Source organism: Bacillus rossius, chromosome 5 (genome assembly GCF_032445375.1).
Source record: "Bacillus rossius redtenbacheri isolate Brsri chromosome 5, Brsri_v3, whole genome shotgun sequence".
NCBI lineage: Eukaryota > Metazoa > Arthropoda > Insecta > Phasmatodea > Bacillidae > Bacillus > Bacillus rossius.
The window spans coordinates 36,839,675-37,126,518 of record NC_086333.1 but is presented as its reverse complement, the minus strand read 5'-3'; the positions used below and the strand labels follow the sequence as shown (position 1 = coordinate 37,126,518).

The window sequence follows — 286,844 nt, the reverse complement described above, 5'->3', positions numbered from 1 at the left end:
CACGCTGTCTACGCCTAGTATGTTCGCGCCTCAGTCTACTTTTATGTGATATTAAGTCCCGTATGTATGCCGGCAGCTCTCCCTGCTCAAACTTAACCTCCTTTTCTGGGATGCACGAGTTTATTGCAGTTTATTTACTGTGAGTTCTGTTACTGCTGTTTCAATACTTTCTTTAGTTTCTAGGTTGGCAGCATCGGCTGCAGGCACGTTATCTAATAGATGCGTCTGAAAGCCTCGCCAATCAGCTTTTTTATAGTCTTTGATTTTTCTCGGCGAATTGGTGTCAGTGTCCGCGTCATCGAATATTAAGTGTACTGGGAAGTGGTCAGACGACATTTCATGGACTACTCTGAGTTCGAATCCCATTTGGACTCTCTTATTTAAAACAATATCTAGTATGTCGGGGTTTTGCCTTAGTGCTCCACTATCGTGCGTGGGCTCTGAGGGAGCATAAACTTGATAATTTTTATTAGACTAATGCCGTTGCAGCAGGAAGCCATTGGCTGTGTTGCTCCGACAGTTCCAATCTTTATGCTTGGCATTATCGCCAACTGCTAAAAATGCAGGAGCTGAGCCATATAATATGTCCAACTCATTCAAAGTGAGAGACCTACCCGGCCGTGCATACATGGAAATAAGTACTATGTGTTGGTTGTTGATTTTAATATTTATTGCAACAGTTTCTAATTCATTAAATGCAGGTAAATAAAATTCTGTGTGCCTAATGCTTCTGAGGACCACTAAGGCCACCCCTCCGCTTCTGGTGTCACGGTCGCGCCTGTAAACATTATAGTTTAATATCGCTAATCTATCTGCTGCTATTAAGTGAGTCTCATTGATGGCCGCGATTTTAATATTATATTTTAATAAATGATCTGTAAACTCGATTATTTTGTTTCTAATTCCTCGTGCATTCCAGTAGAGGATGGTACCTAAACTACTGTCTACGGGATTAGTGTTCGCGACAGGACCTAAATTAGGGGTGGCCGGCATTGAAGCTGGCCGCTGTGTCTGCACGAAGCCCATGGTGGCTTGTATCTTTTCCTGAAGGGACATGGCCGCGTCGCACCAGATGGCCATGATTTGGCACATCGGCTCAAGGGCCTGGGACAGGTTTGGGTCCTCAATAAATGTTTTGGACTGGCCCATGACCTTTAGAAATGCCTTAGGGTTGGGACCTAGCTTACAAGTGAAGCTGGGCTGCAGCGGAGCAGTTGGGAACACTGCAGGCGCTGACTCGATCTGAGTTCCAGTGTCCTCGTGCTCGTTATTCACCCGGGGCGCCACTGGGATTGGCTTCGTGCATGGTGTGTTGTGGGGAGGGGGGGCGGGGTGCTGCGGGGCAGGCTGTACCTGCCTTGGAGCAGGCTGTTCCTCCGGGGCCCTCTTCCCCTTTCCATTTTTATGTCCCGAATGGTGTTTATTCGGGGCTCTCTGGGGCTGTGGCTGCCCTCTGGGCCTCCAAGAGTTGGCCACAACAGGGTATTCCAACTCGTACCTGTCGTCCAGCACCGAGTACTGGTTGGGGCTCTGCCACTGTTGAGGAGCAGTGCAGCTGGGACCGCGCCATACCTGTCTGAGGAGCTGGGGCTGGTAGCTGGACGAGCCAGCTTGTTGTGATTGAAAGTGTGTTTGCGCCGCAGCTGCAGCTCGCTTGTTTTCGCAAATTGCGCGCTTTGACTGCAGCTCCCTTTCCTTGCGTTCCTGCTGCGGGAGATAGCGGCAGTTTTCACGCTTGTAAGTCTGGCACCAGTAGGGGGAGCATAAGGATACTGGATCAATGTAAACATTGAAATGTAAACATTGCCCTGGGGGCCGCCAATTTGTTTCATGGGGGCCGCCATTGTTGTTGAAATGGGCTACCAGGGCGCGCCACCGTCGCAGCCACTGGAGGCCGTCATCTTTTTTTCATGGAGACCGCCATCTTAGTTCAGCCTTTAGTTACCGGAGCGCGCCACCATCGCTCCGAAGGCGGGAATTGTATACAAAAAACCTGGGCGACGGGTGGATTCGATTCTTGGTATGCACCAACGTCATGGTTAGGAGGCAGACGCCTTGACCACTAGACCACGGGACCAGATGAAGTATGGGGAATTAAATAACGTACATATGCCGCCATGTCTTTAAATTTCCAAAAGCAATGCCTCCATACTAGCTATGCTTAAATTTCGAAAAAAATATGTCTATAAACCCACCCCCACCCCTAAAATAAGCAACCGCCATATTTAAATTTGGAAAAGAAAATACCGCCATGTCTTTAAATTTAAAAAAATATATATGCTTAAAGGCCCCGCCATACTAGCTATGACTAAATTTCGAAAAAATAAAATATGTCTATAAACCCCCACCACTCCACAACCGCCATGTCTTTAAATTTCAAAAAAAAATGCTTAAAAGAAGCAACTGCCATGTTTTAAATTTCTAGGGGAAAAAAATATGTCTATAAACCCCCCACCCCAAGTATGCCTAAAACCCCCGCCATTATGCTTAACGCCATGTCTTTAAATTTAAAAAAATATGCTTAAAGACCTTGCCATACTAGCTATGCCTAAATTTCGAAAAAAAATATATGCTTATATATATTACAGTCATTCTAGCTATGTCTATAAAACCCCACCCCCATATTAGCTATGACTAAACCCCTCCACTCCGAGTATGCTTAATCGCAATGTTTAATTCCCAACCGCCATATTTTATAATTTCCAACAGTCATATTTAAATTTCGAAAAGAAATACCCGCCATGTTTCAGTATGCTTAAAAAACCCCACCCGCCATACTAGCTATGACTAAAGAAACATAACCTCAAAAAATCCCGCGCAGAGAGCGAGATGTTGCCCACTGGAGCGTCACTCATAAACTGCACAATTATAATCCCCACATCATAATATAAGCATAATAATGTCTTTGAAAACAACACTGTGTGTGGAAATGCTTTAAGTAATAAGCATAGTTAAAATTTATAATATTGTGCAAACAATGTGTTAAGCATAGTTAAAATTTATAATATTATAAATATAGAAAATAAGCAAAGTTAAATTTTTATAATATTGTACAAACACTGTGTAGTAATTGGCTCTCGGCCAATGTGTTAAGTATAGTGGCTATTACTTTATGTCGAGTTACAAACGCCGTGCTGAGAGCCTCGCACGCGCGCCGGTGACCAGGAATGTGTTTACCTGCTGGGTGACAGTGAAAGTGTTTACCACAGAGAAACAAGGTCAGGCCATCGCTGCGTACAGGAAAGGAGCAAGCACAAGGAATATACAGAGGTGGAAAAAGAAATAATGTAGACAACACACGGGTAAAAAAGAATGTTGGTTTAATTAACTTTAGGTATAAAACATGTGTGGCGGACGACCCCAGGGACACGTCCCCGAAGTCCCCGCCAACTCTTACACTCCCTCGGCCGCAGCGAACGCGCGGTCGAGCCATCGCTGCGGCCAACTTCAGGCTCACGTTCCCGCGGTGGCTGTGGCCCACCCTCCACCACCTCCTCCATAAAGAACAGCTCGGCTATCTATTTCGGTATAAGGGCTGACATATCATCACATGTTGATACAGCCATCTCGTGTTGGGGAGATCTGCAGAACAATACATACGCAGTAGCTACAGCATAACCCAAGTGTGTAAAACAATTACGTTAAGATTTGTAAATAGAAAATACGTTAACGTTTGTATAAAATATGTTAACATTTCTTTTTTTAAATAAATTAGTTGTGTAAAAGAAATTATGTTATGATATGTAAATAGAAAATACGTTAACGTTTGTATAAATTACGTTAAAAACATTCTAACTTTAAATTTAAAAAAATTCGTTAACATTTCTTTTTGTAAAATAAATTACTTGTGTAAAATAAATTAAATTACATGTTTAAAGAGAAAATCAATATATGTAAAAGAAATTACATTAAGACTTGTAAAGAAAAAAAATAAATTACATTAGCCTTTGTAAAAGAGAAAATAAAATTATGTTCACATGTGTAAAATTAAATTATATAAACATGTGTAGAAAATAAAATTCATGTTTAAAATAAATTATGTTAAGACCATTCTAACTTTAAATTAAAAAATATATATAAACGTGTATAAATTACGTTAAAATCAATCTAGCTCTAAATTAAAAAACATGTAAACAATTATATAAATTATGTTAACATTTCTTTTTGTAAATTAAATTACTTGTGTACTGTGACATACCAATAGGTTATTCTCCATGTGCAATGGTGCGTGGTTCGAGGGGGTGGGAGGATCGGATCGCTAGGCCACCCCTCACTCGGGACGACAGCATAGCTGAACGTAACAATGGGAAAGGGCTAATCGTGGTCCGGGGAAAGGCGTAGGTTCTTATGTCCCCAAGGTAGAGTGCTGACACCGTCTTCAGAAAGCCAACGCTTATCATCTCCTGAAGACAATGCTACCTTGGTCACACGCTCCGTAAACACAGTGTGGCCTCGCGATCGGAAATGGTGTTGGGTCGCGAGAACCCGTGAATTTTGAAGCAAGCATTCCAGGTATTGAGGAAACAGGAGTGAACGCAGTGCGCTGGCCTTGATTCCCTTCGCCTTACGCGTAGAAGAACCGTCCTCCATCTTAAATGTGTAAAGCTTCGGGCGAAGACCAACAAACTCCGTGATGATATTGCCAGCGGCCTCATCCTTCATCACCCCCGTTACACCCTTATTAACCAAGAAGGAACATTGCTCATTACCTGGCGCATAATTAGAAGTGTCGAAACTGGAAGCTAAATCGGGGCGAATCGAATCGTAAATGTTGTCACACACAATGTGGTAAATTAAAGAATCTGTATCCGTGTACTGGAGATGCAGAGACTGTGGAGGGAATTTCTTTTGCATGTAATTATAGTGAAAATCGTAGAGAACTAATTTTGATAAATCTAAAATGGCGACACCTGTGTACAATGGTCTATCAAAGGTAATCGACCCTTTCTGCAACTCTATGAGGACTAAACTCTCATCGATGATTCGCCGAGCCTTGAATGTCGGACGACCAATCAGCTCAGCCGCCCCATAAATGAAATCGTATCGGGAAGCGATGCGTATATCCTAATGCTTCCGCTTATTTTCCAAACTTTTTCCGTAAACCGAGTTCGACAGTAATTTAAAAAACGATTTCTCGAACGGGTTCGCAGCCTGGGCACGACGCTCAGCATTAAAGGCTATATAGTCCCTCATCCAGGCCGCCTGCGCAAACCGCAGCACGCGGTGAACCTGGCCGATGACCGCCCCATACTGAACGTAGTGCCGCAGTGACTTGGCATGGACAACATATTTAGTACGCGGCACGAGAATTAACAGTAATTTACTCATACGCCCATTTGGCGGTATGCCATTCACAGGGGCCAGAGGCAGATCTGATAGGCGATCGTGACAATCATCGGGAAAGGTAAAATCTACTTCCGCGAAAAATTATGTATCACCAACGATGCCAATGGTGTTGAAATCCCAACTTGTATACTCATCCCTGGGAACCCATTGGAAATTACCCACAGGAAGCTTATCCAACATTGTGTGAGCATACAGTGCGTTAATATCGAAATAACAAATGTACGAAGATGGAAGGCTCGGGTCGTGACGGGACATGTACACATTGTTAGCTTTCGCGTGACGTCGACTTACGTTTGTAATACCTCCACGAACTGCAGACTCTAGGAAGAGGTATATGTCCAGGTCGGTCACAAGTTCAAGACACACATCGGTTTTAATTAAAAGTGCAACCCATGCGAGCGAGGGAGCGGTAATGTAATGAGCGGGATCAAGCGAATAATGCTCTAGGCAAACGAAATGGAAAGACTCGAATATATTGGCCAGCAAACAAGTATCCACCTTAAGGTAACTAAGTGCGTACTCTTTCAATGTGGCACAATGGAATATGTCCCAAGCCTTTTGAGCGTGAGTATAGTCCAGATCACTCACGTCCGTGCCAGTCATTACGTTATGGAACTCATCTTTTGGTGGTAGCGAGGCAGTCTGCAAATGTTCACTAGACTTAACAAAGTCATAGGGAAACACACCTTTACGCGTAGCTAACTGAAACTGTGCGTCATCCGGAAACATTGAACGGGTGAGTTTCAACTGATCCGGCATGAGATTGCCAGCGAGAGTTTCCAGTGATGAATTTAAAAAGTTAAGTGAATCAATAAATCGAAGACACACAGTGTGCACGCCTCCTTGCGCATTACCTGAGACAGGTATGTATTTAGTAATACATTTGTAACTCTCTAGAGTTACGCCTAATACTTTGACCTCGCCGGGATTCTCCACAACAAAGGAGCCGTCCGGCTGTGCAATCCGCCGCGAAACTAAATGCTTCATTAAAAAGTGGGCATCATAATTTTGCAAATTATGGAATACCGTGACAAGCTGTTTCTTTTGCATCCTGAAAGCCAGGTTGCATTTCGAATGGGCATAACCACGTATTTCACCAGTCAAATGGCAGTGATCGAGCACCTTCTCAATACCTTCTTACAGATATGGCAATGTGTTTGACTCGCAAGCCTTGCAGAGACGGCTGGAGTCGGCGTCTTAATAGGAACGGTCTTTGAATAAATATCACATACCCACTTTGTCATTGAAACTAATTCGGCGACCATTTCAGCAATACAATTATCACCCTCGAATTGCACATACCTGGTCAAAGAGCTATCGTATCCACACACTAACAAAATGCTGCATGCGTATGGTACATGTTCGTTTACCCGTGTGGTATTAGATGTCTCATCACCGGGTAAACAGGTGGATATCGGCTTAAGGTATGACTCGGTGTCACAGTACGCAATAAAGCCGAGGCGATCCTGTTTTGCAATATTTGTAAACTGTAAATATTTATTCTCCTCTGTAAGGAAACAGGAACGCACTGCTTGATGCTGGCTGCAGAGAACAGTGTGTGAAGTTAACCTGTCTTCACTTGTAAAGTATTGAAGACAGCGCTCGCAAATCCATTTCTTAGTATTACATCGGGACAGTTGGGAATTTAATAATCTGGACAGACTCTTAATTGTTACAAAGTGTAGGTGCTCTGCCGCGCCACTAGAACGAATCGCTAAAATATTTACATGCCTCGCTCTTCGGTCAGAGGATACGCGAAGAGGCTGGATAGAGGATTCAGATTTGCCACTAAAACATCATCAACAATACTCCCCTTACTGTCTACGCATGCATAAACGTTAACGGAAATATTATTGTTCCTCTCGAATGTCTTAATCTGATGGAGAGTAGACGGGAAACTCAAACCAGACGTATTGAAAGCCACAAGTGGATCCGGATACGAACTGGCTCGGCTAACATTGACTTCCGCCGGCATCACACCTGCCATAACGGCATACAGAAAGCAATGCTGCTCGGGACAGACAATATTGACACAAGCTTTCCTATTGGATAAAAACGTTGGTAATTTCGTGTGCGGCGCGCCAACGGTGAAAGCCCTATAGCTTGAAACATGTACATCCATGTTAATCAATCGCTGTAGAGCCCACCCACTGCCACGAGCAGCGAATTCGCTAACGTTCCTATTGATTTCCGGAATGAATACTGAATCATAGATTTCCCCTACCTCATCAGAGAGCAGTACCGCGGCTGAGTGGGTTGTAAAATGAAATGTCTCACTCTCGCCTCCCTCCACAGATTCCTTAACAAATGAAGCCGAGAGTGAAATGTAAACTTTAAAAGGGTGTACCAAGACGGAAGTTAAGGCCAGAAAGGGAACCCTACATCTCTGTAGAAACCGGTCCAAATCGGGATCAATAGACTCAACATCATTTCCGATCCGAAAGTCCACTATCCGGTTAGCAAAAGCGGAGTCCAAGATAACACTCTCCAGGGGAGGCAAGTCGCCAGCTTCACGCGGCTCCACCCCGGACGCCCACGCGCTTTCGCGAGTGTCCGACGTGGAAGCCTCACTGGGACGGGGTCGCTTCGCCTCGGGCGGAGTAGACATGGCGAGGAGGGGATAGACAGGAAGTTACGTTCAGCGGTACAAATAACGTTCTGGAAACATAAAATAAACATCATTTGTAAATATTAAAGGAAACGGTTTTATGTATACTGAGTGAAGCCCAAGCTACTTAAGCGTGACTGAGCGCAAGCTATGTGAACATGTAACGCCGTAAACACGACTGAGCGACTGTGAACATGTTACTCTGCGCGCGTCGTAAACGCGACTGAGTGCATTCCCCTCCGCTCCGCGCTGTGTTGTCATGACAACGAGCCTTTCCCCGCCCCGCAGTCGGGGAGGGAGTCGGCCCAGCCAGCAGTCGGGGAGGGGACAGCGTAGAGACGTGATTAATAGAAAATGTGTAATACAATTAACACTAGCGGATGAGACTTACCTCACGTAGCATGCGCGGACATCAAATGCAAGCAATCACCTCCCGCCGGCGGTATTTATGCATGCTCAGCTAGGTCAGTCCGGGTTGGACACACTTTCACCACACGTCCGTAAACATGTACGTCACACGGACGTTTTCCGTCTGAACACATTTAAAAAAAATATTTATGTGGTTTGCAAGGTCAAGTGTGAACACATTTAAAAAAATATTTATGTGGTTTGCAAGGTCAAGAGTGAACACATTTAAAAAAAATGTTTATGTGGTTTGCAAGGTCAAGAGTTAACACATTAGTTATTTATGTGGTTGTCAGGGTAAAGTAGAAAGGAAAATACATCGAGACATTTTTTTTCCTGTTTTTAATAGCCTACACCCGTTGGAATAGAGTTACAAACCAAGTATTTTTTTTTTACAAACTTATTACATTGAAAACAATTTTTACGTATACAAGTTACATTACATTGAAATATAAAAGTTACACTGAAATTAATTTTATGTATATATAAACAATTTTTACTTATAAGGATATTACATTGAAATTAAAAGTTACACTGAAAACAATTTTTACGTATAAAGATATTACATTGAAATTAAGTTTAAATGATATTACATTGTAATTAATATTTACATATAAAATAAATTATATTTTCTTTATAAAGTCTGTAAGCAATTTGCGTAGTGCGGTTCTGGCAATGTCTAACACTCTTTCGTCCATTGCTTGGTCATTGCTCACCGCTGGACCCAGGTCGCCCTAATCACGGCCCCGCGCTCTGCGGGAGGAAGGGCGGCGTCGGCGTCTCGGCTCTACCGACGGCGGCGGTGAAGTTTGGCTGCAGGCGGGCAATGGCGGCTGCATCTCGAAGGCGTGTGCATAGACCTCTTCACTTGTTGCGGGTAGAGTTGTATAGTTGCGTAGCATACTAACGCAGCACTCGCCGAAGCCGGGGCAGGGAATCACTTCTAGAGGCAGGTCTTCCGGTCTTGGGTTGTGAATATGTTTCGAGTGCATGGTAGAGTCACATTCTTCCGTAACATGTCTCAATGCGCCCTGGCTCCACTCGCTATAATCTACACTGCCTACGCCTGGAGTTACATCTGGATACGTGTTCCGAGGATTAAAGCTAGCCATCTTTACACCGTCACTGTTTCTGCACGACTGTTCACGCACGGACCTGCGTGTCTATTTAAAACAATATTTACCAGATGAATAAGTAAATGTATTATGCAATCACAGCACTCTGAACAGTTCATTGCATGAGGAGGAGTGGCATCAAACGGCAACATTTCGGTGCATGACCTGTTGCTTGGGTATTTAGGTACGAAGGCACTGAGAAGTTGTTTAATTTTAATATGTAGGCTCGCCCCACCGGACACAAATGGTGACTACAAGGCGTGTTATGCGTTTGTATACATCCTGTTGGTAATTGCATGTCATAGCGAGAATGTGATGATCCGGCACACGTCTCGACATAACTGCATTCTTCAGCAGGTATTCTGGATGTTTCGAGGTCGTGACGCATGCATGGGAAGTGTGCATGCGGATGGTTCAAATGGATGATACAGTCTTTATCCTCACACTGAAACATGCTCACACATCGCACAGTATTATATGGCAGTTTCGGTTCCCACCGCAATCGGAAATGCGTGTTGTCTCTGCAGTACTCGAGGTATGTGAAGGCTTTGATAACGTTTGGATTGTTTGTATCAAAGAAGCGTATTCTGTATTCTATACTATGCAAACCCGCATTGGTAAGCATGTATCTTTTTTCGGTAGGGTCAAACATAGTGCATGCCTGCCTTTCACAATGTGTTGGGTCCGGCGTTAGATTCCACAGCAGGTAGAATACAGGATGATCGTGTATGTCTATAGCGTCAGGTATATAGTCTTCATCCCAGCGCCCAACATTATGTCTTGCTGCGATCGCTTCGTTCAGAGTCCTTGGTTTGAGGTTAAGTAACATTGTTACACGAGGGGTTTGAATCGGAAGAGTCTACACTGTAGGAAGCTGCACGATATGTACCATCTACGATTACCATATATGGTATAGTGAATAAATCCACCGCACCTCTCTACCCATGTGATGCGTGTCAGTTCACACGTTACGGAGGAATAGTCGGGGACTGAACTTATAGTTTCAGTGTCGGCTGCTGCCTTAAGTTCTTCTAGCGTTGTGGGGAAAGTAGTGTCTGGCTGTATATGGTGTACGACACAGTCTGACAGCTTGCAGGGCGTCTCGAGGATGTCTGGGTTCTCCTCATCGCAGTCACTCACCCAATGATGATCAAAGTTGCATACGTGTAGCTGAAAATGACCGTCCGGGGTAACACACTGCACGCGGCGGAAGCCTGGCTTTACCTCCAGGTAGTGTGCTGTTGGGTCGAACGTCATTCCCAACGGGTGTGGGCTACCGTTTACTGGTTAGCTCTGGACCACCGAGCTATATTTATACCGACATCTTGTTTATGTTTTTTACGTTCTCGCCGCTTGCTGCGACCTTGCAGCCTACCCCTCCTCCTCTGACATTTCCGCCTTCTCATTGCTCTCGGCAATGTTTTCAACCATCCATGCTCTGAGCAGCGCTGCGTTGTGGCGCGACGATACCGGTCTTGTGCCTCTGTGGTTGTTGCTGTACATTTTATCTAATAACTTTAATGATGGGCAGCCATATTCACTTTGAACGTCCACTATGCGCACATGTTTGCGACAATGTTTAGCTAGCCAACGTTTATGTTCGGCCCCGGCGACCATTATAGTTCCACTCAGGTGTGCCGCCAATATGTTTGGCAGACTTTTGTAGGGAAATATTCCATCTTCCCATTTCAGATTGAGGAAGTTGTTGGTGAGCCACGTGTTTGTTTGTTGATGCTTTCTAATTAAATGTTCCCACACAAATGGTGGTTGAAACAAGCGCGTAATCACGTTCCCTTCAGAGTCTGCAATGCTAACTTCCTTAACGATAAACCCGTGCTGTGAGAAGAAGCCTTGGAGGTTAACACACTTCGCCATGGCAGCTGAGACACGACTGAACATACATCGCGTTTAGCTCATTATTTTAATACTTTGATCCCTCGGGTTGTACGATACTAATCTATCGTGTAGAATAATTGTGTATGCCTGTGTTAGCGGCGGTATATTGTTTGCTGCGGTAATGTCTATTTTACAATCTATGACGGTTGAGGTCAGTTTTTCGTTTTGACGTGACACATCGAATACAAAGAGAGGGGCCTTATTGTTAAATCCCTCCGGGTCAAGTAGAGGCGTATGTAGTCTACCGTAGTAGCTCGCTTGAAAGTCCGAGTACATATTATATGCAAGTAGGTAGTAACCATTCGTAAAGTTTATTGCTAGGTCCGAATATGGATATGCCTCGGAATTAAGGTAGACCTTGATATTTTTTAAATTACAATGGTCGAATTTAGATTTGTTTGCGGCTAAAACATTATGCCTGCCGGTTTGAAATTCCACTATTATGTAACGAGGGCGTTCGCTGGAGAAGCTAGATTTAACAGCCCAACTGACGCTCTGTGATGGTGGTAAACTCGGGTAAACTTCTACTCCCCACTATCTGAAAGCCATATCTATGTCGCGGCCTTTTTCAATCATTTTCAACAGCCGTGTGCGCTGGGCGGGGCTTACTGTTACATGCGGAACAAGCCAGTCGATAGATTGCAAACTTAATGTCACTTGCTGTGGCTGATCGCTTGTGTCCATTATAGCGTTAATATAACTGTTTGCGGTGATTATAACGAGCATTTGTTTACAATTTATTAATATTTATTTATAGTCTTCTGCAAAGCCTAGCAACTGGTTCAACGGGACTCATATTTCAAACTCGCCTTGCGCTGTAAGTGGTAAACTGTAGTCGCCGTCCAGACACCATCCCGCCATCTTACTTAAGGATTTTAAATCCCGCGTGCGCGATAAATAGTTTTTCACCATTGTCACAATTCCAACTTCGCGTACCTCGTCGATTGTCGCGCCGTTAAGTTCGAATGATATTCGATTTATCATATGTAGTATACCATTGTTTACGATTTTTGCATTGTCTGGTTTCTGCCCGTTTGGTTTCGTGAATGCACCGCGAATTCGCAGAAACGATTTAGCAATGTGTGTATACACGTCAGAGTTTTGTATTGCTATAACTATCTCGGAGCTTAGCTCGTACGGTCCCGCAATGTATGGTTTGTACGTGTGCATTTCACATTTTGAGACTGCATCGTCAAACTGCGGTGATTGTTGCACATCGAGTATACTATATTTCATTTGGAAATACTTTGAAACCTAATTTTTCTAGGAACCTCACGTTGGCAGGTGTTAACCGCTTGATGTTTGCTTTCGTACTGGCTCTATGCTTGCTCACCCCCGCCCCTTTATGCAAACCAAAGTATCTTACCCCCATACTTTTTTCAAATGTAAGCGTAGTGTAATCACCTCGTTTCTAAAGTTGATTAATTTACCGTTCTGGTCTACCACTCTAATAACCAACTCTCGTATTTGTTGCACGGTAACCGGACTCTAAATGAGTGTTTGAGGCGTATCACTGAGCTTATATCCTGGAGGAACGTTCGGGGAAAATTTGTGTATCATGCTGTTTGGTTTTCCATTAAGGAAGCTGTGGCCAATAATATTCGCCGTGATTCTAATCACATTTACCGGCATCACGTTTACGGGCTGGGTCGACTCGTGAATTTTATTCGCCTCGTAGACTTCCGGTTCGAATCCAAGCATCGGGGCTAGGGAACAGTCGCCGGTGCAGTCGATTTGTGCATTGCTATGCAATACGCATTGTAGAGTGTTTGGATTACCTTTCAATGAAAACATTACATCTGTGGGTAGGTGTTGTTTAATATACGTTTCAATGTCTAAGACTTCGTAGGAACCTATAGGTAATTTAATTTCTCGTGTCATCTCTTCGTTCTTCAGCTTGTACCTAAACATCCGTTTGTTTTCGTCCACGTTCGGGATGGAATTGTATACGGTAAAATCCACGAGAGCGAGCTGCCATAACCCGTCACTTACGTCGATCGGTGGAAAGTGTGTTGAACACAGTTCCGATGTGTTTCCACTTAGTATTAGCGTGATGGACATGTTCTTTCGAAGCAGGTTCTCTTATATACCGAGATGAGAAACTTTATGCATAAGTGTCCGCAGTTGAATGAGTTTAACTTTTGCTGTCTATCGTAATTATATGTTATTTTGCAGCCTCTCAGGTATCGCTGCATTTCTAAAGGGGGCTGCAGGTCTCCAAAACTATCGTAATACCGAGCTGTACGACCGGCCTTGGCATACACTACCCAATGCGTTCCGGGCCCCTTACTCGTATATAAATTAATAATACCGCTCTCGTTGTGATATGGTTTTGTGGGTAATTTATCCTTCATAAACACATTTCTAAAATGTGGAATTTTTAATTTCCTAATTGCTGTCTTTAAGTCTGTGATGGTAAGGGCTAGCTTTGGTAGGTTACTCAGAATCCTCATTTCCTTTTCCCGCCTCTCTTCCTTCTTCTCCGCTTGACCCCTCCCCCTGACTTTGGGTAGGGGCGTAGGTATAGGCCTGAACTGTTTTTTGCAAGCGCCCGCATTTTACTATTGTGCTGTGCGTTGTTCACGGTCTTGGCTATACCCGCCGCTCCGCCAATCAGACTGCCTAGCGCTGCCAGCGCTGGGAAAATGAAAGGTAGTAGCCCGCCTTTTTTCGCGCGGTTTTTCTTTGTTGAGACACCGCCGCCAATCTTACGTTATACTCTCATTATCTTATTGACTCCCCACGCTGCAATCTTTTCACCGAAATTCGTTGCGGGATTCTTTGCTATTTGTGCGGCTTGGTTCGCTAATATACCGTCGGCTATATGTCTGTCACTTAGGTTATTACTTTTAGAATAGCTAATATCGTGGAGACGACACGCCTCGTCAAAGGAATTAACTCCTGTATCGCCGCGTGCTAGCCTCTTGGCGAGTTTCGTTTCCAGACCGTAGAAATTATATCCTGGCAGATGTACTTCTACTGGCAGCTTGTTAATAACAGAGTTTATTATTCCTCCACCTCTTTGTACCTTCTTTCGTGTACAACGCATAACACTATACTGATTCGAGTTGGTATAAGTATGCTGTTTTTATAATTTTCTGTTTAGTTGTGTAATGGAAGTAGTGCCACAGCGCGAGTCGCTGCCTGTGCGGATTACACAGGCTGATGAAGCCAGTGCTCGCAAGTCACGGCATGGTTCTTTATTACCTTCGACAATAAGATGTTTGATTGTCGGTCCGTTCTAATGCGGAAAAACATGTGTCCTACTTAGTTTACTCGAGGAACTGAACGGTCTTCGGTTTGAGAATGTTTATCTATATTCAAAATCGCTGCACCAACTAAAGTATAAACGGCTGGCTACGGTTCTTCGAGCGGTGGAAGGTTTGGGATTTTTCCCGTATACTGAAAATGCTGATGTGATACCTCCTAGCGAGGCCAGGGCCAATTCAGTGTTTGTGTTTGACGATATAATGTGTGAGAAACAAGGAATCATACAACAGTATTTTTCTATGGGTCGACACGCACATGTTGATTGTTTTTACCTAGGTCAAACTTATAGCAGAATACCTAAACATTTTCTTCGTGATAATGCGAATGTTATCGTGCTTTTCCGCATGGATATGCTTAATTTGCGACATGCCTATGATGATCATGTAAACAGTGATATGGAGTTTCGCACATTTAAGGATATGTGCTTCTTGTGTTGGAAAAATGAACATGGTTTTCTTGTTATCGTAAAGAATTATCCTTTACTTAATGGCAGGTATCGTTGTGGTTTTGATCATTTTATTGTTGCGAGTCATTGAAGGATGTCCTACAGCGTATCAAAGTTTGGAGGTGGTCCTCTGAAACGTCAACTTGACTCGTGTATATCTCGCGATCTTGATGGGAATTGCGATTTGGGCGGAAAACTTTTAAAGTGTGTGGGTATGCCAAAAGATGATGGGGATGGTGCGAGTAGACATTATATCGACTCGGTCGCGAGTGTAATCACTCGCACGGTGACGGAGGAGCTGTTGCGTCGGTTTACGGAGCTCAATTCACCGTTAGTCAATGTACGGGATGTGCAGGTTGGTATTATCGAGTTTTTACGTAATATGGAGGTGAAGGAGTAGCGGTCTGTGGATCAAATCAGTTCTCGTCTGTCGGTACTGCCAACAAAGTTAGGTGATATATATGTTAATTTGTTGGAGAATAAACTCGATCTATTTGAGAATACGATTATAGAAAAGGTAAACAGTATCTTGGCGGAATTGGTATTGAAACTTACCGCTAGTGGCGCTGACATTTCGCAACGTGTTTCTCAATTGGCTCGTACTATTGGTGTTGTTAAGAATGGTGTTGATGGACTGGTTTCTGCATCGACTGCGAGGACTGTTGCTAAGCGGCCTACACCTCAGAGACCGCCTCCTAAAACTTAGACATTTTGTATATAAAAAGGCTTTATGCTGTATGGTTATCTTCAGTCATGTCTCCTGAGGCAAACGCTTTAGATCATGTCATACGGAACATATGTGCCAAATATATTTTGGCTAAGCGAGCGCGAATGGAGAGGGATGCGATAATCAGGAAATGTTCAAGTCTGTTAATTCGCGTTTGGATAGGCTTGGACAGTCGTTCGTGCAGTCTATCCCGCAACATGATATTGTTCCGAAACAAGAGTCTTCAGAGGTGAAGCCAGAACCGGTAATGAGTGATGGTTATGATTCTGACACTAGTATACGTCGCAATGTTATGAATGATTCATTGGGTGAATTACAGTCTTACTTACGGAGCTACAACCTTCGCTCGGGTGATGGGACCTACGGTCTCTATAAATACAACAACCATTGGTTCTTAGGGGATATGGAAGTATTTTTTCACGATAATAATTTAATTCGCGTCAACGAAGAATTTATACAGCCTGCTCCCGGCTTATTCGAATTATTGTTCTGCCGTGTGCCGCACACCTACTCCGAGTCTGCCTTAAAACAATACGGACATTTACTAGATATTACAAATGCTTATTATAAAAGAAATGATCCTACGACAAAACGTTATAAAAGCGAAACGCATGCAAAGTTTGATATCATTAGGGGATTGTTTCCGAATATTGACTCATCTCAGCGAGGAAGTGGTTTGTTACAAAAAACATTGGATTTGCAACGCACAAAGCAATTTATCTATTGGGACAGCCCGAACCAGCTTATTGCTCGCCTCAGATTACTAATGGCCTCGCAAGCTGCTGGCCATACCGGACATAGCAACGAGGTGATATCTATTCTTGAAGAGTTGAAGGAAGCTGGATATATCGTGAAATGAGTGTCGCACAACGTGGGATTTCTATTGAACTGCATCGCGGAGTTCGCAGAATTTTTCCTCGTAGACCTGTGTTGACCTATGGGCTTCGCGATTTATTACAGATTGATTTGGTGTAGATGATTCCGTACAGCAGGATAAATAGTGGTTTCAAGTACATCCTTACTGCTATAGATGTTTATAGCAAATCTGCTTATGCAGTTCCAGTTAAACGAAAGACGGGAATATTAGTCACGGTGGCCATGAAGAGTATTTTAAATGAGGCGGGAAGTTTTAAGAATATTCAAAGCGACGGTGGAGCGGAATTTTACAATAAACATTTTCAAGCCTTAATGCAAAAGTACGCAATTAATCATTACTCTAGTTATAGCGACGTCCAGGCGTCTGTTGTGGAACGTTTTAATAGAACTTTAAAGGATATGCTTTACCGTGAGTTCTCGGCACAAGGAAATTATAAGTGGCTTACACTTTTACCGAAATTAGTTTCTGTCTACAATAATAGGTTCCACCGCACTATAGGTATGGCTCCGAATGCTGTGAGGGATAACTCTTTGCTACAAACAGTTTACAGATATGTTAAGAAAATAGATTCTAGATGGTTAAAGGCTCGCGTGGGTTCGTACGTACGTATATCAAAACACAAGACAATGTTTGAGAAGGGATTCAAACCGAGGTGGTCGCACGAAGTTTTCAGAGTGGTCAGAGTTATGAATAATTTTCCATGTGTGTTTCATTTGAGTTATTTGGACGGTAATGAAATTAAAGGTGGCTTTTATGGTCCTGAGATTCAAGTAACTGCGTACCCCGATACTTATTTAGTGAATAAAATTCATAAAAAGTATGGCGAACGTTTCCTAGTGTCGTGGAAAGGTTTTCCCGTTTCCGTAAAGACTTGGATTTACTTACCGTGATATTCGACTTTAGGATGTGGGTCGCCCGTCATTTCCCCCTCCGGCTTTGTTTTTCGGCCTCGCCGTCGGTGTCTGGCATAACAACTTTCCCGTCCTCCCACCTCCGGCGTTAGTGAGCGAGTCCGGGACTTGAGCTTTCACCTCCTCCCTCCGGCCACGCGCCGCATCGGTAACCACTTTCACTAGCGTCAGGCTCTTTGTCAACAGATTCCCGCAGACGCATCACGGCCACCGGTGTGAGACCATGCTTGCAGCTCCCTACACAACATTTAATTTATATTTATTAGTTACATGTCGCCGGGGTGGGCGGGGTGCATTCCGGTGAGTTTTTTTTTATGTATGCTTATTTGCTATTTTTTTATTACCTCGGTAACTTATGTCGATCGTGCCGCATCTACATTTTATTTTTAATTACTTAACGCTTCGTGTTAACTGTAGGTGTCCTAACTATGCTTAATACATTCCTGGTCGCACGTGCGAGGCTCTCAGCACGGCGTTTGTACTCGACGTAAAATAATAGTCACTATGCTTAACACATTGGCCGAGAGCCAATTACTACACAGTGTTTGTACAATATTATAAAAATTTAACTTTGCTTATTTTCTATATTTATAATATTATAAATTTTAACTATGCTTAACACTTTGTTTGCACAATATTATAAATATTAACTATGCTTATTACGTAAAGCATTTCCACACACAGTGTTGTTTTTAAAGACATTATTATGCTTATAATATAATGTGGGGATTATAATTGCGCAGTTTATGAGTGACGCTCCAGTGGGCGACATCTCGCTCTCTGCGAGGGATTTTTTGAGGTTATGTTTATTTAGTCATAGCTAATATGGCGGGTGGTTTTTTTTTTAAGAATACTGAAACATGACGGTTTGCTTTTCGAAATTTAAATATGGCTGTTGGAAATTTTAAAATATGGCGGTTGGAAATTAAACATTGCGATTAAGCATACTCAGAGAGGGGATGGAGGGGTTTAGTCATAGCTAATATGGAGGTGGGGTTTTATAGACATAGCTAGAATGATTGTATTATTTAAGCATTTTTTTCACAATTTAGGCATAGCTAGTATGGGGGGGGCCTTTAAGCATATTTTTTTTAATTTAAAGACATGGCGGTTAAGCATAATGGCGGGGGTTTTAGGCAAACTTGGGGTGGGGGGTTTATATACTTTTTTTCCCTCGAAATTTAAAACATGGCGGTTGCTTCTTTTAAGCATAATTTTTGAAATTTAAAGACATGGCGGTTGTGGAGTGGTGGGGGTTTATAGACATATTTTATTTTTTCGAAATTTAGTCATAGCTAGTATGGCGGGGCCTTTAAGCATATATTTTTTTAAATTTAAAGACATGGCTGTATTTTCTTTTCCAAATTTAAATATGGCGGTTGCTTCTTTTAGGGGGTGGGGTGGGTTTATAAACATATATTTTTTTTCGAAATTTAAGCATAGCTAGTATGGTGGCATTGCTTTTCGAAATTTAAAGACATGGCGGCATATGTACGTTATTTAATTCCCCATACTTCATCTGGTCCTGTGGTCTAGTGGTCAAGGCGTCTGCCTCCTAACCACAACGTTGGTGCGTCCCAGGGATCGAATCCACCCACCGCCCAGGATTTTTTGTATACAATTCCCGCCTTCGGAGCGACGGTGGCACGCTCCCGTAACTAAAGGCTGAACTAAGATGGCGGTCTCCAGCAGACGGAAAAAGATGGCGGCCTCCAGTGGCTGCGACGATGGCGCGCCCTGGTAACCAATGTCAACAACAATGGCAGCCCCCATGAAACAAGATGGCGGCCCCCAGGGCAATGTTTACATTTCAATGTTTACATTGATCCAGTATCCTTATGCTCCCCCTACTGGCACCCTCTGTAGTTGGCGCAGTGCGGGCCCTTGCAGCTCGCGCACTTTGCCTTGTTCCTGTCCCCTCCCTCGGGGCAATTCTCTATTTTATGGTCCTTGCTGCACCAGCGGCACACAGGGTATGCTCTGCAGCCTTTAGTGAGATGCCCAAAACGCTGGTAGTTGCCACACTGCATGGGACCTTTAGGGTGGTGGTAGTACTCGACACGAATGCTGAGGTTACAGAATGTTTTTATGGCGTAAATCATATTTGAGTTTACGGCCTTCGGGAGCTCAACCACAAGTTTATTTATTGGCCGCTTGGTTTGCCTGTTGTATAGGAACCAGAAGTTCTGTACGGGTAGGCCCATTTTTACGAACTCTGCCTGGATAAAATCTTTGTCAATGCTGCTGTGCACCCGACAAAAGACGAATTTATTAGGGATCTCGTCTGGCTGCAGTAGAACAGAGTGCTGCGCACCTGCCGGCTCTAATGCCTTTACTGCAAAATGGTAGTCCTCTATCATGGAAGTGTGGATCATTAATTGGTCGTGGCCTCAACTTACACACGTCCATGTCATATGGAGAGCTGCATCAGGTTCAGCTTTGATGACCGGATAGCTGTGGCCTTGGTCTACAAATACAAACAGGGGTTTTACCTGTATTTTCTTTGCCTGAAGGGCAGGGTTCTGTGCTGCAGGGATCGTGCCTGTATTTGCACTTGCAGTCGGCTGGCTGGCTGAGGCGCCACCCTGTCGCGGCGGTTGTTTACGCTCATGCTCAGCGTGCTGGCGCGCGATGGCGGGGTTGGTGAGGGGCGGACGCAGCCTGTCGCGGTTTTCCCCTGTTTTCACCTTCTTGCTCGCGACAGTGATGAATCCGTCCGTGTGATGTAGGCACCTCCTTCCAGGCCTACTGAATGCAACACTAGCACCATCTGGATTTTTTATATATAGGGCTGTTTTCCATTCGCTTGTTCTGTTCTGTTCCGGGAGCGATCGCCTTGAGGGGTGCTTCGGTGCTGCACCATGTTACGCATGGCTAGAATATGCCTTCTGGTCGGTGCCTTATTTTTTTTTCTTGATAGTTCAGTAGTTTGCCTTTTGCGCCCATGTTTGCCTTCTTTTTCTTTTGGGCTCGTAAAGTAATGCTCGCAGGACACCGACTCTGTTTCGTAATTATCTGGTTTGCATTGCCAGTGTGTTTTACCTAAATTGCATTATTGGGCTTTCCTTAGATATTTTTTTATGTTCTCTTCGAGGCCTTGTGTTTGCTTAAGGTTACATTTTTTTTCCGGCCTCCTTGTTTGCCTTGTGCTCACTTCAAGTTTGTTCCTTGCTTCTGACCCATTTTCTGTTGGGGCGTATGCCATTTTCTCCACCGCACCTTTCACGTCCGGACAGACAGAATTCTCTCAGAATTTCTTGTGTGGATTTTAAATAATGATAGCATGTAAATTGTATACTGACCATTTGTATTGATCACATGTATTTAGATAATTTTTTGTACTTAACATTGCTCCCTCTTTATTGACAGTTCACTTGTCATGTGTTGTAATTCCATATTCATATGGGGCTTGAGTTGATTAATAATAAAGTTGTGTATTTCTGCAACGATATTTATGCTTTTTCTTTAGGGGTTTTTGGCTTAACTTTTCGCACAACACATCTGGCACTGCCTGACCCTATTACTAGGGCCAATGCTTTTTTGTTACTTATCTATTTTTTAACATAATTGAGGTAAATTGAAGTGGACCCTCCCCTTCACCTTCACGGTACATCAAATTCTGCGCAACTCTGCTCGCAGAGTGTTTTTGCTGTTGTGTTTACTGTTTCAGAGCCATGTCTTCGGCTGGGGTTGCCTGGTTATATAAGCTGCACAAGGAGGAACTTATCCAACATTGCGAAGAAAACCAGTTACATGCTTCGTCGACGGACACCGTGGTGATACTTCGCGCCCGCCTCGCATAGTTCGTGCGTGACTCGTGTGCAGCCATTCCTGAGCCCCGGACACGGCTGTCCCCTCCTGACATGAGTCCACCCACGGGTGCTTCCTTTAATCAGAAGCTCTTCTTTGTAGCCTTAAAGCCGCTCCCTGTAATGGCGGAAGCGAGTCGCATGCCGCCTTGGATTTTGTGATCGCCGCGGAGTGGTTGTTTAAATTGAATTTGGTCCCTGCTGAGGCTTTCATGAAAGCCCTACTGAGTAAGTGCACTGGCACTTACGTGCAACTTCTTACGCAGGCCATTTCCCATGGGGACGATTTTGTGGCATTTAAAAAACAGTTGGTTCACACTGTTTGTCCGCCCCGTGTTCTCGACTTGTGTAAACAAGAGCTGGTTTTTCGCTTTCAAAAGCTTGATGAATCTGTCACTCAGTTTGTAAATTCTGTCAGTGATTATGTCGATGCTTTGAGTTTGGGAATTCCTGAAGGGGAATTTGTGCAGTTGATCCTAGGTAACCTTGCACCTATGGTGCTTCAGAACTGCGCTATGTGGACACCTCCATCTACCCTCAATTCCTTACGTGAGTGGGGCAGCGAGGTGTAAAGCCGTATTGCTGCGGCAAGCAAATACCGCTCTGAATTTCCCGTGTCTACGCGCGGCGATGGCTCTAAGTCGCCACCTTTCAGTAGAGAATATTTTCCCCCCGGGCATGCCTGCTACTTATGCGCGACTACCTGACGGAAGTGCATGTTACGGCGACGCCGCGCCGGTTTTCGAGGAACACGCCCCAGTGAGTGACGTGTTACGTCTCTGAGCTGGTCTCACATGTCGCCAAACGCAGCAGGGTACGCACTCATGTGAACGAGTCTCCCCGCGGGCCGGCCCGTTCGCGTGGCCGCCCGACCGGTGGTATCCATACTTGTGTAAGCGAGCTGTCTGGCGCGTCTGCTCGCCTGCGCGGTGTGTGAGCGGCACGGGCCTGCTCATGTAAGCGAGCCGCCCCTTGCCTCGACCTTGAGCTTGGCCATGAATAACGCAACCATGCTCCCCACTAGGATTGATACTCGCGGTCGTGGCCGATGTGCTAATTGCTGTGCTCTCGGACATGTTATGGCCGAGTGCACTAGTTCTCGAGTTAATGCTGGAGATAGGCCGTGTTTCCGCTGCGGTCAGGTGGACCAATACCGAGTTCAATGTCCGGGAAACCAGTATTTACGACATGCATGAAGGGTCGTAGTCGTCGTGTTATGCGCAAATCCTTTCCTCAAGCTATTTTGCATTTTTTTTCCCTTGCTTGTCCTGGGTAATTTTTACACCGCCCTTGTCGATACAGGAGCCACATGTTCGTGCATCAGTGAGGCATGTTTTGACAGTTTGCTTAGCCAGCACCGTCATTTGAATCGTTTTGCTGTCAGTGAGCCTGATGTTATCATTTCTGTGGCCAATGGCGACATTGTGCGCGCCCGTCGTTCGGTGATTTTACATTTTAGGTTCATAGATTTTCCTGGAGTTGGAATTTTATTGTGGTTGCTGGACTTGCGTCTAATTTTGTTTTGGGTTCTCGATTTCCTCAGTAACACGCATTGCGTGTTGGATTTGCATAGACACGAGTTGTCTTTTGGTTTTGCATCATCTATAAAAATTCAGCTGCGGCACGAGAGCACATGCCCATTGTCATGTCCTGTAAGGAACTGACGAGTCACCAGTCCAACCAGGCTATCACTGACTTAGTAAGCGAGTTTTCGGATGTGATAACCCGCAAGATTAGCAGGTGTGATGTACTGCCTTATCGCTTCTATGTGAAGGTTGAGGTACCCGTTCGCAGCAGATATATAAAGGTGTCACCCCCGAAACTTCACTTCATGAGAGAAATTATTAAAAAATTGTTGAATGCCGATGTTATTAACCCTTCTACATCCGATTTCAGTACCCCAACCTTCTTGGGTACCAAGAAGGTTGGGGTACTGAAATCGGATGTAGAAGGTACCCAAGAAGGAAAGTACGGAATTGCGTTTACTTTACATTTTCCAGGAATTGAATCATAAGATTATTGTTGACAGATGGCCATTACCAACAGTGGAGAGTGCTCTACAGCACTTGGGGAAGGCTCGTATATTTTCAGTTATCGACCTTAATCATAGTTTCCACCAATGTCTGTTGGACCCGAATTGCCATAAATATACTGCCATTTCAACCCCTTTCGGTCATTACCAGTTTAACAGAATTCCCATGGGCGTCAGTTTTGGCAGCCAGGCTTTGAGTCGCGTGCTTGATCACGTGCTAAGTGATTTTAAATTTCGTTTTGTTTTCAACTACATTGACGACATTATTGTATATAGCAATTCTTTTGAGGAGCACCTCGACCACCTTAGGGAGGTCTTTCTTCGCCTTCATGCTGCCAAACTTACGGTCAATCCTAAGAAAATTTCCCTTGGCCAAAAGTTCGTGAAGTTCCTGGGGTATGTTATTTCCGAAGGTTCCTTGCTGATGGACCCGGATAAGGTTGCCCCCATTGTCGCCTTCCCCAGACCTAAGAATATCAAGGGCGTACAATGTTTTTTAGGCATGCTTGGGTATTATTCCTGTTTTATCAAGAATTTCGCTGCCCTTTGTGCCCCCTTGAATGCCCTTCGTAAGAAAGATGTTCCTTTTGTTTGGGGCCCGGAACAGGATAAAGATTTCACTACCCTGAAGTCTCTATTGGGCTCTCCTCCCGTTCTGGTCCTGCCTGATTTCAGCAAGCACTTTGCCCTGTATGTTGATGCCTCGTCCATTGCTCTAGGAGCAGTTCTAGGCCACCTGGAGGACAAACTCCGGCCAATAGCCTTCGCCAGCCGCTCATTACTGGAGTCTGAATGTAAATTGGGTACTTACGAGGAGGCTCTTGCCTGCCTGTTCGGCTTGGAAAAGTTCGAATTCTATCTCAACTGTAGGGAATTCGATCTTTTCACAGATAATCAGGCTTTGAGCTGGCTCTGTAACCATCCTCAACAACTGGGCAAGCTTCTCGTTTTAACTTTGTTATCCATCATGTCCGAGGAGTCGACAATGTAGTGGCCGACACACTTTCCCGGATGTTTTGTCCCGAGGTGTTTTTGGTTGAAGAGGACGAGTCTCCTAGTGCCGATGAACTCCTATATGTGTGTAAGCTTTTCCCGAAGTCCTACCTTAATGTCCGTGAGCATCAGCATTGTTTGTCAGAAAATCCGTAAGGATTTGCTAGACAAGAAAGTGGTCTCATTTGTGGAGGAACAGGGTCTGATTTATTTTACTGGAAGCTCGGGTCGAGCTCGTAAGGCAGTTGTGCCATTGATATTAAGACGTATGGTACTTTGATAATACTACCATGCGTCCCTGATCGGAGGCCATATCTCATTTATACTGGCCTGATCTTCGCAACGACGTTCGTGCCTTTGTCAGATCCTGTCACGATTGCCGAATTTCGAAGCCACCCCAGAACACCAGGGTGGGCCTATACTGTGCAGACCCGCCAGAGGCACCCTTGCATGTTGTCCATCTAGATATTTTTGGACCATTGACGCGCTCACTTAAGGGTAACATGTGTCTGCTTGTCTTGTTCGATATTTTCACTAAATTTGTCATACTTCTACCCCTAAAAAACATGAAAGCCGTTTCGATTGTCAAAGCCCTTCGGTAACAAGTGTGGACACTCTTTGGAGCTCCTGCCATGCTCGAGTCTGATAATGCCAGATACTTCCAGTCTAACATCTACAAGGATATGTGCTTTGAATGGGCAATTAAACCCATCTATAGCTCGTCATATTTCCCTCGGGGCAACCAGTCAGAGCATGTCAACAAGGTCCTCAAGGGGGTCCTCACTTCTTTTTATCGTTCAGATCAGACATTTTGGGATTCCGATCTGGACTTCATTAACATGGGTCTTAACTCTACAGTGCACTCCGCCACCGGTTTTCCTCCGTCCATTCCTTTTTTGGGCCGCGAGCTCACTCACCCTCTCCTGAATCTCTGGGGACTGCCGTCTCTAAGTTCCACCCTAACTGAGGCTGACCTCGAGAAAATTCTTGATCGTGTTCCTTGTAATCTTCAGAAGGCCCGCCAAGTTGTCGAGACGCAATACAACAAAACTAGGCAGCCCCATGGTTTTAAGGTTGGCGATATTGTACTGGTGCGTTCATATGTTCTCCCTTCTTTAGCAGCACAGACCAATGTTAAGTTGCTCCCCCCTATATGAGGGCCCGTTCACTAATGTACGTTTTTTGGGCAGTAATACAGCTCTTCTCCAGGATTGTAAGAAAAAATCCAGGCATAAAATGTGCCATGTAAGCCAGCTGAAAGTTTATGTGGCTTAATGTGTAAGTTGTTTTATTAGTGAGTTTTTAGCAGCTTTATATTTTTATTGATATTACCTGCATGTTATTTCTGAATATTTATCTTATTTATCTTTACCTGTTTGCTCTGGCCAAGGAATATTGTCAAAATTTCCCATAGAAGTTTTGAATTATTTTCTAGGGATAGTTAGAGACATGTATTTTAATAATAATTGCCATATTCTGATTTATTATTTATGTCCTAATAATCTTTGTATATGTGTTTAGTATAGTATGGCAGCCCAGCTGTATAAAAGGTTGTTGGTTCTGTGGGTGTGCTATGTTTTTTACTATGTCTTTTGTTTTATTGTGTATTTATTCCCTACTCGCTCGACGGCAGCCAAACGGTGACTGGCGACTCCACGCCCTGCGCGGGCTGCAGCGTCCAGCGTCCAGCGTGGGGAGTGGGGGAGCGGGGGAAGGGGGGAAAGTGGAACGGAGGGCCATGTGTCTGCCGCGAGCCAGGCATGGCTAGTTACACGATTCAAACAAAACACATAACTACCCTATTTGAATACACAATTACAAGTTAAGTTATTTACAAATAATTATACAGAGATGTCCGTCCTTGAGTGGTCCAGAAGCGAAGTTAGGGCGCATGCGGATGCGTCCCTAGCACGGAGCACTTACTGCACTGCACCGGGGGGTTAGGGGGGGGGGGGGGGGTACCCTACTCTCAGGTACCTGGCGGTGGGCAGAAATGGCCTCTAAGCTTATGAGGGCACGACAACTGTCGTCAGAGTGCACCCTGAGAAAATGATTAATCGGTAGGTTAATTAATTATTTACTTTAATTTTCTTAACCTTATCGCAAAGGTATTCCCCCCCCCCCCCCCCAAAAAAAAATTATGACTCCCCCCACCAACATGATGCAACCCCCCCCCCCCCCTTTTTTTTGTTTCCATATTCTCAAATCACAACTGCAAACCCCACCTTGAGTGTACCTAATTAAAATTGTACCCAATGATATTATACCTAATATTATACTTTTTAGTATTTTATTTTGTTACATTTTGCAATAATTAAACTGATTTTATAATAATGTTGGTCATATGAGGTAATATTTATTATAATTAAAGCACACTATGACATGTGACAATGTTCTTTTCAATCCTTGCTTGTTATATTAATAGCTTGAAAATGAGTTGAAATAATATCGCAGCATCACTCACATTAGTTCAGTAGTAATATATAATTTTTTTCTCGTTTATTAACAACCACCACCCCCCCCCCCCCCCGCCCTGGAATTTTAATGATGTAGTCTGCCCCCCCCCCCCCCCCTTTTGTGGGCACCCCTACTTGCCGGATTGTGCGTGTGTCAGTGTTACTTTCAGGGCAACATCACCAGGACATTTTAAATTTGCTTTGACTGGTGAAATTATATTCTTAACATGTTATTTTTGTGGCTACCTATGGCGGGAGTGCATGTGTTTATGTTTGTTTGTTACAGGGCAGCATTCCGGTATCGCTAGGACATTTCAAACAGGATTTGACTGATGAAATGGAACAAGAGCTGGCTCAGCATTGCAGAGACTTAGACTCCATGTTTTATGGATTAACAAGAAAACATGTCATGAATGTTGCCTTTGATTATGCTGAAATGAATGGGGTACTGTATCTAACAGATTTAACAAAGAAAAAAAAGTTACTGGCAAAGACTGGTTGAAAGGATTTTGTAAACAAAATAAATTATCTGTCCGGACCCCAGAGCAGTGTAGTATTGTGAGAGCAATTGGATTCAATAAGGTCCAAGTGTCAAGGTTTTATGAGAATTTAAAAGATTGCTGTCTTGATAAAAAAAAATTCCCTGCACATAGGAAATTTAACGTGGATGAGACAGGCTTGTCAACAGTTCCAAACAGAACGCCGTAGGTATTGACAAGCACTGGTAAAAAAAACTGTTTGCAAGATTTCTAGTGCAGAAAGACGGGATACCATAACTGCAGTATTTTACATAAGTGCAACAGGGATTTTTGTGCCACCGGCATTAATTTTCCATTGAAAACAAATGAATAATTTGTTAATCAAAGGTGCTCCTAATGGAACTTTGAGTCTCGTGACTGAGACAGGTTATATTGTCGTGGTCTGGTCGACTAGTTCCTGACAATGCTGCTGTACTGCCGGCTACTCAGGGTTCGGTAGAGAGGGGGTTCAGGCCACGTGGCCGAGGAACTTAGTCTCCAGAGATTAAATGAGAACAACTCTAATAAAGACTCCGAACACTTTACATGGGGCTGCCACGTTTCCGCCTGTGACTATTTCTAGGTGGGTCGAAACCTGGTTCCGCGCACTGTTCTGGTTAAGAAAATTATGGGACGTCCCGCCCGTGATGACTATCACTCCCACGGTAAGGAATATAATTATTATGACCCGCGCGTGATAGGATGTCTGTCTGACTGTACTCCGCACTGGCCAGAAAGAAATGAAAAAACACAGAACCTATGATTGCGAATGACCAGTTTGAAAAAATGAATCGCGACTCGCCCGAATTGAAAGCAAAACACGCGTGTGCGAATAATAAAAGGAAAACACGCGACCGTAACTGCAAATCAACAAGCTCGACTGCAAAGTTGAGAAAACGTCTCCGCACGGCAAAAGTCTAGAACCTGTGCTAATACCACGCCCGCTTGTCTCACCGTCCCGAAGCGGCGTCACCAAGACGTCCGTCGCCTCTCGTGCCGGGTCCACGACTCTCTCCCGCTAGGGCGGAGCGATGACACTCGCGTGACCGCTGTCTGCCGAGTCCTGGCGACGACTGCCTCCCACTCCCCTGCCGCGCCTCAGCGCCCGCGTCTCCCCCCCTTCTCCGCGAGCCCGCGGAACACGCTGATTGGTCACAGGCGGAAGCCGCGGCCTTAGCGCCCGGTGAACAATTAAAACTTATAAAATACAAAACCCTTCAATACAAAATTAATTATAATAAAAATATACAAAAAACATAAAGCAAAAATATATTTATAATAAAATAATAAGTCATATCCTGTAAAGAAACACAAACGTCGCACGTCACCGTCACTTGCGTCACACAACACACTCAAGAGATGGCGCTGGCGAGGCATAACGGCCTGAAGGAGCCGGGGAGACACCTGGGTCGACGTCAATATGAACTCAGACCTATTTCTCGACTGGCTGAAACATTTTGTGCATCATGTGAAACCATCAGCAGAAGATCCAATCTTGCTCATAGCAGATAATCACTCAACACATTGTTCACTTTCTGCAGTTTTGTTCTGCCGAAATAACTACATCACATTTTTGATTCTTCCTCCTCACTCAAGCCATGTCATTCAGCCTTTAGATAAATGATTTTTTTTTTTTGCGCCTCTCAAAGCTGCATATACAACTGAAGCCAAGAAATGGCTTGTTCAACATCCAGGAGAAGTAATAAGACTTACGGATGTAGCAGGAATTTTTAAAGAAGCCTACACTGCTACTGCAAGAGTTAAGCTTGCAGAAAAAGCTTTTGAAGTTACGGGAATCGAACCATTTAATCCCGATGTAATAACTGATGAACTAATTGCACCTTCATTAGTGACCGATCGACCACTGAACGAAGTTTCAACAGAATCTTCTAATCCAAGTGCTGAAACACCACTAATTGAAGAACCAACTGATTCTGCTAATCAATGTGCTGAAGAACCACTAAATGAGGGACTAACAACTGATTCTGCTAATCGACATGATGAACAACCACTAAATGAAGGACTACCAACTGAATATGATACCCCCCCAATGCAGGTCTACCAGCTATACCTGCTAATCCAGGTGTTCTGGATGGCAACTCATCAGGCCTAGGTACCAAATGAAGATCTTATGCCAGAAAGTTACAATGAAAACAAAATAACTGTAAGCATTCATTCAATTCTTCCGCTTCCACGAATAAGAGAAAAAGAAACTGCAAATCATAAAAGGAAAAGACCACCACAGAAATCCGAAATAATAACCAATTCACCTTTCAAAAATGCCTTGGAAGAAAAAGATAGACATAAAAAGGAATTAGAGATGGCAAAGGCAGAAAGAGCACTCAAAAAGCCAAAAAAGGCAAGTGAGAAGAATATGAATCCCACAAAGAAATCGAATGTAAGTAGTCCTAAAGAACTTCAATTTGAAAATGATTACCGATGCACATCTACGAGTTCGGCGCATGCGATCCTTTCCAAAGAAGATAATGAAGATTCCGTTAATTGCCCAGGATGTGGAAATTCTTATTCTGAGAACTGGATTCAATGTGATATCTGCAAGGACTGGTGGCACGAGGACTGCTCCGCTTACGAAGGCTGTGGGCCATTTGTTTGCGATTACTGCTAGTGCGTACTCTTACCCTCCCAGTAGGCCAAGAGTACGTGATTGAAATGTTTTTAATTTTTATTTTTAATTCGTGTTTAGTGATTAACAAATAATTAATACTTTCTACAATGATTTGCAAAGAAATAAAAAATATTGTGTAATTTTATGAAATCTGTATCTTCTCTCCTTCCGCCGATGTAACACAAAATCCACTAGGTGCGTACTCTTACCCACCATTACCTTATGTTTTTTCAGTTAAGTATTGAAATTATACAACAGTCAATATAATTTTAATGCAACTATAACTGTTATTTATTATATTAGTGTGCTGTAAAAGTAGATTTAAAAATTAATTAATTAATTCAACTTCCGTAATAACTAGTCCTCCGTCTTCCCCATCTCCCGCACAGCACTCACTTCGTGCCATCTAGTTGCTAGGCCAAGAGAGGGGGGGGGGGGGGGGGGGGGAAATAAGACAGTCATGGGGACTACCGACAGAAGTGAAAACTTAAAACTTTGGAATAACTGTGTTCTATTTTTGAATTTTTAAATTAATTATGGACTGAACAATAAAAATTTCACAATTTTTAAATTGAAATTATTAACATTAGTCTGGTTTTCACATCTATTGGCACTCGGAACAATAATTATATACATTTTCATAAAGTTTATTTATTAATCAAAACATGATGGGTTGCACAACCCAGTACAAAATACCAATACAACTTAATTGAAATAATAATTAGTATATACAATTATATTATTTAAACTTTGTATTCATATTTACATAGATATTAAGGAACTTTATTTTCATTGTCAGCATCATTATCATTGATAAGTTCAACAATACTAAGATCATTAGTACTTTCAATAATTTCATTATATTCTTTAAAAAATTGGCTTATGGTAACTGAAAAAAAAAGGATCCGAGTGGGATTCAAACCTGAATCACTAGGCATTTAAAAATATTTTTTTTAGAATAAAATAATAGTTAGATAAATAAGAAAGGACTCGAGTATTTTTATAATTATTTATAAAATCATAATTATTAAATTATAGATGTATAATAAAATAATTCAAAGTGACTCAAATTCAAAAAATAAGACGAAAAATCGCAACACTCGGTATCCAAACCTAGTACCTAAGCTTGCCAGCCTACGCGCTATCAACGATACGCAACCGATTTACATTCAGGCATTTTAATAAGTTCATATAAGCTAGTCGTAAACCACGCCTCTATAAATGACAATGCATTATGTCGAATATTTAAGGAACAAGGGATAAAAGGTCACAATCACATGTAAAATTATTACGTACGCAGTTGGTAATTATATAAAAGTTGCACTCTATCGTATTGGCTATGAAATATATACTTTTTCTTATTACCTTGTTTTACTTTTCGGAAGATTATTGTAAAAAATTACTTTTAAATTAAGAAAATTGAAATTCTTGATTTATATTTTATCGGACGAGGGCTTCAGAAGATTTCATACCGATCTTCTCAGCTCTACGTACCTCTATTTCTATAACTATCAGTATGATGTCAGCATATCATTTATCTTTACATCATTTTTTAGTCAAAAAGGATTCAGTGGTATGTCAAAATTACGTAAAATTTCATTACCTAGCTATGACTTACCAGTGATGTCAGACCTAGGTCATGTGTTCACTGAGCAATGCACAGTATACACAAATTAAACTTAACACGTGGTCAATTTAACTTCACTTACAGCTACTGCACATGTCGGTGACGCGAACTCACAAGATTTCACCCATCCAAAAAGAGTCCAACACGCACATGATACAGTCGAGTATATACAATTTATTAGTGTATATATGCGTAGACATATACACAGGTGCTGTGCGTCGCATGTCGTTGACGTGAACCCTCAAGTTTTGCCCCTACCAAAAATCGCTCAACGCGGCTAAAGAAGTTTTCACTTCAAAAAATATTAAAACCTAAACCAAACATCTTGCAACTGTTTTTGCAGGCAATCAGCCTCTCACAGAGTATCACGGAAATAGCGCCTGCTTCATAGCACATGAAGGAAAATAGAAAAGAGTAATGAAGGATAAAAAGTTTCAGAAAAATAAACTAAGAAAACCCTGCACAACAGTATTATTTAGAACTATTTACAATAAACAAATTAACTGTATACAAGACAAAAATATACATACACAAGAACACACATCCAATACTTTGTATAAAATAATAATAATACAGAGTCCACATTGATGACTTTAAAACTCAAAAAGTAAATCACACGAGATTAAAATAAAATTACTAATGCATTGGAACAAAAAGTACAAGTGACATATGTCACACTTGCAACAAAAAAAAATTACTTGCACAAGGTAAACTGCACTGAGGACCGTTTATATTTCAATTCCAGGCCCAAACAGAGGAACACTTGGTCGCACAGGGAGTCACACCAACAAACGCATAGCCAGCACAGCAAGGAGAAGACAAAAGACCAACAGAAAAAGATATAAATAAACAAAATAAGTGTAAGAAAAACATCTGGAGAAAAAAAAAACGAAAAAGAGGTTGAAATATAAAGCTCTAAAGAAGCAAACTCCTTTTTTTTTTTGACACAGTTGATGGGTACACTGGCAGTGCATACATTCCGAGTTCTCTACGGACTTCCACACGTAATTGCAGAGATCCTAGAGTTGCACAGCCGTAAGCAACTTCCGGCTCCTCCTAACCCTTCCCCTCTTCTACTGAGCCATCGTGAGCCAATCGACCTCGGGCTTTCTCTTTGGAATGAAGTGAATTCACGGTGCGTATAACCCTGGGCTTTTGTCATGACCACAGAAGCAGACTTGTACTGTTAAGTACAAGTTGCATTGACGTTGTAGCATATTAACCTAACATGAGGGACCAGGTACTGCTATGGACGCTGGAGCAACCCTATGTAGTTGCCGCAGAGAACACAGAAATATTAACTTTACACCACCTTTCGAAGCCCACCCGATGCAATCAAGACATGGCGTGATAAGCTGCAAGATTGCATCTGCCCATAGCACTGGCGTGCGTGCAAAATATCACATCCGCCTTTCTTTTGGATGGTTCATAATGAGTCACTTCCACATGGCCTCACTGGCTTTAACAATTAACAGTAAGCCCCTGGGGTAGATTTTCAGCACGTTGACATACAAATTTAGTAATGAGCTCCTACCAGGCTGCCTACAGCCTCATCAAACCTGAGCTAATGACGATATTTGCCTTGCCCAGAGCAAATATGTAAGTACTGTGTTGGCTGTCAATCCAAGTTAATAATAAACCTTTTCCTATAATGGCAAGCCCAACACATAGAAGGAAAAATAACACGCACTGTCATTAACAAACTAAGCTCAAAACTACCAACTGACATTTCCACCGAGATTTGTGGCTTCCTTGTTTCCCGAAAGTTTCCATGTGTAACCTACAACTACCTGCTGGTCTTTCTTGATCCTACTTCATCATTAAATTATTTTAAGTACAATATTATATCAATTATACCATGATGGGAAATACAAAAAAAAAGTTGCCATTTTACTATGGGAACAACAAATGGTATTCCAAAACTATGACACAAGGAAATGGCTTTAGGAAGAGTGCCGGCAATACCATACTAAATTTAAAAATGAGGGAAGTATTATGTACAGGTGCTATGCAGCTAGATGTAAAATTTTAACTATGCATACAATTATGTCTTTTTACATCAGATGTTTTCATGATACATATTTCTATGTAATCTGAACCTGCAAAAAGCAAAACTCGATCTTTATAAGTAAACTGTGAGTAAAATAAATATTGGAACAGATACCTACCAAGTACATATACATGCTTAAGATGACAGGACCTCTGAGATCAGAGTACACTCTGAACTAATTTAATACTAACTTTAGACTCATAAATTGAATCATGCTGGTGTTGAGAGTGATTGGATAAACTTTGTAACATGAGCACAATCCATCAGCAGTCATGGTCACAAAGACCAAATTTTTTGTTGGGAACAAAAATGACTAATTAGTTCCCCCTAAACACAAAATTTACAATACATAGTCAACAGTATATACAAAATTTAAAAATAAAAAATTCAATAAAACCACTTAAGATAATACTAGCACTAAAAAAATTAACATTCTTTGTTACTTCAAATGGATTAATGTTACTGAGATGGACAACATAAAATATACAAGTTTATGCTAGAGTTAATTAACACCATTAACAGAATACATTCTTTAGCTTTAACAAGGATAGTTGGGTATCTCATAGCTGTTAACAGAAAACTCGGGCAACGCCATTAAGATGGAAAATTTAAAGCTCCATAAGTAAGGACAAGATTTTATGGTAAACTGTGATAAAACTAAAATAACTCTGAAAAGCATTTCATTAAAACTGTGTAACAAAGTTTAATGCAAATCCCAAAAATTAAATAATATGTTTCATTCAATTAAAATAATTTATTTAACTTTGCACAAAAAAGTATAAACCAAATATATTAAAAAAACTGTTTTTTCTATTTTTCATTATCTTGCATCTTTTATTAACTCATTTTTAAATTGCTGACATCAGTACTTTATTAAATACACTAATGCATGTTGATTTATTTTCATTGATGCTTTTAAATCTGTCCTTAATATTGTATGATAAAAATGTGTTATGTATCACAGTCAACATTACATTATTTAGTAAAATAAGTATATTGAAACTTTATAATGCAATTTTTATCCAAAATTAACTAAAATTATAAGTAAACAGAATTATCGAGAGAAAAAACACAGAAATCTCCATTTTTCAAATAAAAATTGGCCTGGAAATAAAAACATAAAAATCTTGTCTTTCTGGCAAGACACTTTACTGGTCAACAACCATAGGGCTCTATCCATTTGATGAATTATTACCACTTACCACTTTACTGCACTATCACAATGTTACAGCTATGTGAGGCACAAGCACTTAGGTACTATTGCCCTCCTGTGCAGTTGCAATGGCCCACATGCCCATACCTGTACATGACACTGGTGCAGACACACAGAGCTAATGATGGCACTTTATCTCACATGTGCAAGCATCAGTGGAGACAGCCATTAATTATGGATCTTTCTGTGCCTCTACAGAACATTATGGCCAGTGATGCATCGCCTACGATAAATTTATATCATCATGGTGCAGTTTCTATGCTAAGGCAGCACCTTGAACTTTGCCTGGAATTTTTTAAATGCTGTTTGTGAAGTTTGTGGGGAAATTTAGTTTTGGAGAGGTAACCTGGAGCAACTTTTTGTTTTTTCCTGCATCTGTTTATGTATTTCAAGTAGAAGTGTTGTTTTTTCAATCAAAAACTGTTCATCACTACAGACATATGAAAGATCAATTAAACTTTTGTATGTATTTCGAAAATTTTGCTGTGCTAATAAGATGCCACAAGTTGATGATGGTTGACTGGTTGCAATTTCCACTGTGTACTCTTCAGTCAGGTCACAGCTGTCCACAGTTGATGATGGATGGACGGTTACAAATTCTACAGTATGTTCTTCATTAAGGTTGTAGGTGTCCGCAGTTGTTGGTTGACTAGTTTCTACGCCGTGTTCTTCAGTCATGTCACAGGTTGGTTGAGTTTTATCTGTCCAATCATTTTTTGAGGTCTGGGCTACTGGTGAAGAAGTATTTACAACTCCTGTCACAGTGTAGTCATTATCTAAATCAATTGTGATGTATGGACTGTTTGTATACAGAGAGTTCAGGCGAAGAAAACTCCAAGCCGGTAAAAATTCAAATATTGCACACATGTGTTTGCAAGGATATCTAAAAGTCATGAAGTCAGTGCAATTGCAGGTAGCAGCATTAAAATCAACACAGTAAAATTTTGTTTTATCTGTGGAACTCTGAACGGCAAAAATGCCCTCTGAAACTTCTGTAATGGAGTCCTTGCAGAAGTCAGAGTGAGCAGCAATTATTCTTTTCAGAACATGTTTTACAAAGTGCTGTGGTCGGTTTATCAGATATGATGGTACATCTGAATATAATACATTGAAAGAAGAATTATTCAAGCAATATTTTCTGTATCCATCTGGCAAATAGCTGTTTATAATGGTTTTGAGCATTGCAGTGAGGGATTTTTCAACATTGTAACACAAATAAAAATGCTCTAGATCTTCATTTTGACTTTCAAAACCATTACTTATATGAACAATTCTATCAAATTCTTTGTCAATCAAGGCCTGTACCCACCTGTGCGCTTCAGGTAGCCAAATTGTAGCAAAATAGTGGTATATGTGTGGATTTTGTTGTATGATGTTACTGGTGTTCATTTTTTCAACATTGGAGTCAATCTCACTCTCATCTGTTGAAGCTGCTATAGTGCGCCACATACTTAAAATCTTTTCTTCATCACCAGGTGTTACGTTACCACTCTCTCTTACCCAACTTAACCAGGCTTGCTCTCTGTGAAATGCATCTAAATATACTGTGCTTCCATGGAAGGTGGTTTCAACTGCAATTATTTCAATATCATTGGAATCAGTTACCCAAAATTCTGGTTGCCATTCAGGAAGCCATTCTTTGAATATGTTTAAAGCTTCTTTTATTAATGTTGTGCTTTCAGACTGCACAACAAAAGTACCAACAACACTGTAGCCCACATTGGTCTTTACTGCTAAAAAGAACAGTGGCAAACCATAGTTCATGGTTTTGTAGGCAGCATCTAGTAGACACATTCTACCATACCGCAAAAGCAACTTCTGTTGCCACTTTGTTTGATGACAAAACAATAAAGTTGGCACATCCCCATTAGGCATAAATTCATAAGGCCGATAAAAAAAAAGGTCATCACTATATTGATTTTTCCATTCATTGATGGTTTGCTGCAATGCTTCCTGATCAATTTGATCTCTTTTCTTTGAAAATATAACACTGTACACATGTGCATTAATTACATATTCTTCTGGGGAAAATGCTTTACTAGGCTTCCTTGGCACATTGTCACCAGAAAATTTTGTTTGCACATACTGATCGAGTAGCAATTTCACATCCCTTGTAGCCGTGATCCCTTGTTCTACTAGTTTTTTAATTTCGGTCACAAGCTCTGGATGAATTTTTTGCTTGCAGCACCGTGAGATTGTTGTTGAGGAATGTTTTTGACTCTTCTGACAATTGGCTTTTGTTGTTATGGGATGGTTATGAGTATCTCCAGAACTAGCTTTTATGTAGAAGCGAAGGAAGCTGACTAATGAAGACTTTTCTTTCAGTGCTACTTTGAGCTTCCGTATCACCTGAAATCAACATAATTATATTAGTTATATTGTGAAACACTCACAAAAAGTCACAGTATAATAGGACCTTTTTAACCAGGATGTACAGATAGCCCAGACCTGTTTTGAAAAAAAGAATTATGAAGTTAGTAAAGGAAGACTTGTTTTACAGATGATAAATGGCTATTCTCAGTAGGTACATTACTCGAATTCACTCGCCAGCAGGCGAGTCTATTGCACTAAACCCACCTGCTGTTGCTACCAGCAAACTGGTGACTCAACCCTCTCCCTCCCCTCCCCATGCCTCGCACTTGACATTGTCCTAGAGACCACATTCCTCAGTTGCGCTGCAATTTCAGTAGTGTTTGCGTGTTTTCAAGCATCACTGTCAAGTACAGTATCGTTGTGCTATTTTGTTAGAGTATTGTTTGAGATGATGACGAAACACAAACATTTATGTGACTATGGATAAAAGGTTGGAAGCATTGACAAGAATTAATAAGGGAGAACCATTATAAACATTACTGCTGGGTTTGGAGTAGAAATATTGACCTAATCTGATTGGAAAAAGTACAGAAAACACATTGAAAACTAATGTTTCAAAATTATTTCAAAGGACAGTTAGAATAATTGGTGTAAAGTAAAAACTGCTGAACTAGAAACTCTGGATGAAGCATTGTTTGTCTGGTTTTGTGCTGAAAGAGCATTTGGTTTACTGACTGGTTTCACTGACTGGTTTTACTGGACCCATCATCCAATAGAAAGAACTGAATTTGAACAAACAGTTGCCCCATGGAGACCAGAGTTTTACAGCTAGCCAGGGGTAGTTGGACAGGAAAAACCGGCACGGAGTGTATCAACTTACGATCACTGCAGGGTTCCCACAGAAATATGAAAGTCAATTTCCCTGACTTTCACTGACCACTTCTTACAAAATTCCCTGACCATAATTAACATGCTTATACCAACACTTTATCTAATGTACTCTTTTTTACAGCCTCCACCATCCCCATAGCTGCCCATCACGCTCCTGTTTAACAATATATATATATATTTTAATTTTTTATTATAAATTTTTGAACTCAAAAAAAATTAGAAATGTTGGTATAAGCATTTTAAAAATTGAGATTATTGAACGAGAATACAAACTAAAAAATAACATTATCATGAAAACAGTACCATAAAATTTAAATAAACATATGACAAGTATAATATTACCAAGTGATACAATTTACAAATCTTTCCCAGAACAAAAACCTATTTGAATTAAAAACAAAAATATTGCATTTGCCAATGGTTAACCATCATATGCTGCTTCAGTCCAGTATCTTTTTGTGTAACAAATTAATCTGTGCTGAAATGGTTTCTTCTTCATGCTGTTTTTCTAACCTTAAAATCTTTCTTCTTTCTTCTAGTTTCTTTATTTCATTTTGGAGTTGCCACTTTTGTATGGTTCCACCTTCTTCTTTCTTGTTTCGCTTTGCATTGTCTAGATGCTCACTATACCGTCTTCGAGAATTTCTGACATAAGACCACATCTTTTGTGTTAGCGGGACCTTGTGTATGGTCTCGTAATATTTTATGCCATCATAAACTTTTCTTTGAGCTATGAGACTTTCTTCCTGTAGATTTTCAACCAACAAGCTTTTGTTGATCGAAAAACCACTCTCAACTGTTGCATTGCCATGTGAAAATATAAGGCACAATTTCACAACTTCCTACAGTTCTTGGTATTCAAGTAAAATTGAAGTATAAAATTCATCTATGCACTGAGAAGACTCTACATAATTTTTTTCTAGGAATTCACAAAACTTTTTCTGAAGACCACACTGTGCTTCATCACAAATGCCAGAGTACTGAGTCTTTGCTCTTTGTGCAACAGTTTCCGTTATTCTATTATGTGAATACAGAACATCTAAGAGGATATCAAATCTAATTTTTCCTTGCTCTGGCTGTTTATGAATAATTTTTGGGTCCAATGAGGACAACCCCTGAACTACTGGATATTTTAAGGGACTCCGTTCAAGTATCTTCTCTGTCATTCTTGTTATTATTTTTTGGCAATCTTTCTTGAATTCAAGAACTTCGCGATCAGTTGAAACCACCTCTCTAAGAAGTTTCTTAGTCTGAAATCCCAGATCAATGTTTTTGAGTTCACGTAAATTCTCCGCACAGTGTAAATCAACAGCAAGAAGTTTCTTGACTGTAGCAGGCATCTTGTTTGACTTGACAAATCGTTGCATCAAAGTTTCAATCAAGTTTTTCAAGTCTGAGGACAAGTATGGAGCGAGTGGACTTGCTGTTTGATATTTCTTCAGGAAAGGTTCACAGTCATTTGATAATGACTTGAAAAAAGAAAGTTTACACTTCATGAACTTGTCTTCAGATTGGTCTCTAACATTGAGTAATGTCTTGGTTTTTACAGCCTTTGTGTTTTCGATAAATTTCTTAACATCATCAAACAGAAGTAAAGCTCTTTCTAAACATGGAACATTCTCCAACCACCTAGTAGTACAGTACTTTCGAGGAAACTCTTTTCTTCCAGTGACAGAAGTGAAATCTGCACGCCTTGCAGGTGATTCATTAAAGATAAAATAGATATCGCGCAGAAAAGTAGGGACATCCCAACCAACAGAATTCAGTCCTGTTCTTATTGCACCATTTACAACATGGAGATCACAAACACCAGTGTTCACAAGAATCTTGCCATCTGGTTCCGATTCTTCTCTTATCTTCTCATCAAGTTTCTTAAGGAAACTCAAGTTTACGTTGGGCCCATCCATTGAAATACTCAAGATTTTGTTTAGTGACATAGGTTGAATGCCAGATGTAAAACTGTGGAGAAGGTTTTCTGCTGAGGCATGTCCTAGGAATACACTATTATAGTACTGTGTACAAACCTTATTTCGATTGACATCAAAATATCTTACGAACAAGTCCATTTGTCCTCTCTGAACTATTTTATTTATAGATTCATCAAAGGAAACAACATAATCTTTGCATTCACTTAAACGTTCCTTCAACAGCTGATCAAAATATGGTGCAAGTCCATGATTAATAACATAAGAACATTTAGTTTCACCCATTGAGAATTTTGAGGCAATCCCACTGTCTGGGAACATTGAACGAAATATTTCACCTAAATCTGCGGTTGAATGCAATGACATATTTTGGGTATTCACAACTTTCAAAGCCCATCAAACCTCGGCTCTTAAAACATCATCTTTCAAGCAGAACGAGTCTACTGACACCGAACAAGCAGGTATGGATACAGTTTTAATTTCAAATATAGAAGACTGAGGGTCACTACTGTCCAACTTAGTACACTCTTCTGAAATGTCTGTAGTTTTACTTCCAACACTTGTATCTGTGTTCGCTACATTTGAGGAGGATGATATATTCACTTCACGACTACAAAAAAAGGTCTTCACTGATGTCTGGGAATTCACACATTTTGTTAAGTTCGTGTGCTTCTTTCCTTTAGCATGTGAGATCACAGCTTGACGACCCATGTTACCCAATTCAAAGGACTTCTTACAAGCTCTGCAGTAAGCATGAAAAATATCTGGACCTTTACATAACCATCCCACAAACTCAGGACTCTGCTTAGAGTCAAGCCATAGTTCATTAAAGACTGTTCTTTTTGAGGTCATGTTACACTATTTATAAAAGCTCACTGGATACTGAAAAAAATGGAAAAGAAACAATTAGTAACCCTGAAGTAAATAAGATAAAGTTTTTACACATTATCTTCAGTCAACCTGGAAAAAAAGTTATTAAACACAACACACATACACAAAATTTCTGCCCATTAAGAATGCAATTAATTATAAATTATATTCCAAGATAAAAAAAAGAAGAGAATAGAAAAACTAAAAGCTGAACAAAGAAAGAAGCCTCCACAGCATAAAAGAAGTGAAAGCTGTGGAGGGGCAGTTTAACGTCATACCCAGGACATATTCACTGACTTTCTGCTATCTCAGCACAATTTTCCCTGACTCACCGGGTTCCAAAACATATTTCCCTGACTTTCCCTGACCAATTTTATTTTCACTGACTTTCAATGACTTTCCCTGACTTTCCAGGTCTGTGGGAATCTTGCACTGGAGAAAGCTTGTCAGATAATGTTGAAGCGGCAGAAAAATTAAAAAAAAAAAAAAAAAAAAAAAAAAAAAGTTTGAAGACTTTTTTAAAATGGAAGAACTGACTGGAGGTGAACTTTACAATGCCGATGAATACAGTTTATTTGACAGGATGTTGCAGAGTGAAATGCTAGCCTCGAAATTAGGAGATTCAGCTAAAGGGCGTAAAAAAGGGAATGACTGCCTTACCATAATGGCTTGCTTGCAGTAATATATCAGATAAGCACAAAATTCCTCTCCTTATAAAAGGGAAGTCTAAAATATCCCTGTGCATTAAAAAATTGAAACGAGACTCACTGCCTGTCATTTACAGCTCACTAAAAAGTGCTTGGATGGTTAGTGACATTTTAAAACAATGGTTATTCAAGAATTTTGTGCCATTAATAAAGAAATATTTTAAGAACTGTGGCCTTCCCATTAAGGCAGTTTTGCTGACTATGTTCCTACGCATCTATCTATCAATGAACTAGTCAAAGATGACATTTTAGTGATGTTTTTACCACCTGATGTAACTATTCTCATTCAACCGATAGACTAGGAGTTCTAGAAAGAATATTTAAAAAAAAAATGTACAAAAGGCAAATTCTACATCAACTGGTAGAGGACAAAGGAGAGCATAATGTGGTAAAGGTGCTGAAATCTTTTAACGTAAAGACAGTTATTTATATGATTGCGGAAGCTTGAGACCAGGTTGGAAGAGAAACTTTGATAAAGTCAGGGGGGGAAATGTGGCCTGGTGTGTGTAACTTGCCAGAAAACAAGATTGAAGAAGAAGAAAAAACAAGAATGGAAGAAGATTTGATAGACACTTAAAAAATATTGATAGCTGTTCTGATGTTGATGAAGAAGACATTGACAATAACGGAGGTTATAAAACAATCACAGAGAAAGAAATTATTGCATCAAGCAGTGTTACAGAATATGAAAATTAAGAGGATTCGGTGTTGATGAACCAGCAGAAGCAGTAGCAAACATAGATAAATTGATGGTTTATTCAGAGAGTCAGGCTGAAACATTGCCAAATGAGCTTCTAATGCTAAAGCGGATGAGAGATCACGCTGCTCATATGCGATACACAAAACTGAGGTAGCAAATGCTCACAGTCTTTTTTTACTACCACCTAGTTTGAACCTATATTTTGTACAGTGTAAATACATTTGTTTTTAGGTGAAAGTGTGACAATAATAATTTTTAAACTCAATTTAAAATATTTTGGTAAGTACATACATGTTCTTTTTTATAGTTTTTCCCTCATTCTCTGGATAACCCAATTTTTCGTTAACTGGGATCAGCCCCAGCCCTAGGTGATTCGAGTTAACAAGGTTCTACTGTAATACATGGAAAGAAAACAAACCCTAGTGATTTCACATAATTGGCACACAATATAATGAGAGGGTTCAGCAACATAAGTGCACTGTACAATTATTGTGCTGGTATTTTTTATTGGAATTTTTATGACATTAACATTGTTAGCTACCTATCTACAAGAAACGCAGGTATTGAAAATAGAGAGTTATGCAACTACAACTGGTTTCTTACCAATGTAGATACATTAAGCACGTTTATGTGAAAAAATTTACAGTCAAGTTATATTGCAGTTGAAGAAATGAATCCATAGGGTTCTTGGGGCCTGGGGAAAAACATGCTTAATTTTTAGGTAGATTTCGAAAAAAAAAACACTACCTATTGTAGCCATTACCATGGTGCGACTTTCGGAAAATTTTTATATAGTTTTGTTTCATGATCCATTGTGCCGGAAATTAGGCATTTCGTCACCTTTTTTAATTTTTACTATAATTTAAAAATTTTTTTGGGGTTTCTTATTTCTTTAATTCATCTGGTTGTTAATGGGGGGTGATTACCTTTTTGTTAGGCCGGTGTACGCCACGGATTTAAACTTTATGCCAGTGGACCGAAGCCCCTTCCCAGGGGGCCAATCTGATATTTTGCTGTCTAATGTGGACATGGTCAGCCCAGTTGAAATTTCTCTCGCCTGCAGTCACGTCCCGAGTTTGTAATTTTAATTCCCTGCATGACCAAAACTGCATAGAGCAGCTTCTGGGCTGCAAGCTGCTACTTCTCAGAGAGCTGCTGAGAGCAGTAAGACTTGTCACGAATGCGTATCCCATGGACGGTTGTTCCCAGCTTCGTTGCGCCTTTTGTTTCCCCCACCCTTCCCCCTTAGTTCTGAGAAATCCAGGAGCAGTGACCTGACATGAACTTAGCCAAGAGACCTAAAGAGACCTCCACGAAACCTAGCGGCAGAAAGAAGCAACTTCACCCATGGTAGCCAGCGAGCTAAGACTACGCTCGTGACACCTGGCGGCGAGTCAGTTCACCGCCTCCGTTAGTTCCCCTATACGCCGCCAGAGCGCAGCGCCGCTACGCCTTATGGCCCTATGCTTCTTCCTCCCGACCTGTAGAAGTCGATTGTTTGTTGCTTCCGGTACCTTCCGGTAGAGACCGCAGCAGTCACCCTTTGGCACGAACTACTGAAGTCGTGCGTACAACCACTCGGGCACCTTCGGAAATTTTCGGCCTAGAACCGAACCTTCCCCCTCCTTTGACCCGGGGCCTCACCGCCCGATTTAATTAGGAGCTTTGTCCGCCATTGCGGCACTGAGTCCTCTGATCGCGGCTACTGACCACGTCTTCTCGACGTCCTCTGCGCTAGGAGGTTTTTCGCGGGAATTGCGAATTCGGGTGCAGAAGAGATGTAGTCAGTTGCTCTAAGGGATGTGATCCCATTTGTTCAGTAGTCGGTCAGTAGTAGTAATTAGTTCAAGTCATGTCTCTAATTTTTAAGTTTTAGTATTTTTTTTATTTTTTTTCTAAATTTTCGACTTTGTTCGCGCATCCGCGTCTGCTCGGTACGCGGCATTCTGATGTCGGCGCGAGACACCTAGTGAGCTCCGAACTCTACACCCTGTTTGGTGAGTAATCCGGCCTTTTCCCCCACATTCCCGTTTGTTGGCCTTTTGCGCCGACGGTGTATGACTGTCTGGAAGCAGGTCTAATTCATTTTGAATTTGACTTGGGTTTCAGACAGGGTCGAAGTGCTGGAGAGACAAATTGCTCCCAGCTCGTGGTCCTGCACCTCCACTGCGGGTCACGTTAGAAGAGATGTTTCCGCGACCCGACGTTATCTTTTGAAGACCAGGGTGGTAATGTAACATCAACATCCCCCCCCCCCCCCACTTTCTAGCTACGAACTACATTAATCGAATGAATAGCCTACCAGCGAACAGTGCTTTCCTCAAGAATCTGTAGAATGAATAAAACTAATCATCGATGTAATAATTGGATGAATCAAATTTTGGTGTGATACTTATAAATTTTTGTTTATGTAATTGTTTGTTGTTAAAGTTGAGTATGTGTTGTTATACTAATATCGGGCCGGCCCTTTCTCGAAAAACTTAAGTATATTGTTAATATCATTGATTGGGAAACTTATAAATGCCAAATCAAATTGAAAACAGAATTCATTATTTACATTTTAAAATAAAACAGGGAACCTATAGACCAAGCTATTTGTGTAGTGTTAATTTATTTATGATATACCTTCTTCCCTTAAACGATCCACCAGCTCCCAAGTTGCTTGTGTCAGGGAGTTCCAAATTGTCTTGTTCTCCACCTCGTGCCACCTCTGGTCAATAACTTTATTTTTCTTATTATTCTTACCCAGCAAGTTTCCAAGGCTCTTTTTAATTAATTTAAAATAATTTAATTTTGAGGCACGAGGGGCGTTACAATTGGTAGCAGAGCATGGTTTGGTCTATAGGCATACCTAAATCGAGTTGGCATACCTAAAAAAATAATAATAATAATAAATATAGATTAAAAAAATTAATTAAATTTTGTGATAGCAATTTTGTAATAATAACATTGTGAACTGATCGCTGGTACACCCGGTAGTTATATTGCTTTTCTATTTTAAAATTTATTTTGAGTTTTACGTCCCACTGTGATTGTGTTTGCGCGCGGTGAGACACTGCGCGGCCCCGTCGCGTCGGCGCGATGTCCCTCAGGCAGCGTGCCTTATCAGGCACGCGTGTCATTCTCCCTGTCATCCTCTTCACCCCTCCCCTTCACGCCTCACCGGCTGGAGGAGGCAAGGTCATGTCGTTGCCCCCGTGTCCGGCAGTGAAACAATGCGTTGCAATCTAGTTTGTTCCTCACGGCCGACAGTGCCCTGAGTTTGTTTAAATTCCTCCTTTTATCTGTGTTTTTTTTATAACACATCCGCCTGCAAACCAGGCAATCTTTGTGAAAAACAGATAATAGAATTCCTTTCGGACATCGTGGTATTTTTTGTTTTGTCTCTCGGCGTCTTGCGCGCGCCGACATGTTATCTCTTCACCACATGACAAGGCCGCCAACCGCGCGGAACTCTTCTCTACTCCACCCACGTACCACGTATTTTGTAAACAAACTACCCATGCTTTGTATGTCCTAATAATATAATTTTTATGTCACAAAACAAGCACTATAAATAATCTATACTGCATTAATTCTAGCAGCAAAGTATATTCTTAATCTAGGGAAACGTAAATTATAACATAATATGTTTATATAACTTAAAATAATATTAACAATACAAATAATATGATAATATAAACCTTTTGTTTTAGCTAATGTTAAGAAACTTCCATTGTTTACTATTTCTAAGTATCTTAAAATTAACGATTAAGTATTTTAATAATACATAAAATAAATCTAAAAAAGGGTCCATTCATTAAGTAATATAAAATAAGAATATGCTCATAAGTAATTTTAACAAGTACTCTAATCCTATTGCATCGTTCACAAGCAACGTGAATATACTTCGACGTACCATGTCATTGTGTCACCATACACATCCATGTGCCTAGCTTTTGTTTAGATTTATTTCGTGATCACCCAACGAGAGGTGCAATCACTCGTGCCTTTAAGAAAAGGCCTGAATTAAATTGTTTATATACACGGGTTGAATCCCCAATACTTTTTACGCTAGCCATGAGGTGAGGAATTTATTGTAAGATAGAGTACTATACCTTTTTTTTAACGTCGAGTTTTCTATGAGCAATTTACCAATTAATCTAAGAATGCAAGGTAAAGGATAAATAATATTTTTGTAATTATGAATTTTGAGTAAACAATTTATTAACTTTTATAATTTTTTGGATCAGTATTAATTTCCTTTATAAGGTGGTGTACAGCTATGTATTTAAAACATCTAAATTTTTTTCATTATCCATTTTTCATCCAAATTTGTTTATCTTTCGGGTTTCAAACCCGAACTAACTCATGGGTGAAATTCCCTCGTAGGTCTCTCTGCTTCAGCCTGATGGTCTGATCAACCGTCGGAGCTTGAACATATTGAGCCTGTGTGAGTTAATAAATGTAGGTATCTGGGACCGAGGTGTACTTCGCCTTTAAGCATACATTCATATCTTTCGTCTGATCCATCGTCAGATTGTGCAGAGCTATGACTCAATGCCTTCGACTTCTTATGGACAGCGAAACAATTATGTACAGGGGTTATATTCCCAAATTTAGTTTGTAAGTTACGGGTTACCATACCCATTTACAGGGGTTACAGTCCCCATTAGTCACTGAGTGCTCAAGGACGCATTTCCCTTGTTTCGGCCTCAGTGCTTTTCGGCCTCCCTCACAGCGCCCATTTTGTGTTCCTACACGATATCCAAAATCTGAGATCAACGGGATGAATTTAATTTCATTGATATAACAACGGCATAAATAGTTGTAAGCTTACAGGTAATTTAAGGTTAAGCTTTAAATTTAATTTTTTATTTATTAATTATTTTAAGGATTTATTTTAAATAATTCAAACCAAGTTTAAATGAACTCTATTTAATTATTAATCTTGTCTTGGACTTATAAAGTGTTACAGTCAAAGGTCATGGAATTAATTCTGCTTTATTACAAGTAGTAGGGCAACAGACATATTTTTTTAGCTTTTCTTTTAGCTCATTAATAATAATAAAATCAATCATATTAAAATACGTATTCCCCAGAAATTAAGCAGCTACGAGGTGACTAGTCTCATTTAAATATTTAAGGTAATCACCGAGAAGGGTGAAATACTTTCAACCCCCAACGAGAGGTCCACTTAATTAATTTGGGTATGTTTGAGCATCCCGTTTCTAGGCTAGCACAAGCTAGGTAATTTAAGATATTTTAATTTTTAATTTTTACATACGTAAGTTCAGTCTTTAACAAGCTACTTGACGTAAATAGTTTTAATGTTTTTTTTCTCAGAAATACCTCTCTGATATTTTTTTAATCTTCATGTATCTTGTTCCACGATTTCATATATTTAATTTCTGATTACGTTCCTTTTTTTTTAATAACCATAATTCGTAAAGTAAGCAAGAATAATGTTTGTAGTGTTTTTTGTACTGATTTTGCGTTAATACTTGTACATGTTTATTTCTTTATTTTCCCTTGCACGTAAATGTGATGTACAGTGACGTACATAGAGTCTGAGCACTGAAGCTGTCACATCTAGCCATTTTTCTTTTTTCTTTTGCATTCTACCCCAAAGTTGTATTTCTTTTACATTGTTATCGATGAGATTGTTTATTTAAGTAAGAGCTACGTGACTTCCAGACGGCAAACTGGTTTCTTTTATGTGTTTTTCTAAAATAGGAGCTAGGTCAAGCTAGCCAACGAGCGGCACAAAAGTTAGGGTCCTCTGAGCCAACGAGCCATGACCAGGTCCTCTGAGAGAAAAATCTCATGACCATTTTCGAGTGTTCTTTGGGTTACATTCCCACCACTCATCTTTGGACGGCCTATGTTCAAACCCCCTCTCAGGCAGTGCGAAGCCTATCAGCAGTCATGGAAGATCTAACCGCTCCATTATAATTTATCCCTTTTTGATTTATAATTGTTAGTTTATTGCATTTTACATTTCTTTATATAATTTAAATTTGAGTGCGAAGAGTCGTTAATTTATCGTTTTGTTTGCAGAATACGTTTAAATAATAAATATTAGTTAATTCTATTAAACATCAGAGTGGTATGCGCTGAAATTTCCTAATTTATCAAATATTTAATATTTTTAAATTCATTCATTCATACGGATGGTTGATCTTTTGGGGTTTTCAGCCCCAATCATTTAAAATTCCGCCAAGGGAATTCCCCCCTTAGGCCCTGTGTCACTCTGGGACTGAGGCTCTGTTTCGCCTTCGGGCAAGCAGCAAATTTGACTGTCTTCTCCATCGCCTGACTGTGCAGGGCTGAGTCCCAATGCCTTCGGCTTCTTATGGAAAGACTATTTTCAGGGGTACACAAATCCCCACCTTTCTTTACTGGCACCCGACGGACCAAGTTCCGGTTTCCGGCCCAGTGTTTTAGGCCCGCCTCACAGCGCCCAAGTTTAGAGTTTTGTCACATAACATCATTCCCAACATCTGAGATCAACTTTCCTAATAACATAATACACCGTTAATGGTGATTTAGACAGTTATAATACACCTTCGATTTGATCAACATATTTTTTTTATAAGTAGTAGGATACCGGCGGACCTGGTACTAGTTTTACTGAGCAGATTAAGTGTTGTTTTTTTTATTTTCCCTATATGCTCCGCATTCAAGCGGGGGAGTATGTGCCGGAAATTAGGCATTTCGTCACCTTTTTTAATTTTTTCTATAATTTTAAATTTTTTTGGGGTTTCTTATTTTTTTAATTTATCTGGTTGTTAATGGGGGGTGATTTACTTTTTGTTAGGCCGGTGTACGCCACGGATTTAAACTTTATGCCAGTGGACCGAAGCCCCTTCCCAGGGGGCCAATCTGATATTTTGCTGTCTAATGTGGACATGGTCAGCCCGGTTGAAATTTCTCTCGCCTGCAGTCACGTCCCGAGTTTGTAATTTTAATTCCCTGCATGACCAAAACTGCATAGAGCAGCTTCTGGGCTGCAAGCTGCTACTTCTCAGAGAGCTGCTGAGAGTAGTAAGTCTTGTCACGAACGCGTATCCCATGGACGGTTGTTCCCAGCTTCGTTGCGCCTTTTGTTTCCCCCACCCTTCCCCCTTAGTTCTGAGAAATCCAGGAGCAGTGACCTGACATGAACTTAGCCAAGAGACCTAAAGAGACCTCCACGAAACCTAGCGGCAGAAAAAAGCAACTTCAGCCATGGTGGCCAGCGAGCTGAGACTACGCTCGTGACACCTGGCGGCGAGTCAGTTCACCACCTCCGTTAGTTCCCCTTTAAGCCGCCAGAGCGCAGCGCCGCTACGCCTTATGGCCCTATGCTTCTTCTTCCTCCCGACCTGTAGAAGTCGATTGTTTGATGCTTCCGGTACCTGCCGGTAGAGACCGCAGCAGTCGCCCTTTGGCGCGAACTACTGAAGTCGTGCGTATAACCACTCGGGCACCTTCGGAAATTTTCGGCCTAGAACCGAACCTTCCCCCTCCTTTGACCCGGGGCCTCACCGCCCGATTTAATTAGGAGCTTTGTCCGCCATTGCGGCACTGAGTCCTCTGATCGCGGCTACTGACCACGTCTTCTCGACGTCCTCTGCGCTAGGAAGTTTTTCACGGGAATTGCGAATTCGGGTGCAGAAGAGATGTAGTCAGTTGCTCTAAGGGATGTGATCCCATTTGTTCAGTAGTCGGTCAGTAGTAGTAATTAGTTCAAGTCATGTCTCTAATTTTTAAGTTTTAGTATTTTTTTTATTTTTTTTTCTAAATTTTCGACTTTGTTCGCGCATCCGCGTCTGCTCGGTACGCGGCATTCTGATGTCGGCGCGAGACACCTAGTGAGCTCCGAACTCTACACCCTGTTTGGTGAGTAATCCGGCCTTTTCCCCCACATTCCCGTTTGTTGGCCTTTTGCGCCGACGGTGTATGACTGTCTGGAAGCAGGTCTAATTCATTTTGAATTTGACTTGGGTTTCAGACAGGGTCGAAGTGCTGGAGAGACAAATTGCTCCCAGCTCGTGGTCCTGCACCTCCACTGCGGGTCACGTTAGAAGAGATGTTTCCGCGACCCGACGTTATCTTTTGAAGACCAGGGTGGTAATGTAACAACAACTTTCCCCCCCCCCCACTTTCTAGCTACGATCTACATTAATCGAATGAATAGCCTACCAGCGAACAGTGCTTTCCTCAAGAATATGTAGAATGAATAAAACTAATCATCGATGTAATAATTGGATGAATCAAATTTTGGTGTGATACTTATAAATTTTTGTTTATGTAATTGTTTGTTGTTAAAGTTGAGTATGTGTTGTTATACTAATATCGGGCCGGCCCTTTCTCGAAAAACTTAAGTATATTGTTAATATCATTGATTGGGAAACTTATAAATGCCAAATCAAATTGAAAACAGAATTCATTATTTACATTTTAAAATAAAACAGGGAACCTATAGACCAAGCTATTTGTGTAGTGTTAATTTATTTATGATATACCTTCTTCCCTTAAACAATCCACCAGCTCCCAAGTTGCTTGTGTCAGGGAGTTCCAAATTGTCTTGTTCTCCACCTCGTGCCACCTCTGGTCAATAACTTTATTTTTCTTATTATTCTTACCCAGCAAGTTTCCAAGGCTCTTTTTAATTAATTTAAAATAATTTAATTTTGAGGCACGAGGGGCATTACACCATAGACCCCAAAACAATCTTTAATTCACATTTTATATGTATATATAAATTTAAATATATACATACACACATATGCATACATACACACACACACAAATATATATATAACAATTTTGTTGAATTAACTGCTGCAATTGTTCACAAACCTCTTCCAAACTGATTTATAAAATCTAATTGTGGAAAATCTTGACTAAGTTTGTTAATGGGAAATTTAACACTAAAGGGGTAGGAATGGGGAAAGTTTTATTGAAAACAGAAAAATTGCCTGTAATTCCCATAATATTAAAAATATCACAACCGTTTGAACTTATTATAACTTGTAGGAGTAATACAAAAATCTGTTGTCTGAATAAGTTTTTGATATGACCCACCATAACTGCAAAGGGTTGAAAAAACAAGGGTTGGAGGACAACAATTTTTTTATTTCCATTCATAGGCACACCATTGAATTCGTACAAATGATGTATTAATCTTATTATGTATTAATCTTTTTTATCTAAAACATTTGTCTGAAACAATTTTAGTTAATATAAACCATTGCTGCAAGGGGTTGAAAATAAATTTTTAAAATAACAAAAATTACATAAAATCTGAACTTGTACACTATTAAATTCATTTCTTTTTATTGTGAAACATAAAAATATCATCTACAACTTTTGTCTGATAACATTTTTTATATGACCAACCATTATTGCAAGGGATGAAAAATAACAGGGGTTGACAGACAAAAAAAAAATCCATAACTACCTTAATATGCACTTAATATTAAATCTCTTCAAGTTATTTGCAAACTGTATAAATATAATCTAAAACTTTGTCTGAAACAATTATTCATACGACCAATCATAACTGCAAGGAGTGAAAAAACAAAGGTTGGAAGACAAAAAAAATCATTACTCCCTTAGTAAGGGTACAGTAAAATCCGTTCAAATTGTTTGTAAATCTTATAATTTTTATCGAAAACTTTTGTCTGAACCAATTTTTGATATGATTAGCCATAGCTACAAGGGGTTGAAATAAACAAGGATAGAATTTAAAAAAAAAATCATAATTTCCATACCACGTACACTATCAAATTCATTCTAATTTATTATAAAATCTTGAATTACTATCTAAAATGTTTGTTTGAAATAATTTTCTTATACAACCTACAATGACTGCAAGGGGTGGAAGAAACAGGGGTTCAATAACCAAAAATTCATATCTCCCTTATGCGGCACACTATAAAATCCATTCAAATTGTCGGTAAATCTTAAAATTTTTATCTAATACTTTTGAATGTAACAATTTTTGATAAAACAAGCCATTATTGCAAGAGGTTGAAAAATCCTGGAGTTGAAATAAGAAAAATTCCCTACGATGTACACTAACGAATCCATTCCTATTTTTGTTTTTAACTTTCTAAATATTGTCTAAAACTATTGTTAAAATAAATTTTTATCTAACCAACCATTACTGCAATGGGTGGAAATAAAAAGTTTTGAAAGTAAAAAAGATAATTACTTTTTATTAATAGATATATACCTACTATCAAATCCATTATAATTTATTGCATAAATCCTAAACTTCATCTAAAACTTTGGCGGAAATTATTTTTGATGAAAAAAATTAGTAACAAAAAACAGGGATTGAAATAAAAAAATTCAAAATTATTTTCTATAAAATTTTTTTAAATTTATTTTAAAACATCTTATTATCTTAAACGTTAGTGTAAAGCAAATTTTTATACAACCATGTTATTATTGTAAGGGATGAAAAATAGTGTTTGAAGGTTAAAACAATTAAATAATTACCTTATTTGGCATATCATATGAAAAACGTTCTAAGTTATAATAGTGGTAATATTTTTGTACATAATAATGAGCAAATATTTCATCCATCATTTTGTAATACTCGAGAACATAAACATGTTATGTACATTAAGTTCTTAAAATGTTCCAGACGTTTCTAGAAGTTTCCAGAATATTTCCATAAGAAATAGGTACTTCAAAATCTACCTATGCCTGTAGGCTGTGCCGAAAGGGATTTTATTTTTTTGCAATATCAAATTTACCAAACCAAGTTTTTTTTTAAATTAGCATGAACCATAATGTCAAAATATTAGTCTCTGACATGTTATGTTGTTGTGAACCGAATTATGTATTGGATAAAAATACTTCTAAACCCAATTTTTCAACTTATTTAAAAATTCCAACGATAATTTTAATGTTAAAGTTCGCATTACAGCCATAAAGTAAAATTTGTTTTACCGACTAAAATATTGTAAGCACAATAATATTATCATAACAAAATAAACAAATATATCAAGGAAATCTCGTATTTTGTAATAAATAATTAATTACACACTTATTTAATTATTTTCATATAAAATAATGTTACAGTGAAGCTGTTCTCTATAAAAGGTGTTTTGATAACTGTGTGACAATATTGAACTATTAGTGTCCTTTTCTTTAGCCTGAGGACAAAACAGTATTACTGACCCTACTTCATCTAATATTTAGACTGTACCTTACTTTAATGGGATCAGTGGTTCAATATAAATTTGTTTTGTATTTTTTTTATTAGGCTAATTAAATCACCTAAATTTTTACTGGTTAGCTACTCCAGATGATGGGAGGGGGAAGAGAGATTTGCGCTTACCATTTGTATTTACTCCTATTTAACAACTGAAAACTTTGCACACATCATGGCTTTTACCAAGATTATAAGTTGAGGCTTAAAACAATTGCGCTACGGATATTTTCTTTTTTTTAAATAAATATTCAAACAAATTCAAGACACTTACATCATCTTACGTAGCTCGCTTACATAAAGGCGTGTAAGCTCTAAAGTACCAGTTCACTACTATTACTATTACTACTAAACTATTATTGCCACTCATATTTTCCTAAGCAAGCTACTAGGTACTTTAAAACATAAAAATTTTAATTATGAATTATAGGCTTGAATATTAAGTATTCTTGCAGGTTTAATTTATATAACATGACATAATAAAGACTATTTTAACTGCCTGCCAATTAGTGCAATATCTTTCGAACAAACAACACGTTGTGTCAGGTAACTCATTACAGCTATAATTTGGACTCGTTATTTATTCACACATGTGATTTTATTTGTGCCTTAATGTGGATTACATAAATGTAAACTATGGAAGGTGGAACATCAAAAAGAAACTACAATGGTAGACTACGAGGGAGGGGGCGCATGATTGAGAATGTTTGTATATTTTTCAAAAAACATGAGTATAACAATGAAATTAAGGGATACTTTGTCAACTTCACTTTACAATTATCATATGAATTCGTACCAATGAGTGTATGTGAATGGTTTCTTGTTGTAAGTTAGAGTAAAAAGAAGTGTTGATTTGTTACAAATTTATAAGCATGATATTATTAAATATTATAAAATATTATTTGAGTTCCTAAATTTTTATTGTGCAATCAGAACTCCAAGAAAAACATCTCCTGAAATTCATAATGTGTTCGAAATTTGGCTACAGTGTGTGCCACAAGTTATGTATCTAATATTGAAATGGTCTAAAGTAGTCAGTCTCTTTAGTAGCAGGTCATGAATAAATCCCACTAACTGCACGACTAGACGTATTCAGATCGTATTACGACTGCCGCGTTCGGCCAGCTCCTTCTTGAACATGTATTTCATTCATTATCTGTGAATTGTTTCCTACGAATTTTCCTTTTCATTAATATAAAACTGTCTGGCTACACATTTACTCACTTCTTTCGGTGAGAATAACCAGTGTTGGTTATGAGCCTTGTTTAATCCAAACTGCTTAAAAAAATTAACATACAGCAAATCCTCTGGCAAAGAAAACTGTTCACCAAGAAATTCATCAACAACTGATATCTTCAGCCATAAAATACATTTCAAATACATGACAAGTTTATTTTACAGCTGCGCTGGCAGGGAGTCTGCATCCCTTCTTGCACGAGATCGTAGATGGTGGCCCTTACCACCCAGTCTTTATGGTAGCCTTAGTATTTGTGACAGAGAACGGGCCAACATAACTGACTTGAGGTAGTAGGTTTTAAGGTTTTCTTAAATTTTAAGGTTTTTGTGGGTTGACCAATAAAAATTATCCTATCCTAAATGGCAAACACTATGTTTTTCTCTGCTTAATGTGACATGCCAAAAAGCCAGAACAAATACAATTCACACTGGATACAATTCATTCAGAACAAACCCTCCTCCCCTTCCCACCTATCAAAACAGGCAACGACTTCTCCCACACGCAGTGACGTACTTCCCTTCCTTTATTCTCAAAAGACATGACCTTAGGCCAGTAAAATGTTATCTCAGGAGCCCCACTGAGTGATTACTGTGGCAAACCACGGTACATTAGCATGCGACTATTGAGCTCAAAAACGTGGAGGTAACTCCAGTTATCTTTGCTGATTTTTAGCTAGAGCTACACCAGGTGACAAAAAAACTGTTTATTTCACCTTTTAGTTATTTTGATACATCACTTACTTGGTCGGGCTAATTTTAAATTTGTGAATATAAATGGCAATGATTTTACAAATATACGGGGAACCTACTGTAACAATTAAACATTCTGTAGGTCTCACTACAACATTTTCATTTCTCCATAACTGGAGGCAATGGATAAAAAAATACCAAGGTTTTTTTTATATAAAAATTATGTATTGGTGTCATTACTTGTTTTAATCATAAATATCTAAGTGTATACACAGTTTCCATATGTGTTTATGTATTACGTTACCCTATCTATACCCTCAATACCAAAGCAGTAACTGTCATGAATGGTCATAATTACTATAACTGGTTGAATTCTTGTATATTGATAAAATAATGCAAGAAAATGTGCGCAATGTTTACAGCATTGTCATACAACAAATAAAAGGTATCACGGTGTTAAACTAGTAATTTCCACATAAATTTTCATAGTGCCAACAGTATGACATAATTTTTTGGTTTCGTAATGGCATTATTTTTTTAATAAACCCGTAGTCCCAGACCTCAAAGTAAAACTAAAAACAGTTTACAGGCCAAATAATGATGGTTTATGATTAAGAAAGTATCATAGTTTTTAGCTAAAGGCATATTAAAAAAAAATTTAACCTGCATGAAATGAATTGGTACAGTAGTAACCAAATTCTATACTATTATACTATTTTAATATTTGTTCCATAATCCTGAATAACCCATTGACTGCTAATAAATATAAATAAAATCACACCTGCTCTAATACTTTTAAAACAAAAATTCTTAGCATTACATATGCCAGAAAATTTTTTCATCACATTAACTTACTATTCATAACTACTGTTAGGAATTTTTTTAATAATCGCCGTGGGAAGAACTGGATTCGTATAAGGACAGCCCAATTATTTTTTTTATTGCAGTTTTATTGACTGCTAATATTTTTAACACTAATAAATAATCTTACTTAAAATGCCTACTAATGAATTACTCGCACTCAGTACCTCAAAACCTTACACAGCACACCCCCTCGCGCAACTCTCACTGCAGCACTCCTCGTGGTCTTCCGTCGCCGAACTCTCGTCGCACTCGGTCGCCGCCGTCACACTTCCCTTCGCCGAGATTCCGCTCTGCACTTTGCTTGGAACTTCGCTCGGGACTCTTGCCGCACCCGCAGCACTCTCGCCACCCAAAAAGCTCTCCTCACCGAGGAGCTCACTCCAACTCGCCAAGCAACTCTCACAGAGGGCGGCTTCCAGGCTTATATAGACCCTGGCGCCCTTCTAAAAGTGACGAGCGCAGCTGGGGCCAGTCGCGTCATCCTGTGCCGAACCGACCCCCGAAGCGTTGAGAAGGGCATTGTTAGCTCATGCGACGGTCTGGGATGACGTGTCACATCATCCCGCGCCGACCCGACGCCCGAAGCGTTGACAAGGGCATCAGCATCTTGCGCGATAAGACTGTGGAATTCCCAAGTGACATCAGTAACCATTCTGGGCCACCAGCCAGCTCCGAACCTGGCATCGCGGTCTTGCCTCTCGCGTTTGTAACATTTCCCCCTCCTTAAACCCATGCTACTTGAAGTTTAGGCTGCCTGCCGTTCCTCCATCGCAGATTGTACAATCTCACCAGATATCCCTCTCTCGCAATAGATGTAGCCTCTCTCGGTCCCAGTGACACTTCTGCGTTGCAGATGTCGCATGTCGTTCAGCCAGCTACCTGAGCCGGGCCGACCGTTGCCTTGGAACGGGCCCCTATACTCATGAGAGCATTGCTAATTCATTACCTTCCATTGGTTTGCTTGTTTCTTTCCTTTTCCTCTCTAATCCTTCTCAAACAGCTACTTGTTCACACAATATTTCTTCCCGGCTCATCTTCGTCTCTTCTTGGTCCCTCATTCCCTTTTGGTTCTTCTGTATCTCATGTGGACTGCACTTAGTTTCTCTTTGTACCATCTTAATGACTCCTTGTTTTCTCATTGTCTCTTCTCGTTCTTTCTTCACCTCTTCTTGGTCTTTCTTCGTCTCTTCTTTACATTATCCCATCTTTTCTTGACTCATGTTCACCATTTCTTAGCTTTTCTTCAGCTCTTTTTAGCATTTTCCCCTCTCTCTTTGGTTTATGTTCATTTCTTCTTGTTTAATATCCATCACTATATTACTCATCTTCATCACTTCTGTACTATTCTTCAGCTTTTCTTACATCTTCATTTCCTGGCTGTTATTTAATCCTTGGCTGTTTTTCTATTCTTTTCTGCTATTCTCCTCCTGGCTTATCTTCACTTCATCAGTATTGAGTATCATGGCATTCTCCAACTCCTGTTGTGAATTCTTCATTTCATTCTTTGCTTCAATTTGGATGCATTTACTCTTCATGGCCATACTAGCCTCTTCTTGGTGGTCCATATTTCACTATTAATTTCATTTTCAATGGCCTCCTGGTTAGTTTTCATCTCTTCCTCACCAACCTTCATCTCCTCCAGGCTATTATTTCTCACACCCTTCTCTTTAATGTGGTTCTTACTCACCTTCATTTCACTATTCATTTCTTTCACGAAGTTCTTCATACTGGCTCCCATTGCATTCACTTTATTAAAAATATCTTCTAGGGCAACCCTGAGATCTTCAACACTAACCTCTTCAGCAGCCATCTCTACCAATTTCGCTAATAAAATAAACTAAATAATTATTTATTTCTATTACTGCTATTAATTAAAGAAAACCTAGCCTAACCTTCTAATTAAACAAACAATAACTCTCTTACATTCAAAACTAACACTAACTACAGTATACTCAATATACCTAACTTTATAACATTCGAAATTCACTAATAGTTCTTAACACTACATTTATTCTAGAAAAACAAAATACTATTTTTTTTTACTTTAATTTTAATTAAGTAACTGAAACCTAAATCTATTTATTAGGGCTATCTCATTTCTGACACCAAAATGTTAAGAAATCGTCGTGGGAAGAACTGGGTTCGTATAGGGATAGCCCAATTATTTTTTTTATTGCACAGTTTTATTGACAGCTAATATTTACAACACTAATAAATAATCTTACTTAAAATGCCTACTAATCAACTACTTGCATTCAGTAGCTCAAGTTCTTACACACTGCACACCTCGCTGGGCCGCACCCCTCGCGCAACTCTCGCCGCAGCACTCCTCGTGGACCTCCATCGCCGAACCCTCGTCGCACTTCCCTTCGCCAAGGAACCGCTCGGCGTTTCGCTCGAAACTTCGTTCGGAACTTCGCTCGGGACTCTCGCCGCACCCGCGGCATTCTCGCCACCCAAAAAACTCTCCTCACCGAGGAGCTCACTCCAACTCGCTGAGCAACTCCCGCGGAGGCCGGCGTCCAAGCTTATACAGACCCTGGCGCCCTTCTAGAAGCGACGAGCGTGGCTGGGGCCAGTCGCGTCATCCCGTGCCGACCTGAACGCCCGAAGCGTCGAGAAGGGCATTGTTTGCTCACACGACGGCCCGGGATGACGAGTCACGTCATCCCGCACCGACCCAACGCCCGAATTGTCGAGAAGAGCATCGGCAACTCGAGCGATGGCCCACGGAATTCCCAAAGGCTGTCCGGCACCGAGGCAGTGAACTGCACGGGGAGCGGAGAGAGGAGAGAGGGGGGGGGGGAGGGGGGAATGACGACCCTTGTAATCCAGCCAGGAATGCGTGGCCTGTCTTACGTCAGTCGATGGCGCGTGATGTCAGTGACCGTGCAGGGCTGCCAGCCAGCTCTGAACCTGGCATCGCGGTCTTGTCTCTCGCGTTCGTAACACTACTGTAAAAAATATACTATTCTTGCTTTGCAGTTATTTTAAAAGAATTCAAAATTGTACAACATAGTCCACTTTTAAAAATAGCTAAGTTGGGTCAAAGAATACATATTTTATGGTATTCTGTCAAATATGCGTGATGCTACCTCCAGATATCTCTAGCAAAATGGCACCTGCTGGCCAGGTTGGCAGCAGTTTTCTCACTTCTGCCACTCTGGGTAGCAGCACCACAGCCTTTTCTTTAGGAAATTCACTGATAAAATTAGATTTTTTTTTTGTGGATATTTAGGGATATTTCTTCATGTACTGTTTTTAAGAGATGGTTTCACCCTATAATTCATTATGCTAAATTTTACACTTCGATTTTATCCTTGGTAATGGGCTTTACTGTCCATGGTTATGTAATTGTCAGGAAGTTTTTTTTTTCTAGGTCTGTGGATTTTACATTATGTACTTTTAGGAGGAGAGAAGGCTCGTTTGTCATGCACGACACCATAAGTGGGTATTATTGGATGAATTATATTTATTTCGATAATCAATCTTTATAGGAAATTGGCCATCGATAATTAAATATTTTTTTTTACTTTTTTAACAAAAAAACCTACAGGCTTGAAATTTTACATGAATAATAGTTGAATATAATAAATTTATTGGTAAATTCTTTGGTATGTACATGTGTATATATTTACTTATAAACACACACACACATCTACTTAAAAAAATTCTTGACACTGGTGGGTCTAGAAGCATGATATTTTATATAGGCATTCCTTAGGCCTGTTTCACACTTGTCAGCAGTGACCGAAAAAGAACCGAAAATGATCCCAACCGAATGCAGTTCCATTCGGTTCAGTTCATTTTCGGTTCTTTCTCGGTCACTGCTGACAAGTGTGAAATGGTGGTTCGTTTTCTATTCGGTACCTAATAGAAACAGAAGAGCACTGAAAACTACCTTGACATGAACAGGTTTCATCAGGTTTATGTAAGGCACGAACACGTGTTCAGAGATCAGAAATAAATCAACACATGTACAGTTTCTGTTTTAACCTGATAACGAGCAGATCTCTATTTTTTTGAAAGTGTCGCAGTACTTCTAGTATATCCTGAAGTAATTATAAATTTTTTCTTCATGCTCTCTTAGCTTCAGGAAAATGGTGTAGAATGCTTCAAATTCCTGCCGTAAAGTGATGAGAGGGTGATTCCAATGAATTCTAGTATTCCTCCGGTTTTTCTTCTTCTTCTTCCCTATAGAGATATATGGCAACAGCTTGCCTTCTCTCCATGATCACTACTGAGTGTACGTAAGAGAACACAAAACCTAATATGATCCGTATGAGAACCGTGTACAGTATGTGTTTCATTCGTTTTCAGTTGCAACCAAAAACGAACCGAACCGAATGGAACCGCATAAATGTGAAACAGGCCTTACACAACGTAGGTGAACACTAAGGAAGGATTTTTTCAAAATTCATCTTCTAAGGGTATTAAATAGGGGATGAAAGTGTGTGTGTGTGTATATTATTCATAGACAGAAAGAAACAGACGTACAAACTTTAAGTGTCACTATGTCCGCCAAGCAATAGCACTGAAGCCATTGCGTTTTGTTACAGTAACTTTAAAGTAGAGTGTAAGAAAAATGAAAGCCCTTGACTTTTCTTCGTCCCTATGTTTGATGCAATTATTGTCATTACCTATTTAATACATTATTGTTTACTGTTATCATTAAAATGAATTACCACAGCACATTATCAAGAACTGCAGCACATTAGTTCTACAGTTTAGTTTAGAACTTTGTAAATAGATGGCGTTGCATTGAATTGAACTGAATTACATTGAATAGAAATGTGGAATTTAGTATTTAGACTTCTGAAGAACTTCGAAATAAGTACCAAAACAAAAAATTGCTTTTGACTGATTTAAGGGTTGATTTATCAAATGGAAAATATCAGGATACACCTGACAATTCGAAACACGCATAGAAACTGATGGGGAAGAAAGAGATATTAATGTTATAATGAATGTATGCAATGAAAGTAATAATAAAAAATATTCTTATTACTAAAATAAGTAACTTAGATATATGTATGTTTGTAGGTTTATTATATCTTTTGGTTTAGCATTCGAGTAATTTTGTATTAGGTTATGTTTTGTAAATATGTGTAAGTATTGAAGTATTGAATTTAACTCAATAGTCTTATTCCAAAAAAAAAATTGTTTAGATAAATGTAAGTTTTATGGTTTATTCATTTGTTTTGGTTTAACATTGACATATAGATTTCAAATTTGGAGGAAATACTGCATTGTTAAAGTGATAAAGCATTAAAGATTAAAAATTTCTATCTTTCAAGTATATTTCCTACATACGTATATCTCAGCAGAGATGTTATTTATATTACATACAAATTAACTGAGCACTGGGTTTTCCTAAAATCAGCCTCCAAGGTGGGTTTATGGGGGTGTTAAAGATAAAATTTTCCCTTTTTCAAGTAGATGTCCTAGAGATTTGAAATTCAGTAGTGATGTTCCTTATATTACATAGACAGCAACTGAAAACGTTTTTCGAAAATCATCTCTCATGAAGGGTTGTGGAGGCGTTAAAAATAAAAATACACATTTCAACAATAAGTTCTACAAAATGTTGGCAGGCATTAAAGATAACAATTTTCCACTTTTTAAGTGTATTTCCTACAGACTTGAAATTCAGCAGTGATATTCCTTACATTACATAGATATCAAGTGAGGATGAGGTTTTCTGAAAATCAGCTCCCAAGGAAGGCTCAGCTCGGACAATGCCAGGTACTTCAGCTAATCTACTTTATGAAACTATAACACTGGCTGACTGCCAAACAACGCACAGCTTAAACCAGTTCAAGCAGAAGCATGAAATTCGAAGTTAAAATTCTTTGAGCACCCCAGGAGTGCACTAACAAAGGCTGTTTTTGAATTCCATTCCAAAAGGAGTGTAAAGGGGTGGTAAAGTTTGTACAAAACGAAATACCACTCAATGACACACACATCGCAAATTCTTAACAAATATCAGACCTCTAAGCTTGAAATTATGGACCTGCCAGAACCCACATGGAAGAAGGAAAATGAGCTGGTAACAAAATGCACTACAATTTAATATTACTATAATGTGCATTTTTCTGAAGAGATAAATTCAAAATGAGATGGTTCTTATAACCTATAGCATCTGTCATTATGAGTGTAACAATTCTTTTCATTCCAACCCCTACAGTCTGGAGTAATATAAAAATTTTTATTTAAATGACATGCACTCTGGATAAATTAGTAATTTTGGTATAAGATCAGCTGCCTACAACAGGTAAAAAAAAAATTAATTAAACTTGCTTACAAAATTTATTTGAAAGTATTTTCTTTTTAAACTTTCTCACAAATGCTTTGGTATCTGTGTTAGCCTTATGAAAGCATGAATCTGATTTTATAAAATAAGATCTAAAATAAGCATAAGTGTTAAGTATTCTACTTACACCACATTTATCCCTTTTAGAACCTGTGGAAGATAATTCAGGGTACACTCTGACACGTCTAACAATTATTACAGCTGGGCAGTCAAGTTTTTTTGAAGTTGCATTTCTCTTCCTTTTTGGTTTTGGATCATCAGGCTAGAAAAGAAATTATGACATATTCATAACAATCTTTCTCAAAGATAAGTCTACATTTATCATGCATACACAATTTCTGAACAGAGTTCCTAGCGAAGTATGCCAGAGGTGTAGCCAGGGCTGTTATATAAAAATGTTAAGACTCAATGAAGAAAAAACTGGAGATGATTTTGGTTCCGTATTAACCTACACAGGTTATTCAGAAGTTTTGGGAGGTGTTTCCTTATGAAAAATGAAGTAGCGTTTATGCAAGCTACACAGAATATCTCGATTCCTAAGGGAGATAGTTGTCCCTGAAAAAATTTATTGGAATGGCATATGTACAAAACATTGAAAACTATTTAAATAAATCTACAATTCTAAAAATAGGGTTTGAAGTCTAAAGAGTTCAGTAGTGTAAATTACTTTAGGAAGTTTACAAACTGCAATAGAATTTACACAGCAACTACACTTTGGCATGTGGTAAACAAATAATTATTAACAGCCAATGTAAATGCAAACTATAAAATTTGGTTTGTAATCATAAACTTGGTTTTTCAAGGTATGAGTATAGGTACAGTACAGTACAGTATAGTACAGAAGGATTCATATTCCCCCATTTTTTAATACAATTACATAATTTTAATACCACACACCTCTGTGTAACCTATATAATGAAAAGCAAGGGCAAACTCGTAAGCTGGGTTCCACCGTGTGTCGAGTCTGGATTGCACCAACCTGCTAATTATACAGCAAAGACCAAAAACTGTTAATTTTTCTTTTAAAAAAAAAGTATTCGAAACAATTAATCAATTTTAAAAATGAAACATACAGCATAATACTAGCACAGAAACAGAAGAAACTGCTTCCAGAAATGCTCATGCAAACAATCCATATGCATAAGGCCTCTTTACCCAAATGACTAAACGTGAAAACTTAATTCCTATATCATTAATTTAGTATAGCTGATAAATGAATTGAGAATTATTATTTAAAAGAAATTACTTAAACACAAGAAACTTACACAAAATGCCATCCTAGTCACAATCAATGCTTCAACATACCCTGCAGGGATACAACCAACCAGAGCCCAATCACCTCAGAGACATGCTCCTAGTCCTGCTCAAACTGACACCTAACACAACAAGGCCAGGAATACACCACACTGCACAGGTGCAGAAGAGAAACCTATGGCCCAGCATTCAAAGCTGGAGGAGGAATATACACGGTAAGGAGAAGGAAGGGGAACGTAAGAGTGTTACGACCTGATTTAAGTCGATGAGGCACGATGCAATGTTTAAATTTGGCGCTCCAGAACCTTGTCATCGGTTCAGGAAAACTTCTCCGTTCCAGGGTGAAGCTGAGAAGGACCCTTTGCGAATTGTGGCATGGAGTATGGTAGCTCATTACACATAATGCAAGGCTCTGTATGTCGTAAGAACAATATCAAATATTATACTAAAGGTCGCAGGCTCTCGCGACCATTGTCTGGAGTTGCTTGGCTTCTGGGTTGTAGCCGTGTCGGAGGCAAACATATCACCGACGTTTCGGTCAATGCTGCAGTCACCATCACCATCGAGCAGTTACCTACTGACCTACTTACTATACTGTTGTTTTGTTTGCATGACTACCAAAGTTATACACCATGAACAAGTGAGTCCTATGTATACTGAAGCTTTTATAGTAGATCCCATCAGTTATTGCCAGAAGATGCAAATGTAACATCATCAATAGCAATAATGGAGTGTACTTCGCAATGGCAAGAAATTAAATTCTTGATACTACATAATTCAACTACTTACTTTCTTTTACAGAACAATACACATCTGTTGAAAGGCTAAGTGCAGATGAAGGTGTTCAGTACTATTTCATATCTCATACAGCACTTCATTTTGAAAGCTTAGAGGCTTGCCTAAATTCTGTTAAATTCCATATAAAAATAGAGTTTCAGGTGCTGCATTCCCTGCTCACACTGCCTTAACTCAAGACCAATCACAGTCATGTCAACTAACACTGATGATGCATCTCTTCTTGCTCCAGGGAATTTTCTTTAGAAGAACCAGTAACCAAGCTAGCCAAGTCAGACATTCTCTCTTTGTCAGTAAAGCCTACTGAGAGGGCAGTTTAGATGATCGATAGTTTGGGCCTCTGGAGCACTGCACATTGCCCAATTTTTCAATTATAAATGGTGAACGAAAGTAATCAATCTCAAGAAGGTGGAAGTTGAAGCAACTTCCCCACCTTATATTAGAAATAAGGCTTCAATGTTTTACAGTAATCTGTAAAATACTGAAAGAATCAATTAACTTATAATCTTCATGCATTGATATTGAGAACAAATTGCAATTTGTTACTAAGTATACTGTAACATTGCATAATTCCTATCCTCTACTACCAATATTTTGACTTAGAATGTGTATGTCAATGTTTATTTGAATATTTTATAATTATTTCTTTTTAATGTTTCTTTTATTATGCATATGTATTTCAAGTATTTCATTTGTGTTTTAATAATGATTATTATTAATTGAATTATGTTTGGTATAAACCTGAATGTAGTGTGTTCTATTATTGTTTACTTATATACTTATAATTAATGTGTGTGTTAATTAGGTTTTGTCAAAATTTTAAGGCATATTCTGGACAGTAAGACTGTATCATTCAAAAACATTCTAGAAGGGTTCAAAAGAAAGGAAGACACGGGCGCGACACGTTGCCGGCATGTTAGTTTCCACACCTCAAGTTAGAGCTTTGGGAAAACCCAGCATGTGGAAGCATGACTGCACAGCAATAGAATGAAACTTTCGATGCGTGTTGTCTCGCCAGCCAATCAGAGCGAGCCTTGAGGTGGTGTGATGTGTGTTCCCAGACCTTTAGAGAGAAATATTTTTTCAGTATTTTTCCTTATATGGTCAGGTACGAGGTTCTGTGATGTGATTGGTTGGTTGGCCCACGGGGTTGCCTCCCTTTGTTATGGCTTTATAAAAGTAAGGTAACTGCATGGTGCAAGTTAGTTGTCGTTTGATCGTCGCAACGTGCGGCAGCGGCAGCTCGCCAAAAACATGAAATAAATTTAAAAATAGATCACTTCACACCTGTTGGTCGGGGCCATGCCGAAGAATACCCTTTTTTTTTATATTGTTTCGATTCTTTTTTAACTGGAAATTTGACTACAGGGTGACTGATGTCACCCACCCGGGAAAAGTTTCCGCGGGAGAACGTACCTGGTTAAGTGAACTGAACCTACGGACTTATTTGTTTTAATATCGAGCGACAGGAAGCTCTGAAGACCAACTGAAACTTTGTTGGTAATTAGTATAAATTTTTTTATCACAAAACAATCCAACTAGTAATAAAAACCTTTTCTGATTCATAAACTTTGACTAGAGGACTGAACTGTTGTTGGTGTAGTGTGCAAGTTTTTTTTTTTAAAGTAATAAACAAAGGAAGTTTCAAACTTTTTTATTTTGTTTTAAATAAAAATTCTACCAAACTTAAAAACTATCTTTACATATCTACAACAATAAGTTTTGAAATGTATTTGTTATTATTCTGGGTTGTATTGCCGGGCCTGCAAACATTTGGTTTTTATGATTGCTCAGTTGAACAGTAATTGACTCCACAGCCTTCTACATCACAATGTACTGTCATTGTCCAAAGCTACAACCAGGGCAACAAAGCCAATAACAGTTTAGAAAGTGATGGTTAACTGATTAAAATTAATACACCCATCACAATTCCTGCAACGCACCAAAAGATACAAATGCCACAGTAATATTTCTCCGAAATCCACAGTAATACTTAAGATGTCAATCTTCCTCACCTTGTGTGGGAAACTAGAATAGTAGCAAAAACATTCCCAGGCACTGCAGGTACACAAGAGTTGTCAGTGTTCGCACCAGCCATGGCATTACTGAACAATCTATTGGACAACTTTGTCCTTTGTCTAAAAGACTCCTAATTAGAATTACCTATCTAAACACAGTAGTCAACAAAAAATAGGTAACTATACTATTATTACAAACTAGGTAAGCAATATGTTGTGTACAACTGCAGTGGCGTAGCAAGCAGGTGGCAGGGAGGGCCCCCGCCAGGGGTGCCGGAGCGGGGGGGGGGGCAACGGTTTCATGTTATTGAACCCCCCCCCCCCCCTCTCTTTTAATCCAAGAGGGGGCGCTATTTTCAATTCTGGCCAGGGGCACCAGTCACCTTAGCTACGCCACTGTACAACTAGGTTCTGCACAGCACTCTCTCTCGCCAACATACTAAAACTATTAGCGGGAAAGAAAAAAGTGAACTAGAGGAATAGTCAAGTTATCTTGGCCAAGAACAAACAATGTCTTCATGCCATGTAAAAGACAAATACCAGTATTGGTAGTTATGTTTTAATTCTTTATTCCTTTTAAAGTTTTCAATATGTATGTGTGAGTAGAACACATGGGTTTTAAATCATATGAGTTCAATTAGTTTATCAACCAGTGTTTGTACCTGTGTTATTCAGGGCTGTCAGGAGTAGTAACACTTTTGTATCCTGATGGTGAAAAGTGCTAAACAAAAATCCTGTCAACAACAGGGTCATTAGAGATGGTGATGGTGATGGGGATAAAATGAGAATGAGTGCATGGATGGGGAAATGGGAGCATCTAAATAAAGCCCATCTGCTCACAACAATGTATGTAAACTGTTTCTGAAGATTCCAGGAAACACACACCACGATCAAAACTTTGATTACCTTGAAGGTATCTTAAAATAGAAACAAGAATAATAAAAAAAAAAAAGTAGATACAACACACATACTGAGTATGAACTAGAATGAACAACTGAGAATATTATTTTTAATGCATTATTATTTTAGTTAGTTTGACTATGTATAAAAGAACAGCTAATGCACTAATGAACATGCAAACAGTTATACAACTTACCAATCGATCAAAATGTTGTTTGGATGACCGATACTTTGGGCCCCTGGAGCACTGCATATTGATCGATTTTTCAATTGTAAATGGCGAACCAAAGAAATCGATCTCAGGTAGGTATTGGAAATACAACCTTTTACAATCATCTGTAAAATTTTGAAAGTATGAAATGGCTTATAATCCTCATGCATTAATAATGTGAAGAAAAAAAAATAGTGATTTACTGACAATATAACAGGTATACTGAAATTTTTTTCCAAAACCAAAAATTATTTAGCCATTCACCATTACACTCTGTGATTGTTGTGAAACCAGTTGTAGTCACCCACGTGAAATAACAGTTATTTCCTCACTGCACTTACAGACTAGAGCCTGTTAGTAAATATCTTCAGCTAAAAAGTGACACCTCGTATCTGCAAAATGTAAGTTTTTCAGGAGGAAGAAAATAGTGTTTTAAAAATCAGGTTTAAAATTATTACTTAACTTTACTGTTTGTAATAGTTATAGAAGCAAATATTGATTTAAAAATTCATATTTTAAAAGTTAAAAAATATTTATGCCCTCAATTTTGTTTTACTAAGCACTATATCAGTGAAGTAAAATGCATATAATCGTTAACCTCCTAACTCTAAGAATCTTGAAAATATAAAAACACTGGTAAGGATATTGAAAATATAAAATTTCGATTTGACATTGGGAAGTAAGCCTATAGAATATTTAAATATATATTTTTTCAATGTCACATCCATTACAAATATAGCTAAACTCGTACCATTTTAGTCGCTGACTAGCAGGTTAAGAATTACCAAAAATAGGGACAATGTGTTTTATGATATTACTGCTGTCGATACATAAACAGTGTGCTTGTTTTTCTGTGCAGGTGATGGTGACAGTAGCATTATGAAGCAGCTCGTCGCATGCCAGCCATACGGACCAAACTTTTACATTCAAAAAATTGAATGTAAAAATAACGTAATAAGAAATTACAACAAAAGGCTTAGAGAAATTGCATCTAAAACTAAAAATGCATCTAGTCCTGTACCTCTAGTAACGAGACGTATTATGGATTCGGACCACCAATTGCGTCTTTGTGTGGCGGTAACAAGTGCTATTAAGTACAGAAGTACTGAAAATTTGCCTTTGCGAGAAAAGCTCAATGAATTAATAAAGGATATCCATAATGGGCCTTCTCATGTGTTTGGAGACCATGGAAGATGTCAAGAAAGGGGTTATTTTTGCAAAGGGCCAAAGGATGGTGAAGTGTGTGCAGTAGAGGACCTCAAATCTGTTGGTATGTGGGATGAAATAATGGCAGCAAAGAATCTCGTCGCTCACCATGCCAGTAGCCTCATTCACGATGTTTCTACCAATGACGTGGAGAGGTTTAACTCTGTTCTCTGCAAATTTGTCGGAGGAAAAAGAGAAAACTTTTCGATACGCGGTGGGTACGAAACAAGAAGTAATCTGTGTGTTATAGAACACAATACTAAAGGAGATACACAAAAACTTATAACTAAACAAATGACAAGTAAAAGCCCAGGTTTTTTCTGTACAAGTAATATACGAAACAAACAAAGATCCGCAGAAAAAAAGGCGAAAGCGCCTCCAAGAAAAACCAAAAAAACTGAAACGAAGGCGATTAGTAATGACGGGTCCAGATTGTCACTATGGCAATGTTAATGTAGAAAATGAGATGAATGAAGAATTCAAAATGCAAAAGCAAAGCTTCTTGATGAAAATTAGCCTTGATGAATGCAAAAGAAATTCTCTTCAAGCCAACACTACAGCTCAAGTTAACTCGCAGCTTTGGTTGGCAGAACGTTCTAAACAGTTAACAGCATCTTCTTTCGGCCGTATTTGTAAAATGAAATCATCAACACCAAGATCAAAAACTCTGATAACTTTAATTTACAGAAGATTTCAAGGAACAGTTGCCACAAAATATGGATTGGCAAAAGAACCTTTAGCCCTAGAACAGTTAGAAAAAACACTTGGCAAAACGATTACAGCATCGGGATTATTTGTTGACCAAGAGATGCCTTGGTTAGCAGCTACCCCGGATGGTCTGATCGGTGACGATTCAGTTGTAGAAGTGAAGTGCCCTTTTGTTGCATCACGCCTTACTCCAGAAGAGGGTATAGAACAAAATAAAATAAAATTCTGTCATCTTGAAAATGGCGAACTACGCCTGAAAGAAGATGACCTGTATATGTATCAAGTGCAGGGCCAATTGCACATTGCTCAAAGAAAGGGGTGTTATTTCGTAGTGGGACTCCCTTAGGCATGCTTGTCCAAAAAATTGAGCGAAGTAGATCATTTTGGGAAAGAAAAATGGTAAAAAAGTTAAACGACTTTTATATGGATTTTATGCTCCCTGAACTTGTAGACCCACAATATCCTAAAGGATTGCCTATGCGTGATATAAATAAATAATGTACACCGTTTTAAAACAAAAGTTTCCTGATATATAGTATTTTGTTGAAGAATGCAAAACGTATTTAAAAAACAATCACATATCATTTGTTTTAAATTAAATGTTTTTAATATATATCATTAATCTGCTTATTGTTTAATTCCATTACTTTTGTTACAACTTATTTATTAACTCAGCGTGTTCACTCTTTCGTGTCTGTGTATATTTGTTGTGGACATGTTTTACACATGTTATTTCATGATGTGTTACATATAATTTAATTTTTTATAAGTACTAAATATTTTAACTAATTCAAAATCATTTTAGATTTTGTTTGGACTAAGATTATTTTAATGTTGACTACTCATAAATGACAGAATAAATAAACGAAATTGTGTTCGAGTCTCGAATAGAATTAATTCCTAGAATATTAACATTATTTTAGCCTATTTAGTTTACAAAAAAAAATGTATAATACAGCCAAGAAAAAATTGTTTTCAATGCAGACTTCAGTTTGCAATGTATAAAATGTCAAAAAAAAATTGTAGATTTTTGAACGCTGCCGTAAAATACGGACGTTTCTCTCACTGTAAAATGATATGTTATGAAAAATGATTATCGTGAATCTTAAATTCAAAGTACATTTTGGTAATATGCTCCATGATAATATACGTTGCAAAGTGAGATATTGTCAGCAACAAAATAAATTAATGCCAGTCCTGAACTAAAGCAAAGATAAAGGTATCAACTAATAAAATTATAGTTTTTTTTTTAAGTTTTCTTCATATTTGGAGTGCGATCGTTGTATGTGTGTCCCTTGACAATTATTGCATACTTAATTGGTTTTAACTGTAGGTATCGTAGATAATATTATAATTAGGCTGTCGTTTATACTTGAAAGACAAGTATACAAAACGTAGACCTGATTTTAATCTTAGCAAACTTGCACGTGTAATTGTAAAATAAATGTAAACATCCTATATATGTGCTTTAAAAAGTATAATGAATTATGTAGTTTATCAATCATATTGTTACCTGTGAGAAAACAAGCTCGAAAAGGATAGCAAAATTAATAAAGTACAATTTTATTTACTAACCACAATTTATACTATTAAATAAATTACAGCACTTAAAATGTGTGTCCACGAATTAATCACTCTTTCATTTAGTCCACGCTCCCCACTGGAGCTTGGCTCGACAGTGACTCTCCATACCCCGAACCTCTGTCCCAGCACACTGCTTCGCACTACTCACTCGTCCACCGCACACAGCACAGTCCCGAGGCACCAGTCTCCACACACGAGGTCCGTCGCTCGACGAGGGGTCACTCACCCTCCTCACTTCACTGCCTAGGAGGCTGGCACCACCGTTTTTATAACCCTCAGCCCCTTCAGGAATGAATTCACACCTCACTGAAGTGCCACGTCATCATGGACTCCCGGCACAGTGAGGTGCCAAGACTATTTGGAAAGGCTCAGGGGAAGGGGGTTAGATGAGCATTACCTGGGTTACAGCAAGGTTTCCCCAGAGAAATTAAAAAACCGTCATACATCTAGCAATAGTTCAGCTGATATCGAGATTGAAATATAGAAGCTAGCCGCGCGAGTGCTGCTATCGAGCTACCACAGCTGTGTTGTATTGAGATGCTTAGGGCTATTTTTTTGCCAAATGATTGTAACTCGTGTGGATGTGCATTTATTGGGTGCATTTTTTTTTTTTAAATCGTGCATTTCATCCTGCACGAAGGGTGAAAATGTGCATATTAGTTAAAGGCATAAATGTACCGTAAACGTACACATGAAGAACCTGCATGATTATAGTGCATGGCTTTTGAATTTAATATTATTTACTGCTAGAATTAAAATTATTTTTCAGTGTTTTTCGGTATTTGCATCACTAAGTGATTTCCATTATAAATTGATTTGTATTTTTTATAATTATTTTTTTTATTTATTTGATTTGTTACATGCCACACCAACAGCACAAGGCTTCAACGCCTTGTTTTATCACTTTGCATATCTTGTTAAAATTACTTATTGTTTTAACAATTATTCATTACAATGGTACAACTTCCATTTCATTTCTACGCAAACATTGTCTGGCCAGTACGCCTTCAAAGTTATAGAATTATGTGGTTTTCTCAGGTTATGTTTGCATTTTAAATAAAAGATTGCGCCCTAATTCTTTAAAATTATGAGACAGTTTAATGGGGCTAAATTAAAAATGACAGTTAATATTCCTAATATGTACTATGAGAACAATTAAAGTAAAGGATAGGTTTACATTTCTTAGTTTTGTTTATTCTTGTTTTGTTTTTATATAATTTCATATTTTAATTAAAACTTTTGTATCAAAAGTGATAATTTTATCAATGTTTTGTATGATTTTATACAAATTTATCTTATTGGAAATTGTAATAAAATAAAAATATTCATGTTTTTTTTTAATTCGGTACAGAAATATGTACGTAATGTTTGTATTTTCAAGCAACTATATTCGTCTTTAAGTGTGTACTTATAAAAGGTAAGTGACATGTGAATACACTTAATAAATGCTTAAATTACCTGATAGATTACACTTCGTGTTTATATTAATAAAATGTATAAAATTATTACAAGAGAAATTTCTACATGGTGAATATAGGTAATGTAAAATGACCGCACAAACAACTAATATAATAAGGTGTAGATACACCTCCCGCAGTTTACTCCTTTATTATTTCGAAATGTTCTATGAAATGTTAGACAAGTCCTATCGGTCAATCTCATATATTATGTGATAAAATAGTAACTGACCTCTAGCGTTCCTGAACTAGAACACCCAAGGCAGGTTACCTGGCCTGCAGGTTCAGAAAAACACGCTGCTTAGAAAAGCAATAGTGGGAGTTTTAGAAACACCCTGTTTTGGGTTAAGACTCTTCTTGGAAGGGAGAGGATGGCTGGAACCCCTGTGGTGCGACCACAGCTGCAGGCTAGTTCCAGCCCCGGCCACTGCCGTCCGCCACGACTACCTGGCCAACGAGCGATCCCAGCTAGGCGGGCGCCTTAAAGTGATTCATTAAGAATCACAACATTTCATTTTCCTCATAACTACTTCACTGTTTACCACACATTTTAGAAGGTAGAAATTTGTTGCCCGGAACATAAGTAGTGTAGGAAAATTAGAATTTGGAATAATTTAATATGCAATTAATGTAATGTTTTTATTAAAGTTTAATTTGTGATTTTTTTCTTTGTTGTCACAAAATTTTCAAGTCTTTGCAATCAAAAACCAGCAATCAATCAGAGTAATCAATGTATTTTTTTTAATGACAAATATTGCAGTATGTGACATTCTTATTTTTGTGTGGAACTTCTAATTAGTATTTTGTACTGCATATATTCTTTTAGAACAGTTAGTTGGATTTAATGCCTCGTTTAGGCTAAAGCACTTTCTATTGAGATTTGAAATTATTTAGTAATTTTACAATTTAGCAACCTGCACAATTTCAGCCAAGGTACATTGTATGGTTGTAAAATACACTTGGAAGATTTGTACGAAAAGATTGATTCCAAGTGAAAAAATTATAATTTTGTAAGAACTATGATATTAAGACAATGTGAGTAATATTTGGTGCTTCTTAAGGTTTAAAATTGTAAGAATTGCACAAAACTTTCATCGAATGAGATTGATATTATTCCACTATGCTAATACAATAATTCTACAATATCAGTGTTAAGTAATAACTGATCAAGAAGCATTGAGCATTGATAAGCTTGGAGTCAACACAGGCTAACACTGAATAACACTGATAGAAGTTGTTTCACATCAAGGAAATAGTTGATAAGCATTTCAAGAGATGACTGTCTGCAAGACTTCTGCTTCAAGAAACGCAACTCAAGGAAGGAGTTCTACCATAGTTTCCCAGGCATAGCTCTAGTTACAGACCCAAGAAGAATGTGTAGCAGCCTTAGTCCAGATGATAAATTCATCAGTTACAAACTACATTTGTCTACTGAGGACTACAGAACCGTTGGTAGACTTTGGAGGGGCTATTTCGGCTAACCATAACCCAAATATACCAGGGCATCTTGTGATCCACAGTTTGGGAATACGAATGGTATTCATTTCTATGAACAAGTGAGAACTATTTAAACTGTATGTGTATTGGTAACAGGGTTCATTCAGTTGACGAGTTCTAGACACAAAATATCTCAGACATGGGTAGGTCGATAAGAATACCAGTTTTGGGACATAAAATCTTTTAGTTGAGAATTCATCATTAAATATAATCAAGCAGTTATTCTGGTCGTGCAATAATTGTTTACATTTTACATATAATTAACTCAGATTCAATTTGCATAGTTTTACCTAGGAAACCATATTAAAGTCATGTTTGTCATTTGATGTAGAATAACTTCATGGACTTATTTTCTTTAGAGTTTTGACCTTTGAACAGGGATTTTAATACAGTTAAGTAAACATATTTGAATGATTGATTATATTTTAGCTTGAATAATAGGCTACTAGTCTACCTGAACCAGTGGCCCTGCTCTACCACGCTGATTAAAGTCGAGCTTAATTCTAGAAATACTTAAAGTCGAGTCATATTAGTTAGCATAGTAAATATATAATTTGTTTGCTATTGTAACTAATTTTTAAGAGTGAGCAGAAATATGAGCAAATGGTGAGAATATATTGTATTTTTAATACTGAGGGTGTCCATAATATAGGATCAAAGATTAAACACTAAATTGTCAATTACCATACCATTTGTAAAGGTATTATGTTCATGAATTTACATTTAGTATAATAATTGGATCTTCTGAAATTTATTTCAATTTTTTCTTTTTCAGTTAATATGCAAAAGTAGTACGACGCCCAATCATCATCAATGATGAGAGTTTTTCTATGAATCTGTACGAGTAAAATTTAAATGATGATTGTGACGAGCGACCAACATTTCTATTTATTCTCAACCACATATCCAATAAATTCTTACTATCTAGGTACCACATACCTATTTAATTACATACATATTATCATATTCCAGACCACTTATTACTTCACTCCTAAACGTACCAAAACCATTATTTTCACTCGAAAACTCACATAATTTGTATTTATTTTAACAACAGAATCCTTCTTACACTGCTACATATAGGTAACACCTAGTATATTTTCCTTTGTTCCTGCGTTTAAGATTCTCAATGGACAACTTCCACACCATTATTACCATAATTTCTTTCCACACAGTAAAATTTATTTGCAATGCATAGTATTGTGTTGTCAACATAAACCCTAAGTAAATATTTACCATATATTTTTAATGTGCATAACATAACCTAAACAACCTTTAAAACTATAACTTTTTGAAGTATTACAACACACTCTTAACGAAAGTTTCAAATCATGTACGATAATTTAAAAAAATCAGTTTAAAATTATTTTTTTTATTTCGGAAAAGAGGCTCTACAGATCACTAAAATATATACTCACTTGTTCCATACATTACACTGCTCCGAATACAATATGAATATCCTAAGTTTTTCAATGCATCATGAAGAGTAGCATATGTTTCTTCTGTGTCCACATAACCATAAATCGTTTTTTTTGCTTCATTTATTACACAATTCTGAAGTTTCTCTTGCAACAATTCTGTAAATGTTGACATCTCCAGACAACAATTCACGCGCGCATTTTCAACACTACTTGAATTAAAGAGAAGCCTACAGCATTGCCAACCCTTCAGCAAAAAAAAAACGTACGAAAATGTCATTTGGACCGTTTTTCCGGATCCAGGTACGTACATTAATTTTTTTTTTTTTACGATTATATTAAAGAAAACTATTGCACAATAATGACTTCGTGATTTAATTTTGCCATGAAATAGAATTACGAAATAAACGAAATAAAATCTTGTTCTTACCCAACACAGTTATGGAATAAACGACTTGTGACATCACAACATGAGCTTCAGCCCTTCCTCCGCTACTACCGACACACCTCGGTAGAAGACTATGTGCAACAGGCAGTGGCCACTGAAAGAAACCTCCAGATGGTGTGGCGCCGAAACCCATCAACGACAGACCGGGGGTACCACAGCTTAGCGTTACCGGGCGCACTAGTCAGGCCGAGTGAGCCACAACCATCACTCAGGCGGCAGCGGGCCATCGAGGATGCACTGGTGTCACGCCAAAGCACCACGCAGCCAGGCCGCCGGGACAACCAGTCGCAACGCAACCATGAGTGGCCACCTCAGTGCCAACGGGGTTGCGCCACTGGGGCATATCACTGGCACAGCGAATGCCCACTTCCCCCACCACTACGCGAGCAGCAGACAGTGCCGCAGTCGGGAAATGGACCACCGGGGGTGCGGGACTGATGTCCCCACCCCCCGCGAGAATGGCGCCATCTGCCACCCCCTTCTCGGCACCATCTTCCGCAACTCCCTTCTCGGCACAACCTGCCGCAACTCCCCAACAATTGTTAAAAAAACAACTACTCGTACAAAATGGCTGAAATTTCAGACAGTATATTCCAAAACACGACTAACCACATTCCCCAATTTTCGTTGACGAGTGTTGCAATCTTCATGTTGAGGTCTGAAACTTTTCAGACAACCCTCATAGTACGAACCTTTAGCTTGTGGCCAGTGTAATGGGCAAGCTTGTCTCAATGCTTTACCATATCAGAGCAAAGTTAATTTGACCCCGAAATCTTGGAAGACATGGAGACAAATGTCGTTGAACGTTGAAGACGATAAAGAAGAGGACTTTGAAATACTACAGCGGTCGTAAGACGACTATGAAGAAAATAATTAAAATTATAAGTTGTAGATCTTGTAACTTTTATTCATTTTTTTTAATTTCCACAATCATAAATGTATGGATTTATATTTTTTAATAAAAACATTAATTAAGAACTTCTTTTTTTATTTATTTAAGAAGTTATTAATATAAAATAATTAGAATTGAAATATAATTTAAGTATTTTCTTTAACAATTCAATACATACACAGCCAGGTAAGTGGTATTAAATAAATTATTACATAATTAAAAATCGATACATAAGTAAAATAATTACCAAATATAATGTAATAGTTAATAAGAAAGGAAAATAATTAATAATTATGTATTTAAAATAATTAATAAACTTAATATGGTGTGTTTATGTCCGGGACTACCTGCTCTAACTGTGCACTCTCCACCCTCTACCACGAAAAGGATTCAACATATTGACGCCACTCCCGCTGCCTGTTAAAGTTTTTAATTAAATATTAGCGTTGGAAAAGGTCTCAGGGGTTTTAACGGGGGTTCGGCCTCGTGGCTGCAGGCAGGAGCGCGTCGTGGTTCGGAACCTACCTGGGCTGTTCAGGCCACCCAGGACGCCTTGTAAATAACTGGTAAACGAATTAACAGGACACTGCACTTTATTCAGTATCGATACACTTATTGGTCCTGGTACTGGCCGCGTCCGTTGTCTGACCGCTGCGACACGCGTATCTCTGAACGTAAACGGTGCGCACGACCAGGATAGGTTGCAAAGTAATATCTACGACTGATACAGTGGTTACTTATCCATATGAAGGATGTGGCGGATAGTCGCGAAGCTTCTGTATTGCAACAACTTAGGCAGACATGTTAACATGGAGAGTAGCACCCCTGTTCAAGATTGTTTGCAATCTAACACGTGGCAAAATATTAATGTCTCGAAAATACGTAGATACGGTAAGCTGGAGACGTACACGTTACAGTCTCTTTTGGAATTGAAAGTTATTCAGTTAGATTACACGTTATGAGTTACACGTTTAAGAAGGTGAAAATTAAAAGGCGAATGTTAGTCCGTTAGCATTCAACACTCGTTACAAAGAATCTTCGATGATGACAATTAATTGGCTATGAAGCCGAAACTGCGTACCACTATTACACTGTCCTTAAGTTGGACATGGAATTACGTATAAAAAGTAAAGTTCCCTGTTGGGATGATTTTAATAAGTTATGAGTCGCACGACATATCGTGCGACTGGGTGGGGTCGGCGCCGAGCTGATTAAAGGATTTATAGAAACTTACACTATTGCTGATATGTAGATGAAGCACGAAAGTTGATGGCCCGACGTTCGCGGAGCGACCGACCCCTGCGAGCTCCCGACGGTAACTGAGTTCGAGACCGCCCTGCGGCCTCGCGCCTAAACGCGTGGAGCGCGGGAAAACAGATCCGGCCTGTTTTTGGGCTTAAAAGACATGTTACACAATATATGATTATAAAATAATTAGACATGATTTCCCTTACATTAATTATGTTTTAAATTGTTATTAAATTGGTTGTTTTTGATTTGGACAGAATAATTACGTATTTAATTCGGCGCATTGCCACTCCCGGCCGGGCGCTGTCGTCGCTTTGGTGTTCGTCGCGGCGAACTTTTACACACTCGGCGGGAATCACGCTCGGGCGTGTTCGATGCACTTAAGAGCAAGTGTTGTTGTGACATAACGGCCTGTGCGAACCAGAGGGAGCACCGGCGATCGGCGTCAATATAAAAATTTTTTGAAATAAAAAGTTTTACGGAACTTAATCTTCTGCAATATTGATAATAAATACAAATAGCGAAAAACCCATAGGAAACGAGATTTTTGTAAAACATGTGCAAAAAATTGATATTTGTGACCTTTGACCTTAGATTTTAATAGTCGTGTACACCCTACCATATGTAGGTCTTGAGACAACTTTTAGGATGTCAAAATACAAGTTTATACGAGTTTATAGCTGGGTATCTCAAATTCCGAGGTGAACTTACTAAAATGACTGGACTATGACCCATAGAGGCCCATCATAGTATAGACAGACGCGAGCCAGGAGGGTGTGAGTGCCATCCTATAGCCGCTAGGTGACACTGGCGAGCCATGAGTCATAGAATATGTGAGTACCAAATTTGGGGAGGTGTAACGTCGATACAGCATCAACGAGCGTGAGTGCCTTGGGGTGGTGTGGGCCATGTGGCGATACCGGCTGCACCTGGAGGGGCATCAGTTTACCCTAAAGACAGATAAACAATGCCTCAAATTGCTCGCGACCATGCAGGGTCGCAGGTCCAAGCTGACACGGTGGGCGATGCTTCTACAGGCACTCAACTTCACAGTAGAACTTGTAGCAGGGAGGAACGAGTTAGCCAACAAGTTGTCCCTGGATCCGGACCACACGGTGCAGGCGCGGTATGACGCAGAACGGGAGGAGCTGCTACTTCCGACAAGGGGACAAGCGAGGGGCGGGAATCCCGGGACTGTTACCGACGCACAGGGCGGAAGTGGGCAACACTGTGCTGGAAGTGGTGAGTCATAGCCCATACGACTCCCATCTACCACCCGAGAGCGAACCCCACAGAAAGACACAACCAGGAGATAAGGCCCAACTGCGACCGAAACACGACGATGACCACACGATGTAGGACAAGCACTTACCAAAAATCCTGTACTGCCTGAGATGGCGACGAAATGAGGCCAGCCGCTCTAGTTCAGGGGCGGAACTTGCCCTTGCCGGGACAGTACCAGGTGCAAGTGCCAGAAGCCAACCCCGACGGGGAGACACAGGAGGAGTAGATTCGACGTATAGAGGAGACACGCAAGGTGGCCCGAAACCAGCAAGCCACGTACCAAGCACAGACCATGCCGGTGACAACCACACTGCCAGCCGAACTGACACCCGTACAACTCATGTATGCCAGGCTACACCCCCTCTCATCCAGCAGGTGAAAGTACTGAGTGGGGTGAGCACCCAAAAGGGTGGGTCAGTGGCAGTGTTTCGGACCATGGGTTCTATGGCCGTATTACTGAGACTACACACAGGGTGGGTCGTCAAGTACCACCGAGACACAGTGAGGGAGGCACCCGAGACAAACGAACCAGAGCCGCATACACCAACGCCCAACCCCGTGCCAGACGATGGTCGGTCGACGTGCACGCCGGGCGACGACCCAGGTGGGTTCCCTGGCTTTGACCATACCTTCCTGTTAACACCCGTTCGAGGCACCAGTCAGACAAGAATTACAGGGAAGCTCCAGATAGAGACCGACACAGACGAACCGTTCCGAGGATTCGACAGTCGGAGGACACCGCGATGACAAAGCCAAGGTGGCTGTTTCCTTGCGGATGCCACATTTAAAATGACCATCGAAGAATCACCAGAAGCGGAGGGAGACGAAACGACGAGCCACGAGCCAGAGGAAGTAAAAGAGGAGCTGATCACCCGATATGAACTACAACCACGCAAGGACGCCCCTCCGCCGAGCTGCTGCGTCGCCGAGGCACTTCCACTACGAGACAGGGACAGGCTGGCGAGCCCGCGAGAACAGGTGGCACCCGTGAACGCAGACGTAAACACAACGCGCCATGCCCACTCTCCCACCATGTAGGCGTGCCAACATATCGTGATACTTTCAAGGGGGATGAGGGGTGGTGTTGCTACTAACGTCGACCAGGGCTGAGCCTCCTAGAGCCCAATATATTACCACCCTCCTAACCCTTCTTATTTCGTCCCATCCATTCGAATCTCCCGCGGCCGATGTATGCATATGTATGTGTGTGTGTCTGTGTGTGTGTGTGTGTAAACGCCCGGCAAGAGGCAGATTTGAGCCAGTGCCTCGTTCCCTCCTAATTTATATTTAATTATCATTATTGTATTTCTTTAATTATCCCTAGTGTTGTGTATGTAAGTTTAAGGGCCTAATACTTTATGGTATCATTTGTTTTCCTTTCAGCAGAAATGCTAACATGCCGCTACAGACTCAGACGTGCCAAAGGCCATTTTAGTTACTGTAACTTTATTTAATTCTTTCTTGTTTAACTTAATTATTACGTGGTTGCGGTTCATGGACCGCCAGGGTAAAACGTAAAAGGGTGTTTGGTGATTTAATTGCCTAATATGCTATGGTGCGATATGGTTTGGAATAACGGTACACCTATTCCTTATTTAGCACGACTAATTCGTTCCTAAAAATGCTAGTGTTATTCGAAATTGCGTATTCTGAAGCATTAGCAATGAAGCAAGGATGATTTATTTAATGAGTTCCATTGGGGGTGCGGCGTTTGTCCTAAAATTGTTTGTCCTAAAGCGTTTATCCTAAAAATTAGGACAAACGACTTTAGGACAAACGACGTTAGGACAAACGACTTTAGGACAAACGACATTAGGACAAACGAATTTTAGGACAAACGATGGAACAGCTTCAAAATATTTTTACTCTGAGTTTTAGGACAAACGACTTTAGGACAAACGACATTAGGACAAACGACTTTAGGACAAACGACTTTAGGACAAACGACTTTAGGACAAACGACTTTTAGGACAAACGACGGTTCCAGTATCGATAAATCCTTACTCTGAGTTTTAGGACAAACGACTTTAGGACAAACGACATTAGGACAAACGACTTTAGGACAAACGACTTTAGGACAAACGACATTAGGATAAACGACTTTAGGACAAACGACATTAGGACAAACGACTTTAGGACAAACGACATTAGGACAAACGACTTTAGGACAAACGACTTTTAGGGCAAATGATTTTAGGACAAACGACATTATGAAAAACCAAGTTAGGACAAATGACTTTAGGACAAAAAACTTTGAGTCAAACTATTTTATTTAAAAACCACAGAGCATGTGAGAACTTACAGTAAAAGAAAACGTTTGAAAAAATAATGTTATATACTGGGGAAATACTTTACATTCTATGTAAAAAAAATTCAGCATTTACGATCGTTACAATTTTTAGACATCTAGGAATGGACGACTACGGTTTCAACGACCTAAATCTGTTTTTTTTTTTATTTTGCCATCTTGGATCCGCCATATTTAAATAGAGCGCCCCACTCATTATGATGAAATTTTCGTCATGACCGCCATATTGAATTTTTCTGTTCCACTGGAGGCCGCCATCTTAGATGCCGTCGACTTTGTTTCTGTTCTTTGTTCCTAGATAGCGCCAGCAACGCTCTTGATTTTTTTTTGTTCTTCTGGAGGCCGCCATCTTGGATACCGTTGACTTTGTTTCTGCTGTTTGTTCCTAGAGAGCGCCAGCCTAGCTCTTTATTTTTTTTTTGTTCTTTTGGAGGTCACCATATTGGATACCAAGGACTTTATTTATGCTGTTTGTTCATAGAGAGCGCCAGCGTCTCTCTGATTCATCACATAAGGTCGATGTTCCATTACCTACCATAGCTATTATGGTCCTTATCAACATATTAAATTTAAATTTTTTAACAAAATACATTGGAAGTGCTGTGATTCGAACCATTGCAGCTCTGATCTCTAGGTTGGAAAACATACGCCTTTAACCGCACGGCCATCGAGACATTTACCAAACTGAGAATAAAATAAGGTATATATAAATATAACATTCATATTCGGACTTGTAATTTTTTTGATTTGAAGTAATAATAGCACCACCTGTTCGAAACAGAACCACCATCATGTATTAAGACGTAACTGTAACAATTATCGTTACGGTCACAATCTTGAATATCCGTAATTGTTTTGTTAGAAAATCGGGAAAAAATTCAAAAATCATTAAAAAATTAATCAATCGAATTCAATAATAAAAATCTTAAAAAAACACCATTGTACTTTTCGTTACGGTCGCCATCTTGAAAATACATAATTTTAATGCTAGAGATTCGAGAAAAAAAATTACTTATTAGAATACTGATTAATTAGTTCGATTCCTGTCCTTGATTCGAAACTATTAGAGCAAAAAAAACAGATCCTTCCTCCACAGAAGCCACCTACAGACTGATCTCCGCCACCAATAGCAAGGTATATATATATATCGTCAGCTGGTATGACGACATGTCCGCCATCTTGTCTTCATCCGCTGGAGACCACCATCTTGTTTTCGTCTGCTAGAGTGTGCTGATACCATGTTAGTATAATATTCTATTCACCATAACTTTGTCTTCAACTGTTGGCATTGCACTTTGACCTTGACCTTGAAATTTGACCTTGAACCTTGAAATTTGATTTTACCTTAACGACCATCATGGATCCGCCATTTTGCGTTCAGTACATGCTACCAGGAGCTACCACCTGCTAGAGGTCATTTCCACCATCTTGTTTTCGTCTGCTGGAGGACACCATCTTGTGCGTGTACTCGTCTTATAGAGTACATTACCATCATACTTGTCTAAGTTTTACCCGCTAGAGTGCAGTTATCATTTATTATTACTGAAGTGCCTGTCATCTTGAAATTTGGGCGCCATCTTGGAATCGTGTAATTATTTAGCTGGAAATTCTGGATAAAATTACAAAATTCATCAAAAAATTCACTCTTAAAGTAATGATTGATTATATCCATTCCTGTTCTTGGTTCGATCCTTGGATAATGCAAAAAAATAATTTTATGTAAAAAATAATTATTATAATAAATTATTATCAAAGTCCTTAAAGAGACTTAAAATCATATATTACCATCATCCTTTAAACTGTGCCATGTATTAGGTATTTAGGCATGTTTTATTTAAAATTTTGTAATCTTAAATATTTTTGGAAATATTTTTTTTTCTCTCATCTTATTTTCTTTACGGCCAGGCCCTCATCCTCTGTTGTCAGAGGCGAGCTGATTTTCTTTCCCAGCCTCATGCTAGGCTAGCATTCTGGCTAATATTTCTACCGCCTCCAGGCACGTCGAGGGCCGTTAACTTTATTTCTTCGCGTGACCACTATTGCCTAGAGCAGCTTGTGAAGCAGTGCTGAGCCCTGATAACTCTGTCACGAATCGGTATAAGGTTCACTAGCAGCAAGACACGACAGGAGGATCCCGTGGGCCTTGCGTCCCACAGACCATGCGTTTTTTGAAGCCATCCCCCTCCTGCTCACCCACCCTTTCTTCTCAGAAGTGAAGCTAGGAGCGACGACCTCTCGGGTACGTTAACCGAAGTCAAGGCCATCTCAGGCTTGACAGCCGCAGTTACGATTCTGGACTTTAACGACACCTAGCGACGGCTGTGGTCACTAACGCCACTTGTGGGCGTCGGCAGCGCCGACAACAGCGCTCGCGCGGATGTAACGACAACCTCTCTCCCCCTTATGTCTCAGGCCGCTAGGTGGCACCACTGGTTACTCCATTACCCCCTAGCTTGACACTCTCGTCGGTCACTAGTCGATTTATTAGTACTTCTTCTCGCCACCAAAAGATAGCGCCTCAGTCACGCAGTCACTCCAGTAAGATCTAATTTTTTTATGCTGGACACCTTCGGGTGGACTTGGTAATTTTCGGCTCAGAGCCTACCCCCCCTCCCATTCTCTAGAGACCCCGCGCTTATGATATTCTGGTAATATCCCGCTCTGAACTTACTTCGGTGCGCGCCTCCTGACTGACTGGTACAGTTTGTAATTGCGATCTTCGGCGAATCATCGACATCGCATTGTATGTTATGTAGTCTTTTCAGACTAAAGGGATGAAGTCCCTATCTAAAATTAATATTAACCAGTCAGTAGCTTAGTTGAAAGTAGAGAAACTTAGTATTTTTTTATATTTTTTTAAATTAATCATGATGACTTCCGTGTCTACCGCGCATCGTGGTTCGGGTTTTCGGAGACGAGACGCCCTCTCCTGAGCACCAGGACCAACACCCTGTTTTGGTAAGTCTTGACGTCATCCCCCCCTTTAATTTTCCTTCTATTGGCCTTTTGCGCCATTTAAGTATACTGTCTGGAAACAGGTCTAATTCTTTGGAATTTGGACCTCTGTTTCAGACAGGGTTCCAAGTTTGGGGCAACCAAAATCCTCTGCCAGAACCTCTGGAGTCGGTTCCTGAGCAGAATCCACCATCTTTAGACCTACTGCCTCGATCACCGTCTACCTACAGCCCCGGGTGATACCCGCATAATTCTATTATTCTATTCACGAACTCAAAAAAAAAAAAAATAGTGTAACCCAGTTAAGACAGCGGACAGTAAAAGCTGTTCGAGGAGAAGAAATTTATATTATGTTTTGCAAGGACTATATGTACAACCTTTAAAGTTACCAATGTTGATTTCATTCCTGTTTTTAAATATTGTAATTTTTGTTAAGCATTCAGGGCCGGCCCGATAGTAAATAAGTTCAATTAATATAATAAGAGTAATTGTGAGGAATTTAAGTAAGATCACTTATCAATGAAAAACAGATGTTGCTAAGGAAAATTTAATCGATAAAAAAAGAAAGAACAATGATTAATAAAATAAGGAAGTCTATAGACGTAACAGTTGTTTTTATTTATTTAATATATAATAACGATCCTTTTTCTCGCAAGTGTTCGTAGGGAGTCTCTAAATTTTCTTTGTTTACTCCTAGTGTCGCCTCTGATGTTGACTTTTATAGCTATTAATTGAGGGCCCCAGTATTCAGAGCTTATGAACTTCTCATTATTGAGCAAAGATAGAGTTCTAGTCCAAGCCAAAATCAGTTTTTGTATGTTTTGTAATTTTTTTTTTTGTAATTTATGAAAGAAAATGTGTGGTGGTTTTTTCTGTGTGCTCCCGATTATCGTTGTCAATATTTTGATTAGGGATGGGTAGTTCGCGAACTACCAGTTCATTTGGAACTGTTCTGACGAGCGAACTAGGTGACTAGTTCGCTGTTACCAAAAACAATCGTTCTTTCGTTCTTTGCGTGTTTCTCTTCTCCTACTCTGTTTGGTCCTTACTGCGCATGCGCGAAAGATTACCCCCCCCCCCCCCAAAACACTGTCACCAATATGCCACGTCTTTCTTTCTTGCTTTCTTCCCTCTCTTACGTTTGTTCTTTATTTTGTCTCATCTCCCCCCACCATTATTTCCCCGTCGCTTCGTCAGTTCCAAGCAGAGACGTTCCAAGTACTCATCTGAACTACGAAGACCGAAGAGAAAGGGAGTACATATACACACTGAACTAGCTAGTTCAAAGACATAGATAGTTCAGGCCTAGTTAGGTTGTCGGTCATTATTTTCGTTTCGTTCTTTCTTGCGCAATGATGTATCGTTTGACGATCGTGAACTCTAAATTTTTATCTAATATTCTTTAGACATTTACATTACATATTGGCATTAAAAAACGTGTCACGTAAATAAGTGTAATTACGTTAAATTTCAGATAGCCTATACAATCTGAAATTAAACTTTAATAACACTTAGACCACACATTACAAAACTACACTAAAATTTAAAGAAACATAATAAAACTTACCTAATACAAAAAAAATCAGCTTAGGTTGTCACAGATGAGAAAACACTATACCATTATTTTATTTTGTACACATGTGAAAATAAGCACTTTACTCGCAGAAAATAAATTAATACACATTCAAAAATGTAAGAAGTGTGTGAAAGAAAAACAATATGATAGTCGCTCATTTGTAATGGGAGATATTGTTTACAAGCATCGGATTACTGTGTGCCTCTTTTATTTATAGAAAAAGAAATGCCCATAAAACAAAAAGTCTGTAACGATTGTGTTGGTGTCATGTATGGAATATTTTGTTTAAACATTGGAAACCGCGATACAGTCCGCGACCGATGTAGTTCAATAGAACGGTTCCTAAAGAACTAGTCTTTGAAGTGACTAGTTCCGAACGAACTAGTTCTTTCCAAAGAACTATATTTCCCATCCCTAATTTTGATGGTGTTCTCCGTGTTCTCCTAATTATTCTTGTCAATATTGTGATGGTTTTTTCCGTGTGCTTGCGATCATTCCTGTGATTTCTCCAAGTGCTTCTGGTTATTTATGAGAAACCGATCTCTCCATGAAGGAGTTTTACTCTTGATGAGACATGTTATTATATTCAAGGTTAAATTTAATTAGTGAATTTCTGCTACTAAATCACCACTTGCAATATTTTTATCAGGTGGAATTTAAAAAAAATCATTATTCAGTCAAATAATAATATGCCCTGAGAAATCTGAGAAACACTAACTGGATGAACAAACTTCCTTCTCCTTGGAGTCTAGCAAAGCCATCCTTCTTTTGCGATCGTTAGTGAACATCCGCATCCCGCATAAAAGAAATAAATATTATTTACCTGCAGCAACACGTGGCATCATCTGTTGTTGAAAAGCATAACTACTTACAACTAGTACTTTTGCATGAGATAATTTAACTCTCGCTGACGAAATATTTAAAAAATTCTATTTAAGTAATGGTTTTAATTTAAAACTCTTAGTTTGCATCTGCCATTAGTCGCAGAATCTAACATGTACCCTGGTTCGTTGCCTGTAGCTGTATCAAAACGACATCACTGTAGATACTGCAGCAAGGTGTTTACCTTGAGAAAGAATGCTAAACGACATGAGAGAAGGAGTATAATTTGGGTCCTTGTCAAAAACCATATAATTGCAGTCAGTGTCATAAATCCTTTGGTTGAAGATATTACTTGGATAGACATTGCAAGAACTGTACAACTAAGATGAATAAAGATAACGAAGACTGTGCTCCAACATCGTGGAAGAGGAACGAAGGCAGAATATTAGACGACAATAATGATTATGAAGAATGTAAAAAAGCTAATGCTAAAAATACTGATATAGTATATCAAGACAATAATTAAAAAAAAAACGAAGAAAGTAGAAACCTCATTAGAAATGAAAATATATTTACATCAATATCTAGTCGTCTCCATGAAAATGTGAAAGATGGAGAACCACCTGAAGCTGACAAGACCGAAGACTGTGATGAAACATCTGAAGCTGACATGATTAAGTACTGTGCTGAAGCACCTAAAGCGGTCAAGATCGAAGACTGTGATGGTGGCCTGAGACCAAAACGATGGAAACATCGTAATAAAATAAATTATCCTGATCAAGCTTGTGATGCTGACATGAATGAGTACTGTGCTGAAGCACCTAAATCATGCAAGAGCGAAGACTGTGATGGTGGCTTGAGACCAAAACGATGGAAACGACGTAGTAAAATTAATTTCCTGATCAAGCTTGTGATGCTGTCATAATTGAGTACTGTGCTGAAGCACCTAAAGCGGTCAAGAGTGAAGACAGTGATGGTGGCTTGAGATCAAAACGATGGAAATGACATAATAAAATTGTAATGCCCCTCGTGCCCAAAAAATATATTATTTTAAATTAATTAAAAACACCTTGGAAACTGCTGGGCAAAATATTAAGAAAATTAAAGTTAATTACCAGAGGGGACACAAGGCAGTGAACAAGACCAAATATACACTCCCTGCACTCTAGTAACTTGGGAGTTCGTGGATAGTTATGTAGAAGAAGGTATATGATAAATATATACACTATATAAATAATTTGGTCTATAGGTTTTCCTGGTTTATTATTAAGAGGTTTTGTTTTAGCATTATTTCGACATGATAAGAAAGATCTTAGTAATTAACAAAGTTAAGGGGGAGCCCCTACATTATTTAAAACAATACATATTACACCTTAACAAACAAATGATTACATTAAAAAAATTTCAAGTATAGCACCAAAATTTGATTCTCCCAGCGATTACATATATATATTAGTTTCCTTGATTTTACATGTTCTTGAGGATTAAATTAACAAAGTTAAGGGGGAGCCCCTACATTATTTAAAACAATACATATTACACCTTAACAAACAAATGATTACATTAAAAAAATTTCAAGTATAGCACCAAAATTTGATTCTCCCAACGATTACATTTATATTAGTTTCCTTGATTTTACATGTTCTTGAGGATTATGTTCTTAAAGCACTGCTCGCTGGTATATTTTTAATGAATTTAGTTCCTTCTATGCAAGCGAAAAATATATATAGCTCATATCACCCGGGTCTTCCCAGGATGACGTCGGACCGAGAGGAAAACTCTTCTAAAGTGGGAAATCAGCTGGAGCTCCCGAAGATCATGCGGGGAGCCATTTCTCTCTCCAGAAACTTGGACCCTGTCTGAAACACAAGTCAAATTCAAAACGAATTAGACCTGCTTCCAGACAGTCATACACAGTCGGCGCGAAAGGCCAACAAACGGGAGTATGGGTAGGGGGAAAAAATGGATTACTCACCAAACAGGGTGTGGAAACAGGGCCTCCGAGGTGTCTCGCGCCGACATCAGGATGATGTGCACCGAGAAATCGAGATGCACGTTAGGAAAACAAATTTTTAAAGAATAAAAAAATAAAAATTTTAACTACACATGACTTTATCTAAAAACTACATCTGCCTGGATACTGTACAAATGGGATCACATCCCTTAAGCAACTGAATACATCTTTTATGCAACCGAAAATCGCCGTTCCTGCGAAAAGCCTCTTAGCACAGAGGATGCCGAGAAGATGTGGTCAGCAGCCGAGGTCAGAGTACTGAGTCCTGGCGATGATGGTCATAGCTACTAATTAAATCGGGTGGTCGGCCCTAGGAAAAAAGAGGGGGAAGGTTCGGCTCATGGCCGAAAACATGCGAAGGAGTCCGTGGCGGTCGTGACAAGAACACAGACAAGCACACTCTCTACCGGTAAGTACAGAAGGCAACAAACAATCGACTTCTACAGGCCGCGAGAAGAAACATAGTGCCTTATGGCGCTGCGACGCTGCTTTCTAGCGGCGTAAAGTGGAACTAATTGAGGCGGTGAGCTGACTTGCTACCAGGTGTCACGAGGGTGTGCTATGCATGCTGGCGACCAGGCCCGCGGTTACTTTATCTGCCGCTAGATGTCGTGGACGTCTCTGTAAGACAAGGAAAAAGTCCTTGAATTAGCCCATCGTCTTGGCTAAGTTCACGTCAGGTCACTGCTCCCGACTTGATTTCTCAGAACTAAGGTGACATGGAGTGAGAGGAAGGGGGGACAGAAATAGCCACTAAGGTGGGAACACAGGTCCACTGGAGACCCATTCGTGACGAGACTTGCTATTCTCAGCAGGCCTCTAAGAAGTAGCAGCTTGCAGCCCAGAAGCTGCTCTATGCAATTTTGGTCATGAAGAGAAATAAAATTACAAACTCGGGACGTGACTGCAGGCGAGAGAAATTTCAACTGGGCTGCCCACGTCCACATTTGACAGCAAAATATCAGATAGGCCCCCTGGGAAAGGGGTCTTCGGTCCACTGGCACAAAGTTTAAAAACATGGCGTACACCCGCCTAACAAAGAGTAAATCACCCCCTTAATAACCAGATAAATTTAAAAAAATAAGATTTACAAAATAAAATTTAAAATTATAGAAAAATTAAAACAGGTGACGAAATGCCTAATTTCCGGCACAAAATAAATTATCCTAATCAAGCTTGTGATAATCACTGGTTTGATGACGAAAGTGACCTTGTGGTTGGTGTTGAATCAGAAGACACCAGGGATAATCATATTTATTATAAACATACAAGGAAGATGAACGTAGCAGAGATATTGATTATACCTCATGGGAAGATCCTAACATATTGGTTGACAGGCTAAGACTTCTACATGGCTCGCTTTGTGCAGGAAACTATTCGAGCATCAAAGAAATATCCTTCATACTTAAAGAACTGAGGGAAGCTGGCTACATAAAATAATGGTTTCCATTAATTGCATGTGTATAAACTTGAAGAAAAATTAAGAATTTTTAAAAATGTATTTTATCATTTCTCGAAAGCTAATTTCTAAATAAATTTATAACTAAAAGGTGTAAAAAAGTCACCACTGACATCCATAATGTATACTAATAAAGTCATGCATTTAATCATGTCAAGTTCGATAAAAAAAAAAGTAATTGAAATCAGTTGAAGCATTTGGAGCTGTTGGTGTAATTGGAGCTGTTGGAGCATTTGAAGCATTTGGAGCTGTTGGAGCATTTGGAGCATTTGGAGCTGTTGGAGCATTTGGAGCATTTGGAGCTGTTGGAGCATTTGGTGCATTTGGAGCCATTGTAGCATTTGGAGCTGTTGGAGCATTTGGAGCATTTGGAACATTTGGAGCCTCTGGAGTTGTTGGAGCTGTTAGAGCATTTGGAGCAGTTAGAGCGGTTGGAGCTAAGAATTAGTCGTTTAACGTCTATGCAGGGCTAAATGTTTATAAGATTGCTGGCTTTCGCAAGTGATCCTTTAGTAGGATAGAAATTATGTAATAAATAATATGTTTGTAAAAGAACTTGCGGTGTTTTATTTCTCGAACCTGACATTTTTCTGGTATTTAAATTAATTTTTTTCAGCTTCGTTCATAGATCGAAGAAAGTTTCGATTCAATATGTAAAATAATGTGTGATTTTTTCGGTGAATTTTGGAATTTTTCCCGTACTAATAAGTCAATAAATACAAATATCTAAAATGGCGGTCGTAATGGTTTAAAGATTGATGGTAATATATGATTTTAAGTCTCTTTTAGGACTTTGATAATAATTTATTATAATAAATATTTTTTACATAAAATTATTTTTTTGCATCATACAAGGATGAACCAAGAACAGGAATTGATATAATCAATCATTACTTTAATGAGTGAATTTTTTGATGAATTTTGGAATTTTTTCCAGAATTTCTAGCTAAATAATTACACGATTCCAAGATGGCGCCCAAATTTCAAGATGGCAGGCACTTCAATAATAATAAATGATTACTGCACTCTAGCGTGTAAAACTTAGACAAGTATGATGGTAATGTACTCTATAAGACGAGTACACGCACAAGACGGTTTCCTCCAGTAGACGAAAACAATATGGTGGAAATGACCTCTAGCAGGTGGTAGCTCCTGGTAGCATGTACTGAACGCAAAATGGCGGATCCATGATGGTCGTTAAGGTAAAATCAAATTTCAAGGTTCAAGGTCAAATTTCAAGGTCAAGGTCAAAGTGCAATGCCAACAGTTGAGGACAAAGTTATGATGAACAGAATATTATACTAACATGGTATCAGCACACTCTAGCAGACGAAAACAAGATGGTGGTCTCCAGCGGATGAAGACAAGATGGTGGACATTTCGTCATACCAGCTGACGATATATATATACCTTGCTATTGGTGGCGGAGATCAGTCTGTAGGTGGCTTCTGTGGAGGAAGGATCTGTTTTTTTTGCTCTAATAGTTTCGAATCAAGAACAGGAATCGAACTAATTAATCAGTATTCTAATAAGTAATATTTTTTTCTCGAATCTCTAGCATTAAAATTATGTATTTTCAAGATGGCGACCGTAACGAAAAGTGCAACGGTGTTTTTTTAAGATTTTTATTATTGAATTCGATTGATTAATTTTTTAATGATTTTTAAATTTTTTCCCGATTTTCTAACAAAACAATTACGGATATTCAAGATTGTGACCGTAACGATAATTGTTACAGTTACGTCTTAATACATGATGGTGGTTCTGTCTCGAACAGGTGGTGCTATTATTACTTCAAATCAAAAAAATTACAAGTCCGAATATGCATGTTATTTTTATATATACCTTATTTTATTCTCAGTTTGGTAAATGTCTCGATGGCCATGCGGTTAAAGGCGTATGTTTTCCAACCTAGAGATCAGAGCTGCAATAGTTCGAATCACAGCACTTCCAATGTATTTTGTTAACAAATTTAAATTTAATATGTCGATAAGGACCATAATAGCTATGGTAGGTAATGGAACATCGACCTTATGTGATGAATCAGAGTGACGCTGGCGCTCTCTATGTACAAACAGCAGAAACAAAGTCAATGGTATCCAAGATGGTGGCCTCCAGAAGAACAAAAATAAAATAAAATAAAGAGCTAGGCTGGCGCTCTCTAGGAACAAACAGCAGAAACAAAGTCAACGGTATCCAAGATGGCGGCCTCCAGAAGAACAAAATAAATCAAGAGCGTTGCTGGCGCTATCTAGGAACAAAGAACAGAAACAAAGTCGACGGCATCCAAGATGGCGGCCTCCAGTGGAACAGAAAAATTCAATATGGCGGTCATGACGAAAATTTCATCATAATGAGTGGGGCGCTCTATTTAAATATGGCGGATCCAAGATGGCAAAATAAAAAAAAACAGATTTAGGTCGTTGAAACCACAGTCGTCCATTCCTAGATGTCTAAAAATTGTAACGATCGTAAACGCTGAATTTTTTTTACATAGAATGTAAAGTATTTCCCCAGTATATAACATTATTTTTTCAAACGTTTTCTTTTACTGTAAGTTCTCACATGCTCTGTGGTTTTTAAATAAAATAGTTTGACTCAAAGTTTTTTGTCCTAAAGTCATTTGCACTTGGTTTTTCATAATGTTGTTTGTCCTAAAATCATTTGTCCTAAAAGTCGTTTGTCCTAAAGTCGTTTGTCCTAAAGTCGTTTGTCCTAATGTCGTTTGTCCTAAAGTCGTTTGTCCTAATGTCGTTTGTCCTAAAGTCGTTTATCCTAATGTCGTTTGTCCTAAAGTCGTTTGTCCTAAAGTCGTTTGTCCTAAAACTCAGAGTAAGGATTTATCGATACTGGAACCGTCGTTTGTCCTAAAAGTAGTTTGTCCTAAAGTCGTTTGTCCTAAAGTCGTTTGTCCTAAAGTCGTTTGTCCTAATGTCGTTTGTCCTAAAGTCGTTTGTCCTAAAACTCAGAGTAAAAATATTTTGAAGCTGTTCCGTTGTTTGTCCTAAAATTCGTTTGTACTAAAGTCGTTTGTCCTAAAGTCGTTTGTCCTAAAGCGTTTATCCTAATTTCGTTTGTCCTAAAAATTAGGACAAATGTCCTAATGTCGTTTGTCCTAAAGTCGTTTGTCCTAATTTTTAGGACAAACGAAATTAGGATAAACGCTTTAGGACAAACGATTTTAGGACAAATGACGTGTACCCGTTCCATTTTGTGTAGGAAAATATATTTTACGTAGTATAAATGTGTTGAATAACACTCACTTATAAATACTTCACACCATTTATCTTTATGTGCCTCCCAACGCACTTTGTATGACAAATAAGAAACAGCGTAACGGGGGATACGTGGTTATGTACTTTATCGTCAGTCGGCTAGCTGACTTGCCTGCGCGAACATGACCAACTCACGTTGCGTACCGATTCCAAATCATCCTTTACTGCCAGTGAAACCAATATTACTGTCGGGATAATTACATTATAATTATTTAAAAATTAAAGTGCTTATTCGCGTATCACCACCTGGTTCAGATAAATCCTGTCAGGCCAATGATTATTTTTTTCATTGCAACATTCATTTAACAAACTTTTCCATAACTACACGGGCAGGTAAGTGGTATTAAATAAATTGATACTTAATTTAAAATCGATACGTAAGTAAAATAATTACCAAATATAATGTAATAGTTAGTAAGAAATAAAAATAATTAATAATTATGTATTTAAAAAAATTAATAATCTTTATATGGCGTGTTTTTGTCCGTGACTACCTGCTTTAACTGCATGCTCTCCACCCTCTAGCACGAAAACGATTCAACATATAAAAAATTTTATGAAATAAAAAGTTGTACGGAACTTAATCCTCTACAATATTAATAATAAACACAAATAGCGAAAAACTGTTCATCTGTCTCGGTATCTAATGATAAATATTTTTCTGCTAGTACAACCTGCAACATAAGACTTGCCGTCGCCCGGATTCTCGTGTTCGAGACTCGGCGGTGTTCCTAGCGGGAAGGCTGTTTTCTTGCGGGGAAACGTGTCCGGGAGGGCGCTAGGCTAACGCGGTGGTTAGCCACAAGGTGGGTCGTGAGGTCCCAAAGCCCCTGCGTGGCCCACTAGGAACGGCGGCGGTGGTGATGATGTTAGGGGTCCCTAATGCCTGCTGTACCACTGGCCCTACACAGCATAGGATGCTGATCACTAACTGGATTTGTGAGGTACAGAAATAATGTACACGGTTTTGCACTGTCGTTTACACATCGCGCACGGAGCGTGCGGAGTGGTTGTTTAATTACGCTGGCAAATTACACTGCAGTTACAGTCACACGATTTCCCTACATAAAGTACACTGTCAATTATACACTAGGCGCTCTGACGCGCCGTCACTAACGTTACGTCCTCACGCCAGTCGTGGTTGAGGGAGAGAGTTTGATTAGACTTGATGTAAGTTTTTGGACATACGCCATTGCTAAGAACTTTTTTTGTTGAAGAAAAACTAATAAATAAAATAAATAAATAAAAATACTCAAAAAAAGACAAAAAACACACAAAACTAAGCAAACAATTGCTGTTGTCAACAAGGATATGAACACCACAAAATATTCCGAAACAGGAATATGGTCAGCAAACAAAGAAAAACAAAGAAAAATGTACTAAGAGAACGAAAAAATCCCCACAAATGATGACAACACAAAAATATTGAAACCCAAAATAATTCAGCACAACAGTTGAAGCGAGACAAAAAACATGACAAAACGAAAAGACAAACAAATACAATAGTTTTACCTAAACAGAAACAAGCGACGTTTCGGGAACTGCTATCTGCTCCCGTCCTCAGGCAGAGACGCACATGGTACGGAAACACAGGTGCGACTGACATGACTGACATGACTGACTTGTTGACAACAGCAATTGTTTGCTTAGTTTTGTGTGTTTTTTGTCTTTTCTTGAGTATTTTTATTTATTTATTTTATTTATTAGTTTTTCTTCAACAGAAAAAGTTCTTAGCAATGGCGTATGTCCAAAAACTTACATCAAGTCATGCACTCCCATTGCACAAATCTTTTAAAGATAACAGTTTGATTAGAGTCGGCTAATCCTGTAATTGGTGAACGGCGACGCGCGGGTCCACCTGTGTGGACCGCGGCTCGCTATTAAATTAAGTAAAGTCTACGATTAGATGTAGCCAGTGCCTGTGCACTTGGCGATTAATTAAAAGTCTGTTGTGGCGGGAGTCGGCCCGTACCGTATATTGCACGGCCCCACATAATGCGTTGTGCGGGGCGTGTTGAGTTGACGCGGCTGGGTTAGGCCCTACACCGGAAAAGGACCGGGCGCACACGGGGAGTAGTTAAAAACGGTTTCGGGGTTTGACTATAGTTACCAGATGGAAGTTCAATGAAGACAAAGAGATGATGGCTCCCCGTGGGACGTGCGTCCATCCCAGTCCGCGAGTCGCGCTGTAGTGGCGTCTGGCCCTGGCGCGAGGGGAGGGGTGAGCTCCCTGTCGCGCCAGAGTTTCTAAAGTTCCGTTATTCGTAAAAAATTATATTAATAACGAAATGTAAGTGGCTCTAAATTCACACAATAAAACATAATGATTTACTTTATATATATATATATATATATATATATATATATATATATATATATATATATATATATGTGTGTGTGTGTGTGTGTGTTTTAGAAATGACATGTAATAAGTTTGTATAAAATAAGTTTGAATTATCAGAGTCACACTGGAGACTGTTCGTTGCTTGATAACTGCTCCAGTGGCGAATGATAAATGCTAATTTGGGCCGGTGATAGTTAAGTCACATATTACAGTATTGAAATCAGGCTGAAGGCCGCAAGGGGAGCACTCACAGCTGTTTTAGTAAAAAACTACACGTGAGTGGCCCGGGCACTCCTACGTCGCACTTTTGTTGCAGTGTTGTTAATTCAAAGTGGCGTATTCATTAAAGTGTATTGAATTTACAGTGTACATGACTCAGTTTGTCTTGCCGATTAAGTTAAGGGCTTTGATAATACCTAAGTTCCGCGGCGCTCGTTTGACAGGGGTGGGCCATGGCTAGGGGCGCGTTCTGTTAGCGGGGTAGGATACTAGCGGTTGCAGGTCGGGCTTTAGGGTGGCCTTCGGCCGGACGACGTCAGACTTATATAAACTTTTGGTCCTTGTTTTGTACGATTGTGCGCATAGTTGACTTGCTTAAAACTAAAGTGCGACCAACATAAGTGTGGCCTTCATGACAATCTGCGCACCGTAATACTTCTAGGTTTGTCTCAAATACTTGAACATGATGCATTATGAGTGATCAAGCACGTACAATTACCGGCAGCCGAATGGGCAGATGTTGCTTTTGTTTGAGTGAATTCCCTGCCACTGGCTAGGCTGAGTTCAAGGCCCGGTTTGTGGTCAGGTTACAACAGTACGGCATGAAGGCATACGCCCGGACGTAAAAACATTTAGTCCTTTACACTCCATAGTCGCAATTTAACTTGCCATAGCTGATGTTTGTACAACAGCTGATAGCATAAAAAGACCTGCGTGAGCATCTCTTCCCCCCTTGTTTGGCTAACTGTATCCCATGGCCCATCTGTTGTTTACAGAAGTTGAAACAGACTTCAGGGCATCGTGGTCGACTTTATATTTGTCTGCTGAGATTTCTTGCTAACAAATTTACAGACGTGCTTTTCAAGACTGGGGCAGTAAAATTCACATAGTGCTAAATGAACCCATGCAATCTGAAGATGTGCTAAGTGAGGGATAGGTTACTATCCGTCTTGGTGTGCAACGCCATTGTCCTGCCACCCCGGCAGCCTTCGCTCGCCATAGTCACTTCGCATCACCACCCGAGGTAGTGTACACACTCTGCACTCCGAGGACTTCAACTTCGATATGATGACCCGGTAATTCTGTTCTGTATAATTCTTCTTAATCATTTTCGCTATTCTCGGAGCCTAACTCGGGGGTCGGATGTTTCATTAATTACCTTGTAATCCGTATGTGTGCCGATAATGCGCCATTTCGGCACCATTATTTCTAATAATAATAAAAATTAGAATATTTCCTAAACTATGTTTTTAATATCTAAACTTATATGCCCAGTTTTCAAATCTTCTTTGGCCCAGTGTACGGCCGGACCCATGCTTCTTCGGTGTAGTGCTCTCCCACCTTTTTTTTTTCCTGACTCGTCAACCACAGTTTTCTCCGGCTAGTCTTAGCCAAGCAGTGGGCTTCATATTTTTCCCACTTGAAGCCATGCCCAGGGTGTTGGTAGCCAACACCGTATTGTCGCAAAACGCTTGCGGAAGGCAACCTGCCACCCACCACCCCTTCCGAGAGACAGTCTAACATTGGCGTCTTTCGCCAATAACTCTGGTCAGGTTCCACAACGCCCAAGCACGTCTGTGTCTCCGATGGAAGCCCTTTCCCACCAGGGTAAGCGTTTCTCTCCAGCACCCCCCGCCCCTCCCTTGCCAAAGGTGTTGGGAGCCAACGACCCCCGATGACCCAGACTGCCCGTCCGAGCGCGATTGGTCGCCAGTATGGTGCACTACGTTTGAAAAGACTCGCACCCGGGTCTACTGTACTTCATGCCCGCGACATCTAGCGAGAGCGGCAAGAACTAACGGGCAGCTTCCCCCTTCTCTCTGCCAGAGAGCAGCACGTCCCTTGCCCCTCCGAGCCAGCTGTAAGGGATCAACTTGGCTCCAACTCGAGAGGTCGTTCCCGACGAGTCGTTACTCGCGATTAAACTACTGGAGCCAGCCAATGTGACTTCACCCTGCTGTTTTGGGTAAGTGATCGTCATATCTTCCCCCGTCCCTTCTTTTTTTTCCTTTCCCTGGGCGTAGTCTTGCCCAGACTTAGCCGCCTGTTAACCAGTCTAAGCAATTTTGGACTATGGTTACAGGCGGGGTGCAAGAATTAGAAGGGAACTTCACTGCCAAAATTAGCAGTCCGTGATTGGGCTCATGGAGTCACAAGATTTCTCCCCACACCGGTCGACATACAAGTTTCTTCATAAATTGACTTCCTCTGGACTTTAATCTACAGAAACATCCGGTGCCAGGACCGCCAGTTTTCAAGCCATAGGATTTGGTTGAATTCATTTTAAAAGCAAATGAAAAAAAAATGTAATTGTCTTTCTTTTGAGCCTGCGAGATCACATAAAACCATGGTCAAGTTTAAGAGATATGGTTGGTTTTCCTTTTATATGTATTTTGTTGCCCCGGGGTTCCCTTCTGTTTGTAATTAATGTATTTTAATAAATGTGTACTTAAAGATAAAGATAAAAGAAAAGAAAAAGCTAAGAAAATAATTTAAGTAAAAGGGCAGTTATATAAATCAAACCAGCATTCTGGTTATTTCATTATTACTCATCCTCGATCCACATAGCCTCCTAGAGTTTCTAGTAGGTTATAACTTATAAGTAAATTCCTTTGTATGACATCTGGGCACCTCCATGATTATAACTGTTGTTTTTTGTTTGTGGGCTGATGCTTCCAAGGCATTATTTTTTTACTTATTCACATATTGAGTGCTTTTCTGAAGCCCAGCGTACGTTACATATGGAGTTCAGAAATCACCACGAACGTAACGTTCGACCACGTGGTGGCCATAAACCGATCGCGCCACTAGGCTTTTACACAGTTTCAATATGTTTTAAGTTTTTTATGTAATGCGCTCAAGCGGGAATTGTACAGTGTAGTCTGCAATAAATCACAGCATTATCGAACTTGTCTCTTTTCGTTTGACCACGTGTGCACTCCAGGTTGGCGTGAGGGACGCCATAAGAGCCCACGACGTTAATACTGTTACGATTTACCTGCGGGGGTTCGTAAAGGATAGCCCAATTAATGATTTTTATTACACACACACAGCTTTATTTATTACCACTACTTGTCACTTACAAATAATATTCTAAATTGGCAGATAATTAATTACACGTAAAGAAATGTCAATTCCCCAGTCACTCGTTTCACACACCTCGCTGGGCTGCACTTCCGGCGCAACTCTCGCCGCAGCACCCCTCGTGGGTCTCCGCCGCGGGACTCCGTCGCCGCACTCCGCCGCCGCCGTCACACCCTTCGCCGAGATCCCACACGACGACTCGCTCGCAACTTCACTCGGGACTCCGCCGCGCCCGCGACTCTATCGCCCGGAAACTCCCGACTCCACTGATCTCACTCACTCCCTGCCCTGGAACCTTCGTCCAAGGACTTCGCCCGCAAACTCCCGACTCCACTGATCTCACTCACTCCCTGCCCTGGAACCTTCGTCCAAGGACTTCGCCACTCTGCCGCACCCGCGGCACTATCGCCCGGAAACTCCGCCGCGGGAGAACTCCCCACTCCGACTCTCTCTCTGACTCACTGACTGACTCGAAGGTCGGCCCAACCTCCTTAAATAGCCCTTGGGTTCCCATCCAGAACAATCGGGCATGTCTCCGAGATATCTCGCGACCTTCGCCGTCGAAATGCCCAGAAACGCGTCGTGAGTCCTCGAAGGACGCGGTGGCTGCTCAAAGAACGCCGATAAACGTGTCTGAGTCCTTTTATTCCGCAGTGCGGCCTCTTTTAAGTAACCCGATCTGAGGCAGGTGCGCGCTGCGACGGTCAGGATGTTGCGAGATAGTATGGCACGAGATACCAGGGAGAGGATGCAGGTGGAAGGGGGCGCAGACAGGCCGAACGAGCGCGGCGACGCCAGCACTGCAGCCAAGCGCGATCGTAACAATACATAGCGTGCCCGTCGCTGAGAGCGGGCCCAAGTCATTTATTCTGTAGGCAGTGCACGAGGGTCGCGTCATGTCCCCACACGGGCGACGTCACGCTCAAGAGTTAACGGTCTCATCCGCGTCCGTGCCCCCTAGACACGGTGCCCCCGACAACCTTCCGCGACATCACAACTAAGACTAAGTAACGTTTTTTGCTTTTTATCAAATTTTGTATTTTAAATTTGATTTTCTATGAGGCCTACTTAAAAAAGTTCTTTTCGAGCACTTATTACATCAGTTTTTATTTTTAAACTGTAATATTGCATGTGAAGGTGACAAAAACATTTTTTAGTGATAATTTAATATATTTTTTATTTATCAAAAAGCATGCACATTGAGACCAAAATAAATTTAGTTCGTTCAATTAATGTATTTATACTTTTCAAACAATTAAAAATTATTTTAGACTTGGAACTATACAAAATTTTATAACTGCTAAATAAAACTGAAATGCCTAACCTTCAAAATGAAATGTGATAAAAACTTTTTTTACAGACCTCTACATAATATGGATATAAACATGACTTTTTCACCCCCATAAAATTAAATTTAGAAACTAACACGGTCTCAGATGTGTATTTTTTTCATGCATAAACAAAAATGTTGTTTGAATTTAAAAATAATTATTTTAAATTTCTAAGTGATTGTGCCGGCTTGAAAGGCAGGCAAGGCAGGCAAGTAGGCTTGACTTTTGAGTCAATATTCGATGGAACTGTGAAATTGAGCTCAATTTTTATTTCAATTTAAACAGCAGAAGCTCAGCTTAGATTAATGTTGGGTTTTTAAAATTGTACCCGTACTTATTTCTCAAACACATTTGGACTTCCTCTAAATAAGTGTAAAAAGAGTATTACGTTCCATTAAATGAAATTGCATTCAAGCAGTATTTAGTTATTACTTTTAATAACAACATGAAATACTTGATTGGGTGATTTTTTTATTGTTATAAAATTTAACCACATTACATTAAAAACATGAAGGTAACATAAATAAAACATTTTCAAGTATATAGGTTAATATATGAAAATACTTAAATATTAAAATCACAAATTTTACAACTTGCTCAAAAAAATTGCTGAAAACTGAAAAAAATCTCCTCTTATGGCACTTGTCTGCCTACTTTCATAAAATGTGATGTAGTAGTTTCACGTATACGTATTTCTAGAAGAATTTATCACCTTTTTGATAGGGCTGGGTGATTTAATCCCAGTTTCAATATGGATCAAGTAATTGGTTTCAAAATCAATTTAGGTTCTTATATTTTGTCTTAGCTGGATGTTAATATTAAATAATTAATTAATAATACAAATAATTTTGATTCAATCATTTATGACTTCAACTAGAAAAACCAATTTCTGAGTTATCACTCAGCCCTATCACATTTTGTACTAACAATAATTTTTTGCAGATAAAATCCAAATTCAAATAAACATCTTCAATAAAGCTTACATAATAAAAAAAGTACTTCTGATATTTTTAAAACTGCTAAAAAATCACTTTAGATTCCTATATTATCTAACTAAAACAATAAAAAACACTTCCATGCATACCTTGCATAAAAGACAAAGCAAAAGAATTTCTATAAAACATTTAAGTCCTGCAGATGCAAAAAATGACTTTTGGTGTTACAAGAAGTTGATTTTCAATTTAATGTTTTTTTTGTGTGAAATGGGAAAGTTAATACTTATACATCTACAAAATTACGTACTGTTGTATAAAACCATTCAACTTTCATTTTAAACACAAATATTTAAACTAAGCTACAAATTCATACTACTATAAACAACACTAGGCTAAAGCCATAAAAATGCTAACACTCTCTATTTAATAATGTATTGATTCAGAGATCAAAATAAAATATGTACATAAAAAAATTAAAGCACTAAAAATACTGCATACAACTATGCCAAAAATAATAACCATCATTAAACATCAGAGCAAAATAGTTACACCTTCACAAGCAACAAAATTTGGTAAAGTTACAATAACTGCATACTTAACATGAAGTAATGACCATAAATTAATTTAATAATGATTATTAATAATGATAATTGATAAGTATATTTAAAAACAATAATTTCATTATAAACATCTTTAAAAGGGCTTATTAATAATGATAATTGATAAGTATATTTAAAAACAATAATTTCATTATAAACATCTTTAAAAGGGCTTATACCCAGTACCTGTTCAAAACTTTTGTAACTAATCTCTTTAAAATTAATCAAAATAATTTTAATTTATGGCTATATGTACAAATTCTTTAAAATCTGCCAAAAACATCTTACTCTGAAAAGAAACAGTGATGTCTACTTTTTAAACTTTAAATCTCTTGCCAGTTGTGAACTGACCAACATTACCTATATTAATCATCTAGTATCTGCAATCATTCATGCAATTATTTAATTATTTACAATAACTTAATTTTAACCACTTATACACTACTCCTTCGTACACAGCTATTTGACATAAAGTTTAAAACTTATGTACATATATTTATTTTTGGTTTAATTTTTTCTTTGGCTGAAGTCCTAAATAAATTGGAGAAAAGAAAAAAAAGTATCAGAAATTAATAAGACTTGTATAAAACGATCATGTCATGTTATGTCAATGGGCAGTTACCATTTTCTTTGAATGCTTGCAAATAGATTTACACAAAAGTGTTTATATTATATATATATATATATATATATATATATATATATATATATATATATATATATATATATATATATATATATAAATGTGTGTGTGTGTCTATATATATATGTATGATCTCAATCTGACTAGTTTATTTGTTTGGGTCAAGGATAATGGGTGTGAGAAGACCTTTATTTCAAGTCAAATCAAAATTTAAAAAAAAAAAAAAATTCCAAGTCATTGTCAAAGTCAATGAATACTAAGATCACATTCCTTCATTAAAAAACTTCCGTAGATACATTTTTCAGTACGTGAGTAAATGTTTTATAAGCAAGTCCAAAATACAGACTCAATAAGAACAATGTGGGAAACATTAAGTGTGCTAAACCACTAAAATTAAAAGAAAAAACAGAGGAAAAAAAATTATTTAGGTATATGATATGATTAGTTAGGAATTTTCCTCGTTAAAGCTGTTTCCATGCAATAAACCCACAAAAGAATATGCAAAGATGAGTTTTACTTCACTAACTTTCAGATCAGTGCCATAATAACTTAAAATTTAACTATGAATTTTAACATTTTTGTCCCTCTGAAATTTGGCATGTAGCTAACTAGTAGTTTGGTGTTATTTTCTCATAAGTATTAATAATGTTGTAGTTCTTGATTGCTGCTTGTATGTTACACCTATCTCTTCAACTGTCTGGCTGGTGATTTGATATGAATATGAAAATATAAATAAAAACTATTTTAGTGGTTTTATGTTATATATAAAGTCTCCCTCTTATTAAATTCAATTCTAAAGATACAATGTATGAGCCGGATGCTTGCCCACCCTACTCTCCCTAGCGTAGTAACTGTGCTGTGATGATCATGTACAGCTCAAGCAATAATCTCTTCCCATGGGCTAATAAAAAAAAAAAGGCCATATTTCTTCACAAGGAGGCAAAAAACCTTGGCATGAAAAAAAAAAAAAAAAAAAAGGACAAGCTAAGCTTAGATTAAACTACTATTCAATCAAACACTAATAAGATATAAATTATAGACACTAGGACAGCCGTTTTTACAGATTTTATCAGTTTTCACGGATATTTAAAGAGAACGGATTGGCAGAAAAACAGCGAAATTCAAGGATGTTTTCAATGGTTGGGCCAATATTTTCCCATTCAAATTACATTCCTGTAAATATTAACATTTTACTTCGCTATTAACACAGAGCCGTCCGACGGTGAACAACTACCATAACATGTGGTGCCATGACACTTACAAGTTTAATATCAACAGACAAAAACATTTACCCAAAGGTACCATTTGTACAACAATATCTATGGCCATGAGGTAAATGTTTTTGCCATGTTGAAAGATTAGACGTGTCTTGGCGGTACTCTGTTCTTGAATTATTTGCAGGTTGAGTTTTCGACACCATGTTGCTCAAATAAGTTTATACAACTTTTAGATGTGTTATGATAGAGAAAAGACAGCCATCGCCAAATGAATCTTTTACAAACAAAGTAATCACAGAAATTATTAGGAACCGTTAAAAAGGTTGAGGCGTGTCAAAAACCAAATGTTCAATTGTCTGTTTTCCTGAAATTCTTAACAAAATATAACAGCATGGGTTGAAAGAAATTTGGTGGCACAAAAGTATGTAAACATTGTTTATATGGCAATTGACGAGTTGAAAACCAAAGTTGATCTTTGATATTTTTTTTATCTTACAACTAGACAGTTAAATGAATGATAAAAAAAACCTGTTGAAGGAAAACTTTGTGCACGAACAATAGATGGACTTGCCAATGCTGAATGCCCTGTGCATTATAGAATGCTAAAATCTAATAAATACTTGCCTTTTGAACTTGTAAATAATTTAAACTGTATGTATTTATATTTAGTAAACAAAGAAAATTCTGAGGTGGCCTACATTTGAAATTTTTTAAGTGCAATTTTAGAATTTTTTAATAAAATAAATTTTGAAAATTGTAGTTAATTGGAACTAATTAAGACATTAAGGAAATGTATTAGCTTGTAGAAACATTACCAAGTTGTTTGCTCAACACTTAAAATATAAAAAGTGATTTGTACCTGTGAACGCTATAGTCGTGGCTTCCAGGGAGTCAAATAGTAACTAAATAAAAGGTTAACTTTGTACAGTTAAATTACCGCAAAACCTAACATGAATTTAGATATTGAATATTACAGGATTTTTAAATGCTATGAACAGGATTTGGAAACAGATCTTGGTGACAGGCCTGATCGATACTATTGCTGCATGATATAGCCTAATTTCTTTAGTCTCTCTTTTTATTATCTTCTCCTTACAAAATAAGTTTTACGTTTGTCACTAGCAATTGGAATATATAGAGATGAATTGCAGCCAGCTGTTTATCCTGTAAACAGACAAAGGTGTTTGTCATAACAAGAGAGAAGCTATTCCCCCCGCCTCAAATCACGCTCCACCCTTCATATGCCTTTTCTGAGTGGGTTAGAGCACTATTAACAAAGGGGGGATCCTTGCACTACAACTATTTTAGTAATCTTAAGTAAATTTGTAAAAATTAAGCTACATTTGCAAGAAGTACACAAGTATAAACATGTAAGAATCTACCAAGTACACATAAGTGGACACATAAGTGTTAAAATTTTATTGTTCATTTTAGCAGTAAATACAAAAACAAGGAGTTGTAATAACTTGGCACTGGTAACTTGTTTATTTAACAGATTAATAAAACATTCCTGACACAGCCTGTTTTCAAGCCTTTCGAAAAGTTGCTTAGCTATGCATACAGGCAATCAATGCCATTTGTTCACCTTTCAAATGTAGCTATATATGTACATATTACATAAATAATTTTTGTTTTTATAATTTCAGGTTTTTATTCACAATCTGTGGCAGTTGGGCAAACTGTTAAATATTTTTTGTAAATATTAATTGTTTTCAATGTGTTTGTGTGCATTATGTGCTTATAAATAACAGATTTAAGCATTCTTAAGTTGTATAAATGGAATTTTATAATGTCACATAAAATTCCAGTAATCTTAGTCTGTGGCTTGGAAAATAACTGCGGGAAAAGATGTCCTTGGACAACCTTACTAACCACAAAAAAAGTAAATATTGTATAAAAAAACAAACTGTTGAAAAATGCTGATACTAAAGTTAAAATCAAATACAGTGAATTCTCTCTAAAACACCACCCTTATATATGTACGATTTCAGGTAACGTATAAAATGGCCGATCTCTTGAATGAAATGTACAAATCAATAAGTATATAACATCATATAATGAAGGGTTTTTAGTCTTCAATACTCCTGCAACCTCAGTTGGGCACATATTACGCGAATTTCCCCCACCCCCCCCCAAATACACCTGTTGTGGTACGGAAAAAAAAACGAGCATGAACTTCGGGGAATTTTGGGTATGGCTCTCTCGTCTGTGAAATGAAGGCTTCCCGACGAATGGCCATCCGTGCCTCGCGATTGTAAACAAAGCAAAGAACAACTAGCTGGAAGATTGTACGTCATCTTGCAAAGTACAAGTTTTTAGGCCACCATATTGCGACATCTCTGCTAACAATTGTAAGTCCCATTTTCTGGCTGTGTTTCACGTGAAAGCCGCGTTCTTGTGTAGTCTGTGGAAGGTGGTATGTTTACAAATACGTGCATACTCGTGAATGTGTTGTATACTGTTATTTCTCGTGGTAAAAATGGGACGACGAAACATTTCCATTCGCGATCGTATAAATGAATACAAAAGTGAACAGTTCTACGAAAGTGATAAGAATATTTTAATGTGCAATTTATGTAACCACCGTCTGGAGTGGGAAAAAAAAGATGTACTTGAAAAGCACATTAAATCTGAGAGACATCAGGCTGCAAAAAAAAGATTCACCGAGAAGTCAAATGAAGGAAAAAAGTCTGTAAAACGGCAAGCAACGGTTTCTGGCATGATCGGGGGAAAAAAAAAAGTTTCGTTCACGACACAGTAAACATGTGTTTGGAATCGAATATACCTCTCCACAAGTTGGATCACCCAGCCGTTCGGGAATATTTTGCAAAGTAAGTATCATGTAAACTATGCTTTCACTGACTACAAATTGTATGGTTATGTTTTTGTGTGGATCATGTCAATAAATTTTCAAATGAAAAGGTCTGTCATGTAGTTCTAAAATCTTACTGAAAATATGAGAATACGCATCAATAAAACTAAGCAGTTGGCCAGAACTATTACGATAACTTGTTGTATCTACTGCTAGATGAAAATGTTAAAACTTTAGTATGCTTACTACAGTTTTCAATTTACTTAATGCAAAAGAAAATATGAAAGTAGTGACAACATAGGCCTACTCTGTTTTATAGTTTAAGTGGATGTTGAAATTTATACTGTGTCACAGTTTAAGTAACATTGTAATTGTTTGACAGATATGTACCTGGTTCAGGAGACTTGCCTGGTGCAAGCACACTGAGAAGCAATTATGTGCCAGCTTGTGGAGAAGAGAGGAAGCTTAAAATCAAAGCTGCACTAAAAGACAAGTCAGTTGTAATAGTGGCAGATGAAACCTCTGATAACAAAGGCAGGTGCGTATTTGCCATTTTATTTAGGACCATGACACCAACAACTGAACAAGAGGTTTATTTGGCGAGTTGCTCATTCCTGGAGAAGGCAAATGGAACAACATCAAGGAGTATGGTATTGAGTACAGTAATATCGTAGGTTTTGTTTCTGATTCAGCACGCTATATGGGGAAATGTTTCCAAGCATTACAAACCATTGTTGAGGATAATCTGCTCCATTTCCAGTGTTTTGCTCACAAACTGAACTTAGTTGAGAAAATATTTTTGAAGGAATTACATAATTTAAACCTACTTGTATCAAAACTTAAGATGGCATTTTTGCACTCCAGGAAATTGAGAAACAAGTACTTAAACATTATCAAGGAGAAATATCCTTCCCTCCCTTCCCTCTTGTTTCCTGCATCAGTAATAAGTTGCTGGAACTCATGGTTTAAGGCTAAGCAGTACTTAAACATAGTGATGGGTCGAGACTCGAAAAATCGAGCGAGTCGAGTCGAGCCGGCGAAACTAAACTTGACTCGAAAACTGAGTTGATTAAGATCGTGTCCTCGAGTCTCGTCAAAGTTTAGTTTATGGCTCGACCATAATGTTGCACAATTTCCAATAGTGAAGGTAGGTACTTATCCGAAACCATGCACTTTAAAATAAAATAAAATGTATTATTTAGGCCTACCTAGTGGAAAACCTCTGATCCAACACTGAAAACCTTGAAAACGAAGTCGGAAGATTATTTATTTTCGATCGTGTGTAACCGCAAACAGTGTATCCCATCCTTCAATATGCACTTAATATTTATAACTGCAACAAAATACCTTTATTTAACTATAACGGAATTTAAAAAATGTTCTCTAGATTCAGTCATGAACAAGACCACGTTAATATTTGGGCAGCTTTGGAAGTAAGACTATTTACTACTAAACACTAGATAGCCGCCATTTTAACTCCGGGCCAATGGCCTACGTAAGTCATCATACAGCCAGGGAATGTTGCCACTTTGGCAAATTGATATCAACAATAATTGAAATCTCCAACCAGTTTTCCATGGCCGAACGGAAAATTGAGGCTGCTGAAGTTTATGTTTACACTTGAGTTTTCGTCGCCGGCGTCGTATTAATCATAAACGGTTTAGTATTAGTGGAATAGATATGTTTGTACGGCCTGGGACGTCAAAAAGTGACGAATAGAAATCAAAAGCAGAGATTTGGGAATTTTTTGAAAAATTTGATCATCAGACAGCTAAATGCAAGTGCTGCAAAAAATACAAGACTCGGTCATCATCAAATTCACGTCTGATTCGTCACTTGGATGTGCATTTTCACTTAAAGCGTCAGTATGAAGATTAAAAAAAAAATACAAAAATCAAAATGTATAGGGAAACCTTCAATAATTCAAAGTTTTCATATTTAATTACATATATTATATTGAGAAATATTTAACTTATATTTATTTCGCTCATCATTCTGCCACTTGAACCTCGCTAAGTTTGACTCATCTCAACAAATTTCCATGAGTTCGGCTCGAGTTCGACTCGAAGACAAATTTCTATGAGTTCGACTCGAGCTCGACTCGAAGATAAATTTCTTTGTTTAACTCGAACTCGACTCGATGCTGAAATAGGGTGACTCGACCCATCACTACTTAAACATATACGTCGATGTGTTTGTTGATTTTTTCAACAACCTTGAAGTTGAGTCACAGCAGCAAGTGTGATTTCAATGTTACAGGACAGACAATCAGCTGCACAGTTGAAAATAGAGATTTCATTTGTATCCGAGGTTTCTTTAAAGATTTCAGCATTGATAAACACACTTGAAGGGTCTAAGTATCCATATGGGCACAACATTTGGGATGAACTCAAAGCTGTTAGTTCTGCGTTAGATAGGTATGCTCATGGCTATCTGCCATTAGAAACTGAGAGGTTGGTCAAGGCATGCACTTTCACTAATGTAACCACCAAAGAAAAAAATAAAGGAACAACTGAGAGAGTGCATGAAGAAGTGCTCAGCAAAACTAGCAAAGCACATGGAGAGAAACAAGACGAACGATTGTTTCATGGCAGTGAGTAGCTTGTTTGACCCAACAATTGTTGGCCAGATGCTAAACTTAAATCTGTCATCTCTGGAGGAATGTAAGAACAAAATTCCATTTTTCACATGCTTGTCAAGAGAAGAATTTTTTGAAGGCTATGAAAAATTTCATGCTCACCTTGTGACCAACATCAGAAACAGTTGATTGTCTGCAAATGTTGCTAGCTAAGCTACAGCATGAGAGGTTTTCTGCTGCTGCCCTGAAATGTTTGTGGACTCCTACCAACATTGTGGATGCAGAGCGGTTCTTCAGCAGATACAACCTTATTGTGACAGATTGCCGCAATAGGATGAAAAAAGAAACTGTGGAAACTTGTTCCATGCTAAGTTTCAATGCTGCTATTTCAGTGGAATAACATTATTTGTGCACTCTACATCAACTATGGCCATGAACACGGCTAAAAAATATTTATTGTAATTTTAAGTATTCAATTTATTGCACTCATAAGTGCTAAAATGTTGTTTGGAAACCTGTCAAGATAGGCTATCTTTGTAGTTGTGCTAGATCTTTATTTCTGTGGTTGTTAATAATTAATATGTATATGTGTATTATTTAATGCTTTTTAAAAATATACTTTTCTTCAGTAATGTAAAATAAGAGATTTGGCTAAATTTTGTTTTTAAAAATGCTACAAAATGCTCAATTTAAGATCAAAATGCTAAATGTTATTATTATTTTTAATGTTATAAATCACCATCTCTAATCATCAGGATTAAAACAAATGTGTCAGCATAATTATTTAAAAGAAAATAAAATCCTAAAGCTGTCAAAACGTGCAGGAAGTTAGACGTTTCAAAGTGTTTTTATTTCTCCGACACAATTGTCCATCATACTGAACAGAGTAAAAACTGAAGAAAATGCAGAAAAACTACACTTAAAAAGGAAAAAGTTCTCTCTTTGTGTTATTCCTCTTAAACTTTTACATATTTTTGTATATTTTTTTATGTGTACGTTAAAATTCCGTTGTTACCCACTTCCCAAAACCATACCTAAAAATATGACATTTTTTTGTTCCCAGTCCTTGTTCAGTCATCTCTGGCATGAAAGTGACATGTTTTAAAATTGAATAAATATTTCTTTTAAAAAAAGATACCTTTCAGGGGGGGGGGGGGGGGGGGGACATATTTGACCACCGACTATAACCAAAGTGAGCATAAGCATGGTAAGGCAGAAGTTCTTCTAATACTCAACCATGTAGTATCGTCACAATCAGCAAGATCTGTCAGAAGACAGGTTAGTCTTGCTTCAAGAATTTTCCCTGACAGTAAGGTAGCAAAAAAACTTACTCTTCAAAAAGATAAGGTGGGCTATGTGATAAGTCATGGTTTGGGTCCTTATGTAGAGGATCAGTTACTGAAGTCTATACAAGCATCAAGTTTTTTTGTAATTGGTTTTGACGAGTCATTCAACAACATCTCTCAAAAAGAACAAATGGACCTCAGTGTTAGGTTTTGGGCTGAAGACCAAGTTGTTTCAGCTTACTTAACATCAGTGTTCTTGGGGAATACCACATCTCAGTGTTTACTGCAAGCATTTTTGGGAGGTCTCTCCTCTGTTGACATTCGAAATATTCTGCAGGTATCTATGGATGGCCCCAACGTAAACTGGGCATTTTTGTTAGCTTTGAAAATACATATCACAGACACTTTTGGTGAAGGTTCACCATCAATGCTATAAATTAGTAGCTGTGGGCTTCATACGGTCCTTGGTGCTTTCAAAACTGGAATTTCTGCTACACAATGGAAAGTTGTTAGTTTTTTGAGGCACAGTTACTATTTGTTTAAGCATGTACCTGCAAGGAGGGCAGATTACATTAGAATAACTGGATCAGAGCTTTTTCCCAAGAAATTTTGTGCAATCAGATGGTTAGAAAATACTGCAGTTGCTGAGCATGCCATGAAAACATTACCCCACCTAAAGAAATTTGTTAATGAAGTTTCTATTTCATCTGTCTCTTTCAATGTAGTGAAAAGTGCTCTTGAAGATAATCTTCTAGAAGTAAAATTGACATTCTTCCACTCTTTGGCATCAGAGCTGGAATTGTTTCTTACAATGTTCCAAAGTGAAGCACCCATGGCACCTTTTCTCTATGATTCACTGGTAGACATTTTATTAGCTTTGGCAGGAAAGTCTGTGAAATCAGAGGTACTGAAGAGCTTTAGGGAGAAACGCAATGTATCTCGATTGGATGTAGATAACCAGGAAAATCTATTGACTGCTATCAATATCAAGTTGGGTTATGCAGTATGCCATGCCATCAAGAAAGAAAAAGTACCAGAAAAGTTTGTCCTGTTACTGAAAAATTATGTTAGGACTCGTCTAAAGGTTATGGTAAAAAAAACTTCAAGACAAAAGTCCCCTGAAGTACAAACTTACCAAGGGAATTTCCTGCTTATGTCCGTCTGTGGCTTTAAATTCGGGTGTGAGGAAACAGCGTGTGAAGTACAGTTTAGAATGTTGTCTTCAAAACAGGTGGCTATCAGGACAAGAAGCTGATAACACTGAGCGATCATATGAGTTGGTATGTTCCTCGCAAGATTCTGAAGCACTGTTCTCGTTTTTTTCTCTCGAGAATACGGGCGCCTTGATCACTTGTGGATGCACATTCTTAAGGCACATACTGTAGCTGCCAAAACAGGCCTTCTAAAGTTTATGAGGATGATGTTGGTACTTTCCCATGGAAATGCATCATTGGAAAGAGGATTTTCAGTGAATTCTAATCTGTTGACTGAAAACTTGCAGGAAGAAACACTGACTGCACAAAGGCAAGTGTATGACTTTGTTCAACGTTCTGGAGGTGTAGAGCATGTTGCACCGAGTCCATCTTACAGAATGTACGAAATGCTAGTAGTAGGAGTAAGGAATATTTGTATTCACATCCAAAGATATGAATATTCGCACAGCCCTATTTAACGTAGAATTCTTTTAAATAATGCAGAGCGAGATAAATATACAAAAAGTATTAATTCTAGTGAAAAACTTTATCCCTCCTTAAAACTTAACTATATTTCTGTTTAACAAGACAGTACTATTTATTTCTCAGCGCTAGCTGAACAACAGAAGTACCGAACACATTGCATGAAAAGACCTCAACGCTGAACCTGTGACATATTCCCGTAGACCAGAATTTTCATCACCTACATTTTAGAGATTATATTTCTTTAGGCGCATTGAGAGTGAAATTTTAATATGCACCAGAAATGCAATGAAATATGCGAACATTACATAACAGAAATTTTACAGATTGAAGGCCCAAGGTGCATTCATGCAAAATCTGTAATAGCCACAAGCCAAAGTCATCAAGATGGCAACATGCACCTGTATATATTAACTTTTGTGAACACTGGGGGATGTACTAAGCATATTGGTGAGGCAAAGTAAAATTTATGGTAGTGAAACTGTCCTGGAATACATTTTGTAAACTTGAATAGTCATAACAAGATACTACCACAACTACAGTATGATGGACGCTGCGCTATCTCCACATTTCAGAATTAACTAAGGGTTGTATAAATTGTAGTGCCAGCATTTTAATGTATTTTTGGTTGTCATTTATTTTTAGGACTATAAAGTATAACATGAAGTATTAAAGAATAGTTGTACAATATAAAATTTACTTTGGCAGACCAAAACGCTTAGTATAATCCCAGAGGTTCACGAAAGTTAATATGTACGGATGAATCACGCGGGTTCACCATCTTTTCGAAATTTCTGAGACTTCCACAGGTGACAGCACCGTGTTTACAAATTTCTGTTCGATTCATGAAATTACTCCTACAAAATGCCATATACCAAGAGCTAAGATGTTAACAAATAAAAAAAAACCTCCACGTGAAAAACTTAACAAATGCCAAAAATTTTGGAGAATTTCCTGCCAGGCAGAAATTTTTTAATGATCCTGAATCTTTCAGAAGTTCAAGATCCCTCACAACTTTACTTTCTACTCGTATTAACACAAATCAGAGGTCAGTGTATTTTTTACACACATACACATTAGTGATGGGTCTGTTCCGGTCATTGGTTCTCTGGTTACGCCATTTCTCAGCAAATTAACCAGAACCGAGAAATGGAAATATAAGCCCGATACCACGAAAGGCTTAACATCCAAAATACTCTTAGACTTCCGGTAAAATACAGTTCGCTGTTGCAGGGGAACATTAATTTTGGGCAACCCCTGCACATATATTTTTAACATTCCTTTAAGCTCTTTGAAATTTGGGAAAAAGGTTCGTAAATAATGGAAAAAAAATGCTGGGATGGGAGGGGGGGAGGGCTTTTTCAACCCCTGTTCCTCGAAGTGAGGTCATAATAGAGAGGTGATATTAATAAATGAACTCGTAACAAGGTTTTACTTTTACTGTACTCACTGTATAAGTATTTGAAACGAAAAAAGTTATAACATTATGACAATTTGGCAAAACCTCTCCACGAAGTACTCCTCAATAAGGTAGTGTTCTATTTCTTGGTCCCATCAAATATTTTATAAAGAGAATTCACTGTAACTGCAAACTTCACAACAAACATAATATGGCACTAAAGTGATCACTAGTGGTACATAGTAAACAATAAACACATCAGGACTTTCGAGAAGGTTGGTGTTGGTATGCGATAAATGTGAGGAAATTATAAACTTATAAATTTGTGAAACTGGGATTAAATTACAGTAAATTAAAATAAATAATTAATTTCTTTTCATTTAAAAACATGTACATAGCACAAAAATTCACACTAGCAAACACACAAAAGAACCACAAAAATGGAAAGACTTGAAATACGTACTATTGTTTTACAGTCTACATATAAGGACAGCTAGCTCTTCGAGCGTGTCCCGATCTCGAGTTGCAATGAAACCTCCATGGTTACAAAATTTTGAAATTCCTTGAGCTGCATCTTCAACTTCGGATACTTTGTAGGAGAGTTCTTTACACCTGTCAATGTCTGTAATAGAAACATACATTCAAAAATACCATTTATGTAACTTACTACATTTAAAGAGTTACACAAAACAATATCCTGAATATATCAGTGGCATGGAATCAATTACACACACACATATATTAAAATATATAACTATATAAAGTGGTAGTTGAAATTGCACTCTAACGCACAATAGTTTAGTAAGGTCAGGTGATACTGGGTATGGAAAATTTTTGGTCGCTCCCCACCTGTTATTCACCAAAATGAAATTATTAAAAGAAGTAAAAATAAGAAACATATAATTCCAAGTGTTATTTTGTTCTATTTACTTTTCATTGTAATATACAAACACTTAAAACCTTTTTTACCCTTGAATTTATTTTCAGCAAATTTGGAAACCACATCATAAAAAATTCTTTTGCTACTTTGGCTCACCTGGTGGCATAAAGGTAGCAGCCCCAACAGCCTGGTGAAGGACGTGATAAGCCTAGCAAGCTGGGTACGATCAATCTCCGTGGATTATTGTGGTGATAGCTATGAGCTTGGAATGTCATCTTTGAATTGGAAGGAGTGTAAAATTATTATAAACGTGGATAGTTTTCACAGGAGAGTACAAAATTGAAATCACCGTGCACATTACCTACCAGTGAAGAGAAAAACAGGTATTTATTGGATTATATTTTTTTAAATGAAATATTTCATGAAAGCTTTGTAATCAGGTAGTTACACAAAATGTATATATGTAGTAGTCCTTCGTATATTGCTTTTGAGTTTTTGCCGGCCTAGAAACCACATTTTTTAGTGTTAAGAAAGTAGTAATGGATTATGCTGAAGTAGAACTACACCTTAATTATAATAAATTAGTTTCCCTTCCTTAAGAGGCCACTCCAGTGTTTCAGGAGCACTACACAACCCGCGTTAACCTCATAAGATTCAATGCTATTTTCATTTTGCTAATAACTTATTAACTAATATAGATTTCGAAATAATGCTTGCTTGATATGTAAGACAACAATGCTCTTATCAAAGCCCCTTTCTTCAAAAAACTTGCATAAATAATGGTTCAAACCTAGACAATACACTTATGCATATTAGTAAAGATTAGAATAAAACCATAATTTATGCACGTTTTCGAAGAAAGGGGCTTTGATAAGAGCATCGTTGGCTTACATATCAAGCAAGCATCATTTCGAAATCTACATTAGTTAATTAGTTATTAGCAAAATGAAAATAGCATTTGAATCTTATGAGGTTAACGCAGGTTGCGTAGTGCCCCTGAAACACTGGAGTGGCCTCTTAAATGAATCTACGAAGTGTCGAGGCGGCAGAGAGCGAGCTACCTGCGGTCTGCAGCAAGGAGTCGTAGTCCTTGACGCAGCCGCCGAGGGCACGCAGCAGGGCGTGCGGGCCGCAGGTGTCCCAGTAGAAGGTCGTGGCCTTGGAGAGGATGTAGGCGTCGGCGGAGCCGTCTGCGACGCACAGCAGCTTGTAGCCGGCGCCCGCCACCTCCGCCGGGTGGTACCCGGTCCAGCGCAGCGCCGTGCGCAAGGCCGTGCTCTCGCTGCTGCTCAGCACCACCACCTGCACGCAAGGGGGAGGGGGGGGGGGCAATGTACCTTTTTATAAAAAATCATCGATCCCCCCCATTGAAGCCCAGGGAAAATTTGTATTTCAAGGTGGAAAATGGTGCTATTTAAGCAGTTTTATTATCTAAAAATTGATTACACAGCACTTTCTTTGCCCCCGTTTGCCAACCACTCAAGGTTTCAGGGGGGGGGGGGAGGGGGGCAAAATACCCTTGCCCCCCCCCCCCCCCCCCTGTTCTTGTTGCACCCCTGCCTGCACGTACACTCTCTGCTAACAATTGCTTCCATGTTGCCCATCAGCAGGGGTTGAAAACCCCTTAAATGTATTTACTGCAGTAAACTGGAGAGTTTTAAAACACAATCAGACCAGTCCTTTTTTTTTTTTTTTTTAATTTTCTTGATAAAATTATTCTGAAAGAAACTGACCTATAAACAGTATTTAAGTTTACATACTAACAACAAATGAATTTAAATCACTAACTGCTACCCGGAATTAAGTGCAGGTATAAACAACTATGAGCTTCAGCTTTTCATTATATGGTTAATAGACTTGATCCAGCTTTACCCTGAGCCCTGCAAAAGTCTTGTAACACACCACGTTAGTACATTACATGTAAACTCGTTCAAAAATATTAGTTGTATTAGTAAAGCAAAACTAAATATTTTTATTATACCAGTTTTAAGGTTGCACACAGAGGCTAAAGGCGATGAGACCTTCACCATTACATTGAACTTCAAACCACGTGGTTAATGACTCCATGCTTATAATAATGAGTAGAGGTGGGACAATACCATACTTTCGATACTCGATTCTGTATTGTTTTTTTCAGTTCGATACTTTTGATACTCCAGGGAAAAATATTTTTCCATTAAGTAACAATTATTACAAATAACATTAATTAGTTTTAAACTATATAAATTCCCTCTTTATTACAAAAATACAAACTGCAAACAACTTTAAAGATTTGAGTATAAACATCAATATAAAAAATAGAAGCGAAATACAAACTATCTTCACGAGAGTTAACCCTTTATTTTCCAGTACACTTTTTTTTTTACCGCGAACAAATGTAAATAAAGATAGCGCTCTCTTAAATAAAATTGCCGCAAAAAATGATAGTTCATGCTGGTGGCGCCAATTTACGTCACTATACGACCACAGCAATTGAAAACATTCATAATATCGATACAAATCTCTGGTACTTACCATATACGAGAGACGAACACGTACTTACTCTATGATGTTGACTGTTATTACTAGGCGTGTTATTGTTAACATTGCGACGGATAGCAAGTGGAGTCAATTAATGTTAATTTTAAGTGCTCGATATTTCTACAATTTTTTTCTTCTTCAAATTTCCTGTGAATTCAATGTCAGAAGTGTTACGTACGAAAAACGTAACTTTTTGAAAACGAAACAAAAACATTTTAACCTTACTTTACAGTTTGTTTACTATTGGCCAGTTGCAGTAACGACTTATATAATTATAATTTATTCTGATGTAAGCCTATTGGTTATCATAATTACGGCTAATAAGCTGTTCTAGTATGTAATTGTATTTTGTACGATGGCGACTCAAAACTTAATTCAATACAAATGAACAAGCATTCCGGTATGGAAAAAATGTATCGAACTTACAGTTTCGATACTCGATACTTTGCGATACCGTCAAGTATCGAAGGTATCGAGGTATCGAAAATCCCATCACTAATAATGAGTCATGTGGGGGTATTGGAATCCGAGCCACAACACTTGCCATAGAGAACATCGTAACAGAGAAATGACAAAAGCACAAAACAAAACTTAACTACTGCATAAGCCCAACAAAGTCACAAATGTTCTAAACCAGTGACGGGCAGAGTACAGCCCGTGGGCCGGATCCGGCCCCAGACTGGTGCAATGCGGCCCTTGACAAGAGTTCTGAATGACAACGTACCTGCACATATTGATATTGTTTACAGTGTTTCCAGGCCTGTTCAGCTTTGTCAACCGAAAACAAAAATGCTTGAATTCTAAACACAAAACGGTAAGGAAATGGCATCTGAGCATTCACAACAGTAAGCCTAGTCACAGCCGCCTCTCGTACAGATGGCTATGCATTAGTACAGGAACATGACAGACACGTCACACGTGTAGATATCCCCACCACTCTGGCGGCTGCCAGCCCCTCTGCCCATCTCCATCCTATCAGATCATCATGCCACAGTGGATAGGTAATACCCTCAGATCAGTCAGTCTGAGTCAGTCAGTGGCTGGTTACAAAGCCTTTCTCAATTCAATATTGTGTGTTCTTGTAAGTTTTTGGCTCTTTTGAAGTGAGTATTTGTGAGACATTGTTACATTCCAGGTTGGTATGGATAAGCAACCCAGAATAGTAACAAGACATTTTTATCACTGGAAAGTTTATATAAGATGACTTTGAAATTATGTTTTTTGGTTTGCCTGTTTACCAACATTGAGGATGAATTGTTCTTTGAAAGGAGTAGTTTTTCTGCTAGAGTTTTAAATAAGAGATTTTTTTTGGACAGTCTTTTGTTTTATTACGATTTTTTCCAAAACAACACGTGGATCACAACTTACATATTATGTCCAGGTGATTTTTTGTACATTTTCACTCGTCGCTCGATTATAAATAAAAGTTCTTAACTAAGGTACCATATCCTGCGGATATATCCTGGGAGGGTAACGATGGTCACCCGGGGCCAATGTCGACTCCTAGGATCAAATTTTTAGTTTAAATAAAGTTCAAAAACAAAAAAAGTTACTCTTCGGCATAGCCCCGACCAACAGGCGTGAAATGATTTATTTGTCAAATGTTAATTCATTTTCGTGAACTGACGACGACACAACCGCAGGCGGGGACAATCGAGCAACAACTTGTTGAACAACGAAGCTGTCTTCCCTTACAAAGGTGAAAAAGGGGAGGCAACCCCATGTGTCAACCAACCAATCACAATACAGAATCAATAATATGACCATACAGGGAATAATATGCTAAAATTTTTCTCTGAAAGTCTAGAAAGACACATCACACCACCTCAAGGTTCGTTCTGTGGTTGGCGAGACAGCATCCAATGAAAGTTCTAGTCCATTGCTGAGCAGTCGTGTGCCCACGCCCTGGATAACGCACTACCTTGAGGCATGAAAAATAACTTACTGGTGACAGAGTGACGTGCCTGTGTCTTCCTTTCTTTTTAAAACTTCTAGAATGTTACAGCCTCACTAACCAGACAATGCTTTATTATTGTGTAAAAACGTAATTAAAAGGCATATTAATTTTACTGATCAAACAAATAATAGTGAAAAAATTAATAATAAACCAAACTAATTATGAAACATTAAGAAAACATCAACCTAACACATTCTCTGTCAAAATGTTGTTAGAAGCAGGGGGAAAGAATTATGCTAAGTTACAATTGTAAAATTCCAGGTTGGTCTGGCTAAGCAACCCAGAATAGTAACAGACAATTGATTCACTGTTAAGTTTATGATGTTTTCATATGATGATTTTGAAGTTAAGTTTTAAATTTGTCTTGTTGCAAACATTGGGAATGAATTATTCTTTCAATCACAACATAAACCTTGTTCTTTTTGCAATGAAACCATGGCAGTTTACAAATAATTTAACATTTCCTGGTATGTTAAATCCACGGATAAATGGTGCTCATTAGGTAGCCATAACCGAAGGAAAGATATTAAAGAAGCTCTCAAGTCTGCAAATATATATATATATATATATATATATATATATATATATATATATATATATATATATGTATATATATATATATATATATATATATATATGTATATATATATATATATGTATGTATGTGTGTGTGTGTGTGTGTGTGTGTGTATATACACACAAACAAACACACAGTCACAGACACACACAGACACACACACAAGTTATTTTGTATCTTACAACATTGTCAAACGTAACTGATGGGGAGTAGGTGAAACAATGCAAGCCCCAAAGTTAGATATTTTTAATGTCCTGACAAAACTAAGGATTTCGAGAATGTCAGTTTGTTGTGTAAAACTGTTACTTCTAGTAAATTTTCAGTATACCATTAATTTGGACAATGGAACAGAGAGAACGGAATTTCAGCTTGAACTAATTGAGTTACAGTTAACACAAAGTTGAAGAAGTTGTTTAATGTCCCAAAGTGGACAAGTCACAATCAAAATCAAGTTTCCCAAATTTGAAATCTCATTACCAGAAGATAAATGCTATATCTGCATTATGCTATGTCTTTTAAAAATGTTATCTACAATAAAAATTTGAAAAAGTAGTGTCAGATACATATTTAGCACTACTTCTGAGTGTCAGCCCATCCAAGTTATAACCAAATATTCAGACATTTTTAGAAAAACAGTATGAGTTCCATTCATGACACACTCATTCATGCTTCTTTTATATCATTAATTAATTTTTGTAACAATTTTTTAAGATTCAATACAAAATTTATAAAAAAATGTTTTTGTATGTATTTATTTTTAATAAATATTTTTGGCCCACCTAGTAGTTTTTTTTTTCATCCGGCCCTCTCCTATAAAGTTGTCCATCACTGGTCTGAACTGTTACAAATTTTATAACTAGTCTGAATAGCAATGAGTGGAAATCACTCAAACTACACTTTGAAAAAATGGTTGCAATGTTTGTTCCAGGTATAATCAACACATGGTCAATCATTTTAGCTGCAGATGATAATCACTACACGTTATACAGACATTTATGGACATACCTTTTTTGTTTTGCTGGCGTCCACCAACTTGACTGAGCTACGGCTCACACCGTTATAGCTGACGCCCCACAGACATCGGCCATGCCATCTGCAAAACAGAGCACCGTAGCAATGAAGATACATCAGGGAACCAAGACATGACTTGATAAGCGAGTTCATCAAGTTGTTAGAATATTTAGTCATTCTGTTAGCTACTGTGATACTTGAAAATAAAAATACAAACATATTTTACCTGCACAAGCTTATTATAAAATTTCTGCAAAAAACATTTTTAAGAAAATTGCCTTTTTACCTTGTTAGTACTGTACTCTATGTGTAAAAATGAAGCCATTTCAGAAACAGATGCACATGCTCAATAATGAGTACATATAGCTTAAATAACCATTTTCAATATCTACTTTCAGTAACATTCTGCCACATGCTTGAATAGGAACTGTAACAATAATGTAAATAATAATTTCCTGTTTATCGGCAGAGATATTATGAAATAGCCGATTTAAAGAATTTTCAGATAAACCAGAATGGAGCAGACATCTATTTAACTATACAAGCAGTTTTTGACCAACACAACAATGCCCTGCAGGCAATTAATTACCATAAAATAAGAAACACACACATTCAGTAAATATTTTAAATAACAACAAATCAGTTAATCATGTTTCTAACAACCCAGATCTGTCACACGTGAAAAGACTACCTTTTTTTGCATGTTTTTTCTTAACATTGAGCTGGGATAGATTTTTATGTGGAATGCAACTAACCAGTACATCAAAACAAAAACAAAAAAAATTATATTGATGAAACACTTTCACATAGGCCTGTGCAAATATTTTAATTTTTGAATATGAATAATATATTTGTATGCAATCCAACCTCGTCTCGCTAAAAAGTGACTGAATAAATCACATTAACAATTCAAAACACTGCATACTTGTCATTTCAAACTTAAAAACAAAATTATTATTTGTATTCTTTTCATCACATGCCACTAAAGTGGAAAAAAACATCAACAACCATGTACTACAACATCACCAAACACAAACACTCCACTGCGCTCGGCATTTAACGAAGTAATTGTCGTAGTTTCAACGGCATATAAATAAATAGTTATAATCGATCTAACATTATGTGATACAATAGCAGCATATAGATCTGTAACGAAACAGATGTTGCAACTTAAATATGTATGAAAAAATTTAAATAATAGTTTAAGATTAAAATGAAATTATCAAAAATTGTGTTTATAATATTTCTGAAATAAATTCAAGTTACTTGGCTGCTGTTAAGAACAAAAACTTGTGAATAACAAGGGTTTAAGTATGCAGATATTAGCATATTCAATTACTAATTTGGGAAATCCAGTATTTTTAAAAAAGATTCACATTTTTCATAAAACAGATTGCACTGGATTTCATTGTATTTTGCGGCTCACAAAAATTTTCTGAATCAATGTAGAGTGTGACAGGTTGTGGAAAGTAGGCGAATAGGACTGAAATGAAAGGTTGGTTGGTTAGTTGGTTAGGTTAAGTTGGCTGCATGGAATAAGAAAAAGAAGAAACTATGTTTTTCATATTTCTCATTATTACTATTCAAATTCAATATTCATATACGTGAGTAATTTGATATTAATATTCAATTCACACTAAAAAAATGATATTTGCACAGGTTACTTTCAGGTAAATTGTTTATGCAAAATGCATACATTAGTGTCAAAAATTGAATCGGCACTGCACAAGAACATCAAAAACACGTGCTACACATGATACGCTACGGGCTGATGCACCAAAGGGGTGTGCAGTGAATTAGCAGAGGTATGGCACTGAAGCCACTTTCAGCTATTAACATGTTTCAATATTCAAAACAGGCAAGTCTGAGCCGAAGAAAATCCACAAGCTACCCACATTTCTAGTCAACTGCCATGAGTTAACAGAAATGTACGTGCAGTATAGCTCGTGATCATTTGCTAGCACTAACACTTTCTGCCACAAAGACCTACTAAGTCATTTAAATAACACTTTTCAACGAGACTATCCAAATTGTTAGTAGTACTCCTCTTCAATACTCGTCATGATATCTGGCTGAAGCATACCAATGCTTTGCAAGAAATATGCTCGAGTACTTTTGGTCCTTCCTGGATTAGTCGCATAGATCCTATGTCATGGGCTGCATTAACACTTGATATGACTAATCTTGATTTTCTCATGTGAGGCCACGTGCCATCCATAGTGTATGCATCATCAGTTGACTCATACAAGCAATGCTTGCATATTTGAACACTTACTTCAGTTAATATTACTGCCATGCTATCCTTGGACTGACACTTGTGATCAAACATTTGTTTTAATACAGTATAAAGGATATCTCTGTTTCTAATATTATCCAAATCGGTTGAGAAGTAAAGACGTGATTGAGCTTTACATATTAGTAAAATATACATAGCAGGGGTTTACCCTGAATTTTATTTTGTAAGTGCAAAATGTGGCTAATGTTTCAAGGAGCTGGTGAGTTTTCTCAGATTGCTAGTTTCCCCTACAAATACTACCATCTACCACTGCTCAATCCACAACTCTTCACCCCCCATAGTCTAAAGACCTCAATGTCCATTTGACGTTTAGACAATTAATTAATTCAATGCAAATAGTAAAATCCCTACTATTTGAGCTAACTGAGGGAGTGAAGCAGTCCAATAATTAATAAATATATTGTGGATACTAATCAAAAATCACTGATAATTTAAAGTTGCTGATTACTCGCTTTTATTACAGTATTTTAGCAACTTCTTACAAAAACTTTGTACAGTTTGTTAGTGAAAATTTTATTTTAAAAGTTTACTTCCCCCAAAAAAATTGAAACAAAGAATTTACAACCACTCTTCACCAACAAAGGAAATCTTGATATCAGCAAATCAGCTTAAAACACTGAATTACACATGCGGTTTAGAGAAATTCTTGCGCAAAGTTCATTTGCTGTAGCTTCTTACGAATAACTTAAAATTCATATTAAAAATATCTGCTTGTTGTAGTTAAAATAAATCATAAATAATAGAGTCTAACTTTAGTAAGCTGCTAGTTAGAAGACTATTTTGAACAACCATTTCTGAGGCTTGTTTCAAAAAATAAGATGTTTTACTGATAATTTATGAAATTAGTTCTTCACTCATATGTTTTCTGAGCAAACTTTACCATAGATGGCAATGTTTTTGCAAAAGAAAGTAAAAGCACTGAGTAACACAAAATTATTTTGTGAAAGTCTTAAAGTATTACCACCAACAACAATTTTTTTTTTATTTTGCAAAATTCAAACCCTAAGGGATGAAAAAAAAAAAAAAAAGGTAAAGTATATTTTATAGATTAATAATTATATTTCTGAATTTAATCTAGCGTAATAAAACGTATTTAGGTACCAATAAGAAAAAAATACAAAAACTACTAACCAAAATTTTTATATTTTGCGAAATTCAACCCCTAAGGGGTAAGAAAAGAGAAAAATGTTTTAAAGACTAATAATTATAACTCAGAATTTAATTAAGTGTAGTAAATAAGTTTGGGTAACAATAATAAACATATGAAAGATACCAACCAGAATTTTTATATTCTGCGAAATTCAAACCATAAGGGGTGAAAAAGGGATAAATATGGTTTGAAGATAATTTATCATATCTCCAAAGCTAAACAAGCACAAATAAAAAATACTAGGGTTCCAATAATAAAAAATGCCCACCACAATTTGACCATTTTGCAAAATTTCAGCCCCAGGGTTGAAAAAGGGGTGAATATGGTTTACAGATACATGATTTTAAATTTGAATTAAATCAAGCATAATAAAAAAAAATGGGTACCATTAATAAACTTATAAAAACCACCAACCACAACTTTACCATTTTGCGAAATTGAAACCCCAGTTTGGTAAAAGGGGAAGGAGGGTTTTTAAAACAAAACATCACACTTTCAACTCAAATAGAATTAGAAGTAAGAAACTAAAAAAACTTGCATCTACAGTTACGTATTGCTTATTTTTGGCATTTATCACAATCGTCCATAAATGGCAGTGAAAACGGGATAAGTTTTCAATTATTTAAAAAAAATCATATCTCAGCACTAATTACGTAAGATGTAAATTAAATTGTAAAAATTATAGACTAAAAATTATTATTTTACTAAATCCCAAGATTCCACCCGTGAGGGGGGGCAGGGGCAACTGGATCTAAATTTGGTTTAATGGAGAAAAAAAAAGCATAGTTCCAAATCTACTAGATCTAAGAGTTAGAAATTAAGAATGAAAATTAAGCATATGGAGTTAAGAATTGCCATTTTTCCAGTTTTCCAAATTTTATTTTTTAAGTGTGTGAAAAGGGAGTAACTTAGGGTTTATCATAAAAAATTAATACCTCCATAGTAAATATACCCGTATGTAAGAAACTTAGCATGACTACAGTAAATAATTAATTACGTACAGTACTTTTACGATTTTTTTATATTCAAAGGCAGTGAAATTGGACAGGGAGAGGGGAGGGCATGTTAGTTTTTATAGTCATACATCATATATCCAAGCCAACTAAGATGATGGTAGTAACCAAGCAAGAATAACGTACAAAATTATAACTTAATATCATATTCAAAACTTTACCATTTTTATATATTCAACCGGAAAAGGGGTGAAAAGACAGTCTTTTTTAAGTCGTACCTCTGAAGTTAATCATGCGGGATATGAGTTATGTGGTATGATGAATAAAAATGAAAAATCTACCAACTCTTTGTTCTATTGTTTAAATGGTAAAATATTGTGAATATGGTTTTAAGATTCAAAAATAATATTTTCTGAACAAATGAAATGAAATTAACTTAGAAATGATAAATAAACATACCTTACCTTAAGCTACCTTCTCTTATTCAACATTATTCTCCTAAGTATCACCTCTTAAATTGTAACAAGGGTTAGTATTATTTAAAAAATTAAAAAAAAATAAAAAATTAATGGAATCTATTAAATCAGTACTGGCAAGATAAATTTAATCTCAATATAAACATCAGTTTATTGTAATTATTTTGGAGTTCACATCTGAGGTTAAAAGGAAAGAAAAAAACGGGATAAGTTGAATATTACAGTATTTATTTAGTTCTTAATTTTTAAACTGGCATCCGTGTGGAAAAAGAGAAGAGGGGTAAAAAAATGTAGGGATTTTTTTTTAAGTAATACTAATCAAACTAAGAATCAACTAATACGTTGGATAAAAAAGTTGATATTTGATATACTCTACATTTCAAATAAAGATGCGAGTGTATTAAATAGCCTTAAATAATGGGAAGTATTTGTAATAAGGTGAAATTATTTAATCATTCTAAGCATAGCTTTAATCATTAAATGATTTAATCATTTAATGATGAAAATGTTAGTGTAAACGATGGTATAATTTTAATTAAAATTAAATAGTCAAATTGTCTACCTTATGAAATGAAAAGGAAGTACTACCTATGTGTGATTTCATCAAGGTAAAATATTTCTTCGAACACACTAAAACATAAGTTTTAATTAAAATCTGATAATCATTGCTGAAAATTATAAAGGCCTACACATAACTACTTGAATAAAATATCATTCTTATGTGGTTTTTATAAAATAAATATTTTATGCACCTAAAAATTTATTGTCGATTTATTTAGTAAAAAATGTTTGGAATAAATCACATACTTTTCTTTCAATGGCATTATTTTTTAGCAATATTCTAAAATCACATGAGCGTGGTCGGGGGTTATTTAGCTAGTCATACTATATTTTATACGAGATGACAAACAATTTTTTGGGGTCGGACATAACTTGCATCCACTAAAAATGCAAATATTTCTAATGGTGTTCATAAGAACTCAAGGCATAATATGCTGGAAATTTAAGTATAAAATTAGAAATACCGTAAGTACTAAAAGAGTAATGCAATAAGCTACCAATTTATAGTATGTACATATGAAATATAGATAATTGTTAGTATTATAACTGTAGCTAACAATCTATTTTATAACACTAGAACTGAGAGATACAACAAAAAATGATAAAACCTAACCATGCTTACTAGTAGCTAAAACTGAATTTCTAATGGTAGTTCAAATGAGCTGTGAAAAACACTACCTTGACTCTCTGTAATGTGGCTTATTGCAGTATTTTTTTATTTTACCAAAGCTGGGATATGTAGCAATTTCACTTAATTGGTTACAAAAAACTATGCTAGTTCAAGCTAGTGATGACCTGTAAAGATTCATTTTGTCACTTAAGGAAAATAACTGAAGAATGGTTTTCTTATTACGTAGTTCTCGTCAAAAACAAAATTTAAACTCGTTATAAATATAAAAAAAACATGGCCATTGGCAAAGTATTCAGTATAAATAAAGGTAAAACTTTCCTAAAACTATAAACATGCATACATAATAAATGCAAAAATAATTAAAAATGGATATGTGTTAACTAAATAAATGTGTCACTCAGGTCAGTGACAAAATATGCAACTTAACCAGCATTATTTAAAATGACATTCACACAGACTGAAACCCCTTGTGCCATGAAAGAACCTAGGATGGATTATGCCTTGCCAGGGTCTCAATAAAGTAGTTTTGTGGCTAACTTAAAAAAAAACATGATACAAAAAAAACTACCTTTCTTTAAAAATACATGGAATTATGTTACCATAAGCAAACAGCAATTTATCAACTATTGGCTATGTAGCTATCTGAAAGCCATTTCTCATTTCCCTAACGTATAACCTGCAAGAAAAGGGAAATGATGGACAATTTTGATTTTGATGAAGTTTCACAACTTCTCCTCTCAACGCCAATACAAGTTGGTCAAGGCGAACACCGGTGGGTGGAAAGCAACGGCCAGGTTTCTAACAAAAATTTTTTTTATCCAACATAAAAACACAAAATGCAAAGCCGTTGTGGTTGGATGCACTTCAAACCCTTAAAAAGTGGTCGCTAAACACACAGGACACATTCACACACTTGGCGATGCAACACTGCAACTAGTGAGAATCAAGAACATCGTCATTACACTGTGCCATCTCGGGAAAAGAATGGCTGATTGACAACGCCGAGCACGGGAGCACCTGTGTGTCTGTCATAAACACCGAGGAGGACCGTGACACACGGCAGGCCGCTCTGGTACACGTCCCCCGCGGGGCTCTTCACTTCCTCCCCGCTGATGTACTCCGCTGTCGAATCTGCACAACACGACAACACACGGTCAGGACGGCCTGAGCCAAGCGAGGGCGATCCAGCAACAAAGTGTGAACAGTCCGGTAGGATACAAGCATTACAGGCAGAACAAGTCGTGACTAATATCATGTGTTATTTGAAAGAAAAAAAAACAATACACTGTTACCACCTGTGTAAATTCACTTCTTCCTACAGTTTCTTTATTTACAGTGTAGGGTAATTCGAGGAGAGACCCATGATAGTTTCTACACTGCCACACATATCGCAGCACCGGTCGAGCAGAACGCGCGTTTTGTATCCACGAAGCGATGCCATGTTAGTACTTCCGGATAGCTGCTTCGTATCACTTGCGGTAGCCGAATTTTTTTTTTTTACGTAAAGCAAGGAGTTTTTGCCCAAAATATTTTAATGAAGGTACGTATAAAGCCTTGTTACTATTTGTGTTTCATAGGTTTATTGCTTAATACAGTTTTTTTACTTCTGTATTGTGTTGTGAATCTTTTGACGTACAAGCATGGTAAAAGAACCGTTTCTTTACTATAGTCCGTAAGTGCGGAATCTCTTCTTCAACATTAGTAAAGATACCGCGCAAAAATAAATGAGAGATGCCACAGTGGAAAAAAAAAATGATGATTATTTACTTACGAATAGCTTCAATTACTTTATTTAATGTGTTTTTACTTATATATATTTATTTGCCGAGTTTTAATGTATTTGCAATTAATATAATTATTTTGATTTTTATTTCCAAAAACAATTTTTAAATTAATCATACGAAATTAAATTTGCAATTTAATTATTTCAAATAAGAAAATGATTGTTATATCGTAAAATATATATCTATATTATTTTTATTCCACATAATTTTTATAAAATACAAGCTACTTTACTTACCAAGTGACAAAAAAAGTCGCAACAAATAGTTCCTAAAAATCTGAAATGCAGTTCTGTATCTTAAATTTAACCCTTAAAACAACCAACGAATTGATCCATTTTGTAAGATATTAAATGAAAAAAAAAGTCATATTTAGATTTAACAATAAAACTTATAGAATATTTTATTAATTGTAATTTAAACTAAATATTTCTATATTTGCTCTAATATAACCTTTACATATTTGTTTCAGGAAAATGCCTAATTTTTATAAAAAAAAATGTCAGACTGAGCAAGCTGGTCAGAAGAAACTTTGAAAGAAGCCATTTCCAGAGCGAAGGAAGGGGACATACGTAAGAGGGAGACAGAGCGTTATTATAGCATTCCAGCACGGACAATCTCTCGGCGGATTTAGAGAAACGACTGTACAAAGAGGGGTCTTGGACCAGGAGGTATGTTAGGTACAGAAAATGAGAATAGATTTGTTTGTCATATTTAAATCTTTCCTATGTTGGATTTGCTCCTGACAAACAGTCCGTGTTTTAGATGAAAAATTGAACATTAAACACAAATTTTCTGGGGAAGATGAAATGACAGGGTATGATTGGCTAAACTCCTTTCTCAAGAGAACTCTGGAACTAACGACAAGGCAAACTGAAGGTATTTCTATTTCTAGAGGTGTAGGGATAAATCGTGAAGACATGCAATTTTTTTCAGAATCCTGATGGACAAAACCAGGTGACATTTTTAATGTTGATGAATCGGGATTCCCTCTAATTAAGAAACCAGGGAAAGTGTTAGCAAGCAAAAGTTCTAGAAACATCCAAACTTTGACACCTAAAGAAAGAAAACATCACTAATAGGATGTTTTAATGCAGAAGAAAGATACTTACTTCCTCTCCTTATAACGAAAGGTGTATACAAAAAACAGGAGTTCTGTGATGGGCTACCTGCTGGTTCAGATGTGTTCATGAACTCAAAATCCTCCTACAAAAGTGCTGAATTATTTCTTCGTTGGTTTGTTGAACATTTTGTACCAAGAAAACCAACAGGATAAACAATGCTCATTCTTGATGGACAAGCTTCTCATGTAAGTGCCCTAGATTTTTTTGGAAATTGCTTAAAAGTAATATGTAGTTATAGTTTGTTTACCCAGCCATTGGTTATAGTTTGTTTACCCAGCCATGCAACTCAAGCACTAAAACCATTGGATCGCTCGTTCTTTGGGCATTTGAAGGTAAGCTACCACAAAGAGGCTAGCATGTGGATGCGACAGCACCCAAGCCGGAATATAACCAGACATCAAGCAGGACAACTCATTGGTAATGCATGGAAAAAAGCTGCCACTGTTGGTAATGCTGTTTCAGGATTTGAGGCGAATGGAATCTTCCCTTTATATCCTCATGTGATGCCTGACCATTTTTATTCAAATTCTGATGCATCTTTGGCTTCTGTAAAAACGGGATGAAATCATGCTGCTCCTGAGAATGTTGAAGTACTTGATGGACATAGCCCTAATAATGCTCCTATTATCCCAAATAGTGCTCTTCAGTCCCCACAATCCTCTACAGTTCCAATTGAAATCTAATTCCAGAGTAAAACAGATCCTGCACCATGCACATCTAAAGAAACTCCAACAATGTATCTCCATGATATAAGCCCACTCCCACAACTACCACCACATCAGAAACGAAGTGCACAGAGTCTTACCACAAGTGAGAATTTAGGAAGATTGAAAGAGAAAAAGAAACTAATACCAACATCACCCGAAATGACCCAACCTGTGGCTTTTTCTAAAGGAGTGAATAGGAAGAAAATATCTCGTAAAGAATATTACAAGAAAAATCAAAGTGGTGCTATGACTCAAACAAGTATCGACACTGACAATATATGTTGTGAATGTTGGGAGAACTACCACAAAACTACTTCCAAGGTGGACTGGAGTCAGTGCAGCATCTGTGCAAAATGGCTTCATGAAACATGTTCTTTGTACGGCACATTGTATAATGAATGTGGAAGACAAGAAAAGAGGAAACTTAACTCTGAACAAAAAAATATAAAGTGTGGCATCTATCTTCATTAATGCGGCATCTCTCCTATAGGTAACCTTTGGCTGGAAAAAAACAAGACCTAGAAATTGTTTACTAATTTGGATACATAATGTTATTCTTGTAAGTATATTTATTTTTTCTGATAAAGGACAAAATGCAGTGTATGTAATATTGTATGTGTAAATTTTTTATAAAATAAATTTTTTTTTACAGATTATTTTCAAAATGTGCGGCATCTCTCCTGGAATTACCCTACCCTTCTTTCATCGATGAGGTTTGCCCCAACAATAGCCAGATACTGTATGTTTGTTTTTTAAAGTTGAAGGGTACTTGTTGCAGATCAGCAAATAACCTCCAACCCACGCATGGATAAACTATAAAAAAGTACCCTCACAAAATATGTACCTGAAAACAAATGACAATGTCCTAAGCTGGATTAGGAATGGCTACTAGAGGTGTGTTATTGTAGGTGTAAGCAAAGTTAAATTTTATCTTGACGTCATCTTTACTATCCTTTCTACTGCAAATAGGTACATTATAAACAGGTACAAAATAGTTTCTTTCACAAAATACATAGTTGAATAATTCTGATATAATACTGATAATACTGTATAATACTGATCCCTGTAACCGTAACAACCATAACTTGCACAAATTTATAAGCATAACATGAAACTATTATAGTTTACAGTATAAAGTCCCGCAATCGGACTCTCGCAAACCAAAGCTAGCTAGCAGTGAATGTCAAAAAGAGAAAGAGTCAAATAGATACAGCACATTATGCCACAAACGGCCTAACTTGTTAACGTAGACCAGACTAATATAGAACTGGCCCAGCATGATACAGTTACTACAAAAAAAAAAGAGAAAAGAATTGAAAAATTATTTAACTACAAAACCGTACGTACCACGAGACTACTCGACATGGTTACCCTACTGCAGAATGCCAAACGTAATTTCCAAGTGGCAAGCCGAAACAAATAATTTAGAAGAAATATGATTAAGCTACATAACGATCACCTGACGTTAAGAACAGGGCCACAACCGGTTGGTGCCCAAGCACACAAACCCAAGTTCCGTGAAGAAACTTACCATGTCGAGAGCTCGCCAGCACCGTACCCCTAACTGACTTAAAAAGTTACAAAAGGAACTACATACTGCTCGAATGCAAAGTGACCCGACACTGTCGGTGGCTTCAGCTAAAAAGGCCACGAGACCTAGCACCTAAAATCCTCGAAAGCAGCGCCCCATAAGGAAAACCGCGCAAGCGCAGTAAACCAGAAGGGTGGGGGATCAATTACCAATTGGCTGGAGAAGGAATTGTGACTTATTTAAAGGGGAAAGGAGGGGGAATGGGTAGGAGGGGTGACAACTACGCCGCGCCGAAGTCGAAGTACATGACGTTGTCATTACAAAGTGGTCTCTTCCCTCTTATTAATGTGTAATAACTACAAATATTTTATTCATAAACTGCTTTGGACTTAATGGAGGTGTCAGATTACAGATATCAGTTAAGAATCTTCTTTATGCTACATAATAAAAGTTCAATACTGCAATATTTTACATACAAAATACAAAAAGCACACTGGGGTTGCAATGCACTTGCATCTTCATTATTTCACAAAAAGAATATAGAGTGACAACTTAACATCACAAGAGGCTGTGCCAATAAAAGATTGAATGGCATTTCAGGGCAATACATGTGAAGGCAAATAGGCATCTGTTGCACAAATCAACCTTGTTCTTTCAACCTTCCAACACGACAAATTCTTGCAGTAAAGGCACGTGGCCAAGTAACACATTTTAACGTCTGTATACTCCTGGTTGCCTGAGCGTTCTATATTTCGGCTTAGATCCACTGTGGGCTGGCCTCTCTGACATTCCCTTCACAAAAATACTACCCAGATAGTAGATACAATTAATTATATAAATAATACAATTACACCTACCAATTAATGCACTGATTAATTTGTAAAATTTCACATGAAAGCTATTAAGATTCAAAGTAGCAAATAATGACAAGAACATTATGTTTTTACGTACCGCACTTCATAACCTACCAGTAACAATTATTAATAACTTGCATGTAGCCAATTAGCTACTTTTAAATAAATACTGTCCTCTGTGTGACATTAATAGACTTAAATTAAAAATTAATTCATTCCTTAGATATTTATTAGGTGTACAAGTTTGTAAAGATACATTGGATATGTCGTGTTATAAAAAAATATATTATACAATGACAAAGTGAATAGCAAAGCAAATAAAAAATATTTTAATATTCCACTTTCTAGAAACACCAATGGCCCAGTCGCAAGTACAGCCGGTCAGTAATGTTCATATTTAATAAGCTGAAATCATTGAAAAATTAAAATTCATACTGCATGTAGGTATTGAGTACTATGTGTAAAATAAATTGTTCTTTTTTTAAATTTTAATTTTTAGATCCTTGCATTAGAATGGAGGGCATAAAAACCCAGGATACTTCCATCCACTTGCTACACACCTTAATTAACGAGTTATTATGGAATCTCATCATATTCAGAACATTAGTTAGGTTTTCTGATATAATTTAAATAACAGCTTTTTATTCCTTAAGAAGTACTCCTGTGTTTGCTATATGCTTTATAATCATAATTTACATTGTTTCATGCTTTTTAAGGTATTCTGATGATCTGTTTGCTTTACAGCGAATACGCCCCTAGAGCTTATTTTTAACTGTTTCTTTATATCTGTAGTTATGTTTTTATGTGCTTTAACATATTTTTAAGTATTGCTTTTTTTTGTTTTGTTTGTAAATGAGAATGTTAACGTTAATTTCATTTGTAATTTTTTTTTGCCATGTCTCATTGTTTGAATGAACTGGTGCGGTGGTTAGTCAGTTGTGTAATAGAGAAATCAGTAGCCATGAGAAAGGACTCAGTGCTGTTGCCACGTGCCAGCACTGGCTAGTATTTTTTTAAAGTTTTTTTTTTTGTGATTGGTTAACAATTGTCACCAGAATTCGTGATTTTTTTTTCTTGTCGTAATTTTTGCCAGAAAAACCTTGGTGCAAGGGGCAGATTTGTGCACTGCTATGTCTGTGAGGGATGTGCTATGATTGGCTGGAGAGGTCATGCAGCTACCACTTCTTTCGGGTGGTATGCATTTGCACTTAGCCTCGTTAGTCAGCGTCTGAACAAGGTACCAGTAGGTCATGCGTCGGGCGGTGGCTCACAAATAATATATAAATGGTATGAAGAGAGAATTTCGCGAATGTGGTTTGGGCGCTACCGTATATAATCAACCCTTTTTTCATTGTTTTGAACTTTCATCTAGAAATAATAGTAAAAGCCCAGAAAAAGGATCAAATGAACTTCGTCTTTGTTCTGAGGATGTAGTCCTTTGGCCTGTACCGTGAGTTTGTATGTAAACCAAGGGTCTTAATTGTGAACTATCTCTTAATATTCAACTTTTGGTACCTGTGAACAGTCAACGTGTTTGTTTTCGGAGTCTGTGAAGAGATTATGTGCAAGAATTTGTATGCCCTAGCTGCACTCTTTCATAAAATGCACAGAAAGTAAAAAGCTTATTAATGGTACACCAAAATATCACAACAATATTGAAGCTAAACCAAAACCCTGGTTCACTGTGCAACAGCTGTGTTAACACAGTAAATGGTGCTGTATTTTCTTGCCACTATTAAAGATATAAAAATTTTGCCACAGTATCATTTGAACACATTTACAATAGTTTTTGACTCATGAGCTATTTTAAAATTAACAAAAAAAGTTTTGTTTGATTCCAATTCATTTACAAGAATCTAGAAATAGCAGAAACAAAATGTAACAGAGAAAGATACAATCTGATCATAAGTAACACAATATGCATGTTTGACAAAAATATTTCAAAAAATTAAAAAAAAAAAAAAATTTAGTTGAAAAACTACATGAGAAAGCATTTCTGTGATCACTAGAACTTGTGATGTATATTCTTGCCCCTGGACCTCTTAAACGCAAAGCTGTCAAAATTTATACTCCAGCATTTTACTAAAAACAGCCATGCCACTTGTCTTAAATTAACAGTACAATGAATGGTCTTGTGACGTACTTAAGTCCATCAAGAATAATTATGACCATCACAAAAATTTAGCCACAATTTCCACTAGAGTAAGAGTCAAAACTACACAACCAATTCAATCATAGAAACATTTTTTATTACATCGTGAATTTTATGGATGTAATAAAAAAATGTTTCTATGATAGTAAATTATTTACATATATGTGATGTTCAAAATTATTTTTGATATACAAAGTATGTAACAAGACCATCGATAAATGATTCAATGGCCACTGGTACATAATGCTCTAAGCAAGTTTTAGTAACTTGCTAGCTGTTTCCATAAATTTTTTTTAGTCATGAGGAGTTTTCTATGGCAAGTTTCCTACAATGTATGGGTACATTACCATAATATAAATGTACACCTTTACAGAAAAATAAAACTTTATATACTGCACAGTTCCCTTCACCGAGAGGCCATTTAGGGGCCGAAAATGGATTTGTTTACATTGTGAAAACGTATTTTTCAGTCGGTAACTTTGTTTTGGAAACCTTGCTAAATATGTTTTAACATATTTAAGTGCCATTTTTACTTTTATATAACCTCGTGTCATGTAAAACTTTGAACAAGCAAAATGGCATTGTGATAATTCAAGTAGTTTTTTTATTTTATCAAATGGTTAAGTTAGGTATAAATATAATGTGATATTGTAAAAGGGGATGGTTGGTATAGGTTAGCGACATTTCAAATACTGTAAAATCATTACGAATTACCAATTTAAAATGTACCAAACAAGTGCTTTAAAGAAGCACTCTGTGTTTGTTAAAAATTTTATTTCTTGTACATTATTTTATTTTTGACTACTGAAACCTAGATTCAAATTCAAGGGGTGGATTCGAGGGACTCTTCGAGATTCAGATTCGAGAAAATTGGGATTCGATCCAAAACTAGTATTTATATCTGCATTTTTTGCATGTGATACTAACCTTGACAAGTGTCTATGTTAAAATTATTTCAATTTCATCAGTAAAAATTTTCTCTCTCTCTTGTCAATCAATTAATAATAATAAAAAAAAACCTTGCTGTTACAGATTACTAAACATGTCAATCTATAAAACATAAACATAAGGATATACAGTAGAAACATTAACATTCCATTCATTTGAATTTTCCTTGATTTCACTGATATTTTTGCTAACAGATTAACACACTATGTTAACAATACATTCTGTTCCTATTATTTACAACATAGAACAGGGGTCGGCAACGTGTCTATCGCGATCTACTGGTAGATCACGAGAAAATATTTAGTAGATCACGAGCGTTATTGAAAATTCACGAATTTTTCCACCCACTACGAAACACTACAAGTCTTAAATGAAATTTGAAACATCAAGAATATAACAATTCTTCGTTAGCTGATTGAGGAACAATTTAAAAAAACACTTCGCGAATGATACCGATCCTTTACAAATATTTTTGAGTAGGTATAAAACTGTCGCCGCCAGTACAATAAAAAAATTATGTTATTTTGCATAATGGTCTTTGTTGTAACGAAAATATAAACAAACATGATACTCAGTTCAGCAGTGTAGCCATCTTGATCTCATCTGATAGCAAATGTCACGGATGTGGGGCTACATTTTGATGTTTTCTACACGCTAACAGAAAGGAAATTATAGTCGCAGAAAATGTATTGAAAGCGAAATAAGAAATACACATTGCGTTTAGGAAGTTATAATAAACTCATTTGCCGAATTAGATATTTTCATGCAACGTACTTAGAGAATTTTTGTGGGTACATATATGTTGGCAATCCTGCCAAAATAAAAATGTAGTTTACAAGTCATCCTTGTTTATAACGGTTAATAACCTCAAAACCATCAAGTATGTAACGAAAATAATGGCTTTAATCATGATGTTTATTTAACGCATGCCATTTAAAAATACAAGGCACAGTTTCTGCATACGTGTATGACGAACCGATGTTAGAAAATAAACGAGATTGTTTTTTGTAAAACCAGAGTCATCTCGTGATGACATCTCTTATCTCTGATCGTGTTCACAGCCATTGATTTATAACGCCGAATACATACTCTAAACAGGACACAACTGCGTGTAAATATTGTTTTCTGATATTCACGTGACGATTGTTGGCCGTGCAACAACGTTTACTATTACATTTTTTTGAGGCCAGTGCTCACTGATGTTGCACTTCGAGTGAGAGCCTTGTTTGCTTCAACGTACCTATGCGAGTCATCATCAAAAATAAGTACAGGAGTAGGATAACTGATGAACATTTGGAATTATGCATTCGTCTCAGTGTAACTAGATAGTCACCAAACATCAAAGCTATTCTTAAGGAAAGTTCCTGCCAAGTTTCCCACTAAGTGGAGATATTTTTCAATGTTATTGTAATTTTTAGTGTTTCGTCTATAACTAACAGACCTCCTTTAATTCATTTATTTCTATAATTATTTCTTTATGTACTGTAACCATAAAAAGTAGGGTATTTTAAAACTACCAGGAAAAAACCGTATAGAGAGACTATTTTGTAAATGTGTGAAAGTAAACTTGTTTATGTATAATCAATAAAACAGAACAGTAGATCATTTCAACATGTGGCGACTTAACAGTAGATCACCTACATTTCCAGGTTGCCTTCCCCTGACATAGAACAATGTGGATTTCCCTGAATTACACTTTTATTCTGTCTGAGTTTGGTGTATTTAATTCTGATGCTAAAGAAATCCAAAATACATTTGCCATTGCTAAAAAGACAAATTTTTTTCACAAACATTGGTATCTTTCTACGCACATGTATCTTCAATGTACTCTTGCTTTCAACCAAACTTTCACAGCATACAATAGTGGCAGTGTTTGCTATTAGGAAAGATCTACTGTGGTATTGTTTTTATGTTCAATGAAACATATCGAGATAGGTCTTATTTTAAAATTAAATCATATTTATTAATTTCTAAGTTTATCATTAAATAACAATACTGTCATCCCCAAGAATTATACAAGATGCTATAGTAAAAAGAGTACAGAGAAAGTTGAAAAATGGTCTGAATAATAATTTAAGAAGGTATTAAAAAAATTACATAGAATTTATCTTACCTCTGTTTACATTTTTTCCTTATTTACACAAATTTTTCTCTGCCCTTTAAAAACTATAAAAAAGTTCTATGTAGTGGTAAAATAAATTTAAATTGATTTTTTTTTCCAGGAGATGCAGGCAAATAAAAATTTAGTTGTACCAATCTGTTTGTACAAGCAACGCATTTGTACTAACCAGTTTTGGGAACTGTAAGCAAAAGTGAGGTTTGATGGTAAATACTAATTTTTTTCTCTCCTACACTGCCATTACAAATGTGAACTATAAATAATAATTTAGCATAACAGTTGACACTAACCAATGGGGTCAATCCACATGGCCATTTGATGAAGAGGTACTTCCACCTCGTGTGGGAAAGAAGTAGAGCCCACATTTATATCCTCCAACAGCATTTCTCTGTGGACTTCCATGGCCAAGAGCTCAGCCGCCTCTGCATCACCCTCGAGAACCTGATGAACACATGCCATTTAGACCATTTGTCCGTATCGGGACACAAGTAACTAAACAAGCTTAAATGATCACCCATTGGCTCTGGCCGACACAAAGAAGAATTGATAAAGAAGGCACCTTGTAATGCAAGAATTTTGGTCGCGTGGGAACAGGGAAAAATGAGCACCAACACACCACTACTTTACGTATATATGTTACGTTTATAAACACCTGCCACAGTAACTGCACAAACATATGGACATAGACATAAAAAAGGTCTAAAATATATGTTCACGTGAGGTGTGACACTATGAGGAAAAGAGGATGCTTTAATTTGAACTGTGGGTTTGAAGAAGACAACTTACCTGCATAAACATCTGCTGCACTGTCTGATACACTATAATGTTACGGGAACCCTAAGGTTCACATCTATCCATTCCGAGGCCAGAACAGTTCCGAAGTTCACAGAAGTTCGTCGCTTGCTCGAGCAACTTCGGAAGCACCTATTATAATGAAAACGGGTGGGAAAGATGTCAAGGTCGTCCTTCAGAGACTTAGTAACGAAATATTTAGAGAATAGTCAAGCTAAATTAAAAATACTTTTAAATAGTGTGGACAGTTGGTTAGGCTTGATTAGCTACATAAGAAATACTATAAAATATTAAGGACAATTAGTAACGTGAAGTTACGTACATTTTCAATTAGTAATTCGTAACCAAACAATAAAATTATTTTAGAGTATTTAAATGTAACTGATCTGAACCAACCAGTCATCCACTCTTTTAATATCGGTATTTTAAAAGTAGTTAACCTAAACTAACAAACCTTTCACAATATCTTAAAGTATTATAAAATTAGCTAACCTAACCTAATTGACCATTCTCACGATATCACAAATTTTTAATGCGTAAACCTAATCCAACCCTTCATTAAAATGGCAAATTAACATTGTGGATTTCTTCTTCTTCTTCTTCTTCAGAAAAGTATATTTCCTTCAGAATTATGAATTTTTTTAAACCAATCAAACTAGAACTTCTAACCCAGCACAGCACGTATGCTATAAATAGAATTTAAAATTTAAATACTCTACATGTTGATTTTAGGTAAAAAGGAAGAGAAAATATCCAGAGGAAAAAAAAAAACAGAACATACATAAACACGGCCTCTGAATGGACGGGTGTGAATAATGTTACACACAAGCAGGATAACAATGAGAGCACTGATATGGGAATGCATAAAAATGTATAGTAAATTTATAAGTAACAGAAAAAATTGGTTGTCTGTAAAGTCGGTTTACGTACGATAGTTTAATGTGACGTCATAACAAAACATTGATGAAATGATTGCATAGTTTTATGAATAAAATTGAGTCATTTTTATTGTATTATCACTATTTTGTATGGATACAAAGAAGGAGTGAAATGAAATCTACAATTTCATTGATAAATTTACTTTTATTTGCAATCATTAATTCAAATATGTTTATTACTTTAACGAAGAGATTATTTTAACAATAACTTTTATACATGTTTGCTATTTAACTTCAAGATCGTCGAGAATGTTTTAAGCTTTTTCGCAATTACACATTTAACGACAAAGTTTGTTCATCATGAAATTAAACGTAGAATTTTAATAAAAATGCCCTTGCAGTTAATAAAATATGTATTAGTATGTTTAAGAAAGAATTTCGGCTTTAATCTCCAACCCAGATGCTCGTGGTGCGCTGGGGCTGAGATAAAAATTCGTCGAGAATATTTTACCCTTTTACGTCTTCCAGTGCTGAAAATGATATGCAATTGTGGCCCCGGGCCCAATTTTATTTATAATTCATTAATATTAACGCCCCTCGCAATAAACAAAGGAAAATATGTATTAACGAGTGCCTGGTTGTCGCGGAAGCGGATAGATAGCGCGATTTGTTCGGTTCGCATCCGTCACCATAGATAGTAACACCGTAGGGGAATAATATTATTTCGTTTTTATAATACGATTTTATAACAAATACGCATCCCAAATACACCAAACTTATTTATAATATGTTGCAATATTTTTTAAAACATTGTGCAAAAGTTCCCGGGTGTAATTTTAATTATTATGTGTAACTGTAAAACACTAATGTTCGTACAAAAACCTATTTGAAAATTCAACAATACTTTTAAATAACCGTACAGATTGTGCTGAAAATTGGTGGACGATAGTTAAATTACATAATATTAATAATTCAAATGACGAAAACATTATTGAAAAGTCAAATCGATGGTTGTTCCAATCGAGTGGAAGATAGATGCGGCGCAAGCGTACAATGAGCGTAACGGGACACATCGTAGTGGGAATATGTGCGTTATGGGACACTTTTTCATGCGTGCAGCCGGCGTTCATCGATTTATTAGACGTTGTCACGTCAAAAATTATTAATTCAAGTTTGGTTATAATCAGAAATAAATAATTTTATTACTTTGTTTTAACTTAGAGTCTAAAAGTAAAAAAAAAAGCAATTTGTCTGTCATAAAAAAAACTTATTTTGAAAGACATATTATATGTACAAATTATGTTCAAACTAATTTCGAATAATATTTCCCTGAAAAAATTCCAAACTTCTCTGACCAAACAAAATAAAAATGTTATTTTTCTATATAGTATATAATGTAAAATCCAAATAAAATGAAAATCCATTTTTCTCTACAGGTGTCCTAAAGGAGCTATGATTGCTGAAGTTTTATGCAAGTGCAACAGTTTTGGACTCAATCCTTAACACTTACTTGAAGCCTAATGTCATCTTAAGACATTTGTGCATAATAGTGAAAATTAAAACCCCATCTTTATATAAAAATATTTTTTTTACTAAAACAATTTTTAAGAAGCTAATAAACAATGTTGAAAGTGCACAAAAACAGTAAACAGTATAATACAATGATAATGAAAAATTTTCCTGGCTTTGGTAAACTGGAGAAGGACATTTTATCTTTATACTGTCAAGTAATGGAAATTTTTAAAGGTTATTTTATTCTGTAGTTGAGTTTCTTCGTTTGCTTAGGCAGTCCTGGCACACTGTTTGTGACACCCGTGTTCAGTAATTAGGTTTCTGCTGTGTTTGTTGGTATGTTGTAACATTGCAGGACCCCTGCCCACCTAGCTAAATATTTTTCTTTTAAACTAGTTTTATGCATGTAAATATTTTTTAAAAAGTCTTTATAAGAATATTTTACCGTTTTTATGTATTTTAGGGTTGATATTTTTAAGAATGTGCTTTGGATTTTAAGATACATTTTAAATCATTACTATTTTTTATGTAATCATTCACAAATAAGCCGCTGTACTGGATGTTTGCCTGTTTTGGCCTACTTTTTCAAGTTTTTCTAAAGAAGTTTAATTTTGTCAAGTAATTTGTATTATGATTGCTGTTCTTAAATTTCATTAACATGTTGCATAATAATTCTATAAAAAGGGACTGTGTCTGGGGTGATGTGTAAAAAGAGAGAGGCATAAGAGGCCTGTAAGTGCGAGTGAAAAAACAAAACAAAAACAGTAATTCCCCGCCAACAGAGACAAAAGCTGGGATTCACCACTGGTCGTGGGAACTGTGTGATAACTGCTGTCTCACGGTGTGGGAGAGAGAAGGAGAATGTAAAGTCCCTAGCTCTATGGATAGAAAACTGTTTTCAATGTATGTCTTGTGTTCTTATTGGCTTGGATGTGTAGTGTGAATGAAGTGTGCGTGTGATTGGTCGGTGAGGTCATGTGACTTCTCCTCCCTGCGTGGAGGAAACAGTGGCATGACTTCGTCAGTCGTCCGTCGATCGCTGCACCAGGAGGGCGCGTTCGGTGGCTTCTCGCAAAATATGTAGGAGAATTAGCAGGATAGAAAATTTAACGTTGGTGGTCAGAGCCATGCTGAGTTTTAAGTTGTTAACCTAATTTTTTTATTTCATTCGGACATTAATTATAAATTGTGATCGCCTTCGTCGGCGTTTGGTTCGTGGCGAAATTCGGTTTCGCTGGGTGCGGCCCTGTTTGAGGTCGCACTGACTTCTGTTACTTACAGTAAGAGTTCACTGAAGAACTTCAGCTATGTTTGTTTTCGTTGATTTTCATCACCCGAGCTGCAAGCATTTTTCGACAGGCGAATGAGTGAACATTGAACGTGATTGGATGTGTTTGTTTCGTCTTTCGGACAACAAAAACTCTCAAATGAAAATAAAGGAAAGAAAATCTTTTTATTTCATATAACGAATTGTAACAATGTGCACGTTGCTGGATTTTCTGGGTCGAGTGGCGTGATGTCTACTGGCGGCGTGACTGGCTGTCAGTAGTTGTTTTGTCACCTCGTTCCGGGAGGTTTAGAGTGAATGGCCGGCCTGGTTTGGACTTCTGCGTAGTGCGTAGATGGTGTCGCAATCTGCCCACAGGAATGTGAGGCTTGCAGGTTGCAGGAGTGGGAATAGTGTGGCCACATGGCAAGACTCGTGTCAAAACTGTGACAATTTTTCTTTGTGACATTTTTTCTGACATGTTTTGAGGACATCGGGGCTAACGCAAATTGGGAAGTGATAATTTGGTCTCCCAGGGAAGGGCCAAGGCTTTCTTGCCTTTCGACTTCCCTGGCGGGCTGGTGCGTGTTGCTGCCGTGCTGCTGTGTAATGGCATTCAAATAGGGTTAGGTAAGAAATGGAGGCGACCAAGATTTATTAGATTAGAGATAAAGATGGGCAATGGTGAATGATGTAAGCTAATTTTATAGCCTTGTTTAGTAGTAATTAATATCTTTTTATTTTTATTTTTGAAGGTGAACCAATGGTAAACTTAGCTATTCCTGATCTAAAAAAAGAGATGGAGTTGTTTCTTTTATTTTTGTTGGTTGAGTAGTTGGTTTGCAAGTATAATAAAACAAATGTTGGTAGAAAGGCCGAGGTTGACTGCCAATTGCAAGTATTATTATTGAAGTTTTTCAAAACAACAAGTTTTCAGCACATATACCAGAAAGTATCTCGTAGTATTAAAGTAAACATCCACAATAATTTAATAAATATATACTTAAATGGTTGTTATTGTTGTATTTTAAAATTTATTTAATTATTTATCTTTCTTTGTTTTTGTGTGTGAATGAAAATATGAAACCAAATTTGTTTATTTATTTATGTTATTTATTCTTTTAAATTATTGTAATAAAAGAGTAATGTGTAATAATCTATTTTCTTTCAGTTGAACACATACAAATCCTTACTCTTCCTGCAGAGGGAGACACAAACAATTCAGAGTACCCAAATCTACTGAGACAGAAGCCCTCCGCCGTAGTCGTGATTTCACGATGTTTTTTTTCCGGTTCCAAGCACAACTTTTGATGTGCTGCACAGAACCTTCACGACAATATTACTATATAGCTGATTCTGATTCATTCAATGACTTTTTCAATGTTTTTGTATTAATTACCTGACTCCATGAACAATTTCCTAAACTTAATACTACTACTTTATGCCATGAAAATGCATCTGAATGCCACTGGTTAGCTCCAGGTACTGTAATAACAAGTATGTGAAACAGAGTGGCCACCAAACTTTGATTTTGAAATTCATGCACATTTCCAAATTTTCAAGAAAAAAAATTTCAAGGAACGTGCTTGATGGTGAAACTACCCAAATTTTAGATGTTGATATAAAGTTACGTACTAACGTAACAGGTCCTATACTCATATTCTAACAAAAGACATTATAAACAATTTAATTATTTTTTCAGAGCTACCGGAACTTAAAAAAAAATTATACTTGAATAAAATAGTTTCCAAACTATATACTCAATCAAAAATGATTAATATACACAGTCATGTGGCAGGTTAAATTTTCTAAGTGCCTTTATTGGCTTATAACTGAATCATAAGCTACTTATTAAAATATCATAAAATATTTTAATGGTATTCACGGGCACTTTTATATTTTAAGACTCATCGTTTTATTTTGAAATTATTAAGTTACTATATCTTACATTTTGTTGTTCGCCATAACATTATTAATTGCTGAGAATAAAGATAATAATGGTAGGCAAGAACAACTAAAAAAAAAAACTACGCAAAAATTGGCTACGCTCCTGCTCTAGTCAATACAGATCCCAAGTTTGCGAATAAACATTGGCTATGTACATTTTCATGTGCTTATGGAAATACTTGCATATTCAGGGTGTCTACCAGAATCGCATAATTCATTTTAGTGACTTTTAGTGACCTCTTTTCCCAAATTTTAGTGACCTTTTCAGGAACCATTCAAATACTTAAATAACATCAAAATAATCATATGTCTGCATCCTTGTAAGGTTATACAGTTTACCAATAAAAAAAAGTTTAAGTGCATAAATATCAGGCAAAAAGAATTCATTTAAGTTATATACTAGACATTTTTAAATTTAATCATGCTTACCTTAATTTTTTTTAGTGTTGATTACTCTCCACAGCTCATAAGTCAATTAAAAAAAAAAAACATTCTAGAGTACACGACACTTTAAAAACTTAATTATCTCAAAACAGATGTGTAAATCAATATTTTGCTCAATTACACTACACATTTAAAACACTGCACACACAGTAAAAAAATTTCAAAAATAATAATAAATGTTATTGATTTCAGGCAAATTTACAACTGCTTTGATTTTTTGCTAAGAGCTGAAATTTTGTCATCCAGCAACTTAAGCTCTTCTTTTTGTTGCTCGAGCATTTTTCTCTTAGCAAACTGTTATTCTCTTATCTCATAATAACTTCTTTTCTTCGTCCTTTCATTTCTAGCCTTCTCTTCTGCCATCTTGGATAATGCTTACTTTCGTCTTGCTGAAGAATTTGTAGCATTGCACAATTAGGATTTGTTATACACATATATATTTTTTGGGTCAAGAATATTGATTAAGAATAACTTTGATATGAAAGATAGTAATTATTTAATATGTAGATAAGGATAGTTCAGAGTTGTTAAGAATTGTTATTAATTACTTTGGTTAAATTTCATGGAAAGCCTTAAAATACTTATTTCCTTGAGATACTTAATTATTAATTTGAGGGTTAACTCCAGTTCGTAATAATTAATTTTGATATTTGATAATTAATTTTAGTAATTGTTTTGGTTAAAGCAGTATAGATTATAATTTTACAGGACATCATTTTTAAACAAAAGTTTCTAATATGGTATGAATTTCAACTTTGTTTACTAAATTTTTAACATTGTATTTGAATTTTTTGGGTAATTTTATATTCTATTGGATATTGCTAGTGTAATATTTTGAGAATAGTCTGGAAGGTACAGAAGGAAGAGCGGACAGGCGCGACACTCTGGCGCCAGAAAGCTATTTTTCACTTTGTAAATGCGTGTTTGAGATTTACGCGTCACGTTGTACGCACAGCTGGAGCGACCGTCTGGAAGGGTCTCTGGAGGCTACCACTAGCCAGCCAATCAGGGCGAGCCCTGGCGTCAAGTGATGTGCCTGTACGAATTTCCTTATATGGTCATGTTTTGGAATTATGTGCACTGATTGGTCAGTTGGCCCACGGGGTTGCCTCCCTTGTTTTCACCTTTACAAGGGAAGGTAATCTCGTCGACCAGGTCACTTGTTGCTCGATCGTCGCCGAACTCGGTCGTGTCGTCGGCAAGTCGCAAGACAAATGGAGAATTACTAAGAGATAATTTAACGCCTAGGGGCTGGGGCCAGGTCGTATTTTTTAACTTAAGTTCATTGTTTTTCGGACTAGAAACTAGAAATTTAGGCCCTAGGCGTCGGCATCGGCCCGACTTCGTGAGATTACGGTCCGCGATCGACGGTACCTTGAGTTAGGTAATTATCCAAGGGACATTACTAAGTTTTTTTTCTTTGGCGAGTGACAAGACTCCTCGACCATCAACGGCAAGATGTATGGTGCTGTGGTATGTATTTGGACCTCATCCTATCAAAATTCAAAGACATCGTTAAAATTCGTATAAGAAAAGACAAAAACTGTGCAAGTAACGAAGTTTTTCTAACTAAATTCATATGTAAAATTGTGTATTGAGGCCATGTAACAATGAGAAAAAACATTTTTTTTAAAGAAATAAACAAAGATAATTTAATAAACTCTTTTATTTCCAAATAACGCAGAACCATCGTAATGAAAAATTCCTCAGGAACATTGTTTGTTTTGTTTTGTTACGTTTCTCTGTGTGCTTAGCCGGGCAAAAACAAAACATACAACGTAACAAATTTCTGACAAAATGAATCATATATTATGAAATAACTACATTGGATACATTTCCTAATGAAGAAATTGCTCCATAAACAGATCTATGTGCCACAAGGGAGTCTTCTGTCATATGTTTCACCAAACATTTCTTTTTTACAGAAAATCCCCTTTCAACAGCTGCATTTCCTTGGAACATTACTAGTATTTTCTGGAAGAAAGCAATTAGTGCTGTACTATCCATTTTCAGATCAGAAATGAGATTCACAAGGAAACTGTCCAGTCTGTGTTCTTTTCGGTTGAATTTCTCAACAGCCTCGACAACAACAGGGTTTTTACAATACTTCATGCCATCCCTCTTCACGCAATCATCAACTGAAGGAGTCATCTGTTGTTGTGTCACAAACACTTCAAGGGCTACAGTGATTCGTGAGCTTCGCAGCATCTATACATGAAGCACCCTTAACAATCTTATATGACAAAGGACATTTTGCCACAAGCTTTGAAAACAAATGTTGAAGATAGCATTTGCAATCAGTCCGAAATTTCATTACTGTCACTTCTTTTATTCCTTTACTACAAGCTGCTTTAGCACCAAACCCAACATCAATATTTTGAAGTGTCTTAAGAGAAGAGACTTCAATAACATATAAACTTGCAAACTGAGAACCAGATTTTATTCCTTCAACAACAGATTTCTTTACAAATCCAGATGCAATATCTTGCAAAAGGCTGAAAAGCCCCTGGTACAAAAATGGTAGCAATGGTGCATTTGAATTAAATTCAATCATAAATGGCTCAAGATGCAATGCTACCGACAGCAAAAACTCAAGTTTGGCTAGAAAAAGTTCATCAGCTAAAGCTTCCTTTACTTTGTTGAAGTTCTCAGAATTTGGTGGTTTCTTTTCAACGGATTTCACATACTTTTTCAGGTGTGGCAACATTTCTATGGCTTGTTTCAGTACTTTTGAGTTCTCCACGCACCTTACCTGACAGAATTTCAATTTAAATACTGGGGACCCTGTTATCTGCATGTACTCAGCTCTTCTCGATGGAAAATCTTTGAAGAGGTAAAAAAGGGAACCAAGATATCCATGAATATTCCATCCCGTTTTACTGTGAGCAGTTTTATATGCTCCTTGAACAATGTGCAACGAACATGTTCCTACATCAAAAATCTCTCGCCCATCTCCTCCATCTTTCAAAATTTTCTGAATATCTCGCAAAAACTTTAAATTGACATTTGGCCCATCAACAGAAATTTGCAGGATATTCCCCAAGGGTACACTCAGATCAACCAGAGCACTTCTGAACTTGTCAACCAAGTCCTTTGCTGTAGCTCCTTCTAGGAAGGCTGAAGTTAAGTACCTAGTCGAGACTGTGTTAGAATCACTATTCCAAAATCTCACAACTAAATACATTTGGCTTTTCTGGGAAACTTTGTTGAAGCTCTCGTCAAAGGAGATGGCAAAAAAAAAAGGGCACAAATTTACTTGATCTGCAAGGTTGCATTGAAAATATGGATCTAGACCGTATGTTACCACATAAGACAGTTTATCTTTTTGCTTTTGAAATTTCTGTGCTATCATACTATCGGGGAACATGAGCGGGAAGAAGAGATCACTACTTGCACCTCCACCCCTAGCAGAAGAATGACTCATCCATCACCTTGTGAAGGGCCCAAATAATTTCTGCTTTTGTGACCTCGTGTCTTAGAAGAAATTGTTGTAAACCTGTACTTCCATATGGCACTACAGAAGCACATGATGGTTCAACAGTTACCGGTACTTCACGCACAGTTTCCTTTTCAGTGTTTGAGACTGAATCAAATACAGGACATGTTTCTGGAACATTAGACGTACATCTTTGGTCCACAAGGTTTGTTCCAGTCTCCACAGATGCGACACTTTTACAAACAGCTTGTTCTCCTTCGTTGGCACAAGAAAAATTGATTACAGTCTGTTTAGAACTTAGAAGTCGACGCATTAAATTTGAGTGACGTTTTCCATTCTCGTGAACCTTAACACTGTTAACCCCAGCATGCGCAATGTCAAAATCGGTGCAACATGCACTGCAAAAGGCACGATATTTATCATTATTCACGGGCCGCAACCCCTTTTTCCAATGTCCTGCGAATGGAAAATTGTACAAATTTGCTTGAAATTGACACTTCCCCGGCATAATTGGCAGCTACTGTGTTGACGCACTTCACAACGCAGATGAAAACGTTGCACTATTATTTTTTTTTTTTTACCAGAGGTAATGAAACAGATTCTCTACGAGTTGGACAAAATAAATTATGTTGGCGGTACTATAACGTGCCAAAACGATAACATTGTACAAGTACTCCTAACATAATTTGCACCTAATAAACTTACTATCTCTCCTGCGCATAAAAACAAACAATAACACTGGTCATGACGCCACCCTTGAATCAATATCTCAACCACCCTCGATATCTCTCTTGTTTTATACGTTACCATTTAAGCAGACTTGAAAAACTTTCGTACATACATAAATACAAGTCGATACTGTGACAACGTTTCGTGGTGAGTCGATTTCACGGAAATATGGGATATGGCACCAATGTTTGCCATCTACTGGTGTTCACTCGTCGCTATTAAAAAATTGCTGCAGATTTAAGGTGATTTTTAAATACTTCTAAATTTTATCATTACTGTTTTTAACACATTTTATTTTTAAAATATGAATATTTACGCAAAATATTAATGGTTAAACTATCATTGACTATAATTTATAGTGACGGGAACATATAGTTTGTATGATCAATACGGGAAAAACAATAATTTGAACATTGGTACAAGAGGACTCTTTTAACCTTAGTTCTATAGCAATTTCGCCGGGACCATAGCAAGTATACGATAAACACAGACAATCGATACATGCAAATTCGATAGATAGAGGTTCGACGTAGTTAACATTTCACAATACGGCTTTTTGCTTTCCATTCTCGTTTGTAAACACATTTTGACGGCGTTTTCAATTATTTCCGCGTGTTTAGAAATAAAGAGTACAGTATTATTAAAGCTTCCTAAACCGGAAAAAAATCTCTAGCATGTATTAAGTACTGACATTTATGACTGCATGAAATATTTTTTCTCTCCCCGATTTTCGTGTCCACTGCTTCAATAACGTGACTTTTCGTGGCTTTCGTGACCACCTTCACGAAAAACGTGACTTTTTCGTGACTTTCAGGATTTTCGTGACCAGTAGACACCCTGATATTTTTATTTGTGAATAGAAGTTTTCGTAAAATTGCCATTGCCATTTTATAAATAAAATTTTTTAATAGGTAGACCTATTAATAATAACAAAATTAAATATAACATAATAAAAAATAAAAAAGTGAAAAATATGTGAATGCATTCCTCTTGTTTATGCTCTCAAATAGATTTACAGCCAGCCAAAGTTTGTGAGTGAGCAGATTTTAACAACATACTTTGCTTGTTAATATGTTTTATTTAATGTAATATATATATTTTCAATGAACCCGAATAGTGTTTACTGCACCTTTGTACATTGGATAAACCTTTGATTTGGCATGTCATTCATGAAATCACAAAACAATGGCGAATGGAATCCACACACCCTGCCAGCCTGCTGATGACCCCAAATATTAAAGTTAGCCATCTCGATACGTTCAGAGTGACATCACGTACAATACAATTCCAGAATCAGGAAGGGTTACATCTTAAGACCACTTAATTGTACCAGGGCTTTAAATCGTTTTGGGCCAACAAAAATAAAAGCTTGAACTCTTACATGTAAATGGTAACAAAATATTTTTTATCAGTATTGATAGAGTATGCAATTAATGATTTGTGATAGGAAATAAATTTACTAACATTTTCCTCATGCAAAGCTATAACATAACATAACGGACACGCGAGAGAGGATAAACGTCTCAACTTGATCATCGCACACTGAATTAAGAATAACTCTTCTGAACAGCATTTTGGCAAAAGTACATTTTTCACAAACTATAGCTGGTATTCAATTGTTTGCTGATCAGCCGCCAATTTTCAACATGGCCGTGGTCGAATTAATCAAAGTTGACGAAACCATGTTAAAGCAGAACTCCCACCAATTAGCAAATGGTAAAAGATATTACTTTTTTTTTGTTAATTTGAAATGAACTTGTAATATCATCATAATTCTGGGTTTGACATAACGTGTAAAACTAGCAGTCATATCTGCGAGAGAGATACATGACATTCCCGGTGACAACAAGTAATTCCCGCATAATTCCAGGTTCTTTTACTGATGACGAAAATTCATGCATATTTCCCACTTTTCCCAAAATTCAAGGCTGGTAGCCACCCTGTGAAACTTTTATACTATACTTACCAGTGTTTACATAAATGATGACCTACTCCTAAGAACATATGGTGATAAACTGAGAGTACACCAAGATGTTGGCCTGCCATGTGAAATATACGAAAGAGGTCAACACTGACAGACAGTACCTTGCTGAGCAAAGCAGCGGTGGAGGCCTGGTCCTTCTCCACTTGCACAGTAATGGTTTCCCCAAGCGTGTTGCAGAACAAGTTGCTTTCTTCACCGCGGATGTGATCTGCGATCTCGGCAAACTGAACATCACAGAAATGTCAGTTCAGAGTCTAACCAAACACCCTGATTATTTTTGAAATAATGTACAACTATTCTAGCAATAAATTATAAATTGTTTACGACATTACATAGTTCGGTCAATTTAGACATCCGAGGGTACAAAAATTCGCACCCAGCTGAAAATTGGTAGGATTGTTCAAAACACCATCATAAATGAAATCTAAAAAGTCCTCATCGATCCGACACCTGGAAAAAATTTACTCGGAGTCAAAGGCTACAAAAACAGGTTTTACGTAATTTTCAGCAAAACGGTACGTTTTATCATAAAATTAGCCCAGACAAAAATTGTAGATCAGATAATTATCTATAAAAAATGTCAAAATACTTTTTTTTACCTAAGAGCCACCGTTTTTGAGATATAACGATTCAAAAAGTTGAAAGAGTTGTAATTGTCATAATATGCACACGTTTCCACGCCACCTTTGTGGTAGTGTACTTAGCACGTTTTTTTTAATGTGGTTTCCCTGGTAGGCCTATTGTATTCCACGGATCTGTTGTGATTCTATTTAATTTGAAACTATTGAATATTTAAAGATATTGGCAAGGGTTGAAAATGATAAGTGATAAAACAGTGTAAATTTTAAAAAAATAGGGAAATTCATCCATCTGATTCATAATTCTCTAATACTTCTGCTTCCTCTTCTCCTCGTTCTTATTCTTCTCCTAGTTCTTCTTCTTCATCCTGGGTGCAAGTAAATTGCCCCAATAATGACACATCACATGTTCCTCGTTAGTATCAAATGAATCCTCAATTGTAGGTGATTCAACATTAGAGCATGACCTGTCTTGACAATTTGTACATGCTACAGAACAAAACAGTCCAACATTTTTGCAACCACATTTAGCACTACATCCCTTTTTACAGTTGCAAAAAATTGTGTTTAGCAGTTTTTCCGGCACAGGTGGGAGTAAAGTTTGAACTGGTTCTAATATATTGTCGACCAACTTCCAACCTCAGTCTTTTGGGTCTAGCTGATAACCAAGCCAAACTTGAACTTGGTAATATACTCGAAAAATATGTTGATGAGCAGCCGCTGAGGTTGGAGGAAGACAGGCTAACTGCACTTGTTTTTTATTTCAAGTATTTTTAACGAAACATGCATATTGAAACTTATCTAAGCATGTAGTTTTTTAGGAGCTCCATATATAGAGAGAAGAGAGCGAATTCTGTTGGTGATAACTTCTTGTGGAGTTGAATTACTCTTTTTAAAAACTTGAGCACATTGAACTAAATCTTGTTTTTCAAACATTTTAAAAACAGTTGTTTTACCCCTCCTGAAAAATGCAGATGTATCACAGCCAGTTATTGCGGTTAAAAATAGTACATGATTTTGACACTTTGCAAAAGTAGATCAACTTTTCGACTGGTTTTCTTTTTACCCGACATTCTCATATTTATAATATTTTATATGTGTAAGTTACACTGACCGATAGAATAATATTTTTACTTGTATTACAGCTTCAGTGATGTATATACATGGTGTACTTATACATATTATGACGATTACAACTCTTTCAACTTTTTGAATCATTATATCTAAAAAATGGTGGCTCTTAAGAAAAAAAGTATTTAAACATTTTTTATAGATAATTATCTGATCTAAGATTTTTGCCTGGGCTAATTTTATGATAAAACGTACCGTTTAGCTGAAAATCGCAAAAACCAGTTTTTGTGACCTTTGACCCCGAGTAAATTTTTTCCCAGGCATCAGATCAATGAGGACTTTTTAGATTTAATTTATAATGATGTTTTGAACAATACTACCAATTTTCAGCTGGGTGCAAATTTTTGTAACTTCACTCCTACCTATTTTTTGGTCTAATTTGACCGGACTATACAATTACAATCTAACATTGAGAGAGGTTGATTAGTTTTGGCATATTACTAAAAGTTCTAACCAGATACTGAGCATTCCAAAAGGACCTGAGTTCAAATCCCAGGAAAACTGACATTTACCCTAAAATCCTTTTAAGGCAAATGGGATGGTTTGTTACTGTGGTCATACTCGTTCCTTAACCAGATTGATTTTTACCACTGTTGTTGAGTTGGACAGTCCCTAATGACTTCACTGCAAAAAAGACATAAAGCCCTAATATAAAAAAAATTAAACCCAATACTCAGCTGTGATGACATAAATGGTGCAAGCACTATCACTTCAGTTTAGGACAGTAACAGTATAAAAATAAATAATTTTTACAGTGTGCTGTCATTGCCAAATTTATCCATCACAATGTTTCTAAATGACAGCTAACAAAGCAATAATATGAGTTGCTCTGATTCACAGATAAAAATTTTAACAAATATAATGCAGTGCTTCAACCTACAGCCAGCTTATGAAACATCAGGAAGACAGAGTGTTGTTTTTGTCTTTGCCTCTCCTCCCCCTTTCCACCCATTTTCCTATTTGCCCTCCCCTCTTATCAAGCTTCTCTTGTTCCATCCCCTACTGCCCTTCCCTTGGGTTTGGTATCAGTATCAGTACTAGGAGAAAGAATGTATGACACTATTGCTACCCAGCAAGCTCTGGAAAGGTGCAATTAGTAGAAAAATGTGTGTTTTGATGCATGCATAGCTAAAAAGAGAATACTAAACCATCTAAATATGTATTGAATACCAAACTAAACTAATCAATATGAAACATCTATGTATATGAAATGATATTGCTAAGGATTGGGTTGCCCACTAAACAACTACACCAATTTTAAAAGTTGTACCTGTCAAAAAATGATGAATACAACAAACACTTTAATTTATATTCACACAATATTAATTAAAAATTCAAAGTAAATACGTTGCAAATATTTGACAAAAAATTGTTTTTAATGAAGAATCTCTTGAAAAACTACATTGCATGTTAATTGTCTTTGGTCATTCAATAATCTTCCTTGCTGTGAATTTGATTCAATATACACTATGATAGCAACTATATTGGCAGTGCGTTTCGTAGAAAGTGCTCAATTGAATAGAGTTTGCAACAACATTAACATGCTACAATTCAAATGTGTCTTATCATCTATTCGTGATCAATTTAATCCTATCATTAGAGCTGAAAAACTGACACAACAGTGGTTGGTAGATTCATATTTGCAAGTGGAGGCCAACAACTTGAATTATATTAAACAGATATATGCTGCTTAAACATGGCAACCTAAGCCACGACTCACTAAGTTATCACTGAAATATGCTGAAACTATCGGCCTCCTCAAAATATGTTTTGCCTCCATGCATGTTATCTTTGCGCCACGGACTCAGCAGCAATGCTAGGGGGAACAGGTTAGCAAAGAGCAATGAAAATGTTACACTGTAAGCGCATGATGACAGAATTCATACAGTATTACAGAGTGAGTCAGTGATGAGCATAATTATATTATACTAGCTGCAGTACCCGGCATTGTCCGGGCTAAAAACACGGTGATATAGTGTCTGTGAGTTAAAGCAAAATTTACATTGTGGTGGACATAGAGAAATGACACATAATTACTATTGATAAATCTATAATCTTCTGTTTACCCATGACAATCGGTTGATGGATTAGAAGTTGATAAGTTGCAGCGCCATCTAGCGGCGAGTTACAAAAAATGGAGCGCATAAAAACTTTCTGCATGAAAAAACACTTTAACTTTTATGGCGATCGGTCAAACTGTGCCAGAGTTTATCGTCTTACATACCAACATCCAATTTTATATTTACAGATATTAAGTTACAATTTTCATTTTCTTAAACTTTTAATATACCTACACATTTTCAAAATAATAATCAAAGATATCTTGTAATAATGCTCAATGGTTACAACATTTCTGCCTCCTGCATATGACATCTATAAATACTGGTATTCATGTTTAAAGTTCTCAAATAATTACTAATATATGTAGAAGTGCTGATAACTAGCACTTGTAAAAAATTTTCGTGAAAATATTTTTACTTACCTTACGCCCAATGTCATGTTTCACAGTTTCTTGTATAAGAACATCTGCAAGAGTTTTGAAGTCCTGGACAAATCTTGGATTTTTTTCATCGCTTTTCTTTTCTTGTACCAGCAGTTTGAATAAATGCTGGTTCTGACGACAGGCCCTCGCAATGTTGGCTGCCTTCTCCGACACTTTTAGAAGGGCTTCCAAAAAGTGAGAATTCATACTTTTCTGAGATTTAACTGAAACAATACACATGGCATAGTTCCCACACCATAATGAAATATTTAGCTATCAAATAAGGTGCCTAACTTACGTATTGCTAGAAAGCAGATGACCAGCCCGGGAGGCCTTCCTCATCCAGTGCATGTCTGGAATGTGGCTGGTGCATAAACTACTGCAGCCCATGCTGCAGCCTATGCGAAGCAACATCGCGTGCCACCATGCCTGACCCGTGGTAAGTGGCTTGTGCGCCATGAGCTCCCTAGCGATTCCAATATGCATCTAGAAAGGTTTCTTTCCATATTCTTATTGCACTGTGACCTGCATATTACCAGATATTTCGGCAGGCGCAGGTATATAAGGGCGCCCACCGACCAATGAGGTACGAGGTGCAGGAGTTGAGGAGTCAGGGCAAAGTGTGAGGTGAGAGAGATTCTGGGCGAGGAGAGAGTAGAGACAGAGTCCGGGCGAGGGTTGGTAGTGATACCGGTGAGTCCAGGAAGCAATACCGCAGTTGGAATTGTGGTTTTAATCAATTAATAGGATTAACTCTCTCCAAAAATGTCCCCCCCCCCCCTTCCTGTAAGTTTGAAACAGTATCACAATAGGGCTAATGAAGCAATTATGTACGATGAATTAATTCAGATTTTTATTCGTGTATCACATCCATGGACAATTATCTATTACTCTTTGGACTCTGAAGTTTGTTTATTTTTGTTCATGTTGGCTATATGTGAATAAACAATTAAACTATGAAAATATGGTAGGTATCGTAAAACTAAACTGAGTGGGATTGCATTATAGAATACAATACCTACTGTAGAAAGGAAGACCTGCCACATTCTGCACTTAACGTGAACATCAAACTTGAATTTTCAACTAATAAGGAGAATTTGTTTTGAGACATTTAGAAACTATAAAAATGGTAGTTTTTTTAGGTTTATATAATGCAATCAAAAGTCATAATTGGTCAGTTATTTTTAATCTCAGAGATGGAAATAGTATTGTTGATTACCTAACGTCTACCATATCTGAATATATTAACTGTTACATCCCAGTTACTTCAAAGACGACCTCAAGTTATCCACACTGGTATTACAAATTACTTATACGGACATGAACATGGGCGAAGGTTGTAAAAACTATCTCTGCTAAAAAATTAATGATACAGTACTTAATTGTTGCCAACAAATTTGCAGAATATTTTGCTAGTGTTTAGGTATATATCTCCACCCAATAATCAGAATCATTTACTACGTCTTACAACTTATTACTCAGTTCCTTTGACCAATATTACTAAGAGTCTTGAACTTAGAGGCATAAAAACTCTGAAATCCAAAATGTTGACCGGTCCTGACATTCTAAATTTCATTTTTAATCCTGGTTTTAAATATACAGTCAACATGGCTTTAGAAATAATTTACTAACTTTTCTCAATCCCATTTATTCTGAAATCATTTCACATGGACAGGTTGATGCCTGCTACTTTGATCTAAAAAAAAGCTTTTGATACCGTAAATATATATTTTTTTTAATTCTCAATTATCTAAATTAGGATTAACTCAAATACTGGAACTGGTTAGCTAGTTACCTTAAAGATAGAAATTTCTACATTTCGATAAATAATTTCAACTCTAATTTACAAGTTAATAGCTCTAGTGTACCTTAAGGTGGGACTCTCTCCCCCTCCTTCACTTTAATATATTCATTAATGACATAAATAATGAGAGTTAATCAGTCCACCGGTTTTCTATTTCCAGATGTCTAAAAATATTAATAACTAATTACAGTAGAACCTCGATTATTCGTGTCCCGATTAACAGGGCATTTGGTTACCAGGGTTCTCAATTAAAAATTAAATTTTGGGGACTTGAGACCAAGACAGTAAAGTGTACTTCATTAGGGAAGAGACAAGGAAGAAGCAAAACTAAAAACTACGTATTAAAAGTAGAAACGAACGGACAAAGAAACAGACTAGAATTGTCAGTTATAAATTACTTATGAAATTTTGCTGTATTGTATAATCTAAATACATTTGAATTTGATTATCTGTGATTTTCACTTATCCGTGCTGCCCTTCCCCCCAATTACCCCAGTTAATCAAGGTTCTACTGTACATCTGTAAATGACTGCAGAGAGACATTACTGCAATTGCTAATTGGTGTAAATCAAACTTGGTTAAATTGAACTACCTACAATAAAAAAAACTACTATAACATATACTAGAAAATATCATACTGTTTATTATGATTATAAACATTTTAATTATTCTATTAAGAAATCCAAATATATGAAAGATAAAGTTTCTTCCATTAATATATTCAAATTTTAATTTCTAAGGTAAATAGAACAACTCTTGCTCCAATTAAATGTATTACTTTTCATGCATTTGATTCAGATTCTGTTTTAAGTCTATATATCTTTAATTATAACTAAACTAGAATAAGGCTCCATTATTTGGAACTTCATTAGTAAAACAGACAATGATAAATTAGATAAAGTTTAAAATAAATTGGTCAAAATTATAAGTCAAAATAATAATTTAAGCAATGATGTGCCGGAAATTTGATATTTCGACACATTTTTTTTCTAATTTTATTATAATTTTAAATTTTTTTGAATTTTTTTTTTTTATATAATTTTGTTACTTAGGGTGATTTACTCTTTGTTAGGCTGGTGTACTCCCCTTAGTTAAACTTTGTGCCAGTAGACAGAAGCACCTTTCCCAGAGACGTATCTGATCTTTTGCAGATCTAAGACTTTGATGGCAGCCTGTTTAACATTTCCCTCGCTTGCAGGCACGTCCCAGGTTTGTAATATTACTTCACTTCATGACTAAAACTGCATACAACAGCTCTGGACGAGTTGTTACCATTTCTCAGAGACGAGCTGACCATAGCCTTTACCGTCACGAATACGTGTTAGGTTCTCTCCTCGAAAGGCACGTCATGGACGCTCGTTCCCAGCGTCGTTGCATTTTATGCCCCCTACTTAATCCACTCCCCCCCCTTCAGTTCTGAGAATTCAGCTCCGGAGCATTGCCCTGCCGTTAACCCCGCAGAGTGTTGGCCGGCGTCAAGGACGACTTGCATAAAAAATGTGTGTGCAAAGATGGACCACCCCACGACATCTAGCGACAGAAACAGTAACTTATTATCTTGGCCGCCAGAGTGCAGCTCCTGACTGCGCCCTTTATCCCCTTGTTATAGCAGACGTCTTGGGCGAGTCGATTCTATTTTATTTCAGACACCCCTCAACAGGTAGCGCTAAAGTCGGCCAGTGCTACCAACTTCGAGACATTGAAGTCATTGTTTTTTATGACCCCCCACTCGGGAAATTTCGGAACCTTTCGGTCCGGACGTCCCAGTGCCTCCCCTCTACTTTTGATAGAACATTTACTTTCAATTACGAGATGCGGTTCTTCGCGGGACACTTCGCGTCGCGATTGCAGACGGACCGTTTGCGATTATCGGCGAGTAGACGAGACACTGCAAGACTACCATCCGGCCGCAACCGACGATGTAGTCCATTAAATAAGGGATGCTATCCCTGTAATCTTCTTTATGTAGTTTAGTCCGTCTGCACAGTAAGAAACATAGTAGTTATTTTCTTTTAAATCATTTTTTTTTTAAATGGTGAAAACGTCCGCGCTCAGCCCGGTATTCGCGGAATCCAGTTCCTGGCTGGCAACGCATCGGTAAATAGAAGCCAACTTCCCTGTCTGGTGAGTCATGATCCGCGACTTTCCCCAACCTCCCCTTAACTTTTGTGGGCTTTTTCTGCCCCGTATACTGTCTGTGTACAAGTTCTGATCAGTTTTGATTCGGACTGTTCGCAGACAGGGTCCGAGAGCCGGAAGCCAAATTGGCATTTTCATCACCCTTCCTCAACAGCACACAGGCGCCCTGGCATCATGATCTCTATTTATCTCCAGGAAACGAAGCCCCGACCTCCGGTGCTTCTGTATCTATTAACCTTTTTATGAACTTTCGTAAATTACGCAGTCAGACGAAGTTCATCAGGTAAACATCATTTCTGGACTTCAGAATACTGGGATGGTTTAAATATATTTGTATTTTTTTATTGATTTATGTATTTTTTAAATGAAACCTTTTTATAATTGAAGTTCGGGTCGGCCCATATATTTTTCTTTCTGAATATACCTGAGATCTGTTTAAGTACGTAATTGATATTGTATGTTTATATTTTTTAATATCTGTTATAAATTTTCATTTAATAAATTTGACGTAATTATATTCAGACGGAACCACACCTTGTTTCTGTTCATTTCTAATAACATTGTGAAACCTGAAAGATCTCCAGCACAATGTAGATATACATTCTCTTCTTGGTTCATTTTCATCAAGAAGAGACACATTATACCTATGCTTTATTTGTTAAAAATTGTATGAAAGTAAACTTAAATGTAATTATTTCTTGGAAAACTCTGGAATTAAAATCCTGTCTTTTGTTAGACAATATCATCCCACTATTATGCACACTGAACCATACCTTGGACATTTTATATCAGATTAGTCAAAAATTTCAATAAATATAACTTAATACCCTTAGTTAATAATAAAATAATTGTAAATAAATAAGTACAACACTTAAATTCTCTATCTTAGTGCAATTATATATAATGCATTATCTAAATAGTATTATATTGTCAGTTATACTGTTTTGTACAGTACTGTTTTAAGGGCTGTCCATTTTTCATGTAGGTAGTATTGTTTACTCATTATCTCTGTACTACTGGATTTGTTTTTTTTTTTTTTTTTTTGTTCTGTGTGAAGACTGTGGTAATTTTATTTTGGTTGTATTTTGATTCTAATGGCTTTGCGCCATTGATTGGCATGTTACAATTGTAAATAAATAAATATATGAACAATGTTGTGGTCAATACTAGAATAGGTAGGGCTATAGTATACTTTGACACCTGGGACATTAAATCACAATTGATAATTAAAATTAAAATTATAAAAAGTGGTATAGCAAAATATACTAAACTGGACAGAATTATAGTATAAAATAAGATATTGTGAGTGATATACTTTCAGTACAGAGTTATACTGGAATAGGTAGAACTGCAATACATAATACAATACCCGAATGTTAGTTAGGGCCTATATCAAGACATATCTTATGCAAAACAAGGGTGTGAATAATTCCCACTCAAAACTTCAATAATCTCATACTTGTCCCGTAAGAATGAAGGGATTGTAATGCCCCACCATTTCGATATCAATATTATGGTATTGCGAAGTATTCCTATTCTCAAAGGAATAGGGTTATTATATGTCCGCTGTAGCAAGGCCGCTTCCCTACTTGTTAATACGTCGTTGATTGTGTCAGGCCTTTTTAAGTAGCCTAGCCTCTAATACGTGAATTTATTTATTTTAGCTCAACAGAAACGTAATGCTGGTTACCGTATTTCACAAGAAGTCTTAACGCTTACTGCTTTCTTCTGATTTCGTAAGTTTATTTCGGCGTTCCTGATAATTTATAATCCAAGTTAATCCAATTGCAAAGTACTTTTTCTTAGTTAAAAATTACTGTCAAAATACTTTTATTTTTATTTTTTTTACATCAAACACAAAAAAAAAAAAAAAAGAGAATCGTTTCTACAGGTTACCCAAAATTACAAATCTAATAATTAGTCTATAGGATTCATTCGATTCGTAAAGAAATAGCCATATAGTACTCACACTGATACATGCCGTAGATACAAATATGCGATACTTATTTATAAAGTTTATGCTATAAATACTTGATATTTAATTGACAGTTCTACGAAAATTTTCTATGTAAAATTGTATTCAATAATTTTAAAAATATCACGTTTCCATGAGAATATACAAACAAAACAAAACAATCTGTTATTATCTGATTTAAAAATTTTGTGCAAAAAATATAAACTGGTATATTGTATTCACTTTCAATAAATAATTCTATGTTGTACTCTACATGGTAACATATTTATTTATTGTTATCCAATATTTGTGAAAATGAAGTCAGTAAAGTAATGAGAATATACACTGTCCAATTGTTGTTTTAAGAAAATGAATATTGTATCTGTTGGCAACCATGATGTAAACAATAAACAAATAGAAGGATTCACCGATGCAATCAGGGACTGCTTGTGAATTTATTTCATCTGAAGAATAAGTAGTTTTGCAATGGACATAAATGAAGGTGACTCAGAGCTTCAATCTGATGAAATAAGTTCCACCAGCAGTTGGGAATTTTTAAGAAATAATACAAGTACAGATTTGTATCGTCCTCTTCCACGCAGACCTTTGAGACCTTATCAAGTCTACACCTCCTATCCGAGGATTTCCTGTCACCAATTTGTTTCACATCGTTTCTCCTTTCCTTTACGAATGGAGTATGGTAAATTTCGTTAACTTTATATTAATATCCTTTATATGTTTTATATCAAGCGGTAGCGATGCTTATAGTGTATATATGTCTAGAATAATGACTTGCAATAAAAAAAATTTAAAAATTGTAATTTTCGGTTGACATTAAGGTCAGAAACAGAGTTGATATGAGACTGGAGAAGCGAAGAAATGCATTTATGGGGAAAACCTGGAGTATCCTGAGATAACCCATTGGTTCATGGCATCAACCACATTTCACATCAGCCAAAAATCTGGGTATGACTTCGCTGTGAATTGAATACTCAAACACCATAACCCCGTCTTTTTCCTGAGGTGATCAAGAAAAATTTGTATGTATTAGTTTATATTTGAATGAAATTTAAAATTTGGTAACAATACAAAGTGTTTGGACACTGTTCAAATTATTTAGACTTTTGTTTTGTTGTTTTGTTCATAAAAAAATTGTTTAATTTAGTTTTGTTTTTTTTTAAACACAGGCATACAGCTTTTTTTAAATTTATGTTTTTTATGTTTTGCTATTATCAGTGTGAGTGAAGTGAGCATGAATGGTACACCTGCTTGCAAGCTGTTTATTTTCAATTTTTAGTTTGTTCTGAGATATGTTAAATAAGTAATAAGTAAAGGATGCTCTTATTTCACAATTATTAAGTAAGTTCACAACGGGTATGAAAATATAGCAGGTATGCGGGTGGACCTTCTAAATTACGTGTAGTTTCTGTTACATATTTGAAACACACAAATGATTGCCAATTTTTTTTGTGTGTATAAATATGCGCCAGACATGTTATAACAAATGTTTTTAACAAATGCAGTTTTTATCACTAAAAATATGACACTGTTTTAGTCTCCATGTTAGATCACTTTAAAATCAGTTATTGTCTTATAGGTGAATATAACTAGTAAACAACATATGTATAAGTAAAACCATAACATCTTGTCTCTAACAATGGTATGTTATGTCCCTACCTATGAATGGAAGTCTGTTACTGTCTGTAGACATGCTAAATAGTTACTGAGTCTTCTCCGAGGAGAAACATTAGCAGAGCAATGCAAAGAATGTAAAGTGCATAAAAAAATTAAGGAAATGTGGAACCTACTAGGTATTTGAAAAAATGGAGATGGAATAAGTGTTAGGAAAAAGAAGGAAAAAATATGCATTGTAAAAAATTTTTCAGAAAAACTCAAAAACAGAGTTGATTTTTGTGAACCGGTTAATTTTTGAAGTGAAACTTCTAATGCGACTTCCAACAAGGTTCCGTTAAACGTTTAACGCTACCATGGAGGGGGTATGAAAGCACTGTTGCGTTAAACGTTCAACGCTCCTGGGGAGGGGGAATAGAAAGAGACAGAGCGAGAGTGAATGCGTGGCACTCGAAGGCATGCGCGTAGTATACCTGTTACAGGCCAGCGCGAGCCTTAGCAACGAGTAGCGTCCAATATTCCAACGCAAGAGAGAGCGAGAAAGAAAGATACACAAAGGTAGAAAGTAGGAGAGAGAAAGAGAGTGAGTCGGTAGATCCCAAGCACATGCGCGTGGTATTCTTGCTATGCAGCGAAGTAAACAGTGTGAGCGTCGTGAAAACCAAAGGGGGAACTACCATTGATGCAGTTTTTTCAAGAAATATTGAAAAAATAAAACTCAAACATTTTGTATGTTACTTTAGTTATCATAATCCCATTGTAAATGTTATAGATTTGTATATTTATCCAGTCGAAAATGATAATTAAAAGATGCGTTCAATTGTGAATTGTAAGCAATGTTAATAAAGTTTGTCTTAAAGAAACAATATGATTTCACTAAAAATCAATTTCTACCCCTTCCTATTTTCATTTCCACATTACGAAGTTTCACTTCTTCCGCGCGGAGGGACTCCACGCACTATTTTTATTTTTGCATGATAAATTATTTGTTTTAAAATGGTTTCTGCTAAGCTAGGTAGTCAGTAAACCTAACTACTAGACACAAAGCTATCTTTGAAATGAAGGAACTGAAATTTGGTTGGTGAGTTTGCACAATTTATTTAATGTTGTTTTAATTTTAAGAATTTTATTGTGTTATTTTGGTCATCATAGTGCAGTTCCGTTTGTTTTCTTCAAAGCAATCAGGAATGTTGTAATGTGTGCGTGTGTGTTACGAACGTGGCTGATGAACCGCTGTGTGCTCACTTTTCACCGCAGTGCTAGTGCTCTGCTCACTGCTCTGTCTGGTGCAGGATCCAGACCTCTGCCTGGCGTCAGCACTCGCAGGGCCTTCGCCACCGTGACTGTCATCTTCCTCGTCTCACTGCTGGCGCTCACTTGCGTCTACATGAAGTTCCCGGAGCTGGAGGAGTAAGTGGCTGTAACGTGGCATTCCTGGTGCTGTTTGTCGTGAGGTCAGACATGTTTTGCGGAGGCAGCTGCTCCAACTTGTTTTTATGTCTCCTACAGGATCAAAACCAAGTCAGGAAGGTTTTTGATTCTATTCAATCCAATACAGTTATTTGATTACTTATTACATTCCAAGTAACATTTAAGTATGGTACGAAATTATAAGCTATGGAACAAGTCAGTGGTACATGTAAAAATTTACAAAATACACAGCAAATAATAATACAATAATCAAGTAAAAAATAAACTAACTGGATAATCAATTGAAAACAGAATTTTTTGGGCTTATGTACATTACAAAAAAGGACCAGGACACCAGGATCAACAATTTTTGCTTTAAGTTTCTATAGTCTCTTTTAATTATAAATCATTTCACAATTTAGTACATATACTTTAAATTTTACCCATGGTTTATAATACAACATTCACACAATCATAAACTAGAATTTTATAAATAGCCTATATATAAACTATTAAATCTAGGATGATAATAAAGTTAAATATTAGAGTGTTTCTTATTCCCTTTGTTATAGTAGATTTTTAATATTAAGTTTGAAATACATAATAATAATAATAATAATAATAATAATAATAATTAAAAGATGTGACACGTGTTGTAACGTTACAAGACCCTGCCCTTCCCAGCTTTTACAAATATTTAAAATAGAAGAATAAATATTATGGTTTATCAGTATTGCAGTAGATCAGCGTATTACATATCCATCAAAATTGTAGTAACCTAGTTTTTCATACTTTTATTTTATTATTTGTATATTCTTGTGATTAATTTTAATTTTTAAGTATTTCATTTTGAAAAGTTTCTTGACTATAATTTTATTGGCTTTCACTCTGTTGGCTGGGGTATTATCTGTGTCTGAATTTTAATATTTTATTGCATTGGAGTGTTTTTTTTTAATATTATTTTATGTACATGTTTTATAGTGGGTTTTAAAAAAGTGAGTATTGTGCCAAAAGAAAGAGACACATGGTGACACAGCAGTGTCGAAATACGATAGTTTCTTGCATCCTGTGTAAGAGGGAGACAGATGTTAGCCCAGACCATGGGAATATCTGACTGGGGAATCCCAAAATTCTGTGTCATATTACAAAGAGACAGAAGGTGTGTGTGAGAGAGAGAGAGACAGGTGACAGAGTGAGGGAAGCCCTCAAAGAGGGCGGTTACTTCATCATAACTGTAAGAGTAAGTGTTGTAACCAATAATAAGACAGTATTTCAGGGAAGTCCCCACCTAAGTAATTTTTTCTAAGTATTTTGTGATGTGCTGAGTTTCGTCAGTCGTTGTTCAAGTATTGTGCCGACAGGACGTGTGGGGGCGGCAGCTCATTAAATCATATATTGAGCGGTCAAGAATGGACAGTTTCACATCTGGGTGCTGGGGCCATGCCTCACTTTAATATAATTAGTTTCTTTTCATCAAGTTTCAGACTTTCAACTGGAATTCGTAGGCCCCAGATGTGCGGTGTAGGCCGTGGTGGTCCGCTGACCCACCGAGATTCATTTTCCCATGTATCTGCGTACCTAGACGACGGAGTCGTTAGGCATACTAGTTTGTGAAGGCACAGACAGTGAGTAACGATCAGCGAAAATGAGTGTTTGCGGCCGGTTTTAGGGTGTAAAGAACATTTAACAATTTAGTTGTCGAGGAGAACAAAAGAAGAATATCATTTTGGATGTTTTTATTCAGTAATTATCATGAACAATTTCGAACCAATTAATAATCATAAACTTTACACACCACTATCTTCGACAGTCATAGAGAGTTGTGTCAATGGTTTTGTGTTTGTACAAGGAACAGTTGTCGTCTTAGCGGGCATGATTGTGACTTGTTACAATGTTTTAATTAGATGTACATATTTTTTGTGCTTAGATGTCTAAATGATCTTGCTGGGAATTAAGCAATGATTGCTGTGGAAGGAGGGAGGTGGTACAACCACTTAACCAACTGTGCCAAAATATTGTGCTTGAATGATAACTGTTTACTTAAAAATAAAAAAATAAAAAAATAATTGTGAACACTTTCTTGTTTAAATGTTTTTATTTATGATGTAACTAAATTTTTTTATTTATGATGTAACTAAATTTTTTTATTTATGATGTAACTTAATGTTTTTACATCATCTGCATGGTATTAGTTTTCTAACAGCTTTGCACAGGACTGGACACATGTTTCTTAAAGAAAAAAAATTATAATAATTAGAAAAATTATGAAGTAGTTGGAATCATAACCTTTTTGGTTTTCTTATTGTGTATTTAAAGTTATTTACCAATGTGCAGATGCACTATAATTATAAATATGTGAACATGCATTTACAGCATAGGCTATTGTTTCAGGGTTTGAACACATTCTTAATGTCCTTAAAAAGTACTTAATTTGTCTTTAGTGCTTAACTTTTCACTAATAAACCTTAAAAACTCATTAAAAGAGACTAATAGTGTGCTAGTAATGGCTTAACGCAGGCAATTTAATGTTGTTTTGTTTTTGACTTCGCAGCAAACAATGCTGTGCACATACACAGTAAAAATGTTGAATTCGAGCCACATCATTTGATTTTATACTCAAAAAAAGATTTTGAATTCACTGTTAATATTTTGTATCTCACCTTTAAGGAATGTATAAAAAAATTCAATTAGTGATCAAATTAAATTTTAGGACTATAAATTTAAGCTAGACACTATGCTTCGATTATATATGTGTTCCAGAGATAGGAACACATAATTCTGTACAGTAGGGAATTATTTGTAAGAATTAAAACTGAACAACAAAATTATTTTTAATGCATTAACTATTTAACATTGATGTATTCTTGAGATTGTGTGATATTACAATTGGTTTTCTACCTCTTGATAGTGGTGAAGGCGTTCAAGTATAGGGGTTCGTGATTTCACAAGAGGTAAGAACCATGCATGTGTTTCAGGCATGAAAAGCAACATGTGAAAATTCCCAGAGATATTGATGATGCCAAGCAGCTGGGACGTGTTTTGGACAAATATAAGGACAGATACTTTACTGAAGTTCTGGGTGCCATATTTGTCACCTACATATTGTATCCTTCTGGCAGCTGTGTATTTTAAATTGGTATTAAACATATATTCTTGGATTACTGTTAAAATATAGTTTTACACAACATTGATAATATTACGCCTGGTAAACTTATCCGTACTATTAAGTTTTGAGATTTTTTTTTACCACTCCTAAATTACTGCTGTTAAATTTTAAGTACTAGTAGCCTATAGAAGATACTAGATGCAAGTGTGTTAGGGCTGGTTGTTACTGACTTACGTCATCATTCATATTTGTCATTGTCACTGTCATCGCTGCCTCTGCTGCCATCACCACCATCGCCATCACCATCACCATGGTCATCACCATCACCACCTACCTCATCATGATCATTATCACCATCTCCAACACAATCACCTTCTTCTTCTTCTTCTTCTTCTTCTTCTTCTTCTTCTTCTTCTTCTTCTTCTTCTTCTTCTTCCAGCCTGCGGCCAGATCAGGAAAGAAAAATGTCTTCATCTTTCTTTGTCACTCCACCATTCCTTCTTCACTCTGTTCCACTATTCTTCTCCTTTCTCCTGCACTCCTTTAACTATCTTGCCAAGTCTATGAAAATGCATATAAATAAGCCATTAGAATGCATTATGCTCTGTGTAATGTTGTAACACCTTCAGGTAACATTGTTTCGGTCGTCCAGTATCAGTGCCCTAGCCTGATGCCATGATCAACCTTTAATGCCTTCCCTCGTCCACTGTCCTAGATTCTCAACCTTGGGATCACATCCGCTGTCAGTGCACATGGTTCCTTTGCATTCAGCAAAGCATGTATGGAGTGAGGTTTCACCTTAGTAAGGAACTGAACTAGCAATCCAGAAGACCCACGTACAAATTCTGGTGTTGCCATCCTGGTTTGGTTTTTCATTGATTTCACAAATTACTCCAGGCAAATGCTGGGATGATTCCTACTGTAAGCAGCGACATTCATGTGAGTTGTGTTGTCATGTTACCTTATCTCGAACAGGTTGGCTACATACATTGAAACCAGGGGAAATGAAAGGAATTTAAAAGTTGGTGGAATTTTGTCAAGATTTTTTTAATAAATGGTAATAATTAAGGGTAAGAAAATGGTTAATAGAGCAGTGCACACATCATGGAGTACCAACAGCAGTTGTGCTTACATGAGGAATTTTAAATTTTGAATTTTTTTTTCCTTACCTTGGCTGCAGTCTTCAAACGTTCGCCATTCCCGGCTCGATCTCGCTGTCCATCCTTTGTGGGTTCCTGTTCCCGTTCCCATTAGCCTTGAGCCTAGTGTGCTTCTGCTCCGCCACTGGCGCATCGCTATGCTACCTGCTGTCGCTGTTCATGGGGCGACGCGTCGTCTTCAAGTACTTCCCCGACAGGGTACTCCAGTGGACCGCGGTGGTGAGTATGCGCGCGACCCATCGCTCACGTCTTATCAGTTTTGTGTAATTCCTGTACTTACTTAGTCCTTGAGTTTAATATGGTCATGCTGTGTATTTGAAAATCATATGTTCTGCCAGAGACTCGTGTAGTTCTGATGTGTTTCACGCATAATGACAACTTTCCAACACAAACCAACCAACAATATCGCTAAATACTAACTCTGGCTTGAGATTCCATGTGATGTCTTTGAATATAATCATGCGTGCATACATTGCAACCTGCTAAAGACCGTGCGGTGAGACATATTAGAACAACAGAAACAACCATTCAAACCAGTCACACTTGAAGGAAGGTTGAAGTTTCTGTTTGTTATGATATGTTTATACGGTGGGCTGAAGCAACACTTTCGGCAACATTAAACAAACCTTTTTTTTACTTGCTGGGAGTTTCTCCAGGTGCTGCTGACTTTTGATCAGTTCATTGGATGCAATTGGTACAAACTATGGGAATGTTACTAGATTACACACCACCTAACACCTATTGGTCACCTGTATACCAACCCAACAGTAGTGTGTAATCAAGAGTTCGAGGCACAGCTGTACTTGGGAGAAGCCACACCTGCGGGGAGGAATATTTAAATAAAGTGCTGTTTTGCTTAAGGCAAGGGATGTCACCAGCCACCCTGTTAAAAGGTTAAAACTTACAATTACCGTTAGCATAATCTTCTGTCCACAACACCCACTGAGACTCAAAATTCTTGATGGCATCATCACGACACTGAACTGGAAGCTGCCTGACAATATTAATAGTAGATTTTTTTTTTTTTTTTTTTTGTTCTTTTAACAGTTAGTACAGTGTTAACTATTAGTGATTACTAGAGCCCCGGAAAATTAGCATTTTAAAATGTATAATTTAGCATTTTAAAAATGAAATTTAGCATTTTGTAGCATTTTAAAAAGTGAAATATAGCACTTTGTAGCATTTTGAAAAAAAAATATATAAAAAAATTCAAAAAACATGATTAATTATTTTTCAACCAATTAAAATGTTATTTACCTGGATACTGTTTATCTAACATTTATCAGTAGGTATTCTTATATTTAGATGTGTGACATGTTTTAGGGATACACCACGTTTAACTTGTGGAACACAATTTGCAAAGAAAACTCTGCACCGGAACTACCCGTATAACCTTTCCCTATGAGACTCGTGAGGGGTATTGCTGGTGTGAACCGACTGTACCAGTTGACCTTGGCGACTTCCTCTTGCTCTCACACACACGCACACGAAGGCTGGGCTCACACTATCTCTCTCTCTCTCCTCTTCTTTCTAATAATCTCTTACGCACACAAACACACCTGCTGACTGGGCCGACTCGGCTTGCTTGTTCCCTCTCTCTCTCTTCTACATTCTTATCACTTACAAACACACCTACACACACTGGCTGGCTACCGCCGGACCATCCGCAGGATTTTCGTGCATTCACGGCAGTACAGTGGAACCTCGCTACTACGAGAGCTGACAATGGCGAGAAAAATCCTCATAACTACGAGTACTCGTAATAACCAAATATATAAGATTTAAGTCAAATTTAAAATCCTGAACATTCCCAGAATGTCTTAATGTCGCACAATATCTCGGAAACGGTACCTCGTAGTAAAAAAACGGGGTACACGTCGTTTGTCCTAAAATCATTTGTCCTAAAGCGTTTATCCCTAATTTCGTTTGTCCTAAAAATTAGGACAAACGACTTTAGGACAAACGACGTTAGGACAAACAACTTTAGGACAAACGAATTTTAGGACAAACGACGGAACAGCTTCAAAATATTTTTACTAAGAGTTTTAGGACAAACGACTTTAGGACAAACGACATTAGGACAAACGACTTTAGGACAAACGACTTTTAGGACAAACGACGGTTCCAATATCGATAAATCATTACTCTGAGTTTTAGGACAAACGACTTTAGGACAAACGACATTAGGACAAACGACTTTAGGACAAACGACTTTAGGACAAACGACATTAGGATAAACGACTTTAGGACAAACGACATTAGGACAAACGACTTTAGGACAAACGACTTTAGGACAAACGACTTTAGGAGAAACGACTTTAGGACAAACAACTTTTAGGACAAATGATTTTAGGACAATGACATTATGAAAAACCAAGTTAGGACAAATGACTTTAGGACAAAAAAACTTTGAGTCAAACTATTTTATTTAAAAACCACAGAGCATGTGAGAACTTACAGTAAAAGAAAACTTTTGAAAAGATAATGTTATATACTGGGGTAATACTTTACATCCTATGTAAAAAAAAAATTCAGCGTTTACATTCGTTACAATTTTTAGACATATAGGAATGGACGACTACGGTTTCAACGACCTAAGTCTGTTTTTTTTTCCATCTTGGATCCGCCATATTTAAATAGAGCGCCCCACTCATTATGATGAAATTTTTGTCATGACCGCCATATTGAATTTTACTGTTCCACTGGAGGCCGCCATCTTAGATACCGTCGACTTTGTTTCTGTTCTTTGTTCCTAGATAGCGCCAGCAATGCTCTTGATTTTTTTTTGTTCTTCTGGATGCCGCCATCTTGGATAACGTTGACTTTGTTTCCGCTGTTTGTTTCTAGAGAGCGCCAGCCTAGCTCTTTATTTTATTTTTTTATTCTTCTGGCGGCCACCATCTTGGATACCATTGACTTTATTTCTGCTGTTTGTTCATAGAGAGCGCCAGCGTCGCTCTGATTCATCACATAAGGTCGATGTTCAATTACCTACCATAGCTATTATGGTCCTTATCGACATATTAAATATAAATTTTTTAAAACAATACATTGGAAGCGCTGTGATTCGAACCATTGCAGCTCTGATTTCTAGGTTGGAAAACATACGCCTTTAACAGCACGGCCATCGAGACATTTACCAAATTGAGAATAAAATAAGGTATATATAAAAATAACATGCATATTCGAACTTGCAATTTTTTTGATTTGAAGTAATAATAGCACCACCTGTTCGAGACAGAACCACCATCATGTATTAAGACGTAACTGTAACAATTATCGTTACGGTCACAATATTGAATATCTGTATTTGTTTTGTTAGAAAGTCGGGAAAAAATTTAAAAATCATTAAAAAATTAATCAATCGAATTTAATAATAAATTTCTTTAAAAAAAAACCGTTGCACTTTTCGTTACGGTCGCCATCTTGAAAATACATAAGTTTATTGCTAGAGATTCGAGAAAAATTCCAAAATTCATCAAACAAATTACTTATTAGAATACTGATTAATTAGTTCGATTCCTGTCCTTTCTTCGAAACTATTAGAGCAAAAAAAAACAGATCCTTCCTCCACAGAAGCCACCTACACTTTATCTACCGCCACCAATAGCAAGGTATATATATATATCGTCAGATGGTAAGACGACATGTCCGCCATCTTGTCTTCATCCGCTGGAGACCACATATTGTTTTCGTCTGCTAGAGTTTGCTGATACCATGTTAGTATAATATTCTGTTCACCATAACTTTGTACTCAACTGTTGGCATTGAACTTTGACCTTGAAATTTGACCTTGACCTTGACCTTGAAATTTGACCTTGACCTTGAAATTTGACATTGACCTTGGAATTTGACTTTTACCTTGACGACCATCATGGATCCGTCATTTTGCGTTCAGTACATGCTACCAGGAGCTACCACCTGCTAGAGGTCATTGCCACCATCTTGTTTTCGTCTGCTGGAGGACACCATCTTGTGCATGTACTCGTCTTATAGAGTACATTACCATCATACTTGTCTAAGTTTTACCCGCTAGAGTGCAGTAATCATTTATTATTACTGGAGTGCCTGCCATCTTGAAATTTGGGCGCCATCTTGGAATTGTGTAATTATTTAGCTAGAAATTCTGGAAAAAATTCCAAAATTCATCAAAAAATTCACTCATTAAAGTAATGATTGATTATATCAATTCCCGTTCTTGGTTCAATCCTTGGATGATGCAAAAAATATATTTTATGGAAAAAATAATTATTATAATAAATTATTATCAAAGTCCTAAAGGAGACTTAAAATCATCTATTACCATCATCCTTTAAATGATTATGACCGCCATTTTAGATATTTGTATTTATTGACTTATTAGTTCGGGAAAAATTCCAAAATTCACCGAAAAACATCACACATTATTTTACATATTGAATCGAAACTTTCTTCGATCTATGAACGAAGCTGAAAATAAATTTAATTTAAATACCAGAAAAATGTCAGGTTCGAGAAATAAAACACCGCAAGTTCTTTTACAAACATAATATTTATTACATAATTTATATCCTACTAAAGGATCACTTGCGAAAGCCAGAAATCTTATAAACATTTAGCCCTGCATAGACGTGAAACGACTAATTCTTAGCTCCAACAGCTCCAACTGCTCCAAATGATCCAAATGCTCTAACAGCTCCAACAGCTCCAACAGCTCCATCAGCTCCATATGCTCCAAATGCTCCAAATGCTCCAACAGCTCCAAATGCTACAAAGGCTCCAAATGCACCAAATGCTCCAAATGCTCCAACAGCTCCAAATGCTCCAAATGCTCCAACTGATTTCAATTACATTTTTTATCGAACTTGACATGATTACATGCATGACTTTATAAGTATACATTTTGGATGTCAGTGGTGACTTTTTTACACCTTTAAGTTATAAATTTATTTAGAAATGAGCTTTCGAGAAATGTTAAAATACATTTTTTAAAAATCTTAATTTTTCTTCAAGTTTATACACATGCAATTAATGGAAACCATTATTTTATGTAGCCAGCTTCCCTCAGTTATTTAAGTATGAAGGATATTTCTTTGATGCTCGAATAGTTTCCTGCACAAAGCGAACCATGTAGAAGTCTTAGCCTGTCAACCAATATGTTAGGATCTTCCCATGAGGTATAATCAATCTCTCTGCTACGTTCATCTTCCTTGTATGTTCATAATAAATATGATTATCCCTGGTGTCTTCTGTTTCAACACCAACCACAAGGTCACTTTCGTCATCGAACCAGTGATTATCACAAGCTTGATTAGGATAATTTATTTTGTGCCGGAAATTAGGCATTTCGTCGCCTTTTTTTAATTTTTCTATAATTTAATTTTTTTTGTTGAAAATCTTATTTTTTTAATTTATCTGGTTGTTAAGGGGGTGATTTACACTTTGTTAGGCCGGTGTACGCCACGTGTTTAAATTTTGTGCCAGTGGACCAAAGACCCCTTTCCCAGGGGGCCTATCTGATATTTTGCTGTCAAATGTGGACGTGGGTAGCCCGGTTGAAATTTCTCTCGCCTGCAGTCACGTTTAGAGTTTGTAATTTTATTTCTCTTCATGACCAAAATTGCATAGAGCAGCTTCTGGGCTTAAAGCTGCTACTTCTTAGAGGCCTGCTGAGAATAGCAAGTCTCGTCACGAATGGGTCTCCAGTTTACCTGTGTTCCCACCTTAGTGGCTATTTCTGTCCCCCCTTCCTCTCTCTCCACCACCATTAGTTCTGAGAAATCAAGTCGGGAGCAGTGACCTGACGTGAACTTAGCCAAGACGATGGGCTAATTCAAGGACTTTCTCCCTGGTCTTACAGAGACGTCCACGACATCTAGCGGCAGAAAAAGTAACCGCGGGCCTGGTTGCCAGCGTGTAGAGCACACCCTCGTGACACCTGGTGGCAAGTCAGATCACCGCCTCAGGTAGTTCCCCTTTACGCCAATAGAAAGCAGTGCCGCGGCGCCATAAGGCACTATGTTTCTTCTCGTGGCCTGTAGAAGTCGATTGTTTGTTGCCTTCTGTACTTGCCGGTAGAGAGTGCGCATGTCGTGTCTTTTCACGACCGCCTCGGACTCCTTCGCATGTTTTCGGCCATGAGCCGAACCTTCCCCCTCTTTTTTCCTAGGGCTGACCACCCGATTTAATTAGTAGCTTTGACCGTCATCGCCAGGACTCAGTAATCTGACCTCGGCTGCTGACCACATCTTCTCGGCGTCCTCTGCGCTAAGAGGCTTTTCGCGGGAATGGCGATTTTCGGTTGAATAAAAGATTTAGCCAGTTGCTTAAGGGATGTGATCCCATTTGTACAGTAGCCAGGCAGATGTAGTTTTTAGAAAATGTCATGTGTAGTTAAAATTTTTATTTCTTTATTCTTTAAAATTTTTTTTTCCTAATGTGCATCCGCGATTTCTCGGTGCGCGTCATCCTGACGTCGGCACGAGACACCTCGGAGGCCCTGTTTCCACACCCTGTTTGGTGAGTAATCCATTTTTTTTTCCTCCCCATATTCCCGTTTGTTGGCCTTTCGCGCCGACTGTGTATGACTGTCATAAGCAGGTAGAAAATGTGTGGTGGTTTTCTCCGTGTGCTCCCGATTATCCATGTCAATATTATGATGGTTTTCTCCATGTGCTCCTAATTATTCTTGTCAATATTTTGATAGTTTTTTTCCGTGTGCTTGCGATCATTCCTGTGGTTTCTCCAAGTGCTTCTGGTTATTTCTGAGAAACCGATCTCTCCATGAAGGAGTTTTGCTCTTAATGAGACATGTCATTTTATTTAAAGGTTAAATTTAATTAGTGAATTTCTGCTACTAAATCACCACTTGCAATATTTTTATCAGGTGGAATTTAAAAAATTCATTATTCAGTCAAATAATAATATGCCCTGAGAAATCTGAGAAACACTAACTGGATGAACAAACTTCCTTCTCATTGGAGTCTAGCAAAGCCATCCTTCTTTTGCGATCGTTAGTGAACATCCGCATCCCGCATAAAATAAATAAATATTATTTACCTGCAGCAACACGTGGCATCATCTGTTGTTGAAAAGCATAACTACTGACAACCAGTACTTTTGCATTAGATATTTTAACTCTCGCTGACGAAATATTTAAAAAATTCTGTTTAAGTAATGGTTTTAATTTAAAACTCTTAGTTTGCATCTGCCATTAGTCGCAGAATCTAACATGTACCCTGGTTCGTTGCCTGTAGCTGTATCAAAACGACATCACTGTAGATACTGCAGCAAGGTGTTTACCTTGAGAAAGAATGCTAAACGACATGAGAGAAGGAGTATAATTTGGGTCCTTGTCAAAAACCATATAATTGCAGTCAGTGTCATAAATCCTTTGGTTGAAGATATTACTTGGATAGACATTGCAAGAACTGTACAACTAAGATGAATAAAGATAACAAAGACTGTGCTCCAACAACGTGGATGAGGAACGAAGGCAGAATATTAGACGACAATAATGATTATGAAGAATGTAAAAAAGCTAATGCCAAAAATACTTATATAGATCAAGACAATAATTTCAAAAAAAAAAAAAAACGATGAAAGTAGCAACCTCATTAGAAATAAAAGATATTTACATCAATATCTAGTCGTCTCCATGAAAATGTGAAAGATGGAGAACCACCTGAAGCTGACAAGACCGAAGACTGTGATGAATCATCTGAAGCTGACATGATTGAAGATTGTGGTGACACATCTGAGGCTGACATGATCGATGACTGTGCTGACAAATCTAAGGCTGACATGATTGAGTACTGTGCTGAAGCACCTAAAGCGGTCAAGATCGAAGACTGTGATGGCGGCCTGAGACCAAAACGATGGAAACGTCGTAATAAAATAAATTATCCTGATCAAGCGTGTGATGCTGACATGAATGAGTACTATGCTGAAGCACCTAAATCATGCAAGAGCGAAGACTGTGATGGTGGCTTGAGACCTAAACGACGGAAACGATGTAATAAAATTAATTTCCTGATCAGCTTGTGATGCTGACATAATTGAGTACTGTGCTGAAGCACCTTAAGCGGTCAAGAGCAAAGACAGTGATGGTGGCTTGAGATCAAAACGATGGAAATGACGTAATAAAATTGTAACGCCCCTCGTTCCCAAAAACTATATTATTTTAAAATAATTAAAAACACCTTGGAAACTGCTGGGCAAAATATTAAGAAAATTAAAGTTAATTACCAGAGGGGACACGAGGTGGTGAACAAGACAAAATTTACACTTCCTGCACTATAGTACCTTGGGAGTTCGTGGATTGTTATGTAGAAGAAGGTATATGACAAATAAATACACTATATAAATAATTTGGTCTCTAGGTTTTCCTGGTTTATTATTAAGAGGTTTTGTTTTAGCATTATTTCGACATGATAATAAAGATCTTAGTAATTAACAAAGTTAAGGGAAAGCCCCTACATTATTTTAAACAATACATATTACACCTTAACAAAGAAATGATTACATTAACAAAATTTCAAGTATAGCACCAAAATATAATTCTCCCAGCGATTACATACATATTAGTTTTCTTGATTTTACATGTTCTTGAGGATAACGTTCTTAAAGCACTGCTCGCTGGTATCTTTTTAATGAATTTAGTTCCTTTTATGCAAGCGGAAAATATATATAGCACTTATCACCCGGGTCTTCCCAGGATGACGTCGGACCGTACGAAAACTCTTCTAAAGGGGAAAATCAGCTGGAGGTCCCGAAGATCATGCGGAGAGCAATTTCTCTCCTCAAAAACTTGGAACCTGTCTGAAACACAAGTCAAATTCAAAACGAAATAGACCTGCTTCCAGACAGTCATACACAGTCGGCGTGATGGGCCAACAAACGGGAATATGGGGAGGAAAATAAATGAATTACTCACCAAAAAGGGTGTGGAAACAGGGCCTCCCAGGTGTCTCGCGCCGTCATCAGGATGACGCGCACCGAGAAATCGTGGATGCGCGTTAGGAAAACAAATTTTTAAAGAATAAAAAAAAAAAAATTTTTAACTACACATTACTTTTTTTAAAAACTACATCTGCCTGGCTACTGTACAAATGGGATCACATTCCTTAAACACCTGACTACATCTTTTATGCAACCGAAAATCGTCGTTCCCGCGAAAAGCCTCTTAGCGCAGAGGACGCCGAGAAGACGTGGTCAACAGCCGAGGTCAGACTACTGAGTCCCGGCGATGACGGTCAAAGCTACTAATTAAATCGGGTGGTCGGCCCTAGGAAAAAAGAGGGGGAAGGTTCGGCTCATGGCCGAAAACATGCGAAGGAGTCCGAGGCGGTCGTGAAAAGACACGACATGCGCACTCTCTACCGGCAAGTACAGAAGGCAACAAACAATCGACTTCTACAGGCCGCGAGAAGAAACATAGTGCCTTATGGCGCCGCGGCACTGCTTTCTATTGGCGTAAAGGGGAACTAACAGAGGCGGAGAGCTGACTTGCCACCAGGTGTCACGAGGGTGTGCTCTACACGCTGGCGACCAGGCCCGCGGTTACTTTTTCTGCCGCTAGATGTCGTGGACGTCTCTGTGAGACCAGGGAGAAAGTCCTTGAATTAGCCCATCGTCTTGGCTAAGTTCACGTCAGGTCACTGCTCCCGACTTGATTATTCAGAACTAAGGTGAGGTGGAGAGAGAGGAAGGGGGGGACAGAAATAGCCACTAAGGTAAGAACACAGGTACACTGGAGACCCATTCGTGATGAGACTTGCTATTCTCAGCAGGCCTCTAAGAAGTAGCAGCTTGCAGCCCAGAAGCTGCTCTATGCAATTTTGTTCATGAAGAGAAATAAAATTACAAACTCGGGACGTGACTGCAGGCGAGAGAAATTTCAACCGGGCTACCCACGTCCACATTTGAAAGCAAAATATCAGATAGGCCCCCTGGGTAAGGGGTCTTCGGTCCACTGGCACAAAGTTTAAACACGTGGCGTACACCGGCCTAACAAAGAGAGAATCACCCCCTTAACAACCAGATAAATTTAAAAAATAAGATTTTCAACAAAAAAAATTAAATTATAGAAAAATTAAAAAAAGGTGACGAAATGACTAATTTCCGGCACAAAATAAATTATCCTAATCAAGCTTGTGATAATCACTGGTTCGATGACGAAAGTGACCTTGTGGTTGGTGTTGAAACAGAAGACACCAGGGATAATCATATTTATTATGAACATACAAGGAAGATGAACGTAGCAGAGAGATTGATTATACCTCATGGGAACATTCTAACATATTGGTTGACAGGCTAAGACTTCTGCATGGTTCACTTTGTGCAGGAAACTATTCGACCATCAAAGAAAAATCCTTCCTACTTAAATAACTGAGGGAAGCTGGCTACATAAAATAATGGTTTTTATTAATTGCATGTGTATAAACTTGAAGAAAAATTAAGATTTTTTAAAAATGTCTTTTATCATTTTTCGAAAGCTCATTTCTAAATAAATTTATAACTTAAAGGTGTAAAAAGTTACCACTGACATCCAAAATGTATACTAATAAAGTCATACATGTAATCATGTAAAGTTCGATAAAAAAAGTAATTGAAATCAGTTGGAGCATTTGGAGCATTTGGAGCATTTGGAGCTGTTGGAGCATTTGGAGCATTTTGAGCTGTTTTAGCATTTGGAGCATTTGGAGCTGTTTGAGCATTTGGTGTATTTGGAGCCTTTGTAGCTGTTGCACGAAGAGATGTGGACTGCAATAATTAGCGGATGCAACATTTGTAAACAGCTATAGTTCGATTGAAAACGAGTCGCGATAGTAACCAACGTCCAATCACCACCATGTTGATTGTCAGACTGTCGACTGTCCTCTTCCTGTGCGCAGGTGCACCAACCTACTTCCTGGCCACTCCAGAGTGACCAACCACAATGCCCTGCAGGGCGGGAAGTTTAAAATGTTCAAAGTCTATACACTACACTAAACAGTCTCAAACTATATACACAAGTCGGAACATCCCGGCCACCTTGAAGTAACGAGGTTACTTCAATAAATCACATGGCAGGGGTCAGAGCTTCACTGCCGTGCGTTTAGCTGTCCCTTTACTGGTACGAACGGTGGCCACGCGGGGAACCCCATCTGCACCAGGGTGAAGCTCAATGATGCGACCAAGTTGCCACTGTAGCGGGGGCAGACGGTCATCCTTCACCAACACCATCTGGTCTGGTATAAGGCAAGATCCTGAGACCTGCCATTTTACCCGCTGCTGTAGAGTGTGGAGGTAGTCTCTACTCCAACGACGCCAGAAGTTTTGATGAATTTGTTGAACCAACAACCAACGCTGGGCAGGTGGCAGGGGCGTATCTGGAAGCACGCGCTCAGGGGCTGCTACCAACGGTGCAAATGTCAAAAAATGTCCAGGAGTCAAGGCACTGAGGTCATGGGGGTCAGAGCTCACAGGGCAAAGTGGCCTCGAATTCAATACTGCCTCCACTTAAACTAGAACAGTATAGAGTTCTTCAAAGGTTAACACCTGATCACCAATGACCCTTCTCAACTGGGTCTTTGCCGACTTAACCCCAGCTTCCCACAGACCACCAAAGTGGGGGGCAGCAGGCGGAATGAAGTGCCAGGATGTACCATAGAATGAGAAAGTGTCTGTCACAGCAGCTTGATGATCTGAAGAGCCTAGCAGCTGCTGCAACTCTGTTAGATGGTTGCTTGCCCCAACAAAATTCGTTCCACAATCACTAAATATATCGGAAACCCTACCTCTCCGAACGATAAATCGCTTATAGGCAGCCAAAAAGGCACTCGTGGATAGGTATGACACTAGCTCCAAGTGTACGGCCTTTGTAGCACAACACACAAACAAACATAAATAGGCCTTCTGGCGAGGTGCTTTCCGCAGACAACTGGACTTAATAACAAAAGGCCCTGCATAATCAACTCCTGTTCTAAGAAACGGCTTGACCTGTTGAACTCGCATAGCAGAGAGGTTGCCCATCGCTGGTTGACAGGACACTGGTTTGGCCCGGAAACATCGGATATAATGCCGCACGCAATGAGAGATGGCCTGCTTGTCACCTAGGATCCAATATTGCTCTCTGAGGATTCCCTGCAGAGCCTGCAGTCCAGGGTGGCCATTTTGGTTATGACAGTGCCTAATGATCAGCTCTGTCAAGAAGAGTTTTTTCAGAAGTAAGAGGGGATGTTTCTGACCAAACGGCAAACTAGAATGATGTAATCTACCCCCTACTCTCAACAACCCAGACCTGTCCAGGAAGGGGGCAAGTTTTCGAAGCTGTGGTGATAGGCGTTGACCCTTCTTCAGGGCAGATAAGTCCTTATCGAACACAACAGACTGGACATGACGAATACACAATTGTAGAGCCTTATCCAACTCTGCAGTGGTCAGATTCCCCGTCATGCAAGATGCCACTGAAACTCTAATGTTATGACTGAAACGAAGAACGTAGGCAAGTACCCGCAGAAGTTTGGTTAAACGACTGAATCGTGAGATAAGGGCAGCTAGGTCTTCGGTACAAGGAACAACCATAAGGGCATGAAGCCTGTGCTCTTGCAACACACCTGGATCAAGCGACTCATTGGTTGTCAGACCAGATGGCCACAACTCTTCTGGCTCTCGCAACCATGGTGGCCCAGACCACCACAATGGATGTGTGATTAACTGAGCGGGCAGCAAACCTCGGGAGGCACAATCTGCAGGGTTTTGCTCGGACTTAACATGCTTCCAAATTGTTGCAGAAGTAAGATTCTGTATCTCGCTAACTCGGTTAGTGACGAAAGTCTTAAGCTGATGGGGCGATGTGTGCAACCATGCGATTACCACCTGAGAGTCCGTCCAGGCCACTACTGATGACGGGTTGACCTCTGCATACAATTTGGTAACATGGTGCAGCAGACGGGCCAATAACAGTGCCCCACACAGCTCAAGATGAGGCAGAGACACAACTTTCACTGGCGCCACCTTTGATTTCGCAGCGATGAGATGTGTAGTAACTTCTAATCCTGGTCCACTGACACGTAAGTATAATACCGCAGCATAGCCAACCTCAGAACTGTCACAAAAGCCATGAAATTGGTATGAGCAACCTTGGGGTTCCTTAACGAGTCTCGGAATGGCGAGGGATGACAATACAGGAAGTTCACGATTGAACTGATTTCAAGAGTGTACAATATCCAATGATGGTACATCATCCCAGTCCAGCTGCTTCAACCAAAGTGTTTGGATCAGATGTTTTGAAAACATGAGCAGAGGAGTAAGCCATCCAAGTGGGTCAAAGATTCAGGCGACAGCCGACAGGATGTTTCGTTTGGTCGCAGGATTGGTGCTACGTTGTGTCTTATACGAAAAGGTATCAGCGGTTGGATTCCATTCCACCCCAAGGACCTTCACAGCATACCCGTTTCCATTGTCCAACGACAGAGATTGCGACATCTCGACGTCTTCAGGAGGCAGCCAATCTAGAAGCGCCGGATGATTGCTGACAAATTTCCGTAACTGAAAACCTCCGCTGGCCAATAAGTCTATCACCTCCCGTTGAAGCGTTAGCGCCGACTCAAGGGAGTGGGAGCCAGTGACCACATCGTCAACATACACATCAGTAGTCAAAACCTTTGATGCCAATGGATACTTCTCTTTCTCATCATCAGCCAACTGTTGTAAGGTACGAAGTGCCAAGAAGGGAGCCGGAGCAACGCCATAGGTAACTGTTTTCAAGCGAAAATCTTGAATGGGATCGTTGTCCGAGAAACGCCACACAATTCCTTGGAGATCCCAGCAGTCTGAATGCATTTGTATTTGGCGATACATCTGCTAGATGTCCGCAGTGAAGACAATGGTATGTAGTCTGAAGGATAACATGACATTTATAATCTCCTTTTGAAGTTTAGGACCTGTCAGCAAGGCATCGTTCAATGAGGTCCCCGACGAATCCTTCGCGGATGCGTCAAAAACTACTGTGAGTTTTGTTGTCGAACTCTCTGGTTTGACCACACAGTGATGCAGGAGATAGTACGTTTGCGACGATGTGCCCGCAGGTGACTTGATAGCCTCCATGTGTCCCTTATCCAAATAATCTTGCATGAAATCACAATAGAGCTGATGTAATTTTGGATCCTTCTGAAGGCGAGTCTCCACACGAAGCAAACGGTTAACTGCCTGTGGCCTACTGATCCCAAACTTTTGTGTTTCAGAACAAAATGGCAAGGACACAGTGTATTTGCCTAAGTGATCTCGTGAGTGGGTGCACACAAAATGCTCTTCACATTGAATGTCCTCTGGTGACTGATGTTTAGTGGGGGGAAACTCCTCTAGTTCCCAGAACCGGTTTATAATGTCGGGTAATGCCGGAACGGTGAGAAGAGAGACACAAAAGGCCTTAGCAGTGGGACACTGGGACTCTACAGGACCCATCAAGACCCATCCCATGAGCGACTCCAAGGCTGCAGGGTAGCCCTCGCGTTTGCCCCCTGTTAGAAGACGAGGGAGTAAATCAGCACCGATGAGCAGATCAATCGGACCAGGTGTATCAAAGGTCGGGTCAGCAAGTTTGAGATGACTCACGGCCTTACGTACCTCCGAGGACAATGGCGTACTGGGCAATTGATTCGTTATCCTTGGAAGCACAAATACATCAATAGCAAAGTGAATATCACTATCAATGGGTGAGATTACAACTGAGGTGTACGATTTGGCAACAGTAACCGGGGTGTTGGACAACCCATGTACCGATAAGCCAGTTCTTCGACGAGGTAATCCTAATGTTTGAAGACAGTGTTCAGAAATGAAACTAGCCTGGCTGGCCGTATCCAGTAATGCACGAACGGCAACACGTGCTCCAGACGCAGTAAGTAAAACATGTACCTGAGCAGTAGATAACAGAATTGTCTTAGATGCCAGCTTCATTACTGGAGTAACAGCAGAAACTATTGCACTGGATTCTTCATGGGTAGACAGGGTAGTATCCACATTATCTTCAGCTCCATTAGGCTCAGCAGCTCGATTGAAGTGTAACAACGAATGGTGCCGCACTCCACAGCGGCGACAAGCAGATTTTGAGGGACAATGCTTGGCCTGATGAGAAGCGGCCAGACAGTTTATGCAGAGCCTATGTTCCTTCACAACAGTGTAACGATCTGCAGGGTCTTGCTGCAAAAACTGTGAACATGAATACAGGTTGTGCGGACCTCCGCACACAACGCACACCTGCTGGGAACTCACCAAACACTTAGACGTCTGCATGCGACTAGGCGTCCCTCTAGGCAGTGGTTGTGGCTTCCACCTGGGTGCCGGTACGGATCTAGAGTTAGGTCGGGATGAACATACTGCCTCATGCGCATTGCAGTGCTTCTCAAGGAATGCTATGAAGTCACGGAGGGTGGGGAATTCATTAGATAAAGTCATTTCCCACTTAGTGCGCAACACATTGTCTAAACATTTACAAAGAATTGGAAGCAGTATCAAATTCCAGTGATTGACTGGAACATTCATGGCCTTTAAAGCAGAAATGTTTTCGGTAATAACCGATAACAGATGTCTTAAGGATTTAGGATTGTCTAGTGATGCAACTGGTGCTTGTAACAATGCCTCAACGTGTATGCTCACAGCAAGACGCTTGTTTTCGTAGCGGTTAGTCAACAAATCCCACGCCACACGGAAGTTGGCAGCTGTCATGGGCAGCGCCTGAACCATCCCAAGTGCCTCACCCTGTAAGGAGGTTTTCAGGTACGCAAGTTGTTCAATCGGGGAGACATCACGATTGTTGATAATAAGTGTGGAGAACAAATTGGCAAAGTTCAGCCATTGCCTCTGGTCACCATCAAAACTAGGCAGTGTTATCTTAGGAAGTGCTACACGAGGACTGGTGCTCGGACCGGTCGGGGGCGGCGAGTCACTGGAAGATGGACCTGACAAGCTGTCAAATACGGCTATCACATCAAAATATTTAGCTTCAAATTCATTCATGCGAGCAGCATGGTCGTCCAAATTGAACTCGTCGAGAGTGTCAGATGCGGCCTCAACTGTGACATAGTCTGCATCAAAATGATCGCGGAGCTGAGCAAGGTCTCGTACCGTGGCCAAGAACAAGCCCTGCTTGGCTGGGTCAATGCGTACGACTTGTGCAAGGTCATGAGCTCTCTTCATGCGACCTTCCGTCAACTTAAGTCGAACCATTGCCGCCCGTACGGCCGCCATCGTGGCAAAGACGTCACGAGACTTAATATGTGAGGTTAGGGCACCACTACAACTGAAAACTATAACCTCTACAAATAATTACGAAAATCTCAAGCACAGAACAGCGGAACGACGCAAGGTACCTGGGAGTCCCATACCAGCAAAGCAAACAATAAACAGATGCCCATTCCAGAACAACGAAGTGGATAATCAGCCTTAAGAGTCCACAGCAACGACGACTAAATTAACACAAAGACTTGACGGAGCATTGAGAGCATCACCATACAATATAGGAGACTTGCGATGTGATAATTTTGCCGGTATTTCACAACGACGACACACCATGTGCGCGATCGCACCATATCAAAACGTACCTAAGTGGTCTGTAAACACCCAACGAAAACTCACTTAGGTATGACGTGGATAACGGACAAATCACTTGCACCACAAAACAAGAACACGAAATGCAACGAAACAAAGTAACGAAACTTATCGCCGAGACGAAACAACAGCGCGAGTACCGAACTGTACCGCATGGGCAGAGACAAAGCGAGATTACACCACCAAATTACGACGAATCCCAGAACAGATCCGGCCCGGAGGACCAAAAAATGTTGCACGAAGAGATGTGGACTGCAATAATTAGCGGATGCAACATTTGTAAACAGCTATAGTTCGATTGAAAACGAGTCGCGATAGTAACCAACGTCCACTCACCACCATGTTGATTGTCAGACTGTCGACTGTCCTCTTCCTGTGCGCAGGTGCACCAACCTACTTCCTGGCCACTCCAGAGTGACCAACCACAATGCCCTGCAGGGCGGGAAGTTTAAAATGTTCAAAGTCTATACACTACACTAAACAGTCTCAAACTATATACACAAGTCGGAACAGTAGCATTTGATGCTGTTGGAACATTTGGAGCATTTGGAGCTGTTGGAGCATTTGGAGCTGTTGGAGCATTTGTAGCATTTGGAGCATTTGGAGAATTTGGAGCATTTGGAGCTGTTGGAGCATTTGGAGCATTTGGAGCATTTGGAGCTGTTGGAGCATTTGGAGCATTTGGTGCATATGGAGCCTTTGTAGCATTTGGAGCTGTTGGAGCATTTGGAGCATTTGGAGCCTCTGGAGCTGTTGGATCTAAGAATTAGTCGTTTCACGTCTATGCAGGGCTAAATGTTTATAAGATTACTGGCTTTCGCAAGTGATCCTTTAGTAGGATATAAATTATGTAATAAATATTATGTTTGTAAAAGAACTTGCGGTGTTTTATTTCTCGAACCTGACATTTTTCTTGTATTTAAATTAAATTTATTTTCAGCTTCGTTCATAGATCGAAGATAGTTTCGATTCAATATGTAAAATAATGTGTGATTTTTTTTGGTGAATTTTGGAATTTTTCCCGAACTAATAAGTCAATAAATACAAATATCTAAAATGGCGGTCATAATCATTTAAAGGATGATGGTAATAGATGATTTTAAGTCTCCTTTAGGACTTTGATAATAATTTATTATAATAATTATTTTTTCCATAAAATATATTTTTTGCATCATCCAAGGATCGAACCAAGAACGGGAATTGATATAATCAATCATTACTTTAATGAGTGAATTTTTTGATGAATTTTGGAATTTTTTCCAGAATTTCTAGCTAAATAATTACACAATTCCAAGATGGCGCCCAAATTTCAAGATGGCAGGCACTCCAGTAATAATAAATGATTACTGCACTCTAGCAAGTAAAACTTAGACAAGTATGATGGAAATGTACTCTATAAGACGAGTACACGCACAAGATGGTGTCCTCCAGCAGACGAAAACAAGATGGTGGCAATGACCTCTAGCAGGTGGTAGCTTCTGGTAGCATGTACTGAACGCAAAATGGCAGATTCATGATGGTCGTCAAGGTAAAAGTCAAATTTCAAGGTCAAGGTCAAAGTTCAATGCCAACAGTTGAGTACAAAGTTATGGTGAACAGAATATTATACTAACATGGTATCAGCAAACTCTAGCAGACGAAAACCAGATGGTGGTCTCCAGTGGATGAAGACAAGATGGCGGACATGTCGTCATACCAGCTGACGATATATATATACCTTGCTATTGGTGGCGATAGATCAGTCTGTAGGTGGCTTCTGTGGAGGAAGTATCTTTTTTTTTTTTTTTGCTCTAATAGTTTCGAAGCAAGGACAGGAATCGAACTAATTAATCAGTATTCTAATAAGTAATTTGTTTGATGAATTTTGGAATTTTTCTCGAATCTCTAGCATTAAACTTATGTATGTTCAAGATGGAGACCGTAACCAAAAGTGCAACGGTGTTTTTTAAAAAAAATTATTATTTAATTCGATTGATTAATTTTTTAATGATTTTTAAATTTTTTCCCGATCTTCTAACAAAACAATTACGGATATTCAAGATTGTGACCGTAACGATAATTGTTACAGTTACGTCTTAATACATGATGGTGGTTCTGTCTCGAACAGGTGGTGCTATTATTACTTCAAATCAAAAAAATTACAAGTCCGAATATGCAATTTATTTTTATATATACCTTATTTTATTCTAAGTTTGGTAAATGTCTCGATGGCCGTGCGGTTAAAGGCGTATGTTTTCCAACCTAGAGATCAGAGCATCAATGGTTCGAATCACAGCGCTTCCAATGTATTTTGTTAAAAAAATTAAATTTAATATGGTAGGTAATGGAACATCGACCTTATGTGATGATTCAGAGCGACGCTGGCGCTCTCTATGAACAAACAGCAGAAATAAAGTCAATGGTATCCAAGATGGTTGCCTCCAGAAGAACAAAAATAAAATAAAATAAAGAGCTAGGCTGGCGCTCTCTAGGAACAAACAGCAAGCAGAAACAAAGTCAACGGTATTCAAGATGGCGGCCTACAGAAGAACAAAAAAAATCAAGAGCGTTGCTGGCGCTATCTAGGTACAAAGAACAGAAACAAAGTCGACGGCATCTAAGATGGCGGCCTCCAGTGGAACAGAAAAATTTAATATGGCGGTCATGATGAAAATTTCATCATAATGAGTGGGGCACTCTATTTAAATATGGCGGATCCAAGATGGCAAAAAAAAAAATAGATTTAGGTCGTTGAAACCGTAGTCGTCCAATCCTAGATGTCTAAAAATTGTAACGAATGTAAACGCTGAATTTTTTTTACATAGAATGTAAAGTATTTCCCCAGTATATACCATTATTTTTTCAAACGTTTTCTTTTACTGTAAGTTCTCACATGCTCTGTGGTTTTTAAATAGAATAGTTTGACTCAAAGTTTTTGTTCTAAAGTCATGTGTCCTAACTTGGTTTTTCATAATGTCGTTTGTCCTAAAATCATTTGTCCTAAAAGTCGTTTGTCCTAAAGTCATTTGTTCTAAAGTCTTTTTTCCTAATGTCGTTTGTCCTAAAGTCGTTTGTCCTAATGTCGTTTGTCCTAATGTCGTTTGTCCTAAAGTCGTTTGTCCTAATGTCGTTTGTCCTAAAGTCGTTTTTCCTAAAACTCAGAGTAAGGATTTATCGATACTGGAACCGTCGTTTGTCCTAAAAGTCGTTTGTCCTAAAGTCGTTTGTCCTAATGTCGTTTGTCCTAAAGTCGTTTGTCCTAAAACTCAGAGTAAAAATATTTTGAAGCTGTTCCGTCGTTTGTCCTAAAATTCGTTTGTCCTAAAGTCGTTTGTCCTAAAGTTGTTTGTCCTAACGTCGTTTGTCCTAATTTTTAGGACAAACGAAATTAGGATAAACGCTTTAGGACAAACGATTTTAGGACAAACGCCGCACCCCCAAAAAACGCATAGAATAAAAGTTGTAGCAAATTAAATTTCTAATATAAAATGTATCTGTGATTTTTTTTTGTATCTGCAACAGTTTTTGTTTTAATCGCGAATGAAATGGTCACTCTCTTGACCGTGCTCCGAGATGCAACAAAAAAAAAAAGCTGTCACCGTCGCCTAGCTTGTTCAGGGAGGGGAGGTAAGTGGTGAGAAGAAAGGAAAACACCGGAGGGTTGGAAAGAGGAGTGGAAGGGAAGGGCATCTGCCATCTTCTTTGTTAATTTGTAGAGAGGGGGAGGAAGTCACAGACACACGCATGCACGCACACACCCTAAGACCCAGCAACACACACAAAGGTGCTTATCAGTCCGTGTTAATACTACGTGAATGTTTTTTTTCCTAACAGCAGGCGTTTTTCCTTGTTTGAAGATGCCTTTTAAATCACTCTAGCCATTTTAATTTAGCATGATTTACGTAGTCCAATCGACGGTGCATTACAAAACTGTCGTAACTTCGAAGGCCTCGTAGTATCCCGTACTCGTAATTATGAGGTTCCACTGTATTAGCATTTATCGCAGAAAAACTCTTATTTAGCATTTTATCGCATTTATTGAGTCATTTCGCATTTTATCGCGGTTATTTCGCATTTGCGAATTTTCCGGGACTCTAGTGATTACAGTGCTGCAATTACATGTTTGACAAACAGCAAAAGTACAGCAGACTTAATGATGTACAGGAAGGCGAAAGGAATTGCAGCAGGTGCAGTGCATATTTACCAAGCCTGCTTTCACAACAGAAGTGTACCGAACAGGTAGACCATACTGCTTAACCAGCAACTGTCTGAAACTAGGAGTTTCATTCTATGAAGGTTGCTGTACACCAGACTGCTGGTCGCTAGTGCGTACGGCTAATTCTAAACTTCTGCACCTGTCTATTCGCCTTCTTCCTGCAGAGTGTTCAAATGTCACTGTGCTGTTATCGCGCATCCTCTCAGCTAGTGGATTGGTGTCCTGATGCACGTGGAATTAAAATTTTGTGCCACTGTTCACGCCTGTAACTTTGCAGGGTTTCGTTTCCGGATATGATCCTAAATCAAATTTACATTTTTTTGGCTTTCCCTGACACCCAATAAATTAATACGCCACAATTTTTTAATACCTTTGTATGTTTTTGCTCTCGTCACTTACTGTAGCCTATGGGTTGGGGGAAAATATGTGTACTATTAGATTGTTGGCAGTCTTCTGGTAGTGATAACTGATTTTTTTTTTGCTGCCCTAAAAACATAACCTATAGTTTGTTTGGTTTGTATGTGTTAGTTATTTGAAAATATGTTAAGTTGTATGTGTTATTTAGCAGTAGGCTTGTAGTTGTGTTCTAAAGCATTGTTGTACAACTTGTAAAACTCACTGGCTAACTATCACTATTGAAGGGGAAATCCTCACAGGAGCTCCACTACCTTACCTTTACTTCCGTCTTCTGTTATGCCGGTCTTTATTTTCAAGCTCCAAGGCGGTGCTCCATTCATCTGTGTATGTTCCTTAGGAATGGAGTACTTGCAAACAACATAGTTATTGTAGTTGTGTGTGCTCGTCAGAGAAGATGTTTTTCCTATGGTCTGCTTGCAGGTGAACAGGCATCGAGACAACTTATTCAACTACATGTTTTTTCTGAGGGTGACACCTTTCCTTCCCAATTGGTTCATCAACATTGTGTCTCCAATCATTGATGTCCCTTTGTCCGTTTTCTTTATTGGAACATTCCTGGGTAAGTGGAAACAAGTTTTACTGTCACTTTTCACATTTCTGAATACAGTATGATATTATTCACAACTTAAATACAGTACCATTTATGAGTAATAACAAGATAGGAGAATACTAAGAGAACATTGCATTTAGGGATTCCAGAATTGTTTAAATAAAAGGGACAAGCTTTTATTGTTAACTGTGTTAAAACCAAAATAACACAGAAATATGAGTCAGTATACCATACAACTCCGTAATACACCATTTAACACTAAAATGCGAGTTAAGTCATTAAATAAAACTTAATTTAACGCTTTAAAGACCAAGAACACATGTTCAAATTTTTGTCTGGACCAGCGAAGAAATTTCGGCATAATCTGTTTTTCTAGTAAAATGCAATTTTTTCTGTTATTTTATATCATTTTTGTGTAATTGAATAATAACATTTTTTTCAAATTTGGCATCGGTCATATACGCCCGCCGTGGGCCCTTGAGACTTCATATTATTCAATTTTCTTACAGGACCAGAGCGGGCGTATACGACCAATCGTAATTTTGCTTCATTTTTCGTGACATTTGGCCTCTTAGGCTCTGCTGAACGAAATTGGAGAACACGGATATCTCACGGCAATGTTCAACCCCTCATCTCCCTCTCATTTTTATCTTATTTTAAAGTTACGTAATGGTAGAGTGTTTCCGAAAGAAACTTATCTGGTTCTGTCGACCACAGCGACACTGACTGTTACATAATATTTGTGGTGTCAGGTTGTTAGCTGGTCCAGGCTTCAAACTATCTATGTGATGTCTCATCTGCAGATAGACAGCGAAGTGATACACCAGCTTACAAAAAAGCCAACTTACACAGTCATTCTCATAGTCTTGAAAATTGAACCGGAAATTGTAAACATGCCCACTTTATCACTTTTTTCATTCAGTATGTAAATGAATGTCCCCAAATCAGTGTTTTTAGTTTCGTTCTAGTTAGTGCATGTGATGTTATCTATAAAAGTGTTCAAACGTCTTCCAGTGAGTGCATAATGTGTAAATAAGTCAACATGACAGACAAGTTCTTATCTCGAACTCAGCACATTCTGAAGTTAGCTCAAGAATGTAAATTGGATTCAGATTCTGGTAAGTTGCATAAATTATAAGAGGAAAATTTGGCAATACAGGTAATGTTGCAGCATTTTCTATTACCATGCAGCTAAATTCTCTTATTCGCTAGAAGTTGAGTCACATTTTGGTAATCTTTATGACATTGAAAGGGACTGTTGACTAAGATGTAGTTTATACAGCTTGCAGCATTGTTCAGTAAACAGCTGTTTACATTACCGTTACTGCCAAATTATGTATTCCTAAAATTACTTTTTTTTTTTTCGTATAACATTGTAAGTAATTTTTTTTTATTCTGAAAATGACACCATTACAACCAACGATGCATCGGGCGATCCTGACTTCAATGTTTCTGGAGATGATTCATCATCCAGTTGTTCAGAAAGTGATGATCCCCTTCCGAAAAAACAGAAAATATGTGTTATTGCCAACATCGGAGTTTCTGAAACTTCCTTCGGTGATCCTGCTCCATCAAACTCTACCCATATCCAATCCACTATTGTTGAGGCCGGAATGTCTACTAGTCAACCTACAGTTATGCCTGACTATCAGTGGACTGATCCCAGTGAAAGAAATAAACAGTTCAATTTTAGCACACAGTCTGGTATAAATTCTATTGTAAATGAGGAATTGGAAGACATCACACCTTTAATATTTTTGAATTGTTCTTGAGTGAAGACATTTTATAAATGATGGTCAAACAAACAAATATATACGCAGAGCAAAATTTCAGTAATGGACAGTGTAAATCAACACCAAAGTGGGTCCCAACTAATGTGGGAGAAATGAAGACATTTCTTGGAATTATTTGTTACATTGGACTTGTTCGAAAACCAATGATACGCAGTTATTGGAGCCAAGAAATTTTATACAAAAAGACTTGATTCCATCAGTGATGAGCAGAAACAGATTTGAAGTGCTGCTAAGGCTATGGCACTTTTCAGATAACAAGGATCAGGTCGAAAGTGACCGACTACACAATATTTCCCCTTTGGTTGAAAAATTGATAGCAAATTTTCAAAACATTTACACGCCATCTGAGACAGTGTGCATCGACAAGTCATTACTCATTAGTTCCATACAAAGGGAGACTGGCGATCAAACAGTATATTTCCAACAAGTCCAGTAAGTATGGGATCAAGTTGTTCAAATTGTGTTGTGCACATGGCTATACTTGGAATTTGCATGTGTACTGTGGGAAGGAAAGAGATCCAAGTGGAGCGGTGCCTACGAAAATAGTAATGAAATTATCTGAAGGACTACTTGATGCTGGTAGAACAATAGTTACTGATAATTATTATTCCAGCTTACAACTTGCGAACAGTCTTCTGGATAGAAAAGCTCATCTCTTGGGAACACTGAGGAAAAACCGAAAAGGAAATCCGAAGGAAGTAATTTGTAAACAGTTGAAAAAAGGGGAAGTTATTGCCAAAGAAAATGAGCGAGGTGTTGTTATTTTGAAGTGGAAAGATAAACGTGATGTACTCATGATTTCCACTAAACATACAACTGAAATGGAAGTTTTGAAAAAAAATGGTAAGGAAATTTCGAAGCCAAAAATGATCTTAGACTACAACAAAGGCAAATCATCTATTGACATTTCAGATCAGATGTCAAAATACAACACAAGTTTACGGAGGACAGTAAAATGGTACCACAAACTTGCTGTTGAACATCTTTTTGGTACTGCACTTTTGAATGTGCAGATAATATATAACTTATGTGCAACCAAAAAATTGTCCATTACTGTCTTCAAGGAAGAAATAGCAAAGGAACTGTTGAAGAAGCCCAATGAGACAGAAGTACATATGTGAAACCCCACACCTCCTACATCTAGACGCTGATCCTTACAGTCGCATAGGTTTGACAAAAAACCTGGTCAATTTGACAAAGTGCGCAAGTACTGCAAAGGATGCTATGCAAAGTGCTCCAAGGTAGAAACATCAAAAAACAAAGTAAAAGATGTAGTAACATTTTGGAGAGATTGTGCAGCTGAACCACATTTCTGTTTGGAATGTTTCCATTCATATCATCGCAACTGAACATTTGTTATAATGTGATAATATTCGTACTTTTGTAAGAAATAGGCCTGCATGCATTATTTTTTCATGTGTCGATTTATAAATGTACTTTCAAAGATCGTATTTCATATTTTTAGATGTGATAAAAATTATTTTTCCGACCTTTCTCTTGCTGTAAACATAAAGCTTTGCCAAAAAATTTGTAAAAGAAGTGTAACAATTCAATTTTCTAAAGGAACTCTATTATTTTACTGGGAAAATGTTTTATTTCATATTTTTCATGTTTTAGGACTATTGTAATAAGAATAATAAAAATATTATAGAGAAATATAATAAAATTAAAAGAAAAATAGAGTGAGCATAAAAATCTGAAAACAAATTGAGTGAGGTTCCGCGATGGACCACAGCAGTCGTTCCAAGTAGTTGTATATAAGCTTGAAGCGGTCGTGTGGGCTTGGTGTCGCTGAAATCACGAACAGCGTGTAGCGGTCGTATACGACCGATCTGACCTTCAAAGTCAAAGCTTGAAAATTGAAACATCAACATGAATACTTGGTACATGATATAAAAGTGTTATTGTAAAAATAAAATATGTTAATGTTTATTCACAAAAAAAAAATTATATAAAAATAATAAAAAACCATATAGACGTTAACGAACAAAATAACTATCAAATTATTGACTGGTTCATATAATCAAATAGAACAAAAAATTTCAGAACCCAAACTTTGTGCAGTGTCGCGAGGGACCCGGTCGGACGTCCCTAATGGTTGTATCTAAGCTAGGGGTGGCCGTGTGGGCTCAGTGCGGCCGTACACACAAGTAGTGCGTGGCGGTCGTATACGACCGATCTGGTCCCCAGAGACAGAGCTTTAGCGGTTGTATTCGACCTTCATCGTCGTTAAAGTGTTAAATATTTAAAAAAAGTTACTTAAATTCTATCACTCAGCATCTAAATTCAATGAATGCTATTATTGTACATAGTAAGTTATTTGCAACAAAATATATGGACCAATTTGATTGTGAAAATTAATTATGCTTCCTTATTGATATCACACTTCGTATCTCCTTATTCTTTCATTACAGATTCTGACGTGTACTTAAAAGTACACAAATTTTGCCAATTTAATTTATTTAAGTATTTTTGCTTAGAAATATGTATAACCAATAAATTATTTATAAATTTTTGTCTCTAGCTTTAAACTGATCTGAAAGTCTTTTCTGTCAGTAACAGCACAAAATTAAATTTGAATGTATGTCATGTACCTGTATTTACAGACAAAATTATAGTACAAACATTTTCTTGTTTTAACACCAGCTTTATGAAACAAAACATTTAGCAATATTTCAAAAGTGTAAATATTAGCTATGTGAAGTCTTATCTTCCGAACCGGAGCACATTGTGGTGGTTGCACTAACCATTCAGGCTGCGCAGCACTTGACCGGAAGCCGGGAGTGAGAGGAAGCTGTAGTATCGTGGGCCTCCAGGTCCAAGCCTCTGTTTGGTTGCCCAGGTGGCTTATCAGAACAGGGCCTACCTTTGATTGGCTCTTCTCATTGCCTCGGGTGCTTCACAAGGCTGGGCGGCAATGGTGGGTCCAGAAGATGTGTAGGAGGAAGCTTGTGTTTGAAATTCAACATTTTTCCTTTTTTCCTTGAAAATTTAATTTTGTATTGTTTACCAACCGAGATGGTGTGCACATTTTCGAGGACTTGGGTTCGAACCCCCAAGCCCAGTCCAGGAAAATGCTGTGACGGTTCCTAACATAGCCCTGACCTGTAAAGTGTGTGTCAGTCTGAAACGTTGAATCGTGGAGTGCAAGTTGCAGTCAGAGGGGGAGGGCTCCGAGTCGCGACTGCTGGCGGGCATGTTTGGGAGCGCTGTGGCCTGCCCCCAGGGGTCGCCCCGCCGTCGGTGGTGGCCATACAGGCCGGCCAGACGCTGTACGAGCTGTCCGCGTCGAGCGACGCCTGGTCGTGGTACTCCGCGGTGGTCCTGGGGCTGCTGGCGGTCCTGTCCTTGGTCCCCGTGCTCTTCAAGCAGAAGCTGAAGCACAAGTTTGAGTAGAGCCCCTGCGTGCCCTGCACGGGGCGGCTGGCCACCTGGTCCGGGGCAGTGGACACGAGCAGCTCGTGTGTGTGTGTGTGGTGCGGGTTCCGTCACAAGTCAGCTTGCCGAGAGTGTCGCGGGTGTGTGGAGTGCCTGAGACCGAGAGAATGGTGAGGTAGAGACAAGATTGTATGGTGAATGGCGATTAAACCAAAAACACAGAGAAAAAAAACATGTCTATACACCATATAACGCTGATAAACAAGTTAATACTCTATGAATCGTGAAATTAATCAGCATATTTATTCAAAATTAAACTCAGATTACAAAAATGTTAAATTTTAGTATAGTACATATTAATTTTAATGAATTTAATTTATTTAGCATGGAGTTAGTACCAAAATGTATACGTACTAAATATTTTTGGGAAAAAAATTTTGATTTTTTTTATATTGCAACTGTTATTAGTAACTAATTTACATTACAACATTGGAACATTTTACAAACGCACATATACTTGCTGATTTGTTTTTTATTGTTCCCAGTAGTAAGACATGCTTATTACAAATTATTATATTTTTAAAGTTTATCATTCAGTCAAAAGGACTTTGTTTTGGTGAAGTAAGTATCATTGAACAAGTAAGTGTTGTATTTATTGATAATTTTGCTATCTTTATGAATAAACAGAGTTTATAAAAAATAAAAGCAATAACATTGAAATTTTTTGTTTTAAAAACAAAATTTGCCTAAAAACAAAACCATAAAATCTTGTCTCTAGTTACTACATATGTTTGTGTGCAAGTTTTTCACCTTTCAATTGTCATATGTGATTTCGTTTTTCCTTTGTTGTTGTTCAAATGTTATTTTACTTTGTCATGTTAACATAAATATGTTGATCTGGTGTTAATTTAAATTGATTTTATCATTCCATAAACTATGCATAAATGCCATTTTATAGAAACATGAAAAAATAATAACTCTGCAAACGTAATTGTATTGTCTTCCCCAGCACAAACAGTGGCTAGGAATCACTATCTTCATAGCCATACACAGTTGTGTTTTGAATTCTTAAACTGTTTGATCAAAAACTTAACTTAGTCAGAATTTATTTTTACATCATTAGACAAAGTAGATATTCATATCTAATTAATTTAGTGATAATTGTTTAAACTTGGTAAATTACTATCCTGCTAACACAAAACTGATGTTACTTCAGTGTATGTACTGCACTTATTTTCTATAGTCACAACAGTATATAAATTTTTTTGGAAAAAGATGCAGTGTACACGTAATGCATCTACCATTAACGAAACTCAAAGCAGATGTTTGATGTGGGCAGGGATGCGAACATGAGGCCCTGCATAGCCCAAGAATTTGCACGTGGCTTTTAACCAACACGAGTGGTCTCTGGATAGAGGGTGCTTGTATGCTGTATCCTGCTGATATGTTGGCCTACGTGCAGAAAATAAGCGGAAAACTTTTATAATGTATAGAAAGTTTTCCATGAAACATAATTTTGACATTTACATTTATCAATCCCGTTGCACAGCCACGATTTGCAAGCGCAAGCGGGCCCCTTCAGTAGGAGGCTTTGTAATTCCAGGGGGCATCCGGGCCCCCTGCCTCTCCCCCCCCCCCCCCCCCCCCCCCGTAACTGTGCCCATGGATGCGGGCCTAAATTAGCAGTGTAGGCAACATAGTTAAGGTTGTTGCTATGGCTATCATAAGTACCGTAATCACTCGCGTAATGTCCGCAGTAATTTGACCACATTTTTGGCCAAAAAAATGGGGTGCAGACATTATGCGAGGAAAAATACAAAAATACAATATTTTGTGTTCTATTCAAGTCGTGCGTCTTTGTTCTAATGAGGATGGGCAGGGGAGGCAGCGACGCAGCAAGAGGAAGAGAGAGGCAACGACTCCGCAGGGGGGCGAGGCAGTGCTATGACTGGGGGGGAGAGAGGCAGAGGCAGCGCCTTGTCAGGAGGGGAGAGAGGCAGAGGCGTGGCTTAATCTCCCTCCTGCCAGCTAGCCAGCCAACCTGACAAAGGAGTGTTAGAATCCTTGACCCACTTCCCTTCCTCCTTCACTTCCCCTCTTCTTCTCCGACAACACTCCACATCAACACAGCGGCAGCGCGCGAGACCAGCTTTCTTTATCTTTATGTCGTTTGAGATAGGCGACTAACTGCTTACGTCTGGCATGCCTCACGACGGTCCTACTGAGAACGGACACTTACAAAATCACCTCCCGCCGCTCACAATACATGGCTTGTTGATTGATGCATGCCAAGCTGCCCTGCCCTCAGATAAACCCAGAAAAACACGTTTTTAAATTTTTCTCAAAAATGTTTACAAAACAAGGAGGGGGGCTTATACGCGGGCGGGGCCTTTGACCGTGCTTTGTTCAGTTCAACGAATTTCCCCACCCTTTCAGAACAGGAGAGAAAGGACAGTCAAGGTCACAGCTTTGTTTACAGAGCCGTCAACTTTCCATTCGTACTGCGTCCTTTAGGGGTGGCCAAAGTTGTGTTGCCCGCCGTAGACGACTGGTGCGGACATTATGCGAATTTTTAATTTTTTCTTTTAAGGATATATAAATAAAGGGTGCGGACATTATGCGAGGGCGGACATTACGCGAGTGAATACTATGTGTTGAACACAGAAAAGTCTGAAAATGATAAGCCACACAGTGTACACTTCGTTTGCAGGGCTTGGTTATAATGTATACTTTCTTGTTTGAGAAGAGAAGTGCTGGGGAGCTGACAAGTGAAGGTGTTTAGTGTAGTTTTGGAATCCTTGGTAGTTAGGTTGGAAATGGAAAACAAAGTATTACGTAGTAATGTGGTTACTTTCACCAGGATTGTGGGAACAGTTAACAATGGAAGCAAAATAAATATATGAATATCATTTCATGGCACGTGTTAGCTATAAGAAGTGGATTATTAAAAAAAAAAAGTTAAAAAAAATTATAAAGTATTGAAAAAAGCAGTTGGGGGAAACACATTTTAAAAAACAGTAAAAAAAATGCAGTGTTGTGCTGTTACTATTAACTTCAAAGTGATCGTAATAATGGCTTTTCTTACATTGAAAGTCAATTGTGCTCATAAATGAACATTTTGACTGGTAATTTGTAATGTTTCCATCAAAGTGTAACTGTAATGTAATTATTTAATTGTTTGAATGAGCAAAATTATGAAACAGTAATGGGTTATCAAGTAGAATATGTTTCTGTATTGTCATGGTCAGATGTGCATGTGTATGTTTTCTTGTTATTTTGTATTACGTGTTTAGATATTTGAAAAGAAGCAATTCTTTCTAGAGTGGTATATTTGCTGTTCCTAATTGCCAGTAGGGCATGGCAGCGAAACTTTGTGTGTGTTTTGGAAGGTATAAAACTAAAATACAAACCAGGGGCGAAAGGTTTTAAATAGGGTTTTAAACATTTTAAAAATCAGGAATTTTCACATTGGTTAACTGTTCTACGATTTTGAAGGCGCATAACTTAATTGTTATTTTTAACCATTAATCATTTTTATAACTCAATATGTTAACAATTATAAAGTGATTTTTACAATTATGTATAGAACTTATACATAAAATTATATATACCAACATTAATTATATGTCAGCATCACACAACGACACAATAAGAAATATTGTACCTTATAACCAACTACGTGCACATTAAACTAGGCCCAAAAAATAAAATATTTTTTTGTTTCCAACTCGTAAGGCATTTGTGAAAGCTGTAAAATCTTCTTTTAAAAATTTCTTTCAAAATCCCTGATTTTCAATTGAGCATCAGTAAACATGTGCGTCATGTCAGGAGCTGGTATTAAAACTAAAAAAATGTTTGTAATCAAATATATTACTACGATGAGTTTTAGAGTGCTACTTTTCAAACACAGTCACAGCCACACTGGCCGAATGCCTTAGTCTTTGTCTACAGACTTCTATCTCTCTCCCTTCTGCTCCCCTTTTCCTCCCACTTTATGTTTCCTCCCTAACTTCCCCTCTTCTGCTTGTATGCCTGGTGGAAGCAAAGCCAGCCATTGGTCCTTTTGCAGTGTATAACCTGCATGGCCTAGACCTGCCGAGGGACGAGTTTACATTTCACTACTTTTCAACAATCCATTCTGTGTAGTGGGGATCTTAAAGACGTTTACTGTAAAAAAAATTTTATATAATCAATCCTTTAACTACGTTTTAATTCGTCATACACATGCATTTATTGTGGGAGAAAAGTGAGCGGAGCGCGGGTTTGGTTTTCCAGTCCGGCTGCATGGTACGCAGAATATGTGAAGATAGCCGAGCGCTGAGTTTCGGTGTAAGAACAGGTCAACAGAAAATGGATTGTGGTATTTAAGAGAGAAGTGAATAATAAACGTTGCCTCGAAAATTTATTGTCCGTTTTAAAACTAGTAATTCTACTGGAATAATTCATTGGAGTAACAGATTCAGAATCTAATTAAAAAGGTATTTTATCCGTCCTGGAAGTAGAGGAACCGACGATTCCCTTGGTTCCGTGGAATTTTCGCCCCTGGTACAAACTCAGCATGAACTTGTAATAAAAATAAGTAGTGTAAGCTGTCAAAATGCCTGTTTTATTCTAGTGTGTGTTGTAATGGGTGACAAAGATACAATCCAACATTAAATGATGATTATTTATGGATATGCCATTATGGCACGTGTGTAGACCCTAGCTGTTTAGACATCAACAATGTACCAGTAATTTTGGCCTTAAATAAGTGATTCCAAGGTTTTACAAGACAATAAAGCAAGTTTTGCTGTCTCACATGATACATAGTTCATCCAAATTATTCATTTATTGAACAAAAATAACCATGTAATTCTGGTAAAGCTGTTTTAATTGAAAGTTTGTAGAACATTGATTTCAGTTATACTAGATGTAAAATTTCTCTATAAAAATGATCCCATACTACCAGGCCATTAGGTTGTTAAATGAAAAGCATCCAACTAAAGCATGTTCATACTGAGATAGGCCCCTGAGTGTAAAGTTATAGTTTCTTCAATACTGTACTATCATACTACTCCCATTCCTACACCTCTTTGCTAAAAATTTAATTCTCATAGTGTTATGAGAAACACTTTCAAAAAATATTGAAATTTGCAAAAGTCTTCTTTTCTGCTGTTATAATTGACAAAAAAAGTTAATCTAGTTTGGTTAAGTTGCCGGTTTATGTTTCTCATTTACATTTTTTTTTTAGGTAAATTGAATTATTTTTCTACTTAAGTATGTTGGCCAGTAAAACTTTGTCTTGATTTGTCTTTTTGATTGATCTTCTTAAGAAATGTCTTATTGAATTTGAAACTAAAATTTATGCAGTTTAGTGGTAGTCCTAGTTTTATTTTAAAACATTTTTTTTAACCTTTATTTGAGATGTTTTCAATTTCAGTTTGTAGCCTGTTACTCGTACATTTTTTTTTTTCATTGACAGCTAGCAGATGTAATAGAAATTAAGTTAAGTAGCAAGTGTATCTTTTGTTGGGAAAGAATTAATTTGAATTGCCAGGAATAAATGTTATTAATTCAAGAGTGTAAGATGTATTAATTTTAAAAAAAAGCCAAAAAACTGCTACTGCTTTGTTTATGGGATGAACTAGTAGTATAAGTGGGTACAAAGAACTTTTTAACTGTAAAAATCAAATTGTATATTGAAGAAAGCATGTAATTGCTTAGCATGTGTCCTGCAAGGCTGATAACCCTTAGGCCCGTCGCACACGAGCCATTTAAAACTGATACTGTTATTGCGTTTAAAAAAAATAGATATCTAGCAATTCATAGGCAGTCTGATCCAACAAAATCTACAGTCTGTATTGCACATCTATAAGGTGATAAAAGCATTGTTGTCTGCAGTCCTGCAATGCAATCATAATGGAACCTGGACAGACATTTTGTGCAATGAAAAATAATGTCAGAGCACACACTTTCCATGAATCTTCATCCAATTTGCAGTCTGGTGTTCCATCCAGTGTTGTATAACTTTCTGTTTCCTCCAGAAAGCCATCGTGGTTGAGTGGTCTCAGGTCACCGAACTCCCACAACGATGAACTGGGATCCATTCCAAGCGGGGTCAGCACTGGATTTTTCGCAATTGGGAAACGTGGATGTTGTCATAAGCTGATGGGTTTCTCTCAGGGTTTTCTCCCATTTCCACCACCTATTTATTCCATCAATACACCATTCACATCACTTTACCCCTCGTCATCCATAATGACCTCGATGACGAGATATTAAGTCCAACTCATTCGTTCACTCACTCATTTTACCACCACAGGGAAACAACCACCCCTTCACAATGAACACAAGTCCAGCTTTGCCAGTGACACGACCGAGACTGAGATCCTGAAACAGTTGAGAAAATGAGGATGAAGACAATGTCTTTTACAGGTTTATGTTACCAAGTGTTAGTTCTTTTACCATGGCTAGAAATTTTAACTATGAAGTATGTTTGATATAGAAAATGGACTGACCAAAACCCTACATGATTCTTCAGTCATACTCGCGTACGAGGACAAATTTCTCCAATGCCTAGTAGTCATTTCTGTCTCCAAATTAAGTGTCTCCTCTCAAATTACGAATGTGAGGGACTATTTCTCATATCTCAATTAAAATGTGGAAATGTGACATTACTAAATCTTGACTAATTTTTAAAAAACATTGCAGTCTATTTAACCCTCTTAGTGCCAGCCTCTGCTAGGATGGTAATGCTAATATTGCCAGGTCTTTTTTAACTAAATTGCATCTCTAGAGTTTAATTTTAATAACTTTTTAACCTTTAGTGTTATAACTATGAAATTTCTCCTGTTTATAGATAAATGTTTTCTTTTGTCACTTCTCATGTTTAAACATAAAAATTTTCATCTTATTTTATTTTTGTTGATTTTTAAATTAAAAAATAATAATTATTAAATATTTTTTATGGATTGTAATGTGGATAGGGAGTAGTTTTGTCAGTAATATTCTTTTGTTTGAATTTTTTTTAAATATTTAATTGTTTTTCTTTATGATAGTATAATAGCAATGTAATTTTTTCCAATATTTATTGTAATAATAATTTTTTGAAAAAAAAAAAAAATCATTGCTCTTCTAACTGTGTGACAATTCTAATGAAATCTTCTCTTAGCCTAATTCCAACTATTTAGTGTATTTTGAATCTTTATAATTTTTTTAATAATTATAAGTCTGTTATTAATGTATGGTATTTAAAAAGTAAACGATATTATTAAAAAATTATGCATAACTATTGTATGTTTTTATACAAATTTAGGTGAAACTGACTTTCAAATTTTAGAAGAAAATTTTTGACTTGGTTTATCAGCATTTTACATTATCACTTTTTTTTCAATTAAAAATATAAAAACTGCTGAGCGTATCTATTGGTTTCCTTTACCAGAAGCTGTAGTAAGGAAAAAGTAAACATTAGCTGGAAAAATGCTATTTGCTTCGAATTTCGAGGTGGTAAATGTTTGGTCCAGCATTTTCTAAACCTGGGGTATGTTGTGTTTTGGTGGTGAAAATGTTTTCACAAGAAGACCTGATTATATTATTTACGTCAGTAAGTTCATTTTCATACGACGAATCACTTGAACTATCGCCTGAATTCGTACGAAGTGATGCACCGGCTGTAATATATCTAACCGCAGCCACTGGAGTAAGTCTCGGTGTGTTTGAAGTAGATGGTAAATCCTCTACCTAATCGGTACTTGTTTCGTTGTCACTTGTTGTATCACTTTCACAAATATCACTATCGAGCGAATAAAAATAGTCGAGCATTTCTTTGTCATCTTTACCCGCAATGTATTTTCTTTTCCGAGACATTATTATGAAAACGAGAACAAAAGCCTTGATCGCACAAAGTTTCGCGGTGGTATTAGTTTGAATAATAGAGTATAAAAAAATAGAATAACATCATTTTCCACTGAGAAATATGCGGGAAAACGTGTTTACTATTACTATAATAATAATTTTCAACGCAGAATAATCAACGGTATAAAATCCTATGCAATTTGTAATATCCACGAAACTGGTAGTTACATATACCGTTTACCTAAAATGAACCATTGTTGTCATAACTTTGAAAAAATACATTTGTAGAAATTGCCGGAAAAAAATTTCATGACATAAAAGAATTAAAATAAAGAATTTACAAAAGAAACAATTTTTTTTTTGAAAAGGGAAAGTGTTTCTTTAGAATAAAGAAATGCAGCAAAACGCGGTTTCTAACGCTGTGCGATGTCCAGCAGTATGACACTTATACTCTCTGTTGTGAGAAAAAAGAACTAAATAGTAGGACACTTTCGCTACCTGTTAACAGAAAAAGGAACTAGATAGTAGGACACTTCATTTGACAAAGGTAGAATGCGCTGCTAGTAACAAAAACTGTCTTGAAAACGGGAAAAAAAAATCGGGCCGATTTTTCGGCCCTGGCAATTTTCGCACAACAAGGCAAAGCCGATTTATCGGACTTTGGCACTAAGAGGGTTAAGTTTGTTCTTTTTCAAACTATGTACTTTATATTCAAACTTTTTTCTTTATCATTTTAACATAAAGTAATTGAGATGGCAAGTACATAAGTACAACAGTGAAATGAGATTTATTTTATGAATGTACGATAAATACGTAACATGCTGTGTGTATAGAGCTTATATAATTAATATGCAGGCCACTTAGTCAAAATTTTCTCATTTGTAACTTCAATTGTGGATAAAGTCTTAATTTTCTTTTTAAAATTTGTGTATGTTGTAAAGCTGGGGTTGAATTTCTTATATGAATTTGATTGCCAACATTTCAGTCGGTGGAACGCAAGGCTGCATAACATTGTGCTCCTTTTGCAAAGCAGAAGACAGTCTGTATGATATAAATTCAAGAGCCGAAATACTTACTCTTAAGTGACTGAAAATTATGTCTGTATGCTATAATGCAGATTGTTGAAAATACTCGCTAGGTGCAATACACCAAACTTAACACATCAAATAATACTGTGCACTCAAGTTTTCTTTTACCATTTTGCTTCTGAAGTAAAATGGACTGAGTAGGTAAAGTCTTTTTGAATAAGTGTAGGAAACATGCTTTTTTGAGGATCCACAACCTCAGGCTGCAGGGGAAGCTTACAAAACAGATTATTTTTATTTTAAATTTTTATGCTACAAACTGTAGTGTTGATGTTCTTGTCCGCTCCTATGCCATGAAAAATGGAACAGAAGCAGAGCGTGTGTTACACCCATCAATTTCCTCCAAAAACTGAATCCGATTAGAGTAAGACGTTTATCAGCTCATCTGCGACGGGCCTTTCTGAATGTGTAAATCATGTACTAAAAGCATTCCAAACTGTTTCTCCAGTTAAAACAGTTTCAATTATTTTCTTTACGTACATATTTTGGTTTTAATGTTCATCCAAGTTAACGTATCAGTTTTATTTTGTATATAATTTTATTTTTGAGATCTGCATAGAAGATATTTTTCAAGAAAATAATTAGCACTAAAGTAATTTTTTTTTCAATTAATTGTGCATTATGGTTGAAGTACAAAGTTTATAATAAAATCTGTAAGAGCAACAAATTTTACCCATTCAGTCAGTATTAAAGATGTTTTCCTTGCATGATATTTAATGTAATAGTTACAGTACTTTGTGCAGTTATTCTTTTTGTGTGAAAATAAGTATTTTTTGAGCAGATTGAATGTAAAGTGTCAAAGTTGTTGTGATGAAATTTAACTGCCTTGACAAATTGTTATTGGTGCTGTTTTTGTTATGTGTATCCTCAGGATTTGTTGTATTTATTGGGTTGTACAAAATATTTATAGTTAATAAAAGGTTACAGTAATATTGATTTTCTATTGTCACCACACTTTTATTAAAATGACCAAGTGTTAATAATTATGATGAAAATAGTACATAGAATTGGTGTGCCTCTTGTAAATTTTATGTGGAGATTTTCTTAGGCAATGTTTGACTAAACATGAACAGTGTACAATGACACATCTATAAAATTTAAGAACCACCATATCAGATTCAGCATTTACTGTTAAAATGTGTGTTTGTTTATAATTTACTCTTTTTAAAGTTGATTTAAAGTTGTCAAGATAAATTTTAAATTGCTATTTCTTTCTGTGGTGTGTTTGGTGAAGCAGTATTTTTTTTATATAAAATTTTTGGGGCATTTCAAAGATGAATTGAATACATATAAAATTAACATCATATTTTCATGCTGTGATTTTATTTGCTAACAATTTAGTAAATAAACTGTATTGGAGTGTTGTTACAAGTACAAAGAAGCGAATGCAGGCGCACTGCAAGTTTTAAGTGATAGGTCTAAAACTGTTTATATTTAACTAGGTGACTCGGCGAACTTCGTACCGCCTAACAGTCAATGAATGTTGTTTTAGCTTTTAGCTAAACTTAATTTAGGTTTTTATTAACGCAATAAAATGAATAATAAAAATTCAATAAAAGTACAAAAATCAAGTATTTCAATGGCGTGTCAGCAAGACATTTGCTTTATAGAAGCTATGTATTTTGCTTCATGGGTTGCACTCGGGTTGATTCTCTTCAGTGAAGCACCTAGTAATATACGACAATTTTCGTTTCGTTATCAGGCGCAAGAACATATTAAGCGGATGGTTTGCCGACACGTGAACATACCACTTACAATTGACCATGAGAAAATCATGCAATTTTTTAGATTAAGACCACAAACACTTAAGGATAGGCCTTATGATTTGTTAATCGTCATGGCAAATGCAAGACGAATCGGAATCCTCGGAATGAGAACTTCCTCACCTTTGAATTATTCTTTGAGTATCATCCCTTGAATCACAGTGATCATCAGTTTTCTTATCACCAAACGTGTTCCATTGCATAGTTTTGGTTGGTTTAGAATTCGAAGCTTGATGCCAACCAAGCCATCCTCCAGTTGTAATTGTGCGGTGTAAGCCAGGCACATGTAAGGAGTTTAAAAATTCAGTTGGATAGTTGGTTGCTTCGTTTTTGTTTGTTTCACAGTCATTAGATTTGAATAAATTCAGAGTAACAATGATTTGATTCTGAATTACGAAGTTTAGGTCATCCACATCTTTTTTCTTAGCCACCAACATTGCTTGCTCACTCAACCATTTGTTATTTTTGTGGTTAGCAATGAATTTCGGGAACACTTTGTTGATAAGCTCGTTTTTCGATGAGACGAAATTGCAAAAATTCTGAGGAAACGAAATCAATCCGCTCGAATCATTGACAGGAACACGGCCATTACCGATAGTCAGCAATTGCTTGGAGATATCTTCAGCAGATGAATCGTTCAGCAATGCAACTCTCATGTTTGCTGCCAGCTGAAGTGTCTTCACATAGCGCCACAAATTTGATGATTTGAGGCATGCGTTAATTTCATCAGCAGCAGTCGATCTTAGAATTACTGGCAGTGTTTAGCAGAAATCGCCAGACAGTAAAATCATTGCGCCTCCAAAACATCTTGAGTCATTGCGCAGATTTTTCAATGTTCTGTCAAGTACTTCCAATGCACGTTTATGCACCATTGTGCATTCCTCCCAGATGATAATTATAGATGCTCCTAAAACTTTGGCTATTGTGGGGTGTTTCGCAATGTTACATATCGGTTGTTCAGTAGTTTGAAGGTTTAACGCTAAATGAACCGTACGGCATCCTTCTAACAATGTGGCCGATATTCCAGAAGAAGCAACTGCTACCACAATATCGGATCTTGCACGAACATTGGCCAAAATCAATGACATGAGGAATGTCTTACCAGTTCCACTGGGGGCATCCAGGAAAAATAAGCAACAATTTCCATCATAAATTGCCTTCATTAATGTATCATACACTTCCTTTTGTTGGGGGTTCAACACGGGTACGTTCGTTTGAATTGATTGGTCTAATTCATGTTGATCATGTTCACGTTCACTTTACAATTCTGGATTAAATGTGTCTTTCATTCCACAATCTGGCGCTGGCATTCCTAACCTGACCAACAAACTGCTAAACATGAGGTAATACATGTCTTCAATCAAGAGCAAAGCCTCGTTATGCATCTCCTCATTCACCTCAAGATCAGGATTTCTTGAACTGACACGAATTCGATGTAAAATTACTTCTGACATGTTATCCTTGTATTTGTTCCATAGGTAATGTAGATTCGATGGGAAGCATGACGAAATGATGATAGCAAATATCTCCTGGAGATGCATAAATAATTGCTTCAGCGATTGTCTGGTCCCAATGAGTATCGTTTTCAAGCAAGTTGAGCTCTTGACATGCAGCATGAAATTATGGGCACATTATACCATTGACAGTTCGTAGTGATTCAAATGATGTTGGTCCACGAACATTCACCAGTAACAACCGCAAATAGAAGCATTCATCATTCTTTGGATGAACTCTGTAAATACAACCAAGAGCATCAGTAAAATGCACATAATGATTACCAGGAACCACGTCGCCTTGCTTCTTACATTGAAATGTCTTCAATGAAGCGTTACAAGTGTAATAATGTGGCATCTCCGAGTAAAGCAACTTTCGTGCAAATGTATCGCTTTGGCAAATCGCTAAGAAACTGGTCAATTTTGTCGCTGGACGTGCTTCAGCACGTTGAGAAAAATTTGACGTGGTGAAATAAACTCGTTGACCATTCTCCAGATGCACCGCCAAATGTTCAACAGTGGGATAACATTCGTGAATAGGGAATGAGAATATACTGCAAATCACCTCATTGCAGTTCACATATTGACTGACTTGATAGCGCGTCATTTCATCTTTGTTATTAGAGGTTTGGCTACCAAAAACTGCCATATCGCTGCCGTTCGTGACATATTTGCAGATGTTTTGATGGACTTCACCGAATTGCAATACTCAACGTTGCAATGTGTCTTGAATGTTTTGGAAAGAAGTGGAGAATATAGAAAAATCCAACTGTTGTCAACCACGAAATTGTTTCCTTTCACTTTCGTTGTGATAGTTCGACCATTATCATCGGGAAATCGACCATGATACAGTGGATAACCATCGTTGCTAATAATGGTCTCCGCCATAACTTTTTGTGGAAAACGTTTGGAACACTTGCCATCGACCGTGAACGGTGATTGGGGATTAATGGCACCACACAGTCCATTAATAATATTCGTAATAACATCATCATGTAGACAGGATCAGGATCAGGAATCTCTGCACATATGATATCATCTATTTGGTGTGGTCGAATTTTTTCGACTAACCAAATAAGAATTAGTGCATGTGGCAAGCTTCCTTTTTGCCATTCGATTAATACATCCAGCATCGAGTATTCTCAAAGATACATTGCTTAACAATGTAGTTCATCAGCGACCAGATTTTTGCTTGAAGACACGTGTGGTGATGTCGTGCCGATCACTTGATGTATGTCCGGGAAGCAGCATTTGAACAATTTCTATCCATTTCAGATTACATGTAAAGGTAATGAATAGATCTGGTTGACCGTAATGACGAACATATGTCATTGCATCTTGCGCATATTCATGCATATGACATGGGCTACCTGTGTACGAAACTGGTAGAATAGTCAATCGACCAACATTAGCTGCATCTTCTTCGGTGCTAATTGCATCACGAAAATGGATATACTCCTCCAAACGCAGTTTGGCTTGGTTCAACCTAATGAAAGTCAGGGTCTCCGTTTCGAATTTGACGTACATGTCGACACAATATTGCTGAAGCAATCGATGAAATCAAAGCAAATAGTTGTCAGCATTATGGCGAAACATCAAACGATATGAGTAATAATTCGAGCTAACCTTCTTGGTAGTTTCCTCACCTGAAATAAAAACAGTAAAATTGGTATCTTAGAAGTAAAGCTCACATCCGTCTTCCCTGAAGGGGTAAACAGAACTGTGTGATTACTAAATCCCAGGTGGTCACTTTTAGGATATTTAAAAGGGTCAAAATAAATGTTTTAAGATTGGTTGCCAGCCCTTTGCCCAATATTCTCCAAACAGACAGCTCCTAATCTCTTAGTCAACTCTTGTGACTTCCTGGGAAATTAGGAGTGCTTCTACATTTTTTTGGAAACCAAAACCAAACGGAGTAAAATTTTATGTCATGTTGAAATGAAAACAATGAATGACTGATTCAATTGATTTATCATCTTGATATTGAAGTGATATCCATCGTCTCCTTGCCAAAACATCAGCAGGTATTTCAACGTGTCATATGAACTGCTCATATAGTATATTTGTTGCAGTTGCCCGGAATCGCGATGTGTAAACACCATATTGCGTGTTTCCAAGTTTTCACCAACAATTAGGATTGCAACTTCATCTATTGTTGGAGCGTTAAATGTGCGTTCGTGTGTTCCAGCTGGTCGTTTATCCACTGTGATCATGACTTTGTAGTCATTATTTGGCATGCGCTCCAATGAAGTCTTGAACAGCCTGACCAATTTATGATGTTCATGAAGTAGTTTCTGCAAATCTTGAAGAATTGTTCTTTTCATTGCTGTGTTGATCTCTTGATGCCGATCAAGTTGTTTCTCCATATTGCCTATGAAGTAAGAATTTATGCTGTGCATCTTCAAGGGGTTGCAATAATCAAATTCAATCGTAAATGTGGCCTTGAATCTGTAAAGTCGAAAGTGAAGTTATTATTACTGATTTATAATCACAAATTTTTGAAATTTTAGCATGCCTTATTTATTTTAGAGGAAAAGACAAGAGTTAATAAAGTTCCTTGAATGTCGGATTAAATCCCTGTTCTTCGATAATGTCTGCCCCAAATGAAGTCATTTAAAAAAGGCCATTGTATTTTTGAGTGTTTGCTAGGAAATACTGTGATTCTCATGTTTCGCCACAAAGCAATGAATGCAATGGCTCAGGTGGCGGAGTCAATAATGGCAATGTCACTTTTCCATTAAGGCAGCACAATCCAGGCGTTTCTCCAGCAAACTTCAATGTGCCACAATGTTCGCAAACAAAAGTATGCAAGCTGTAATCAATTGTGCAATCGTGTAGAAATGCTGCTCGATTCAAATCAACACTTAAAGCATTTCTTCTTGCGCGTTGAAGATTATCTAGTTGTTGATCTGTGCTATAAGCTCGACGAATTCTCATTGCCAACCGAGCCGTTTCACGGGCTGCCTCTCTTTGCTCTTGTGTTTGTGAAGCACGAAGTCGGGCCATACTAACGCGGCGCTCTTCTCTTGCGATTTCTTGTTCTTCAGTGGACTGATTCGCAATGATCTGAAGCCTAATTGCATTACAGGTTTGTTGGGAAAGATTAGATATTCTTTTTAGTGATGGCGATATTCAATATTCGATATCGGAGATCTGTAATATCGGCACATCTTTCAATATCGGACATCAGTAAATACTTGCGATATTTTGATAACCAATGTTTGCTCTCGCCAATAATACTTCTCACATAATCTTAACCGTAATTCCAAGCTTATTTTCCGTGGGCGTAATTTATCTTTCTTCACGTCACCATATTACTTAGTAATTCCAAGCATATTTTCCACTGAAACAATTTCAAGCCTATTTCTTCTTTCTGATATACAATGCATCTCGACAGTACAATTCTTCCATGTGTACACAAATCCCAGTCATTGGTGCATATTTATTCGTTTCAGATATTCGCAAAATGTTTTAGCTTGATGAATTTTCGAAGTTCGCTAAGTGTACATAAATTGAAAACATAAACGAAAATAATTACGATATTTAATTTAATAAGTGGTGTAGCTATAAGTACACATGTTGAAGAATAAAGTTGCTGCTTGATATAACAGGCATTTTCTTTCCGTGTCGTTTCATCGTCGCCAACTGCTGTTCTATACAAAGACGTTATGTAAGTTTTACAAAAGCTAAAATATGAAACGTGTTTAAGTAGGGCAAGTTGAAGCATAGGTATTATGTTGGCCATATTGAGTGCATTGCCAACAACATAAATAAAGATGTGTGGTTTTATAAACTCTGCAGTACGTTTCAAAGTTGTATTGAAATTACTTTTCACGTATTTTTAACATGTTTTCGCACCAATAAATGGAGTGATACACTTGAAAAATGGTCACAAAATTTTCTACTTGAAGACCTTCCTTTCTAGCGTGTCGTTTACCGTGATGAAATTTTACAAAGGGTACAAAAGTTTGATGTTTTTCAGATGATATTTTTCATAGATTACAGTTGAGACACTGGACTAAGTACATGCAGTGACTCGTGATTCATACATTATAAGCAAATACACTAAAGACTAATACCGAACAGCTACAAGATTTTTGTGTGAAAACGTGGCGTTGTTTTCACCTCAGTCCGATAGATGGCAGACGGCATGCCTCTTGCCGCTATGTTATTTTTCACACCCCCACCTGTGTTGTTAGTATAGAGCTGTCCGGGTTATAAGCATTATTGTTTTGTGAGTACAATGCGCAATGCCGCCGTAAAGTAACACAGAGAAATTTAAATCAGCTCTTCAAGTTATTTGTTCACAGTTTATTCAAGATTCACTGACAGCCTCAAAAACTGAAAATAGTTTATCAAATGAAGTTGCACAGTATCTATCAGAACCAAACATACCATTGAATGACAGCCCACTGGCGTACTGGAAGGCAAATTCAACCTTTCCGAGACTGAAATTGTTAGCCAGAATATATCTTGGCTTTCCACCTGCCTCAATTCATTCTGAAAGATTGTTTAGCTCTGCAGGTGGAATTTGTACCAAAAAACGGAATCGCCTTTCACCTGAACACATTCAAATGCTAAAATTTCTCCACAAAAATCTGAAATTTGTTTCCTTGTAGTTACAATATGTTTTTTGCATACTGTAGGTAATACCTACACCAGAATTTTTCTTTATGTGGCCTTGAAAAATAATTTGATTTTTTAAGACCTTGAATTTAGAGAGCTTATTTGTAGGCCATTATGATAATTTCATTATTACCTTTCATTTAATGTGAATTTACAATATTTTACAATTAATAAAAATAATATACATTCACATAAGTATGTTTTATTAATAATTAACATTTTTCATTATTGTCTCTAACAATACTCCAAAACCACAATTTTATAGAATCAGTGTTAGAAATGAGATAGGCCTATTATCAGATCGGGTATCGGATCGGTAAATTTGGAAATATCGGAATTGGTATCGGTATCTGATTTTTGGATATAGGGCCATCACTTATTCTTTTTCACTGCATTGTTAATAATAATACTTGTACAATAAGATTTATTAATAACACTCCCACAAAACAAACAAATTGACCGGTAACCTTTATAGGCTTTTTTCAAAACAAATTATAGACAACATTAAACAAAAAAAAATTTACTCTTTTGCGACTTACAGCTTATATACTGACAGGCTACGGCATGGAATGTTCCTAGAGTTTCGTATACATTCTGTTTTGTTAATTTTTTTTTTTTCCTGTGTTAGTGTTGTAGTATTAATGTGATTGGGTGATTCATTCTAATTAATTTTAATAATAAAAGTAAACAATAAATCACAAAATGGGTGAAAAAATCGTCCCAAACATGGCGGCGACGAAAGGTTTAGAGCTTTAGTTTTTCTTACTCTCCCTACTTTATTTGTTAGAATATCTTTGCAGCTATTGCTTGGCGGACATAGAGAAATAACTCACAGTTTGTACATCTTAAACGTTGTATGTCTATGGCCAACCTGCATGACGACCTGTCAATTGCGAAATATGGCAGGGTTCCTAACCTAATATATTTTAAAACAATTATTTTTTTCTGAATTTTCATTAATATTTTAATAGTTATTTTGCTATTCGGGGCGGAGACGAATCCAACAAATCAGAAATCATTAAAATCGGTCCAGCCGTTCTTGAGTTATAAATGGTGTAACTAACCTGACTTTGTTTTATATATATAGATTTTAGATTTGTGACTTTTAGTATATTTAGTGCTTCTTTCTGTACTTTTTTTTTTTACTTTCGAGCATGAAATTTATGAATGTTAAATCTTATGCACTACTACTATACCCAGACACCACCCGTACTTGTAGGTGCCTAACTGTCACTAGTAATGTATATATAAATAAGAAACAATCTGAAACCTTAATTCCTTATTATGTACAAGGCAGGTTGCCATTAACAACTCAATAACAATAAAAATCAGGATTTTATTCAATCTGTTGATTTTACAACACATATTCTATTTAATTACTCAGTTATTTCAACTAATAGGCCAGCTCAGATGATTGTTTATTAATTATTATTGATATTACATACAAAGTTTTGTGAGAAAATTGATTAAATAAGCAAGCTGTGTCAGCCTGGCAGATATTATGGGTACACAACTTAACAGCAGTCTTATCGAGCAAAAGTATTCCCATTCAGGTTAGAGTGTACCACACATTTTACTGTCTCACTGATTTAATGTTATTTATGGGTTCCAGCTAACTAAATTCAATGGTAGGCAAAACAGATCTTTTCAAAGGACACCTATGGAAAATGAGTGTTAGTCTACATTTTAAATTTAGTTTGTTTTCACTTTCAAAATAACATAGGAATAGCATTATGCTTTTATTAGTAAAATAATTTAAGTTTCTTTTGAATTTGGCCTAGTTAGCATCAGTTCACTACTGCTTGAATAAGTGACTAGGGGTCACCTAACAGTCACTAACAATAGTAGCTATGGGTAGAGACAAGGTGATTCACTGCATTTATAGTACTGTAGATTCGTGCCTTTAAACAATGCTTAACAGTGATGCCTTATTATTGTAGCTAACTAACACAACTTCTGGCACTCTGTAAGCATCTTTACTCAGATAAATGATAATTTCTTCAACTAAAACACATTAGTTAAGTCGCAATGCTTGGTAACTACAGTAAGTCCTCTATTTACGTTGTACCAATTTACGTCGTTTCATATTAACGTCGCTAATGTTTGAGTACTCATGTTTCAATTTAAGTTGTCGCCGATTCACAATAATGTCGTTTACAATGACCGTAAATCTTTATTTTAACCAAAACACCGTATATAATTCATTTATAATTCTTTGTTTCCTTCGGTAGTTAATTTATGCTATGTAGCGTAAGCTACACGTTCACCGCCTTATCTTATCATACATCATGAGGGACGCTTCCTGCTCTCCGCGCGGTGATGCAATACTACCAGCCCGCCCGCTCGGCCACCCACGTATCTCGCACGTAGAAGTGTTATCTACTTCCCGCAACGACACAGCATTTTCTCCTACCCCTTCCGGCCGACCTTGGGCCGTGGCCGGCCGGTGGCATGAAACATGGCTCATTTTGCGTAGTTTCTATTTACGTCGCGGTTTTCAGGAACGTAACCCCGACGTAAACCGAGGACTTACTGTACCTTAAGCCATCTTGTAGACACTTTTCACTCTCCTCTCACATTGTTCATTCAAATAAATTAGTTTCTTTGTGGCTCATCTCTGATTTTCTCTGCTTCTCTGGTCCACTGACTCCAGAGGCAGCAAACACACAAACACACAATACATAAAACTGTAAATATAGAGAGTTTTAAATGTCTTTCAAAGTAATGAGGAAAGTTCATAAAGTTTATTAAATAATTGAACTTAAATGTTCGTTGCAAGGATAATTTTCCTTAGTGGGGTCATGGCTATTGAGACTTCAAAACAGTCTCTAGACACCACAGAGCGTACTTACTGTAGAGAGAGAGAGAGAGTTTTATATTTGGTCAAAATAATTTTTATATACAAATATTCAAAATATGGTTTGAATTGTAAACAGTTCAGTTTGTCAATAATGTAGGCCAGATTATCTGTGCAGTCATGTCACATTATGAATTTATGAATGTTAAAAGTTGTTTGGTTTTATTTTTGTTCATCAAAATATAATTTATTCATGCATTTCTATTATTCACTTCTTATAAATAGCATGTTCCAGGTTTATCCACAACAACAACAACAACCAAAAAAAAACTAAACTAAGTAATTTAATTTTAAATATTTATTACACAGTACATCTAAGTATACAAAAATACAAAAAAATAAAATTTGACACTAACATTAGTTTTAATTAAGAACACCCTGAAAACAACATACATTTAATAAATAATGGCCACCATATTAATGAAATTGATTGTTTCATTGCAATAATGATAAAAATCATTACATGTTTACAAATGTATAACTAAATACCAAAGAAATAATTATATACCATAGTAACAAAACCACATTTTTACCTAATTATTGGCATAACATAACTAAAATAAATATTCTGTAATAACATTTACAAGAGAAATAATTCATTATTTAGATCATATAAAAAAAATTACATTTATGGTCATTACCTCAAGTGTAGATATGTGTTTGAGATTAATCCTTGTATAATTGTTATTCTTTACTTGATCCTCTGAACATGCTAACACAAGAAATGGCACCCTAATTCATGTAAAAATAATTAAATTAAACTTATGTACTTAGATTTGATAGTAATAATTGTTATCAATTTTGAATGAGATAACAATTGATTGAAAATAAATTTTGATCTTAGTAATGCAAGTAAATATACCTACACAGAAATGTTCTTTAATCTAATCTGGTCAGCTATTATTTTCAATTAGCATTATATTTTGTTTGTGCATAAATATAATTCATAAAGAGAAAGTTATATTTTCATAAAAGTAACTAAGCTGCAAAAATACAAATAAATAGTAAATTTCTTCATTTTTTTTAAAAATTATCAATGAATCTTAATTTCTTTGTGCTAATTACCAATGAATTTCAAGCCTCTTATAACAGGTTTCCAAACTCACCTGAAATATTTCAAGACATGATTCCTCATATAAATTGAGTGACAGTAAATTACATAAGCCACTTACCACTTATCGTAAATCCCAAGGATGGTATACACCCTTAAAAATCAGTTTTAAAAATGGTATCTATGCAAGAACCATACAAATATTTCAAATGAAACTACCATTCCTTGGAAAATGTTTTATGGTATGAATTCATCACTTCACCCTGTAAAAAACTTTTATTCATATCCAAAATTTACTTTCCAATCAATAATTATGTAATCTAAGTTGGGGGAAGGGGGGGTGCACGCTCTAATTGAAAAATATGACTACGGAATAAGAACACTTTTCTTGTTGCACATACGTATGAACACACCAATAATTAATAAACATGCAGAGACTCTGACTACCAGTAGAAAGATTTGATAAACATTAGAATACACAAACAAACACAGTAAAAGCACTTATCATGAGAACACTACTGATGCAAATTCAGCAAAGTATAAGTAAGGAAAATACTGAAAAATAGGCAACTTAAAGGATGGAGTCATATTCCAAACAACTTATCACAAATGTTAATGATAGGGTATGTATCTGAAAACTTAATTTTCATTTTTGTTATTTGTACTTTCATCTAATGCCAACAATTAATCACAATTTTAATAATGCTACTTCTTGATGAAAATGAGTTGAAATGTGAATCTATAAATAAAAGCTACAATTTTTTAAATTTTTTAAAAAAGTATATTAAGCTATTTTACTTTAGCTTCCCAGAAAAATTACGAGGCAAGCAAACAATATGTATATGTACTTGATAGAAAATATAAACCAAAATCAAAATCATGTAAACACAACACAAGCATTTTTAGATCTACATGTAATAACATCAGAACACAAACACACCAATTTCATTAAAAATAAATAAATTTAAAGATACAATGCAGGACTAGAACTTGTCAGATCAACACGAAAACTTGTGCGTACAATAAAATTTATCTGGTTACTTGCATCTTACAAAATTACATTTTTACAAACTAAGTTGCTTTTGGTAACAAACAAGAAAAAACAGTCTTGAAGTGAACCTGAGAGAGTTGGAAAAAAAACAAGTCATATAAAACATCAGATAAAAAGATATACAGTCTTGCAAACAAAAATAGGCACAGTATATATGTACGGTGTACACAGTTTGATGTGTTAATCTAAATATTTCTTTGGTTTGAAGAAATGTACTTACATTTTTGCTTATCTTGCAATAATAAATATTTGTACACATACACACACATTGGTGTGTTTTACAAAAATAAATCATTCTCAAAATGAACCCATATACCCAATGCTGATGGTGGTATTCTCAACAGGATAGCTTTGTGGCCGGTAAAACCAGCTGTTGTAGTACACTGGAAACAGACATACAATTATTTTCTTTCACAGTTAGCATCAACATTTTTCATTTAAAGGATCCATCTAAGTGTAAGATACACGTACACAGTGGCATATGAACAAAGGAGTCAAGATCTGGCCACCAAAAACATTTTTTAACCGACTTCCAAAAAAGGAGGATGTTCTCTTTATTACATGTATGTTCAGGCATAACGTCTTTGTTTATGAACCAATTTTAATTATTCTTTTTGCGTTTGCTTCAATATGGCTCCAAGGTGGTCCCATTTTAATTTCATTGTTATTGGACCTTGTACTTCGAAGATACACAAGCGATCAGAAGCGTTTCATATGTTTTAAAATGCAAAATTTGTATTCCTAGAAGTAGTGAGCTGATAAATGAAAGTAAAGATATGCATGATAATGTAAAAGATTTTGTTTGTTAGTGATTCTTCAATGCCAAAATATAAAAAATTGAAAAGTGGTGCATGTACTGAGTCCTTTACTGTTGGAGGTCTGTTAGCATTTAAATTTCTTTTAACTGTCGAAAGAAATTTCCTTTTGTTTGGCATGGCTTGGCTTGGTTGATAGCTTTTGTTGCATCCTGTGTATTTCCCAAAGATCTCAAATGGTTTTCCTTTCTAAAGAAAATAAACTGTCAGTATAGTAAAATAGTTCTTGCATATGTAACAATTGGCCCAGTCTCATCAATTTCTTAAAAAGTGCTTAGTCCAGAAAACTATATATATTTGTATACATATCTATCTTATAAACATATACAAAATCTTTAAAAGTGCTTAATTCCATTGTTACAGAGTAACTATGTATGCGGTTACTTTGTAACGTGTGCAACTAACCCCTGCTCTTGAATGGATACCACCTGTGATGCATCAAGTGTCATCCCTGTTAGTTATACTTGCCAGCAGCATTAATGAGCCTAGCTTCGAACATTCTTGGCATTTTTAACCACCATGTGGCTGGAAGTTGAGCGACGTGGAAGCCAGCGTTATGAAGAAGGTTCTTGGTGTTCGAGTACGTTGGACTGTAGAGGTATATATACATACCCCTCCAGCGAAGGCGACAGAGAGACCACAGCCGCCTTCTGTCACCGCCTCGTCTTGTCAGTGACGTCATCTCTATGCTTATGGACTTAAACTCTAGTGAGCCCTGCGTTTCTTAGAAGTTTAAAAGTAAACTTTAACTTCTCATCAGTATTTGCGGATGAGTCGGAAGTGTAAAAAATAAAGACTTAATTTCTTGTCAGTACTATTCACCTTCATTCATGTTTAATTATTTTCTGTAATGGCATGCATGAAACAAACAGTTGATAAACTGTTAACAAATCTCATAAAAGAAGGCCTTTTCCTTTACTTTTAAAGATGGGTGATCAGGTAGGAAATGGTTGTATGCTGCACTTTTCACTAACACCACACTGAGTAATTTTTAATGTGATCATTTAAATACACAACGTCCAACTTCCCACTTGTATTACGAGTTATATCAATAGAGACGGCAGGTGTGCGATAACCTCACTGAGCTAACAGACAGAGAAATTATTTGGTAACAAAAATATCTTTCTTTGAAACTGTTTCTCGAGAACAGCAAAATGAATGCCATTGCGGAATATATCCAAACTCGCAATGGAATCAAGTAGCAACAAATCAACCTTGTGGGTTCCAACCTAAACTTGATCACAACAGCAGCCATTAACAAACATACAAGGCCATGTACTCACAAAAGTAAGAAGGCTTCATGAGAACGGAGACACGAGTGCAGTTGGCAGCACAGCCTTCCACTGGTTCCAGGACAACCAACCTCTCTCCGCTGGCTTGCATCAGAAATACTTTGTATCCCTCGGGGAATGGCTAAAACAATCCAATGGCGACAATAATTGCTGGATAAATACTTAATTTTTTTATATTTATAACATACAGTACATTTATGATCACAAATCCTAGACAAAATTTGGTTTGCAAAGTAATAATTACCGATAAGTGATTGTTAATTACAGTAAGAGAAATTTGGGCCACACAATATCAGTAACTAATGAAAAATAATATTTTGAGAAAGCTCTCGAAACTGAAATTTGGTGAAACAAAAACATTTTATATACCCTATTTACTCACATATAGGTCGCCATCGCATATACGAGGGCTGTTTTTTTTCAACCTCCGAAAGGCTATATAAAAAAAGGAAATTTACGTAACATAGTAATTCTACCACCAAATACATAAAAGCCAAAACTATTGAGGCATTTGTCATATCGTAACATAAGCTTATCTATGCATGTTTCGAAGAAGTTAGCCGCCAGTGAATAGAGATAACAGGACAAGTGCCTTGATCTCCCGCTCCCTCACGACACCACTGTGAGGCGGGTGGACTAATCGCGCGGCGCACTGGCTCCCGCATCAAGAATTATCGCAAGAATATGAATAATGAGGCACAATACTCCGCACAATTAGTCCACCCGCCTTACAGCGGTGTCGTGAGGGAGCGGGAGATCAAGGCACTTGTCCTGTTATCTCTATTCACTGGCGGTTAACTTCTTCGAAACATGCATAGATAAGCTTGTGTTACGATATGACAAATGCCTCGATAGTTTTGGCTTTTATGTATTAAAATAAGTAAGACCCTACTGTACTTTTGGTGGTAGAATTACTATGTTACGTAAATTTCCTTTTTTTATATAGCCTTTCGGAGGTTGAAAAAAAAAAACAGCCCTCGTAGATCGCACCCATAATTTGAGGTCTTGAATTTGGTATTTAAGATTCCCCCCATATAGGTCGCACCGGTAATTTAATGACGCGAACGGCCGGCGCGCTATGCACGAAAGAGTTAACAGGTACTTTAAACTCCGCTACTACGAGAGCTGATAATGGCGTGATAAATTGTTGTAACAACATCGTAATAACCGAATATAGAAAATTGAAGTCAAGTTAGATTCCTGACTTCTTAAAATGTCTTAATTGTAGACTATAACTCGAAAACAGTGCTTTGTATTGAAAAAATGCACAGAATAAAATAAGTGAATTCATGTCACGCGAGTTCGGCTATGCTAGCCGGCTGGTTGTTATTTTCGTTCAAAACGTGACGAGGGAACTTGTGTGGATCAGGCAGAAAACATTCGGCTATAAACAAAAGATATAAGAACAACGCTATCCTGAAATGATGTGACATGTTTTTGGAGTAGATAATCACAGCGACAGACCGACAGGATGCGCTCCCGCCCTGACAGGATGCGCTCCCGCCCTTGCCGTCAGCGATGTTTATTTTGACAGCTCAAGCAATTATCTTTCCCACGACCCTTCACAGCGTAAAAAAAAAATTTAAAAAAAACACGGCTAGACACTGCTGCGTGGACAGTCTAGAGGGGTGGTATCTATTTTTAGCCATCTTTTGTATGCCTGCCTGCTTACAGTACAGCTCTCACCAAGATAAACGTGAACACAGAGCGCCCAACAAAGTGTAACAGACTTGTTTTTCAGCCGATTTTACTCAAATTTTTGACTTTCTCTGCTCAAATTTTTCAGTTTCTCAAAAAACGGTGGTATAAACGGAATGGACGCATCAGAGAGGGGTCGCATCGGCGGGATTCTACTGTATTGCAAAAAAAAAAAAAAATTCCTCAAAAATTAAAAAGAAAAAAAAAATTTCTTCACATATAGGTCGCAATTCATTTTCCCCCCATCAAATCTGGTAAAATTGCCGCGATCTATATGCAAGTAAATACGGTATTTATATATTCAACGCATAACAGAGAGCTTCAAACACTGGAGACACGTATTTTAATTTTTACTTATGTTATTAAGTACTTTTTAACAATAATAAATTTAAAAATAATCATAAAGTACATAATAATAATTATAAAACTAATAATAATGAAAATATTTTTCAGTTGCAAGTAAGACTTACCAATTCATAATGCTCTGCCCTCGGCTCATCAATCAGAACAAACCTCTCAACATTTATAGTTTTAGGCAGAAATTTTGGCCGTTTGAAGAGCTGTCTTAGAAGCCGAGTTGGTTCTAAACGATTCAGTCTCCTGGGGGAGGGGAGGGGGGAAGAAAGAAAAAAACAGATAATGCCCAGTAATTTGTGTACCAGTTCATGCAAAAATTTAAATTGTACATTCCTTTGTGCTAGAAACATTAAATTGACACATAAATAACCCACATTTCATAGTACACAGTTTGAGAACATGCATATAAAATCATGCTACTGTAGTGTATAACGGTTGGCAGCAAGGGCGGACGAAAAAGGTAGTGTATGACGGGCCAAGATGGTGGTTTTGTATGTGTAGACGAGTGTGTGATTTCCTTTGGGAATAGTAATAAAGAACCTAACAATTGGCGACGAGGATGGGATCGGCGATGTGCGGTAATTTATGGGAGTGCATTACAACAACAGTGGGGTGTATTGTGAGTAAGGCGGGCCACATTTTGTTCACTTTCACGTACCGCACATGAAAATGTAAACATGGGGTTGCTGGGACATATTGGGGAATATAATGCGCAGACAGAGGACTTTGATTCGTACGTGGAAAGGCTAAAACAGTTTTTTGTAGTGAATGAAATCAAAGAAGATGCCAAGGTGCCACTATTTATTACCCTTATGGGGGCCAAAACGTACGCTACCCTCAAAAGCATACTGATACCAGACAATCCTACATCAAAGAAATTTGAAGAATTGTTGGAGGTGCTTTCTACACATTTTTCGCCTGCCAAGAACATCATAGTCGAAAGGTTCAGATTTCATAAATGTGATCAGCAAAGCAATGTATCGGTATCTGAATACATAATAGAACTAAAAAACCTGGCAAAATCATGTAACTTTGGTAAATTTCTACAAGAAGCATTACGGGATCGTTTGGTATGTGGCTTGCGGTCCGAAATCATACAACGTAGTCTGATCTGTGAACCTAACCTAGACTTTGACAAGGCTTGCATTATCGCCAGCAGCATGGAACAGGCCGCACAGCAGACAAAGTTGTTCCAGCCAACATTGCCAACTTCGCCAATGGACGTAACAGAAACTGTCAACAAAGTAACAGATAAGCAACAAGGTACAGTCCAGGAAACATACTCGCGAGGCGGGCAGCAGAGAAATAATGACTACAAGTCCACATACAGGTCTACATCCAAACACCCTAGTGGAGCAGCGGCAAGCGGAGCAGCATCATCTTGCTTCCGATGTGGACGGAGGCATGCTCATGAGACATGTCCAGCAAGGCAGTGGACCTGTTACTCGTGTGGGAAGAAAGGTCACGCAGCTCGAGTATGTCGCTCTCGTATGGTGAAAGAACTGGGGGCAGAGTCTAGTGACGAGCTTCTGGAACTTAATGCATTGCATCTTAATCAAGTTAACTCTTCCGTGAACACAACAGTATATATCAATAGTGTAAATAAACCCTTGACTGCAGTGGTTTCCGTAGAAGGTCAAAGGATAAAAATGGAGATAGATAGTGGAGCTTGTGTATCTGTCATACCAGTTTCTGCTTACAAGGACCATTTTCCACGGGTAGTACTTAAACATTGTGCCTTAGAATTAAAGTCAGTCACTGGTAACCAGGTCAAAGTGTTGGGGCAAATCAGTGTAAATGTAAGAGGGCAGTCTGGGAGAGAGCATCAACTGCCCCTCGTGGTAATAGGAGGGAGAGCAAACATGTTGCCTCTGTTGGGAAGAGAATGGCTTGATGCTATTCTACCTGATTGGAGAAATAACTTGGAGGCAGTAAGTAACGTAGGTAAATTGATTGGTTGTGGTCAGGGTCCCAATGAGGTATCAAGCACATGTGTTGAAGTGGGGACACTGGGACTAAGTGAAATGAGTACAAGATTTCCTAGAGTATTTAATGCAGACACTACTGGATGCATACGTAATTTTAAGGCCCATCTGAATGTCAAAGAGGAGGCAATACCAGTGTTTCACAAAGCTTATGATGTGCCTTACGCACTTAAAGAGCAGGTAGAAAAGCAGCTACATGATTTGCAGAATGTAGGTAAAATTATTCCTGTAAGACATAGTGAGTGGGCTAGTCCCATTGTGGTGGTACCAAAAAAACAGGGGGGTGTAAGAGTATGTGTAGATTTTAAGGTGGCCTTAAACAAAGTCCTAAATGTTGATTGTTACCCGCTACCAAAATTGGAAGATATTTTTGCTGGGTTAACAGGGGGTAAGATTTTCACTGTATTAGATTTGAGCAATGCGTATCAGCAGTTAGAAGTGGGGGAGGAATCTAGGCCTTACCTCACAATGAATACTCACCTAGGCTTGTTTCAGTGGACAAGTTTACCCTATGGCGTAGCTAGTGCTCCAGCCATATTTCAGTCCGTTATGGATAGAGTGCTGCAAGGATTACCTGGGGTGGTATGTTACATAGATGATGTTTTGATTGTGGGAACATCAATAGATGATTGCAAGCAAAAAGTATTTGCTGTACTAGAGCGGTTAAATGATCATAATATTAGAGTTAACCTGTCGAAATGCCGCTTCTATGGTGAGTCAGTAGAATATTTAGGGCATAAGATAGATGAGTATGGAGTTCATCCTACCGATGAAAAGACTAAAGCCATTACACAAGCAGCCAGACCTTTAAATGTAACACAGTTAAAATCCTTTCTGGGTCTGCTGCAGTTCTACCATAAGTTTTTACCTATGCTGTCCAGTAAGATGAAACCCCTGTATGACTTGACTAAATGTGGCAGCAAGTGGATTTGGAATGCAGAGTGCCAAACAGCCTTTGAGGCAGCGAAGCAAATGTTAACATCCAATCAGGTATTAACGCACTTTAACCCAACAGCTCAAATTGTGGTGGCATGTGATGCATCCCCATATGGAGTTGGTGCTGTGTTAAGCCATAGGATAGAGGGGAATGACAAACCTGTGCTTTTTGCATCGAGCACACTTTCAAAGGCAGAGCAAAACTATTCACAAATCGACAGGGAAGCGTTAGCCATAATGTTTGCGGTAAAACGTTTCCACAAGTACATTTATGGTCATCAGTTTGTACTGGTGACAGATCATCAACCTTTAAAGAGACTGTTGGGCCATGATCAGGCCATTCCTACCTTAGCACATGCACGGCTTCAGAGATGGGCAGTTATCTTAGCAGCTTATAATTATAAACTTGAGTACAGACAAGGATCATTAATGGCTAATGCAGACGCCTTATCTAGGTTGCCCCTGCCGGGGAGCATAGATAACTGCATTTTTGCTTTCACAAACATTCCTGATTTACCCCTCAATACAGATGATGTTTGTGAAGCTCAACGTCAGGATGTAGGAGTAGCAAAGGTAATAGAACTCACAAAACATGGATGGACAGATAGGTTATCAGATCCAAACTTGAAGCCATTCTTCATGAGGAGGCATGAACTGTCGTTACAACAAGGATGCCTTATGTGGGGAAATAGAATAATTATACCAAAACAGCTACAAGAGAAAGTCATTGAAATGCTACATGATCAACATCCAGGAATTGTGAGAATGAAACTGTTAGCACGTGGTATGGTTTGGTGGCCTGGTGTTGACCAGGACATTCAAAATAGAGTGCAGACTTGTGAAGCCTGCCAATGTACACAGAATATGCGCAAGGAGATTCCAACAATGACCTGGCCTCAAACTTATTCAGTATGGGAGCGAATTCATTTGGATTTCTTGGACCAAGGAGGAGAAAAAATACTCATTCTATGTGATCACTTTTCTAAGTGGGTGAGTGCCTGGGTCATGAGTACTACATCAGCGGGGAAGGTCATTGAAAGGTTACGTTCATGTTTTGCCATTTTTGGAATTCCAGGTGCTATTGTCTCTGACAATGGGCCTCCCTTTAACTCTGAAGACTTCATATCCTTTTGTAAAGGAAATGGCATACAGGTGTTGAAAAGCCCACCGTATCATCCCAAATCGAATGGACTAGCAGAACGGGGGGTTCAAACATTAAAACAGGCATTGAAGAAACAGGTCATTGATGGAACACTCAAAAATAAGCATGTAAACATCCACCATAGGTTAGAAGAGTTCTTGTTTGTTTACCGAAATACTCCTTGTACAGTAACGGGACAGACCCCGGCGGAAGTGATCTTTAAAACAAAACCCAGAACCAAGCTGAGCATGTTAAAACCTGATAAAAATAAAACCAAAAAGTGTGAACGAAGGCAACCAATAAAGGATGGTGTTCCTTTATATGAAGTAGGGGAAAAGGTCCTGGTGAAAACAATAGGAGATAAAGTATGGAAATGGGTTCCAAGTAGAATTGTAAAAGTCTTAAGTTCATTGACATATTTGGTGTTATGGGGAAGTAACCAAAGAAATAGGATAGTGCATGTGGATCAAATCCGGAAATCACAGTTACCAGATTGTAGACATCCAGTAGTGTCAAACAATGTGGTTAGTGACACACTGGCATGGGGGCCTAAGTTAGGAAACTGGGCAACATCAAAGCGTGGTAGTGGGGAAGGAATTGATGACGAAGTGAGGGGGAGGGTTGCCACAAAGGTGGTGCCTAAGGAAGGAATACCGAAAGAGCTGTCTTCCTCAGGACTACTTAGAGAAGATAGCCATAGTCCACCCTTCAAAGGCTTTGTATCCCCCACTTCAGTGCAAGGGGAAAGCAGACCTAGACCAGACAGACGGTCAACACGATTAGTGAAACCTCCAGTAAGGTTAGATTTGTAACATTATTTGTGATTGTTGAGAAATGCAACTTGTCATGTAATATGTATTTATAGTAGGGTAATATACAACTGTACTATGTATTTTGGAGATCATTTGATCTCAAGCTCATAAGGAAGGATGGGATTGTAGTGTATAACGGTTGGCAGCAAGGGCGGACGAAAAAGGTAGTGTATGACGGGCCAAGATGGTGGTTTTGTATGTGTAGACGAGTGTGTGATTTCCTTTGGGAATAGTAATAAAGAACCTAACAGCTACAAAAAAACTTAAATTAAAGAGGCTGCAAAAGGACACTAACTACAAAAAAGAACAAAAAGTCATGATATTATTTGGTATAAGAATATGCATAAATCTTTAAACAATTTATAGCTCTGAGCAAAAAAAAACACTAAAAAAAATACATACCTACCTATATTTAATTACATTTAAAAATAAAAAATTCAACACAATTTACATAGCCATACATTGGCTGACTAAAGAAAAAAATTTAGCTGAATTAGTACCAATATCAGAATTACTAGATTTTTATTTTATTATAAAAACATTCTTAAATTTTTAATGAATGTTTTTTAATGCCATGCAAATTTCCACATGGGCTGAAAAGTCTCTCAGATGTAACACTAGCAGCAGGAACACACAGGTACTTTGCAGCAGAAAGACATAATTCCTGTTGTACATAAATTACTTATTTATTTGCATTAACTTCTCTAAAACTGATATCCTCATGTACCCTCCCCCTCATGTTCTCGTAGGTACCCTAGAATGGTACTTTAACAAAAGAAAAAAAAACTAGAAACGGGCCAGGCAAGAAACGACTCGGTTAAACTACTAATCCAGAGGCGAACACGAGGGTGAGCAAATATTTTTTTATTATTAACACACACACACAGCAGGGATCGTAGTTAGTATAACAAACAAATAAAAACACTAAGTTCGCTGGTTTTTGAAGTGCTATTTAATTTAGATATATAGACATTTTTTTTTTTTTTTTTTTTGTTTTGGTAGTCACAGGCAGAAAATAATGAGTTATATGATAACTTTTACATATTTCAATTTAAATAATAAAGAAAACAATAACTTAGGATTTCATAATATGTGTGAAACACAACTAAATTTGAGATTAAGTTACGAAAATAAATAACAAAGGTTTGAATGCCCGGCTGGGATTATTAGTATACTAGGCGCAATATAACTCCGAGCTTGAGCTACGTCACACATGAGGAGTGTTGACTGCAACACGTGTGGGGGGTCGGGTGGATGAGGAGGGGGTATAAGCAGATACGGCGACCTTGCACAGCAGGTAGAGAAAAGCAGAAAACATTGACCACTTACCACTGACGTTCCAAGCACTACCTCAGTTCTTCAACGCCACTGACTGTTCCATCCGAAGAGTCTGATGTGTAAACGTCACTGCTGTCACTGTTTGCATCACCTAACTGAACAATCACTTTATCAATTTCAATGTCAAAACGCACATCCTTATCCCAGTATTCGTTCTCGAGTGTCTTGGCGTGATTGCAAATCGGTATCCAATCTTCTGGACCCATTTGGTTAAATATTTCCTCGCAAAGTTTTTTTTTACATTTGCCAAATTGCAAGTAACATTTCTTGAAGCGACTTTTCCTTTAACTTTAGCCTATATGCTTTCTATCGGATTCAAATCCGGATGATAAGAGGGCAGACGAAGTAATGTGTGGCCACTATTTACCAATAGTCTGCCTGCCGAGTACTGCACTTACGAAGGTTTGTGCTTCTTTATGAGGTTTGAGCATGTCGCTAGTAAAGGAAATATTCTCCTTACTTAACCACTGCTGCATTTCCAATTTTGTCGAGCTGGAGGTGGGTGTTTTATTTATTTTTACATTGTGATTATCTATCACAACAACAATGTTTGGTGGAAGATTTTGTATTAATTGTTCGGTGAGCCATTTTTCATATTGTTTGTACAGTCGTGCGAGACACACCCGTCGCATTTGCTGTTCTCAGCTGTGCTTTCTCTAGTGAAATGGAGGGTTCCTGCAATCGCGCTTCATTTTCCATAAACTGCAGAACGTTATAGACGATTTCCCGCGCCTGCGAGTGCCGTTTTTTACTCTTAACTTTTGACAACACTGGAGGCATTTTATGTTTAAAGTTGTACTTTACTGAAGTACTGCACTACATATGTAACACTGGCTCTGAACAAAAGTGATACACTACATGCACACAAACCTCAGATCCAAACTGTAAACGAAAACGTTTAGTAAGTACCAACGTATTCGTCGGATTTCACCGAAGGACTAAGTTTTCACTCTGTGCAGTAGCGTGTAGCCCCTGTTATCAAGTTACGCATTATCTCTCACTGCCGCGCCACGTCTGCCTTCTCCAGTGTCGGGACTCACATACACACAACGATTTTCTAACCGTCACCCAGGCTCGGAGTTATGTTGCGTCTAGTATATATATAAATTAGGCTAGTATTATACTATAGAACAGGTGTACATTTTTGCTTTCAGACAATAAATAACAATATAGGTACCCGTTGCACAGAGCTCATTTTTGACTGCGTGTTGATGTGGTGAAAGTCCAGAACTGCTGACTGAATAACATACGCACTATGGATAAAAATTGCATTTTTATAGTAGTCTTATCTGGCTGCTGGTGCTCTGGGGACATAGTTTGGTGCCATCTCGCTTAAATGATGGCACCCACGCGGCAACAGGGTAATTTAGATGGCTAAGAAGAGGTAGTCGGTAGCCGAGGGCTGAATCTCAACTTGACTGAAGAAAGGAAAGACTTGACCGCAGTAAAGTGGGACAGCACAATGCGAACACAAAGGTTACACAATGAAGGCAGAATCAGTGAGGTTCATGGAAGAAGTTAAATGAGCAAAGGGAAATCTGGAAATAGTAAAGAAGAAGAAAAAAAATGACGGTGCTGGAGTTTCACATACCATAGTGGGGAAGGCCCGACGAAAAGCATGTCAAGCTGGTGCAACCGTGGTTGCGGAAAAAACACATGTCTAGCAACCCGAACTAAAGTTTCTACAACACTACAGGATTTCCGATAGCACTCCTCATACAGAGGGAAACCATCCTGAAATTTGGGCAACTATATCCTAGCATCACTCAGACTGTTCGATAATTCGGCCCCAGACCGACAGAGACAAGTCGCGAGAACCCAGAAGTTCGGACGACAGTCAGTCATAGACTCTCTCCGGACGAGGGGTTGTCCGCATAATTAAAGGGACCAGAAGGACCATCAGAGCTAAAAACACAGGGCTTGGCTCTAACAGAGGTTGTTGGGAGGAGAAATACTCATCCAATTGGCCCGTAGGCCAGGGAGGGAAGTGGACATAAATAAAATTTTAAAAAAGTCCCACCCATGTTTAGTAGACGACGGCGTCGGCAGATAGCGCGCCGAGGCGTTCTGGTGAGGCATACTGCCTAGGCTGAAAGGTAAGGAAGGTACTGCGTTCTGGCAGATGGTACAGAAGTTAACTGCACTTAGTGCATCAGGCATCCGAGAGATGGCGTCCAAGTGGTCGCCTGAGAGCTGACATGTGGTGTGGCTTGAGCCCACGGGAGGGGAATAGGAGGTAAGGTTGGACCCTAGGTCAGTGCTCCGTGCACCTGGTTCTAGGCAGCATAGCGAAAAAAAATAGGGGGTAAGGGGTTTGGAGAGAAAGCTGGGGTTGTGGGAACTTGGCGAAACTGGCCTCTCTGGTGTGTCCTCCTGATGGTGAACAAGATCATCACGCCTGACTGAAAGTCGCTGACTTCAGCTAACATCTTCGAATGCTCATGTCATCAGACAAGGCTGACAAGTGCAGTAACTCTGAGAACGAGTCTCGGCCGGGGCACGGTGGGCGAGAGAAATTACTCTTAAGTCATGCTCAGAAGCAAGGGAAAATCGATGAGCCGTGCTGACCTAACATGAGACTGCTTTATCATGCGTCCGAAACGCTGGGAACACAAACGGAAACCAGTCTGGCAAAGTTTAAGTTGGAGAGCTCAGTGAGGAAAAGTAATTTAAATTAGCTAGACCCATATCATTAAAAAAATAAAAAAATAAGGTAAAACAGTAAATTGTGCCAAGAGGTAACTGATTCACAGCACACTCAACAGAATAATTGTGTTTAATCTAATCACAAAACAAACATTCTCCGTTTTCAATTTATAACAGAAAATAACTTTATTGTTTAACTCGTACTATTAGCTTGTTTTCATTTGTTTCTTGCCGACCCGTAAGTTGCTTAATGAAACATTAATTTTCAAATGGAGGCTGAAAAATTGAATTATTTAATGTGAAATTATATAAAATAAGATAATTTAATAATAGGTGCTATAAAATATATTGATTCACAACGTACAAAGTTTAAAATAGAATTTAAAATGTGCGAGATTGCGAGACTTTGAGCATGTTTACAATCCAAGAACAGCAATTCTAATAACAAATTAATGCGTCCAGCGACAAGTATTCACGGTTCCAAACATTTGAACAGAAATGTGTTTCATGTGGTCACTTTGCATAGGAACTTTTCGATCTGCACCCGAAACTTGCCAGTCAATTAACACCTGCAACTTGGAATACTCTGGACAGAATAACAGCTCAGCAAGCCTATACAACTTTGTGCCATTCCACAGAACGACAGTGTAAAACGTTCTCAGAGCTCCATAAGAACAAGATTTTACCTGCTTTGGACCAAAACAGAGTTGTTGTCAATCTCTCAAGCAAACATCTAGATGAAGCTTGTTTCTCTTTTAGCCAAAGGCATGAACTTCGCAGTCGTACCTAAGGCAATTCCCACAGAAGATATTGTCTGTGGAGTAGAAGATGCCATTAGTCGCCTGCCTCCAGCCAAAGCTGATGAGATTCGCTCGGAAAAAACAAGAGTACTTCACAATGCCAAGCCTCCCACGCAAATCATCAACAGGGAAGAAAGAAAAGCACTGAAAGACCTTTGCAGTGATAAAGATGTCGTGATTCTTAGGGCAGACAAAGGAAATGTGACTGTGGTCATGAATACTTCAGATTATGAAGCCAAGATCCATAAACTTCTTGTCGAACCTACATATGCAGCAGTCAAGAAAAATCCTCTAAAACAAATAGAATCAACCACAAAGAATCTGGTTACCGAATCAAACTTAGAAGAAAACTGTAAGAAACATCTAATTGTCAAAGATGCCAGAACTCCGACACTCTATGGGCTTTGAAGATACATAAGGAGGACATTCCTCTTCGCCCAATAGTGTGTACAATTGGCTCTCCTACTCATGCACTAGCCAGATACTTTAATGGATTAATCAAACCTTTATTACCCACTCCAGCTTCTCATGTCGGAAATTCCGGACATTTCATTTCTATTCTTAAACAACTTTCTCTTCAACCAACAGATCTCCTGGTCAGCTTTGATGTGGTTTCACTCTTCAATAAATTGCCTGTCCCAGAAGCCCTTCAAATTCTCCTCACACACCTGGGAGAAGACAATCTGAGCAGAGACTTAGTGAAGCTCACAGAACACTGTGTTTCTTCGACCTTCTTCTCGTTCAAGGGGCAGATCTACAAGCAACAGGAAGGCACTGCTATGGGCTCGCCTCTCTCTCCCCTATTAGCTAAAATTTTTATGGCCGAATTTGAGGAGAAAGAAATAAGTACCAGCCAGCTTAAACCCAAGTGCTGGTACAGGAATGTTGATGACACCTTTGTTATAGGGAGCCATGGAAAAGATAAGCTACTACACTTTCTAAAACACCTGAACAGCATCCATCCGAACATAGAATTCACCATGGAGGTGGAAGTAGAAGGGAAATGACCTTTTATGGATGTCTTGGTCACAAGAGGAAAGGATAATTACATCGGCCACCGTGTTTACAGAAAGCCAACCCACACAGACAGGTATCTACAGGCAAGTTCACACCACCCTCCATCTCAGAAAAAAACAGTCATCTCAACTTTGGTAAACAGAGCTCGAGCCATTTGTGAAGAAGAAAATATTGGGGAAGAAATGAAACATCTTTCAAGTGCTCTTCAAGCGAATGGTTATTCAAAGTCAGAAATCAGGAAAGCCATGAAACCACCTCAAAAGAAAAAGAAAGAACATCTTCCTAATAAAGCCTTAATTCCTTATGTCAAAGGAATTTCTGACCAAGTGGCAAGATTCTTAGGAAGCATGAAATTCACACAGTTCTCAAACCCATAAACAAGATTGAGGGGTCTCTGACATCGGTGAAAGACAAAACTCCTGCCGAAAACCTAGACGGTGTGTACAAGATTCCATGTTCCTGTGGCAAGGTATATATAGGACAAACTGACAGACGAATAACCACAAGGGTTAAAGAACATATCAGTATCTACAAACATGAAAACCCACGATCAGCTATAGCAGAACACTCCATGGAAACCAGACTCAGCATTGATTTCGACCAATTCCACACCATATCCAACATCCGACAATACAAGAAAAGATACAATCGAGAATCAATAGATATATTAAAACACCCAGCTAACATTAATAGAGAAGATGGCTACAAATTAAGCAAAATATGGAACCCACTCTTTAGAAATCCTCAAAACATAGCTCCACAGCCAACATCAGACAAATCGCCCCTGGTTGGCAAAACAGCCCAGACAACCAGAAGAAGGCTCTGATTGGCCCACAGCAGCAGCCAATCAGGAAGCACCTTCCCCTCAGGCAAAGGTATATGTATAAAGGCAGGACAACTGGTAAGAACCTCAGTAGGTAACTGCTCCCTGATGATGGCAACTGCAATGTTGAGCGAAATGTCAGTGAATTAATTATTATTTGACAAGGACACGGCTACATCCCAGAAGCCAAGCTACTTCAAACAATGGCCGTGAAAGCCTGTGAAAATTATTAAGTTAAGTTTTTGTTTCTCACTAACATTTACAATGATATATTTATTTACAATTTATTACAGTAGAACCCTGTTATGATGTGTCTGCTTATAATGTTTTCCTGCTTATAACATCATATTTTTTTATAAAGTCACAACATTTTCCCCATAAGAACAATGTATTTATTTCCTACATATAACGTTTCACAAATAGTGCATTTCCTGCTTACAATGTTTGCTTTATAAATTTCAATAAATGAAAAATTAGTTTAAAAAGCATAACTATTCCGAAAGTTATCCCATTTGTGAAGTTTAAAATGTTGAAAGTTTACTTCCTACTTTATGAATGTTTTTGTTTACAATCACTGCTGTACCATGGATGTAGATTGTCCAGATGGGATTGTATGGAAAAACAAAATGTAAGTTTGCCAGAACACTAGGGCTACATGTTAGTGCTGGCTAACGCTGTGTATTCAATATATCGAAGGTTCGCAGTTACCTGTATGTTGGCACCCTTGACTTGAAGAAAAAAAATTACAAATCCTTCAATTCCTAGTCATTCTAGTGGGTTTTCAGACGTATGTACGTAGTCCTACAATATTTAGGTTTGCGAACTATTCCACACTGACAAGATAAAAAACTAAGAGTTTTCTATTGCTGATAAAAGAGTTTTATTTATTTCGTCATCATGAATTGTGAATCGTTTACAGAATGTGGCAGTGTCTCTTTAAAGACAAATAAAACAGAAGCTAGAAGCATGATGATGTTGAAAATTTGTTGGCTTGGTTAAGTAAATTTGTGCATTGAGTGTATCCATCAGTGGTTTAAAATTTTAATATATTTATAAAGTTAAATGAGTCAATTGGTAAAAAGTCAAACACTGACAAGTCCTAAATAGATATTTCCTGTTTAAGATATTTTTCCTTTATGCCCCTTGAAAAAGTAACAGGGTTCTACTGTAAATTCAAGAACTTACTAAAACCTATGATGTTTCAGTTAGGTTTGTATGGTTGGCACATAACTAAGAAATAATGTGAGTTCAAGTATGTAGTACTAAAAAAAGTGAAAAGGGATTTTTTTTATTATGGGAGATACTTTTATTTTTCAGTAATATAGGCTGAAAATTAACAAGCATATTGTGAATCTGCAGAAACACAGATTCAGTTAAATATTGGCAAAATCTACTTCTACCGATCCATATCAGTGTCGGCCGGGAGTTCAAGCCGGACAGACGTGTCTTGTGCGCGCAGTCGGTTCTTGTAATTATTGATGTTCAAAGTGTGATAACTACCAATATTGATTTGTCTTACTAGATCAGCAAGACTTTAAGGGGTTTTCCATACCCTTACAAGATGGTGTATTTGTGAACTGTATTAATAATTAATACTAATTTAGCCATGTTCAGGTCGCCTACGAAAAAATCGTCAAATAATACGGTCGACAGCCTGAATAAAAATTCAAATTCACCTTCATTTACTCTGAAACTTCAAGACACCAACATGGATGATCTATTTAATATGGTAAAATCTCTCTGTGTTAAGTTTGATGAGCTTAAGAGTGAAAATGTGGTGCTTAAATCCTTGTTGATGGACTCAAGAGAAGAATACTCTTTAATCAAACAAGAGTTAAATGAGATCAAAAAAAGCTTATACATAAAGCAAAATTAAGACTTTTCTTACAGCCAAGTGACTAAAAGAGCGCCCAATAATAAGGTGATCGATGTTAATGGTGCAGTGAGTATACCCAGCAACAGCTCCACACGCAGTGACCTACTTTCTGGTCAGCAAGAAACGCGCACGGTCAGGATAACAATAACCAGCGAGTCGACTCTGAAGGTTTCACGTTGGTACAAAAACCGCATAAGTCAAGACATAATGAAAACCCAGTTGGTACCCATGATCAAGAACGTAAGAAATCTCCACCCCAAGTAGGAATCCGTAATACATCCACTCTTAAAACTGTCTCCAAACCGACCTACAAAAAGACTAAATCCCTGTTTGTTACCCGTTTTGAAGCCTCAGTTCAAGAACAAGAAATTATGGATTACATCACAAATGAACTCAATTTATCTCAGGTCAAAGTTACTACACTCCGAACGAAGTATAATACTTATGCTTCATTTCATATATCAGTACTTGAAAATGACTTCAGTAGAATCAATAATATTGTGTTTTGGCCAAGTGGCTGTTTAATTAGCCCGTTTTACGGTAAACTACATCCCGATCAAGTCTACACTAATCTTACCAATCAAGACAATACAGCAGTGACCATCATGCCTCCTAATCCAATGGCGTCAACTTCCACATCTAATTTGATGCTGGAGGAGCATCCTACTTCCCACAGTGAAACAGTTCCTTAGAAATTATGATATTGCATATCAAAATGTGAGAGGATTAAGAACTAAGTCTAACGAATTTCTGGAAAACCTTTTAAACTCACATTACGACATAATTTGTTTAACAGAAACCTGGCTCAACGATAACAACATAAATTCTCACTATTTCACAGACCAGTATATAGTTTTTAGAAATGATAGAAATCCTCAACTTACACTGAAAAATAGAGGGGGTGGTGTACTTTCAGCCTTTAACAAAACCAAATTTTTATCAGTGCTACCTGTTTACATGTACGACTTTCTCGGTATTGAAGCTACCTGGATCAAGGTAAAAACATCTCCTGCAACAACTTTTATCATCGGAACTATCTACCTAGCCCCGGACATCTCGCCGAACAAATATCTCGAGTACCTTGAACACTTGGAAGAAAAACTATCTACCACTCAAGAAGATATTTAATTCTTGGTGATTTTAATGTTCCAGGTATTGATTGGCTCACTCGGCACTCTTCAAACATTACTCATTCACATGTCAAATCCAAAGCCAATTACCTTCTCAACTTTGTGTCTACATTGGGTCTGACCCAATATAACCACACCCAACCTTGCAAAAATCTTCTCGATTTATGCTTAACAAATCTACCTCAGTGTACAGTAACACAAGCCTCTGAAATACTTACCAAAGAAGATTTGTATCATCCAGCTCTAAAAATTAACATTGAAATTTATTCTAGCTCAAGAAGTGTTAATCCTCCCTACAGAAATTACAAGGACGGTAATTTTTTAGGTCTTTATAATTCCATAAAAAATTATGACTGGTCACATTTCTATGAATCAACCAATGTTAATCATCAGGTGGATGTTTTAACAAATTGTATAACTGACAATATGAACACACTTATACCACTAATTTCTAAAAAATTACCCAAATATCCGTTATGGTTTTCTAATGACTTAATTCAAGCATTAAAATCAAAAAAACATTTTCACAAACTTTATAAACGATCCAACAATCCTTATTATTATTTACAGTTTTCACATTTTCGCAAAACAGCAAAATCTTATATAAAACGTGATAAAATTAATTGGATCCGCTCTACTAATAACAACATCAAGAACAATCCAAAGAAATTCTGGAAGTATGTTAAACTAATGAAAGATGGTTACTATGAACAATATTCTTTAAAAATCAATGATGATATTTGTGATGATCCAAATGTTTTATCTAATGTTTTTGCACAATATTTTTCCAGTGTCTACAAGACTTCAACCAATAATGTGACGTCTTCAAACATGTACTCGGATTCTATTCCTATGTGCTACATTTCCGAATCGCTTATTCTATGGGGCATCAAGGCTCTCAAGTCATCCAAATCCACCGGCCCAGATGGCATCCGTGATTTTATCTTAAAAGGCTGTTCATACTTATTAGTTCCTCTTCTTTATCATATCTTTAACACCAGTTTGCATTCTCAAGTTTTCCCTGACAAATGGAAAATAGCAAATGTCATTCCGATACACAAACATGGTTCTAAATTGATTGTGTCAAACTACAGACCAATATCTTTACTTAATGGCTTCGCAAAAATATTTGAAAAAATTATACACAAAGTTTTAAATTTTCAACTTCAAAATAAATTATCAGCCAGTCAGCACGGTTTCAGATCTGGAATGTCCACCACTACTAACCTAATTACTTTTCTTAACCCAATCCATAATGTAGTAACTAACAGAGGTCAGGCAGATGCCTGTTATTTTGATCTAGCCAAAGTATTCAATACAGTAAACCATTCGCTACTTTTAAAAAAACTATCAGACTTTGGTTTTTGTACTAACTACTTGAACTGGTTTTCTAGCTATCTCAATAATAGATACTTTTTTGTATCTGTCAATAACCATAAATCCTCTTTACACCATGCTAGTTCTGGAGTACCACAAGGTGCCACTCTCTCCTCTCCTCTTCAATATATTTATAAATGACATTACCATGGTCCTTAATTACTCAACTGGTGTACTCTTTGCTGACGATCTGAAAATCTCTAAAATAATATCTACAGTCAATGATTGCGCTCTTCTACAAAGGGATATTAATGAAATCAATAATTGGTGTCTTCTAAACTTGGTCAATCTTAACGATAATAAAACTAAGGTAATATCCTTTACTAGGAAATATAACCCTATAGTTTATAATTACATTCTGAATAGTAACCCAATTTCAAAAACTTTCATTATAAAAGACCTTGGTGTCTTTCTAGATTCAAAATTATTTTTTCATAAACAAATAGACTACTTAAACTCCATTTCAAAAAGAACATTTGCTATTATAAAATATATCACTCATTATGCTACCAATTCCGATTCAATTATTTCTCTTTACTTGGCATTAATTCGATCTAAATTAGAATACTGTTCAACTATCTGGAATGACATTGGGTCGACTGATAATGAGAAACTAGAAAATTTACAAAACAAATTGTCTCAACTAATAATTCATAGAGGTTTTCCGCATCCCAATCTTATTCCTCTAGCAGACCGTAGAGCCTATTTGGACTATCTTTTTGTACATAACATTTATAACTATAAAATTAAATGTAGCTATATTCTTGAGAACACCGGATTGAGAATCCCCCAATTCAATTCTGGCCTCTTTTCTAGTTTATGTACAATTTATAACAAGAATGATCTTATTTATAGACTCGTTAAAAACTATAATAAGCACAACACCAAGTCAAATTAATTGTGTACAGAGCTATGTTTTAAAGTATTTAATGTAATTTATATCCTCATGCTAATTAGAGTCGGTATTTTTTCTCTTTCACGTCTACATTATTGTACTCTATTAAATTTTATGTCTTGCTGCTTACTACTTTGTACTAATTATTATTTTAAGTATTATATTTGTATTTGTCCTTGTGTTGTCTGTGTGTATGGATGTCTTGTCCTTTGTTTTTTGTTTCTTTATGTATTTGTGTATATTTTGTATATGTCGTGCCCACCACTAAAGTCCCTGGACTGTTGGTGCGCATGTAACAAAATTCAAATAAATAAATAAATAAATAAATAAATATTGGCACAACTCTAGTTTAAACCACAGTTTGAACCAAATTCTTTTTGTACTGTTTTTTGTTAAATAGAACATCTTAACTTTTTTAATGAAAGGTCTAATTCCACTTTAAAACCACAAAAGTTTGCTCACTAATGTTTCTTGTGCTTAACAGGAACAAAAAATTATATACTAATCAAGATATTATCATTTAAATTATCTGAAAAGGTTGAAAATATACCCAACTAAATATTCCTTTAAATTTAAAAATATTAAATAGTTATTTCCTATTCTGTGAGAAATACCAAACTGTACTGTAAATCCCCATTCTGTGGGAAACACCCATTCTATGGAGAATCCTCTTCCTGTGGGGAAATACCCTTTCTGTGGTTAAGTCCCAATCAGATGTGCAGATTTGCTGGATTTTTTTTTTTTTATGTTATAACTTTTCTGGTTCAACATGAGTGGCCTAAAGTGGTATGCTGAATAGCTTTAATTTGAACATGTTAAAACCCAAATAACTGACGTAAAAAAATGGTTTAAACCTAAAAAAACCTGGCTTGAACAAAAAAAAAAACAGGTTGTTTGGTTTCTTTTTTAAACCTAATTTTTTTCCAAACCTATTCTACATTCAAGTGGATCCAAGCATAAGAAAATCTTGGCCTGTTAGTTATGACGCAGCTGAACAAATTCATTATTATGAAAGGCCAGTCAATGTTAATAAATTGTATCACTGTATGTTTTGCGATCATCAAATGTATTGCTGTCGTGGCTCTGTCCACATAGGACCATGTGGTCGCAGAATTTCTAACGAGTGCAGCATCAGCATTGTGTAGAGAATTATTTGTTGATTACCTGAAAATAATAGTAAAATAAATGTGTTGAAACTCTTAAGTGTTGGCTGTTGAGGCATGTACCCTCTACAATTTTCCAAGTTTTTCATTATTAATCCAACAAGTCAATCCATGTGGCCAGGAGCATCATTTCAAAGTGATATTTACCACACTGTGTGAGAACGTTCAGCCAAAGTTGAATTCACATCCAACACATCACCAATGGTTGCCCAGCTTGCTTCTGTTGTGGTTATTCGGTATGCATCCCTGTCAATCATTGGCTGGTAGTTCTGATACAGTTCTTGTAGCTGCTTGTAGACTACCACAGCTGAAGCACCCTACAAAAAAATCAACTTTTTGTGGTACTAGAACAGTTGGCTATAAAAAAATGTTCAGTTAGGGTTTTAGTTGTACATCATACACTTATGCACTGATGACAAATATTACCGGAGCTCATAGGCATTGTTTACGACACTTGCTTACATGTATACACACAAACCGTGGTTGATGCCCTGGATGAGAATCATCACATCAGGCTCAAAGGTAGATAACATAAATGTAGCATGTTTAGCTTTTAATGCTATAAAAACTATTAAGTATTTAAAAAAATGTATCACTTTAAAATTTAAGAGGCTATCACGAAGCATAAATTGGTTCAATTAAAATTTATCAATGATCCAAAGTATTTTTAATGATAACTAAAACACAACATTATTGGAAGTATAATACCTTTGGTATAATGAATATGCTACCTAGGTGTCTTAGAAACTTCAGCATAAAATAAAGGGGAAAGAATTCAAATTAAATTTGAAATGTCCTTTCAAATTAGTAACTGTATAACACTTCAAAAAAAATAGTAAAATAAGTAGTACACTTATGTGTTACCTTGAAGATACATACTGATGTTCTCTATCAAAACTGATGATCAATGTAATTTTCTGTAAAAAAGATTTATGCTCTTTGGGTCAAATGAGCATTCAGCTACCTAATGTATTTGACACATTATGTCATTGATTAAGTCATTTAACATAGATGGCCACAATGAAGTAGTACTAATAATAGTCATAAAAATGGCACAAGTGGTGTTCTTTTTTAAATATAGACCTATGCATTCCAGTGTCAATACACCACACACGCACACAGCCCAACACAATCTACCCTGTTTTATCGCATAATCGTCGCACGCGCATAAACGCCGCACCTATGTTTTAGAGCGTCAAAATTTTAATAAACAAAACCTCTCACGTAAATGTTGCATGATGTTTTTGGTCCTGCTATTAGATTTCGAGCGCTTTGTGTAGGTATCTCTTCCATATAAAACAATGTGTTTTAAAGTACAAATATAAATTTATTCTGCCATTACCACTTACTTATTTAATTAACGGAAATACAAAGTTGTCTGATGTGTAAATTTTCTTTTAAAGATGTTTTTAATCATTATAACATTTATCTGTTCGTCTGCGTTGCCGCGGTGTACCGCTTATAAAAATGTAGCCAGTGCTAGTTGGCATCATTCATGTTTGGTTATGTTGCTTTCCGTATAGAGCGCATGCACGTAGTCGAATATCGAAACTGATATCTCGCCGATTGCATGCAACGCACGCTCTCTGTCGAGAGCTGAGTTAACTACATTTGTTGGCCCGCACTCTTTTGTGGTGTGTACGACGACGATAATTATGCGTTAGTTCAGGCTCGCATTCACATTTTGTTTATCTATTTAAAGTTGAAGAAAGGTTTTTGTTGCATGACATTAATTTAAATTGTCCGGCATGCTTTTATATATTCCACTTTTTAAATAAACGTACTTTCCATGAATAGGTTTTGTTTTTATGAATAACTTCACCTAACAAAAATTTTTTTTTCCGCATTAACGTCGCACCCCTACTTTTCAAACTTGATTTTAGTATAAAATGTACGACGATTATGCGATAAAACACGGTACTTCAGGAAGATGTTTCAAAATACTTAATTCGTACAAACCAAATATTTTTGGATAATTCTAACCTAAGGAAACTTAGGATGGAATCGTAAACTCAACAAAGTAGGCATTGAAAAATTGAAGAAACTTGAACTAATTATACAAGGAACACTATTAGTCACGCATGAACCACAGTTATTCTGCATCAGTCAAAGACAAAATTAGAACCTTTTGGAAATTGTAAATTTACTGTGTACAAAAATTTAAGTGAGATGAAAACTAAATAGAAGAATAGATGACATTGTGGTGTTACCTTCATAATAAAAGGAAAACCCGAATGAGGCTGTACATCCCATGGTGTATCTGTTTCGGAAAGGTCGAGCACACTGCGGACATCTGCACAAGGCCAGCAGTTGATGTCAACTGCTTGGAAGAATGGATTTTCCACAAGGCACAGTTCATCATACAGCACTGTAAAAAAAAGGACATAGATGTAACTTTGCATCAATCTACACATCATTCTTTTAAAAGTTCCAATGAGGCCCTAGGACACTGAGCAGTGAGGAACTTCTGCTGGTGGTGATTTGGCACCTGATTGGCTGGGCTGCCTGTCACATATGTCAGGTACGAAGCATGTCAAAGGGACAGAGCCGAGCCGAAGGAATTTGTTGATTTTAGATTGGTCGGCAAGCTGATCAGCTGCCAATCACTGTGCACAATCCTGGCCGTTACGAATGATGCAAACTAAAAAATAACGTGACATATGTACAGGTGCAGCAACAAACAGGAAGTCAACATTTATTTGTCTATGTATATATACATACGTTAAGATTTTGACAGTACTATTACATTAAAATAGCAAACACATATGTGACTGAATCAAAAGAACTTCCAACAAAATACATTAAAAAAATAAATGCTGGTTCACAAGCTACACATTATATCGGTTACTTCAATATGCCAAAACTTGTGAAGGGAGAAAAAAAATACAAATAATTTATAAAAACCACATCCAAGATGTATTTAATGTATTGCATAAACTATGCACTAAATTATGTAATAATAACCACTCTTTCTATTTTACCTATCTATAATGCATATTTAATTTAGTCATGTTTACATCTAAATACAATTTTGGTCGGAAAAAATGTAGAGAAAAGCTATGACATCAATGAAGTTGGTCAATAATAAATTCTTAAATGAAGGAATTAAGGGAATTATAAGTATGAAATATTGGTAACAGTGAAAAACTGAATATTGACATAAAAATAATAATGATTAGTTATTGTGAGCGAAAATAGCCCTTGTGGTACGAGTAGGAGTGAAGTAATAAGGCAAATAGAATATATTCATGATAGGTTAGTGATTAAAAAAGTACACAATAAGTATTTAGTGGGTAGAAGAAATTTATTAGAAATGTGTGGTAATGTGTGTAGTGGTTATGAGAGAAATGATAAGTTGTGTTTCTTTATATTGAATTAATTTAATGGTGCAGTGTAGAGATTGGTTGTGATTGTAGTAGTGACTAGGGAAGTGACAGTTTTTCTTTCGCGATATTGATTAATTAAATGGTGGAATGGCAAAATTTTCTGGTGTAGATTTAATATATACAAGAGTAATATTGAGTTAGACGTTAGACGATTATTACCACAAAGACAAGAAAGGTAAGTGGTTTCTTTATGTTATTTAAATGTTTTAATTATTTATACTGTAGTAGTGGTTTAAGTGTATTTTGTTTCCTGTCTTAGGTAAAATATATGTGCTGTGTGTGTTACATTTGCAATATTAGACAAAATATTTGTTTTCTTTGGTAAGGTGAATAATAAAATTTATTAGGGTAACTATGGCTTGTCTTCCTAGGATACTTAGATTAGTTTTGCACTGGTTGAAATGATAACAAGTGGAAGGTTTGATGAGGGTTGAACAGCTAGATAAATTTTATTTATAAGTTTACATTGCGATATGGTAGGGATGTTGATAAAGTCAACAAGGCAGTGTTGACCTGCATGTTTCGGAAGGGAAAGATTCACATGCTTGTTTAGCACACATATTTATTGAAGAAATTTTATAATGGTATGGAAAGTAATATATCTTCGGTATCGTGTTACAGTTATCAAAACCATTAAATAACATTTATTGAATTGATAATGCCATTTATAGACCAACAACCACAGTTATATTATTTATTCAAATTATCAGCAAAAATAAATAAACAAAAAATGAAAAAATTATAAAAATTCCTATAAGGGCGTTTTGTACAGTCCAGCGAATTATTTAACGTCCACCAAAGCGCTTTTTCGTACGCGTGTTCACATTTTAGAAGTTTAAATTGCTGTATAAATAATAAAAATTAAATCGCCTATCAAAATGTTACAGGCCTACGAATCAAATATAATAAATTTTATAAAAATCCCATAATTTTTCAATATATTATTTGTCTCACTGAAACCTTTCTTAATAAACATAATATAAACTCTCATTATTTCACCAACCAAAATTCAATTTTCAGAAATAATAAGAATCCTAAACTCACAAAGAAAATTAGAGGTGGTAATGTTTGAATTATTATTAATAAATTTAAACTCCCATCTTTCAACCCATTATTAACTATGATTTTCCGGTAATTGAAGCTATTATAGTTAAAAATTCATTCAGATTACTTTGATTTCTTATTAGGAAAACTTATTACCTGTCCCAATTATTTATTGATACGGTACTTGGCGATTTAAAATCCCTGGTGTTGATTAGTATAATTATCTTACTGATAACATTTTGCAGTCTCTCATTAAAAACAGGGCTAATTTTCTACTTAATTTTACTACTAGTCTTCAACTAACTCAATTTAACAAAACTATACAAAAATAAGATCAATATCATCCAGCTTTAATCATCAATATTAAAACTAATCGTATCTCTTATTTCAGTAACTTTAATACAACATTTCTTAATTACAAACACTTAAATTTTCTTGGACTTTACAATTCTATCAATAATCATGATTGGTCAGGTTTTTATAAATATTGTTACGATTTACCGCGGGTGCGTAAAGGATAGCCCAATTAAAGATTTTTATCACACACAGTTTTATTTATTACCACTACTTGTCACTTACAAATAATCTTCTAAATTGGCAAATAATTAATTACACAAAGAAATGTCTATTCCTCAGTCACTCGTTCCACACACCTCGCTGGACAGCACCTCTGGCGCAACTCTCGCCGCAGCGCCCCTCGTGGGTCTCCGCCGCGGGACTCCGTCGCCGCACTCCGCCGCCGCCGACACACTTTCCCTTCGCCGAGGATCCGCTCGACTCCTCGCTCGCAACTTCGCTCGGGACTCCGCCGCGCCCGCGATTCTATCGCCCGGAAACTCCGCCGCGGGAGAACTCCCGACTGAACACTCCGAACACAACTGACTGACTCGACTGACTCTCTCGAGGCCGCCGTCCTCGTTTTATCTATCAGCCGCAATTTCTGGAACTCACGAGAGCGGCCGGGGCCTGTCGCGTCACTCCGAGCCGTCCAGACGGCAGAAATCTCTCGAAAACACGTGTCGGCGGCTCGCGCAACTCCCAGCTGTCCGGTGTCAGTTACATGTCAAAGGCAGGGCGCCGCGCGAGGATAGGTGGGAAGGAGGGGGAAAAGCGACAATCCTTGTTATCTTCCAGGCGCGCGCGGCAATATCATATTGCGGCAGTCGCCAGCCAGCTCTGCACTTGCACATTCATAACAATATACTGATGTTAATGATCTTGCAAATCAATTAAAAAATGTTATATGTAATAACAACTAAATTTTTATACCAAAGCAATGGAAAAAGCAGCTAAATATCCTCTTTGGTTTTCCAAACACTAATTGAAGCGCTAAGAAGCATTTCATAAATCATCCAGAACTAATAGCATGTACTATTAGTCTTTATTTTCTTATTACTATAAACGAGTACAAATTTTAATTCAAATTTATAAAATAAATTAGACTCGGACGATCAATAATAATGTCAAGCATAATCCAAAAATATTTTGGATATATGTAAAATTGATGAAAGTAGCATATTTCAAAAACCATTCTCTTAAAAGCAATGGTGCTTGTTCCTGTGTTCCTCAGGGAGGTACCTTCATCACCCCTCCTTTTTAATATTTTTACTAACAATATTTTGGATGCCCTGAACCACTAAACAGGTTTTCTATTTGTAGATGATCTTAAAATCTATAGAATCATTTTCACTTATTATGATTGCTTGTTAATCAAAGATGACGTAAATGCTATAAATCAATGGCGCAAAACAGATTTGGTTACACTTAATACTAAAAAAAACTATGATAATAACTTTGGATAACAACTTGACGTCGTCCGGGCCTGTGGCCCCTTTGAGCCCGATATGCCACCGCCCAAACACCACCATCTCTGTTCAAACCTCCCGCTTGTGCGTGCGTGTGTGCGTGTGTTGGTTGCCCGGCAAGACGGCACTTAGCTGCAGTGCACCGCACCCCTACATGTATTAATAATTATTGTAACCCTTTTCTTTTCGCCCCAAAATAGTGTCACGACGGCTATGTATGTGAGTGCCTTTTGTTTCATTAATTTGTGATGTTTTTGTAATAAAATACGTGCAAGCACAGACAAGGACGCTCCCTAGCAGGCGATGACGGAACTAACATGTAACTTGATTTAAACTAGTTTCTACCACATAAGTAATAATTACAGACGGTCTGGTCATGGATGTGATGTGCTAATTTTTATAAAGAGTTCATGTTATTTTCAATAATAACCCGGGGCACGCAATAGCTAAGATGTTAACGGTAATTGTGTTCAGCGCGAAGGGCGCCATGTTTCCTGCCGCAAGCCCTTATCTCACCCCAGTCTCCTTCTTCAGCCGGCCGAGAGCGGACGTCTCTGCAGACACCCCGAGGACATCACCGTTGTTTCATCGAGAAGTAGTTCTGTTAAGTTAATTTATTCAAATCGTTTTCATTCTATCCTCGGGGCCTCTCTCGGTCGGAGAGACTGTTTAATTAATAATTCCTATACTCTCCGGAGTTTTTAGTCATCCGTGTAATAAGTAACGACTTGAGGCGACCACGTGCGTGGTTCGCCTCCTCACCTAAATCGATTCGTGCCTCGGACATTTTATAACAGTATCAAGGAAGGATTGTAAAAGGGCGTGTAACGTGAGTAAATAAAACCAACTTAATTGAGTCACGTGTATTTGTGTTCGGGGGGGCCACGTGGGTCCTTAACCAGTCAGCGGTGTGTGGGACGCCCTAAGAGCCCACTGCGGTTAATTAGAAGTGTGCCCGACGCTGAGAGCGGGCTCGGTTAGGAACAGGTGTTGCATTAAAAATCAGGAGAGCTAATATCTCGCCGCACACAGGCCACGTAATGCCCTGAGTTAGAGTTTCAAGCCGGATCCACGTGCCAACTCACGTGGTGGCGCCCACTATTTCCACCAGTAATTCGAACCTTAACACCGGTACGCCCTCAAACTTAATTTCCATTACCTCTTCCATCAATGATCTTGGCATCCTTTTAGATTCCACATTATTTTTTCATAAACATATTATTTGTATTCAACTTCCCGAAAATCCTTGCTTTGATCTAATACATTACTTTCAATGCAAATAGTTCAGAATCCATTCTATCTCTTTATTTTTCACTAATTAGATCTAAATTAGAATGTGGTTCTATTTCTGGAATAACATTTTGTTATCTGATAGTATTTAATTTCGACAGTATTCAAAATAAAATTATTGACCTTATTAATACAAAAAATTCCACATATACAACATTGAGTTCTCTTTCTGATCGCAAAACCTACCTTGATGCTCTTTTCGCACTGAATTGTTATAAAGATAAAATTAATGTCAATATTTCATTGAAAATACTGGTTTGAAAATCTCCCATTTAACAGTTGATTTCCAATTTATTAAACTTGATCTTAAATCCTTATATTAGCCATTTGTTTAAGTCAATTGCTATTATATTTATGTTCTTATCACTGCATTTTTATTGTATCCTTGACTTATACTATTAGATGTCTTAGATGTTTTAGATATATCACCCCCTAACATACCTCACTATTGTAGGCTATTTAATTGTTTTGTATTGTGTCATATTATATCATTTTATATTGATTGTAGTGTATTTTGTGTTTTGTTTATTTTATGTGTGGTATAGTTATATGTAATTGTGTTTGTTTGGTGCCCTCCACAAAGGTTTTACACCATTAGTTCAGATGTAACTATGTTCAATAAATAATAAAATAAATAAATAAAATATATAAATGTGGTGTTGTGAAACCTACCAAACTGGGTTGGAATGCAGTACAGAATACAATATTGCAGATAGTATATTTTTGGTATTGTGTTCTATACTAGCATAGGTACAGCTAAAGTATACTTTATGATAACCAGGATGTTAAAAACATATTTGAAAATAAATAAATAAATAAATAAATAATATAAGGTAGTATAATAAAATATACTAAACCAGGTGGGATTGAAGTATATAATATGATAAGTGGGTAATAAAATCTGTATCATGCTCCAACTCGAATAGATAGGGCTGCAGTATACTACCTATATGATAGGTATCCCGAAGTTGAATTCATTAAGAAAAATATTTTTTTTTTTTGCAAAACAAGCATGTGAATGTTTTCCGCCTAAAACCCACATATTCCCATGCTCATTCCGTAAGAATGCAGGGGTGGTAATGACGTCAGTGCCGCCATGTTGGTGGTATCATCCATATTATGGTATCATGTGTTAAACTACTCCCATTTAATTTGTGTCTTTATATTATTGTCCAATATTTTTTGGGCATACTTGTAATCACCAAAAAAAATAAAAAATTGTTGGAGTAAACCAAACTAAACTGTGCCACCTATTGTATCCCAATAGTACTAAGCTCATCAGTGGAGTACTAGCAATTTCACTGTAGCATGGTGCAGTGCAGTGAAGATTGGCTCTGCAGTCTGCAGGAGCACCAGCCTTTGTAACAGAAGCTGTAGTTGGGTCAGTTATGGAACACGATTCTGGCAAGTGCAGAAGCTAAACATGTATCCAAAAAAGTAGGGGAAATGAATGACGTCATTGGAATAGGCGAACGAGAGCATTAAAATACAGTAGTTTTTCACATTTAGGTATCAGTGTAGTAAAGAATAATGATGTTTGATTGTATTCTTAAGTTTGTAATAGAAATGGAAATTAAGATCACTTGAGTTATGTACAATATAAGTGGAGTTCATAATGAAAAAGTATGCAATGTCAAGAAACATTATGTAACGAACAAGTGGAAATTGTAAATAAACTAGGTTAACATTTGTATACGAGACGTGAAAGTATAGAGATGATGAGAGTAAAGTGAGTTTGACAACAGGTATACCTATATTTGAATATGTAGAATTGTGTGTATGGAAGAAATAAGCATGTCTGTTAAATAAAGATGTGGACTGTAAAGGTACAAGAGTCCCTACAGTGCATCCAAACCCGAAGAGTCAAGACTTGACAAGGATGTTCTTTAGCAGAATGTAGGCCCGGAGCACCAACTTGTTACATGCAACTGCATGTAACTTGACATAAGAAAGAAAATCTCATTACTTTTGATATAGCCTTCATAATATTGTGTGTTTGAGTCAGTTATGACATTACTACACATACGTACATATAGGCCAAGCGGAGAATATGGACTTTAGTGTACAGAATAGTAAACACAGAATTTTTCACGTATCATATTTTACAAAATAATAGTTTTTGGATAATGATTTGTAGACAACAGTCCCTCCCGGTCTAGTATATATCGCAATATTGGTATTTAAATTTAAAAAAAAATTACAAGTACCACAATAAAAACTAAACATTTATTGCTATCGTAAAGTAGACTACAGTCCTTCCCACCCAACTTTACTTTGCGATACCGGTATTTCATTTGTGAAAAATTTGACTTTTAGAGATAATTTTTTCTCAATATCATGAAGAAGACTACAGTCCCACCCGGTATAGGTAGGTAGTTGTTTATGTGATACTTTTTCTGCAACTATTATTTTTCAGCAGTATAAAGTTTTATAAAATTTAGTGCATGCTATTATATTTCACAATACCACAATAAGTTTTAATGTCTATACACATAATTTATTTAAAATTAAATATTGGTATCTCAAAATGAAATAGAGTGGTGGAGATAATAGTCTAGTTTACCATACCAAAAATCTTAACATAAAAAAATGAAATAAGTTGAAAATAATGTGTTCATTGTTCCCCGCCCAAAATCCCCATATTCCAGTGCTTGATCCATAATAATGATGGGGCGGTAATGACATGATGTCATCAGTAGTGTTAATGAATCTGGATACAGAATAGTCCTGTAGTTTTTACAACTATGCTATACAATTTCTCGAATTATGTCATCTCCTCTTAAACACCAATACACCTATCCCTCACTTAGCACGTCTTCAGATTGTGCGGATTCATTTAGCGTGATGTTAATTTTACTGCCCCAGTCTTGAATAGCACGTCTGTAAATTTCAGTTAACACGAAATCTCTGCAGGCAAAAAAAAAATGTCGGGCACGACACCACGAAGTCTGTTTCAACTTCTGTAGACAACAGATGTGCCGTGGGATACAGTTAGCCAAACAAGGGGGGAAGAGATACACGCGCAGGTCTGACTACGCTATCGGCTGTTGTACAAACATCAGCTATGGCAAGTTAAATTGCGGCTATGGAGTGTAAAGGACCAAATGTTTTTACGTCCGCGCGTATGCTGCCATTCCGTACCATTGTCGCCTGGCCACAAACTGGGCCGCGAACTCAGTCTAGCCAGAAGCAGGTAATTCACTCATACAAAAGCAACGTCTGCCCATTAGCTGCCGGTAACTGTATGTGCTTGATCACTCATAATGCATCGTGTTCAAGTATTTGAGACAAAACTAGAAGTATTATGGCGCGCCATTGTTATGAAGGCCACGCTCATATTGGTCTCACTAAACAACATATTTACCATTTATAGTTTCATATACATGTACACAAACACATGTAATTACTATAAAATTAGAATATAATTAATAAATTTACTACCTGTAACGGAAGGAAAAAGTTTAACAACAGGTAGAGCGATCCATCGAAGGAGTTTCATACAAGGATGTATAAATTCCTGTACATTTCTCACGACAATATTATAAGTTGGCTTGTGATATGTCAAAACCATATGAATAATGAACACAAGTAAAAACGTATATAAAATCACTTTTAAAGCTGATCGCATTACAGTGAACTGTTTTCTTGTGTCCCCATAATTCTTAATAATTTGAGACCTTTCTTTCTGAATTTCGTCTTCCAGAAACGCAAAGGAGTTTTCAATGACATCGTCAATTTCTTTGTCTGAAAGACTCAACTGTCTCCCTAATTCCCTTAGTTCTGCAACTTTGTTTTGGTAAGACACTAAAATATTTCGTCGTGAATCTTCTGAATGCAAGTGCATTCTATATTAAATATTTATCACTCTAACCTCCAACACACCCTTTTAAAAATATAAACACAAATATAAACAAATTAAGTCATACATAGAGAGTTAACTAGAAGCATATAGAAAGCAAAGTCTTGCATAAAAATGTTTTTTGGTGGGTTTTTTTATTGGGAGGAAAATAAATTGAAAAATGGTTCTAATGTCGCCTTCTACCCTTTAATGATTAAAAAATTTGGCTTTGTTAAGTCAGAAATCATATAATAAAATATTTGCAAGAGGTCTTATTGAAAACGTGTAAATAAATAGTTTTACAAGTGTGGTCACTCTAGATAATTAACTAAAAAAAAAGTGAATACACGGGATAAATTATTTGTAGCAGTAAATCGCTATCCTTAATATTAGGGGGTGACCATGACTGCAAGATTACATGCCAAGTGTGTGAAGCCATTTTTTAATTTCGTTCGGATATACGCCCAAAACATTGGCTGAAATGTAGTGTTTGCAGTATGGAAACAGTATTAAATGATTTTTTTTCATGAACGTGACTGTTTTTAACGAAGTAGATTCTAATTCAAACTTACTATCATCATATGTGGTCAAGCAACTTTTAGGCAATGTTTTGGGCGTATACAATATGGCGATGGCGATGTTAAAAAGTGACCACCTACGTCACAGCATGCCATCTCCTGAAAATTCCTAAGTCAATGATTTATATAGTTCTTCATAGCTATTGACTTCAAAAACCTATTCTTGACGATGTCGGAATAATTCCGATAGCAAATGACTTTATTCCGACAGAGATATGATAATCGCTATTTTTGAACAATCACTAACGAAATTGAGTATCGGAACAACGTCACAAAATGTCGGAAATATTCCGCCACCTCAATTGTTGGCTGAATCACAATTCCGATTGTTGTTCTTTGAAACTTCGATTTGTTGAAAATGGAAGGCTCTGCTGTGGTTCTGAAATACTTTAAAATCGTGTGAATGGTTGGTTAAGTTGGATTAGCTACATTTAAAACCAGCAAAAAGATTAAAATATGCGACATGATACTATAGTTAGGACTATCATGGAGTCGTGCATTATAATATTGAAATGTAATTTATTTCTAAAGGAAACAAAAACATTATTTATGTAAGCTCATATACGATGGGTTTAAGAATATTTCCAATTTATTGCAATTAAAAATTGAAACACTAGTGCCATTCGAACCCCCCCTTCCCCTTACCAGGGCATATTTCCCATCATAACCCGATGTTTTGGATCGAAAACACTCCAAATCGAAAAAGCATTGATTTTTAAAATTTTAGAAAATTTTGGTCTTCCCCCCTCTCAGGGGCACAATCGATCCCGGGACAAATTCCCAACATGCCCCAACCTCATTGATACACATAAAGCATATAGATATTACCCATAGCTCTAAATTATTGTTTTTTTTAACCTCTGACCCCCCCTCCCCATTACCCCTTAATTCTAAGGTCTTAAGTTTTCAAAATATTGTACTGTCAGAGGTTTTTTTATATGTATACAAAATTTCAACACATTAGGACGTCGAAGAGTGGGTAAATATTGAATGGAAAGATTTTATTACATTGTTCATTAATACATACAGGTGCTAATAAAAAATTATGATAAAAACAATTTTAGCAGCCATCATATACTTCATTGGTGTCCGCAGACTTTATTGACACTGCAGTGGAGAATATGCAGACTGTTAGCAGCCTTCTGATGTAATTTTTAGGAACTTGGAAAACGACAATATTTTTCTATCATAAAAAACACATACAGAAGCTATCATATTCTTCACAAGTGCCCGCCAGTCTTTATTGATACACTGGTGGAGAATATGATTGATGCTGGTGGCCATCTGTTCTAATTATTAGGGACTACGAACTATTTAATTAATTTTCTATTTTAAACATCTCCTACAGCAGCCATCATATTCTTTCCTGGTGTCCGCCAGTCTTTATTTTATATGGCAGTAGAGAATATGATGGCTGCTATCGCCCTTCTGTTGTAATAATTAGAAACTAAGGAAAAGTCATTATAATTCTACCATTTGTCATGTCCACCAGTTTGGCCTCGGCTGGTATGATAGCACAAGCCCCAAGTGCGCCACCCATCCTACATAATCTATGGGGAGGAAAGTTAGTTCGCCACCCGCCCCTAGATGGCAGACAAAGGGGAATGTAAATTAAGGAAACTTTGTCTACCTGCCCAGCCTAATTCAGGACAATATGTAAATACCCAGTGTTGTAACAAGAAGCCTTTAAATTATACAAGTGAATGTAAATAGTATTGTAATTCGAATATGTATGCGCAGGAAGGGTACAGATGTGCCCTCCCTGATGAATTTGTACATACATTGTATATTTACTCTGGCTGAGCTAAGCCAGGGAGAAAGCTCTTCCCTCTCTGCAGGACTGCTCCTCCTCCTTCCTCCTCTGGTAGTCAGCGACCTCTCTGGGGGACCGCTCCTACCTCTCCCTGCTCTTGGGCAGCGACCCCTGCTCGGGGACCGCTCCCGCTCCTCCCCTCTGCCCGGGACAAGTCAATTTGGCGCCCAACGTGGGGCCAGTCAGCTTGGATAACCTGAGGACCATGCCCTGCCTCTATGAGAGCTATCAACACAGCCAGAGCCACATCCACTTCCAGGAGTGCAGAAAACACCTGGTGGCGTCCAACCCAACTGAAGGATGTCTTCTGGATCCTGTGCCGCGCCTCGCTGCAGTGCACCGGATGGACCCAGCATTCCCTGTGTATGCTGCAATGCCCAGTTTCACCTACAATGCCTTGGTATCGTGGAACAAGTTAGTGAACAGGCATATATCCACATATGCCAGCCCTGCAGACAACTTCTGGTAGAGAAGAAGCCAACTGTTCCAGCTCCCCGGCGCTGCTTCGCGCTGAACTGCCCGGAGACAGCCCTAGTCTTCGTCACCTGCCAGGCCTGCCATCGCGACTACCATCTCGCCTGTCTAGGCTGGGAAGATACACCACTGGACCTTGCTGGGATGTCATTTACCTGCGCCAAGTGTAGAGTGAATCCCACTTTACCTTCAAGTACAGGATCTGCAAGTGTACCTCGGCCCTTTAGAGGGCAGGATCATGAGGACCCTGTGCAATCTGTCCACAAATGGGAGCAAGCCCTACGGGCACATGCAATCCACCCCACCGAATGTGTGGACCAGATAGGTCCATTACTACTTGGGGAAGCCTCTAGATGGTGGAATAACCATGAAGGGCTGTATGACACCTGGGAAGAGTTCACAGGGGGCTTCCTGAACCATTTTGGAAACCAATCAAGACTGGCAAAGCTTACTGCCCAATTATATGGTACCAGACAAAAGGAAGGAGAGGATGTCGAAAGTTTCTTACTACAGAAAAGGAAACTTTATAAGAGGCTGCACCCAGGGAGAGACCCAAATGAATTTCTTCCTACCTTGTTGGAGCTGGTGCGGCCCAACCTACGGCCATTTCTACAGCATCCGCCTCCCGAGAATTTATCTGAACTTATGGTTCGAGCCACTGCCGTGCAGCGAGACTGTCTCGAAACTAGGGGCACTGTAACAAGTAAACCTTGTTCACCACCAACCCTGGTACAAGAATATGCTACCCCCAACAAAATGTTGCCTAAGTGTTGGCACTGCCCTGAACAACACTTTCACAAAGACTGCCCAGTGCTCCGCTGCAAACAGTCTGAAAGGAACAGCCTCAACACAGTAGACTCCTGGAGGGAAAGAGTGGTGCCAACGAGCCCTACCCCTACACCGAAGGTAGAAGACCTCAACTCCCAAGCTCGGCTCGAAAGTAGACCAACCCCGAGCCTTATGTGCGTACAGCACCACCCACAACAAGAACTGCCAAGAGTCAAGGTGCAACTGGACTCACAGCCCATTCAGGCTCTTATCGACTCAGCCGCCACCACTAATTATGTGCGCGAGAGTGTTGTGCAGATAATAGGGACCCCTATTAATTCCCAACCCCAAATGGCACAGCTTGCCACCCAGGGATCCACCATGACCTTACTGGGCAATGCTGTGGTACAATGCTGCATAGCCGATGTGGAGATGGAGATCCCATGTCTAGTCGCAAAGGACCTTCGAGAAGAACTTGTGCTGGGCCAAGATTGGCTCACGCAGCAGCAGGCGATATTGGACTTTGAAGATCAAACTATACACTTCGGACGAACGTCCCGCCGGACACTTGACTGGGGCACCAAAGGAATGGGTGACCTGAATGCCCCTAATCAAAGTGGTGTTAACCCTAATCCTGGAATCTGCACTGAACAACACAGAGACCAACCTATGGTTGTGTTGACGCAAGGGGACCAGAGACCTCAAGAAACTCCTTCCCTTCGCTCTGCCACAACCAAGCTAGGCCAAAATAACTCGGGCAGTGGTTTTCAGTGGTGCCAGAAAGGAGGAACCCCAAAGGGGAAATCGACCATGCAGTCATGGAGACAGCCGCTGAGCAGCGCCCTCTCAAAGGCAAGATGCCACTGGAAGAAAGAGCCTTTTCCAGACCGAGGAATATGGTTTCCCCAGAACAGGATTCACCTGCAGCCATGGAGACGGAAAACAGATCTGTCCAAAAACCCCGAACCCCAGGAACCTACTAGCCCCTCTCCACCAGGACAACTACCTCCTGGACCCTACGACCATGGGAACGGCTGGGCAGACCAGCCCGCTACCGACTAACCTCCGCATAGTGTAGTGGCCAGTATAGAGGAGCCAGCCCTGGGACTGAAGCCAAGCGTGCTGACTCCTGGCATGTGCAACGATCCCAGCCAAGGCCACAGAGGGAGGGGGGCGAATTGTCATGTCCACCAGTGCGCCACCCATCCTACATAATCTATGGGGAGGAAAGTTAGTTCGCCACCCGCCCCTAGATGGCAGACAAAGGGGAATGTAAATTAAGGAAACTTTGTCTACCTGCCCAGCCTAATTCAGGACAAATATGTAAATACCCAGTGTTGTAACAAGAAGCCTTTAAATTATACAAGTGAATGTAAATAGTATTGTAATTCGAATATGTATGCACAGGAAGGGTCCAGATGTGCCCTCCCTGATGAATATGTACATACATTGTATATTTACTCTGGCTGAGCTAAGCCAGGGAGAAAGCTCTTCCCAGTAATTTCTGGGTAGATGGAGTGCGCTGGTTTCCCTTCAAAGGCATAGAATTGTTCAGGGGAATTTTTGCAAGCTATTTGAAGCAAATCAGTGCACTTTCGGCTTTATACTAACTGATTTCCTTTCAGCGATTTTAGCGAGCTGCCGAGACTTGCTGCTGCAAGTTCCTGAGTCGACCACCAGGAGTGCTCTTGTCGTAGATCTAGCTCTTAGCACCTAGATCCTCTTCTTGTGAGTGCTGTGTGCTACCGAATCGTAGCCTATAGGGGTGGTCGAGGGGGGGATCTGGAATGGATCCCCACCCGACGACGCCGAACCTGGGCGGAGACGATCTCGGTCCGAGGCCTTCGGCCGAAGCCACCATGTTGACCGACCGACCAACGCCGACGAACCCTTATGGACGACCAGCGAAAGCAACTGCATCTTCGCAACCATCGACGACGAAGCTGACCGCGCCTGGTGTGGCGGCCTCTTCCACGTCGGGGGGGGGGGGGGGGGCTCTGCCTTCGCCCTCGGCACCGGCGGGGGTCCGCCCCCAGAGCGCCAACATCAAGGTCAGCGACTCGAAACACCTCGCCGGCATCGACCTGTCCACTATTCCGACTGCTACCTCGTCTCCTACTCTGTCCGTCTACACCACTACCACCACCACTGCCTCTATCACCTCGCCCATCGTGACTGCCGCTCCCTCCTTACCCGTTCTCGTCGTTGACGCGCCTGTGGACCCCATGGACACCGCCGCTCCAGCTACTTCAGATGACGACTTTGGGTTCGTGAAGCCTCGGAAGACCACCAAGCGGCCTCTCCGCGACGTGCTCTCTTCGGATGACGCCGTCCCAGTGGAAAACCGCTACGGATCCTTATCCTCCTTGCCTGACTCTGACATCGACGACGCCGCATCATCTGCTCCTCCTCTCACCGCCAAGCCTCGTCGTACCCAGCACCCGAAGAGACATAAGACTGTTGCCGCGCCGCCCCAGCCTCAACCTTCTACATCTGTCTCCCCTCCGCAACCTCAGCCATCCACGTCTCAGCGGCCGGCCACCTCTGCTCCGTCTGCACCTAAGCCGCCTCGCATGCCACCCATTGGCATTCGCTCCTCGCCGACCGCTCAACCCTTCCTCCACATCAAACACTTGCAGTCCTTGCTCACCGGTCCACTCACCGCCACCTCCATTAACGATCGTACGTCTTTCTACACTGCTAATCCTCACGACCATCAGTTCCTCTACAACCACCTCAAGAGACATGGCTACCAGCCCTACACCCACCTGCGTCCCGACGAGCGCACCGACCGTGTTGTGGTCAAGCGCCTGCCCTCCTCCACCACCGCGGACGAGGTCAAGGAGGCTCTCCTGGACCTCGGCCTCCCGGTGGGCACCGTCTTGCCGCTCCGCACCTCCGCCGACTCAACAACCCGGCCCTTCCTCGTCTGCACCAACGGACTAGGGGAGGCGACGCGGTTCCTCAAACTGAAGACGCTAGGCTGCTGGGTGGTGACCGTAGAGCGCTACCGGGGCTCTGGGAGGGTACCCCAGTGCTATCGGTGCCAGTCCACCGGACATCCATCGACACGCTGCGAGCGGGACCCCAGGTGTTTCAAATGCGCTGGGCACCACTGGTCGCGAGACTGCACCTCTACGACTACAAAGTGTGTCAATTGCGACGGGCCGCACTTTGCTACCTCGACGGACTGCCGTGTCATACAGGCATACATCCGACGACACCCGCCGCGACCTGCTGACCCGACGATGACGACCGACGCTCCGCGCCCGTCTGCTCCGCTCCCTTCTGACGTTCGGACTTTCCCGGCCCTGCGGACTCCTGCTTGGCAGGGCCACGACCCGCCTTCCTCCTCTTCCCGGGCACCACCTCTTGCTCCCCTCCCCTCATCCTCTTCACAGAGGCCACCCGCCACGTCATCCACTTCCACTCGCCCCGCCGATGCCGACTCAGACGACACTTCGCTGACATCCATGTTGAGGGAACTCATCACGCTCATCCGCCACTACCTGCCACTCATCCGCCAGGTCCTGACAGCGCTTTCCCGTGCCCAGACCCCATCGGAGAAATTTGAGGTGCTCCTCCAAGCCCTCCTCAATTTCTTTGATGAATCACGCCCCACCCCTTAGTATCCTTATCTGGAACACCTTCTCCCTTCCTCCCAAACTCCACGATCTTCTCCACCTTCTCCGGGTGCATTCTCCCGATGTCGTGTTCCTCGCAGAAACCTGGCTCGACCCCCCCACACCCCTCCATATTCCGGGGTACGCCGTTCACCGCGCCGATCGTGATGGTCGGGGCGGAGGAGTGGCGTTACTCGTCCGCGCTACCTTGTCCCACCATCGTCGTCTCGTTCCGTCTTCCCCCGCGGCCGAGGCTGTCGCCGTGCGTTTGCACGGTTTTCCGTACTCCCTGACTTTGGTCTCCCTCTATCTCCCGCCCCAATTCCCCTTCCCTACCGACGACATTGTGGCCCTCGGACGGCTCGACGCCCACGTCGTGCTGGCCGGGGACTACAATGCGACCCATCCTTTTTGGGGCTGCGCTGCCGCGAACCGGCGGGGCAGCTCCCTCCGTCAATTCCTCCGGCGTACTCACCTTTCTCTTCACGCACCACCCACACCGACCTTCTATCCGGCCCAGCGCCATCGCCGCCCCAGTGTCATCGACCTCGCTCTCTCATCACCCCTTCCCGTCATTTCTCACCTTCGCACCATCACCGCCGGTACTTCCGACCACTTGCCTGTCCTCGGCTCGCTCCACTTCTTTCCTCACACCAACCCTCACCTCCCCCGGTACGACTTCATCCACGCCGACTGGTATGGCTTCCAGGATTCACTCTCCGCTGCTCTGGACCTCACGCTTCCCTTCGCCACTCCTGCTCAACTCGACGACCGAGTCCTCTACTTTTCCGACGCCATCTCAACGGCCGCTTCTTCTCACATTCCGCTCGCGCCTCCGCGCCCTCTCATTGTCCCCTTCCCGCCGTATCTCCGTGACGCCGTGTCCTTGCGCAACCGCTTCCGTGGTCGCTGGCAGGCGAGCCGCTCCCCGCTGCATCGCCGAGTTTACCTGGTGCTCCGGGGGTGGTGCCGCCGGTTGATCGCGGGGTGGAGGGCCCGACTGGAGGCGCGGCGCCTCGGCTCCCTCACCGCTACCTCTGGCTCTCTGTGGTCTTACGTCCGTCGCCTTCGTTCCGTCCCCACCTCCATCCCTCCCCTCACTCTTCCTGTCGGGGTGGCGGAGACGGCTTCGGAGCGGACCGAGGCGGTCGCCGCCTACCTCGCCACCACCTTCGCCTCCGCCCCCCACCCCACCTTGTCGTCGGAGTCCTCGGACGATGATGATGCTCCTTCCCCCTTGTCCCGTCACGTCACTCTCCCCCTCCTCCCTGATGTCCTGCCCTTCCCGCTTGCCACGCCTTCTGAAGTCACCTCTCTGCTCTCCCATCTCAAGTTTCGTTCGGCCCCCGGCTCCGACTCCATTCCCGCCCCCGTTCTGCGCCATCTTCCCCGTAAAGCCACTGTTTTTCTCACTCGCATCATTAACGCCATGTTCATCCTCTGCCATTTTCCGTCTCCTTGGAAACTCGCCATCGTCTCGCCCATCCCCAAGCCCGGCAAGCCTTCATCCTTACCTTCCTCCTACCGTCCTATCTCTCTTCTCCCCATCCTCTCCAAGATCGCAGAGAGAGTCATCCACCGGCGCCTTTTTTCTTCAAGTCAACACCCTTCACCTGCTCCCCCATCACCAGTTCGGTTTCCGCCCCCGTCATTCCACCACCCACGCCATTGCTCGTGTGGAACTCCTGGTGGTGCAGGGGTTCGCCAGGCGGCAACACACGGGCATGGTGCTCTTGGACCTGGCCCGTGCATTCGACTCCGTTCCGCATTCCCAACTCATCTCTCGCCTCTCCGCCATCGGTCTTCCGCCGCACCTGGTCCGTCTCCTCTGCTCGTTCCTGGGGGGTCGCTCCTTCCGGGTTCGAGTAGAGGGGACGCTTTCCGCACCCCGGCCCATTCTCTCCGGCGTCCCCCAGGGCGCCATTCTCTCGCCTCTCCTGTTCGCCCTCCACATTTCCGACTTGCAGCCCCCGCCTGGGACCTACCTGGTGCAGTACGCCGACGATACCTGTCTCCTCGCCTCCTCCGTCTCCGAGCGGCTGCTCGGCGACCGCCTTGCCCGCGGACTCACCTCACTCAACGCCCAGTTCCTTGCGCACGGCATTGGCTTGAATCACTCCAAATCACGCTCTATCATTTTCTCCCGTCTTCATCCTCACCAGGACCGCCCCCCCCGCATCTCCACCGTAGTCGTCCCTTGGTCGCCCACCCTCCGCTATCTCGGGGTCACCCTCGATCGTTCGTTCACTTTTCTTCCACACCTGGAATCCGTCCGCACCAAGTCCCGCGCCATCTTGGCCCAGCTGGCCACCGTACTCAGGCCGTCCTCTGCCGTTCCGCTCCCAGTTCGCCTCACCGCATATCGCTCATATGTCATCTCACATTTCATCTACGCCTGCCCGGTCTGGGTTCACTCATCTCGTTCCAACCTTCGACCTGTCACGTGCTCATATTTTCTTGGTGCCCGCCTTCTCCTCGGCCTCCCTCGCGCCACGCTCCGCCAGACACTGTTGGACAGGACGGGACTTCCGCACCTCCACCACCTGCTCTGTCAGACGACCGACACTTTCCTCCGTCGTTGCCGACGTAGCGACAATCCGTACATTCGGCAGCTGGCGGAGCCGCCGCCCGACGCACCGCACCCACGACGTCCGCTTTTCAGTTACGATCACTTACTTAACGAAGGACAGCCGGACGACGTAGGCGCGGCCGGTGGACCAGACAGATGACCCTGGGGCCTCCACACCGACTGGTAGCACTGTGGGAACCCCATCCTCCTCGGCGCCGCCATGATGATCTTCTCTCCGCTGTTCCGCGCCGGCCCATCAACGGCGCGGCACCATCCGAGCCCTGAGGACCCCCCAGCAGCCGTGAAGAACTCGCCCATCAATAAGTAGCTGAGCATCAAGGACGACCTCGTCGGGGAAGCTCTGCTTTGTTGTTGAATAAAGACTATTGTCACCTTGCAGGCCTTGTGCCCATGTACCAATCTTTTATTGTACCTTGTGCCCTTTTTTATTAAATGATGGATTTTTTGGTGGGTGACTCCCTTCAGTGGGAGTCCCCTTTGTAAAAAAAAAAAAAAAAAAAAAAAAAAAAAAAAAAACTTGAGCAGTATTGTTTAGGCAACAACCTCTCTGGAGGACCGCTCCTCCTCCTTCCCTCCTCTGGTAGGCAGCGACCTCTCTGCAGGACCGCTCCTCCTCCTTCCTCCTCTGGTAGGCAGCGACCTCTCTGGGGGATCGCTCCTACCTCTCCCTGCTCTTGGGCAGCGACCCCTGCTCGGGGACCGCTCCCGCTCCTCCCCTCTGCCCGGGACAGGTCACATTATAAACACATACAGCAGCCATCACAATTTCACTTGTCCTTCCCAGCCCATATTTGATATAAGTAGCAGTGGCTAAGGGTGGCCTCTTTCTATAGTTATTAGGAACAATAGCCAAGTTAATAATTTTCTATCCTAAAAATTCCTCTCAAGCAACCCTCATATTCTTAACTGGTGTCTGTCAGACTTAATTTTAAACGGCAGTGGAGAATATGTTGTCTGCTAGCGGCCTCCTTCAGTAATTTTTAGGAACTAAGGAGAAATCAATATTTTTCCATCGAAAAGCAACCCTTCAGAAGCCATCATATTCTTTACTGTTACATGCCAAGTGTTTTTTTTTAATAAATAAATTTATAAATTCACCCTTCGTATGTTTGTGCTCGCAAAACTCGAAAAGTAGTCGATCGATTGACTTGAAATTTTGACACAACGTTACATTTCAATACGCTATGTATTTCTATAGTCAGGGGCATAGCCAGGGAGAGGGTTTTAGGGGTTCTAACCCCCCCCCCCTTTTAAACCCAAATATTTTTTGTGACGTGACAACGTCTAATAAATCGATGAACGCCGGCTGCACGCACGAAAAAGTGTCCCACTACGGATGTCCCACTACGGATGTGTCCTGTTTGCTCATTGTACACATGCGTGGCATCTCTCTTCATGCTCATTGTACGCATGCGTGGCATCTCTATTCCACTCGATTGGAACAACCATCGATTTGACTTTTCAATCATATTTTCGTCGTTTGAATTATTAATGTTATGTAATTTAATGATCGTCCACCGATTTTCAGCACAATCAGTTAGGTTATTTAAAAGTAATGTTGAATATTCAAATACGTTTTGAACCAACAATGGTGTTTTACAGTTACACATAATAATTCAAATTACACCCGGGATCGTTTGCACAATGTTTTAAAAGATATTATAACACATTATACATAAGTTTGGTGTATTTGGGATCAGGGATGGCGGAACGTTTTCATGAGTGGGGGGGGGGGGGGGGGGCGAAATGATGTATCACACTTACCTCAGTCTTAGAGCGGGAGGGGGGGGGGGGCGGGTCCGCGGGTCCTCCCCCGGAAAAATTTGGAATTTTAAATGCAACATTGTGCTATTTAATGAGTTTCCGAACCAAAATATTAAATGTACCATTCCAAGAATTTGATGACGTAGTATGTATTAAATACTACTCTGACAGTAGATGTAATACAATTTGAATAAAATACCATCTAGGAATTTACAATCATTTTACAGTATATTGACAATCATAAATTTGATTTTCTATCAATGTGATCACCAATGAAATGTTTGTATCTAGGCCTACTGGTTGAGAAAAATACTACTAGGACCAAACATTTATTCTGGGAAAAGAAGGGGGGCGAAATGCTACTCTCGCCCCACCCCCATGCATAACAGCACGGGGGCGACTCGCCCCTGCTGCCCCCCCTGTTCCAACGTCCCTGTTTGGGATGTGTATTTGTTATAAAATCGTGTTATAAAAACGAAATAATATTATTCCCCTACTGTGAACATAATTGATATAAATATGTATATCACATCTAAAACTATTACATTCTGGAGTATGGCCTCGTGGTTGTTCGGTCAGCTTCACTGACTTCCTATTCTAATATTGTCGGTTCGAATTCCGGCAGCTGCGAAACTTTTTTTTTTGTACTTGTAAAAATAAATACGGTGCACGCAACATTTCAAAAGTAATAAAAATATTTGAATTAATGAATGCAAATAAAAGTAAATTTATTAATGAAATTGTACATTTCATTTCACTCCTTTGTATCCATACAAAATAGTGATAATTCAATAGAAATGATTCAATTTTATTCATAAAAGTATGCAGAGGTAGATTTTATCATATAAAAGATAGAAAAATTTAAAAAAAAACAATTTCTTCCTCAAAGAATATAATATTTTTAATGCCTTACTGGTTTGGTTGCAAAAACCTATTACGGCTCAGTCTCAGGCCGAATATGATATTTCCTTTCCTTCTGGATCAATCATTTCATCAATGTTTTGTTATGAAGTTGTCACATTAAACTATCGTCCGTAAACCGACTTTACAGACAACCAATTTTTTTTTAACTGAAAGCAGGTTAGCTAAAAGCTTGGGTGTATTACTGCTATCACCGGCCACTGCACTGGAGGGGAAGAGTAAGCGAGCCCTACCGATTCTCCTTCCCTTCCCCTACTCCTGTCACGAGCAGAAGCTATAAGGTTGTGACGCCGTGACGGGTCCCAAGCTTTCAAATATCTTACACCTACTGTATTTCACCAGCGTGGTAATTATAAGCAGGTGTTGACTGGGCTTCCAAAAGTGTAAGGATCGCTGTGTGTATATAGAATTGAGACGACATGGTGTCATGTAACTCTTCAAGCTAAAGCTAATTGTTTCCAGGAATAGATCAGTTCTGCCGAAACCCAACCCTTTTTATTCCTTTTTTTTTTGTACTGTCGAGCTTCGAGCATGATTTATGATTTTGAGTGGACGTAAACAAGGCACTTGGATTGATAAAAATATCTTTAATTTCTTACTTCATCACTCAAACAATTTTTTATTAAAAAATTAATAATATTTTTACCATTACAGTTTTAAATTTAAGTACCGGAAACTGCTAAAATAGCACTATTTTACACCTTAAAATCCAAATTTTTTCCGGGGGTGGACCCCCGGACCACCCGCTTTATTAGGGGGGGGGGGAAAAGCATGCTTATTAACCCCCCCCCCCCCCAATACACAAATCCTATATACGCCACTGTCTATAGTAAAATTTTCAAAAGAAAAATTTTGGAAATTTTTCAAAGTATGAAGCATGAATTTTATATGTACTTTATAACCTAATTATCTCTGGAAGTTTTAGCAAGAAAGGAAATTAGATCTTCATGGAATGAATATAGATACTAGAACCTCGATAATCCGAGCTGGATGGGACCAGGGCCAACTCGGATTATCAGAACCTCGGATTATTGGAAATGCGAATAAAAACACGCAAAATCCATTTCTAATACACATGTAGATGTTTTAATAAAAAGAAAATACAAACAGATTAAAAGGCAGAATAGAAATATACCTATACATAATTATTATTTTTTAAAATGATCTATTATTGTTTTTTTTTTGTTTTTTAATGCTCCTCGCTTCTCAGCTGCCCGTGTGCTCCACTTCTTAAAAAACATTACGTCATTTGGCGTGACATCATCTTGCTGCTCCACGTATTCGAGTGCCTTTTCTAAGCGTAGAAACCCATTTGCATGGCTAATTTTTTTGTTGGTTTCTTCTTCCTCTTGTTCATCTTTTTCGGTGTCCTCATCCAGGTTGTTGACCATTTCAATAATTTTCTCATCTGTCAGTTCTTCAATTTCATCACTGTCTAACCACTTCTTAACCTCTTCAGCACTGGATTCCATTTCGCAGCCAGGGATTGCCACCATTAAATTCAATAGAGTCATATTATCAGTCATCTTCAACTGTTTCTTCTTCTTCACTTTGTGAAACTCTCGGTTTTATAAGTTTTGACCAGGACTTCTGTATAGTTTCCTGTTTAATTTCTGACCACGTATCAACTAACCAATAGATAACGTCTTTTATATTAACTGTTTTTAGCATATCTACTAATGAAATTTCTTCTTCTTGCAAAATATATGTCAGAAGCATGCGTCTGTACTTTTTCTTTATTGTCGCAATGACGCCTTGGTCCATAGGTTGAATGAGGCTAGTCACATTTGGGGGCAGGAAAACAGTTTTAATTTCATCACTTGAAAGCTCTTCTACGTTTGGATGGGATGGAGCGTTGTCAATAACCAACAGTGCTTTTCTCGGTAATTGTCGTTCTTTTTAAAGAAGTTTCTATTGAAGGAACAAATTCCTCGAAGAACCAATTTTTAAAAATGGTCGTATTCATCCACGAGTTCTTTTGATTTTTGTATGCAACGGGTAGTGCGTTCATATTTACATTTTTAAAAGCTCTAGGTTTTTTTGACTTTCCTATCGCCAAGGGACGAAGGTTATGTGTCCCAGAGGCATTGGAACATGGCAGAACAGTAATTCGTTCCTTGCTCTTTTTATGCCCAGGAGCAGAAATTTCGTCTTTGGATGCTAGACTCTTGTCAGGTAGCATTTTAAAATTTAACCCAGTCTCGTCACAGTTTTATAATTGATCATGTGTGTAGCCCCCTTCTTCGATCATGCTTTGAAATTTTTGAAGGTAGTTTTCAGCACCAGCAGCATCAGCTGAAAGCTTTTCTCCCGTGATATGCAATTGCCGCACTCCGTATCTTTTTTTCCATTTATCCAGCCATCCTTTACTGGCATTAAAAATGCTTTCACCTTCTTGTAATTTATTACGAAAATACTGCGCTTTTTCTTGTAATATAGGCCCAGAAAGAGGGACACCTTTTTGCCGCTGTGCTAAAAACCACGAAAACAAAGCTTCGCTTGTTTTTTCGTACTCACTTTTTTTCATACGAGATATGGATGTTGTAGCCTGAGAAAGATTTTTTTGAGTATGCCATAACTCCAATTTCTGTCTGTTGCGCCTCCAGTCACCCACGGTAACAGCACTCACTCCTAACTCACGCGCAATTGTTTTTAGCGGCTCACCTTTATCAACCCGCGTCAGCGCTTCTAATTTATCACTTAACGATATTTCAGCATGTTTTCTTTTACTCATACTGGTTCGTAATAAAACTGGGACGTAACTACATAGATGTGCTCACGGCGAAGAACTTATTAGGAACTAAAAATTGCCCTCTGGAGGGAACGCGGGGAAGTGACGAGGGGGCGGAGGGTCTAGGCCGAAGGAGAAAAGGGTTTCCCCCCAATGTTCTAAAAATAGATTCTTGCGACTTCTGACAGGGGTGGGCCGCTACCTGCTATGTACAGTCACTTACACAACTCACCCCATCGGGCCTTCCTCCTCAACGTATCCCTGGCCGTCCCTACGTGTATGTGTGTTTGCAAAATTTGTATTTTTTTCTTTCTCATAACCCCCGAAACTGACTCGGATTATTGGGAACTCGGATTATCGGAGCTCGGATTATCGAGACCCTACCTTTTTGTTTACGCTTGCCATAGTACGAGTTTTACGAATTGATGAATAAGAGAACATTTGTTGTTTTCGTCTACATTGATGTGTATAATCAATAGTTTTAAGTGATTTGATTACATCTGTTTTCGAAAGAAAAAAAAAGCGTGAGTTAATTTGATACAGAATGTTGTAAATGTTGAATTAAATTCATTAGTTTTGTCTTGGAAATTATTTAGTTAGGTATCTGTTTTTGAAATGCAAAATCTAAGCAATTTGAATTATAATTGTTACATTCAACTCAATTCATTTTGAAACGCTAATCTTCATTGCGGATCTTTATCTTGCAATGTGCGGCAAGTTGTTGGCACAATTTGAAATGACACACCACAAAGGTCCATCAATGTAACATTCGACAGAGAACTGCTCAGAGAGCAATCATACAGAAATGACTTACAGCTGTACGTTCAAGAAAATATACCGAAACTCCTTCCGGAACAAAAACTAGAATTTAAAACCATTATACAAGCTGTGGTAAATCAATCCGGTGGAATGTATTTTTTGGACGCTCGAGGTAAAACTGGAAAAAATGTTCTTCAAACGGCCATGTTCCGTTAGCTCTTGCTTCTTCAGGCTTTGATGAAAGGAGGTAGAACAGCGCATTGAGATCTTAAATTGTCACTAAACATGCAATTCACAGAAAACCTAACATGCAAAATGTCAACATCAGTGATGGGAAAGGATCCTCAGGCGTGCAAAATCATCGTATGGGATGAGTGTGCAATGGCTAACAAGGATCCTTGGAAGCTTTAGACGATACATCGAAAGACTTGTAAAATAAATAGAGTAGTAGGCTATACAAATGGGGCTGCGGCGCCAGGGTAAAGGATGTGGTGCCTGTGGTGCCGACCGCCATCTTCGATTGTGATGTCACGACAGCCATCATGTATGACCTTGAACTTGTACTTTGACCTTGACCTTTGACCTTCAAAATTATCCAAAATCGGTCAAAATTTACCCAAAATTCACCAAAATTTCCATTTTTTTTTTTTAAAAAATTCCGTCAAAAATTGTCAAAAAATTCTACAATTCGAAAATTAGGATTTCGAAAACCTCAAAATACTTGTTGCCTTAGAAAGAACGCAATGTCCTAAAATAGGCTTAAGCATTCATGTCTAAAGCCTCTGATAAGCCTCTCACGTCATCTAGGATTATGATCGCCATCTTGGATAATGACGTCACCGTTGCAATTTCCGTTATGGTAACAATCTTGAAAATCCGTAATTTTTAAGTTAGAAAATCGGGAAAAATTTAAAATCTATAAAATAAATTAATCAATCGAATTGAATAATAAAAATTTAATAATAACATATTTAAAAAATTATAAAAAATGTACTTTAAAGTCATGGTGCTCGGAGTCCTCGGTTCGAGCCCAATGAGGGCAAAAAAATAAAAATGACGACCGATCCTTCCTCCACGGAAGCCACTGGCAGACTGACCTCACAACAAAAACCATTGCATGTTTCGTTACGACCGCCATATTGAAAATCCGTAATTTCAATGCTAGAAATTCCGAAAGAATACCAAAAAATATTATAAAAATTGCGTACTTCAAATGGTTAGTTATTTAAATGATTTCGGTTCTCGGTTCGATTTCCGGCGAGAGTAAACCAGTAATTTATTAATGTATTTTAAAATTTCTCAATAAAAAGTATAAAAACATGTTACATCACACCCGAAATTATGAATTATGTCACCACTGTATCAATTAATGTTACGAACGTCATTTTGAATATCTTTATTTATTGTTCGATTTTAATGAAAAAGTTCAAAATTCATCAAAAAATTAACTTATTAGAATACAGATTGATAAGATCGATTCCCGTCCTTGGTTTGAAACCGGTAAGAGCAAAAAATAAAAACGACAGATCCTTCCTCCACGGAAGCCACTTAGACTGACCTCTCACCACCAACACCAAGGTATATATCGTCAACTGGTATGACTCATGTCCGCCACCTAGTCTTCGTCCGTTGGAGGCCACCATCTGGTTTTCGTCTGCTAGAGTGTGTTGATGCCATGTTAGTATAATTTTCTGTTCACCATAACTTTGACCACGACTGTTGGCATTAAATTTGACCTTGAACTTTGACATTGACCTTGAAATTTGAACTTGACCTTGAAATTTGACTTTGACCTTGACGACCATCATGGATCCGACATTTTGTGTTCAGTCATTGCTACCAGGAGATACCACCTGCTAAAGGACATTGCCATCATCTTGTTTTCGTCTGCTGGAGGACACCATCTTGTGTATGTACTCGTCTTATAGAGTGCATTACCATCATGCTAGTTTTATTCTTACCCACTAGAGTGCAGTAATCATTTATTATTACTGAGGTGCCTGTCATCAGGAAGTTTGGGCGCCATCTCGGAATCGTGTAATTATTCAGCTAGAGATTCGGGAAAAAATCCAAAATTCATCAAAACATTTACTCATCAAAGTAATGATTGGTTAGATACTTGGTTCGATCCCTGGACGATATAAAAGTAATTTAATATAACATCAATTTAGCATAATAGTGACAGGTTCGAAAATAAAACAGTGCAAGTTCTTTTACAAAATACATTTTATTACATATCTTCTACTCTACTACAGAAAAACTTGCGAAAGTTAACAATTTTATAAACATTTAGTTCCGCATCGGTGTAAAATGACTAATTCTAAGCTCCAACCGGTTTATACTAGACAGAAACCAACCAGAACCTTTACTGACATAGTCCTCCACTTCTTGACAAGAGTTTCTGGATAACATGTTTAACAGTTTGCTTCACATCGTTAGAACTGTAAATTACTGCAGCCGATGTCTTGAATGCACACTTCTTCACTTTGTCATCGAACGGATATGGTTTGCCATATACACAGTCCAGCCACAAGTTATATTTTAATGGACCGTTTGTTGCTACGTCATCAGCAAGCTGATTGATTATGTTCTGCCTGATATCCTCAAGAAAATTACAAATGTATTTTGACTCACTTATCGTATTTAGATAATAGTAGTCTTTCAATGTTCCACGAAATGCAGACTGCGCCAAGTAGAAGCCATTATCATTCACCTGTAATGCACCGAACAGTCTTAGATTTAGTTCCATGTCCAAATGCCATAGCAATCGGTTGCTGCACATTTGTTTTTTTTTGTTTGTAAGTAGTATGTTTTGGTTTTGCTATTTAAATTATTTATTTTATTTCTCAACATTATACAAATGCATGTAAAACAAGTCATTATTGTGGTTAGCCAGCCTCCTTTAGTTCTTTGAGTATGAAAGATATATCTTTGATTCACGAATAGTTTCCGGCACAAAGCGAGCCATGTAGAAGTCTTAGCCGGTCAACCAATATGTTTGGATCTTTCCATGATGTGTAATCAATCTCTTCTACCACCATCTTCCTTGCATGGTCATTATAAATAATTTTAATATCACAATCGTCCCAGTGATCATAATAAGCTTTATCAGATTTATTTATTATAACACATCGTTTCCATCGTTTCTGTCTCTGGACACCGCCACACTCTTCGATCTTGTCAGCTTTAGGTGCTTCATCACAGTGTATGCCTTTGTCAACAGCCTCAGAGTCACTGTAGCAATCACCGTAGAAGGCATCGTATTCACCCAGATTACCGTAAGAATTCGATATCGATGATGTCGAATTGTTTTCATCGTCTTCATGCTTCCTTTTTAGGAGTCCATCCATCATTTTTACAAAGTAGGAAAGATCTACTTGTATTCGGCTTCAATGTATTCTCACTTTTCACGTTAAAAATTCTTCCATTGTTTTCATTCTTCCATAAATCATCAACGTCCTTCAATTTAAGTTCTTTGTCGAGATCGGAAGAGCCACGAACATAATCTCTCCCAAGACAAGGAAAATTATTGTCGTAATGCAGATCACTCTTGTTTAGTCTAGTAGATCCATCGAAGTCCTCTATGCCGTAAGTGGGCTTGGATTTACATGTTCTACCATGTATTTTTAAGTTGTCAATTCGTGTTAGCAACCTGCTACACCGATTACAGCTTAACATTTTGCGTAGTGGGTTTTTAACACAATCATTCTTCTCATGTCGTCTAGTATTCCTTCTCATGACAAAATCCTTGCTACAGTATCTACAGCGACTTCCTTCCGATTCAGCTGCAGATAACAAACCATGATCCATGGTAGCTTCTGTGACTAATGTAAGATGCAAACTGACAGTTTTCCAATTGGAACCATTACTTAAATATAATTTATTTTTAATATTTCATCAGCGAGAGTTAAGTTATCTTATGCAAAGAAACTTGTCAACAACAGACGACGATACATTTTGCTTGCAGGTAAATATTATTTATTTTATGTGGGATGCGGGATGCTCACTAACGATCGCAAAAGAAGGAAGGCTGCGCTAGACAACAAGGAGAAGGAAGTTCGTCCTTCGTGATAGTGTTTCTCATCCGTCTTATCACATATTTTTGGACTGAGTAATAGTAGTGTTTAAATGGGGTGCCTAGTGCCGTTCCGCCATCTTGTATTGTAACGTCACGATCTTGGACTCAAAAATTCCTCAAAATTCCTCAAAAATTACTCAAAATGACTCAAAAATTCCTGTTTTGTGGAAACATTTCTCGTTTTCGTCCACAAAAATTCGAAAATTAGAATTTCGAAAAACCTCAAAAGTCGTTTTGCCTTAGAAAGAACTCAAAATCCTAAAAACAGCTTAAGAATCCATGTCTACAGCCTCCGATAAGCCATTTATAGGAATAAGGATACCATGACCGCCATATTGGATTATGACGTCACCTTTGCAATTTCCGTTACGGTCGCCATTTTGAAAACCTTTATTTATTATTCGATTTTAATAAAAAAAATTTAAAATTTATAAAAACATACAATTCATAAAATTGTAATAAAAATTAAAAAAAAAACATTTACGGCACGGAGCTCGGAGTCCTCAGTTCGAACCCGGTGAGGGCAAAAAAAAATAAAAATGGCAACTGATCCTTCCCTCACGGCGGCGGCTGGCAGACTGACCCCCGCCACTTATGTCAAAGTATATATATCGTCACCTAGTATGACGTCATGTCCGCCATCTAAAATCCGTAATTTGTATGTTAGAAAAACTGGAATTTTTTTAAAAATAAAAAAAATTAATCAATCGAATTAAATAATAAAAATTTTATTAAATATTACTTATAGACCACTGTTGCACATATCGTTACAGTCGCCATCTTGGGTTATATAAATGATTCGTTACGCCCGCCATCTTGGTTGAGTACGATGTGATCGTTACACTTTACCTTACGACCACCATATTGGATCCTATTAATATTGCAATTCACGTTACGGCCGCCATCTTGAAAATCCATAGATTAAATGCTAGAAATTCGGGAAAAATTCCAAAATTCATCAAAAAATTCACTCATTCAAGTAATGATTGATTCGAAACTTAGTTCGATCCCTGGTCGATACAAAAAATAATTTTATGTAAAAATACCTCAAAAAGACAGGTGGGCCATTCCATTGTTACGGACGGGACAGTTAGACCTTAAGAATAATGTTGCACACTGTCTCAAATATATTATTTAACTATTTTATCAATATCTGCAGTTAGTCACCCTTAGTACGTATTATACTACTTCCAATTGTTGATGAACGAGATAATTATTAGTTTTGATCCTTGAATTATACATCTTTTTGGTATTGTTACGGACGGGACACAGTTTGGACAGGACGGCAAAGGTGAGTTTTTCACCGAATATTTTCTGTGAATTATGAAGTAATTTATATCCAGTTATTACTATACATGGTATAGTAGTATTTAGTTCAAACATGCATAACCTCCCGAAATCAGAACTTAGTTTTAATAACCATCAATAAAATGTTTTTTGAGAAAGTGACACGTTACGAACGGGATGTTACGGATGGGACAAAAGTCTGAATGACAATAACTCTCTTAATTTAGTACTTTGGCTTAAATAATTTTCTTAATGAACAGAACATAATAACATTTAATAATATCAGCATATATGATGCTATTAATTGTCCATTTTAAAGTTGTTTTTGGCCTCTGAATCAAAGAGGAATACTAAATATTTTCTGAAAATCATTAAGTGGTTTTTTTCTAATTAATTTACTATTTAGTATCTAGATAATGAGAAGTTAAAAGTATACTATATACTGACATAAAAAATTAAGTTTTAAGCAACAGTTAAAATTTTTGTTAGTGAGTGACCTGTTACGGACGGGACATGACCTGGGATAAAATATAATTTACAATACCACCTTACTGAATATAACAATTTGGTTTAAAAGTTACTCCTTAATGAACACAACAGCAAAAATTCTAACATCAGTCATTTCAGTATCGTAAATAATTTTTAAGTTCAAAAAAGCAGATTCTACGTAATCGCAGTAATTTTTTTCAAATTTGTAAAAAATCCTATCTCCAAGCTGTTTTAACTCAGGTTCTGGAAGTAAACCTATCACTTCTGAAAAGTTCACAACATATTTCTTTCTCGTATCAGTTTTAAAAAGAATGTCCTGGCATCCATCGCGTACAACCTGCTCCATGTAGAAAATCTCAATGCTGCTGTCATCTTCTACTCCTCCCTGGCTCACCACTACATATTTATGTTTACCTACTCTGCCCTACTTGCTCAATGAGTAAGTACTGCCCTCCTTGAACATTGTTCTTGGTAAGCTTCTGCAGAACACTTTTCATCTGTCTCCGAATCAGTGTACACTTTACGGTAATATGGAATTCTGTTCCTTGGCTTCAACAAAGTAAAGTAAAGATTTTTGTACATCACATGCTTCTAAAATTGTTAACATTATTATAGAAATTCTCATGTGAACGTTGGTTATTAGCACATGTTTAGGTAAATTCACAATAATTTACAAAAAACAACGAAATGACTATACATTATAATAAATCTTATAAATGTTACGGACAGGACAAATCTTAAAAAAGTGATTTATTAGTCCAGAAAATAAATAATCAACATTAAATATTGAGGTTCTGTTAACATCTAGTTGTAGTATCTAGTCGTGTATGATAAACAATTACTTGATTAATATTTTATGCGTATAATAAACTTTATTACTTTTTTGTTACGGACGGGACACCATCAAATAGGTCTTCAAAAAACACTAGCTGAAACCTTTGAAAAATAACTTTAAACCACAAAAACCATACAGATGGAAGCCAAATTAACTGGTATTTTCCCTCCAAAACACAGCTGTTAAAGAAAAACATATATAGCCAATGTTAAAGGAGCGCCAACTTGACTTGTTTATATCATAATACATGGTAATTATTAGGTACCCATTTTAAATTGAAAAGTTATGTATGAAAAATTAAAAATAATTGAAAAATGTATACATTTCTGGTTAATTAAGGATATGTTGGGTAGTTATAGTCTTATAAAAACATTTTATGTTATGTTTTAGTTGTACACAATATGGTCCTTTTTGGCATGGAATGGCTGAGGTTCGAAAATAAAAGACCTCAAGTTCTTTCACAAACATAATATTTATTACTTAATTTATATTTAACTACAGGATCACTTGCGAAAGCCAGCAATCTTATAAATATTTAGCCCTGCATAGGCGTGAAATGACTAATTCTTAGCTCCAGTTGGTTTATACTAGACAGAGACCAACCAGATCCTTTACAGACATAGTCCTCCTTTTCTTGATAGAGTTTCTGGATACAGTTTATTAACAGTGTGCTTCACATCGATATAACTGTAAATTACTGCAGCCGATGTCTTGAATGCACACTTCTTCACTTTGTCATTGAACTTGTACTAGAACTCTCTCTTTGCTCATCAATGAGAAGTTCACAAGCTAGCAGAATCTTTTTATGTATTTTTGTAATTTTTTCTTTTTAATTTTTTTTAATTATTAAATATTTTTTCTGTTATTTTATGATATCAAAGAAAAGTGTGATGGTTTTCTCTGTGTGCTCCCGATTATTCTTGTCAATACGTTTGCTCCTGTTTGTCAATATGATTATGGTTTCTCCGTGTGCTCCTGATTATTCCTGTGGTTTCTTCAAGTGCTTCTGTCTATTCTGAGAAACCGATCTCTGCATGAAAATTTTTTTACCTAATGAGACATGACCTTTTATTTGAAGTTAAATTTAATTCATGAATTTCTGCTGCTAAATCAGCACTTGCAATTTTTTTTACCAGGTGGAATTCAAAAAATAAACAACCAATACTCAGTCAAATAATATACCATGATACATCTGAGAAGCACTAACATGCAAGACGAGTTTCCTTCTCCTTGGAGTCTAGCGAAGCCATCCTTTTTTTTTTTGCGATCGTTAGTGAGCATCCCGCATCCCGCATAAAAGAACTAAATATTATTTACCTGTAAGCAACATGTGGTGTCATCTGTTGACAATAATCGTCACTACTTTAAACAGGTAATTTTGCATGAGATAAATTAACTCTCACCACTGAATGGTGCTATTGTAGTCAGTTAGAGTAATGTAGTCTCGTAGTCATGTAGCCTCGGGTCCTGGAAGCTTCGTAGTCCTGTAGCCTCGCAGTCTCGTAACCTTGTGTTCTGGAAGTTTCGTAGTCATGTAGCCTCGCAGTCTCGTAAACTTGTGTTCGGGAAGCTTCGTAGACATGTAGCCTCGCAGTCTCGTAACCTTGTGTTCTGGAAGCTTCGTAGTCATGATGATTTGGAGCCTCGTAGACTCGTAGCTACGTAACAAAGTAACCTTGAAATCTTACAACATAATGCTGTTGGAGCAGTTGGAGCAAAAGAATAAATTCCGTCGAAGACAGATGCGGCAATTGGAGACTTGTAGACGAGTAGCTACGTAACAAAGTAGCCTTGTAATGTTATAACATAATGCTGCTGGAGCAGCTGAAGCCAAAGAGAAAATTCAGCCGAAGACAGATGTTGCAATGGGAGCCAAGTAGACTTGTAGCTTCGTAGTCAAGTACTCATGTAGACTTGTAGTCCTGTATCCTAGCAGTCTCGTAAACTTGTGTTCTAGAAGCTTCGTAGCTCTGTAGCCTCGCAGTTTCGTAAACTTGAAGACTCGTAGCCTTGTGCCCTCATATTCTCTTAGACTCGTAGCATTCTAGCCAAATATCATTGGAGATGTTGAAGCAAAAGGTAGTTGGAGCCAATGACTGTTGGAGCCAATGTTTTTTGGAGCCAAAAGACTGTTGGAGTCAATGACTGATGGACCCAATGACTATTGGAGCCAATGACTTACATGGAACTAAAAACTGATGGATTCATAGACTGAAGTAGACATAATATAATAATTTTACATTGACGATCGCATCCTACCGAGTTGAATGCACGTGAGAATGTACCTCCTTTTCGTTAAATGAGCTTTCGTTTTGTAGAATGTGCTTCCTTTTGATTGACGGTGCGTCCAAAATTTGCTGCCGTTTTGTTGATGGTGCTTCCGAAATGTGCTGCCTTTTTGTTGATGGTGCTCCCAAAATGAGCTGCCTTTTTGATGATGGTGCTACCAAATGAGCTGCCTTTTTGATGATGGTGCTTCCAAATGTGCAGCCATTATGTTGATGGTGCTTCCAATTGTGCTGTCGTTTTGTTGATGGTGCTTCCAAAATGTACCTCCTTTTCGTTAAATGAGCTTTCGTTTAGTAGAATGTTCTTCCTTTTTTGATAGTGCTTCCAAAATGTGATTCCTTTTTTGATGGTGCTTCCAAAATGTGCTTCCTTTTATGATGGTGCTTCCAAAATGTGCTGCCTTTTTGTTGATGGTGCTTCCAATTGTGCTTCCTTTTTTGATGGTGCTTCCAAATGTGCTTCCTTTTTTTGATGGTGCTTCCAAAATGTGCTTCCTTTTTTGATGGTGCTTCCAAATGTGCTTCCTTTTTTGATGGTGCTTCCATAATGTGCTTCCTTTTTTGACGGTGCTTCCAAAATGTGCTGCCTTTTTGTTGATGGTGCTTCCAAATGTGCTTCCTTTTTTGATGGTGCTTCCAAATGTGCTGCCTTTTTGTTGCTGGTGCTTCCAAAATGTGCTGCCTTTTTCGTTGAATGGGCTTCTATTTCTATTGTTGTTTTGACTCTAGTATTATAGTAAATTGTTCTTGATTTGACTAGCGTATTATTCTATCCGGTGCATGTATATAAGCAAGTCCTAGACAGCAGGTCGATCAGTTTGTTACTGACGTCGACGGCGCAAGGATCACCTAGTTTGTTTCTTCTGGTGCAAAAGTCGCGTAATTACCTGTTCTTGTGTACTCGATAGCATCTTTACCGTCTTTAACGACGAACTCGATGGATGTTGAACCATCGACTACAAGAAACCCTATCGTCAGCGGCGATGGTTACGGAGCAGATCCCGTTGGCAACGTCAACATTGGACGTGGTACCGCCAGCAGAAGAGACTTTAATGTCGGTAGTGCTGGCTGAACAGGAAACCTCGACGAACGCTGTTTTGCCCTCGATGGAGACTTCAATGGATGGAGAATCGTCAACAACTAACGAACATCGATGTAGTTACTGCGACAAGATTTTCTCAAACGATAATGGCAGTAATGCACGTCGACACGAGAAGAGAGAATGTGCTAAGAATCTTCCTCGCAACATGTTTGGTGGTGAGAAATGTCAAAAGCAGTTTTCCAGAAAAGATAATATGAAAACGGACATGATGACATGTAAAGGTCCTGCTGTGCGGCAGAAAGTAAAAATGGTTTACTCGAATTGACAGTTTGCGACATCATGCGAAAAAAGTAAAGGTGAAATCCGTGCGCCTACTGCTGAACTACCTGCAGAAATTTCGACTCCTCACTTTAGATTGGAGACACGGAAGCGTACAACCAAAAAAAAAAAAAAAAACAGATGCGCAGCAACCGATTGCTATGACGACTGAACATGGAACTAAACCTAAGACTGTGTTCAGAGCATTAAAAGTGAACGACAATGGCTTCTACTTGGTGCAGTCTGCATTTCGTGGTACAATGAAAGACTACTATTATCTAAATACGTTTAGTGAGTCGAAAGGCATTTGTAATTTTCTTAATGATATCAAACAGAACATAATCAATCAGCTTACTGATGATGTAGCAACAAACGGACCTATGAAGTATAACTTGTGGTTGGACTGTTTATACAGAAAGCCATATCCGTTCAATGACAAAGTGAAGAAGTGTGCATTCAAGACATCGGCTGCAGTAATTTACAGTTCTATCGATGTGAAGCAAACTGTTAAAAACTGTATCCAGAAACTCTGTCAAGAAGAGGAGGACTATGTCTGCAAAGGATCTGGTTGGTCTCTGTCTAGTATAAACCGATTGGAGCTAAGAATTAGTCATTTCACGCCTATGCAGGGCTAAATATTTATAAGATTGCTGGCTTTCGCAAGTGATCCTGTAGTAATATATATATTAAGTAATAAATATTATGTTTGTGAAAGAACTTGAGGTCTTTTATTTTCGAACCTGTCTTTTTTGAGGTATTTTTATAAAAAAATATTTTTTGTATCGACCAGGGATCGAACTAAGTTTCGAATCAATCATTACTTGAATGAGTGAATTTTTTGATGAATTTTGGAATTTTTCCCGAATTTATAGCATTTATTTATGGATTTTCAAGATGACGGCCGTAACGCGAATTTTCAACATTAATAGGATCCAATATGGTGGTCGTAAGGTAAAGTGTAACGATGACATCGTACTCAACCAAGATGGCGGGCGTAACGAATCATTTATATAACCCAAGATGGCGACTGTAACGATATGTGAAACAGTGGTCTATAAGTAATATTTAATAAAAATTTTATTATTCATTTCGATTGATTAATTTTTTTAATGATTTTTAAAATTTATTCCGTTTTTCTAACATACAAATTACGGATTTTCAAAATGGCGGACATTACATCATACTAGGTGACGATATATATACTTTGACATAAGTGGCGAGGGTCAGTCTGCCAGCCGCCGCCGTGAGGGAAGGATCAGTCGCCATTTTTATTTATTTTTGCCCTCACCGGGTTCGAACTGAGGACTCCGAGCTCCATGCCGTCAATGTTTGTTTTTTTAAATTTTTTTATTACAATTTTATGAATTGAATTTTTTTATAAGTTTCAAAAATTTTTCATTAAAATCGAATAATGAATAAAGATTTTCAAGAAGACGACCGTAACGTAAATTGCAACGGTGACGTCATAATCAAAGATGGCGGTCATGGTATCCTTATTCCAAGAAAGGGCTTTTCGGAGGCTGTAGACATGGATTCTTAAGCCGTTTTTAGGATCTTTCTAAGGCAAAACGACTTCTGAGGTTTTTCAAAATCCTAATTTTTGAATTGTGGAATTTTTTGAGATTTTTTGGCGTAATTTTTTAAAAAAAATGGAAATTTTGGCAAATTTTAAAGAATTTTGGGTAAATTTTGGAAAAAATTGGCTAAATTAGGGTAATTTTGAAGCTCAAAGGTCAATGTCAAGGTCAAAATCAAGGTCACGGTCATCCAAGATGGCCGCCGTGACGTCAGAGCAATCGGTCATTGACCCGGCACCAAGCACCACAGCCTGAAGCCTGGTCCGGAGCCCCATTTACGCACTACTAGTAGGCTAATGTTTTTTTTTTAATCCACCTTATAAAATTATTGTCAGTTCTGATTTAGTAGCAGAAATTCACAATTTAATTTCATCACAGGATAAAAGAACATAACTCATTAACTAAAAAAATCCTTCATGCAGAGATCAATTTCTCACAAATTATCAGGAGCACTCGGAGAAAACCATCAGATGTCTAGTCAGGAATAATCAGAAGCACTAAGAGAAAACCATCAAAATATTGTCAAGAATAATCGGAAGCCCTTGGAGAAAACCATCAAAATATTGACAAGAATAATCAGGAGCACACGGAGAAAATCATCAGATGTCTAGTCAGGAATAATCAGAAGCACTAAGAGTAAACCATCAAAATATTGTCAAGAATAATCGAAAGCACTTGGAGAAAACCATCAAAATATTGACAAGAATAATCAGAAGCACACGGAGAAAACCACCATAATATTGACAAGAATAATCAGGAACACACGGAGAAAACCACCATAATATTGACAAGAATAATCAGGAGCACACGGAGAAAACAAACCACAGTTTTTCTTTGATATCATAAAATTACAGGAAAAATAAAATAATAAAAAAAATTAAATAAAAAAATACTAAAACACATTCTGCTGGCTTGTGAACTTCTCATTGTTCTCATTGTTGTGCAAAGTTAAAGTTCTAGTACAAGCCAGAGTTTTCGCCTTCACCGGGTTTGTACCGAGGACTCCGAGCTCCATGACGTACGTAAGTGTACATTTTTTATATTTTTTAAATATTTGTTTATTAAATTTTTTATTATTCAATTCGATTGATTAATTTATTTTATAAAATTTAAATTTTTCCTGATTTTCTAACATGAAAATTACGGAATTTCAAGATGGTGACCGTAACGGAAATTGCAACGGAGACGTCATAATCCAAGATGGTGGTCATAATCCTAGATTACGGGAGATAATTATCAGAGGCATTAGACATGGATGCTTAAGCCTTTTTTAGGTCATTGTGTTCTTTCTAAGGCAAAAGGTATTTTGAGGTTTTCGAAATCCTAATTTTCGAATTGTCAAATTGTTTGACAATTTTTGACGGAATTTAAAAAAAAATTGAAATTTTGGCGAATTTTGGGTAAATTTTGACCGATTTTGGCTAATTTTGAAGGTCAAAGGTCAATGTCAAGGTCAAAGTACAAGGTAAAGGTCATACAAGATGGCCGCCATGACGTCACAATCCAAGATGGCGGGCGGCACCACAGGCATCACACCCTGAACCCTGGCGTTGCAGCCTATTTGTATACTACTAATCGGGTTCAATTTGGTGAAGCATTGGTGTTACTATCCGGTGACTTCAGACAAACGCTTCCATTTATACCTCGCTCAACACTAGTTGATGAATTGAATGCTTGTTTGAAATGTTAAATTTTTTTTTGCAGCACAGTCAAAAAAATGTATTTAACAAAAAACATGAGAGTTCAGCTCCAAACCAACCCAACAGCTGTCATATTTTCAAGACAATCACTTGTGGTCGGTAACGGCACTGTACCTACAAATCCACAAACATGAAAAATCACCTTCCCATCTAATTTTTGCTTAAATCTTATTTCAAAAGAAGAATTAGTAGACATTTTTTTCCAAACCATGAAAAAAAATTATCGAAATCACGCATGGTTAAGCGGTAGAGCCATGTCAACGTATACGATATGAACAATATCATTCTAAACAGAATCGCAGGTGAAACAGTGACATACAAATCCATTGACGCCATGATTAACCAAAGTGAATAAGTTAATTTTCAAACGGAATTTCTTAATTCACTCAATGTTCCCGGATGTTCACTCTATGTGCCAGTGTAGAGTTCACACATTCTGAATTTCAAAATTGGAATGCCAGTTTTATTACTCCGAAACATCAGTCAGCCACAGTTATGCAGTGCCATACCATTGGTAGTTAAAAAAAATTATAAACAATCTAATTGAAGCAACAGTTCTGATTGGATCTCATAAAGGTGAATACCACTCATTCCGACCTGACATAGCGTTCGATTTCAAACGTCTTCAATTTCCAATACGTCCTGCGTGCGCTATGACTATCAATAAAGCGCAAGGGCAATCGTCTCAAGTGTGCGGTTTGAATTATTATACGTCGCATGCTCAAGAGTCGGTAAACCATCTGATCTTTATGTTTATGTAGAAAACGGACAAAAAAATGTAGTCCATCCATTTTAAAATAAAATAAAATGATTTTATGTGAAAAATAATTTCTACCTTTCCTTTCATTCCTTAGAAACGCAAAGCACGGTATTGAATTGAATTGTGTGTTTCCTCGGCGAAACTATGTTTGCCAGAATACTTTGATTTAGTTTCCTATTCATTTCATTTCAGACTAGGCCACAGCGAAGAGTGGCTGGGTTTAAATAGTAGGTAATTAGTAAATATTCAACCCGTCAAACTTCTAACACAACGGTATTAAACGTTGTTACATACATTCTAGAAGTAAAATTACTTCAAATCTTAAAATATCTTTGTTACTAGTTGCTGAGCAGAAATAATATCACAGTCATTATTTTCTTTGATCGCGTAAGCGATTCGGCATTTTAAACTTATGCGCAAATGGTTCCATAGGACACAGTATTGTTCCAGTAAATGTACTTATTCAAAAAATGAAGAACTACATTTAGTGTGAACTAAAAAATTTCCTGTAAAGCGAAAATGGACAAAAAAATTAATAAGTATGTGGTAACTATCTTAGATTCGTGACCTGAATTGCAAGGTTGTCCATATAACACGCGGCATATGTTGAAGCACGTAATAACACGGGCTTCAAAGTGTGAGTCAGCATGATGAAGGAGCGTCGTGCCAATCAGGAACCAATCAAAATACGCGGGGTCGAATCACCTTTGAAACAGGCGTTATTGCCGTTTACTGGGTACTATTTAAATATATGTAGGAAGGATGACCAGATATTGACCTCTGAGATCAGTCAAAGCTGCAGATTTCTGGCAAGGTCCCGAAGGAAGGACAGGGGAAGTCGTGTGTACGAGCCCAGTCCGTTACACCGAGAAGTTTCTCTCCCGCCCACGTAACAAGTTCTGGCGCAGTTCCATTACTTGAATATTCCCAGCTTCGTGTTTGTTAGAGTGTTATTTGGTGGCCGTCGTCGCCAACTCGTCAAGCTTGTGTGGCGCGGATCTCGGGTTCGATCCCACTCACATGAAAATGCTCAAATTTATTATCACTGAGTTTGGAGCCAAGCTGTTTAGAGCCCACTATAACACGTCAAGTCCCTTCAACTTATGCCTCTGCACATAACCGAGTGATGTTATTTATTATTTTTAATTATTTGTTTGGGCCTTGGCCACAATTCAGGTGCCGCAGCGGTAAAAGAATAGTTGACTAACCACGGTCCAGCCAATCTCTCTCTTTTTTTTTTGTCCCCACGGTTTCTTGAAAACAACACAGGTGCATTCTGGGGATATTTCTTATCGTTCCTCAGTTACCTTGAACTATGCAGTTAGGTGTGTCCGTGGCTAATGAACCGACTGTCGGCGAGACGTTAAGCAATAATAATGACAGTAAAGCGCTGGCCAGAATATGTCTGACTGAAGCTGTTAGCAAGCACCTCTAACACAAACTGAAGAAGAAGATTGGGGAAAGTCTCCGTGTTCGACTAAACGCGAAAAGGAGGTGGCGAAGCAAGTAAGAAATAACAGGCAATCTGGGAGTCGTGATGAGGCGCGCCGACCGCAAAGTTTGTGACGTCTTTCCTCCTGGTGGTTACGTCGAGGCTGTACCAGCGTTGGAGGTGGGACGGCACGCTGCAGAGAAAGAGAGTTACATAACATTCCAGCTGATCTGACCATTTTTGGACGACGTCCAACAGTCATTCCAAAATAAACAACTGCACAAAAACTAATTCAAACATACACTCTCTTTCATTTATCGCATGAAGTCTCATGGTTTAAGGAAAAGGAATAACTGAATTAGGGTTAAACATCTCTCCGGCAACGGAGTCATTAGAGACGACGGGCGATAAGATGAGAACTGAGCATTGACGTTATGAATTAAGGGTAGGGAGAGTAACGGAAGTACACCGAGAAACATGGCATTGAGGTGGAAGGGGGTCCGGACCCCTATTGAGGGGGCCCGCTTGCACTCGCAAAAACGTGGCTGTGAAACTGGGTTGATTAACTTAAACATAAAAACGATGTTTTATGGAAATATTTCTGTATACAGGCTGATTTGTAGAGGGTGAGACAAACTGACCTGTAGTGATGGTAGAACCATTTCGAAAATTCATTTTGAGTGAAAAAAGTCCGTAGATGTTCAAAAAAAATTAATATAATTTATTAAAATATTTTTTTTTAAGTTTTACGAAATGTGACCTCAAACCTTTTTGTTCGTGTTTTATATTTAAACATTTTATTTACGTTTGGTCCCTGATGCATTCTTCGTAATGTAAGGCAGTGTTAGATGTAAAGAACAACAAAATAAATATCTCTGAACTCATAAAGTTAGAAAAATGGAAACCAATAGGCAAGAAGGTCAACTTTAACTTAATTTAAAAAAATCGCGTTTAGGAATTTCAAATGATTTTAAAAACTACCCTAGGTATTTTTTTATTATAACGGTGTTCTAAAATGGTATAAAACTGTATCAGCTTGTGTGAAAAATGAGACGTAAGGGGATAATGGAATAAAATTTCAAAACCAATAACATTAAATTTTTTTTATCAAAACGTTTGTTTCTAATATTGCGCCCTTATATCTAATACCACAACAGCGGGCTACTTTAATAATATTTATGACTTTTTGTTTAGTAAATAATTGTTTTTATTCTTATTGTTTACGCTTAACTTTTTCTTTGCATCTCATTTTTCACACAAGCTGATCGAGTTTTATACCAATTTAGTACACCATTGTAATAAACAATACGTAGGTAAGTTTTTAAAAACCTTTGAACTTCCTCAGCGTGAATTTTCTTTTAAATTAAGTTAAAGTACCTTTTTGCCTATTTGTTTCCATTTTTATAACTTTATGAGTTCAGAACTAATTATTTAGTTGTTCTATACATACAGTAATAGTTCGTGACCACAACATTAAAATATGTACTGAGTCAAACATTATTTGACTTTTAGCAAAAGCGCTTGTCTGTTGGAGAAAGTCTGTTAGTGATGGCCACAGAACCGCGGAAAATAAATTTATATGCACAGGTGGCTAAAATGTTATGGAGTAAAGTTTCGTAATCTTTAACATTCATGTATATATAAATAATCTATATATTATATATACACACACATACATACAGAATGTCTGTATGTATATATACCGCTAACTGTTGTGAAAAAAATTATTTATATGTACTATATTTTTACGATCTTAAGTTGTTAGTTGTCACATCGTATATTAGCCTCCAGTAATTATTTATTTTAATACATATAATTTGCGATGTTGTAATATTCCATGATACAGTAGAGCGTGTGTTTTTTTTCCAGTAATATAACAACTCTGTATTTAAATTAATATTCCTGTTCAGTTTTTTATTCTTTCTTTTTCTGGATAGTTGTCACAATATGTACTAACCAGTTCTAAAGACTTATTTAAGTGTTATTTGTTAACTTGCTTACGTCTTTTCTCTTCGTGTTTTATGTAGTTTTTTCATTGGAATAAATTAAATCTAAAAATGGAATTCAGCCAACTTAACTTTCACGTAACTTCGTAACACCATAATTATTCGGCAGTATCTCGTATTAAATATGTGTGGTAATCGGTTTATATTAGTTTTTGACACGTATTTCAACAAGTACAATCAGTACGCCGCGTCCAAAGCTATTCGCATTTAGTTAACCACATTATTTTTGCAGTTGCCACGTGAATAATATAGTTTGTTAAATTTCCAAGGTCTGGCAATTCACGGAAATACCCGAACGGCTCGAACACGTCTTCGCCCCGCTAAGACAGCCTCGTGTTTCACAGGCTAAACACAAGCATAATAAAAAAAGTGAGTTAGTTTTTCAGTACTAACCAGTTATGTGTAACATCTAACTTCTGTAACGAGCAAAATCCCGGTTACGTTGAGTAGATTTACGAGCAAATGTTTTTGGGCTCTTCTCGAGTTTGCAAGCTATCCTCACGTTTATGCTTCCTGTATTATAGTATGTGCTCCTGCTCTTGATTTACCCATTCTTGTAGATTAAAAAAAATAACAAAATCTTATCAATTCAGAAAATAATTATTAGTAAGGAAATTATTTGTTTCATAAATAATTCCTTAACTTCTAATTTACAAATTTTAAAAGTATACATTGACATGGCATGAAAAGAAATAAAACCTGAAATTTTAAAACCACATTATAATATAGTCATAAAAAACAGAACACATTTATTAACACTCACTTTATACAAATAACTTCTAGGAATGAATTCGTATCACAAACTATATATTAACATAACTCGTGTTTTAATACAACACTTATGGAATTATTGAATAATATTATAATATTAATACATATAATAATATGATATATAATATTATTATTTCATAACGTATTTATAACGTACTAGAAAAGCCACGCGGCAATGCGTCACGCTTTTTAAGACTACTGTTAGTGGAGCGAAGGTAAACAGCTATCTTCTTTCTCTTTCTTCATTTCTCTCTCTATTCAAGCGCCGTGGAAATGTTTGCGCTGGCTGACATGCTGCAGAACAAGCGCCAACTGCAGGCCGCATCAGAAAATTATATGGCGCACCCTTCTCATTACTTTTTGCGTTCTTTAAATTATCCATGCATTGGGAAATTTTGATTTAATACAATTTATTGAACATACGATGCCATTGCAGTTTTGCACTGTTTTTCGTGAGAAAAAATTTATGAATGCAAAGTAAGAAATAAAACATTTAAAAAAACTATATAAAACAAGCTTTAATCAGCTCTTGTAGAACAGTTAGACCCAACGATGAACATAAACATGTATTATGGACAACACAATGACGACAGCACCGACGAACACATTTAAACTTAAAATAATGTCAAACCACACAAGAATTCAGTGGAAGGATTTAGTCATGAAAAAAAATAATAACAGCACAGACGAACACTGTGTGCTAACAATGACGAGGCAGTTTCAACAATAACATTAAATGCAGGCAGACAACAAAACCTGGACAACGCACCATACAGGGGGAGCTGAATTGTTGCCCCTTGGAAGGGCAGCCCTTCAGGATATTTCTGGCAATTGTTTGTTTGTACAGCGACTGGAAGGGCAGTCCATCCAATTTCTGAAACATGTTTCTTTAAGTGTTTAAATAATCCTGAAAACTTGCCCCTTGGAAGGGCAGCCCATCAGGATTTTTCTGACAGTGGTGTTTATGAAAGGTTGTCTGAATTGTTGCCCCTTGGAAGGGCAGCCCTTCAGGATTTTTCTGACAGAAGTGTTTTTGAAAGGTTGTCTGAATTGTTGCCCCTTGCATGGGCAGCCCTTCAGGATTTTTCTGACAGTGGTTAGTTTAGGTTAGGCTAGGTAAGGTTAGGTTAGGTTAGGTCAGGTCACTTTACAAACTAACCACTGTCAGAAAAATCCTGAAGGGCTGCCCATCCAAAGGGCAGCATTTCTGTCGCCCCACCATACATACGAACACGATGAAGATAAACCTATACTACGGACAACACAACGATGTCAACACCAACGAACACAGTTTCAATGTGTTCGTCTGTGCTGTCGTCGGTTGTTGTGCTGCCCATAATACTTTTTTTAGGTTAAAATTGTTGGGTCCATCTGTTTGACATCGGCTGATTTAGAATTGTTTTCTGTTTTTTATTTCCTATTTTTA

General features: G+C 38.0%; 4 protein-coding genes across 9 annotated transcripts; 1 reads left to right on the top strand and 3 right to left on the bottom strand.

The window, feature by feature from the left end:
- Window positions 1-32,115: 32,115 nt before the first annotated feature.
- Window positions 32,116-75,892, bottom strand: LOC134531708 (uncharacterized). 2 transcript variants are annotated; one of them, XM_063367526.1, is made up of 4 exons: window positions 75,673-75,892; window positions 67,788-67,927; window positions 62,752-62,886; window positions 32,116-37,273 (listed from the first exon to the last, which is right to left on the bottom strand). In XM_063367526.1, exons 1-4 carry the CDS (start codon window positions 75,845-75,847, stop codon window positions 35,252-35,254), a joined length of 2,472 nt encoding a protein of 823 aa, XP_063223596.1. In that variant the 5' UTR covers window positions 75,848-75,892; the 3' UTR covers window positions 32,116-35,251. The 2 variants fall into 2 exon arrangements, with proteins under 2 accessions (XP_063223596.1, XP_063223597.1); XM_063367527.1 differs by lacking the exon at window positions 67,788-67,927.
- Window positions 75,893-103,159: 27,267 nt separating this feature from the next.
- On the bottom strand, window positions 103,160-161,291 carry LOC134531707 (inositol polyphosphate 1-phosphatase). 3 transcript variants are annotated; one of them, XM_063367525.1, is made up of 9 exons: window positions 161,118-161,290; window positions 155,485-155,708; window positions 151,395-151,517; window positions 138,595-138,745; window positions 128,051-128,219; window positions 121,016-121,103; window positions 116,018-116,258; window positions 114,540-114,698; window positions 103,160-105,489 (listed from the first exon to the last, which is right to left on the bottom strand). In XM_063367525.1, exons 2-8 carry the CDS (start codon window positions 155,689-155,691, stop codon window positions 114,547-114,549), a joined length of 1,131 nt encoding a protein of 376 aa, XP_063223595.1. In that variant the 5' UTR covers window positions 155,692-155,708; window positions 161,118-161,290; the 3' UTR covers window positions 103,160-105,489; window positions 114,540-114,546. The 3 variants fall into 3 exon arrangements, with proteins under 3 accessions (XP_063223595.1, XP_063223593.1, XP_063223592.1); XM_063367523.1 differs by lacking the exon at window positions 103,160-105,489 and having other exon boundaries at window positions 114,103-114,698; window positions 161,147-161,291; XM_063367522.1 differs by lacking the exon at window positions 103,160-105,489 and having other exon boundaries at window positions 114,103-114,698.
- Window positions 161,292-161,778: 487 nt separating this feature from the next.
- LOC134531706 (transmembrane protein 41B) lies at window positions 161,779-208,888 on the top strand. Of its 2 annotated transcripts, none has more exons than XM_063367521.1 (6): window positions 161,779-161,883; window positions 164,306-164,423; window positions 167,399-167,527; window positions 168,710-168,908; window positions 190,291-190,429; window positions 195,440-208,887. In XM_063367521.1, exons 1-6 carry the CDS (start codon window positions 161,868-161,870, stop codon window positions 195,607-195,609), a joined length of 771 nt encoding a protein of 256 aa, XP_063223591.1. In that variant the 5' UTR covers window positions 161,779-161,867; the 3' UTR covers window positions 195,610-208,887. The 2 variants fall into 2 exon arrangements, with proteins under 2 accessions (XP_063223591.1, XP_063223590.1); XM_063367520.1 differs by having other exon boundaries at window positions 161,787-162,081; window positions 195,440-208,888.
- Window positions 208,889-215,531: 6,643 nt separating this feature from the next.
- On the bottom strand, window positions 215,532-250,904 carry LOC134531705 (uncharacterized). Of its 2 annotated transcripts, XR_010075068.1 has the most exons (7): window positions 250,418-250,904; window positions 241,662-241,819; window positions 239,599-239,768; window positions 221,626-221,755; window positions 219,449-219,578; window positions 217,571-217,733; window positions 215,532-216,562 (listed from the first exon to the last, which is right to left on the bottom strand). XR_010075068.1 is itself a non-coding variant. In XM_063367518.1 (6 exons), exons 1-6 carry the CDS (start codon window positions 250,818-250,820, stop codon window positions 217,648-217,650), a joined length of 1,077 nt encoding a protein of 358 aa, XP_063223588.1. In that variant the 5' UTR covers window positions 250,821-250,904; the 3' UTR covers window positions 215,532-217,647. The 2 variants fall into 2 exon arrangements, 1 of the variants encoding a protein (XP_063223588.1); XM_063367518.1 differs by having other exon boundaries at window positions 215,532-217,733.
- Between the last annotated feature and the right edge of the window lie 35,940 nt (window positions 250,905-286,844).

Excerpts from the sequence above, each read along its gene's own strand:
- LOC134531708 (XM_063367526.1), bottom strand. The coding sequence starts at position 75,847 with ATGTCAACATTTACAGAATTGTTGCAAGAGAAACTTCAGAATTGTGTA. Across the intron at positions 67,928-75,672 it reads CAGTGTAATGTATGGAACAA|ATGATTGTAAAAGGTTGTAT; the intron begins GTGAGTATATAT and ends AAAATTTTACAG. Across the intron at positions 37,274-62,751 it reads CTAAAAGGGATAAATGTGGT|GTGATACGGAAGCTCAAAGT; the intron begins GTAAGTAGAATA and ends TGTTGATTTCAG.
- LOC134531707 (XM_063367523.1), bottom strand. The coding sequence starts at position 155,691 with ATGAATTCTCACTTTTTGGAAGCCCTTCTAAAAGTGTCGGAGAAGGCA. Across the intron at positions 151,518-155,484 it reads AACATGACATTGGGCGTAAG|TTTGCCGAGATCGCAGATCA; the intron begins GTAAGTAAAAAT and ends TGTGATGTTCAG. Across the intron at positions 116,259-121,015 it reads ACGCCAGCAAAACAAAAAAG|GTGGTGGTGCTGAGCAGCAG; the intron begins GTATGTCCATAA and ends CCTTGCGTGCAG.
- LOC134531706 (XM_063367520.1), top strand. The coding sequence starts at position 161,868 with ATGGACATAAATGAAGGTGACTCAGAGCTTCAATCTGATGAAATAAGT. Across the intron at positions 162,082-164,305 it reads TCCTTTACGAATGGAGTATG|GATCCAGACCTCTGCCTGGC; the intron begins GTAAATTTCGTT and ends TGTCTGGTGCAG. Across the intron at positions 167,528-168,709 it reads ATATTTGTCACCTACATATT|TCTTCAAACGTTCGCCATTC; the intron begins GTATCCTTCTGG and ends CCTTGGCTGCAG.
- LOC134531705 (XM_063367518.1), bottom strand. The coding sequence starts at position 250,820 with ATGCACTTGCATTCAGAAGATTCACGACGAAATATTTTAGTGTCTTAC. Across the intron at positions 241,820-250,417 it reads ACTTTTTCCTTCCGTTACAG|TGCTGTATGATGAACTGTGC; the intron begins GTAGTAAATTTA and ends TTTTTTTTACAG. Across the intron at positions 219,579-221,625 it reads GGGCAGAGCATTATGAATTG|CCATTCCCCGAGGGATACAA; the intron begins GTAAGTCTTACT and ends GGATTGTTTTAG.